Source organism: Haliotis cracherodii, unplaced genomic scaffold, assembly GCF_022045235.1.
Source record: "Haliotis cracherodii isolate W230 unplaced genomic scaffold, xgHalCrac1.p SCAF_9, whole genome shotgun sequence".
Classification (NCBI taxonomy): domain Eukaryota; kingdom Metazoa; phylum Mollusca; class Gastropoda; order Lepetellida; family Haliotidae; genus Haliotis; species Haliotis cracherodii.
The window spans coordinates 38,529,214-38,803,405 of record NW_027266343.1 but is presented as its reverse complement, the minus strand read 5'-3'; the positions used below and the strand labels follow the sequence as shown (position 1 = coordinate 38,803,405).

Sequence of the window (274,192 nt, the reverse complement as noted above, 5' to 3'; positions counted from 1 at the left end):
TAGTTTGTGTTCAACACTCCAGTGGACAAGTTGGATTTGCCTCATTGTGTCCATCCCTAGATCAGGGGTCACACCTGTTCACTGATCTGACAATATGTCTGGCCATTCTTTGGATTAGGATGTCAAAGCATAGATTGAGGAGGTCATGCTATGGATACTGCAGCCTTTATATTGGCTAGCCATGTTTGCTGTACATGCATGCTTTGTTAACAAAGTATCTCAGTGGATCCCAGGACCAACATTTGTGGATTATCCTAGTGTTTCAGCATAGCATATATCACATGTTACTCGGTCTGTGTTTGTGACATGGAACAACTCGCTGAGAGAAGCACACGCTGGTTGAAGAAATGTGAACCATATTTTAAGGCAGTTAGGACAGACACTTTCTGGTTTTGAGGTTTATGGATTTTGATAATGAAAAATTTGGTTGGTAGGTCGAAAATAAAAAAAATTTTAATCATCTTAAAGTTATTTTTTTAAATGTCCCCCGCCGTGATATTGCTGGAATAGTCCTCAAAGCAGCGTTAACCTATACTCACTCACTCACTGCATAAACCCGATTAGAACCCACCAGGATTAATGTAGATTGTGTAAAGATTCTTGTGGAAATACTACAGAGGTACTATACTGATTCAAACTATTTAGCTTCCACGGGAGATATTGCTACAATGAAACTACATGACAATGCTTTCAGACCATTGTGACACCATTGTTACCACGACGTCACACTCAAATGACATCACTAATCTCTGTCACAGAAGCTGGGAAGCTGTGCTTTTTCCACTCAAGATTCTATCAACGAGTTTGGATGAAAAATGGTATCTTACTCTCATGTCATTTGATAATCTTACTCTTATGTCATTTGATATCAAATATATCGACTTTTGTTGACATCAAAAGACTGGTGACATTCTCCATGTATGCCTAGTGGTCTAGTGGTGGCACGGATAAAAGGACCAGACCAAGATTGTCAAGGGGCAACGGACCAGGAAGCAGAGTCCCTGCTTAAACTTTATCGTCTCTGAATTAATCTCAACACTCTTTGAAGCCACGACCACGAAAGAATTGTAACAATCAAACTTGAGCATTCATTCTCCCAATCAGACCACGTTCAAACTTGAGTATTCATTCTCCAATCAGAATCAATAAAGTTGGACAAAGGAGTTATTACTTATGCACTGCTGAATATATCAGAACCATAAAATATTAGTTGATTAAACCATGTACGAAACCATTCCGGTCAGCTGGCCACCTCAGCATACAAATATGAACACTAAATGAGTTGTGTGTGAAGTCAGTTAACACAGCAGCATAGACAAGAACATATCCAAGCTACAAAGAAAAATCAAAATCATAAAATGCATCAATCCGAATAAAATTTGTCCAGATAGTCATGAACTTCCTGAAGCTATCCAAGCATGATTAGTGATGCCTGCAGGGGTCCTCGTTAATAGCACCACCCCCAACCCCTCCATAATGGACAGGTGTGGTTCCCCATTGCTGGCCACTGCTAATTGCCAGGGGACGCATAAATTTCTTTTGACACTTCACTGTCCTTGTGTTCAACTAGGCATTGTTACATCTGACCCCATTTAGCAGTTGCTTTTTCGAGAGTGCCATCCGAATAAAGCCGCACTGGAGGTGATAACACGTTTGTGAGAGGATTTTGAGTTTTTGTGTCACTTTCCGTACAGGTCAAGTTGTGCAAGATACTCTCATTCATCTATTTCACAGCGAGGTACGTGGTTCCTGTTGTATCGAGTGTCCAAGGCTGTAAGTTGAGTGGTGTGTGTTCTGTGGGCAGGTGCTGCCCAAAACACCCAACGCACCAGGGTCCTCTTGCACAAAGCGATCTTAGTGCTACGTTGGTCGTAAGCCTATGATAAAGTATGGGAGTTACGACCAACGTAGCACTAAGATCGCTTCGTGGAAAGGGGCCCAGTTTTTAGGTTTTGGTGAAAATTCTACCTCAAATTAACGTACATACATGTTCCCGAATGCATTCCGCGTATTACAAATAAATGTTTGAAAATATGATTACTGACTGACCATTTTATGTGCAGGGGGACAATGAACTGGATCTATTTACAAAAACACATCAATTCTAGAATAAAGTCGGAAAAACATTATTTGTCCTCAGACGTTGTCCCTAAAAATGGTGGTTGCCCTTACAAAAATGTATACAAAATCGAACAGCTCCACCTTTCAGAGAAATAAATGGCCTATTTTGAAATTGTGTACAAAACATATCTTGTCTGTAACATCCAGAAAAATACATGACGCGTCCTTTATGACTTTATCACGGCCTAATACCTAAAACAACAACACGGCCTAATACTTAAAACAACAACAATAGAGAAAATTTCAATGACAAATTAGAATTGGAATTTTCAGTCATCCAACTCCTGATAAAGTTATTTCTAATTATTCAGTGACTGAATGACAAAATGGACCACGGGGAGTTTACAGGTCATTAAATACAGATGATGAGTTTGTGAGTAGTATGCAGGAATGTAGCACATCGCCTGATCGGTAGTGTCATCCTGCAGACTAAACATCAGTGCAACTGCAGCACCCTGGCAGGGCATCACTGACACAGCCATGTTAATCTCATCTACAGATGGTCAAGTTAACAAGTACTTGACAATTTACCCCCAACAAGTAATAATTTTGAGCCTGACACCTTGGTGTATGCTAGTTCAGGGCTTGATTTTATCATTGTTGAAAGTATTTTAGTTTCTCAATATTTGGAAACGATTTTACTGTCAATGAAGAAACATGGTGTTCATTCCTCTCATCACATGGGATATATTTTTTTGTTCATGTCATTTGAGTACATATGTGATTTTCAAGGGGGGGCTCGCCTACTGTGTTTCAGGATCTGTTGATCCCAATCTCATTAAAATTAGATCTTAGTCCTCGCCACTGCCTTGTTAAGCGCTAACGAGAACTAAGATCTGATTTTTAATGAGATTGTGTTAATCCCCACCTGCTCTCAAGCAGACAGATCCCCTGGGCACACCAGAAACGTATGGTCGTGGGTTCGAATTCTGGTTATGTTTCTAGGTTTGTCAGCACCATACCCGTGCTCGTGGGTTTCACCAATGTATTAAACGTCTCAAACCTGCATCACTTCCGGCTTTCCTCCCACATCAAGCTGATAGGCCGTGATATAACTGAAATACTGTTCAAAGCGGGGTTAAACCCAACTCACTAATACACTCACTCCTAGTTTGTCAGAACCATACATGTGCTCGTGGGTTTCACCAAGATATAAACGTTTACGACCTGCATCACTTCGGGCCTTCGATCCCAGAACCATCCTGATTTCATTTCTTAGATTGTTGAAATTCGCTGTGCAGAGTTGCGTCCTGTGGGCACGCCAGAAACCTATGATCGTGGGTTCGAATCCCGAACCGTGATAAAACTGGAATACTGTTCAAAGCGGAGTTAAACCCAACTCACTCACTCACTCACTCACTCACTCCTAGTTTGTCAGCACACTACTTATGGGTTTCACCAAAATGATAAACTTCTACGACCTGCATCACTTCGGGCCTTCATCCCACATCACACCGTGATGCACCATGATGTAACTGAACTAGTGTTCACTAGGCGATATGAGACAGGAGTGCATGTTTCTGTTCACTCATATACGAAGCATCGATTAGGCTCGAACCTGGGTTCGATCCCAGAACCGTCCTGATTTCATTTCTAAGATTGTCGAAATTCGCTGTGCAGATTTGCGTCCCGTGGGCACGCCAGAAACCTATGATCGTGGGTTCGAATCCCGAACCGTGATAATACTGGAATACTGTTCAAAGCGGAGTTAAACCCAACTCACTCACTAAGTCAGTCCTAGTTTGTCAGCACCAAAGTGATAAACGTCTGCGATCTGCATCACTTCGGGCCTTCGTCCTAATATACTGCGATGTTGTTGTACTGGATGTAAATAATAACGTAGCTGTAGTTACGAAAGATAATCCAGTAATTAAAAACTTACAGAACAATACTTATCTTTAATGTCAATTATACAATGTATGCTATTTCTCATGTCACTTTCAATACATTGTAATTTGTATGTGTATCATGTTTGGGAGAGGCATTCAGATAAGCAAAATGTGCTTGTTTGCCAGTCCCTACCCTTTATGGAAATAAATAAGTTTATGTCAGGAGCCGCCTGTACTTTTGTACCCCATTAATGCCGAGCGGAAGGCAAGGTGACAACAAATAAAGTCTACCATATTTATAACTAGTAGATGTAGCGTCTAAGGTGAGCGGGAGGTCGGTGTCCCGATCACCGGCCGCGTCCCACCAAAAGACGTTAAGAGATGGTTATTTCCGTGCTTGCTGCTTGACATTAAGGAGCTAAAACAAGTGGTCAGTATACTGTGTCCGAGGTGGGTTACTCGGCGTTAAATCCCATTTGACCTCACCTCACCTCTGGCCAGTGCAAATACCTCATAAAGGCGTCAAAGCCCTCTCAGAACTAACGTACACATTTATATGTTCGTCTTAAAAAACATCCTTCACATAAAACAGGATTAGCATTTATCTTTTCAAAAAGAACCGAACCAACGTAGGGACCGGTCATTTATCGATGGTTGGGTCAGAGGTTTTTGATGCACAAATGCACTGAAAATAATGACCCTCCCCTAATTCTTGTCATCAGGTTTGGATGGTTAACAAAATGTCCATTTTTTCATGAATCTCCCCAAATATGTGTATTACTTTCTATGACCCTCCCCTAGAGACATATTTTTGGTCTATAACAATGGCCGGTCCTTTAAACAACTTCATGAAAATTATCTACAATATATTTGAACAATTTATTATTTCAACGTACCTGAGCTTAATGGTTAGCCAAACATTTGTAGATCATTAAATTCAAAAACATATGTGGACTGACTGGGTTTGAATCCAAGATTCTCACTTATTCTGATTATTGGTTTGTAAGCACCGTGTCTGTGATTGTCGGCTTAGAACTGACATTAAACTGTCACCCGCAGTGATATAACTGAAGTACTGTTAAAAATGGCTTTGAACCCACCCCACCTCACTCACTCACATGAGGCTTCCTGTGTGATCCTCCCTGACCATGGATTTCTGCCATTGGTCTGTCAGCACTATCCATGTATACATGGGTTTCACTCACTCACTCACTCGGTGGTCTTTCAGCATTATACCTGTACTCATGGGTTTCACTCACTCACTCACTCGGTGGTCTTTCAGCATTATACCTGTACTCATGGGTTTCACTCACTCACTCACTCGGTGGTCTTTCAGCATTATACCTGTACTCATGGATTTCACTCACTCACTCACTCGGTGGTTTTTCAGCATTATACCTGTACTCATGGATTTCACTCACTCACTCACTCTCGGAGGCCATTGGTCTGTCAGCACTATCCATGTATACCTGGGTTTCACTCACTCACTCACTCACTCGGTGGTCTTCGAGCACTATACCTGTACTCATGGGTTTCACCAAAGTCACTCACTCACTCACTCTCGGAGACCCTTGGTCTGTCAGCATTATCCGTGTATACATGGGTTTCACTCACTCACTCGGTGGTCTTTCAGCATTATACCTGTAAAACACCTGCCTCGCTTTTTCGTCTCCAGTCGAACATCAACCAGAAAAATTAAAATAATATTCAAAACGTCAAGACCAACTCCCTCACCCAAATGTCTATCAAAGACATCCATGTTTTCACAAATGTCCTTTCCATATCACTCCTAGTATAACATTTAGTCTCTGAAATCTTATATTACACAATATCCTCCTTGACTCTAAAAATAAATAAAAAATCCCTTTGTGGAATAGAGCTAGCTAGCTTGAGCTTGCTAGACTTGCTTTTGTATGCATTTCTAGAAAAAAAAAATCTTAAAATAAATATAGTCCACGGTCATGGTGCAGGACTCTATCACTCCGTGACAGCCTATCATTGCTGGGTCCAACTCAAACCTGCCCCTCCTTAACCCCCAATCATTATTTAATGGCCACCCTTTCCCAAAGGTCCCGTCAATAATGCCCCCCAATGAGGGGCTGCCGGGGGGTGCAGCGAGATAGAGGGTGATGAATGCAGGGACAACCGCAATCTCCGCTGATGTCATTTTAATCACGCTGATCACCACCCTGGACAGTCCACATCAGCCAAATCTCGCCACAAAATATATGTGACGGATTCCTCAATGAATAGCACCTAGTAATCACGTGCTAATTATCTCAGCGAACATTTACTACCAGGGGGCCGCCCCATGTTGGCTGAGGTTACAGAAATCTTTTTAAGATTATTGCTATTGTACCAGTTTTATCAATGTTAGAGAAAGGGATTGTGGGATTTATGTGTGTATTGTGTTTGTTCTGTCTGAGGTACTGTTTAGAAGACGACTAATCCAATATGATAGGTGAAAGATGTACGGAGCCTGGGGAGACATGTTGGGATTTGATGGACAGGTTCAGATAGATGGGCCACACACTGGGTGCAGCGCTGAACATTGTAATTTTGTATTTGTGATGTGCAGTAAATTTTTGTGTAAATCAATTTTTGTCATATATTTATGAGAAATGTTTTTAAGACTTACTGTTTTATATTATCACTGGGTCCAGCACTGAACATTGTAATTTTGTATTTGTGATGTGTCGTAAATTTTCGTGTACATCCTTTTTTGTCATATATTTATGAGAAATGTTTTTTTAGACTTACTGTCTTATATTATCACTGGGTCCAGCACATAAGACTGTAATTTCGTATTTGTGAACTGCAGTTAATGTTCATGTCCTTTTTTTCCGCGTATTTATGGCAAATGTTTAATTTTTAGACTGGTACTGGTATATATATCCTTACAATGCATACCATTCTTCCCACTATAAGATGACAGAATCGGTGATCCATAACTTCTCACCTCCAACATATGCTGTGTCTGGCAAAAGGCCAAAAGGTATATGCGGAAGGGGGGGGGGGGGGGGGGGGGTGTGTGTGTGTTTAAAGTATGGACTTGTAACCTCGTGTTTTTTATTTTTTATTTTTTATTTGTTTGTTTGTTTGTTTGTTTGTTTGTTGTTTGACGCACTCAACAATATTCCAGGTGTATGACGGCTGTCTGTAAATAAACAAACAAACCTTGACCAGACAATCCAGTGACTTATATCATTGTTCTACGCAATTGGGATACGATATCATGCATTAACCAGGTCAACGAGCCTGACCACCCGATCCCGTTAGTCGCCTCTTACGACAAGCATAGTCGTTTTTGCTGAAGATCTATTCTACCCCGGATCTTCACAGGTCACGATGACTTCTAAGCTTGAGATATGAAATCAACACAACACGGTGTTGGTTCTCATGCTCGTGAGTATATAAGATAATATTTCGACAATGGTACTGAAAATTGTTTATTTCATTGCGCAACTAATAGATAAGGTATGAACCCACAGCAGATGGCTTACGACTGAGACCAACCCAGACTCTCTACCTTACGACTGCGAGTATGTCGGCATTTCCAATCCTCCTGATCGCCATTCTCGGACACAGATTTGTGGATTCCTCCATAGTGTATCAATGGCATGCCTTAGACTATGAATGGCCGAACAGTTCAGCCAAACAGGAATTCATCCAAAACGGAAGTTTCATCATAGAAAATAACCACATCTCTGGCATAAAGGTCTACAACGAAAGTGTTTACGTGACAGTTCCTCGTTCGAGGAAAGGAGTCCCGTCTTCTCTCAATGTAGTCGTGGTAAAGGATGGGAAGGCAATCCTCAGACCCTTCCCAAGCTGGGCCATGCAGACTGTGGGGGACTGTTCAGCTATCCAGTACTCTCAGAGTTTTGAGATTGATCCTTTAACTGGGTGGATGTGGATTATTGACACTGGCTTACAGCGTATCGCTGACCCGGGGCAGTACTTGTGTCCTCCTAAGCTAGTTATCTACGATATAAACAAGGACAAGGTTATTCGAGTTCATCATTTTCCTGAAGCCGTCGCTCCAAAGATGCGGACGTTCCTGAACGACATCGTGGTTCATAAAATTGCAGGAAAGCCTGCCTATGCTTACATCACGAATCCTGGAACAACCAGACTTGTCGTTTATGATTTCAGAAGGGACAAATCGTACACGTTTGCACACAGGAGCATGTTAGCCGAGAGCGGCCCAGCTACCTTAATCGATTATGACCATGCGCAATTCGAGACACATACACCGATAGATGGCATTGCTCTTTCCCCCGACTTCCGGTATCTTTACTACTGTTCCTTGGCATCAATGAAACTTTTTCGTGTTCCCACATCAGTGCTTGCGCAAGAAAATGACAACATTGGCACATCTGTGAAAGACCTAGGAAGCAAAGTATCCCAGACGGGTGGCATGATGGCTGGAAGTAAAAGTTTGTTTTACGGAGCGTTGGGTTTGAATGCTGTCTACAAATGGGATTTCACTAAAGACATGGCCATGGCGGCGTCTGTTGACGACGTAACCATGACAACACAGACTCTGGTGGCGAAGGATGACACGAACATGAAATGGGTTGACAGCTTTGCTTTCGACACCAATGGCTACCTCTGGTTTACAGTAAATAACTTGCCCAGCTTCCTTCGGAATACAATGGATTTTGTTAATGCAACGGCCCCGTTTAATATGTTTATTTGGAAGGTTTATGTTGATGAAAAGAATTATTTATAAACCATTCGACATCAACCTCACATCAAGCTGTTTTATTTACCCCAAAATATTCTCATTCTTCGGTACTTAAGACTAATTACCTTTCATGCACGGCTTGTTTCGCTCTCTAATATATTCTCCACCCGATATTACTGTTAGAAAACTATTGCATACATGTGAATCAAACAATTCTGGCGATGCTCACTTATTCTGATTAAAACAAGATGACAAATCCCCCGGCCCCAAAAATAGCAAAATGCACCACTTCAGCCCCTGTACTAATTTTGGATGAAATATCTTTTACGGTTTTCAAGCTATGCGCCGAGAAGAAATACGGACGGACGGACGGACAAGATGATGACAATGTCCCCCGCATTATATGCCGGGGGGATAAAAAAGATACATTCTTGTGAAGACTAAATCCCGCGGATGAAAAAATATCGATGGTTACAACAGTACTGCCTTATGTGTTCTGTCTGGTGAGCACAACCTCGTTAATCCAGATGCCACGTTTCCGGACAAACGAGGTTTCACTGTATATGAAAGGGCGTGAGAATTACATTGAAACGTCGCTATATGCAATAAATCATGCCCAGTGCTGTATTTGTTTTTGGTTTGAGAAACTTACACGAGGGTGAATAATAGTTTGAAATATATATGTGGTCAACAGTTTTGTGCAGTTGATGGAAAGGTGTCCAGTTACTAAGAAAAGCAATCATTGTTATTTCACCTGCATATCTCAACGATCACTCGTCAAGTCTCTGATAATAGCAATTATAACCTTAGAAATAGATCTAACATACAAACATACCCGTAAAGATTCCGGGATAGAATAGGTCTTCAGCAACCCATGCTTGCCGTAAAAGGCGACTATGCTTGTCGTAAAAGGCGACTAACGGGATCGGGTGGTCAGGATCGCTGACTTGGTTGATGCATGTCATCTATCCCAATTGCGTGGATCGATGCTCATGATATTAATCACTGGATTGTCTGGTCCAGACTCGATTATTTACAGACCGCCGTCATATAGCTGGAATATTGCCGAGTACAAACCAACCAACCAACCAACCAACTAACATACAAACAATCAAATGTAGAACCCAGACCTATGCTAAAGCATTTCTTCCGGATACGATTAACTCGTGGAACACTCTACCCGATGAAGGAACTAATGCTCGCTTATTAGAAGAATTGAAATCCTTAATTAATCGTTCTGATACAATAATTAATAATTGAGACTTAAAATACGGTCATAGATCATGTCAACTTGTCCACTGTCGCCTTAGGCTCGGCGGCAGTGACTTAAACGATGATAAGTTTAGACGACATGTATCAGACATACCAGACTGCACTTGTGGATATCACTTTGAAGATGCAATGAACTTTTTCTATACCTGTCAAAAATACTATAATATCAGAAACTCTATGTATATCTACACACATGGATATGATTTAAAAACGATATTACATGGCAGTGGATGTATTTGCTTCATGTATTTCATTTGTGCATTTAGTACGTTTATGTTTATATATAACCAGCTGTTGTTAAGTTATTACCTGGAGAGGTATTTACATTTGATTAGCAAGTTTTGCTTGTTTACCGATACTGATTTCTTTTGAAATAAAAATGTGTTTAAAGCAAGTGAAAAGGTAGTATGGGATGCCTGTTTTCAGGTAGGAGTACAGACACACGGACGGACGGACAGGCAGACTTGGGACTGGGTGGCTTAGGCGTGTCTATACTGATGTTACTTTTTCCTTTTCTTTTCTTTTTTTGTCACTTAGAATGTTTCCTTTTAATCTATATATGTTTTGCGCATTTTAAAGACTTTAGTGTCTCATAGGTCATACTGGATGGGCATTGTACATATCTACTCGAACTACGTAGAGAGAGAGAGAGAGAGAGAGAGAGAGAGAGAGAGAGAGAGAGAGAGAGAGAGAGAGAGAGAGAGAGAGAGAGAGAGAGAGAGAGAGAGAGAGAGAGTGTGTGTGTGTGTTTCTATGTTTCTATAGTGTGGTTTAAACATATTTATATTTCAAAAGAAATCTTGATCGGTAAACAAGCAAACCTTGCTAGGTAATAACTTTACAACAGCTGGTTATACATAAGATAGTGGTAAACATAAACATACTAAATGCACAAATGAAATACATGAAGCCAATACAAGTGGTGTCTGTGAAATAAGATAATGCAGTTTTCCATTACTACATGCAAAAATTAAGCTACTCAAATCTTTTGCTTTTGACAATGAAATCGTGAAGTGATTGAAAAATAGTCATGTTTGTAGAACTGCTGACTAAACTACTGCCCTGTAATATCGTTTTTAAATCATACTCATGTGTGTAGAAATACATAGTGTTTCTGATATTATCGTATTTTTGACAGGTATAGAAAAAGTGAATTGCATCTTCAAAGTGAAATCCACAAGTGCAGTCTGATATGTCTGATACATGTCGTCTAAACTTATCATCGTCTAAGTCACTGCAGCCGAGCCTAAGGCGACAGTGGACAATTTTAGCATGATCTATGACCGTATTTTAAGTCTCAATTATTAATAATTGTATCAGAACGATTACTTAAGGATGTGAATTCTTTTAATGAGCAAGCATTAGTAACTTCATTTGGTAGAGTGTTCCACCGGTTAATCGTATCCGGAAGAAATGCTTTAGCATAGGTCTGGGTTCTACATTTGATTGTTTGTACGTTTCTATTGAAACACGCACACAAACAAATATGGTATGGCCTACGAGACACTAGAATTAAAATCTAATGTATAACGATATATGCGTCTTTGTATGGGGGTGACTATTACTATGAGCATGGGTATATTTTATATCATTTACATAAATATTATATTCACTTATATATAGAATTATGTACTCCTCCTTCTAAAGAACATGAACAGATATGATAAAATGAAAGACAAATTAAATTTCATTTAATTTTAAATTTATTCACAATTCGGGTGTATATACTGTATTATTACAATGAATCACTTTAACATTAACTCTGTATTAGTGCTTTGGAATCTTGGGATGTGTATAACTTGTTTCAAATTAAAATTAATCCTTATACTCATATTTGTCACTCCCCTCAAACTGATATTAACTTGATTCAATAAACAGAATACGCCAACATACTCTGAATGATATTTCAGACACGTCCATGTCAAACTCCAAAGCGTGATTAATGTCACTGTAAACACACAAAAACAATCTGGTCAATTCTCAAACAACATTTGGGGGACGCATAAACACCCCCAGCTGTCTTTTCCATCTCGTGCAAACTGTGAGGGGAACTGCCATTGACAAATGTACCCCACCCAGCTGGTCTGGAGGGGGCCTTGTCTATAGCTGTCAATCTCATCATGTTAATTGCATTCAGACAGTCCGGCCCTAGTGTAGGGTCGGTCTCCCCCTGAGTTGGTATTTCTAGTATTAGGGCATGTCACTGGGGGTATGTGGGTAGCTGATGGAATCTTGTTAACAGACAGACAGATTTGACAGACAGCACTTACTGCGCCTGTGGTGAAATTGACAATGATTGTTTAGCGTGTTTGTGTGACTGAATTATTATAACTATGCTAGTCGTCCATGAGATTTGCATTTCACACTTGCGTTAAACTTGCGTGCCACAAGATTAAACACTTGGGTTATACCGCGACATTAAACTAACAACTAGTCTCTGAAATGAACATATTTCACAGATATATATATAATTAAATTATACAAATTAGTAAAAAAGGGGACCAGAGACTTTCTCCATTTTCAGATACTGCAGTAATCTAGACTTGCCAAACAGTATATATAGACTTGCATGGGCCGTATTGGATATATTTGTTTCAGGGTCTGTATGACAGACTAACTGTGATATCTAAACACGCAGCCAAAGGAAAGGTGCGTATATATTTGAAAACAGTCACCGAAATATTGCAAACTTCAGGTCTAAAACACAACTATGATACTTATATCAAATACATCACCGTTTAATAACAATTTCTTGTTTGTTTCACTTTTGCCATCATCAAACATGGATGTATTCCTTCCTTAGTTTAGATCAGTCTTTGTATAATAACGGGTAATGTGCAATATCATCACTGTGGAAGGTTGGTTGCTTTGTTGTTTAACGCCGCACTCAGTAATATTCCAGCTATATGACGGCGGTCTGTAAATAATCGTGTCTGGACCAGACAATCCAGTGATTAATATCATGAGCATCGATCCACGCAATTGGGATCGATGACATGATTCAACCAAGTCAGCGGGCCTGACCACCCGATCCCGTTAGTCGCCTTTTACGACAAGCAGAGTCACCTTTTACGGCAAGCAGGGGTTGCTGAAGACATTTTATACCCCGGAATCTTCAGAGGTCCACTGTGGAAGGTATTACATGACTCGCATTATTTTACAACATTTTGATTGATTTACTGGTACTCATTTAATACAGATCATGACAGAGTTTACTCTTTGTTAACTTAAAAATAATAAATGTTTGCTTGTTTGTTGTTTAACGCTGCACTTAGCAATATTCCAGCTATATGACGACAGTCTGTAAATAACCGTGTCTAGACCAGACAATCCAGCGATTGATATCATGGGCATCGATCCAAGCAATTGGAATACGACGACATGCACCAGTTGCAAAACAAGTCAATCTATGATCACTTCACATACTCACTTCTGGATCAACTGAGTGTTTGAGACATACAGTAATCACACCCATACTCTCAACCCTCAAATCACAATACCCACCCCTAACATTCTCCATCAACCCTAGCATTCCCCATCAACCCTGTAATGTAGAGGTATCCGCTTCATCACCCACAGGCGCTTAGCCCCCACCCCCAATCCCAGTCCCAGCCTAACATTCTCCATCAACCTTAACATAGGTTGGTTGGTTGGTTTGTTGTTTAACGCCGCACTCAGCAATATTCCAGCTATATGACGGCGGTCTGTAAATAATCGAGTCTGGACCAGACAATCCAGTGATTCATATCATGAGCATCGATCCACGCAATTGGAATCGATGACATGCATCAACCAAGTCAGCGATCCTGACCACCCGATCCCGTTATTCGCTTTTACGACAAGCATAGTCACCTTTTACGGCAAGCATGGGTTTCTGAAGACGTATTCTACCCCGGAATCTTCACGGGGCCTGAACATAGGAGGTATAGACTTCATCCTTGAGGTATATCACAGTCCTCACCCACAATCTTTGTATATAAATCATACACTTCATCCAAATTCTTTACTCCCACAATTACAGTCCCAACCTCACACCTTGTGTATCGTCCCGAATGTGTGATGCTACACTTCAAACACTTTTACCCCGGATCACAGTGATAACCTCACACATTCTAGATAAACCTTGAATGTACATCAACACACCTTCTCCAGAACCACAGCCCCCAAACCCCACCCCACCCCACCCCCACAAATGAGTCCAAAGTGTGATGCCCATTCCTGGAGTTATCCGCTGTGATATTGATTGAATATTACTGACAAAAGGCGTTAAATAATATAAGGACAGCTTGTTGCCGATCCAGTCATGAATAACGAAATAAATATGTTTAAACCAATGTGTTTGGTAATTATTTCCTTTCTCTTGAGGAATATGTCAGTGTGGGAAGAGAGGTAACTCTTCCCTTAAATTGTCACTCAAATACTCATGTGATCACTTTGTAAGAAAAATTGTTCTGGCAATTTTCCTTGAAGGAGTATTTCTAACAGTTCTTGTATAAGAGTAATAATAACAGGTTTACACTTACAAACAAATCATCCAGTCTTTGTATTGTTTTGGTGCAGACAGACTGATTTGAAAAGTTGTGTTTATCACAAGTGTTTTATATATATAATAAAAGTATGGACTTAAGAGAAGTGGCGTTTATAGAAATCAGTGTTCATCGCCAGTTTACACATTTACACAAACATAAACGTATTTGAATATGCGTTATAACACCTCTAATCTGTGCCTTGTATAATTGGAGGTGTCAGACGATGTGATGGAGTTGATGGAGTTGATCAAAGCCTGTCTGGATGGTTGATTGATACGATTTATTTGTTTATTTGTTGTTTAATGCTGCACTCAGCAATATTCCAGCTATAAGCTATAAGCTAAATATATAAGCTAAATAGCCAGTACAGTCATAGTGAAAATATCCAGTACAGTCATAGTGAAAATACCCTGTACAGTTATATTGTAAATACCCAGTACAGTCATAGTGAAAATACCCAGTACAGTCATAGTGAAAATACCCAGTACAGTCATAGTGAAAATACCCAGTACAGTCATAGTGAAAATACCCTGTGCAGTCTCCTCGGCAAGAATTATTAGTTTAAATCATAATTTCTATATTATATAAATGATAAGAATAAGTGGTCCCTATAAGAGACAGGCGTCCTTACTATCCACATATCTAGACTTGCCCATTATAAGGATAGAATCACCACACATCTATGGACTTGTCTTTCAGTACAGCCTTGGAGCAAGGCTAGAGTGGCCATTACTCGGCCTGTTGGTGCCATTGTGAAAACTGATATCCAGTAACTATGTGGATGCGCAATAAACTATGTTATTAGTCTCAGTATTTTGATATGTCGTCCAACCTTTCGGTGTAGATACTAACCATTAGTAAGCAAGTGAAGTGATTGCTTGATAAAGGATTCAATATCCTCACCGAAACGTTGCATTCATTGTAATAAAGAAGTTGCATATCCATAGAATTATCTCCCTTGTTCATCATACCCACTTCTAAATGTCACTTAAGACACTTGATATTCATGTCACTATTAAACAAGTAGAGTGGCCAACTCAACACCCTTCTCATAACGACACAGTGGATATATGGCCTTACCAATATCATTCACCCCTGTACTCAGAATTGTAATCTGACCCGTGAAGATTCCGGGGTAGAATAGGTCTTCAGCAACCCATGCTTGCCGTAAAAGGTGACTATGCTTGTCGTAAAAGGCGACGAACGGGATCGGGTGGTCAGGATCGCTGACTTGGTTGATACATGTCATCGATCCCATTTGCGTGGATCGATGCTCATGATATCAATCACTGGATTGTCTGGTCCAGACTCGATTACTATTTACAGACCGCCGTCATATAGCTGGAATACAGCTGAGTGCGGCGTTAAACAACAAACCAACCAACCAACCAAGAAATGTAATCTGATATTACCACCTTCACCAGGCAGCTATATTGAAAAAGCCAGTTTGGTTGTTTGCTGAATGTAGTATCTTCGCTCACTGTTTAGATTTTCATAAATGCGTGGGTGTGTTATTTTATATGCAATGTGTTGAAATGCCAACATGTAGTTACCGTTGGACAGGTATTAGCCCTAAATATCGCTAAACCATTCAGTCATTGTCAGCTATACCAACAACATCTTAGCTTGAAGATGATAGCCAATAATTCAGGTGAGCTATAAAACTTTGGGGCTTTAACTATTTATAATATTCAATTAACCAGATCGCATAGAAGATGGGGCGGTCGGGTAGCCTAGTAGCTAAAGCGTTCGCTAATCATGCCGAAGACCTGTTTCGATCCCCGATATGGGTACAATGTATGAAGCCCATTTCTGGTGTGTCCCCCGCCGTGATACTGCTTGATTATTGCTAAAAGCGACGTTAAACCATACTCACTCACTCTCTCACTCATTTTTAGTTCCCCCATATCATCCATTCGGAAATGTGCATGAATAAAACAGTGGTAAAAGAACCTGACTGTGAGAGCCTCCCATGCAATGATGCCGGGTATTGAACAGCAATGATTGAGTTAAAGAATGGTTTTAGAGGGCGGCATGACAATGGCGGAAAACACAAACATACAACCAGAGACCATATAATAGATAATATAATAATAATCTATTATATGGTCTCTGATACAACTAAACGGCAGGGCAAAAGAAAGTACACACTATGTTTGGCAGGGGCCAAATGAACCAAACAAGGAATGGTTATTCGACGTTTATATATAATATACGGGAATCATAATTTTGACCTTAAGTTTGCAGTGTTTCGGTGACATCTTTCAGCCTAGAAACGTTTTGAGTGAGTGAGTGAGTTTGATTTTACGCCGCTTTTAGCAATATTCAAGAAATATCACGGCGGGGGACACCAGAAATGGGCTTCACACATTATACCCATGTCGGAAATCGAACCCGGGTCTTCGGCGTGACGAGCGAGCGCTTTAACCACTATAGAAACGTTTTGATAATGTTTGTAATGTTTGGGTCAAATCCAATTTTCAAGCGTGTTGTTTCGTTAAGTAGTTTAAATGTTATTGCCTATGATGCCCTAACCCACTCCATTCTAATCATTTAAATTCTCAACTCCCTGGGGAGTATACAATCGAAGCTGCCTCTGACGTGCTTAAAGTTTACATTATCCTACCGGGTACCCACGCCACTGTTGGGTGAACAAAGGCTCATCTCGAACAGAGTCTTCACAAAGAGACACCACATAGTGTACAAGCAGAGATTGAGTGTGGAGTGGACACTCACATTCACAAAGAAATGGTAATCAAGGACTGACGTGCTAACAGTTTGCATCATCCTACCGGGTACCCACGCCACTGTTGAGTGAACAGAGGTGTAACAGCCACTTGTCTACGGAGACACCCCAAAGTGTACACGCTGTGATTGAGTGTAGGGTGGACACTCACACTCACAAAGAAATGGTAAACTAGGGGTGTTGTAACTCCTATTCTTTAAACTCATGATCTGTATACATGATATTGTTATACTCAAATATGTTTCATAAATTGTTTTTAAATATAACTTTACATAAATAACTAAATTGTGAATATATTAACTATGACTCGTCGCTATATGGCTGAAATAATGCTGATGCGACCTTAAATTTTAACTCACTCACTCACTTAAACTCATGATCTGCCATAACTCCTATATAAACTACGACATGGACTTGGTTTGACAAACGTAATACAGTAAACTACGGTTATAACGAACACGCTTATAACGAACTGACGGATATAACGAACTAACTTTTTAGTCCCGACTATTTGCTGTAGTTATGCTGTATATATGCTTATAACTACGGTTATAACGAACTAAAAATAGTAGTCCCTTTGAGTTCGTTATAACCGTAGTCTACTGTACTCTGGTTTCAAAATGTCTTTTGGCTGTTTTTCTCTCACATAAAATAGCATGCCGAATTAGACAAGTTGCCAGGTTCCACTAAATGTCACAAACGATGTGTGCTTCCAATCATCAGTTCCGAAGATCAATCATTCCATTTGACAAGAATCCGAGTTCTACTTGTCTCTTTTTTGTACAGAGGACGTTTTGCTTTTCAGAACCTGTATAGCGTTAAGGGAGGGCGTTGAACAGTTATATTTAAAACGGGGCACTGGCGTTGAATTTATAGCCATTTTTTTCTCCTTTTCTACAAACGTACAAATTATACGTTATGCTCAATCAATCCAAATTAGAATGATATATAACCATGTCATTAAATCTATCAAATGTCTAACTCCATTTTCTTTTTTCGATTAGAATATCTTCAAAAGCCAGTCATCTGAACTTAAGCTGCAAAATAACAAAAGCGTTTTACGGTCATTCATTTTGTTACGATGTGTAATTCCTTCACCACAATGAAATGTCTTCCACGTCCAGTCAGCCGACATCAGATCACGAGTTACGGAAACTGATCTCAAGGACGTTCGGTTTGTTTCTATGCCTACTCTTAACGCCTTGAATATTTTCTGCATCCACGAAACTGTCCCTCACAATGTAATTTCACAGTATGTCTCACCTATTCTTCGTTAACAGTACAAAGGTATATGAGGCGGAACAAACATCCTGCGGAGATGGTCGACGGTGACCTTGACCATTGTTTAAAGTGACGTAACCAGATCCACTGCGTAGCGTAGCATGACGACGTAAGAGGCTACTGGTCACTTGCGTCCACTTTTGTCCTTACCATCAGCTGTTTGCTCGTTACATAACCCAGATTAGAAGATAATCATTTGTGTTGATTTATCATCAAAGAGATGTAAGACTTGTTTTATTTACAACTTTATACACAGAGACTTCTGAAGTTGTGTTGCTTTTATTTAATCTTGGAGTGTGAAAAGAACTTGGTTTGACTTATTAAGCGATTAAGCCATTTTGTACAATGTGAGAAGTTTATAATGTAAGCATTATTACAACATAATCCTGTACAGAAAGTTTGCCTAGAACGCTGGAGTATGTGCCCTAGGGGTTCGTGGGCAGAATATACAGAGATTATTGTCAAATATATTTCCGTATCGGAATAAAAATTGTTTTTTTGTGAACAATTTTTTTCTAGACTAACATCAAGTCTCTGAAATGAAAATATCAGTGGAAAACAGTTGCTAAATTATCTTAATAAAATATAATAAAAAGAATCCCTAAAACTGTAGCAGAGACTTGCATGGGCCTAACAAGCGACTATGCTTTTCGTAAGAGGCGTCTAACAGGATCGGGTGGTCAGGATCGCTGACTTGGTTGAAGCATGTCATCGATCCCAATTGCGTGGATCGATGATCATGATGTCAATTACTGGATTGTCTGGTCTAGATTCATTTATTTATTTATTTGCAGACCGTCGTCATTTAGCTGGATTATTGCTGAGTGTGGAGTTGAACAAAAATAGAAAACAAAAATACCTCGTAAGATAGCGGTAAGATATACAGAACACAATACATACAAAATTGAGGGATTGATGTGGGCAGGTAAAGTGTCCCATCGTCAACTGGAAACAATATGCCGAGTCCTGCCAAAACGTATTTGGTAAATTTGAGTGAATACAAAAAACAAAAACAAAAAACAAACAAAAAACCCCAAACAGATCAATATCTGAGTCATAAAATATTTCACAATTCATTTTCGTCCTGTTTGTATTTTCACGTATCGTTTGTATCGATACTGATAAATTCAATATCTACCCATAATGCAAGCTTCGATTCATCGTTATAATGACGATTATTTATTTGAATTATTAATCACTTCAAACATTTCTTTTCATAATATACCTGATAGTTTAAAAAAATAGTTACTAGACATTGGCTTGTTTCCTATGAATGGTGACCACCTCTGAGCGTCTGTCCGGAGGTTCGATCCCCGGCCGCGTCATACCAAAACACATTGAAAGATGGTACTTGTTGTTACCCTGCCTGGCGCTCGGCATTATGGCATAAAACAGGGACGTCGTCTCGAAGCCAGTAAACTATGTCTGAGCGGGGTATCTATGTTAAACTGCGTTGTGCTATAGCTCAGTGTGCTAGCAAATTACAGCAGACATGCTTCATCATGTGCGATACTGGTTAGAATTGATCTCCAGCAACCCTTGCCGTTAGTAAGAGACGACAAAATAGATAAGTTGGTCGGGTTTTGAGACTTGCGTGTTACCCTTCCATAACTGGGTGGATCGTTGTTCACAATATCAATCACTGGGTTGTTTGGTCCCAATTTGATTATTTATATAGCGTTGCCATATTGCTGGAATATAGCTGAGTGCGGCGATAAACAACAAACAAAATCAACTTGATATATTAAACACTGAATTTTCAGACATATTCGCACATATGTGAGTACTTGGTCAGATATACCTTTCTTGTGGATACAGCTCGAGACATTTCTTTATCTTTCATATACTGGTTTGTTTGTTGTTTAACGCCGCACTCAACAATATTCCAGCTATATGACAGCGGTCTGTAAATAATCGAGTCTGGACCAGACAATCCAGTGATTAATATCATGAGCATCGATCCCCACAATTGGGATCGATGACATGCATCAACCAAGTCAGCGAGCCTGACCACCCGATCCTGTTAGTCGACTTTTACGACAAGCATAGTCACCTTTAACGGCAAGCATGGGTTGCTGAAGACCTATTCTACCCCGGAATCTTCACGGGCCTTTTTAGTGTGATGACTGTGGTGTAAAACCTCACTCACTCACTCACTTTCTAGTCTACTGGTTAAAGGATCGGCTCATCACGTTGAAGATATGGTTTCAACCCCATATGCGATAAAATGCGACTAACGGGATCGGGTGGTCAGGCTCGCTGACTTGGTTTGATGCATGTCATCGATCCCAATAGCGTGGATCGATGCTCATGATATTAATCACTGGATTGTCTGGTCTGGATTATTTTCCGCTGGAATATTGCTGAGTGCGGCGTTAAATAACAAACCAACCAACCAAATCGTATCTGTAGCCCAGTGAGTGAAGCACTGGGCTTTAAAGATTCTTCTTTTCACGTCCAGCGAGAGATATTTTACGTCCGCTTCACAAGGTTCATGGAAAGTATATGTTTGAAAATGTTGATAAATGCTGTTTTAGATTTTTCGCTCTGTTTATAAGGGAAAAAAACCTTCTCAGTTTCGACTAAGAATGTAAGCCCGGGGAATCGGGAAATTGTGTCAAACACTAAAAAACGATCATAATGTAGTTCTATGTTCATGAAAACAAGTTAGCGTTCTTGAAGGCCATCATCGGGTTTCGGCTGATTTCTGACCAGTCTGTTGCTAACACTATTTATAGCGTCAATCAGTCATTAGACTAACATTTTGTCCCAGAAATAAAGTTATCTTATTTCAACATATATATCTACAAAATACAAATGATATTCCAAAAGGAGCCCGGAACAATGCTGAGGCAATCTACACTTGACAAGCCGTCCTAGACTTGCGCCTTTTTACTGTATTCTCTAGGTATTGGGAGACTAATCATTCACATAAAATGACAGACAATATATTTTATGTTAATTTGAGTCATTAAGTATGACACATGTAACTTGCAGCGAGTGTGAATTGAAATTACCGAAAAAAACCCAGTTCTGTCAAAAATGCAGATTCTGTCAAACCCAAGGCATCATTGGTGGAAGTGACTTCCGGTACACGCAGATGATCCGGGCACTGCTGTTGGTTTGTGGCGGGAAGGTAAGGCAACGCATGTTGTTTGTGGAGGTAGATATTACTGGCCTGATATTTATTTCACTTTTCATACTCTTAATATGACTTTTAAGAAATCAGGCATGAAGTCTTGTGTATTGGTGCTTTTCCAAGCGGTTCTCTGTTGATGTGGCCGTCACTTTTGTCTAGACCCCCGATGAAGATCCGGGTTAGAATTGTTCTTCAGCAACCCATGCTTGTCGTAAGAGGCGAAACAGGATCGGGTGGTCAAGTTCGCTGACTTGGTTGATGCATGTCATCGTATCCCAGTTGTGTAGATCGATGCTCATGACATCAATCACTGGATTGTCTGGTGACCCGTGAAGATTCCGGGGTAGAATAGGTCTTCAGCAACCCATGCTTGCCGTAAAAGGTGACTGCTTGTCGTAAAAACGACTAATGGGATAGGGTGGTCAGGCTCGCAGACTTGGTTGATGCATGTCATTGATCCCATTGATGCTCATGATATTAATCACTTGGCTATCTGGTCCAGACTCGATTATTTACAGACCGCCGTCATATAGCTGGAATATTGCTGAGTGCGGCGTTCAACAACAAAACAAACAACCGTATACAGTGTCATATTAGGTCAGAAAAACATTGGGCGAGGCGTCAGTAAACCATAACAGTGTGTCCTGAGGCAGATGAGGTGATTGTTGATTTAAAGATTTATTTCCAGATGAAGTGTATTGGTGTTGTGTCCTTGCCAGGAAGACGGGAGTGAATGAAGAATTATGGATAATCAGTACACTGAGGACTTCTTTGAGTCGCTCATTGAAATACTGCAAGGAGCTTGTACAAGGTTTCTGAAGTTCAGAGACGTTGTGGAACTAAATGGCTACATGTGTGTTGAGATAGATAGCAGAAGGAAAGAGGTGTATGTCCTCCGTGAGAGGATCGCCAGAAGTGGTAGTGTCACCAGTGAGAGCTATTGTACACATGTGTTGAACACACCCACGACTTGCACAGGGAGTCCAGTTCAACCAGATCAGCTTAGTGTTGAAGCTGGAAGTGTACCTTCAATATATAGACATGCCACCCCTAAAATGGTCCAGCCAATGATCTCACAACAGCCAGTCCCTTGCAATGTGTTGCCAGTCTCCTCTCAAACAGTGACCTCACAACAGCCAGTTCCTTCCAGGATGTTACCAATCTCTTCTCAAACAGTGACCTCACCAGAGCCAGTTCCTTCTAGGATGTTACCAGGCTCCTCTCAAACACTGACCTTACAACAGCCAGTTCCGTCCAGGGTATTGCCAGGCTCCTTTCAAACAGTGACCTCACCACAGCCAGTTCCTTCCAGGGTATTGCCAGGCTCCTCTCAAACAGTGACCTCACAACAGCCAGTTCCTTCGAGGATGTTGCCAGTCTCCTCTCAAACAGTGACCTCACCACAGCCAGTTCCTTCGAGGATGTTGCCAGTCTCCTCTCAAACAGTGACCTCACAACAGCCAGTTCCTTCGAGGATGTTGCCAGTCTCCTCTCAAACAGTGACCTCACCACAGCCAGTTCCTTCGAGGATGTTGCCAGTCTCCTCTCAAACAGTGACATCACAACAGCCAGTTCCTTCAAGGATGTTGCCAGTCTCCTCTCAAACAGTGACCTCACAACAGCCAGTCCCTTCTAGGATGTTGCCAGTCTCCTCTCAAACAGTGACCTCACAACAGCCAGTTCCTTCAAGGATGTTACTAGTCTCCTCTCAAACAGTGACCTCACCACAGCCAGTGCCACCTAGGAAGATGCCAGGCCCTTCACAATCAGTGACCTCAGTTCCCCTTGTGGTCCAAGTCCCTAGTGTGTGTCATGTCTTAGCTCAGCCTCAACTGACAATAAAAAAACCCAAGGGTACGCACAACCACAGGACGAATACAAAAGTCCCAAAATCAACTTCAGATGGTAAGCCTCAACAGGGTGCAACCCCATCGATGTTATCCAATCCCAGGCAGGTCCAACAAACCAGCTTGTGCCAGCCAAGTCCAGTTCAACCTTTTCCAGTGTTCCCCGACAACTTCAGACCTGAAAGCTGCCAGTCTATACTTGATGACATAGTTGACCTTGTACCTGATTCCTTGATGCACAAATTGGAAGCAGCAGAGCAAGATTCTTTGTCCCGAAGTCATGTTTTGGAAAAGAAAGAGAAACGGTTCATACAAGACTTTCATCCCTTACCAGGGAAAGGACCAATATGTGTTCTAGAGAAGAGTCCGCCTAACTGTCGTCGTTCCATACATACAGCACACGGAAAGGAAGAGGAGCCGAAAGTGGAACCAGATTTAAATATGCAAAAGAGTGTGATAAACAAAACAAAGGAAGATGCATCCAACCTAATTTATTTGGATTATGATGGTGACGATAGTGATAATGATGAGGTCATTGACCTTGACCTGTTTGACGATGACATCTACTCTTCATCCATGGATATCTGTGATGAAGGACATCAATCAAAACATGAATCTAAAGGGAACGGGAAAGCGAGGAGAAATCAGATGTCATCAGTTAATATGATGATGAAGTTCCACCAAAGCAAGACAGGCAAGACCGTTGATTTGCTTTCAGTGGGCCCTAAGGAAATTGAGAGTATGCTCCTGGAATATTTCAAGGGGGCTATTTCGCGGAATAGGGGAGTACAGCTCAGTCCAACAACTATGAAGGCAACCCTGTATTCTGTGAGACGTTTTTTAAGAGACAAAGGATATTCATTTTTGCTCACCAAAGACCTTGAGTTTCGTTCAGTGAAACAGTACATCTCCAGTCTGTCCAAGTCAGTCTCTAAGACAAAAACTCTCCCTTTGAATGACAATGACATTGAAATCTTGTTTCAAACAAACCAGCTTGGGGATCATGACCTCTTGACTCTCACTTACAGCATGTGGTTTGTCAATTCTAGATACCTTGCTTTTCAAAGACCAGCTGAGCATTCCAAGCTCAAGTGGGGTGATGTCGTCTTGAAGATGGACCATCAAGGCTGTGAATACCTGTCCCGATCTGTAAAGGCAGACAAAGTCTACAAAGTATATGCCAAGCCGGAGATACCAGATCGATGTTTTGTCACTTTGTACAAGCAGTTCAGGGAGCGAAGACCTAAACTAACTTTGGATGAAAGCCAGCCGTTCTATCTGAAACAGGACCACCAGGGAATAGCTCAACAAAATATGTTCAAAACAGAGGCATTGTCTGTTGACTTCTTTAAAAGAATATGGAGAATAATGCTGGTGTCTTCGGGCTTGCCCGCCATGAAGAAGATTTGTCTTATTTGAAGAAGTCTAATAACGACTGAGTTACGGGTGAAACTATACAGCAAGGTCACGATACGATACGTATCACTATACACGGGTCACGATAAGATATGTATCACTATACATAGGTCATGATACGATACTTATCACTATGCATAGGTCACGATACGGTATGTATCACTATGCATAGGTCATGATATGAAGCGTATCACTAAACATAGGTCACGATATGATGCGTATCACTATACATAGGTCACGATATGATACGTATCTCGATGAGCATATTTACATCAAATCACATGGAAAGTTAATGACAAAAAATATTTCAGAGCAAGTTCTAAAGGAAAAGCTAGCTGTAAACACATGTTCGTAGTGGCTAATTTTAGTAGTGAACTTGAAAAACTAATTACAACACATTTTGCGATATCTGACACGAATAGTTTTTTTTCAGCAAGTGTATCAATACAGAAAAAAAGGTAACGTGTATCGTACTGTCCCATGAATCATTGTGCACTGATGTATCGTTTCACCCCAAGACTCTGGACTGGATATGTGATTCTGATGCTTTAGAAGAGCATGTTTTGCTCACTGACTATATGCTCCACAGAAATTCTTTCAAGCGATTAACAACAAACATCCATCAGGTCTTAAGTTGAAATTAATATATGGGATGTGACTGATCGGGAAAAAACAGCTGCTCTAATTCATAGCAAACTGATGCATCTTTGTTCACTATATGCATATTTACCGTATTTGACGTAATAAGTGCCCAGGGCGCTCTCAAAATTAGAAATAGGGGGCTCTTATTAGAATATAATTTTGGTGAGAAAAAAAAACAGATTTGAAAGATCGTCAATTTCGTGGTTTATGCAGACAGCCTGAAATGATACAAAAGAAAATTGCCTATAATTAAGGGTGTATATAACACACGAGTGTGTATTATTCAGGAATAAATAAGTGGAAGGGGTGCTAATTGGGATTGTTCACTCGCCAATATATTAGCAAATATTGCCATGGGCACTTATTTGAGCGGGGCGCTTATTACCTCGAATAAGGTATATTTAATAGTTTTAAAACCATTTATATACATGCTTAATAATGTTCCTTTTTGTAACAAATCGTTGACAATCTTATCACAGGTGATTTCATGTTTGAAATAATGTCACTTTAAAATCATTGTAGGTTTGGGTATTAGGGTGGCTTTATATTTGAAACATGGTCATCTTGAAATGACTGATGTTTTATTTTGATATGCATTGTGATTTATATGTCATTCCAAACCATTACCATGACGATTGTAGGGTTAGTTTATATATTGAGGAGACCCATTGTTGTTTAGATGTTATTTGATGTGTTAATGATTAAGTTACTGTTAGTGAGTATCATTGTAGTAGCGGTTTTATTATGGGTTCAAAACAGACTTGTTGCCATGGTGACACCACTCGATGATGATGCATGTGTGATATGACTGTGATAGCAGAGGAGATCTGTGATATATGTGAACTTGGTTTTGAACCAGCAGCAAGTCCTGTCTGCATCAGTGTACAATTCACAGACAGCAAGTCTTGTCTGCCTGTAGTGTACGGACGCCTCCATGGTCTAGTGCTAGAGCGTCCACCCAAAGAACGGAAGGTTGGAGGTTCGATCCCCGGCCGTGTCATACCATATCATGGTACTTGTTGTTACCCTGCCTGCCACTCAGGCATTCATGTTAAACTGCGGCATGGTATCTCAGTGGGCTAGCACTATAAATCAACATCTGTCCGGACTAGTACAAGCAGCCACACACGTGCATGAACGTGCTATATAAGTGCAACAATCTTGGACGCGACGTTAAACCCCATTTCACCCCACCTCACCTCACCTCCCAGCAGGGACATGAGAAGTGGGCTTCACAGATTGTACCCATGCATGCAATTATTAGATGAATATGGATTGTGAGAGGGGAAGAATACTTTTTCATCAGCATTATTACAAGCAGCCACACACGTCTTGAATGCGACGTTAAACCCAATTTCACCTCACCTCGCGTGTAGTGTACAATTCACAGACAGCAAGTATGTCTGCCTGTAGTTCACTGACTGCAGCGAAGTAGTTTGTCCTATTTCCAGACAGTATCTCAATCTATACATTGACTTGTTGTGTTTTTGTCAATTAGATCAGAGTTATGTTGGCTCAACTGGTAGGAAACCGGTAGCCCATATGTCTAGCCTTTCAAAATAACGATGATGCAAATTGAAGACCATTAAAGGGCAAGTAAAGTAAAAAAAAAATGATTGTGATTTTGTTGTGAATATCAATTATCCTAGAAACATTTAGTCAATTTCCGAGAGATAAATATTCATAATATTCGTAAAAAAAGTATTTAAATGTCCTGAAAGTGCTGAAGTCTCACGTTCTGTAATCAGCTTCAAAATCTATTAGGGTGTGTGGCCTAAAGCTACCAGCGCAGCAGTGACAACTGTTTTCATTGGCTGATGCATTTGCCATGTTGATCTGTCTTGTGAGTGTTAGCCGTTGTACATATATTGTTTCTGTTATTTTGTGATTAAGTTTTTGTTTTGGTTTGGTTTGTTGTTTAACGCCGCCCTCAGCAATATTCCAGCTATATGACGGTGGTCTGTGATTAAGTATGCCCTACAGTATTAACATCTACTATGTTGACTTTACTTGCCCTTTAGCACCTGCTGCCCATGTATCTACACTTTCCATTATGTGAAGAAACACTGGCACTACGTCCTCCGGATTGAATATGGGCGCTGTGAATGCAGGCTCTGTATCAGTTTGTCATACCGCCAGCCTAGGTTTTCATTGAAATTTTAACTTTCTGCTGACTCGGGTAGAACTTATCGGTCAATACCAAGATGAGTAGAGACTGCTAAAGGCTCTAGTTGCTGCATGTTTCGGTATTGATTTTAGCTATGTCTGATGCATGTCCAATTTCACGCCTTCAAACCAAAAACTTTTTGTTTATGATATATCATGTCATGATATTTTTAGTTATTCATCCTTTGAGATACAAATAAACCATATTTACATACAAAACACTAGCTGCATTGTTTCTGATTCCCTGCCACCAAGTGGGGTGGGGGATATAGGAATGAAGTTCGTCCGTCCGTCTATCCAACTGTTTTTCAAAGGAGACAAATTTTATGAAAACACACAATTTGAGTTAGAGAAATATTATTTTACACACTGATGTTACTGGTCATGACCTTAAATGAGTTATAAAATTGGTGTCTTAAATTTACATTTTTTAACATTAGTTATGGCCCTTGCTCCATGCTTTTCAACTTACTGCAAAGTGTCTGCAAGTGACAAGTTTTCTAAGAAACCTCTGATGTTAGCTTTAATAAGAGATACTTATCACAACCAAGTTTGAGAATTGGTGCCATAATTTATTTTTTCTCGAGAAGGGGCCTTTTTGTGTGTAATAATAATTTTGGTTCGCAAAAAGTGGCACATCAATGAAATATTTTGTGCGAAGCTTATGAGCATACATGCGTCGTGCATTCCATGTGAAAATCCCTGTCTAATATTTGTACCAGCTGTGTACACTGATATGACTCGAGAGTTCTTAAATTGAATACCAACACAAATTAAGTGGTATGCTGGATGTCAAGAGGAATGGGGTTGGCATCCTCAAATACAGCCAGGTCGAGATGATCAAGGGGAGACAACTTGTTCAAGTTATCTCCCTTGAGTTAAAAGCCCCAGCTACCATTGGCACTACCCCGTGGTGAGTATGTGCTTGCTTGTCAAGCCTGTGTTTGATTCCTGATATGGGAATATTGAAGGTAATTCTTACTCTCCCCTGCTTCATCTCCTCTCCCTTTGTTGGCTATGCCTCTGATTCAAGAGGTCATCTCGTAGCAATAGTCCAGCTACATGTATATACATGCCTGTATGAGGCCTGTATGTAATCATATCTGGACCAGACAATTGAAATTACGAGCAACGTTCTTCGCTGTCGGGGTAGGAGACATGCAATTAATCAAGTCACTGAGTTGGACCACCAATTCCATTTTATCGCGTCTTACGACCAGCAGAGGTTGGAGGTTAATGCCTAAGCCCAAAGTTTGCTTGTTGCTTAATGCCGCACTCGGGAATATTCAACCTATAAGACTACGGTCTGTAAATGAGTCTGGATCAGACAATCCAGTGATTGTTATCAGGAGCATCGATCTAAACAATTGGGATATGATGACATGCATCAACCAAGCCAGCGAGTCTGACCACCTGATCCCGTGAGTCGCCTCTTACGACAAGCATAGTTGCCTTTTACAGCAAGCATGGGTTGCTGAAGATCCCAGATCTTCACGGGGAGCTAAGCCAAAATTCCAGGTTTGATTCCAACATAGTGAAGCCAGTGTGTGAATTAGTCTCCAAAGTTCACTGACCAGGAGGGCTTGTTAACAAAACAATGTTGCAAGCCCACATCATATCTTACTTGCCCAAAACACTTCTGATATTAAACCTTCAAAATGAAAACAAAATGACAGCAGCATTTGACATTAAATGACGACATAACTGACTTGATGATTCATAGAAATAAATATGTATTGACTGTTACTAGCCCAGTTTCAAGTGCCTGGCATTTAGCTAGCAGGCAGACAGTTATTTCTAACCCTGTGTAGTGAGTGAGTGAGTTGGGTTTAACACCGCTTTTAACAGTATTCCAGTTATATCGCGGCGTGTCAGCTTAATGTGGGAGGAAAGCCCGAAGTGATGCAGGTCTTAGACGTTTACCACTTCGGTGAAACCCACGAGCACAGGAATGGTGCTGACAAACTCTAACACTGTGTAAAGCCTATACCTTACCAAGAGGCTGTGGCTGTAATAATAATTACAGTGTCGTGAAACCATTTCACTCACTCACTCTGACTCAAGCGTGATTTAGCTTACGATTTGTTGCGGGTGAGGTGAAATGGGGTTTAACGCCTCAGTCAAGATTATTGCACTTATATTGTGAGTGAGTGAGTATGGCTTTATGCCGCTTTTAGCAATATTCCAGCAATATCACGGCGAGGAACACCAGAAGTGGGCTTCACACATTGTACCCATGTGAAGAATCGAACCGGGGACTTTGGCGTGATGAGCAAACACTTTGACCACTAGGCTACCCCACCACCAAACTTGTCCAGAGTATTGCCATTGTTTTTAGATACCATGCCACAGTTTAACATAAATAACCCACTCACACTCCATATAGTGATTCCGAGCCGACCAGTCCTTGTTTTAACCACCGACCTGCCCTATAGCCAGAGGCTCCCTATCCACTAGACCAGGGAGGTGGTATATTTGTTCCAGAGAGTCTTGGCTCTGGCTGAATTTCAGTTATAGCAGGTTCGAATCTGATGCTTCAAAGTGTATGTTGCTCTGTTCAGGCTCTAAACGGGCGGTCGGGTAACCTAGTGGTTAAAGCGTTCGTTCGTCACGCCGAAGTCCCGGGTTCAATTCCCGACATGGGTACAATGTGTGAAGCCCATTTCTGGTGTCCCCCGCCGTGATATTGCTGGAATATTGCTAAAAGCGGCGTAAAACCATACTCATTCACTCAGGCTCTAAACTGATTTTCAAATAAAAGTACAGCTATGTTGTACAGTGTTAAGTGAGTGAGTGAGTTGGGATTAACTCTGCACACTTTTTAGTTTTAGAGGACTGGGCCACCTGTGCCCACCAATGTTAAGACACCTGGATGCATACTTGGCTCCTTGGGTTCTTTTCCGAGGCTCGAACCGCAGCAAACATTCACAAAGACATTAAAGGGTTTGTATTTTTTTATTTTTAGCCCTTCCACGTTGCTTCAGGTCTACATTTACATACAGTCATGTGATCAATATGGTTTCCATGGCAACGTGTCTGGTACTACTAAAACTTGAAAATATGGACGACAATTGGTGAGAAATCGCCATCTTTATCATATATTCAGTGATGTGCCCACAATCTTCACTGAGGTAGAACAACAAATAAATAACAGAGTTCAACTTACGCATCTAGAGAAGCAGATCCTCCACCAACAAGTTCAAATCTAGTTCAACACTTGATCCTCTTGGACACTGACCACAAATAGAACACCAGACAAAGCAACTCTGACAATGGTGGTGTGTGAAACAGTACACACTTCATGCATCAGAGAGACTTAAATCAACATGTTAAGCACATTGTCCAGGTTAACTTTGCAGGTAGAATATGGCTAGCCTTTGTAATTAGTTAACCATTTGGGTAGTTTCAAAGTGACAAGGCAAATTATTCTGGAGCTGATTATTTTAGGGTCAAATATGACTCAAGTTAACATTATTAATTGAGATATCGATTCATATACTGATGATGGCATTCCCAAAACGGATAGTCAATTATCGTGAAGAAAAATGGATCCAAGGGAACCATTATTTGATTCTGATACATGTATATTAAAAATTTCAAAACAAAAAATTATTGAAGAGCTATTTTTATCAGGTTGCAGAATTATCAAGATTTTGTTCATTCTCAAATTTGAACTTGTCGGAGGTGACGAGATGAAAATGCCAAGTTTGCGTACAATACTCTAAGTGGCTAGATGTCTGTCTATTGTACAGTGGATCGAAAGTTCAGTGGACATCGGCGAGGACAATATACTGACCAATATATTCTGAGAAAATCTACAAATGAGATGACAACAAAAAGCAGCAAATTAAGTCACTGCTGTGGAAAATATACATGTTATGGTATCAATATACATGACATTTTCTTTACAAATATAATACAGAAAAAACAACTTATTAAAATGAGACTTGATGGAGTTATCTCCCCTTCCTGTGTCATGTATATTCACTTTTAACATATCACCATTCTATGATAATGAAGACTGTCATTTTCACTTTGTAATTCATCCTTTTTTCATTTGTATGAGAATTTTACAGTACTTGCGAGATTTAAATGCATTAAAGGGAGATAACTCTTCAGCAAGCTCAAAAAGTTACACATATATATCTCTTGAATTAGTTTTCCTGTTACAGTGATAATGCTTGTACCTCCTACTGACATGGGGATTATAGCAAGAGATAAACAATAATCACACAATATTACATTCAAATGTGAGCAGCTTTATTCTCAAACTTTCCAATATGCTGGGATGAATTCACTCATTCTCAGGCAAAGACTTTTGACAAATTGTTTCGGTTTTCTTTTCTCAAATTCACTTTCAATTTTTAAATGGGCTCCTGGGTGTCAGAATTTCCAATTTTGGGTCTAAAAGTAGGAACATATTTTTTTTTTTTAGGACTGTTTCAATGATATGTAAAAATAGCCTGAGAACAAGAACTAGCCTCATTAAATTAATATAGTATACTCATTTATGAAAGATATTGTCACTTCAATTATCAACAGGAATTTAGAATATTTAATGATACCGTATTCGACGCAAAAAGCGCCTAGGGCACTCTCAAAATTAGAAATAGGGGGCTCTTATTAGAATATAATTTTGGTGAGATTAAAAACGAGGTTGAAAGATTGTAAATTTTGTGGTTTATGCTGACAGCCTGAAATGATATAAAAGAAGAATCTGTGTGTATTATACACGATAGATATATTTTCGAGAATTAAATTGCCCATAATTAAGGGTGCATATAACAAACGAGTGCGTATTACACGCTAATAAATAAGTCTTGTGTTCATTGATCAAATCGGAAAGGGTGCTAACCGGGATTGTTCACTAGCCAATATATTAGCAAATAATACCATGGGCGCTTATTACGTCGAATACGGTATTTGCATTATCATGTGTCAAGAAGTTTTTTGTCAAATATTTAGATAAATTATTGATTTTGTACAAAATATGTAACATTAATGTTAGCGATATTGAAACTGTACTACAATAACAATTTACAATCATTAAAAAATAAACAACAGAAAATTGGCAAACACAACAGCAGGTGACTACGAAACTTTACATTGAGAAAAGTATCCATTGTGATATTATTTCTGTTGAATGAAATCCTATTTTAGCTGTGATGATGGTGACAGATAACATGGAGCCGGCGACAATACTTGATATGTACTTCTGCCCTGAATTCTTCACATGATCAAGAAACCTTGTTCATATTTGAATTTTGAAAATGTAATCAGAAATGGTGGCTTGAGATATTAAAATATCATTCGAAATATAAAAACTCTTTGCCATCCAAAGTAAAATATCCATCTATTTGAATTTTATTTTGAGATGAATATCCATAATTGTATAAATTTGAGATCATATTTCAACAAACATTTCATTTTACTATCAAGCACCACAGATTATTTTTATGATATCGAAAATATCAATTTGTGTTAGCAAATAAATTAAGTTTTGCTGGCAGTGGAAGAGGTGACATTAAATCTCATTGGAGCATATATCCCAACTGTCGTCTTTTGCGTAGAAAATACCTTAAAAAGGCTTGTTTCAGAAAAAAACTATGCATTGTTTATTAATTATCAAAATAAAGACATGATTGATATAAACTTCTTGTGAAAATCTGATGTTTTAGATCTAAATACAAGATATTTGAAACACAATTGCAACAAAACATTGTTTATATTTTAAAAACACTGATTAAGAAACCATTATCAAAACACTGTTATTAAATTGTGTGATATATTGTTCAAAATGAATAGAACCTACTTTGAAAGACTTCTACAAGGAAATGCCATTTCTACATTGTCAACGGAGGGAGGCATGCCGTCACAATTATAGGATGGGGCTACATGTTGGTTGCCATAGTGACGGGGGTTATAAATAGCTAAATATGTAAATGACTCGAGGTTTATGAAAAAGAAAACAAATTTATCACAATCAGACCATTAAAGTTTAATATAAAACAATTCTAAGTAATTTTGGTATACGAAGCATCTCCAGATATCTGAATGCCGCCTCAAGGGAGTTGATTGTCCTCAAATGGTTGCCAACGATCACGTGACCAAGTCACGTGACTCTGTGTCATAAAATTGTTCGGACACACCATCACACATATCCATGATTTGAGGATGAACAAGTCACAAAACATCCTGACGAAGATTTACATCACGTTAAGAAAATAAACGTACACCGTTTTCGGATGCTTCTTGTCAGGTGTTGGTTAAGACAGAAGCACTTTGTACAAGGTAGACAACTCTTCCCGGCAGATATTGCTGTCCATTTTATAACCACATCTTGGTTTTATCCCGTGAACTTTTTCCCTTCACAACCTTTCTTTGGTTAAAGCATGTATATCGTCCAATCAGAAACATCTAACAAGGTTTCTGACCAATTGCCTTCAAGCAGGCTGGTCAATGCTTTTCTCGAGTACATTAAACGTCAAAATGTGGCACTAGAGTTACTTTCAGCACTTCTTGCAGCGGCAGCGGCGGATGACAGGAAGCTCGTAGATATATGTCGAGCTGTCAGGGCAGAACAGTCGAACTTTCCGTGTCTTGATCTTTTTCGGTTTACAGCAAGAGTTGTCTCCACATCGGCCCTCACAGCGACGGTACTTTATCTTGGCGCGGGACTTGCACTTGGTCTTGGGGTCGATGTAGATGTCGCGGAAAACGATCTCAGTGCAGGAAGGAGCTGTAAACAGTAACAATTCTGTGATGAAGGAAACTGTTCTGTTATTAATGATTGATACGTATCAGTGATTGCCTGGTATTCAGCACCAGTACAATGATTGATTGTAAACTTGTAGAGGATAAGTCAGTATTAAATGTTATTTCAAAGGTTTAATCATTGGTAAAATTTAAACATTGTTGTACATGCACAACCAAAAAGGAATTTCTCTTACATAGTATTTTTTGGTAAAATCATGACATGAGCAGGACCAATGATGCCTTGTTAGGGAATGATCATTTATAGGGGTGGGGGGTGGGGTTTCATGCAACAATGTACTGAAAATAATGACACTCCCCTAATGCTTGTCATTATTTTGGATGATCCTCCCCATGTTTTTTCAAATTTATTTCACAAGACCTTCCCCGACTGTGTGTATTATTTTTTACGACCCTCCCCTAGACACTGTCTGACCCACCCACCCCTATAATATATGACCGATCCCTTAATCCAGAGAGTACCATTACCAGAGAAACCATTCAGGTTAGCAAATTTCCAGACAAACAAATTATGTAATGTTGTTCTGAATGTTTCCAAATAGATTGCCTGTTAGGCCAAGTTGCCGGACTAACATAATCTGGATTTACTGTTTTCATGTGTGATATCATGGGTATTACCATCTTGAAGCTATGCATTACTCAACTGACGTCACAAATAGAGCAACAAGGCTCTGTAGCTAACCTGAGTTATGAAAAATCACTGGTGATCAAGTTTAAAATAGGACTGAAATCTGTGATCTGTTCTAAAATATTCCATACCTGGGGTCATTCATACAAAATATCAGTTCCCTAGGCCTTGTAGTTTCGAGGTGATGTCAGAGGTCATAGCTTGATACAAAATAGTGCTATGGCCATGACATTACAAAACATGACTTGACTTTCAGTGATATATTATGTTATTCTGCATACCATTTAGGATGTACACGGTTACGCAAAGAAATGGGCAAAAATGACATTTTCAATATGGCTGCCACTGCAGCCATCTTTGAAATTGAATCAGAATTATGTGAGGACTAAATAGATACACCAAAGCTGGGTTCATTATGCAAAACTTCAGCTCCATACACCTAGTAGTTCAGAGGAGAAGTCTAAAGTGTAAAAGTGCAAAAGGATGGATTGATAACTGTACGGACAGATGATGGACAATACCATGACAAGCTCACTTTGTCAGGTGAGCTACAAAAGCATGACAATACTCAAACTAAGTCTTTACCATTCTATCAACCAGAAGCTTACCTGCTCCAACAAGAATTACACACTGAGACATACCTATACTACAGTGATAAGCAGCACTCACTCACTCACTCACTCAATCACAAGAAGCAAAGGGCACTATGGATTCCCAGTCCCATGAAACAGTTGGTTGAGGTAGATGCATTATGAATCATGTTTTAGTTTAATGTTTAACACCACACTCAGCAACATTCCAACTATATGACGGAAGACAATCCAGTGATTGATATCACAAGCATCAATCTAAACAATTGGGATATGATGACATGCATCAACCAAGCCAGGGAGTCTGACCACCTGATCCCGTTAGTTGCCTCTTACGACAAGCACAGTCGCCTGTTGTGGCAAGAATGGTTGCTGAAGACCTATTCTCTCCCAGGATCTTCACGGTCCGTTATGTATCATGAGTGAACAGATAACAAACAACATAACAGAAGTCATCAATAAGGTGAAGGTCACAACATCAATGAACAAATCAGGCAGTGATAGATTTCTCCGTTCTCTTGGGTAGCAAGAGAAGATGAACTAAAGCCTGCTTCTCTTCCGTCCTTATAAAGCTAGAGTGGGATGATTGCATGTTGTAGAATAATACTTTTTCAACATTCTGCTCTTTTGAAGTCTTTGATAACATTTACTATCAATGGATAACAACTTCCCAAAAGTGAGTGAGTATGGTTTTACGCCGCTTTTAGCAATATTCCATCAATATCACGACGGGGGACACCAGAAATGGGCTTAACACATTGTTCCCATGTGGGGAATCGAACCCGGGTCTTCGCCGTGACGGGCGAAACACTTTGACCTCTAGGCTACCCCTCTCAAAAGTAGCCCTCAAAAGTTGTTACAGTCAAAAAAGAAGTTGTTATCCATAGAAAAATTCATGTCTTCCGATCTTTCAATGGAAGGTGAGAAGGAGTCGCAGACAAACATGCAAGCATGTGCAAGTTTAATGACCAAGTGCAATAAAATAATGAGATAATAATGAGATCTTAATTCAGCAAATGTCTTTTTTAAGTTCATGCCATCAATCCATAGTGAAGTGTGAAACCATACCGAGGTCGGCGGGTGTTTGATAATGACTTAACCTACATGCACATGCTCGTGTGGACATTATATAAGATACTGTCTCTGTGAACAATCGCTGTTACCTTTATCACAGAAAGTGCCCGAGTAGCCCCGCCTGCATTTACACCTGTAGCCTGATTTGTTCTTCCTGGGCTTGCACCTACCACGCTGACACATGTGGTTCTGGCAGGGGTCAAACTGGCACCCCGGGGTCACGCGGTGACGGTGGCGCGACGACAGTAGGTCCTGCTGCTTTCGGTTGATGAAGACTTGGCTCAGGCAGCCTGCAGGAGAGAAGAGTCGTTATCAACTTCCTTTAAGCAGGAACCTCTTCCCATGGGTGCAAGTTGCACAGTGGATAAAATAATAAATAATATGTGCATTTATAATGCGCCAAATTCCATTCACCAAGTGGATGCTCAGCTAAACTATTGTTACCCCGGTCAATGGATCGACATGCTCTCAATTTTCAGTCTCAGCTTCCTGAGGAGTATACAACCCAAGCTGCCTGTAAGGCGCTTGAAGGTGAACAGCCACATTACCACCACATCCTACCGAGTACCCATTCAATGCAGGGTAAATAGAGGCACATTTAAAAGAAAAGTCACATGCCTTAGGAGACACCACATGTGCTACATGTGCTTCAGTGTGGGGCAGGACCGAAGCCCTAGAAACTCTCAGGAGCCAAGCTGCAGAACGCGGTCACCCATCCAACTACTCTCCGAGACTGGCGTTACTTAACTTCACCTGATTTGTGACCTGGGGCTGTGCATCACTGGATAAAGATGCTCCACTAGCCACTGCCCACTCGTCATGGATGGATCCAAGATCCACCACAATAATCATTTATAAAAACTATGTGTTTTGAACTGATATTTTGAACTTATCAAGAATATAAGTATTCTCAAAAGTAAGAAGGTATCAATTTGCAACCTCAAGCTAAAGCGATTGGTTCCAAATTAAAAATAAGAAGGTATCGACTCAACAGTAAGACCAGATCCTCCATAATAATCATTTCTAAATACTATGTGTTTTGAACCATTATTTTGAACTTGGCAAGAATATAAGTACCATATTCGACGTAATAAGTGCCCCGCACTAATAAGCCCCCAAGGCGACATTTGCAAAGATATGTACACAGGACATTTATTTGCGTATAATACACACTCGTGTGTTATATGCACCCTTAATTATGGGCACTCAAATTCTGGAAAAATATATCTGTCGTACATAAACATTCCAGGCTGTCACCATAAACCACGAAATTTATCTTTCAACTCTGTTAATAATAATATTCTAATAAGAGCCCCCTATTTCTAATTTTGAGAGCGCCTTGGGCGTTTATTACGTCAAATACGGTATTCTCAAAAGCAAGAAGGTATCAATTTGTAACCTCGGGCTAAAGCGATTGGTTCCAAATTAAAAATAAGACAAGTTTAAGTTTCCAAACACAGAGGGTTTATCTCCTAAATGGAATGAACCAAAAACTAAGATCGATCGAAACTAATTTGTTACCTTTGAAACTAGTCCCATCTCTCACATGCCACTTCTTAAAGGCGCGAGTGTTGACATTAGCTGGCAAACCTCCCAAAAACAGATCGTCCTTGACATTGAGGAAGTCTTTTGGCCCCTCGTTGATGACCGTTCGGGGCACTCCTGAATGATCAATCTGCATGGTGAAGTTCTTCTGCTTAATGTTCATCTCAAGGATATGCTGCTTGCCGTCAGCCACGCGCTCGTAACTAAACATTGTTGACACGGGATAGTTACCCACATCGTAACTGACACGTATGTGTCCACGGAACACCTCCACGCCAACGTGTTGCTCCCCTCCGGCGTACATGATGATGCCCTGATTGGAGTCGGTGATGAAGACGATGGTGATGTTGACTCCCTTCTGGAAATCTACTGGTGGGAGTTGAATATAGGAGTCCTTTTCGTTCAAAGACACACTGGATAATTTCTCACATTTTTTGCCATCAAAACCTGAAACATAACACACTGCACTGTTATCTGCAAAATTTTCTAATTCTTTGTCCCATAATGCAGCGCCATAAATGAAGGATTTTTTATTTCTGTTTTGAATAAAAAAAAAGAAAAGATCTTCCTGATAATTGCACCAGATACAAAGCAGAGCAGTTCAGAGATTGAAATTGAGAGAAGAGACAGTAAAATGCTTCTTCAGCGTGGACAGTTTTGCAGTTCATTCTATGCTTGAACATGCCATAAAACATTGAGGGACCTTATTCCTAGAGGAGTTGTCTCCCCTCCATCTATGACTTTTTCAAATATTGGGTTCAGTACAACATGGGTTAGTAATGTGCATCTTTGTGCTGTTCATCTATGAATGATGAAAGATATTACAATGTGATTATTTGTCTAATAAACCTTTTTTTCTTTTCTCTTTATAATCTAAATGCAGTATCACATTTTTGGCTGATGTTTCATCACGAATATCCTTCCATCTGTGAATGCAAATTCTCAAGTACACAAAGACTTAAATGGTATTATACACGGTGGATTGTGAAAGCTGGGGAGACTTGATGTAGGATCTAACTCAAGCACGACTATAAAGTAAATATACAAAACAATATTGAGATATGTAAAGGGGTTTGCTATTAACACATATTATACAAGGAAGGGTAAATATCTCTGGGTAGACAACGGGCTTGCCAAGGAACTATGTATTACATATAAGTCTGTTGCTAGGTAACACAGATAATTATGATAAAAGGGGAATTATTATTTAAGATGTCTATCTACAGAAGAAAATTGAAATTTTAGGGAAAAAGTAAAGAAAATTAATCTTTAGCATTATGAAGCGCTAGGCTAAAACAAAGTAAATATATTATTAATGATGGGCACAACAAGCAGGTATGAAACAGGTTGGACTTGAAACTACCCCAATAATCATCAATTGAAGCACCTGGGATTTTAAGTCTGCTTCAGAAATATGGATTTGCAGAAGATGTTTTCTTTCGTAAAATTGTACTTCTTTGAAGTAATTAACATAAAAAAAAGTTAAACAGACTCAATATTTAATAATTTTGAAAAAAGCTTTTGACAAAAAATTAATTGAGTCACGGAAGTGAAAATTTATTCCTTGATGTGATTAGGTATGTCAGTAAAGCACTGAAGCTTATGAATTTTGAGAGCTGCTCACGTGGAAAAGTATTATTAATAGTTCTCACATATATGTCTCACTTCAAACCTGCTTGTTAGGATCACCCATCAGTACACGTACCATGTCTCAAAGAATATTTCTCTCTCTCTTTAATATATCCCAAAGATGATGGTTTCCATGACAAACAACAATTAAATGGAATTGCCATTCTTAACGGAAATAGTGTCTGATTTCAAAAGAGTCAGAGTTATCTCCCTTGAAATTTATCCCGTGATAATTACAGGGATTATTTTTTAACCATCAATACAAATATAACATTCGAATCAGCGAACTGATAATTTTCTTATTGATTTTATGTTGCTTTTTTTTTTTTTTAAATTTAATTTTTTTTTTATTTCCTTATCATATTGAGACATGATACACATAGACATTAAACAAGCAACAAAAGCATTGCTAGTATACCTGGTGCGCATTTACACATATAATCAGCTTGTTGCATGCCAGGGGGCTGATAGCAGATGCCGTTGTTTTGACAAGCATGGAACCGGCAGGCACCGGACGCTTGTTGTCGTAGTAACGGTAATGCGAGGACAGGTGCAATCTCGCAATGTTTGCCGGAGTAGCCACGATCACACATGCAAGAGTAAGTGTTTAAGCCGTCCAAACACGTGGCACTGTTCTGGCAGGCGTGGGACTTACAATCGTCGACATTCTCGGAGCAGTTCTTGCCTTGGTATCCTGGGGTACATTCACACCTAGTGCGAAAATAAAGTGTTACCTCTGGCCATGTGGTACAAAGCTCATGAATTTTATAAAACAATTTAATCAAAGGTATTTTTTTAAAACAGATCTTGGTCTACCTGAAAGGCAGGGCCCCTTGAGAAAACTACAGTCATCAGGAGATGACATATGGGAAATTTGGGATACCATGCTGCAGACATGAATATCCAACTCAGACACTGTATACTGACTCTGAGCCGACCAGTCCTTGTTTTAGCCCCTTCATGCAGAGTGGCAAGCAGGGTAATGACAAGAATAATCTTTTAACGTCTTTTGGTATGACACGGCCGGGGATCGAACCCCGGACCATCCGCTCTCTGGCCGGACACTAAACCACGGAGACGTCCCCAATACAGTAAGCAAAGTTAGCAGACCTCGGACATTCTGTAGTATTAAAGTTCTTGTTTGTTATTATTAAAATGAGAAAATACAGCCTAAACTTCAACCCTGACTGCTACAATACCGCATAGCTTACAGAGCGTTCTTGGGCACATGATACACCTGGAACATCACCTGTTCTTGGCATTCAAATTTTGAGGGGTTGTCCGGTAGCCTAGCGGTTAAAGCGTTCGCTCATCACGCCGAAGACCTGGCGGGTTCGATTCCCAACATGGGTATAATGTGTGAAGCCCATTTCTGGTGTCCTCCGCCGTGAATTGCTGGAATATTGCTAAAATCGGCGTTAAACCATACTCACTCACCAGTTCATGTCATTGTGTGACACAGCTACGTACCTGTAATCTGAGCCGGTGCTGACACAAGTGGCACTGTTCATGCAGTAGTTAAACCCGGCCTTGCAGAACGGGATCCTGGTCTCACACCGCTTGCCTGGAACACAGGACACATGAATACATGCAACACGGGATGAGTGAAGATTTCTTATGCCACAGATAGAAATGTTCCAGCTATTAGTGTGACCTGGAAACAGTTGTGAGTGGGCCAACAAACAATCAGTGAAGACACAACGAGCCTGAATGTAGGCAATCCTCATTCATACAGATCTTTGGCAAGCAAGGTTGGTTGGTTGGTTTGTTGTTTTAAACCGAACTCAGCATTATTCCAGCTATATGACGGTGGTCTGTAAATAATCGAGACTGGACCAGAAAATCCAGTGATTGACATCATGAGCATCGATCCACGCAATTTGGATCAATGACATGCTTCAACCAAGTCAGCGAACCTGACCACCCGGTCCTGTTAGTCGCCTCTTACAACACGCATGAGTTGCTCTAGAACAATTCCAACCCAGATCTTCTCAGGTAATAGCTGGAGGAAGTATCTCAAAGTCTAGGAGGAGGTGTTTCCTCTGTGTTATGTGATGAAGTTCTTCAACGTCTATCATATTAACTTATTAATAGGGTTTGAATCCCTGATCCTCCCCTCTGGGTATTATGTCACTTGGCTTGTCAGTTTGGCTCAGCACAATTTGTGTTCTCAAAAAGTGGTCATCATCCATGACCTGTGTCACTTGTTTTGTTTGTTTGTTGTTTATGTACATATTTGTTTGTTTAATGCTACACTCAGCAATATTCCAGCTATATGACGGCGGCCTGTAAATAATCAAACCAGGACCAGACAATCCAGTGATTGACATCATGAGCATCGATCCACGCAATCGAGATACAGCGACAGACCACCCGATCCTGTTAGTCGACTTTCCTCCCACACTCAGCCATGATATAACTGAACTATCCCCTCCCTACACAGCACCCCACCATGTGATCAAGGGTGGAGTTTTACCCATATATCCTGGTGCACAGTGGCAGGAGTACGACTGAATCTCATCCACGCAGGTGGCGTTGTTGGTGCAGGAGTGGGTGACACAGTCATCGATGTTGGTCTCGCACCTCTCCCCCTCAAACCCATCCAGACAGTGACACCTACAAAATGAGTTGTCGAATAAAAAAGCGGGGAATAGGGGAAAATCAAGTTTAGAGTTACTTCCCTTCTTTTATAGACACAGATCTGTCACAATTCATCACAATTTGTTGTAGTTTTTAAGATACATTTTCAACAGGTTTTAATTATAGTATTTCACCTGTAAATACTTAATTTATATCGATAGCAACAGTAAATGAGTTATTTTAACATTTTTCTTATTTAGGGCAGAATAAAAGCCCACTGCTTTTAATGTATTAAATATTTATTAAAAAAATCAATTTCTTATTTTCAATGGATTCATAAACCAAGTTTAAAAAAAGTCTGGCCTTAACAGTACATGTGCGATGAAGATGTTGACGTGATGTTGTAAGGCTGTAGTGACAAAACACAATGGAAGCTATCAAAAGTTCCTACAACTCATCTAGTACGGCCTATGTAAAGTACAAACTACTTACTGAAATCTTCCAAACTCCATGACAGTGCACTTGCCGCCATTATTACAGGGGTTACCAAAACAGGCGTCAATCTGTTTCTCACACTGGTAACCATGGTAACCTGCTGAACATTCGCATGTGAAGTTCTTGAAGTCTTTAAGATGACACTTCCCGTCATGAAGACATGGTTTCTTCAGACACACGTTACACTTCTCCGCCACCTGAGGGTCGGGGTCACCTGAGAACAGCACAGGATATACCATGTGATAATAAGTCATAACGCATCACCCTTGAGGCCTATGGGGAAGAACTGGTGCAAAGAGTGAGTGAGTATGGTTTTATGCCGTTTTTAGCAATATTCCAGCAATATCACAGCATGGGACACCAGAAATGGGCTTCACACGTTGTACCCATGTGGAGAATCAAACCCATGAATTCGGCTTGATGAGCGCACGATATAATGACTAGGCTACCCCACTGCCAGAAACCTATGATCATGGGTTTGAATCCTGGTGCACCCGGAAAATGTTTCTAGACTTGTCAGCACCATACCTTTGCTCGTGGGTTTCACCAAAGTGGTAAACATCGGAGACCTGCATCACATTGGGCTTTCATCCCACATTAAGCTCACACACTGTGATATAACTGGAATACTGTTCAAAGCGGTGTTAATCCCAACTCACTCACTCACTGAAAATGAAACTATACCGACAAACATCCTGATCAATCTGTCACGCTTCTGTGGTAGGGTATGGAGTCTTCTCACAGAAGACATCCTTACTTAATCCTCAAGCTGACAGGGCTAACCTCTTTGGTCATGTGGACCAGGCATCCGACCTTGGAGCAGACGGCCTGTGATTCTATTCACTACACTGGACTTGGAAACTGTATAGTTGCTACACTCGTATTACGTGCTTGGGAAAAATAGTTGGATATGTCCGAATATTTTAACATGACCTTACCGAGACATTCAAAGAAATGAGAGGGTGTGGTGAGCAGAAGTTTGTCCTTCATCTTCTCGGGGCCAACACACTGCGCAATCCCTGGTTCGATGTAGTCCCGCTTGATCCAGTCAGACAGCCATTTGAGGTTGCAGTCACAGTACATGGGGTTTCCACCCAGGGCGCTGCAGGGACAGACAGACAATACAGTAACTAGTGTCATGGTTCATACAAGAGTCAAGTCACTTAAGTTTCAAGACAATGATTCCGGTATAGAATTGGTCTCCAGCAACCTATGATGGTCTTAAAAGGCGACTTAAGGGTCAGACTCAGTGACTTGGATCATTGTTCAAAATATCAATCATTGGATTGTATGGTCCAGATTTGATTATTTAGAGGCCGCCGTCATATAGGGATATTTCTGAGTGTGGTGTTAAACAACATGCATGCATGGACAAACAAACACACAATAATCACATTTTTTCAAGGTTAAAAAGTATGACCCAATATATTAGGTTATTTTTTACTTTACTTCATTGTCAGAATGGCACCATCTGTACACGCAAATGCACCTGAAAATGTTCAGTCAAGGGGAGACAAGTCTTGATGACTACTACTTACATGTGAGTGAGGGCAACAAGATCCTTGAAGGCGTTGTAGGGGATTACGGACAGGTTGTTGCCATGGAGGGACCTGCAACACCATGAGAAATTATCTTTCATATTTACAAAATATAACATTAAAAAAAACTTTCCGTCAGTAAAACTTTGGTAAAGATTTTGAGATTGATTGTGTTGACTATTATAAAATAGGAAGGAGACAGGGAATCTCTTCACCTGAAACTGAAGACACTATAACCTGACAACTATTAGAAGTGATTTGTTTTATCTCACATCTTCCAAATCTTAATTTAACAAGGAACATTTTGAAACCAGTGAGGTTACGAGACACAATCTTCCAGTACGTACAATATCCGGAGTTCCTTGAGGCCGGAGAAGCTGGTGTCCCCCATACACTGAATGTTGTTGTAACTCAGGATTCTGAAAAACAATAACACAGTTTATTAGTTTCCATTGCTGCCCTCCAATCATGATGTGACTATTCACAGATGAAATTAATTTCATCCCCAGTCAAAGGACAAACAATTTATATGTTTTCAGTGACAATGTAATATGAATCTGTAAATTATATTTTATTTCAATTCATTTATATATTTTAAAGATACTTTTTCCACAAGTTATGATGAACAAAAAAGTTAAATAAAAAAAGAAGTAAAAATAAAACAAAACAAAACAAAACAAAACAAAACAAAACAAAAGGAAGAACAGGATCAGGTAGTCAGACTCGCTGACTTGGTTGATGCAAGTCATATATCCTTATGCGTGAATCGATGCTCAAGATATCAATCACCTGATTGTCTAAACAACAAACAAATCTTCTCAAAACAGTAAAAACTGGTAATTGGTATAAATTTCTTTTTGGCTTCACATCACTTTTGTCAGGATTATCTTCTAGTTGTTTCAGAATACAATTTAGTCACACAGCTGCTCTACAGAGGATAGACAGAGGATGGCGCCATGATGCTACCGGAACTCACAGTGTTGATAGTTTGGTCAGGTTGGCAAAGATCAGTTCCGGCAGGGTCTCAATATTGTTGTGACTTAAATCCCTGAAATCACAAGATATGAAAATGATTAGAATGTGTATCAGGTGAGTCGTTATATTAAGTTTATTATTTCTAACAGAAAGTTTTCAGGATGACATGCACATGTAATCGACAGTAATCTTGATGCTGCTGTTGTTACACAATATTTCACTCATGTCAACCTGTCAACACTTAGTATGCTTACAGTTTTTGGAGCTTGGTCAACAGGCCTATTTCCATGGGGATATTAGTGATCTCATTGACATCCAGGTATCTGAAATACAAAAAATATTGAATCAACTGGCATATACCTACCACCTTGTGAGATGTCACACTGGTCCAGAGTTCATAGGGGTAGTGGGGTAGCCTAGTGGTTAAAGCGTTGGCTCATCACACTAAAGGCCTGGGTTTGATTTCCTACATGGGTACAATGTGTGAAGCGCCGTGACATTGCTGTAATATTGCTAAAAGCGGCGTAAATCTGTACTCACTCCCTCATCCAGAGTTCATAAGAGGTCATCAAATAGTATCCCACATTTCAGCTTCTCATACACTGGCGTACATACAGTCTGAAGGTGTCTAAGGAGCCATAATTTGCTGTGCAGAGTTGCATCTCTTAAGGCATGTCAGAAACCTTTGAATCCTGGTTTGCCCTGATCATGTTTCTAGGTTTGTCAGCACCATACACATCAGTTTCACCAAAGTGGTAAATCAAGAGTTACTTTTTGGTGTGTGGACTTTTTTTACACTTTGTTTTCTGTTCAGGAGCGGCCGGGTAGCCTAGTGGTTAAAGAGGTCGCTCGTCATGCCAAAGACCTGGGTTCAATTCACCAGATGGGTACAATTTCTGGCGTCCACCGCCGTGATATTACTGGAATATTGCTAAAAGCGGCGTAAAACCATACTCACTCACTGTCATTTCTGTTCAGGTAGGCATACATGTCAGTCATTTTCAGGGTGCTTCATTAGAGTACTGTCCATACCAAAGTTGATAAAATCATGCAGCTGTCTTCACTAAGAGCACTGCATATTGCATTTAGCAGTGGCAGACAGTAGGACCATCCAATACCATCTTAGTCCAACTAGACCAACTAACTCTCTCACTCCAACTAGTACTATACTTACAGCTCCGTGGTGTCGAGGGGGATGTACTTGGGGATGTCGGTCATGTCCAGGTGGCTGCAGCGCACCTTCGTGCCATCACACGAGCATTTGGGGGGACAGTAGGCACGGGGGTCACAACTGTTCTCCTCAACTAGTTGAAAAACATTTAAAAATTGATTAAAACCTACCATTTTCTTTACAAGAAGGAATGATACATGTTATTTACAGGACATTAAGCGAAGAGAACAAGTTGCATTAATTGGTGAAAATAACAAGTTGTAGGGAAACATTCTCAACTCACCGATACTGCTGTCCTGACAACATGGTGTTACTCCAGTGTTGCAGCCAATGTCGTTCACCTCTGCAACAACAGATGTCAAAAATCAAGTTCCAAATCAAATTAAAAAAATTTAGTTTTCACATTTGAGATTCTTTTCTTCTTTTCTCCAAAAATTGCCAGAAAGGACCTGATGGCCTTGTAGATTAGTAGCCCAACTTTGACCTACCTTCACAGACAAAGTCCTTCTGCTTCAGGTCCTGTATGGGGGTGTTTTTGAGGGGGTGGGGGGCAGTGCAGGTGGGCGTGCCAGTGATCACGTTGCGTCTCTTCAGCCAATCAGACAGCCAGCCAAGGTGACAGTTGCAATGGAATGGGTTTGCCATCAAGTTTCTGAAATCAGAACGGCATAAAATATCTCTCTCCCCTGAGCAAACATATATTTTGTTTGTTAGTTGACGCCACACTCAGCAATATTCCAGCTATATGACGGTGGTTTGAAAATAATCAAATCTGGACACGACAAACCTGTGATTGATGAGCAACGTCCCATGCTCTCGGGGATTTGTTGACATGGTATTTCCTGTGTTGCGTGCTCACAGTTATGTCTGTGGTGGGGGGAAAAACATCAAAACTCTTCAACCCTGTGTATAAGACGACCCCCCTTGAAAGCCCCCTATTTGGAGTTACGAAAATCTCGCCTTATACATAGTGATATATGGCATGTTGACATGGAATCAACCAAGTCATCGGGCCTGGCTTCAGGATCCATTAAGCCGCCTCATATGCCTTGGTTTCTGGGACCTAGTCTAACCCGGAATTCCAACAGAAGTTTTGTTCGTTGTTTAACGCCGCACTCAGCAATATTCCAGCTATATGACGGCGGTCTGTAAATAATCGAGACTGGACCAGACAATCCAGACAAGCATAGTCACCTTTTACGGCAAGCATGGGTTGCTGAAGACGTATTATACCCCGGATCTTCACGGGATGAATTCAAACAGGGGTCAACATATAAGTTGTACATGGAAGTGTCATTATGCAGTACCAGCTTATCTTAAGTATCAGTCAACAGTATTCACATCCGGATGTAGAATAAGGGAGACAACTGTGGGTGGTTATTTGGTCATCAATACTGTGGTAGAATACATTATGCAGTACCAGCTTAACTTAAGTATCAGTCAACAGTATTCAAATTCAGACGTAGAATAAGGGAGACAACTGTGGAAGGATATTTGGTCATCAATACTGTGGTAGAATACATCATGCAGTACCAGCTTAACTTAAATATCAGTCAACAGTATTCACATTCGCAACCAAGGATCATGAGCATCGATCCACGCAATTGGGATATGATGACATGCATCAACCAAGTCAGAGTCTGACCATCCGATCCCGTAAGTCACCTCTTATGACAAGCATAGTCACCACTTCCGGCAAGCATGGGTTGCTGAAGACCTATTCTACCCCAGATCTTCACTGTTTTGATGACAATAGTCTTATAGTGTTATGTACTGTAGGCAATAATATATTCTTTACATAATTATCAATTATCTTTCTTATCAAAGGGATGCATAAGAGTTATTTGGGGGATTTAAGGGCTTTTCACCACTTTCTCGGTGTAATGTTGGACACTGAGGCTGATTTGTAAATAGTCAGTTGACCACCAGCGGAAAAGAGGCTTAGTTTAGATTTTCGTTCCCACATTTTCCTGTATACCTTAAACCTTTTCTATTGCATAAAGGGGGTATCTGTACACAATTTCATTGGGTAGTAAGCTTGCAAGTGTGTGCGTAAACTTTCAGGGGGTCAAAATTGCATAAATTGAAGGAAAATGCATAATTTGATAAATTCGGCTGTAACATTTTTATTAAGTCATTAAACTATCCAAATTATGTCTTTGAGATATCATGAGAATGTTGATTCCAGAAGTGGAATTGGGGGAAATTAAATCAACAGAATTAAGTGATTTTTCTGACTTAAAACTGTGTTAACACAATGTCTCTATGATGTTGCTTGGTAACCTATGGCTGTGTCAGTTATAGTTGGCCAGAATCAATGGTAAGTGAATTCCTGGCTCTGAATCAACTGCTAGAACAAAAGCGTGACATAATCCTGATGGTTTAACTAAGGGGCGGGACTGGGACAGAGTTCATGTCTCCGAATTTCACAGGTTAAGCTTAAAGGTCTCAATATCATTAACACTTTTGTGTTGAAGAAAACAGAAGGTGTAAATAAAAGTACACCTTGTTCCCAGTAATGAAATATGTTCTTACAAAGCCATAACTCTGTTTTCAGTAATAGAATATTTTCTCACAAGCAATGGCTATTTTTCAAAACGTCCCCTTTGTTGGTAGAGTATGGCGATCATTCAACCTTCTGATAATTAAACTTACTAGAACAAACACAATCACGGTGGAGAGTAAACAGATTCCAGTTGATGCAGACAACTCTGTGTATACTTCCAACAACAGCTGCTATTGTAAGAACTGCACAATTTGGTAAATCATTCACGGGTGTGTGAAAACTGCATCGGCGCCAACACTAACAGTCCTGAGTACTGGCTCTGTGATAACACTAGGACTGGTGGCAGATGCCTTTATTTCATCACTGATGAGGGAAACAGAGATCGCGAAGCTGGTATGTGTACCACGATGATAACTCCAGGTAAAACACTTCGTTAGCTTGCGAAACATGCCAGAGATGGGTTTTTTATGGTTGTGTTCGGTAAACTGTATCACAGGTATAAACTTTGTTAGTCTGGAAAGGGAGACGGGAATTTTTGTGAGATTTCCGTGTGTATTTTGAAATAGGGTAATACAGATGTTTCACTTTGTTAAATTTGAGAGACTTAACACAAAGTTTTTAGACCTTCAGGGTATTCTCCAGTGAAATAGTTTGTTGATATTGTGAAATACATCATACAGTGGTATAACAGGCCAAATATTAGACACATGCCCACTTGCAATTGTAGAGTAAACTATGTTTATAACCAACTAACGGATATAACAAAAATTATTTTTGTTGTCCCGACCATTTGCTGTGTATATGGTGTATATATGCTTATAACAAACTACTGTTATAACAAACTATAATTTGTGGTCCCTTTGAGTTCGTTATGACCACATGTTTACTGTGTGTGAGTAAGCCTCACAAATATATCTGGATGTTTAGTGAGAACATAAATTTCTACCTTTTAGAGTCCACCTCTGTTATTATTTTTCGGTAAGTTCATCAATTTCTACATTTTTAAGTCCATCTAGACATATGTCATTATTTTTGTGCCAATGCATAAATTTAATTATATTAGCAGTTTTTACATTCCAGTCCAGCTCTATATAATTTTTTAAAGAGTGAATACATATCTAACTTTTTATAAACTACTAGCAAAACAAAGAATACACCATTGTTTGATGTTGGCTAAAATGAAACAATCAAAAAATGGTCTTTCGATGGTGATGTAATTGATACGTGTAACATAGTTATGTTTAGGACTGAAAGTCTGCAATGTTTCAGCAATTGTTTTCAGCCTTGTCACATTTTGATAACGTTTTTTAATTATTTGGTCAAATCCAGTTTCCAAGTCTATACTTTCTTTTGCCCAACAGTTTGGTTCACCTATCTGTTATTATTTAGCAGTGAGCGTTGTATACAGGTGCTCCTCAAAGGGAGGCAGTCATGATAAAATCATGGCCTTATGCTTTGGACCTATGAGTTGCAAGCAGTCACAGATTAGATGTTCATACTTCCCCAGCCTATACCAGTAATACCTACATGGCAAGGATGCTCTTATACGAGTGCTTCACTGAGTTGGATCTACTTACAGTGTAGACAGGTAGTGCAGTCTGTCGAAGGCTCCCTGTGTTATACATCGGATCTGGTTGTCATACAGCGAGCTGAAGAAATGTATCATACAAAGTGAATATCATACAGTATACAAAAAATAAAAAAGGAATAAATATGGAAATCACTAAAAGGACACAATAAACTTATTAGATTTTCCTTAAAAGTTTTTAGACATTTTTCTTGGATATGTACACATGAACTGTCGACGGATGTGTTTTACATCTTGGCAAGTCCATTCCCAACACTGACATGTTTTGGAATAGCAAGCACTGATATGCAAATGGTTAATTTCACCAATAGATCAATGTACTAGCTTCTGGTTGACTGTAGACACTCACAGCAGATCACTACTTCGTAATCTCATGAGTAAAGAAACACGTCAACACACAGAGATTTTCTTCATCTATACGCACTTGGGTACAATAGACTGATGGACGCAGGGTGTTTTGTAGTGAGGTAGGGAGGATGAAAGTCTGACAATTGATTTATTATGTCCTTGGGTAGCAAATTCCACATATACCCTGAAGAAAACCAGTGATGTGAGGTGAGGTGAAATGGGGTTTAACGTCGCATCCAAGATTATTGCACTTATATAGCGACGTGCATGCACGTGTGTGTGTGGCTGCTTGTACTAGTCCGGACTGATGCCGATTTATAGTGCTAACACACTGACATACCATGCCCCAGTTTAACATGAATACCCCACTCAGACTCCGAGCCGACCAGTCCTTGTTTTAGCCCCTAAATGCCGAGCGCCAGACAGGGTAACAACAAGTACCATCTTTTAACGTCTTTTGGTATGACGCGGCTATGGATCGAACCCCGGACCTTCCGCTCTCCGGGCGGACGCTCTACTATAAGACCACGGAGGCGGTAGAAACCCAGAGATTATATGGCTTTTACTCAGGGACGTATTCTGCTGACATGACACATTTTTACTCAGCATGAGTCTCATTATTACCAGTACAAATTACCAGAAATGTCTTCAAGAATTTTTTTCTCAAATTATGTGAAACTGAAACAAATTTGAAAAGCAAGTTCTTACAAATTATTTCATAACAGATGAAAAAGGTGATCCAATTTAAGGTTTAATTGAGTTCTGAAAATTATTTGGATAAGATCGTACAGCATTTAGTTAAACTCTTTACTCACAGCACTCTCAAGCGGGGCGTCTCTGTGAACGTTACATTGTTGATACACGTGATTCTGTTACCTCGCAGCATCCTATATGAACAGACATCATACAACATCGTCATGCACAGCAAACACACCATCATCAAACTGAAAGCACAAATCCCGTCTCCTTCAAACTCAGACCTGCTACGCCAACCCTAATCATGTTAATGATACAGAAAATACCGTTGGAGTTTCACACTGCAGTCACATACAAATCACATCCTCCATTTCTGATATGTGACTAATTCAATAATTTCTGCTGAGCGTGCACTTGTCGCTACAGATGATGATTAAGCCCTGTTATCTTAGTATCTGGTTATTCCCCAGTCAACATACAACCAGCCTGTTGTATAACATGTGTTGATTATAAAGGAAATTACTGACGGCAGAGTGTGATATGGACGACTTGAAATAAGTTCACAAGCTGATGAATAGTTTGTCAATGGTTCAGGATAAAGTGCAACTGTTCGTGACCCCCATAGCTTATCGCTACGAAGCATATCGCAACAGAAGTTAATAATTTTGTATGAAGTGAATGTAACACTGGATGGGGATGGGGAGGGGGAACTGACATGTAAAGTGTCTGAGAAAATGGGGGTGCACCCCATTAGATGTGTGAGTTTTGTCGGATGTTTTTGTACAGATAACAGCCTCAAAAAGGTATCAACACTTTGGCTCCATAGAGCTCTACTTTTTGGACCATTTTACAAAGGGACTTCAGTAGTGAGATATCACGATGACTGGACTAAAGTAGACAATGTAGTTTTGAAACTGGTTCGGGGTAAGCCACAGGGGGAACCAATTATCAATCACACCAACTGAAGTGGTTAAGTCATGATGGCAACAAATATGGTTTATTGAAACCATTAAATGACCATTTAAGTCCACTCTTATGACATTGGGAAAAGGGTCTGTGCTAAAGAGGAATCCCACTGGAAGACAAACACGGGATATCGGAGCCTATTCTATCTAAAAATCCCATTTGGGGACAAACATGGGGTATATGAGCCTATTCTATCCAGGAATCCCCACAAACACAAACATGGGGTATGGGAGCCTATTCTATCCAGGAATCCCATTTGGAGACAAACATGGGGTATAGGAGCCTATTCTATCCAGGAATCCCCACAAAGACAAACATGGGGTATAGGAGCCTATTCTATCCAGGGATCCCCACAAAGACAAACATGGGGTATAGGAGCCTATTCTATCCAGGAATCCCAATGGGAGACAAACATGGGATATGGGAGCCTATTCTATCTAGGAATCCCACTGGGAGACAAACATGGGGTATAGGAGCCTATTCTATCCAGGAATCCCAATGGGAGACAAACATGGGACATGGGAGCCTATTCTATCTAGGAATCCCATTTGGAGACAAACATGGGGTATAGGAGCCTATTCTATCTCTATCTAGGAGTCCCACTGGGAGACAAACATGGGGTATGGCAGCCTATTCTATCCAGGAATCCCAATGGGAGACAAACATGGGATATGGGAGCCTATTCTATCCAGGAATCCCAGTGGGAGACAAACATGGGGTATGGGAGCCTATTCTATCCAGGAATCCCACAGGGAGACAAACATGGGGTATAGGAGCCTATTCTATCCAGGAATCCCACAGGGAGACAAACATGGGGTATGGGAGCCTATTCTATCCAGGAATCCCACAGGGAGACAAACATGGGGTATAGGAGCCTATTCTATCCAGGAATCCCACAGGGAGACAAACATGGGGTATGGGAGCCTATTCTATCCAGGAATCCCCACAAAGACAAACATGGGGTATGGGAGCCTATTCTATCAAGGAATCCCCACAAAGACAAACATGGGGTATGGGAGCCTATTCTATCAAGGAATCCCACTTGGAGACAAACATGGGGTATAGGAGCCTATTCTATCTAGGAATCCCACTGGGAGACAAACATGGGGTATGGGAGCCTATTCTATGAAGGAATGCCCACAAAGACAAACATGGGGTATAGGAGCCTATTCTATCCAGGAATGCCACTAAGAGACAAACATGGGGTATAGGAGCCTATTCTATCCAGGAATCCCCACAAAAACAAACATGGGGTATGGGAGCCTATTCTATCCAGGAATCCCCACAAAAACAAACATGGGGTATGGGAGCCTATTCTATCAAGGAATCCCACTTGGAGACAAACATGGGGTATCGGAGCCTATTCTATCTAAAAATCCCATTTGGGGACAAACATGGGGTATATGAGCCTATTCTATCCAGGAATCCCCACAAACACAAACATGGGGTATGGGAGCCTATTCTATCAAGGAATCCCACTTGGAGACAAACATGGGGTATAGGAGCCTATTCTATCTAGGAATCCCACTGGGAGACAAACATGGGGTATGGGAGCCTATTCTATGAAGGAATGCCCACAAAGACAAACATGGGGTATAGGAGCCTATTCTATCCAGGAATGCCACTAAGAGACAAACATGGGGTATGGGAGCCTATTCTATCCAGGAATCCCCACAAAAACAAACATGGGGTATGGGAGCCTATTCTATCAAGGAATCCCCACAAAAACAAACATGGGGTATGGGAGCCTATTCTATCAAGGAATCCCACTTGGAGACAAACATGGGGTATAGGAGCCTATTCTATCTAGGAATCCCACTGGGAGACAAACATGGGGTATGGGAGCCTATTCTATGAAGGAATGCCCACAAAGACAAACATGGCGTATAGGAGCCTATTCTATCCAGGAATGCCACGGACAGACAAACATGGGGTATGGGAGCCTATTCTATCTCTATCTAGGAATCCCACTGGGAGACAAACATGGGGTATGGGAGCCTATTCAGTAACTAGCAAATGTGTTCATCTAATTCTTATACTGGTACCAAATAGAATATATATTTCCATCATTACAAATACCTGTAACCTGTGTAACATCTCTAAGGATAGAATTTGATTTACAAAACAAAGACCTATATTGAGTATGAATCTTTGCAAAATACAACCATACATTTTACATGTCATTGTTACAATGCCCCACTGCCATTTTGTGGTGCAACATACCAAACGAAAACATTAAGTATAGTTAACCTTTAAGACCTGAAAACAAACATCTTTATCTTCTCGCCACCAGCTTCAAATCTTTCAACAAAGCAAGATATTTGAACAAACAAATTGGGGGGAAACGCTTGACTTTTCCCCTCCGTGTTTCACTTACAGCGACTTGACATGCTGCAGACCTCGCAACGATGCAGAAGAGAGCTGGGTAAGCTTGTTGTTAGTCACCAGTCTAATAACACACACAAACAATGTCGTCAAGCAGGGGACAAGAGGGGAGAAGCAAAAAAACTGACAAAAAATTACCACTAACTCATTTGGTTGTCAGTAGGACAAATTTTCATTGACAACTGTGAAACGATTGGAACAGAGATGCAGACAAAGTCTGTAGCTATGGTATGGCTTGTTGCTATAATGAGTCAAGTTTGAGGAAATTTGTGTGTTTTTCAGGTATTTTTTTATTATTTACCTGTGTCGTACTTGTTTGAAATACAGATGACTGTGATTACAATCTAACAATCTTTGACGTGTAAGTAAAAAGAGGAATTCATAAAATAATATACTTTGTAGTCACAAAACAAATAATAAAAAAATATTGGCTGATAATAGATAATGTGAATATACATATTCTCAAGGTTTCGGCCTTCCTGCCTTCATCATGCATACAGTAGTGGTTTAGCACATTATTTGAGATGCTTGTTCAGCCATTGCTGTGACACTGTTGGTCACAATGGACAATGGCTATGACATCACAGTTAGTAATGATGTCATAGCTTAATTCAGTTTCAGCTTGAGATTATGTATATTTATGTATTTATTTGAATTCCTCTATGTGAATGAACACAAAAGAAAATGTAAGGATTATGTGTAAAAGCTTTTTTAAGAACAAAAATGCATTACAATTCTTCAGTTATATATCATTTATATTTTAACGTATGTATAATATTTCAAGTATCTCACGTAATGCAAAAGGCTTCCAGTTTATCAATTACTTATTTGGATTATATTCGATATAATGACTTTGCCATGATACAGAAAGAAGACATCCAAATGCAGCATGAATGTGTTTGTCAATGTCTTGGTAAAATCTCACAGTTCCATATTCCATATAACATCATGCTATCATTACTAGTTTCATAACCAATGAAAATTACTTGAAGATACTGCCTCTGTTTTAACAAATTCTTTGTATATCTTTGTTATATCCTTCTCAGACACTAGCCTGTATGTCTGATCAATTCTGTAACAGGATTCAGAAAGAAAGAAAAAAAATATATGAAAAAAGCTTTCAGATTTACTATATATAAGCAATTGGTGCCAGCCTATCTTTTCACAAAATAGATATATATATATATATATATACACAGAGGCCTATGAAGCAGGGATCAAAGTCTTGTATAACAGCAAAACTCGCTAAGCAATATGATTCATAATTCAAAAGCATTTGGAGAATTCAAAGTTCATCAAGCAAAGCACAAAATGGTATTTCTAATTTTCACACATTCTAAACTCAGCATAACATATGTATCATGTATGTTTAATGTCAAATTTGGGGCGGTGGTAGCCCAGTGGTTAAAGTGTCGGCTCATCACATCATAGACCTGGGTTCAATTCCCCACATGGGTACAATGTGTGAAACCCGTTTCTGGTGTCCCTGCCATGATTTTGCTGGAATATTGCTAAAAGCAGCGTCAAACTCACTCACGCACGTCAAACTCATGCAAATGTTTGACAATAGCATATATCAATCAATCATGATTAAAAAATTCATAATTTACGATTCATGTAACTTAATCTGGCTCTCACTAACATTTCCATATTTACATTCTATACTTCCCATCATGCATCATCTCACAGGATATCTATAGCAGTTGCCAATAGCATGTACACCATGAAGTATCTGGTCTTGCAAGCATGGAGATAAGTGTGTTGATGAAATATACGTCCCACTATTGATATCAACAACACACCCAATAAATCAGCTGTTATGACAGGCAATTATAACTTACAAGTCTGTCAGTTTTTCGGCCCCTTCGAATGCTCCATCTTCTATGACTTCTATAGCGTTATCATTCAAATCTCTGAAGAAAAAAATGAAATAAAATAAACAGAGATACGAACATATAAATATGACAATCATTTACCACCTTGTGGATGAAGTGAAAATAAACAATTTGAAAACATAAATTCTTGTTACATTTAATAACCTGGCTGAAAGCATGTTCAGTTCTAATTAACTCCATCACACTTACAGCAGACAGTTCTTGACACATGGGAATGAAATGAAAAATTTATGAAATATGCCATGTCAAGGATGTGAGGTGAAATTGGGTTTAACGACGTCCAAGATTATTGCACTTATATAGCGACATGCATGCACGTGTATGTGTGTGTGTGGCTGCTTGTACTAGTCCGGACTGATGCCGATTTATAGTGCTACCTCACTGAGATACCATGCCGCAGTTTAACATGAATACCCCACTCAGACACAGTATACTGACTCCGAGCCGACCAGTCCTTGTTCTAGCCCCTTAATGCCCAGCACCAGACAGGGTAACAACAAGTACCATCTTTTAACGTCTTTTGGTATGACGTGGCCGGGGATCGAACCCCGGACCTTCCGCTCTCCGGGCGGACGCTCTACCACCAGACCACGGAGGCGGTTGACATACATGGAATCCATACATATACAATACAGGTTTCCCCACAACTAATGAGACGATCACGAGTTCTGTACCCAGCTGGTGGTAATACCATATGAAGATCCGGGGTAGAATAGGTCTTCAGCAACACACACTTGCTGTAAAAAGCGACTATGTTTGTTGTAAGAGGCAACTAACGGGATCGGTGGTCAGGCTTGCTAACTTGGTTGATGCATGTTATCAATCCCAATAACGTGGACCGATGCTCATGATATTAATCTCTGGATTGTTTGGTCTGGACTCGATTATTTACAGACCACCATCATATAGCTGGAATATTGCTGAGTGCTGCGTTAAACAACGTACCAACCAACCCAATCAGCTTGCAGGCCTAGTCGGCCATGCTAATTAAGCCACGCCTCCCCATCAATGCTTTTAAGATTTGTTTGGGATATTACAAACATATACCTCAAAATACATACTTTTAATGAAGTGCAACAGCACTAAATTTACGTTTTCACACTTTTTTTCTTGGCCATTGTACATCATACAGGCTACATTATATCTATCAATATTTTTTCGTGATACTTGCACTTTAATGCTGAGTGCCAGGCATGGTAACAACAAGCACCATCTTTTAATGTCTCACAAGAACAGCTGTAATTTTAAACCCTCTCCTGTGCATTGACCTCACTTTATACCCTTATAAGTTTTTATATTAATATTTTTGTGTTTTGTTGAAGAAATATAGAATCTAAACGAGCTCCTGTGTAATAGCAATTTTATGGAACGAGTGAATAGTTCTGGTATCAGACTCTCTTTCGCTCATCAGACACCGGGGCGGTCGGGTAGCCTAGTGGTTAAAGCGTTCACTCGTCACGCCGAAGACCCGGGTTCGATTCCCAACATGGGTACAAATTGTGAAGCCCATTTCTGGTGTCCCCCGCCGTGATATTGCTGGAATATTGCTAAAAGCGGTGTAAAACAATACTCACTCACTCACTTATCAGACACCAGAAATATTCACGAGTTTCATAAAATGGTATTACACAGGAGCTCGTTTAGTATTGTATTTCTTATTTGCTGTTTAGAACTTTAATAAAAAAATCACTGTTGTATCTGAATAGGGAAGCATCTAGACGAACCACAGCATAATCCAATTTTAAGTTTATCAGAATAATACTTCAAACATGTCAAAAGTTTACATATAATAATTTAATACAATACAATGGCCTACCTTTAGAAATGAAGGGTTGGTTCTACATAGCTATCATATCACTAAGGTTTTTGTAACTCCCATTCTATGACATAGATTTATGAATGTCCTTGCGGTACGATTACCCTGCACCACAAAATTTACAATCACCTCACAATGACGCAATTTGTCGAAATTTTGTTGCAAGATCCACCAGCGAAAACAAACCGTGTGACGTCAGCCTAGCAACAGGGTTGCTGGGGTCATCATCGGGTGGGCGTAAGCTCCTCCCAGTGATCTATCATCCCTACACTCAATGTCATTGAGTAAGTCCAGGAATGTTTGGAGTTTCCAAAATTTGTCAGTGAAACTTGTTCCTGCAGTACATAAGCACACGTTTTGGTATTGCAAAATGTGTATTACACGCTTATTGTTATTAAACGGGTGATCTCTTCACGGCAGTGTAACAAATAATGACAATGACCTTGAAGTCGACCTACAACAGGCTGTTGATATTGGGACCTGTTTGAGGAAAACAGGCCTGGGTCATAACTTTATTTCGTGTTTTAGTGTTAAAATGGTGCTCAAAATGCAATCTCAATTATCCATTTCAAAAACCTCCTTTCTACGAAAACTGACACTGTCTGATAAAGCTGCAACTGGAAATACGGAATAAACAAAAGTCAAGCATGTCGTGACAATGATAAAACCATGTGTGACACACCATACCACACACAGAATACCCCGAGGTCACAGCAATAATGATTGGCTAAAGTGTTTTTCCAGATCCGCCAGTCTTTAACACACAAGTCTGCAGCTATAAATTTGGAAAAGCAGGCTTTTTCTTTGACCCTGAAAATCCAAATCTGACTCTAAGACCTTATCAAGATGCACTGATTAAATATTTTCACAGCAGCAGGGTGTTTTGTCAGTGCGAAATCTCACCAGAGTTGACAAGAAAATCTCAGACATGGAGTTTTTCACAGTTCAAGCTGTGAAAGATATGTTGTGTTTTGATATCTGCTTACAGATAAAGCATTTGTTTAAATTTTAAAGTTCCAGATTAAGAGAAAAGTATAATCTCACAACCAAATTTGTACTTATTAACTTCTAAAAATACCTTATCTTTTGAAGTAAATCCCTAAGCAATTTGTCAAAAACATTTAGATAAAACTTGTTCAAAGCAAATCCAAGTAAATATTTATCTTTCTCATCCACAAATCAACTCACTATATTTGATAGTACCCATCATCAAACTTAATTATTTTATTATTTATATACACAATTATATTTCAAATTACTACCCACATGACCTTAAAAAATCATGTCTAATATCAGTGAAATAGAATCACATTTGTTTGTATTTTCAAGTTGTTTAATTAATTTCAGATTGCTTAAATTTAGAATTCAAATTTCCTCTCTCTAAACATTTCTCCTCCTTATCATGTGGAAGATTTGACACCATATGGAAATTACAAATTATGTGAATAGTTTCCAGTTGTCTGGCAAGTAGTATTCCCCCACCATAAAAGTAAACACTACTTTCCAGATGACAGATGCTACTTACAGCACAAGTAGCTATATGCTCAAACAGGGGGACTTCACCTGGCAAATCTAAACACTTCTTACCAAAGTGTTGAAAGATGAGAACTTTGCTGTGTGGATCTGGCGATCTGTTTTAAAGTTGGAAGTAGAGAATGTATGGGATGGGTCATATGTGATCACAGTGAATAAACAGTGTCACTCCAAGAGCTGACAAACTCTCAACTGTCAAATCACGGACTTTATCTCAATATGTCGTAGAATATATACAAGTGCTTCTTGCCTGTGGACATAAGTATTATTCATTATATTTTTTCAGCTGCTATGTTAAATTTACTGTATACAAAGAATGAAACACAAGCATAAAATTCATCATCTCACATTTCATGTTAAATTTTGAAATTTTTATGTTGGAAATAATGAGTTTTTGACAGTTTTACATTTTTAAGGCTTCACAATTTCTCGATCATGCAGAAGTACCACATAAGTCCTGTACTTTGAAAGCATAATTTAATGGAAACAAGAAAAAAATCCAAACTGGTTAGATTTGCCATAAACAAGTAATTGGAATGAAAAAATGAAAATGAGGAGTGAACAACGTTTTATCCCTGGGTTTTTCTCCAGCCATTATTTTGATCATTTTAATAAAAAAAACGTATTTATCAGTCTTTTCCTTCAGCTAGACTTGGCATGAATTTTAGAAGCACACATCAACAGCGAGCACTTCCCTCATTATCTGACAACACAATACCCCCATACTGATCTGTTTACTCCTATCATACAACGGTGCCATTCATCCCTTCTGAAAAAGTAAACATATTCCTTACTTCACACCCCATTTTTTGCGGCTGCTAAGTCTTCTTCAACAGGGAAAAGACACGATTCCAAAACAAATGCCACATAATCTGCCGTATCCGAAAAATTTGTCAAAGTTTATTCAGCAAATGTTAGAAATGTCTCGCCAAAGTTGAGAAACTGTTACGACAAAGACTTCAAAGCCTGTGCAAACAGTGTGGAGCTCTTAGCAGTGTGGTGACGACACTGTGCGGAGATTCCACTTGCGCAAGGTGTAATTGGCGCATACGACTGTCAATAGAACATGAGTTTCGGGTTGATCTCCCACGTTATTTGAGGTATAGCAGAATGACATCACATTTATACTTCAGCTGGATAAAAAACATGTATTTAGAATTTAATGTTTATTAGTTAAATTATGAAAGTTATTGTTTAGTTTGGATAATGATTATGATTTTGTCATTTTTTTCAAACATAATTGTATTGACTGCACCATCAATGAGGCAGGAGAGAGATTTAATTATCTACGAGCAGTAAGATCAAAATAGATGTAGACTACATCATCAATGACGCAGGGCCGAATCAATTTATCTAAAAGCTCTAAAATCAAAATAGTACAAGATGTGAGAGATGAGATCTGTGCAACACACAATTTATCTCACTTTATCAACACATGTTCACCAAGCTTCCGCCTCCCCCTCGGTTCAACCACCTGCCCCCCTCTCACCAACCACCTAACCCCCCTTCCCACCAATCACCTGTCTCAGCTAGGGGTGTGATATCACCCTTATTGCTTCTCTTGCAGCAATGGCTGCTTGGCAAATGTCTATGACCTTGAAGTGACCTTACACTCTTGCCTGCCAACGTTTACCTTTGTGTTTCACCTCCAGTGAAAATATTTTAATCTTCTCCACAGTTTCTCCTTTAGCCACCAGTTACAAAACATTTCAAAGTTCGACACCACCACTTGTGAAAACATATATTCACTTGTGTTGTACTTGGTGTTATTTAACGCAATTGCAGGTTTGTTTGGTTACCGGATGAAAAAATACATTTTTGATAGAACTGAACTTTCTGTAGCTGTACAACAGTCTTGTGCATTGTCTGTCTTGCTTACACGTGTCTGTATCTGGAATATTGTGCGAATGTTGTATACAAATGTTGTACACGAATGTTGTATACTCACAGTATCTGAAGATTGGGTAGTTTTTTCTTGAATATTCCATCATTCTTAATTCGATTTATTTCATTATTTTCCAGTTTTCTGCAAAAAAATACAGTCACATAGTTTCATATTCAAACAAGTATAATACCAGTTCATATTCAAATCAATAGGTACATAATGATGTTTGTTTCAAAAGTATAATTTGTGAATATGTATGGCCTACTGTACACTCTGCAGGACGCCATCTTGGACATGTTTGTTTGTGTGATGTTTAAAGGCACACAAGCACTATTCCAGCTATGTGATGGCGGTCTGTAAATACTCAAGTCTGCACTAGACAATCCAGTGATTGACATAATGAGCATCAAACTAAAAGATTGGGATAAATGACATGCATCAACCAAGTCAGCCTGACCACCTGATCCAGTTAGTTGCCTCTTGCATTCTGACCCGGATCTTCACAAGGGCAACTTGGATATGATACACAGATTATGAATCATGTGAGTGAACGAGTACGGTTTTATGCCACTTCTTGCAATATTCCAGCAATATCACGACAGGGGACACCAGAAATGGGCTTCACACATTGTACCCATGTCGGGAATCGAACCCGGGTCTTCGGCATGACGAGCGAACGCTTTAACCACTAGGATACCCGACCGCCCTCAAGGGCATCTTGGATATGATACACAGATTATGAATCATGTGAGTGAGTGAGTATGGTTTTACGCCACTTCTAGCAATATCACGGCAGGGGACACCAGAAACAGGCATTGTACCCGAGCCTTCGGTGTGGTGAGTGAACGCTTTAACCACTGGGCTACCCCAACCCCAATCATGATATATTCAGTGTGTTGGAGTGAGTGAGTGAGTGAGTGAGTGAGTGAGTGAGTGAGTGAGTGAGTGGTTCCACATAGCTTTTGCCAATATTCAAGTGAGTGAGTGAGTGAGTGAGTTTGGTTTTACGCCGCTTTTAGCAATATTCCAGCAATATCACGGCGGGGGACACCAGAAATGGGTTTCACACATTGTACCCATGTCGGGAATCGAACCCGGGTCTTCGGCGTGACGAGCGAACGCATTAACCACTAGGCTACCCGACCGCCCCTCCAATATTCAAGAAAACTACTTTACACATTGCTACCGTGTGGAGAATCGAACCCAGACCTTAGGTGAGGTGAGCAAGCACTTTAACAACTGGGTAATCCCTCCCCTGATTTCTATAGTAACTGCAGATAAACTACAGTAATATGAAAGAATTGGGTGTTCTTTAACTCCTTTTGCGTTTCAAAAATAGTCGGAACAGTAACTGATCTACTTTTCATTTATCTTTTACCCAGTCATTTATTCAACTAGGCCACTGTAATAAAGTTTGCTTTGAACAGCTTAACAAGCAAATGCTTTAACAACTAGGCTACCCCCCCGACCAACACCTTCACCATATTGAAGTGATAACAAGAAATTGCTTACAATTCGGTTGTATACATGGGTAGTTCTTTAGGGATATATTTCAGCCCACGTCCAGAACAGTCCACCGTTGTTCCGATGCACACGCATTCCCGCGGACATTCCCGATCTATCATGCAGTTCCCAGCATTCTTTGTTCGGTGGGCCTCCGAGCCTGAAATTGAAAAAACGAAGGTAGCTATTGCCTATTTGTCACAGTGAAACAACACTGCGAAACTAGGTTCCTTATTTCAATGATTTCCAAAATATAAACATCTGATTACAGATGAACCAAATTTATTGACATATTGGCTAAATTTTGAGTTATGATAGCAATTCTTGAAGAAAAACATGTTTTTGAATAGAAAAATGTTTTAAAGATATTTACCATGTTGAACATAGCATACAACTTATATTGGCTGGGATTGTTTGGGGTAAAATTTGGCGTAGTAAACAACAATATTTTCCACAAATCTGTTCCATGCATACTAATGAGTTATTTAATGACCATGCTGGTTAGGGGGATTTATTTATGAACAAGGGGTTACAAAATAAGGCTTAATGGAACAACAATTAACATGTAGCAAGAACAAGAACATTAGTGGAATAAATCTACGTATTACATTTTTTAAAAGAACGGGGAAATACTATCGAAGAATATCGCAGAATTACAGAAAATGTTACACACAAGGGGTGATAGCAACAAGATAATTTTGGGTACAGAAAATACATTTGCGATTTTCGTTTGTTGGGTGATTGTCTTGGGAAACTTATCGCAAGACCTGCGGAGCTCCCATCATGCAGTGTGTCAGCTCAAAACGTCTTTCTTCCATGTCGTAAGCCACGGGAGTCTGGGGTTACTGACAACAGATCCACGTGACGCTAAGCTAGTAAATGAAATAAACATAATGCGGAATGTTAGGAACCAAAATAAAAAGCACTCAAATCTCAAGACACCTTTACATTTGAACTTTGTCGCTCGAACATGTCCGATCTTTTTCCTTCGCATCCTGCGCGGGGTTTCGCAGCGTGCTCCGCTTGTCTCGATGGGATGGTCATGGAGGTACTCCGAGAGCCAGTGAAGATTACAATCGCAAATGAACGGGTTCCGAGCCAGATGTCTGAAAGAAAAACCACAATCATCAGATAACTTGTCAATCAATCCCATAAAAATGGATTTGCTTTCTTAATTTTTTTGTCCAAATTTGCGTTTTTGTGTGAATGATCGACATTATGTGGATCACCATGTTCTGACACTGATAACACATTTTTCAAAAAGGGTGCACTCTATGATATAGTCATACACCCTGAAACAAATATATCCAATACAGCTCATTCAAGGCTATAAAAGTCTAGATTACAGCAGTTTCTGAAAATGAAGAGAGTCTAGGCGCCTTTTTCCTAATATCTCAATAACTTGGTGAAAAGTTTTTGCGAGTTTTATTTAGGGGTGTCCTTATGTTATTCGCCTGTTGAATGGTTTCGACAGTAGCAACACGGCTTCTAACACACTCTGTGGAATGGCTTCGACAGTAGCATCATGGCTTGTGACACACACGGCTTGTGGCACACTCTGTTGAATGGGTTCGACAGTAGCAACACGGCTTGTGACACACACGGCTTGTGGCACACACTCTGTCGAATGGGTTTGACAGTGGCAACACGGTTTGTGACACACTCTGTCGAATGGGTTTGACAGTAGCAACACGGTTTGTGACACACTTTGTCGAATGGGTTCGACAGTAGCAACACGGTTTGTGACACACTTTGTCGAATGGGTTCGACAGTAGCAACACGGTTTGTGACACACTTTGTCGAATGGGCTCAACACTGGCATTGAAAGCATTAAGATAATTTGCTAACATTTTCCGTAAAATATTTTCATTTCAGGGACTAGGTGTCAGCCTATCTATGATGTAACAGGTACAGTTTTTTAATACATGTGATATGACAATCTGATACCTTTACAGTAGGGGAAAACACATAACACATCATAGTTTAAATGTTTAATACAGAAAATGAAGGTTTTAGGAGCTCGAATGATCAAATTTATGATAATGATTCCATGAAACCCAAGTCATGAGCTTTTCTTTGATTTTCTCGTCACAGTCATTATTGATTAATTGTCTCTGAATGTGGAAGAAATGATTAAATATCAAACATGAGAAGTAATGGGTAAATGACATCATCCGATACAGATAGCTTCCCCTCTGAACACAATTAACGAAATTTTTATAAAAACTAGAAAAAAATCAGAGAAATTATAAAAAAAACTCCATCAATAGTATCCCCTAACTGTAAAATCATCAAGCAAAGTTGAATTTGGTTTCCCTTCTGCCTTAATTCACATTGAAAAGTTTCTCAAAACAACTGTGAAATGTGACCCAAGAACATCAAGGCCCATTTTAAGTCAATTTATCACGTAATTGGCTAAAAAAGGACCAAATGACCGGTCACAATTCTTCTAATTCCCCAAACAACCCGCCACCCGATGCACGTCCCAAATAACTTGAGACTGTGAGTACTTTGGCATTTCTCTCCATGCATCAAATTGGACGGATAGTCGACCCCGAGTCTCTGATGACACATGCCTGTCACTGTCAGGATGAAAAAGGGGTTTTAATCATCACTTAGGCCCATTTAATCATGGGCTGGAGAGAATGGGGGAACAGATTCAGGTCTTGGAGCCGGTCATGTTGATGGCGTTGATTGGTGTCCAGTCCATTAGGTGATGTGGTTTCTGACTCCAGTGTTAGTACTTCAGGGATTAATATGTGTTGTCATATGATTTGGCATATGAAACATATTTATCACGTTTATTTGCATAGTCAAATAACAAAAACAAATTCTCGTGTCTTGTTGAAAAGGATCACGCTTGACCCGAAGAATATATACATGGGTTTTTTGTTTGTAAGTAAAAACACAGCTATTAGTCAGGAATTTCATGATTGGCTTATGTTTAAAAGAACATTCTTCCGTAACATCATAAGGGGTGGTGGGGTAGCCTCTTGGTTAAAGCGTTCACTTCTTATGCTGAAGACACAGGTTCAACTCTCCACATGGGTACAATGTGTGAAGCCCATTTCTGGAGTCCCATGCTGTGATATTGCTGTAATATTGCTAAAAGCGGTATAAAACCACATTCAAACATTCATAATATTGTAAGTACTACATGACTATACCACAACATTAAAATGAGAGAAAGATCAGAAAACAAAACTATCCATATTTGTGACATTTAAAATTAACAATATTGTGGATTTAGCAGCTGGTGAGAATGTTTTTCCAAAAGAAGTCCAGAGTTTGATTCCACGATGGTACATTGTCTGAAGGACATTCCAGAAGCCTAAAGCCACGATACTCGATCAATACTGCTACTATAGAGTAACATTCTAACTATCATTAATACAACACAAGATAATACTAAACAAAGAATTTTACCAATCTCATTTTTGGTAAAATTGAATTATTTACAACCAAGCCTCAAATCAGCCACCCTGTTGACCGAGACATATAAACCAATAAAATCTCGTTCACAAAATCCCCAAGAATTACCCGAAAATCATGCTGGTGTTTGTCAAACAGTCATCCTTGCTGACTAACAGAATTCATTTAAAAAGATTAAGCAGATAAATTTTCAGGATGTTTGAGATATTTTAATGGCGCCGTTATCTCACGCTGACAAGGGATGGCAAGCGCATAATCTAACTTCATGCCAACAGATGCATGTCGGACTTAAAGTCTTCCAATTCCTTCGGGAAATTTCAGATTTAATCATGACAGCCTTTCCCTCTAATTTGTCCATCTCCCTAAAATGTCCACCTCCCTAAAAAACACATCAGCCTTAAGGCTCCAAGCCGGCCCCTAAAATGTGATTAGATGAGTCATGGGTGACTAAGATATCCCACGATGCCTGTTGCTCAATTCAACAAGTTTATTAACTCACAGCTGGGGCCCTGCTTGGAGAAATACCATCGATATTCTTCCCTAAATCAAACCCTGGACGGAGGCTGAAGCCAGTATTATAGCATCTGTTACCATATATTGGATCATTTATAACAGATATTGTCTTAAAGGATCTCGTAAAAGGGGCTGGTATTACATTTACAAAGAAATAAATTTACTTAAATTTCACAAAGTACCGATATGACATTGGCTGGTTCATTTTATCCACAACATGATATTATAGAACTCAAGTGTTTCTTGATCTGAACACACTTGCTCCCGGAACAGTCAAACTGTATTAGAGTAAATTTGATCACATAAAGCTCTGGGAATCATCAGAAATTGTGATCAAGTTCGGAGATAAAATCCTATTGCATTTCCTGTATTCCTAAAGGGATCATTTGATGCTATCCTTGTCTGATAACCTTGTTTAAAGCATTAACCATTATAACAATTACACAAACCTCAAACCACTGTTCACAAACTTTTACAACTATGATAATAAAATCTGTTTTAAGGACCCCCTGTGACTCAAGTTTTCTAATTTGGGCAAAGCAGTTTCAGGGGTTTCAATTTCCTATAAAATTCAAACGAGATGAATTAGGGGTTGTAGTTTCTTTAAAAAATGTGGGAAAGCTTGACTAATTTTGAAGAAATATCTCTTTTATGTGTCAGGGTGGACCAATAAATTCTTAGAAGTGTCTGAGGATTAACTACAGCCAATCACCTCATCACATCAAAGCCGGCCATATTAAGAAGAAACACTTCTGCAGTGCTCTATCTAAAAAAAAAACCGGTCAGAAAATCGTCAATGGTATTTGGAAAATAGAATATTGGGTGGAAATGAATTCTTATACACATGTAATTTCATTTTTCGTGTCATATGAATCATCTGAATAAAAAAATCTTTAGTCTGTTTATTAAAATGATGTTAACAGCATCTTTGTTTTTTAGTTGTTAGTTTGTCAGCAGTGAGCTTCAGTACCTCATTTAGGTTTGTTTGTTTGTTGTTAAATGCCGCACTCACCAATATTCTAGCTATATGACGGCGGTCTGTAAATAATCAAGTCTGGCCCAGACAATCCAGTGATAGACATCATGAGCATCGATCCACGTAATTGGGATACGATGACATGCATCAACCAAGTCTGACCACTTGCTCCTTTTCAGTCGCCTCATACGGTAAGCATAGTCGCCTTTTACAGCAAGCATGGGATGCTGAAGACCTATTCTACCCCGGATCTTCACGGCTCGAAAGAGAAAAGTAAGGCAGGGAACATCAAGAATGGGCCTCCAACATTGCACAAGTTGGGAGAACCAAACTCGGTTCTTTGGTGTAGCGGTGAACGCTTTAACCACTGGGCTATCCTCCCATGATATGGAGACCTAGTGTATTTACTTTAACTGTAATTAGAGAGTGAGAGAGTATGGTTTTATGCTTAACTGATAGCAATAATACAGAAATTTCACAGCAGGGGGTCTGCCTCCGTGTCTAGTGGTAGAGCGTCCGCCTGGAGAGCGGAAGGTCCGGGATTCGATACAAAAAGATGTTGAAAGATGGTACTTGTTGTTACCCTGTCTGGCGCTCGGCATTAAGGGGCTAAAACAAGGACTGGTCGGCTCGGAGTCAGTATACTGTGTCTGAGTGGGGTATTCATGTTAAAACTGCGGCATGGTATCTCAGTGAGCTAGCACTATAAATCGGCATCAGTCCGGACTAGTACAAGCAGGCACACAAACACACACACGTGCATGCACGTCGCTATATAAGTGCAATAATCTTGGACAAGACGTTAAACCCCATTTCACCTCACCTCACAGCTGGGACATGAGAAATGGGCTTCACAGATTGTACCCATGCAATTATGAGACGAATATGGATTGTGACAGGGGAAGAATACTTTTGAGACGTTTAAATGGGTTCAGGATAGGCTAATTTTTCCTTTTTAATCCTCCATATTTTCCATCATGTAAAGTAAGCTTAAGTCTTATCTAGGCAAAAGCAAAAACAAAAACGCATCTAAAAATAGTATGACAGTAAGGGTAAAGAGTGGTCTTGTTCCCCATACATTGTATATGTCTAAAATATTTCAATCATGACAAGTTCCATCACTGCCCCAGGGTCTGGTATGTGTATGTCTGGGGTCAAGGTCGCATTCTTGAGACTACTCTCAGAACCACTTATCTCATATATAACCCCAAAATTTATAATTAATACCATCTAAACGACAGATTTATCCAAAATGGGTCATAAATGTATGAGCTGTTTCATAACCTGACATAAGGTTTGATATTTAAGACTGTATTAGCAATAAAAACCTCCATGATGGTGTAGGTTATCTACATAACTTGACCAGGTCATTAACGGGTTTCAGTAACACAAAGTGAAGTACTTTATTTAAAAAAATCATGATAACATGGCAATATATCTATATTAACCACATTGTATTTTTATACAATAAGCCCACACTTTTTTAATTTTATGTTTCACGGATTATTCCAGTTTTTCCACACAAGGTCAGCTGAAATAAAAATAAAAATGAACAGCTATGTCAATCATTTATTTATGTTTTTATTCATATGAAAGTCATTCTAACATGGAGTTAAAACTATAGCTAGCTTCTTGAATCACTGATAGTGAACAAAATATTGATAGTGACATAGAATTTATATATAACATTTTTTTTATTGTTTCAGAAGGTCTATATTACGAAAGGCAGACATAATAATAAAAAATTAATTTAATTCTTTTCTTGAACCGGCTGTTTTTCAGAAGGGACAGCGGGCCTGTGAAATGAAACTATAAAATGTGAGGCCTTAGGCAATGAATCTTAAAAAGTAGCTAATTAAATGTGTTTCAACACAGAGATGCACTCCCCACGTTAATGGTTCCTGCATTAGTCTGGTAACATGGAAGCACCTACCTAGCCCAGGTAGTCACAACATCTAAGATCCTGTTTTAAGTAGACAGGAAATGGCAACGTACTTAGGAAGTAAACACCAGTCACCGTAATCCCTCCATTTAGAGGGTTACTGACTTCAAATCTGCTTCCTTACACTTGATGAGGCATTTTGTTAATCAGACTGCATCTTTTTTTCATTTTAATTACTAAATGATTTATCTATGTAATTAATCTGTACATTAGTCACTAATCACAAACACAAACCCCACCCAAACATGACTCACGCTGCATCCCACCCCAATAATCATGATTCATACTGAATCCCACTCCAATCAAAATGATTCATACTGAATCCCACCCCAATCAAAATGATTCACACTGCATCCCATCCCAATCAACATGATTCATACTGAACCCCACCCCAATCAAAATGATTCATACCGCATCCCATCCCAATCAAAATTATTCATACTGCCTCACACCCCAATCAACATGATTCATACTCACTCCCACCCAAATCAACATGATTCATATACTGCCTCCCAACAAAGTAATATGATTCATAATGCCTACCACCCCTATCAATATGATTCATAATGCCTCCCACCCTATCAATATTATTCATACACATCCTAACCCAATCAATATGACTCATAACACATCCCACCCCAATCAATATGATTCATAATGCATCCCACCCAATAATATGATTCATAATGCATCCCACCTAATCAACATGATACAATCTGCATCCCAAATCAATCAAGGAAATAGTGATGTTAAACAATTTTGTTTCCCTTGATTGGGGTAATGCATGGCACTGTTTAAGAGAAATATCAAAGAAACATTGACAGAGATGTATATAGCATGTTGACCTATTTATGCTTCACCTCTGACAACCGATTATGCAAGTTTGCGGAAACGCCATCACTAATGATGTAAATATCCCGAAATGTGAATAACAAAAAGATGGATAATCTATTTCCCTGTGTTTACTCTGGAAGTCATATGGAGAGCAGATGAATCATCGCGCATCTCCGCATGTGCGTGCTCTGTCCCTCGCCTCGATCACACGCACATGCATCACCGCACAGTCACTGCAGTCATGTGACCTTATCCGTCAATCACTCAGTGCACATTTTGTGTTTATAATCAGTTGTCATGGCAACAGATTTGTCACCTGGTGCAGTACAATTAAATCATCAGTCGCATGTTAATTAAAGTTAATTAAAGCCCATATTCAGGGCTTTGATGGACAGATAAGCAGCCCTCAATGAGGATATGGCATAAATGGCCTGGCTAAATGAATGAGCTGTTACTGGAATGTCAGCGGGTGTAGCGTGATGATGGACGAATTATGACACATGTCAGAATGCAGGATGTGAGGACATGCAGGCACACACAATCCTACAAGTGATCTCTGTTCATTTAGAAATGCTGCTTCATGTTTAGATTAAAACAAGGAAGTCCGAAAATTTCACACTCAATTACTTGATCATAACTGACTCTTCCAACTTTTCATTGATATTAACTTTTCAAATATTACTCAAAAGAAGTTAAGGACCACCTGATTTTTTCATATTACTAAAGTTAATTTCTCATGGCACGAAAGAATCCGATGGTCCTTAACTTCTTTTGGATAGTATACAAAACCAATTATAATGATTTTTGACATGATACATCAGTGTACTTCAAATGATAGTCTGTCATACAGACACTGAAACAAATATATCCAATACAGCCCAGGCAAGTCTATAATATTTGGCAAGTCCAGATTACTGCAATATCTGAAAATGAAGAAAGTCTGGACTCCTTTTTATTATATTTCATAACCATTATTTAACAACTGTTTTTTTCTGTCGAGTGTTTTTTGAATACAAATATATCAATGAGTGTTGATATATTTTATATTAAAGGACACGAGGGTGAGATTTTACTTATCATCCAACATCATTCTTCCAACTTTTTCAGTTTGTAGACAGTAATAAGCAGTGTCTTAAGTAGTTCTAACAACTTCAGTAGCAGAGAGAGACATTAGTGATGTCATTTGATTGTGACATCATGGTAACCAATGACATCACAATAATGCAATAATGCAAAGCATTGCAGCAATATCTACAATGTAGATATTGCTTGATCTCACCCAAGCCATCTCTCCTGTGGGAGCCAGTTTTGGATGATAAATTCATTTCAGGGACTAGATGTTAGTCTAATCAAATGACATTGTTTGTTTGTTTGTTTGTTGTTTAATGCCGCGCTCAGCAATGTTCCAGCTACATGATGGTTAATCAAATTACAGAATCCTCCCTAAACCATATATACAGAGAATCTCACCCGAGTGTCTTTTGGTATCAAATATATCAACACGAGTTGATAAAAGTGGGATTTTTTCCACTTTTATCAACAAGTTTTGATATATTTGATATCAAAAGACACTCGGGTGAGATTTTATTTATCATCCAACATCATTCTTCCAACTTTTTCAGTTTGTAGAAAGTTATAAGCAGTGTCTTAAGAGTAAAAAGTACTACTAACAGCTTCAGTAGCAGAGCCATTAGTGATGTCATTTGATTGTGACGTCATGGTAACCAATGACGTCACAATGGTCTGCAAAGCATTGTGATGCAATTTCATTGCAGCGATATCTACAGTATAGATATCGCTTGATCTCACCCAAGCGATATCTCCTGTGGGAGCCAGCTTTGGATGATAAATATCATTGTATATGGGACAATATTTTCTAAATAAGTCCCAAATTACATATCCTTTAATATCTTTTAATAAATCAACATATTTGTTTATGAAATACTAAACACTGTAATAATGATTAATTAATCTGTTACAAGATATTTCTATAGATAAGTAGGTGCTAATATACAAATCACAGTAAATGGAAAAAGTGATTTAATCATCACTAGAAGATTAGTCAAACAAACATTGACATTTCCAAATCGTAATACTTAAATTCATCTCTCATAATTTGGAAAGGTACAAACGACTTTGCTGAGCTGTTGGTAAGATGAATCCAACATGGAACCAGTGGACTGCCTATACAGAAGCTTCTACTTACAAAGTCTGTATGTTCCTCAGCGGTGTGAACGTATTGTTGGCCAGAGACTGTATCTTGTTGTCGTACAGCGATCTGAAACAGAAAATCAGGTAGATTGTTACTAGAGGCGAGAGACTGAGACTACACCATTAGGGCAGACCTTTGTGTTTTGTTTTTGGTTTGCGCATGTTTGGCCCATTGGCCCCAAAACTCAGGTTGGTAGGTTGAAAAAATCAACAACAAAAATCCAGTTTCAAATATTTGTTTTGATTTCCTCAAAATGTTTAGTAGCTAATGGAATACAAATTGGGAGAGACAGTTTTAAAGAAAACTTTCAACAGGTTATAATGATAGTATTTTGAAATATATGTTTACAGCAACAGTAAATGAGCTTTTTTAAAACATTTTACTTATTTCAGTTTGGCAGAATTACAATAACATTGCCTTTCATATTTTTAAAATTTCAGTTTTGGGTAGTCAGCAGATTTATAATCCATAAAATGACACACTTGACAACTGACATTAAAGGGTCAAGTTCAATGTGCAATGTTCAAAGCTAGTTGTGTTTGCTGATATTCTTGGAAGAAAAGATACAAAAAGGGTTAATTCCATATCACGTTGGCTTCAATAAAAAAGAAAAAGAAAAGTCCTACCGCCCTCCTCACTTTTGAGAAAAATGTGCCCGAGAAACCTTTATTTTTATTTATGAATACATATTTAAAAGTCTTGAAAGTTCAATCAAATAAGCCTTAGTCATGGTTGTAGATATTTTTGGGTGATCAACACAAGGTCTCGCATTGATACAGAAAATGATTCAAATCAGAGACCATATATGTATATGTTGTCTGTTCAAATGTAAACACAGGATCTGGTGGTCAGGCTCGCTGACTTGGTTAATTGACACACCTCATATTGTCTACAGTTCTGCTACACCCAGACTGATTAAGCAAGTGAGTAAGTGATACCTGATTAACACCCTACCATTGTTATGTCATGACTTCTGACTTTTCCACGCACCTCCAGACATAAATATCATCCTGTCTGTGTATCACAAACTTGCCAATGTTTATTTCAGCAAGTAGCGCCCCCTAGCAGAGACTCATTGTACTCCTGCTGGTGTGAGTTTATCAAAGACGACCCTCCTCTCATGAAGTGTACAAGAATTTTGATGCCGCTCCTACACTTGTTGAGCCGATAAACAAGCAAAGTTTATTCAAACAAACATTTGTCACCCATGACAATGTGGGTTATTTCATCTATTACTGCAGAAGATTTGAAAAGTGTTTAGTACGGAGAGGCTACATACTGTAAAATTGTTGTTTGCAACATTGTAACCAATTAACTCATCAGTAAGGACACAGTAAGGATAGTCATCTTTGGACAATTATGGAATGGCAAGCATTGGTCAGCTGCAGAATAGTCAATCTAAGGGAGTGGTCATTTATTACCGTATATTGCTGTGTATAAGGCGAGTTTTTCGTACCTAAAATGAGGGGGCTAAGAAGGGGGGTCGTCTTATACACGGAGTCGCAGATCTCACATTTTTTTCCACTGGCGATGTCAACCGGCGTCCGATAGCCAGCCCAGCCTTTGACAATTAAACTTTGCATTTCGTCCTAAATAACTGTTCCAATAACTGTTAGTTACAACATAGATAACTGGCGATTAAATTACTCACCATTGTCTCTTATATGTTATTTCTTCATAAATGAATTTTATTTTACGGGCACCAATTTGGTGTCGTACACAAAACAAAGTGGCGACGTGTGCTGGAGTTACACACGCGACCTATCGTTGTAGAAAAAAAACAACGCAAGATAAACATATTTTTATTGCATATATAAGGTTTGTGTGCGCACTTGTGATGTGTGCGAAATATGCATCAGTCGGAAAGCGCACGTTAAATCTCCAAAGTAACTAACTAACTTGTGATGTCTGTGTGCGAAATACGCTACAGTCGGAAAGCGCACGTTAAATCTTCTATATCAGTCAGACTTGTGATGTGTTTCATTCCCGGTCGCCTTATACACGGAGTATAGGATTTTGGGTTGATTTTTAAGGCGTGTACAGGGGGGTCGTCTTATACGTGGGGTCGCTTTATACACAGCGATATACGTTATATTTTGTTTTGTTTGTGTAATGTTTAATGCCATACTCAGCAATATTCTTGCAATATGCAGAGCTCCAGATAACCCTTTTAGCAATTGAGTTTTTACTCTAGGGTTTCTATTTTAATTGGGTTATTAGATTTTTTATTGGGTAACCAACATTTTTTCACTCATCTATTCATCACTCTATTGGGTTTTTTCCCCAAAATTAGTAAACATTTTAAGATTTAAAAAAAAGGAAATAATGTTTTAGATGTATATAACTGTTCTAAATATATAGGCTTGACTCAGAAAGTAAATTAGCACGTAATTGTGTTTCATAAATTAGCTCTTTGTGCGCATGCTGAAAAAACTTCATTGGGTACAACGCGAGATGTTTTTATACATTTTTTCATTTACATTTCATTTAGTTTTTCATTTAATGCATGCATTTCTGTATGCAAGTTAATTTAAAGTAATTGGGTTTTGAATATTTTTGGAGGGGTATTTTACGCAAATACGCTGCTTATCTGTAGCTCTGTATATGACGGCGGTCTGTAAATAATTGAGTCCGGACCAGACAATCCAGTGATTGATGTCATGAACATCGGTCCACACAATTGGGATACGATGACATGTATCAACCAAGTCAGCGAGCCTGATCACCCGATCCCATTAGTTGCCTCATACAACAAGCATAGTCATAAAAAAAAACAGCGAAAGAAGGGGGTTTGGCAAAATTTATCACAACTATGGGGGAGAGAAGAAATAATGACAGTTCTCTTTTCCAATAAAAATGTGGTCATATATTTTTTGGAGGGGTGAGGGGGGGTGGGGGGCATGTAAAAATGTTACACAAAATTCTTCAGCGTTGAGACAAGTTCCCTGTCCCTATTAAATGACAAGTCCCTATCCAGTCATACATTTGAAAAAGTCACCATCTGATAGCTGATTGTTGTCAATTGCATGGATCAATGCTCATGATATCTATCACTGGATTGTCTGGTCCAGACTTGATTATTCATAGACCGCCTTCATATAGCAGGAATATTGCTGAGTGTAGCGTTAAACAACAAACAAACAAATAAAGATACCTGACTACTAAAATAGTTTCATCAAATAAAGAAATAAGAAACTGCCCAAAGCAGTTGTCCTTGTCTGTATGTATGTAGGAACAACAAAATGATGAGGATGGGGTGGGGGTGGGGTGTGTGTGTTTGTTAGCAAGGTTCGTGGGGGCGAAAATGTAACAATTATTTATCAGGGCCTTACGGATGACTGGCCAGGTTAACAGTGCCAAGTCCCAGGAGGCAGAGGGGGGAACTTGGCCTATACCCTAAACCAACACGCTCTTCTGACAGCACAAAGCCTACAGCAAGTAGCTCATAGATCTAAATCCTCAAATGAAAACAACCAAGACATACCAAAGTGTCTCCCAGCATACACGGACTCACCGAGTGAAATCAGGAAAAGTTTTTGTACATCTACAATTACGGTACAATAAACTTATTAATTTATGTTCCCTGTGTCCTAGCCAGGTGAGCTACAGGTCATTAATCTGCTGCTGATGGTGGCAGGAGGTCTCGGGAGGAGTGTAAGCGTAGGAAATACTCCCTAGTTTCTTACAAACAAACCAGTGAGTTCGTCTCATCAATATCTGCCAGTTCACATGTATCCCAGAAACACTACATGCTAAATGCCTCGTGAGATATTTTGACAGGATGTGTGTATTTACGTTTGCGTTTTTCTGTCAGCAGCGTGCATGTATCCTACATGTAGCTCATCCAGGCCTCACAGCCACAGATTGATCATGCTGTCCTAGACTGGGTGTATCCCCTAACATGCACCGAGATTGACTACAATCAGTGAGGTGTTGTAGTCAGAAGTATCCCAGCTATTTCATGGTGGCCTGTAAATAATTAAGGTTCCTTCAGACAAACAAATGTGATCAGGGCATGATGACACACAATCAGCCAATTCAGAGAGTCTGGCCACCTGATCCACAATAAGCCAAGTCAGAGAGTCTGGCCACCTGATCCACAATCAGCCAAGTCAGAGAGTCTGGACACCTGGGTCCACTTGCACAAAGCAATCTTAGCGCTAAGACTATTGTAAGCCTATGTTAAAGTATGGGAGTTACGATCATCTTAGCGCTAAGATCGCTTTGTGCAAGTGGGCCTAGATCCACAATCAGCCAAGTCAGGGAGTCTGGCCACCTGGTTTACAATCAGCCAAGTCAGAGAGTCTGGACGTCTGATCTACAATCAGCCAAGACACAGATGTTGTCCACCTGATCCACAATCAGCCAAGTCAGAGAGTCTGGCCACCTGATCCACCATCAGCCCGGTCAGAGAGTCTGGCCACCTGATCTACACTCAGCCAAGTCAGAGAGTCTGGACACCTGATCTACAATCAGCCCGGTCAGAGAGTCTGGACACCTGATCTACAATCAGCCAAGTCAGAGAGTCTGGCCACCTGATCCACAATCAGCCAGGTCAGAGAGTCTGGACACCTAATCTACAATCAGCCAAGTCAGAGAGTCTGGCCACCTGATCCACAATCAGCCAGGTCTGGGAGTCTGGCCACCCTATCTACAATCAGCCAAGTCAGAGAGTCTGGCCACCTGATCTACAATCAGCCAAGTCAGAGAGTCTGGACACCTGATCTACAATCAGCCAAGTCAGAGAGTCTGGCCACCTGATCTACAATCAGCCAAGTCAGAGAGTCTGGCCACCTGATCTACAATCAGCCAGGTCAGGGAGTCTGGCCACCCTATCTACAATCAGCCAAGTCAGAGAGTCTGGCCACCTGATCTACAATCAGCCAAGTCAGAGAGTCTGGCCACCTGATCTACAATCAGCCAAGTCAGAGAGTCTGGCCACCTGATCTACAATCAGCCAAGTCAGAGAGTCTGGCCACCTGATCTACAATCAGCCAAGTCAGAGAGTCTGGCCACCTGATCTACAATCAGCCAAGTCAGAGAGTCTGGCCACCTGATCTACAATCAGCCAGGTCAGGGAGTCTGGCCACCCTATCTACAATCAGCCAAGTCAGAGAGTCTGGCCACCTGATCTACAATCAGCCAAGTCAGAGAGTCTGGACACCTGATCTACAATCAGCCAAGTCAGAGAGTCTGGCCACCTGATCTACACTCAGCCAAGTCAGAGAGTCTGGACACCTGATCTACAATCAGCCCGGTCAGAGAGTCTGGCCACCTGATCTACAATCAGCCAAGTCAGAGAGTCTGGCCACCTGATCTACAATCAGCCAAGTCAGAGAGTCTGGCCACCTGATCTACAATCAGCCAAGTCAGAGAGTCTGGCCACCTGATCTACAATCAGCCAAGTCAGAGAGTCTGGCCACCTGATCTACAATCAGCCAAGTCAGAGAGTCTGGCCACCTGATCTACAATCAGCCAAGTCAGAGAGTCTGGACACCTGATCTACAATCAGCCCGGTCAGAGAGTCTGGCCACCTGATCTACAATCAGCCAAGTCAGAGAGTCTGGCCACCTGATCCACAATCAGCCAAGTCAGAGTGTCTGGCCACCTGATCTACAATCAGCCCGGTCAGAGAGTCTGGCCACCTGATCAACAATCAGCCAAGTCGGAGAGTCTGGACACCTGATCCACAATCAGCCAAGTCGGAGAGTTTGGACACCTGATCAACAATCAGCCAAGTCGGAGAGTCTGGACACCTGATCCACAATCAGCCAGGTCAGAGAGTCTGGACACCTGATCTACAACCAGCCAAGTCAGAGAGTATGGCCACAATCAGCCAGGTCAGGGAGTCTGGCCACCCTATCTAAAATCAGCCAAGTCAGAGAGTCTGGACACCTGGGTCCACTTGCACAAAGCAATCTTAGCGCTAAGACTATTGTAAGCCTATGTTAAAGTATGGGAGTTACGATCATCTTAGAGCTAAGATCACTTTGTGCAAGTGGGCCTAGATCCACAATCAGCCAAGTCAGGGAGTCTGGCCACCTGGTTTACAATCAGCCAAGTCAGAGAGTCTGGACGTCTGATCTACAATCAGCCAAGACACAGATGTTGTCCACTTGATCCACAATCAGCCAAGACACAGATGTTGTCCACCTGATCCACAATCAGCCAAGTCAGAGTGTCTGGCCACCTGATACTCTACTTCAAATATTTTACTGGAATCTCCATAAGGAGACAAACATGGTAAACTGAAAGCTATTTTTTTATCAAGAATCACTGCTTCCAGGGACCAATGTGTATCAAGAATGTGTAGCTGTGAACTATAAAAGTAGTACCCTTTCCCGAGAGGGCACACAGACCAGTCTGCGTGGAGCTGTTTGTACTGGAAAGAGGGGTCCATTCCACTTTTCTCCAGGGTGAGAAATGGTGGGCTTGGTTAAGTAGTTGGGGGTGGGGAAGAATGGGTGTGTCTGTGGATGTGGATATGGATGTGATAGACGCAGCATAGGGAGGGTATTCTTTTTAGATGGTATTTGTTGTTCAAAGTGAAGGCAACTTACAGCAAGTTGAGGTTGCGTAGATCTCTAAATGCATCCACTCGGACACAAGTAATCTTGTTGGCATTCAGCAACCTGGAAAATAAAAGAGATATTCATGTCATTACAAACCATGTGTTACATTATAGTCTTCATAAGCGTCATCATAAATAGTTCCAAGTTATGTGGTAATGATCCTCAGTTATATCACTAAGTCACGTTACGTCCATTGTTTTGATGGTTGCTTTTCTTGACACTGGCATGCCACGCGGACGATTTGTTTTCGGGAAGTGAGTGAGTGAGTGAGTTGGGTTTAACACCCCTTTTAACAGTATTCCAGTTATATCACGGCGTGTCAGCTTAATGTGGGAGGAAAGCCCGAAGTGATGCAGGTCTCAGACATTTACCACTTCGGTGAAACCCATGAGTACGAGTATGGTGCTGACAAACCTAGAAACATAATCGGGGAGAACTGGGATTCGAACCCACAATCATAGGTTTCTGGCGTGTCCAGGGAACGCAACTCTGCACAGCGAATTGCGGAGCCTTAGATGACTGGGCCACCCGTGGCCCCGTTTGGGGAAGAGGGGAAAGAGCCTTGGCTCACAGGTTTGCATTGTCAGTCAGAGCGCTGCGCGTTTCCTAGCCACCAGGGGTAAGTCAATTCACGCACCCCCTCCACAGGCAATATGAACTTCAACACTCTTGGCTAACGCCTCAAGGCGTAAAATTCAATGTCACCCTTAATTAACACATTTAATCATATTTAACTTTCACATATAATTATATTCAATTTAATTTTATAGTTAACAAAAGTCCAAGGATCTTACAATAAACCAGAATAAAGTAACAGTGATTTGTATTCACACACAGAGAGAATGGAGAATATCAGAATATCACCATGAAATTTATGAAGTCAAATAAGCAAAAAGTGTCAGGACTTCTTTTACACCAGTGATAACCCCAAAATAGTTAAGCTGAATTATCTCAAGTTATCTCAATATAGAAGCTATTTATGTTCATAGTGTTATCAAAAACCAGCTTCTTAATAGTTCACAGCCGCAAGTTTTGACATTATGCATCATTCAAATATTAATTTCACACAAGAAATATCAACTACTTTTCAAATAAATATGCTCACTGCACATTCAGCCATTACTGAACTACGTAAGTAATAAGTGCAACGCTTTTTGTGTCAGATGATGTGATAGGGAGGCGTTGAGTGGGTAATGAGAATTATGATCTATTATCGCACCCAACCAGGGTTCTGCAGTTTGACCTTTGTAGCCGAGGTTTTTTATCGCAGTGATAACATTTATCTGGTGTTGACTCTCGCTTTCTTCTGGCTTGTAATCAAACTGTAGCAGACATCAAAGGGAATTTATCGGAACACACCTCTATCTGGTACAAAACAGTAACGTAAATTGGACCTGCAGTGTCCATTTTCGCACTGTCAAGAAAACTTTCAGAAATAAGTGTTCTCATAATAATATGTGCTGCTTCGGTTCCAAAGGATGCCCGATAAACAGGTCTGTTTTGTGTAAAGTTCAAACATTATCTATGTATCTGTATATTGATATATATAATATGAGTGAGTGAGTGAGTGAATGAGACTGCTTTCAACAGTATTTCAGTCATATCAAAGCATGTCAGATTTATTTATGGGGAGAGTCCAAAGTGATTGGAGCTTTGATGTAATCCACACATTGAGTCTGGTGATGACAAATCAAAGATGATAATCAGGATGTCAGTCCTCAACAAGTGGATCACAGCAAACTCCTCATAGCGATAGCCCATTGGCAGAGCTCTCCATACTATCGCTGCCACCAGTCAAAGCTCCCCACTGTGGCACATGACCACAGCCATGCTTGGAGTTGAACATGCAACCGACTGACCGTTAACAATTCTACATTGATAGCATAGTTAACACTTTTACATTTACTCTCATGATGTTGAGACAAAGTTCAAAACAGAAATTCATGTCTTATGATGAGGAGGCATTTTATTGTTTATTTGTTGGTTTAGGAACATTTGGCCAAAAGTTCAATGTAGGTGATAAAGAAATCAAATCATTTTGAACTTTCAGATTAGTACTGCTACTAATGAAAGAAAAACAAACAAGTTTTAACATGGCAAAATACCGATTGTTTTCTCCCCATGAGAATAAAAATTATTTTATATGCATTATTTATCATTTCTAATGAAAAGTAGTGACAAAATCTCTCTTGTTTTTCATTTCAACATAATGTAAAATTAGGTCAAAGACAAATTTTCAAAAGCAAATTTTTCTTCTTCTAATTTCTGTTTTTTAGGTGGTCGGTTGGGCTCATCAACCAACTAAAAACTAAATATGGCCTAACCCATCACTGTTAGTTTGTTGTAAGGCTGGGACAAGTCCAAATTTACTACCCGAGTACCCAACCCCCTATTACCCGACCCTACCCGGGTACCCAACCCCCTATTACCCGACCCTACCCGGGTACCCAACCCCATATTACCCGACCCTACCAGGGTACCCAACTCCCTATTACCCGACCCTACCCGGGTACCCAACTCCCTATTAGCTTTATCTTTTCTCAAACAAATACAAGTCAAAAGGAATGTTGCATCATCAGAAAGAAATGCAAACATTAGCAACTAGCAGTGTAATTACAGAGCTGTAGTGAGTTTTTGTCATTAAACAATATAACCACAGTCCGGTAAGTACTGTGTGTACCCTGGTACTACTCAGGACCCACCCGACCCGAGTACGCGAGTTACCTGTCCGAGCCCTAGTTTGTTGACACCATGACTGCATTACCTCGATCAGAGCTTTTGGTGTTGTGGGTATTTTACCCATGCATTTAAAAATCATTGGGTATCAGTAATTCTATCTGGGTATTCAAATTTCTGTTACTCACTAGTTTTTACACATGTGGGTATTTAAGTTAAATATTTAAAAACACTATTCATCTAGTCCCTGGAAACTGGTGTCGTGTGGGTTCGAGAGCTTTACAGGACTCAAAAATACCACGATACTTCCACAAGAAAGTGTGATGGCAAATGATCATGATGTAACTGTCATCGTGGAGTTTGTCAAGGTTGACGGAATGCCCGTTTATAATTTCAAAATAAGTTGCTGATTTGCTAATCGAATACGCAGGGTTACTTCACAATATTTTGATGATACGCACAAGTTTTATTTTTGTAGCGTATCTGTAATGTTCGTTGCGTATTTGATACGCTTGGATTTTATTTTACTGCGTATTTCTGCATTTCTGATGCATATTTCACACAGATATGCAGCTTATCTGGAGCTCTGTTCAATGTTTTGTGGACATCATGACTAACACAAATGTATCATCCTCAGTATTGATACAGGTCATGTCCAACATAAACTTGACAAAGACATGCCTCTCTTTAAATGCATCATAAAATAAAATGAAGCTTTTACATAAAACATCAAAACATTATATCCATAATTTATACCCCAATCTTTCAACTGTCAATCACAACATATTACAAATTTAAACAAATTGGTTTCTTGTTTGAAACAGCTTCAGGCATCAGGCCCTTCGTAATGGATTTTTTTTCTGAAGCTTTTTAGCTAAATCTCTAAATCATTCGGGCAAGCTTCCAACTTGATGTTTTGCTGAATATACACATTTAGTGGACAGTGACGAACACGCCTCATGATGGCAATGTACGTGAGAAATGGATCACACAATCTCCTTGCTGTTTGTCATATCTTACCATAATGTATCTAAATAATCCTGGCAATATACATGAGAAATGGATCACACGATCTCCTTGCTGTTTGTCATATCTTACCATAATTTATCTAAATAATGATGGCAATATACATGAGAAATGAATCACACGATCTCCTTGTTGTTTGTCATATCTTACCATAATGTATGTAAATAATGATGGCAATATACATGAGAAATGGATCACACGATCTCCTTGCTGTTTGTTTGTCATATCTTACCATAATGTATGTAAATAATGATGGCAATATACATGAGAAATGAATCACACGATCTCCTTGCTGTTTGTCATATCTTACCATAATGTATGTAAATAATGATGGCAATATACATGAGAAATGGATCACACGATCTCCTTGCTGTTTGTTTGTCATATCTTACCATAATGTATGTAAATAATGATGGCAATATACATGAGAAATGAATCACACGATCTCCTTGCTGTTTGTCATATCTTACCATAATTTATCTAAATAATGATGGCAATATACATGAGAAATGAATCACACGATCTCCTTGCTGTTTGTCATATCTTACCATAATTTATCTAAATAATGATGGCAATATACATGAGAAATGAATCACACGATCTCCTTGCTGTTTGTCATATCTTACCATAATGTATCTAAATAATGATGGCAATATACATGAGAAATGGATCACACGATCTCCTTGGTGTTTGTCATATCTTACCATAATGTATCTAAATAATCATGGCAATATACATGAGAAATGGATCACACAGTCTCCTTGCTGTTTGTCATATCTTACCATATTTACGCTTCCATAAACCGAAAAAACATTTGACCATGCCCACAAACTGACAACTGTTTCTTGATTGGCTGATAATAGAATGCGCTGAATGGTGTCGCTGATTTTGAATTGCTGTGTACAGTTGTCTACAGTCTGTGAGTGAGTGAGCTGGGTTTAACACCGCTTTTAACAGTATTCCAGTTATATCACGGCGTGTCAGCTTAATGTGGGAGGAAAACCCAAAGTGATGCAGGTCTCAGACGTTGACCAATTTGGTGAAACACACGAGCACGGGTATGCTGCTGACAAACCTAGAAACATAATCGGGGCGAACCGGTATTCGAATCATAGGTTTCTGTCGTGCCAAAGGGACGCAACTCTGCACAGCGAATTGCGGCGCATTAGACGACTGGGCAACCCGTGCCCCCTACAGTCTGTGAAGTTGTAGACTTATTTATTTATAAAAATTGACTTCAATATGTTTTTGTATTGGAGTTATAAGTTATAAAACAAGTGTGCCTTCTTGGAAAAAACCCCACAGTATTCACACTGGATTTTATGTTCATAACTCCATAAATGCAAAAAATATTGAAGTCAATTATTAACTAACAATTGAATCAAAACTAACATGTGAGAAGGCTGAAAACAATCACAATGCTAATTAAAAACCCTCATCTTTTACACGCATCTTTTTGCCTGACTACGGTAACAATCAGCCCTGCAACATCAGCCGGCCTGGCAACACATCCATTATTTACAACACAAGCAAAAAAATGCACTCAGCGTTTTTCAGCCCAGCCCCATGGTTAAACAGTGTTAACGTCGGGAGGAGCACGAGATGATGTTAAAAGCTTAGCTGGCTGTCGAAGTGTGCAGACGGGCACAGCAGATGCGCAGATGCACATGTAACGGTTGAAATAAGCCGCAAAACTGACAGTTCACATGTGTAGACCTGGTGTTTATTTCGCTTTGAAATTAACACGCTTTGACAGGAAAACATTATCGAGGAAAACCCCTTTCCCAATGGCAAATAAACTTTCTTTCATGTGTGATGTTGAAAAACGAGCTGCTATTTATTACAACTTATTCCAATTTGTTAAATCAATTTTTCAAAGATTCGTAAGATAAAATTTACACATAGTAAAGCAATATCACCCTTCCATTTGCGATGTACAGAAGATGAATATCTTTTAGCTTTTGAGACGCTATCTGCTCACATTTCACTTCTTTGATGTATGTACATTATAAACACCTACCAATCAACATATCAATTTATTTCTGATACCTTTAACTTACAAACACTTTAAGCCCTGTGTTTGAAAAGTTTCTTAAATACATGTGGTACATTTATTAAAAAAACAAATTTGACATTAGATATACACTCTTCACATCTAATCTGCATACTCAATCAGTGCAGACAGATATTAATTTCATAAATCTGATCTAAGATGTATTTCAAAGTAAATATTTTATAATGCTTTGCATTAGGTCTGTTTATTATCATATAGGAGTGTACCTTCTGGCTTCTTGTAAAATGAAAGTGAACGGAAAAATGTTCGAAATCAAGACATTATTTCTGCAAAACACATTGTAGACCATCATTAAATGTCACAAAAAAAACTTTTTTTATCAACCAGTAAGATGGATTTGTTATCATATGATTAAAGTTGTATATTTTCAATCCCATTAACATTTCTCTCATCTAGTCATTCACCTGATGAAGGAGTAACCATATACTCCAAAACGTTATGTTCCTCATAATAAAGACGTTGACATCCATATATTCTCTTCCTTAGTTTCCTTAAAGTTCTTAGTTACAGAGACAGAAAAATTTTGTGTGTGAAATCTTTTACTTACAGGAGTTGCAGATTGATTAATCCATTGAAAACACCAGGAGGTAAATCCGATATCTTGTTTCCGTAAAGCACGCTGAAAACCAGATTGACATAGATATTAATATACATTGTGACATACCAATGAAAATGACAAAAAGCTGTTATTCCTGTGGCAGTGTATCCATTAACAAACTGTAAACTTATGCCTAAGCTTGACGTAAGAAATTACTCCATGTTATCAATCGTTTTCACAAGTATACAGACTGATTTCACACAGATGACATACAGTGGTCCCTCGCTACAACGCTACCAATGGGGTCCAAATAATTGGTGGGCGTTATAGACGATGAGCCGTTTAACGGAGTATCACTCACAACAGTTGTAAATAAATATCCCGAACGAAAAAGTTAGAGAACATGAACATTTTGGTGGACATCTTCATGAAATTGCAAGCTCAGTCTTTACAATAAAAAAATATACCCAAATATTCAGGATCTCTTAATTTTTGTTTGTTTGGTATAAAATGAAAATTTGTAATATTAATAAGGAATTTTTATTAATTATTGTGTCACTTATTTACAGGTTGCAATAGTTGTTAAATAATCTCCGATATTCTGTATAAAGTGAGTGAGTGTGACACTGTTACGAACAATATTTCAGTCATATCACAATGTGTCAGCTTGAAGTCCAAGTAAAGCAAATCCCAAAGTCACACAGGTTTTAGACATTTGTAAAACCAACAACCAGGGTCAAGGATCATAATGAGGACAAATCTAGGATTCGCACCCACGAGCAGATCCTGGCAAGCCTAAGGGACAAAACTCTGCACAATGAATTGCAGCACCTTAGACACCTGGGACAAACCCACAAACAGATCCTGGTAAGGTTAAGGGACACAATTCTGCACAATGAATTGCAGCACCTTAGACACCTGGGACAAACCCGCAAGCAGATCCTGGCAAGGCTAAAGGACACAACTCTGCACAATGAATTGCAGCACCTTAGACACCTGGGACAAACCCGCAAGCAGATCCTGGCAAGACTAAGGGACACAACTCTGCACAATGAATTGCAGCACCTTAGACCACTGGGCCTCTGCTGCCCTTGATGAAGTACATGAAACATGTGAAATGTGACTAGTGTGAGATATGGTATTTACAGTGTTCTGAGAGACTGGAGTCCAGAGAAGGCATCAGGGGCGATGTAGGAGATTTGGTTATTGCTCATATCACTGAAAATCAAAACACAGAATAGGTAACTTCATGCCAACTTCATGAACATACATCTACATAAAGGTTTAATACCATTCTAAGACAAGTTCTTCTATAACTTGGTTTACGAATCAGGATCAGACAACTACGATATAAAACGTCAACGCCAGAAAATAAACAGTCTTGATCATTACCCGAAACAGATTTCAACGGATGTAAATGGGAAAATTGGGTGAAAATTATATGAATGGATCACCTTAAATCAGTGATGACACCAGGTGTTCGCAAAAAGGGTAAGTATGTCCTGCTCTACCGGTGATATGAAGGAACAAACCGTTAATGTAATTATTTCTTGAAAAATGTTTCATTGGCACTTAAATTAAATATGTTTTTAATATTATAAAGGTTCCAGGTGAACTGATTGGTTGGATGATCAGGATGCAGGAACCACAAGTATTATTTTTGACCTGAAGGAGATAAGGAATTTAACATGATGACATGATGCTTTTAGTCACACAACAACTCACATCCTCTGAAGCTTGTGAAGTTCTGAAAATACTCTCGAAGGAATCTGGGTTATATGGTTTTCTTCAATACGCCTGAAAAAAAAAAGGAAACGTATTAACATTACAGCATTTTCCCAGCTGAGACTCGGGTTAGCCAGTGCTTATAGAATCATTGATGGACAATGCAACACCTTGAATGACAGGGGACACGAGAGATCCGACATCAACAGAAGGTCTTCCACTTTATCACTCTGTCAGGCTCCAAGACATTTGGTGCCAATACCGAATTGGATCCGACATGTTGTACAGCTGGTGTCAGAGACGACCTGACTGTTCAGATCGGATTCGGCACATTGAGGCAGAACTCCTCAGCAGTACTGATGGGTGACCAGAATATTGACTCACAGAGGTGGGATTCCCGACATTGTGTTTATGATCAAATATGTCATGTGTATGGATATTTCGTGAATGGATCACTGACTTGCATGTCACATCTAGCCTTGCTCCAAGGCTGTAACAAATGTTATATTTGGGATAACACTTTCTTAGTAAAGTACAGATTCTCGTACTTTTTTGGGTTGAGTCCCGTCCGGGATTCGAACCCACACTTGCCAGAGTGAGGCTCAACCAAAAAAAAGTACAAGAATCTGTACTTTACTAAGAAAGAGTTATCCCAAATATAACATTTGTTACATTTGACCACTTTCTAAATGGCATTGTGTATCCAAGGCTGTAGTTAATAATAAGTCCATGGGTATATAGTACTTCTATCCTCATAACAGACAAGTCCAGATAAGCGGACAACTTGTCCTTATAATGAATTGGTAGCCAGAAAAACTGTTAGTATTCCTGATACATTAACTGCCCTTAAACGATCAACAAATGCATTTCTAACAGTAAGTGAGTGAGTATGGTTTTACGCCACTTTTAGCAATATCCCTGCAATAGTACAGCATGGGGACTCTAGAAATAGGCTTCACACATTGTACCCATGTGGAGAAAATCAAACACAGGCCTTCGTCGTGATGAGTTAACGCTTTAACCACTTGTCCACCCACGTCTATTTGTACAAAAATATAATTGTAAAATGTCATGTTTTGAAGAAATAATCTTGTCTAATTACATACATAAATGCTGTTCTGAAGAAATAATCATATTTAATTACATGTATGAACGCGATTTAATGTAATCATGTTGTATTTGCTGTCAGCGTTTGACTTGAATATCAATAAACTAAGCCGAACACGAATATTTCTAATTCACAACCTACTAAAACATGAATAAATGCAAGACACTCCAAGACAAGAAAATTGAATACGCCCAAATAAGGCTTCCGGACCAAATGTATCAAATCCCTATAAGAAATTGTACACAGAGACAGTTGAGGTTATGTGAAAGTTTACACCACAAAAAGCACAAACATAATTCCCAGCACACCATAAAGAACAAATTGAGAGACAATAATTGGATGACGGAGTAATTTCCCTTTCAAATACTGCCGAGTTGACATCGCCAACTTTGTGGCGCTTTGAGCATTGGGCTTCAAACACTCTCCTCCAATTTGTGGTTTTACCGACTTGGCGATCAATCGACCACTTAACATGCTCAATTTGATTCAAATTTGTTTTTCGTCTTGTAACACAGCAGTTCCCAAACCTTACTCAAACGACAATTGATTTGTCAAAATCATTCACAAAACACCCACTATCAGCCATCTGCTGAGTGCAATATGTTTGGATGAAAACAGCATTTCTTCCATGAGAATCGATGACGGAAGGCAACCGGGATGAATGGTGAGGGAATGTGTTCACATATGTTCCTAACCGATTCCGACAATCAGAGACTTCGAAAAGCAAACCCATTCAAGGAATACAAACCAAGACGAACATCTGAATAAATTTAATTCCTTTGGTCCTTGTGGATGCCTACTATAGTATTTAAGTCAGGGACCCCGTGAGTGAGTGAGTGAGTTGGGTTTAACACCGCTTTTAACAGTATTCCAGTTATATCACAGCAAGTCAGCTTAATGTGGGAGGAAAGCCCAAAGTGATGCAGGTCTCAGATGTTTTACCCCTTCGGTGACATGCATCAACCAAGTCAGCAATCCTGACCACCTGATACTGTTAGTCGCCTCTTACGACAGGCATAGTCACCTTGTACAGCAAGCTCAGATTGCTGAAGACCTATTCTACCCCGGATCTTCACGGGCCACCTTATTTGGACATTATAAAGCTTTATCAACACACAAATACAGAAGCCATTGTGGCCATCTAATTCCCCACTTATGAAGACTCACAGTTCAGTGGCTGTCTCTGGGATGTTGTCCGGAATCTGGGTCAGACCCTTGTCCCGACAGTCGATGATGCCCTCAGTACAGGTGCACTCTCGGGGGCACAGGTTCTCGGCCACACAGGCGTGTGGATGGGGGTTGTCCACGCCCGCTGCAATACACAGGAACATGTACACGTCAAATTCATAGTTAGTATCGTTTTTATAGTTACACACATCTCTAGTCCGACCACAGACCTACATAAGTAGTCATGTTCAAGTTTTACAATTTGACAAAAGCAAATGAAATAAAACTTTAATTTCATAAAATACATCTAGCTATTTGCAATATTATCAGTTAAATCACCAAGAGATATTTATGTAATTTCGTCAATGTTGTGACAAGTTTCCAACAAAATGAATCACAAAGTTCTGTATCAAATCATAAAGGTGAAATTTACCCTCAAGAAACTTGACACTACTGCAGTAACAGAATATTTTGAATAATGTTTATTTGAATCAATTCATAACTTCTCGTCACTTTCTAGTAAATGGTATTTGTACATTCCACCAATCGTTTTGCAACTTTTTTCAAAACATTCAGAATCTTCCCACAAATACATGCAAGAACTATATGACTGTCGGTCACATGCTAGATTGTGAAATTGTAGCAACAGCTCTGCTGTCAAATAAATATAATAAACCTTATATCTTTCTGCAAAACATTAAGCAAGCTATTTCACTATCAGATAAATGTTCCATCTGAACTCAGCTGCAACAACCAAAACTAAAATTCCTTCTCAAATAGTTGTCTGGACAATATGATGAAACCTAAAAGTAGTTGTCTGGAAGATATTACTTAACCTAAAAGTAGTTGTCTGGAAAATATTACGAAACCTAAAAGCAGTTGTCTGGAAAATATGACAAAACCTAAAGGTAGTTGTCTGGAAAATATTACGAAACCTAAAAGCAGTTGTCTGGAAAATATGACAAAACCTAAAGGTAGTTGTCTGGAAAATATTACTTAACCTAACAGTAGTTGTCTGGAAAATATGACGAGATATGGTCTGGACCACATGACCAGACACATGATGATCATCTGTAACACATGGGTTCCATTGCGGCCTTGTTACAGCCCATCTTAAACTGGTCCCTCTTAACCTTTGAGTAGATGACAAACTGCTTGTGTACCTTGTTTCAAAACACACACAGTAACTGAATATCCCTTGTTTATAGCCTCGCTGCCAAGCATTACTTTAATGGCTGCCATCTTGTTTCAGAGCGATCTCTTATACTTGTTAATGAGCTTCTGTTTTGGGTGCTTGCTTTTTCGTCGACAGAAGTATAATGGATGTTTTTGTACTGAACAAATTAGTAGCTTTACACCTTTTACACCTAGTTGTTTTGGAAACAAATCTAGATTGATTGGTAAATATTTACTGTATTTTGACGCACACATGTAAACAACGATTATCTAGTCTATGTTCAGTGCAGATCTCATTAAAGGTTCTGCAGCCCTATTACAGTTCAATATTTCCAGTGTATCAATATTTGTCCTCAAACTGAACTGTATTAACTTTGCATAATGCCTTGATCCGGGGCTGCTCTGAATGAAAAAAACTTGTTATTCGTATTATTGTATCCTTGTAATTAGAACATCTAGATAGATCAATGACAGTCTTTTACAGGACAAACACAAGTAGATATTGTTCTAATAATTTATTTCAATAATTTATCCTAAAGTTCCAAAAGAATTTTACCATTAATTTTATATTTACTAATACCTAAAAAACAAATCTAAAGATTGCAGTATATTATTAGTACAAAATAAGCAGATTCTTTAAAAAATAATGTCTGAATAAACAAACTTGAAATACTCGGCGAATCCCAGGCGAATATTACATGTCCGGAATACCACATATATGTTAGCAGATTCTGAATGTGGACCTTGATTCTGTTTACTTGTAACTTAATGAAATAATCCCTAAATAAACCAGTCCATTGGTTAATTATTTACGTTTTCATCTTGTCTTGTTCTGACAACAGGAATTCCCATGCTGACTCTCAATAGTGTATTAAAGGGACCCTTGTTAACTTTTTTTGGTTTTACAAGTGCTTCAATGATCCTTCATACTACCCAACCAATAGTCTGTATTATGAAAGCCCACAAATACACACATATACACTGGATTGGATACACAGGCACATAATGAGAGACATGATCAGACACACAGTCATGATCAGACACAGACACACACAATGAGACACAGACACAAATAGACAGACACACCTATATATGATCAGACACACACACAATCAGACACTCAGACACAAATAGACAGACACACCTATATATGATCAGACACACACAAAATCAGACACTCAGACACAAATAGACAGACACAACTATATATGATCAGACACAGACACGATCAGACACATGGACAAACAGGCACACCCATGCATGACCAGACACAGAGACACAATCAGACACACAGATACAATCAGACACAGACACACAAATAGATAAACAGGCACACCCATGCATGATCACACACAGACACACACAATCAGACACACAGATACGTTCAGACACATAGACACAAATAGAGACCAATAGTGCACACACATAAATAGACACAGATACACATGAGACACAGACACATAATCTCAGACACACACACTCACACGCACACACACACAGGCACACGCACACACACGATCAAATGACCTATCGATCAAACGACCTATCGATCTCTGAGTCGTGCCAGCAGAACTTCATGACCAAACACTACCTACAGATTAACACTGCAATTCCTAAAAGATGAAAATACTTACGAATACACCTGAAGTCCATGTCCTGGAGCTCGGCTATCTCATTGTTCTTCAAGTGACTCGGAATGGCACACTCGGTGAAGAGAGCCAGAGTTGGGTTTGCTCGCAGCCATCGCGCCAACCACGCCAGGTGACAGTCACACACCAGGCGGTTGTCACTGATCCGTCTGAAACACAGGCAGTGTCACCATGAGGTCTCAATGATGGAGTAATAGTGTTGAGATAGTATTTCCACATCAGTTCTCAGCAAGAGGAAACGTAGCTGGCACAGTGGTCAATACTGCCATTGTTAAGTGTGAGTGAGTGAGTGAGTGAGTGAGTGAGTGAGTGAGTGAGTGAGTGGGTGAGTGAGTGAGTGAGTGAGTGAGTGAGTGAGTGAGTGCCAGTGTGAGTGAGTGAGTGAGTGAGTACCAGTGTGAGTGAGTGAGTGGGTGAGTGAGTGAGTGAGTACCAGTGTGAGTGAGTGAGTGCCAGTGTGAGTGAGTATAGTGATGGGTATTGGCCTGAATTTTGTACTGCAATATATTGCAATAATGATTCATCCACATGGCTACCCCATCACCCCAGTTCTCATTATGAGGAAGCAGAGCTAAGGCCTGAGGTGATGCTGCAACCAGCTGTACACAGTTGCAGTACTTGGGGACTAGACATATTCTGGTGCGGGTGTGGATAGTTGTGAGAGAAGAATATTTTTTCTGTTCCAGCTAAAACTTACATCATATTTTCAGTGAACAATAATATTTCTTTCCAAAACCTAAGGGAAATTATTTATTTCCAGCATCTTCATCTCCTGGAGAAAAAACTATGTAAAAAGAAAACTCAGGCACTTTCCAAATATCAACTTGTCCGTGAAGCGTTTTTTTTAACACTGTATATGTCTGATTGCAGTGTATTACATCCCATCCGTAATAACTATTGCCCTCTATGTATATATAACAAACACTCTTTGCATTTATCATCAATTCGTAAGTCTGCCAAACATTCCTGCTGACAATCCTACTGAAAGGTATTTGTGTCTACTGATTTCAGATAAACCACCTTACTTCATCTAATTTCACATCTCAGTACCAACAAGCAGTCGCTTCCTTCAACCATGAATGGCTTTACGACTCCAGCAACCCCATGCAAGTACCCACCATCCGAATTCCATTCAGACAAAACCTCCTTCAGTCTGTTAATCCTATATCACTCCGCACATTTCCCAACTCCCACCTCACTGGAACCTCCATACATCATGACACGCAGAGGTCAACTTTTTCTGGCCGGTTTATTCCCACTCAAACAACTCCTGCCACCTTATTTCAGTAACTGTGTTGAAAGCCATTTCTCACCTGGGCAAGTGAGTGTATTGGCTTACAGGTAAGCATATCGCCTTCACACGTCAGAATGTTTACGATCCTTGTCTAGACATTATCAGTGTAAACATGCCCAGTCGTATTTTACGGACAAAGTATGGCTACTTTTCCGCTGGTCAGTTTAATGAGTTTATGGTTATGAGGCTGTCCTGGGCATAGGTGCTAAAACATCGGGAATGTGTATCACGGGTTGTGCATTCCTTACAGCCAAAATATTGCATGTCTGGTCGTCTTTAATGGCCGCACTGACTCATGGGAGAAGAATAAGTGTCTACTTGAAATCAAAAGGTCAAATTTCATGCAGTTCACGAGGCGTGTCTGCTACATTTTACATGTATTTGTATATTATGATTGTCTAAGAGGGCAATGAGTGCTTTGCACCGAAAGGGCAAGATATCGGTAACTAGATCCGTGAGAAGATATCGAGAAAATATAACACATCAAGATCAGAGAATAATAAGCTGCAGAAACAGATACCATTTGTAGAAACAGGCAAAACAGCACTGAAAATTATAAGGACGGATCACGGAAAATCAGTTGTGACACCTGGTGTTCGCGAAAACTCATCTTAAAGTTTATACTGTGCTGAAAACAAGTGCAAAAAAATTCAAAATGACACAGTAGGCAGTGGAAATGTCCTGTTGATGATAGACATATTGAGATTAACTTTAGAATATTCATGTTGTCCAATGTGGTCAGATTCCCGTCCTATGTCAGACAATAGGGTCGTGCTGTTTCTATTGCAATGATATTATACTCAGGTCTTATCCAAATCTCAACAAAGGTTCTTGTTGTTTCCATCCCTCTTCTCATCCATCCATTTCCCAATCATTAATCCTCCCTCCCTCCTATATTGTTCATCTTCCCTCTTCCTTTCCATCCACATCACATCATTATTCATCTTTCTTCTTCCCATCCATCCATCCTTAAATTCATCCTCCCTCCTTCCATAACAATATTCATCTTTCCTCTTCCCATCAATCCACCCATCATTAAATTCATCCTCCCTCCTTCCATAAAATTATTCATCTTTCCTCTTCCCATCCATCCGTCCCCATAACAATATTCATCTTTCCTCTTCCCATCAATCCACCCATCATTAAATTCATCCTCCCTCCTCCCATAAAATTATTCATCCTTCCTCTTCCCATCCATCCATCCACCCATTATGAAATTCATCCTCCCTCCTCCTATAATATTATTCATCTTTCCTCTTCCCATCCATCCATCCACCATCCATCCATTATGAAATTCATCCTCCCTCCTATAATATTATTCATCTTCCCTCTTCCCATCCATCCATCCATCTTCTCCTCTTCCCATCCACCCTCTCCTCTTTCCATCCATCCATCCATCCCTCCATATTTAATCCCATTTCTTCAACAGGGTGTTACAATGTGTGCAGACCATTTCTAATGTCCCCTCTATGAAATGGCAGGACTATTGCTAAACGTCGAGTAAAACCCTACTCACTACCTCATCTAATCCAACAACCAATCCTCCTCCTCACAGCACCATCAACATCAAACAGATCCACTTCACCTCCCCATCACAGCCACCAAGCAAAGAGGTCAACATCAAGAACACCCCCATGCACAAAGTCATTCTCATCATGCCATACCTTCTCTCCCAACTTCTTATCAGACCAACAGATAAGGGCACTCATTATTGACAAGTTAATGGACACTTCAGACCCAAGGATGGCATCATCTGTACAAATCCCTGCTATATCAGCCCTCCAGATACCATTGGCCGTCTGCCTGTACGTCCTAAGAGCTGATGGTCACCATGATGGAAACAAATGGCTGAGAATCCTTTAATCCTAGAAGCATGTGAATCATCTGTAATGACCAACCGATACAGATCCTGCTGAAAGATGATATTCCTTAATTACGGCACCCTTGACTACCCAGCGGTCAACTATCTGGACATGTAGAGCCTGTGGCTTCTCGGGGTGACAAAACCATACAACTCGTTAGTTTACGATAATAGATATCTGAAACATAAGTTGTCGTTTTGTATAGGTGAAGAGCTAACATGTTCGCTCCTGGATCTGATTGCTCCGCACCTTATAGATCTGATTACACTCTGGTGATATATCATGGAACACTTCCAAGGCATGCTAAAAGCATGTTTATCAATACGGACAATATTAGGATGTTAGCAAGTGGTTTGTCTTGAGACAAGGTGGATCTTCTAATCATTTGATTCCTGACCTTTGGCTCAAAGATTAAAGAGTGAGTGAGTGATTTGGATTTAACATCTCTTAGAACAATACTTCAGTTACGTTAGTAACCATTGTTTGAGGAAAACTCCATGTGACGTGATAGACATATAACTCTTAGGTTTAGCCAGGCAAGTCGCCATCAGACCAAAGTTAAAAAAGAGGTACCGGTAACATGAATTTGGAACTCATGACCACTGGATCCTGGAACAGCAAAGGGACAGCACTCTGCACAACTAACTGCCATCCTGAGTGAGTAATGAGTAATGCAGGACCATAGAGAACACCATACAAGAATCATTAACTTATTGCACAAAAAACAACCATGTCGTGCAGATTACAAATATCTATCTAGGTACAACAAAATGGTTGATAGAAACTAGTATGCACATAGACTTACATACTAACATCCTAATGACCATTTCTTACAAAACCCTGACAATAAGATTCAATTTATTGTCACAAACAGACTTAACTAGAAAAGAAATCACTCCATAAAATGTTCAGTGGCTCTTGGAATGTAGCAGAATAGGTAGACTTTTATCTAATTCTTGGGAGGACAGTGGAATCAAATTTGCTAGACCTCATAAGTTCCCCTTCAAGAAGATCTCACACAGCTACCACAAACCAATCTTAACATATGTGGATAAAAGTCTTCAAGGCCCAACTTTCCACAATTCATTCTGTCATAGTGACAGTTTGTCCATATTTGAAGTGCAGCTTCAAATGCCATTAAAGACAAGCCAACTCTCTACCTTCAAAAGACATAACATTTTTATTGAGGTTGTCCACCACCAGTCATTCTAATGGTATGAGTCACACAAATAATGCCAAGCTAAATATGAAATTCCAAGCATGAGCACAAGAAGAGAGTGAACTGCATGACCTTGTTTAATAGCCATTGTTGCTGCCTTATGTATCACCACAAACCTGGTGCAAGTCTATCTGCCTATACATCTCTGATACCACCCAATCCCAGCCCCTTCTCCACCTGGCATCTCACACATGGGATGTTGTACTCCTTGACTCCACGACCATCACAGATCACACGAGTCACAGGTCACATGACAGTTGAAACTTTCCGACCCTGGTCGGGTGCCATCTTTCCCCTGTGGCATGACTGGTTGCGTGTCTAGCACCATTGCCCTTGGGCGGGGACACTTGCCAGGTCCCGTGGGACCCCAGACAAAGGTCACATCTGGGTGGTAGACTACACAATTTAACCCCTATGTTATCCTTGGTAATATGTCAATGAGGAGTGTTTGGGTTTGTGACCACTGTAGTGTGGGTATGTGAGGTGTTTATTGTTTGAAGAACCCGGGAGACGGAATTATTTCTGGTGCTATGTGGAGGTGGTGAATACACAGAATATCAACCACTTGGTGGGGAGTTATGATTAATATTCATACCAGGAATTATGAAGTAACACCTTCTCCTGGAATCCCCAGAATTCCACCTAGACCATACCTGAGTTTCTGTTCATTCCATCACAAGCATTATTGTAGAATACTCTACTGACGAGGTTAGTTCACATGAGAATACCTACTCTCCATGGGTGTGACATGGGTGTGGCTTGGGTGTGACATGGGTGTGGCATGGGTGTGACATGGGTGTGACATGGGTGTGGCATGGGTGTGACATGGGTGTGGCATGCATGGGTGTGACATGGGTGTAACATGGGTGTGATGTGGGTGTGACGTGGGTGTGACATGGGTGTGGCATGGGTGTAACATGGGTGTGACATGGGTGTGACATGGGTGTGGCATGGGTGTGGCATGGGTGTAACATGGGTGTGACATGGGTGTGACATGGGTGTGATATTCTAATGTAAAATACTCACATGACAGACACGCTATTATTTTCGTCTTAACACAAGTTTGAAAATGAAAATGAAAAGTCTTACAGTCACATGAAACTATTACCAGGAATTCTTACTTTTGAATATATTTTCAGGATGATTTATGCTTCAACCACTTCAATTCGGTGTCTACTGGCACACTGGCCAAAAATGGTCATCACCTCAAAGGTGCCAAGAAGTAAACTGCTGGGCAAAAGTAAGTATTCACAAAATTCACACTTCACTCTGCTCAATCTGTGTACTGTGAATTTTGACTGTTGATATGATGCATGTGATATCGCCTATGATACTCGTATCAAATACATCACCATTGAATAACCATTTCTTGTTTGTTTCATTTCTAGCCACCATCATACATGGGTGTATACTTTCTTTTATCGACAGTTTAGTTGGTTTGTCATTAATATGGTCTAGTTACATATGAGCCTAATGACACAGTTCATGGACTAAAACAGACATTTTGTCCCAGAAATAAAGTTATCTTATTTAAAAATATATACATGTATCTACAAAATAATTTATTTTTTTTTAAAATGGCGCCCAGAACAACCATTAATTTTAGGAGCTAGAGCCGAGGCAATCTAGACTTGCCAAATCATACTAGACTTGAGTTGGTCTCCTTTTTAAAAGAAAATTCTCTAGGATTAGGGAGACTAAAGCTACAACAGAGAGAGTGTTGCATGTCAGGGTCTTATTCCTCATGGTGTGGAGTCTTCGCTGATCCTGATAGGACCCCTGAACACAAACGGGGATCACCTTTCAGTCAAGGAAAGACAATGCGCTTCTCAATGAACTACAGGTTGTAAGGTGATACAGTGCTGGCAACAGTTCCTGTATCAATGGCTCTAAGCTCTTTACCTGCCCTCTAGACCAACAAAATACTCAAATAGTGAGTGAGCTTGGTTTAGCGCCACTCATAACACTATTCCAGTTATATCACAGTGTGCCAGCTTGTTGTGGGAGGAAAGCCCAAAGTGATGCAGGTCTCAGAGGTTTACCACTTTGGTGAAACTCACGAGCACGGGTACGGTGCTGACAAACCTAGAAACACAATCGGGGCAAACCAGGATTCGATCCCACAATCATTCGTTTCTGGCATAGCCAAGGGACACAACTCTGCACAGTGAATTGCAGTGCCTTAGACGACTGTGCCACCCATGCCACCTTCCATGGTCAAATAGTTGGAATATTTCTCAGTGTGGCATTCAACAACAAACAAACAAACAAATAGTTTTTCCAACTACCACAATACCACTTAAAAAGTTAAAAATCCCCCGAGTGTTCCCTACGTGGCTAGCATGTGGGTGGCATGACCCCTTGATTTATTACTTGTTGGCTGTCCACATGTAGTTAGGTGCGGTCACACGTCACAATAGGCATGTAATCTGCACAGAATACTCCTGAACACCCATCTTGCATTGTAATAATGTAACAGGACGCGTTGCTGGGAAGGTCATGTTATGTCCATTGCACGGGAATTTGTCATCATGACAAGAGGATTTCTATTGTAGGGAATAAAATGTTAATGGTGAAATTGCATTGTTGGGAAATTATTGCTGTTGTCTCGGATACAATGATGCAGCTATCACTTGGGCAAAAATCAGCTTGCTATTATACTACAGAATGTAGAGCATCCTTAACAGCGTAACTGATACATAGTATCATATGTTTACATACATACTTGTTTTAAGTGTTTTGGGCTCTTTCTTCAAATTTTTGCGTCAAACTCAATTGCGCTGAGAATTTTTTGAGGCATGAGAATCATTTGGGAGCAAAAAGTATACCCTGAGAAAAAATAAAAAAACTTTGTAGAAGAGCCAGTGTTTGAGCAATGAAATTTTCAGTGATTTGTCCTATCAACAAAAACACTGATTGGCAATTGTAAAGTTTATCACAGTACAACTTCCTGGTCCTTAAGCAACTCGGTTTGAATCAATGTCACCATTTAAGAAAATACACACTGTACCAATGAATGGCTTGGTGAATTGTTTCAGAAAATACATTGCCTGCCAAAAGTTACACTGAAATTCTTACACAATAAAATTAAGAATAACACATCTTTCAGTGTCATAGCAACAAAACAAAACAGGGACACAATTACAACAATAGCTGTTGTTTTCCGACACAACACACGGCCATATTGGTCGCCATCTGTTTATGTCATTGACCACCAGATCGCACACCTTCCTGGCAGAGAGGTTCTTTGGCCGTCATCGACCCAGTTTTTTAACAAAGTTTTTTTATGACACACACTGAACTGCTGACAATCAACTTTTGTTTCACATGAACAATGTTGACAAAAACATGTTTAAAATCGCGTTTTTGTAAATGATCCTGTCATCTGTGTGGTGATTGGTCCCACCCTAGAGAGTCTGACTTGTTGGATGTCAAAGATTTGTTGTTTTTTAAGTGCCAGTGTCAATTTGTATTTTAAACCCTAGAATGTTAATTGTACTCTGTCAGCATGTCCCCAGCCACACTGACATGACACTTTCACCTGAACAGCTGTAACAGCTGCTGATGTTACTTAGTAAAATTTATTCCTGTGTACATTCGACACTGATCAGTGCTGAAAGTGGGGCAGTGGTGTGACACTAGTGCGGATTCTGTGTGATTGACAGTCCACAGTATTACCAAGCTTTCAGTTTTCAGTTTTCAGTTCTATAGGAAGCAGTAACAAACATTTTCACACCAAACCTTTTCTTTCAAGTTTTAATGATGAGCCTGTCCTGTATTTTACAAAGTATTTACTGTCACTTGTGGTTAAGAGTTGGACATGCATTTGGTAGTTGTAAAAAGTAGTTTGGAGTTGCTGGAAATGGATGTGACCACTGTTTTAACATATAGATTTTTTCATGTAAACACTGAAATAAAAAGGTTGGTACATATCATCGTATTCAAATTGCAGTGATTGATGCTCATGATGTCAATCACTGGATTGTCTGGTCCAGACCCAATTATTGACAGACCACCATTATAAAGCCAGAATATTACTAAGTATGGCACTAAACAACAAACAATCGATATGATTGAGCCCAGAAATTCCAGCCTATTTCGGCAAGGGTGGAAACTGGACTTTCATATTCAGTTTACGCCCTTGCCTTGGGAAGATGGTTCTTTCAACACAGAGGAAAGTATTAAAACAAAATCCAGTCACGAAATTTTAATCAAATCATGCTCGCATCACACTCCCGAAAACAAAGTCTTCTGAACAAATCTTCACGAACAACATTCTGAAACTTTCCCAACTTGTGAATCTCCGTTTGCTGGTTGCACAAAGCAGTTGCTATATCCGCACTAGTTCCCCAATTAGCCCCGGCACTGATCCACGGAGACGTGAAGATGTTTTCAACATGGCAACACCTTGCATGCCGCTGATCTATACAGTGATGTAAGACTGGTAATCACGGAATACACGGGTAGGATTTCCTGTCAGTCAAAGCTGATGATTGCAGCGCTTACATCTGCAGATGTCAGGAAGGAGGCCCCGTTTTTATATTGAGTGAATATGGTAAAAAATTATTGAAAGTGGACTTACTTGAAAGCAGCTAACTTGGTGATTAATGACTGTATCAGAGTACAGGTCTATCTGTCCCAGCAGATTTGATGAAGGCAGAGCCAATATACAGGTATATGATCCTAGCTAAAGGTTAGGACTGTTTTGGGATGCTGCACCATCTTGTTTTAACCTGATCCTATATCGTGAATTTTTCATTTTCATGACTAAGATTCAAAAATTTATGTGTAAGTTGAGAAATAATGAATGGATGAGGCATATGCATTAATATTCCAGGTTTGGAGAGTGAGTGAGTGGGTTAATGATGCTTGTATCATCCTTTCAGCTAGATTATGGTATTTTGGCTAAATTAATACTGGATCGTTTGTTTGTTTGTTGTTTAACACTGCACTCAGCAGTTTGACAGCGATATGACGGCGGTCTGTAAATAATCGACTGGACCAGACAGTCCAGTGATTGACATCATGAGCATCAATCCACGCAATTGGGAAACAATGACATGCATCAACCAAGTTTGTGAGCCTGACCACCCAATCCCGTTAGTCGCCTTTTACGGCAAGCATGGGTTGCTGAAGACCTATTCTAACCCGGATCTTCACTGGTTAATTAATATTGGAAGAAAGCCTTAAGTTGTGTGTATCAATATTCCGGGTTGGGAGAGTGTTGGTTGGATTAACGTTGCTTGTATAATTATTTCAGTTAATTGGTGGTGTTTTGGCTTAATGAATGTGGGAATAAAGTGATGTGTATTAATATTCAGGGAGAGAGTGAGATTTAGAGAGAGAGAGAGAGAGAGAGAGAGAGAGAGAGAGAGAGAGAGGGAGAGAGAGAGAGAGAGAGAGAGGGAGGGAGGGGGAGGGTGTACTTATCTCACAGCATGTCATCTCTGTGGAGGAGGAAAGCTGAACGTGAAACAATTTGTATATGTTTTCCACAAACCACCAAGGATCATAGTCCGGTGAATCTGGGATTCAAACCCAGGACTCACAGATAGGATCACAAAGTGATCACAGCACTACGTTTATCACAAGTCTTTGTGAAAGTAAGGGATCTTCACACTGCAGCTGTTGCTAAATTAATAAATAGGAGTGACGACAGTCAGAATTCTATGACCACTGAAGAGATGCTGCAACTATTCCAAGGTTGAAGGATGCTAAAGACATGTTCAAAAAAGTGTCCATGGAAAGGTTTCTGACGACAGAAAATCAATCTGAAATATTTCAACACTTTGTTTAGGAATCATTAGGAATTGCTGTCTCTAAGTGTTTACCATCCATTATCATCGGCCTGTCTGAGCCAGAAATGACCTTGTGAAGTTGATCAAAGTGAAAAAGTTGGGATGATTAAGCCAATTTATCTCTCGACTTCATACCACTGACAAGGCAGATGTCAAACAACCTTGAAGCTCTCTCTCTCCTTTAGGTAGACTGGATAAATCTGAGGAAAGGTTATGTAAGGTATTACACCATGACCTCAACACAAGATTGGCATTTGCTTACAGAAGATAAGGTTTGCAGGGGTTAAGGCTTAACATATGGGTCTTAGTCCCGGACTGTTCTCTTCCATTGGGATTAAAATGGGACTTCAAAAATGAACGCCTCATGCAGCATTTAGGAAGATTTTTTACCAAAGGTTGAAGTCTGGTTGAAGTTGAGAAGTACTGTATTCTGAGGGTATCGGAAAAGTCCCATAAGGAAAAGGTGAGAAGGGGATGTTTTTCCGCAGATTCTCCGATGACCTCCTCACATGCACATATGGCAACGCTTGTTACAGGATAGGTTGAACTTCCTAGGATGAATTTCATGACCAATTTGCTGTGTTTATTTTATCTGGAGGTAGTAGCAGCCTTGCTTTAACATGAGGGAGAGAAGGAGGGAGGGAGAGAGGAAAAAGGCTGGTGTTCTCTAATGAGAGTGTTAAAGCTATCTACCGCCCCTTGATACCACTGTCACACGCTACTGTGCAGCAAATGCTCCCCCAGCCAGGTGCAAGTGGATGTTTTTAACGTCTGCTTCTGAATTCAATGTAAGCAGCCATGTTGGATCTTCTCTCCTGATCATCCAGAACCCATTAATCAACAAGACACAGAGTTATCTCCCTTTGTTGAAAGGATCCTGTTTTTTCGGAGATTGTGATGTGTTTTATGCAGTGTACGCCGGCAAATGTTTGGAGAAATGTCGAATAATCTAACACCTATGAAAACATAACTTTTTTATTTCTTTGAAATTTTTCCTATTTGTAGTTTTTGGCTTTGTTTACTTCTGAAACCATTCTTAAATGCTACACATCAATACAATTAATCAGACTTGCCAGAGGGAAATACAGTTCCACAACATAAAAGTGAGAAATGTTCTTGGGAGCTTGTTTGACAGAAGTCTCTGGCAGAAACAACATTTCAACACAAGACACAAAAACAAAACATCTGGAATCTGAACTTTACAATGCACTTTTTTAACAGTCTGTGCTATCTCGGAGGCCTACTAAGGATCGCCAGACGTCACTCTGGAGACCCACAGCTGAATGCTTGGGGAAGTTTGTTCTGTGGATTGCCAATATGGTTGCATTTATCAAATGTCCAACAATTTGTCAGAACTACTCTTTCAAAATACAACCTTCTCTAATGAAGTCCAAAAGCTCTACTACAATTTAATATCCATGTTTCAAAACAAGTGCGTTCAGGCCATATGAAGCTCATGTTAGCATTTCCTGTACCACACAGCATTGTTGATGTCATGTAGATATCACAGCCTGTCACAATTGACATCATTATCATAATCTTCCTCATCATAATCACAATCATGATCTTCATCATCATCATCTTCATCACAATCATGATCTTCATCATCATCTGGGTAGCCTAGTGGTTAAAGTGTTTGCTCGTAAGCCGAAGACCCGGGTTGGATTCCCGACATAGGTACAATGTGTGAAGCCCATTTCTGGTGTCCCCCGCCGTGATATTGCTTGAATATTGCTAAAAGTGGTATAAAACCATCCTCACTCACTCACTCATCATCATCATCATCATCATCATCATCATAACAACATCAAAACTAACAAATGATTCCAGAAGTAAGAATGTTATACTTACAGGACTCGTAGCTTGGTCATTCCTTGGAACATATCCTTCGGCAGTGTTGTGATGTTGTTATTACTTAGTGTTCTGGAACAAAAATAGGTCATGATATACTTTCTTACAAACTTAAAAAGTTGACAGAATGATTGCTGATGGTAAACAAAATATCACTTTTGTGTCTTTGGATATAAAATTTATCAACACTTTTTGATAAAAGTTTCAAAACAAGACACTCAGGTGAGATTCTTTATCTATCGCCACTGTATACTTTCCAACTGCCAAGATATAACTCTCCAAATGTTATGATATACCTTCGTACTGACAAGATATACTTGCCTATTGCTATGATATACTTTAATACAACTTTTATATGCATTTCTGTTGCAATGATATCCATTCCTGGAATGAAATACTTGGCTATTGCCGTGATATATTTTAATACTGACATATATCGTAATTTGGCCATGATACACTTATATACTGCCATGATATACTTGCCTATTGCAATGATATACTTTAATACTGCCATGATATACTTTAATACTGCCATGATATACTTTAATACTGCCATGATATACTTTAAGACTGCCATGATATACTTCAATACTGCAATGATATACTTTAATACTGCCATGATATACTTTAAGACTGCCATGATATACTTCAATACTGCCAGGATATACTATAATACTGCCATGACATACTCTAATACTGCCAGGATAAACTTTGATACTGCCATGATACCTTTATGCTGCCATGATCACGATGATATACTTTAATACTGTAATGATATACTTTCCCACTGCCACGAGATGGTATACATGTCTGAAGCCAGGATACACTTTCCAACTGCCAACTGCAGGATAATCTAACTCTATACAATTCCATTTTTATTTTTGTCAATCTGTCAAGGAGTTTTTAAACTGAAAGCTATGCAACGAAAAGTGAAAAATGCCCCCCCCCCCCAATAAAAAAAATAAAATACTTCAACCAAGTTGTCAGTCTACAGAACAAGCTGAATGTTGACACAGAGAAATGTTGCAGATTCTGATAGTTGTGTATTGATGTTCCTGCTGGGTAAATCTCAGGGAATCTTCCAGACGCTGACATCCCCATCTGCATATATTGATAAAGGTGGAGCTGTTGTTGTAAATACCTAATCTCTTCCCCCACTCACTGTTATGACAGATGTGTCTATATCTGTCTGGGTATTATCCCTATATCACATGGGCAATAACTGTATTAACTCATAGACGCCCTTGATGGAGGCAATATCCATGCCGTGAGACCGCTCCTGTGCTTTCACCGTATTATTATTGATTTTAAGATGGGTTAGTGGGATGAACCTATCTTTAGAAACATATTCCATATCTACCTTGGAATTATGTCTAAATTACATAATTATATTTCAAGGAAAGTTGTAATGTATTTTACGGGAAACAGATGAGAAGCGCATTTTTTTCAATACGTCTCCATTTTTTTGCCTTGAGGAACTATTGGTTAGTCCAGTGTTAAAGTGTTTGCTCCTCACAATGTAGACGTAGGTTTGAATCCCAATATGGGTACAGTGCAGGAAGCTCATTCTTGAAGTCCAGTGCCACAATATGACTGGACTAGAGCTGGTACTGTAAAACCGGACTCACATTCTTTCCTTGATTGAATATTTTAAGCTAAATGTTAATATATATGAACTGCCGGACAAGAGAGAGACCATTGAAAATTAGATTTACCAAACAATTCAAAACGTTTAAAGTCTTTGAAAGGCATTCAGAAGTGAACAACATTGGGAAGAGAAATTTCAATAAATGTCTCTCCCTTAATTACAAACGTTACCTAATGTTACTAGGCTAAAAACAGTCGTCAAAACACTGCAATCTTAAGGTCCAAAACACATCTATCATAGATTAAATGTTTGATTAAAAATTAAATGTCCGGTAAGCTATATTTTAAACCGGACATTTGAGATTCCCAATCGGACATGTCCGGCGCATATGACCGTTTCCGGACCCCTGCATCTATGTACTCTTTTCAAATACATCACCATCGATTAACCATTTCTTGTCTGTTTCATTTTTCACCATCACACAATGGTGTATACTTTCTTTTGCATGGCAGTTTATAAGGAGGATTTCATAGGAAGTTATGCTGAGGCCTCATTGCGGAGAAATATACCGTTTGCCGAAATTATTCCTGATTATTCATTCTTAATATCTCCATTCTATCAGAACAAATACCTTGGAACCATTCCCCACCATAGATTCATTTCAGCACGGACGTATATACGTCTTTGATTTCAAAAACTGATGTCGCCATCTCAATCTTAACACTAAGTTAGCCCACTGTAGCTCAAGAGCTTGAAATAAACAAGCCTGATTCTCCTGAATGAGAGTTGGCACAGATCTACATTCAAAATGCACATATATTCCAAAGAAATGGGAGTTTAAAACGAACCAGAAAACTGTAAAATTTTAGCGGTGAAGATGTCATTCTGAATGAGTGGGAGTGAAATTCTAATGCTACTGGGCTTTCCCACTTGTATTTTAGACAAGCTGAGAGTTAGTGAAATCAATGCTTATTTCAACCACATAAGAACTGTGGGACTTGATTGGATGTTTATTTCAGTGCTGTGTCATTCAAACCAGATTCAACCTGAAGCCATGGTGGTGAATTGGTCCATGATATTTATCATAGTAAAGATATGCCCCTCTACTTTTGATAGGGGTCTTTTGATATTTTAATGATACACAAAAATGATGCTCACAATATTTCAAGTGTTTATTCAAATAGTGGGTTGGGTTTAACTCTGCTTTTAACAGTATCCCTGTTATATCGCGGCGTGTCAGCTTAAATTGGGAGGAAAGCCTGATGTTTACCACTTGGGTGAAACCCATGAGCACGGGTATGGTGCTGACAAACCTAGAAACATAATCAGGGAGAACTGGGATTCGAACCCACAATTATAGGTTTCTGGCGTGCCCAAGGGATGCAACTCTGCACCGCGAATTGCGGTGCCTTAGACGACTGGGCCACCCGTACCGCCGTATATTTAAAGAGAATGACATGGCAGATTATCCCTATCAAACGTAGAGTAGCATATAATCCACAGGAAAATCAATAATGAGCCAAAATATGCACTTAAGGATTCAAATGACCTAAACAATCAATTTAACCATCTTAATACCCGTGAACTTGCTTGGCCTTGCTTATCTGTCAAGGGGCAATAACAAGAATTGGCCATCATAATAACTGCTAATATCACGCTCCATCACACACGTGATAAGTCCCATATACCATGGGTCACTGCCTCCAAGCAATGACAGGTTATGTAAAACAGAACATCGGGGAATTCCACTGCTTTATTTGAATGTTAAATGCTGGTGTAAGCCGCTAGAGATTTGCTGGGACACTTAAAGATGACTTATTGAAATGATTCATGTTTGTTGATATAGGAGTGTATCCAGTGTAGATACCAAAGGGTGTTTACAACAGTCACTAGACTGGATACATGCTGACTGGGTGATATCCATGAAAAGTTCCCTTGAGTGTGTTTATTACTCAATACTTAAAGCTGTGACTATTCAAATACCAGGACGGATACATGCTGGGTGGGTGATATCATTCCATGAAATATTCCCTTTAAGTGTTTTCATTGTGAAATATTCAAAGCTGTGACAATTCTAATGACAGCAGTGATAGTCACCTGATGAGTGGTATACTAAGGAAGCATGTAAGAAATCATCTTCCCGAGGCAAGAGAGTTAACTGACTATAAAAGTCCAGTTTCCACCCTTGCCGAACTAGGCTGGTATAATGGAGTTACATTTTGGCTGGACTAACGAGTCTATGCATAGTTCAATCAAAATCACGCACCGAAATCGAAATCCGGTTCGTAAAGTGTCATGCAGATTTCGGTCGACTGCAGGATTTGCAAAGCATGTGCAGCGCTAACTCGTTGTCAACAGATATTTTCTATATCTTTTCATGTTTTTAATGAAGGTGCTCGCGTGATTGATGCACTTCGCGATGTAAGACTCGTTTTATCACAATATAGATCTTGATTATCGATCAGATTGTCTTGACTGGGCGCCACCGTTTTGATTGAAGCAAATGCAAGTGATACGAGAGGTTGAATCTGATTGGTCAATCGGAGAGGCATAGAAAGGACATAACTCGTAATAGCCACTGGTGGCGCTACGATCGAGCCCAGTAATTCCAGCCTAGTTCGGCAAGGGTGGAAACTGGACTTTTAAAGTCAGTTAACTCTCTTGCCTCGGGAAGATGGTAAGAAATATTCATGATTCATGTTTCAAGCTATTTACATTAAACCTATCAGTAAAATACATGATGTTTTAACATATAGTATATTCACTGCATTACCAAATAAACTGTCTTTAAGGTACATGAAACATCTCATACCAAATACATGTTTCTCTCTTGAACCATTCCTTTATTTTTTTGTAGCATAATATTTCCAAGATTCTTCTTGAGAACATTCATAACCTTATGCTTTGGCTGACTTTCAACATACGCTGGCACTTGAACTGTGACCATGTCTTATGTCATAAATGTGTCACAGCTTTGTGTGTCAGTGCTATAAATGCCGTCAAGGATAATCCCCAGCATAGATACACATCTTATGGATTAACTAGGATTAAGGAGAGGCTAAACTGACATTAGCAGGGATGAACTGCAACCATAAGTATTTCTGCTGAAGTCAGCTTAATCAACCCACAATAAAAACAGGAGTGTCAGCAATATTACTTCTTAGAGTTATCTGCCCATGATGGCCAATAACTGGATGTCAAACAGATTCCAAATTTCTTGGTTTTATGTTTTCCTAAAACTTTATGACCGTTACCATAGCAGCTCTGACTTATACACACATATTTAATGCACTTACATTTCATTACCCATAAACCCACAAAAAGTATCCTACGTTTAAACTGGTTCCACTGTTGGTACGCAAAGCAGGCTTACCACTTTTAACCACTGTGAGGTGTTGACCTAAAAAAGTGGTACAAATCTGTACCATATCTGGGTACCATATCCGGTTATAGGTGTACATACGTACCATCATGGTACTTATTAATTACGAATGCAAATAAACATGGAGACATCCATTCACCTCGAAAGTTTGTTTAGAGAAAATTGCTCTGCTAAAGCTAAAAAAAGAAAATAGTCTTGGTTCTCAGGTACCGCCAGCATCATCATAAAGGTCGTCGCATGTTTCGTTTATATTTCCATTTTTAGAAAAAAAATTAAAAAGTCCAACGCTAGTCAAATACTGTTTGCTAGTATTTTACTCATCCAGGAATACATTTATGTAGGGAGGCCCTTTCCAAGGTTGATGGTACACAACTGTTTATTTGGTTACATACTAGTTTGAACAAAAAAAAAAGGAGACACCGCCCACCTGCACAATATTTTCAAAAACCATTGCCTGAGAACCAATTCTTTTATTTTTTTAAGCCTAATGCTAATTTTGTTGAGAGCACTTTTACTTGACAAACAAACTTCAAATAGTCTGCTATTTGTTTTCGATTGATACTAAGGACCAATGACGGCTTTGTTTAGTGTCGTCCAATCCCACCTACAAAAATCGGCCGCTGCTTGTCTACTAGTTTAGGTAGACAGGCGCCCAGTCAATCCTACTTCAAGACCATGGCTAGTGACCCTGGTACTCAACACGTCATAGCTCTGAGCGCCTTAGCTATAACTATCTTCAGGGATAATCCCCTAACATAAACATACATTTTATAGATTAGACGAGATTAATAGTGGTGAGCCATGAACACGATGTAGCTATCTCGGACTAATGGGAATCCCTTCTATCTTGTAAGCTCTTAATCGTCTCTCTATGATCTACTTAGCTGAAATCAGTGATACTGTACACTACACTGGTATCATGCCATTCACTGGGGCAAATAGCTCACTCCAAAGCTTGTAAACAAAATTGTTGCATATTTTTCTTTATGATCTTTTCATGAGGTATTTACTCTTTTAAATGTCAAAGCCTTCAACAAACGAAGACTTAAGGGGTTTTCTATGTGGCTTCCAATGATAGCTTGGGAGACTGATTGTAAAAATAAATATGTTTCGTGATGGGTCATGAAATGATGACTTTCACTATGCCTAATTCTTGAAGGGGTGGTGGGGTTGCCTAATGGTTAAAGTGTTTGCTCGTCACACTGAAGGCCTCGATTCGAAGGTTTGATTCCCACATGGGTACAATGTGTAAAGCCTATTTCTCATGTCTCCCATCGTGATATTGCTTGAATATTGCTAAAAGTGGTGTAAAATCCAACTCACTCAAAATTATTGGAAACAAATATGCCTAAAATAGAAACACAAGTGTGGAGAAAGCCCATGGAGATCAAGGGTCATGAAAAAAATGTACAGGCATTTTTCCCCCATTTTTTTATGTGTGAAAAATACTGATCAATAGGTTGTAAAAAGATAAAAGTAAAAAAGACACTTTGATATTTTTTTTTAAATATCACCAAACAACAGTCACACCCAAATATGGACACATAATGGACCTAAATATGAGGGTGAAGCTCCCCCTAAAAATGTGAAAGAATTTGGGAAGGGTCACACATGAATAATCACACGACCTATAAACTTTTTAAGGATGATCATCATTGCTATCTAATATTCATAAGTAAGTATAACCCTACATAAATTGTACATACCTTGGTAACATGAACCCAGAGTGCCACTTAAGATATTACCCTTTTCTCCACAAGTATAACATTCCTTTTCTCAAAATGTATACCACACAGTCATTTATCACCAAGATACAGATACGATGGCAATATTCACCTCAGCCCTTATAAACCCTGCTTAAATAAACATGGCTTTATCATTGTACAAACTGTTAAAAATGCTTCAGACGCTGGGAGGTTGAAATATGGTTAACTTCCCTCTGTTTGTTGTCCCTCCCATCCCAGGGATGTAAATGGGCTGATTATTTGTATTGTCATACATAACTTTACAATGTTACCTTTTAATGGACAACATTGGGACTTAGGTACTTAACATTAGTATAATGGGTTGATGCTTCTGTGCAATGTAGAGATGAAGACAGTTTGTCACTTCCTGGAAACAATGTCGTAACTCCCGGCTATTTATGATGGGTATATGAGAGTTTATAGTCTCCACACTGTCAGATCTTGTGTAAGGGCATCCATTTTAACGCACATTTTTTTCCCACAAAGTATGTAATATTTCTTTACTTGACCTTTACAGAAAGATGTTAGAATCAATACAAAGCCTTAAATCCTTTAGGTTGCAAAACAAATGTGTTAAGGTCATTCGAAATTTGGTATTTTTCAATAACATATCACTTTTATACATATAAATAATTCATATTGGCTATTGATTTTGTTAGGAATCATAAATCAATAATAATATGAAGACATTAACAAAATTAACCTTTCTTGTACAAGTCTTGTCTGTCTCCCAGAGCCTAAAGAATATATTAAAAAGGAACCAACTCAAGTCTAGAATGATTTGGCAAGTCTACATTGTCTCAGCCCTGAAGTAAAGCCTTGTTCTTGGCTCCATCTGGATTTGACTATTTATTTTGTGGATATATATTTTTAAACTTTATTTCTTGGACTTAATGTTTGTCAAGTACAAGTCTTGTCACATTTAATAACATGACGGTTTTAGAGTGTATGCCAAATATTCTGCCACAAAAATAACCAGTCCACGGAAAGCATATAAATTACAAACCAAATGAATGATGACATTTGTGCAGGCCTACTTTTGCAAATGTGTATAACAGTTTCACAGTTCGGGGGCATGCTTGTCTAGCGGAGGACATATTTATCTACAACATGCCATCCTCCAGATTGACAACATTTTGAAAACGCTGGGTGCAATCCGCGACTGTTTAGGCAGGTGCCCCCAGCAGAGCAGAAGTTCCGCTAGACTTGCACAAATCTCTAAGGCAATAATTATTAGTTTAAATCATAAGTTCTAGATTATGAAAATAATAAGAAATTGTCCTGATTAGAGACTGGAGTCCTTAGTCCATATATCTAGACTTGCTTATTAAGAGGACAGAACTACTACACATCCATGGACTTTTCTTTAAGTAGAGCCTTGGAGCAAGGCTATGGTTCCTTGTCTATAGTTAGTAAATGGAACATCCCTTTAGTTGGAACACCAGGCTATCTGGTGACCACAACATGTACATAGTCAAGCCTCTCGACTCCATCTCAACATCAGATACCAAAACCAGCAGCTTGGGATATTTACTCATCACATAGATTTCATCGGTCGCATTCCGGAGAGAGATTGGGAATGTGTGAATTGTTTTGCCTATAGATGAATTAACTGAATTTTCATGGAAAAAATAGGACAATGCATATTTGTATATAAGAACAACAAAGGTTTGATGCGGAAGAACAAGCACTGAGTGTAATTTGAAGATGCTTGCTCTTGTGTTTGTCATTAACACATTGAGGAGATCAGACTGGCATGATTGGTTCCATACACAGAGATACACACACCTACAGGGTGGACCAACATAGAGTCTATGAAATCCTATATTATTCAATACACCTCTCGCCTCTAGAATGAAAACAAATAATTTTCCTGATGCTGATTTTATTTTATTGTGGAAAAGAGTTGTCCGAAGCTGGCTAGACTTGCTGAAATAAGGATCTGCTAGATGGCTAGACTTGCTGAAATAAGGATATGCTAGATGGCTAGACTTGCTTAAATACGGATCTGCTAGATGGCTAGACTTGCTTAAATAAGGATCTGCTAGATGGCTAGACTTGCTTAAATAAGGATCTGCTAGATGGCTAGATTTGCTTAAATAAGGATCTGCTAGATGGCTAGACTTGCTTAAATAAGGATCCGCTAGATGGCCAGACTTGCTTAAATAAGAATCTACTAGATGGCTAGACTTGCTTAAATAAGGATCTGCTAGATGGCTTGACTTGCTTAAATAAGGACTACACGTGATGGTTCTGTTAGTTTTACACACTTGGATATATTACTCAACTTTTGATAGGGATATTGCCAGGCAACTTAGATAATCCCTCTTAAGGATCCGTGAAGATCAGGGGTAGAATAGTTCTTAGCAACCCATGCTTGCTGTAAAAGGCGACTATGCTTGTCGAAAGAGGCGACTAACGGGATCGGCTGGTCAGGCTCGCTGACTTGGTTGATGCATGTCATTGTATACCAATTGCATGGATCGATGCTCATGATGTCAATCACTGGATTGCCTGGTCAGATTTGATTATTTACAGACTGCTGTCATATAGCTGGAATATTGCTGAGCGTGGCATAATCAACAAACAAACAAACAACCTCTTAACGACATGTGTACGGGTGCTGTTCATTATAACACACCTGTATACCATTCAATTTTGGATAGGGGCACTGTCAGTCAACTCAGAGAACAAACTCTTAAGGACATATGTACCGGTACTGTTTTTTCAAACTCAAAATAGAGCCGAAAATAAACACGCTCATTTATTTCTTGACACCTCCAAGCAACATTCAGTCCCTACCTGGCCATTGAGTATATCCCTATCAATGTTGAGTAGCATAGCCTCCAACTGTAAGATCATTACAATATACTTACAGAATCTCCATGTTCTTCAATCCCTTTATTCCAGTGTCAGATATGCAAGTAATTTCATTATGGTCAAGTTGTCTGAAAAATGGACAATGAGTTATAAACAAGGATAGAGTTGTCTGTACAGAGTAACATGCTTAAACAAGAATAAGGCTTGCAATGTGAACACGTCATGCATTCAGAATTTAAGAATGACAATTAAACTTAAATTGAAAAATAAAACAGATATTGCAGAATTAAGAATTTGAAAGTACTGCATGTGCAATTAAAAAATATAAATTGAAACATATCCTGAACAAAAAACGTTAGGGATCATGAATATTTTTTGGGATATTTTTTTTAGTGAAGATTGAGCACACCATTTCATCAAAATATCCCTAAAGATATTCACGATTCTTAACTTTTTTTGTTCAGTATATACAGATGTATAAAAGAAGAACCAGAGTGATTGCATTTCAAAAACAACACTACCACCTGAAACAGGAATTGCACTTATAGGCTGAAAAAGGTTGTCTCTTGGTCACAGTGTTCGAAGTATATATCTATCAAAAATTAATTTCAAATTTCCAGCTTGAATAAATCTGAGCAATGATATTTACAAAGAAACAAGAATTCCAGAATTTTTGATTAAGCGAGGTAAAACGATTAACTACAAAACAATAATTTCCAAGAAATGACATTTTACAGCCTTTCAGTGTCAGACAATCGTGTAATTACCATTCTGCAAGAACAATATTACTTACAAATTTTTCAAAAGAATAGAACTTTTTAAAGTTCTTCTGCCTATGTACAGAAGCTTGTTGTAGCTGAGATCCCTGAAAGAAACGTGACAAATTGAAATATAAACAAAAACAATATCCACAATGTGATGCAGTTGTGACACACATGCTTAATAAGAGACGTTGATGCATTCAAGGAATCATGCTTGACAAAGCTTATGCATGTGGACATTGTGTGTACAAGAGTGATTGCACATGTGCTCATGATGTGAGATCTTTACTTTGGAAAGTGTTAAGTTGATTGACAATGACATGCTTAATATCAATAAATTCAAAAAACATTATTCAACAAACTTGAGGCTGAAAAAGAAGGTGGAGGCACACATGACAAATATTCCAAAAAAAATAGTCCATGTTTAAGTTCTGACAATATAACCAAGTGTTGATAATTGATAAAAGTAGCAATTAACCATTTCTTTTAGGATTATCTGTTAATTAAAAGGCTAAAAAATAATTTCTTACTCTGATGGAATATCCTTTTTTGACTTGTGCCATATGTTCCTGTGTTTTTTTAGGTGAACAATTGACTTGCCTTTGCATGTGTTGGAGACCATTGCCATACCAATGGGACAGGATATGCTCACCTTTTCGGGAACACCTGGTATTATCACTACTAGATGGTGATTCATAAACAGCTGTTCATGATACATTAAAGATAAATCTACTCTGCTTTTCGCAGAGATTTCTTTTTGCAATGGCAAGGGTTCTGTTTGTTTTTTTATCTGTTTAGCAGATCCACTTAACCACTTGATTTGGTTTAGGGGTTTGCTGCATGCAAATCTCATAAGGTCTGAAGGATGTGGAGTGAGTGAGTGAATGGTGTCTAATGTTGTACGACGTCAACTCTGTTGAGCAATATTGAACCAGTTGTAGACTTAACAATACACCTGTAACCACCCAATCCTCCTTTCAAGCAGCTAGTACTAAGCATTGGATACTGAAGCCTACCCAGCATCCCCACAGCAGTTGGGTAGCCTAGCGGTTAAAGCATTCGCTTGTCACACCGAAGATCTGGTTTCAATTCCTGGTTATTGCTCCCTCCCCAACCCCCCAATATATTTATTTTTCAAATTTTCTGCATCATATGACACAGACTCTATTATCCATTCTTGACAAAATTTAATGGCTTTGTATTGAAGAGATGTGTTCACTGTGTGCCCAGTTGTGTTAGTATTCTTGGAAGGAAAAAATATAATCTTCTCCCTCATTATTTTTGTTTTTAATCAAAAATATGCAAAAAGTAACTACCTCCCTTCTCCCTTTTGAGACAAATGTGCCCAATAAACATCCATACTTTGTGTGCCGCGTAAAGGGGCTATCGTCCCTGAAAACGGCCAGGTGAGCTAAGTCAATCAGTTCACAGGTGCTAGTCGGACCAGTTATCATCATACCTGTCATCGGGAGGCTTCGGCATACAACATTTATTTCCCTGCAGGGCAGGTCTCAAAGACCAGACTGTGATAATAATATTGCCAATGTGGCAAAGTGCCCTATTGATATTTGTTTGTTTGTTGTTTAACGCTGCACTCAGCAATATTCTAGCTATGACAGTGGTCTGTAAATAATCCAGTCTGGACCAGACAATGCAGTGATATATACTGTTGATCTGAAGAAAGTACACACCCATGATTGATGGTGGCTAAAAACGAATCAACAAGAAAGAATATGGCGCTGACAAACCAGGGATCATAATCAGGTTGAATCTAGGATTCAAACCCACCATAAGCGGCGGATCCTTGGATAACTTGGGCCATGGTTACCAAAAATACGTTGGTGATGAATTGATTCAAGTTGGTGCCAAGCAATTGTCAAACTTCATCTTCAGTGAGTGAGTGAGTATTGTTTTACAGCGCTTTTAGCAATATTCAAGCAATTCAATGGCGATAACAATTGTTCTCAATAAATTCACAAGAAATGATTTGAGATGGCCCCTCGCAGCATGTTATCTGTTACAAAATGTGCATGTCACATGACCTCTGACCTAACGTCTGCCACTGCTGAAGGATGTTATCGGGCACACTTGACATCAGCTACTAGCAGCGGACATGTGACACTTCAAAGGATCTTCTGGTAACCACACACACCTTTCTCGTTAAAGTCATCACAGGTACATGCTCACACAGGTAGGCCGACACCTGCTCCATTTGGTTTTTTTTGCAAACTATCCGATTTTACAACATGAACATTTGTCAATGAAAAGAAATAATCCAAACTGCCTATGAATCATCATCTCCCACCTTGCATATAAGGTCAGTAAATAAGTATATAAGTATATTTCCAAATGGTCAATTTAAGTACCTCCAACTGAACCAAATTTTCTTTAAACAAATTCAAATCAAATTTCCTTCAAACTACCACTGAAATAGTCTTGCTAATAATGAACTCTTTAAAGTTCTCATTCAAGTCTTGGTTATATCAAGGTAAAATTGATCACCTTCAGAATACAGTGAAAGCTCCTAAACTCAAAACCCATTTGGTAAAAACATTGAGGCTGCTGAAAAGTTACTGTTTGCAATTTGTCCATAATTACAATTGGACACGGGTAGTCTCACGACCCATGAGATACACCTAAAACACCCCCAGACATGCATCTCTGTTCCCTGTGTGAATCAGTTCATCCAGATGGCTTAATTATTGCTTGTATTATCAATGACAGACGAGCACTCATTCCGTTGATACGACTTACTGAGTGTGATAGCGCATTAATTCAGCGTCACATCTCACACAGCTGCCAGCTATGCCTGTTGGAGTGTATGCCAGGTGGCCAATGTAAATACTAATATTTGATTTGGCATTCATTCACAGAAATCATTTTTCATCATTTTCAAGGCATATAGTTGCTTGATATAAATGAAGCAAAAAAGATACTATCAATACTGCTTGGTGAAATGTCCATGTTGCATAATCAGTTTCTCACAAAATAAATTGTCTTCAGTTACCCATGCTTGTCAAAAGAGGCTACAATGCTTGTCATAAGATGTGACTATGCTTGCTGTAAGAGGCGACTAATGGGATCGGGTGGTCAGGCTCACTGACTTGGTTGGTGCATGTCATCAATTTAGTGGATCGATGCTCATGACATCAATCACTGGATTGTCTGGTCCAGACTCGATTATTGACAGACCGCCATCATACATCTGGTGTTAATTGAGGTGATAAATAACAAACACACAAACAAATCCTATGCTTAGTTCAAACAATTCTAGTCCTATATTACAAACTACAATTAGTAAAATCTCCTTTCTAAACCCGAACTATCTAAATCCAAAATGTCATTATCAAAGCATGCTCCTCAGTTGTTTCATAGCAATGTTTTCTTTATCAAAAGAAAATATTAACGTATCTGCATACACAAACAAATTAGACCTAATCAAGGAAAGTTCTTGTTGTTGGAAGAGCAAAAGGTCAAGTTGATGAACTTTATTACCACACCACATTAAAGACAAACATTTCTACTCAGCCTTTAAAATAGCTTCCAGCATCACAATGAGACCCTGTCATGTGACCAAACACCAAAGGTCATGACCTCTGCTCTGAACTCTACCTCTGACGATGTTTGAATCTAAAGAGTAGGATGACTGGAATGCCAACTTTAAATTCTTTGCAAGGTGTCATAAATGCTGAAGCTCTTAATAGAAACGTTTAGAATAAACACCAGCACATCGGTTCTAGGAGAGTTTCCATTTGGAAACTGTGCATATTTGTTCACTTTAAGGATGTGTAGCTGATTGGTCAGTTAAAGCATTAGGACACCCCACTGCAGCAATGGGAAGAACGATACTTCATTGACTGTCATGGATTCCGGGGTAGAATAGGTCTTCAGCAACCCATGCTTGCCATAAAAGGTGACTATGCTTGTCGTAAAAGGCGACTAACGGGATCGGGTGGTCAGGCTCACTGACTTGGTTGATGCATCTCATCAATCCCAATTGCGTGGATCGATGATCATGATATTAATCACTGGATTGTCTGGTCCGGACTTGATTATTTACAGACCACCATCATATAGCTGGAATATTGCTGAGTGCAGGGTTTAACAACAAACCAACCAACAACGACTGTCATGGACACAAATTAATGATGAGACATCAACTACCAAAGACTGACTTGAAGTAAAGTTTCTGTGGAGCATAAGCATTTCATTCACTTTTTTTCATTCAGTTTATGAAGACAATGTTCATACTTAGAATAACCTGCTTCAGTTTAAAGGCTGACTTAAAGCGAAGTGTCTTTGTAGAATTAACATTGTATACACTTTTCTTCATTCAGTTCAAGAATACAATAGTAATACTTAGAATAGCCTGCTTGAGACTTGGAATCTGTCCATTGTGAAGGGAAGATGAAAGTCCCTCCTCGCCACAGGCTCCAGACCCTCACTGGCATGCATTCATCAACACGGGGCAGTTAATCTGTTACAGCCATTGAAATTCACGCTATTCTGCTACCCCGAGACTACTAAGTTGTGCTGATGCAAAGTAGATATCAACTGATGGTAGTCCTCCTCAATGACGAGTAGCATTTAAGGACTATAACTCTGAACCAGTTCTACAAATTGAAGTTGAATAAATAAATAACATCAATGATAGAATTCCCAGTGGAGCTTTAACATCAATCACACAATTCCCAGTGAGAAGCTTTAACATCAATGACATTATTCCCGGAGGAGCTTTAACATCAATGATATAATTCCCGGAGGAGCTTTAACATCAATGATATAATTCCCAGTGAGAGCTTTAACATCAATGATATAATTCTCAGTGGAGCTTTAACATCAATGATATAATTCCCAGAGGAGCTTTAACATCAATGATATAATTCCCAGCGGAGCTTTAACATCAATGATATAATTCCCAGTGGAGCTTTAACATCAATGATATAATTCCCAGTTGAGCTTTAACATCAATGATATAATTCCCAGTGGAGCTTTAACATCAATGATATAATTCCCAGTGAGAGCTTTAACATCAATGATATAATTCCCAGTGAGCTAATGGGCGGTGTTTTAACATCATCAAAACCCAGCAATCAAAGATTCCACAATATGAAGGAATGTCCTGAAACAGACAAACATTTCCCAGCAGGACAGGTGGGAACTCCGCAATTATCAAATATATTGCGATATTTACATGTCCACATGAGTGCCACTCCTCAGCTGAATTCCGTAGCCAGGCAAATGCTGTGCTGATTGTAATGTGGGTGACAGCTCCTCAGTTAACAAGTGTATGTGTTATCCAATTGTTTAGAGAACATAGTTAAATTTTTTTCTAATGTTTAGCTTGTGCTTTGAATGTTTGCTTGCAACAAAGAAAAATTTAATCATTGTATTTCTGGAGTGATTTCCCCTGCTTATACGACTGAAATATGTGTATGGAGTCGACTTGATGCTGTGACGCGGGACGAGGGAGAACTAGGGAGGGGGGTTGCCACTTCACTCACTCTGTCTCACCAAGCAACCAAGATACACCATAAGCATTCCTTAGCATTACACCATAAAAAGCCCCATCCGAGTTTTTGATTGCAGATTTTATTGTGTAGGTTCATATAATGGCAATCAGGTCATAAAAAAGACTAACTTTCTGGCATTCTTTCCTAGCTGAGCTGATTGGGTTGCACGTTCCCACTATGATGTAATACATAGTCTAGATGAGCCACCTTCGAGACAAACTCTAAAACCTGATGGGAATTCAACCACAAATTTGGGGCATGGTCAGCCCTCTTGTCTAAGGCAATGCAACTCGCTGTGCAGAGTTGCATCCCTTGGGCACACCAGGAACCTATGACTGTGGGTCTTAATCCCGGTTCAGGCCTATATGTTTCTTGGTTTGTCAACACCATACCCATGCTTGTGGTTTCACCAAGTGGTAAATTGTGGAAACCCGCATCACTGGGCTTTCCTCCCACATTCAGCGGTGACAAACTGAAATACTGTTAATAGCAACGCCAACCCAAACTCACTCACTCACTCACTCACAAACATCCACGACTCCTACAACTTTACCTTTCTACTCCATGTCTTACAACGTTTCTGTAATTGTTTTCAGATTCCATAACAGACATAATAGAATCTTTAGACAGAGACATAAAAACTAAACAGGGTAATGGTTGATAAAAGAAACCTGTTCTGCTGATAATGAGAAAGCAATTGTGATCAAAGACCCTAAATCCTGAAGCCAAACTCTCTCCCTGTGGCAGCCAGGCTGGATGATGGTAGAATTAACATTGCATATGTTCCTAATAAATGGTGGCTTTTTCCTCCTACAGGCTAAGTGGTATATCTGAGATTTAACAGATGAGTGAAAAGTTGGCATAGCGGTGCGATTAAGACAAATTAGCTCTACTTAAAAAAATAAAACTTAAAATAACACAGCAGCAAAACTATAAAGCTGGATATATACATGTATATTATGCTAACTTGCATTATCAGCATGAAAAAATTACATCTCATTATCTTAGATTTTATTAATACTCCTTAGTTTATTTTGATACAGCGTTCTGTGAACAATATGTTCTTTTATCTGAGCTACAGCATAAACATATCAAAATAAATTTCATATTAGTTCAGAGGATAAAATCAACACCAATTAAGGTTTGATGTTGTTTATTTATTAGTTTAACTATTAAGTAGAAGTAAATCCTCTCCAATATTCTTTATCTCAGTATTAAGTTAAATTTGATTTGTGCAGCATGTATTTGAATAATTCTCTCCTTTACTAATGAGGTTCTTCTAATTAAACTTCCAGATGTCTGCTCTTTGTTGTAATGTCTTCTGTATTCTGGCAGTTTATCTGAGGTGTATGTCAAGAAGTTCAAACCGGTGGTGATGGCAGCCATCTTTGTCTTGTTTATTTTCTGATGATAGTGGAGCCAAAACAAATAAACAAGATAACTAATGAGAAGTGATTACAGCTAACATGACTTGTTTTACTGGCTGCAGGGGCCCAGCGGGGAGGATAAGTTGCTTAAAGATTACTACAATGATGGAGATGAGACAGCGATGTGACACAGATGTGAGATGATCCAATGATGGAGATAAGACAGAATGTGATGAAGATGTTGAGATGTTGCGATGCAGTTGTTGAGTCGTTGTGATGTTGAGATGTTGCGATGCAGATGTTGTGATGCAGATGTTGAGACGTTGTGATGGAGGTGTTGAGATGTTGTGATGGAGATGTTGAGTCGTTGTGATGTTGAGATGTTGCGATGCAGATGTTGAGACGTTGTGATGGAGATGTTGAGACGTTAAGATGCAGATGTTGAAATGTTGTGATGTTGCGATGCAGATGTTGAGACATTGTGATGGAGGTGTTGAGATGTTGTGATGGAGATGTTGAGTCGTTGTGATGTTGAGATGTTGCGATGCAGATGTTGAGACGTTGTGATGGAGATGTTGAGACGTTGTGATGCAGATGTTGAAATGTTGTGATGTTGCGATGCAGATGTTGAGACGTTGTGATGGAGGTGTTGAGATGTTGTGATGGAGATGTTGAGTCGTTGTGATTTTGAGATGTTGCGATGCAGATGTTGAGACGTTGTGATGGAGATGTTGAGACGTTGTGATGCAGATGTTGAAATGTTGTGATGTTGCGATGCAGATGTTGAGACGTTGTGATGGAGGTGTTGAGATGTTGTGATGGAGATGTTGAGTCGTTGTGATGTTGAGATGTTGCGATGCAGATGTTGAGACGTTGTGATGGAGATGTTGAGACGTTGTGATGCAGATGTTGAAATGTTGTGATGTTGCGATGCAGATGTTGAGACGTTGTGATGGAGGTGTTGAGATGTTGTGATGGAGATGTTGAGTCGTTGTGATGTTGAGATGTTGCGATGCAGATGTTGAGACGTTGTGATGGAGATGTTGAGATGTTGTGATGAAGAGGTTGAGACGTTGTGATGTTGCGACGTTGTGATGTTGAGATGTTGCGATGCAGAGGTTGAGACGTTGTGATGGAGATGATGAGATGGAGATGTGATGGAAATGTTTTGATGGTGATGTGATGGAGATGTCGAGTCGCTGTGATGTTGAGACGTTGCGATGGAGATGTCGAGTTGTTGTGATGTTGAGATGCAGATGTTGAGACATTATGATGCAGATGTTGAGACACTGCGATGGAGATATTGAGATGTTGAGATGGAGATGTGATGGAGATGTTTTGAAGGTGATGTGATGGTAATGTCGAGACCTTTAGATCCTTACAGGTATAGACAATTAAGCTGCGCCGGTTCATGCTGGAACTATCAAGTCAAGTAAAGATGTATCCGATAAGACAACACAGTAGTTTTGGATCATCCTCAAACAGGTGTTCCTCATTATATGATGATACAGTCCATAAATCAAAACATGTTATAAACTGCTTCGCACATTTCATCAGTCCGACATAAGCTATTCTGGAATGGCCATGCTGTATTTGGTTATAACATAAACTCAGAAATGACCACAATGTGGCTAGTCTAGAGCGTTCTATACCCATGGGACGTTTCAAAATGGTGATGCATGATGGTTGCATGTCATATACCCTTATGGTTTGAGGGGACAGGTGGTCCCATCGTCTAAGACACCACAAATCACTGTGCAGTGTTTCTGGATCCCTGTAAATCAGTGAGTGAGTGAGTGGGGTTTAACGCCGCTTTCAGCAATATTCCAGCAATATCACGGCGGGGGACACCAGAAATGGGCTTCACACATTGTACCCATGTCGGGAATCGAACCCGGGTCTTCGGCATGACGAGCGAACGCTTTAACCACTAGCCTACCCGACCGCCCCTGTAAATCAGCGATGACACCTGGTGTTCGCAAAAGGGTAAGCATGTCCTGCCTTACAAGAAATGAAACCTAAACAAACGAATAAAAAACAGTCTCAGCCTCTCCAAGATTAAGGAACAGGCACATATATCCTCCACGGAGGAATGTACTGCTGTCCACCATTGTTGTCGGATTGTCTCACACATGTTTATCTCCCCTGTCACAGCCACAAGCTGTAAACCCGAGAAGACATCCTCCACTGCATTGCGAGACAATGTGTGAAATATGGATGCTCGTTTTTACAGTGACAGCCTGGCCGGAGCATGGTGTTATTATTAATGATTATTGTTCTGAAAGCAAGTCAAGGTATGTTTGGGATTACGAAGGAGACTTCATTACGGGAAACGTTGACCTTCTGCTTTCGGGATGTAACCTTTCGTGAATACAAATTCAGACGTGATGAGGCATCTGCGTTGGTGTTAGGGAAACAGGTTTGATGTACTTAGGTAATTGAATCTAAGCTGTGTTTGGTGAAAATATTTCAGTGCGTATCACTGTCAATATTGTACATATTATTATTATACATATTATTTTAACATGAGTACCTAACTTTCCATGCAATTCATAGCGTCATCGTTGTCCATCATTTGTTCTAATTAATTTGATGCTGATTAACAAGAGACAATATTCCTGATAACTACCTCTGCTGGAAAATATTATTTAAGATTTTTGATAAAATCCTCTTATGAATCCCAAAATATATCATGGTGTGAAAATATCAAAATCGACTGATGCTTTATTGATGATGTTGATAAATACTTTTATACTTAATTATACTTATAAAATAGCTAATTGACAATAGTTAAATTCGGCATGGTAACCAGGTTAGAGTGATAATACATTTGTGTGAACTCTCCTTGATGAAATAAACATCATGTCTGATTGAGAAAAAACTCCTGATAAACGTATTCTGCGTGAGAGTTTAACTGATAAACAACAGCTTTATCTGATAATGCTGATAATGATACACACACTTCATTCACAATCAAGGGAAGAGATACGCTGATGAATACTGAATAAATCAGCCAATAATTGTGGAGGCCTACCAGTTATCACAATGCCTACTTGAAGCAGACGTGTACCCTGCCTAAAGCTTTGATGTCGAGCAGACGTCAGATTGGGCACAGGAAATGTCTGGTTTGGTTGAGATTTCCTTTGAAAAGATCAGTTACCTTGCCTGCGCTATTGTGCAAAGGTGATTTTAATCAGACTTGATGTCACTTACGAAATATTATCAGATATCTAGGTTTTGTGTGAAAATATTGCAGTGTCAGCAGATTTGGGCTTGTAGCTATGGATTAAATCAATATTATATTTAGCTTCCAGTTGCATTGTTGCCATTTCCTGTTTTATACAGATATTGGAGAAAGAAAGTCAAAATAACCCAATCCCCTCAAGACATGGAGTGTTTATAACGTCAATCAATCCAAATTGATTAACATGATAAATGATTTAGAATTTTATCCACGGTGAAAAAAGATTCCAATAATTTCCATCAGAGTCAGATAGTAGGAGTAAGCCTGAAAAAGACACAAAATTGCTCCTTATGCAGGCACAGCTATTGAGTGCATGAGGGAAGGACAAAATGTCAGCAATATTCAAACTATATCATGACAGCTTGTAAATATCAAGTCTATGGTACGCTAAGTGGTTGATAAGAATGAATAACAATTCATTCCATTGAGGTAAAACCTCTCCCAGACCAAGAGAATAAATTAAGAAATAAATCCAACTCAAGTCTAGAATGATTTGGCAAGTCTAGACTGCCTACGCTGAAATTAAGCATTGACCTGGGCTCCATTTATATGTTATTTTATAGTTTTAAATAATTTCATTTCTGGAATTAAATGTTAGACTGGGTAAAACCCCAAAGGCCATCAGGGGAAAGTGACAGTGTAGAATCAAAGAGAATACACATATATCACCAGATCCTAATTTTCGTCCACTCTAATCATGCTAATAACAAACACAAGACACTGTAGACTAGGTCCCTTGGTGCCGTTGTACAGAGTGATCTTAGCGCTAAGGTGATCGTAACACCTATACTTTAACATAGGCTTATGATAGTCATAGTGCTAAGATCACTTTGTGGAATGGGGCCCTGTCTCAGAGTGAGTGAGTGAGTTTGGTTTTACGCCGCTTTTAGCAATATTCCAGCAATATCATGGCGGGGGACACCAGAAATGGGCTTCACACATTGTACCCATGTTGGGAATTGAACCCGGGTCTTCGGCGTGATGAGCGATCGCTTTAACCACTAGGCTACCCGACCACCCCACCCTGTCTCAGAAGTTACCTCCTCAACAATTGCCGGATCTCACCTTCAGCCTGGAGGATAACAGATGGGTACACACCGTTTGTCTCCATTACGCATTGTTTGTTTGTTTGTTTGTTTTACACCTCACTCAGCATTATTCCAGCTATATGACAGTGTTCAAGACAATCCAGTGACTGATATCATGAGCATCGCTCTACGCAATGAGATACCATGATAAGCATCAACCAAGTCAACCTGCCTGACCACATGATCCTGTTGGTCGCCTCTTGCGAAAAACATAGTTGCCTTTTACGGCAAGCATGGGTTGCTGAAGACCTATTCTTCTCTTCACGGTCTTCTATTACACATTGAAGAATTCATGCTTTCATCAAGATATGCTGGCCAGAATCCAGCAGTACAGATTCTAGTTCTTTTCTGAACATGTTCCTGTTTATTCGTGGGGCAGGGTGGCCTGTCATCTAAGGCACCATAATTTTCTGTGAGTTGTGTCCCCTGGACATGCCTTGATATGATTCTTGGTTTTGACCACCATACCCATACTTGTGGTAAATGCTAAGACATGCATATTTTCATGTTTTCCTCTCACATTATGCCCACACACTGTGTCCTTATCTCTAGACCTGTGAAGAATCGGGTAGAGAATATGTCTTCAGCAACCCATGCTCATGATATCAATCACTGGACTGTCTGGTCAAGACTAGATTATTTACAGGTTGCCGTCATATAGCTTGAATATTGCTGAGTGCGGCCTTAAACAACAAACAAACAAACCAAGTCTCATGTCTAATACAGTCAAGCTCTGTGTTCCAGTCCAACGTCTAATAAGTCAATTTCTCTTCCCACCACACTGACCACTACTTGGCCTCTTTCCTCAACTGACCCCCACATATTTATCAAAGGTTGGTTTCTCAGCTACGGGAATGGTCTGCCAATTAATCTGACCACTGGTCAACTTGTACTGCTCGGAAACCATTCAGACAGCCTGCTAATAGACTTGGCTGTACAGGTGTAGAAGATAACCGATGCGAGGCACATGAAATATTGCTACTACAAACACTCACTCCCGTTGGACAGACAGGTGTGAAATAGCTCAACACAAAATACAGTTTATCACAAGAGTTCTACTTTCCCCTAAATCTCCACACATCAAATATTTACAACGAGGCAGTAGCAGTGTTTAAAGATCATCATACGACTCAAAAAATATTTGATCACGGTTACAACATTCAAGGTGTCAGTAAAGCTTTCAAAAGGTTTGATGGTAGACATGTGGAGGACATTTCAAAATTTGATGCATCAATGACAAAAATGAAGTCTGAATGAAGAATTGACTTGCCTTTGCATGTGTTTGTGATGGGTGCCACCGGTGGGGTAGGATACGCTCACCTTTTTATGAACACCTGGTATCATCACTATTTATAGTGATTCATAAACACTTGCTCATGTTGTAGTCTGAAGCATACAATCTGCTCTTTTAGCAGAGAATATGTTTTAGCAGAGGAAAGTGTTTCGTCGCTTTATTTAAGAAGCAAAGCAAGGAAATTGGATTTAAGAAGAATAAATCATCAAGCAGGTAAAGATTTCCTTTCCCATTTAAATGAGGTTTTGCATCCAGCATATTTGCCACACAATATATATGATTGATGCTGTCTGCAAAAGCAATTACAGCGCTGTATCTAAGTCATGAAAACTTGTAAACAGTCGTCTACTACAGATAAATATTTCTACCACCAATAAACACACAACGCCTTCGTATTGGTTACAGGGTGCAACATTCATTCTGTAACAGTTTTTGTTTATTTGTGTTAATAAAGACGGCATCATCTCTGTTCAAAGTCAACACAATTAGAAAGAGAGGCGAGAACACAAGGCATCCTGGACGGGGAAACATAGTAAATATACAGCATTCTTGGCGTCTCACACACAAATGAAGAGCGACCATTGCATACATGCATGCAGGCCAAAGGCAAAACACATTCTCCAGGGTATATTTAGAAGTGGGTTTTGTACTCTTGTTTGTAACTCGACACCTTGTTCCTTGCAAGATCCATGAACGAAATTTTTAAGTTACATGCAAGAAACAGACATGGGCAAATGGAGGGAACAGAAAGATTTAGTGTCTTGTTTCATTATTGGGATGAGGCATGGACATTGTGTGAGTGAGTGAGTGAGCTGGGTTTAACACCGCTTTGAACAGTATTCGAGTTATATCATGGTGTGTTAGCTTAATGTGGAGGAAAGTCCAAAGTGATGGTGGTCTCAGACGTTTGCTGATTTGGTGAAACCCATGAGCATGGGTCCTTGACAAATAATCCGGGCTAACGGGGATTTGAACCTATGTATGGTCAAAGGTTTCTCGCATGCCCAAGGGATGCAACTCTGCACAGCGAATTGCAGTGCCTAAGACTACAGGGCCGACCGTGCCCCAAGTTTGTGGTTAAATTCCAGTCAGGTTTTGGAGTTTGTCTTGCAAGGTGGCGGCACCTTAGACGATTAGGCCACCCAGGCCCCAAAATATTGTGTCTCATAATTTATTTTTACAACCAATGATAAAGGACTTCCTGATGTGGTAGCCTGTTATAAAGGAAGTTTAAAGTAGCCTGGATGATTTAGTTCAAAATAAATATCGTTCATGTCACTAAGATTATGAAACTTGTGAATAAACTCTATGATAAAAACAAGTATCTAACAGTCTCCAAAACTGACATGTACCAAGGACTGGCACAAGATACACGATAACATGTGTCAGCAATCAAACACTCTTCACATTTGGATCATGAGGTACATGTAATCCAAGCCCTGACAATCAACACATCGTAACATTGATGCTCAACACCCATTCCTGGCTATCGGGTTCTGATATGTTTTCGTATTTCTTATCCAAGGACAGGGGGGCAAATTTGATGGGTCACTTACACCTGCTGCAAAAGATGTGTTCCGTGCATGATAAATCTACACGCTGATTGACAAGGTCAGACTCAATGCAATCTCTGTACTGGTGGGATAGTACATGCTAGTTGAATCGGAAAAATGGTTGAAAACAGTTTTTCTGAGGAATCCCAGAACTATCTGGGGTGATGGTATTTTGGGGACATGTACCAGTATTTATACATGTGATAAATTATACGATGTGCATTCTGTAGACACATTACATTTCAAAGATTACTTCTGACGGGTGCTGCTGGTGGGGTGGGATAGACTCTCTTTCTCGCAAACACCTGGTGTCATTATCTTATTTTCATTCATCAATGCATACTCATGACTGGGCTCTTGCTTTAAGCAAAGATTATGTACAGATTAAAATAAAAAATGCTGCAAAGAGGGTTTTGGTGATCCTGGCACAGTCAGGCTGGTTAGGCTCATCATCTGCTCAGGGCCCTTGCCCTCTACATGCAGCCCAGACAGCGAATGGGACTTCTCCCAGAAAGCGCTGCCTTGTCAAACCCACAGAACTTTTCGGAGAATGTGAAGATTTCCCAACACTGTAGACTAACATTTAGTCTCTGAAATCTTATATTACACAATATCCTTCTTGACTCTAAAAAAATAAAAAATCCCTATGCTGATTTCTATGTGGAATAGAGCTAGCTTGAGCTGGCTAGACTTGCTTTTGTATGCAATTCTAGATTTTATTTTTTCATAAAATAAATATATTCCATGGTCATAGTGCAGGACTACCACTACTGCAGCCTTCTGCATTACCCAGATTGTCAGAAATGAAACAATTACACTAAAATTCAATCTATGAAAAAATATATGAATTGGTGCGAACCAAAATTTACAGCCTTGCACATACTTGAACTTATGCTCAATTTACATGGAAAAGAATATTTGCGGTTAATCAACATGCAACACGAAGTGACAAAGACCTTCATTATGATTCAAACCGAACCTGCGTCTGAAATTTACGACCATGGTAAACACACTGGTCCTATGTATGCTGTTTGCCCCTTGTGAAATTGACAATCAAACAGCAACCTAATCCCCAGATGAAAGTGAGGGTCGTCATCGCGATATACTTTATCTTGAAACTGACACAGCACTATCGTAAGGGTTCATCAATACCTAAACATCCAGTCCACCATAAATTATTTTAAATTACACGGCTACTGTGATAATCCCGTATCCATGTGTGTATATTCTGTGATCTATTGCAGTTCTTGCTCCATCCTGTGTATATAACTTAATTGTGTATCTAGAGGGGGAGAGGGAGGGGGAGAGAGAGGGGGAAAGGTTTGTTTGTTTTTGTTTGTTGTTTAACGCCGCAGTCAGCAATATTCCAACTAAATGAAGGTGGTCTGTAAATAATCGTGTCTGAACCAGACAATCCAGTGATTGACATCATGAGCATCGATCCATGCATTTGGGATACGATGACATGCATCAACCAAGTCAGCGAGCCTGACCAGACGATCCCGTTAGCCGCCTCTTACGACAAACATAGTAGCCTTTTACGACAAACATGCCTTTTGACGGCAAGCATGGGTTGCTGAAGACGTATTCTACCCCCGATCTTCATGGGTCAGAAGGGGAGAGTGGGTGGTAGGAAGGATATAGAGGGGACACAAAAAATCATATTTTTACATTAAGAAACTATTGAAATTGATGCATTATTGAATGAATCTGCATTATTTAAAACAAAAAAACAACAAAATTTGATGCATTTTTTGTTTTAATCCAGTTGCTATACAATTTCAGGATGGTTAAGGTTATTGTGTAGATGGACAATAAATGGCCTAATTAAACAGTAAAACAGACAATATTGAACTTAATATTGCTGAATATTTCATAATCAGGTAATATCGATACAGTTTCCCTTGGAAGAAGTGAAAGTTGGTTATTTGAAAACATCAAAAACTAATATCAAAATGAACTACATATAAATGGTGGTCAGGAAAATATCATTCCTATAAATGAAATACTGTTGATTGCTATTTGTTATTTGATGTATTTGCAATTGTTAATTTGAGGACATGATTGCTGCAGCCTGTACCGAGGTTGACATGCACCCAGCCGAATCACTTCCTTTGATCCAATTAACACATCAGTTCATTTGCGTACAAGCAATCGGCGTTCACCCCAGCTACATATTGCTACCATCAACTGATCCACATTGCAGGGCCAGCCAGCTAAATGCTATAATTTCCTGCTCAAAACAACCAGTTTTCATTGTTTTACCATTCACAAAGATGATAAAAGCACCATTTCTGCTGCAGCATAGAGATTAAAATGATCAATGTTGCAAATATTTAACTGACGATTTTCAAACCACCGTAATAAAGCTAAAACCATTTTGACCAAGTGTACCAGTGACAACTACCACCAGCGCCAGGATTGGAACAAGTCATGCAGTATATGCCAAGCTGGTCATTAACGTCAATTTCCTCAAAGAAAACAACGCAGACAATTTACAATGAAGAGGAATTGCCCACATCCCTAGAATTAGCAGCTATTTGCTTCCTGTCGTCAGTAGATGAATACCTCATCTGGGACAATGTACTCCGCATCCCAATTCCTTAACTTTGGAAATCGCAGAAAAAGGATACAGTTTGAAAAATCTCATAATAATAAAATAAGATTATGTATTTCTAGCCATGACAAATTACTTACCGTATTCGTTGTAATAAGCGCCCCGCTCTAATAAGCGCCCACGGCGATATTTGCTAATATATTGGCTAGTGAACAAGCCCAATTAGCATCCCTTCTGATTGATCAATGTACACAAGACTTATTTATTCGCGTATAATACGTACTTGTGTGTTATATGCACCCTTAATTATGGGCAATCAAATCCTGGTAAAATACATCTGTCATACATAAACATTTCAGGCTGTCAGAATAAACCATGAAATTTTTCTTTCAACTTCGTTTTTTCTTCACCAAAAAAATTTTCTAATAAGAGCCCCCTAATTCTAATTTTGAGAGCGCCCTGGGCACTTATTACGTCAAATAGGGTATAAGGTTTCTATAAGTTTGCATAAGGACCATTAGTTACATCAGTTTTACATGGTAAAATGCATGTTCAGAATGGCCAGTGAATTCCTGGCTCAGAATCAGCAGCGATGTCTGATGATGGTTTACATCCTGGGAATGGCAAATGCAAAATGACTTAAAACATCCCCCTTCTTCCTACAGCAAACACAGTAAACATGTTAGAAAAGTTTTAAAAAATCTCATCTGCGGCAATGATAGTCTGACAGGGGAAAAAAACCTTTGATAACATTAATGCTGAGGAAACAGCCTACAGATGATATGAAAAAGACCTGGAGGTGTTTATCAATCATATTAATTTGACACTACATCAAAATAATTGGAAAACCTAGTCTAGATGGAAACACAATGAAGAATTCCATCCTCGACGCCATACACCTTAATATCCAAGCCTAGAGGTTGTAGCAGTTTGTTTTACACGCCATCACTACCACTAGATTCAGCTCACAGGAAGCTGGCAAAGGCTGTGTGGTTTACCAACACCATGTATATTCGCTACAGATTACACGTTTAGCAACCCGTAAACCAAATTAGGCTCCACGTTTTACTGCTTGAAGCATAGCACCAGCATGCAAATATCCCTCTTGGAGTCAGTCAGTCAATTACAAGAACTAACTCCATTTGAAGCGCCACTCTCAGAAGATTGGCTGGAAATCTCTTCTTGGTGTATGGAGCTTGTGTGTGTTGAGAGCCTTGTGTTTCTGATCTTGTAGATAAAAATCCATGCTTGTCATGACAGGAGTTTACAATTTAAATTAATTAGATTTTTTCTTTTTGGGTTATATATAGATTAAATGGTTGTTGTTTTGCTTCTTATCAGTACTCTGTTGAGGGGACGTCGGATCATATAGTATTACACATTACACATGCAAGATGGGAAAAACATACAGAGAAAATAATGGAATGTTTTAAAAATGTTTGACGGATTGTATACCCTAATGTTAGACATGTTTTGAAGTCTGCTTTCTAAATTAATTGAAACCCAAAGGAATATTGACGTGAAATTTCTGCTTGTTGGATGTGTGCTATGCAGAAAAGAAATACAATATGCATAAGTCAATTCTAAAGAAACCAGAAATAGTTTTGGGGAAATATTTTTTAAATGCTTAATGAACTCAGTCGAGTTGGTGCTATTTATGAATATCCAATATGCTCTTTATAAAACCATTCTTCAAAAATTACTAACCTTCTTGGAACCTACAGTCCTATCATATTAGATAATCCATATTTCCACATTCTCGTGCTTAACTCGTGGCTCTAAATTTTAACCAATCCCAGATTTCATTCCCATTCCCAAAGTTAACCTACAATCACACAGTTGACCGACAGACACACCTGTAAACTACAATCTGCTCACTCGCTCTCCCAACCATCGATCAAATACTCTCTATCCATCAACCCACTCACCTAGTCACTCTCATACTCATTCACTCTCTCACTCTCCCTGTCACTCACTCATCCACTTTCTCACACCCACTCACCATATCACTAACTCACTCCCACTCACTCACTCTCAGTCACTCACTCACTCACCCACTTTCTCACACTCACTCACCATATCACTAACTCACTCCCACTCACTCACTCTCAGTCACTCACCCACTTTCTCACACTCACTCACCATATCACTCACTTCCACTCACCTCACTCACCCACTTTCTCATGCTCAATCACCATATCACTCACTCACTCTCCCAGTCACTCACTCACTCATCCACTTTCTCACCATATCACTCACTCACTCACTTCCTTTCACTCACTCACCCACTTCCTCATACTCAATCACCATATCACTCACTCCCTCTCCCAGTCACTCACTCTCACACTCACTCACTCACTCACCCACTTTCTCACTCACTCACTCTCCCAGTTACTCACTCACTCACTCATCCTCTTTTTCACTCACTCACCATATCACTCACTCCCTCTCCCAGTCACTCACTCTCACACTCACTCACTCACACACTCACTCACTCACCCACTTTCTCACACTTTCTCACCCACTTTCTCACCATATCACTCACTCACTCTCCCAGTTACTCACTCACTTACTCATCCACTTTCTCACACTCACTCACCATATCACTCACTCACTCTCCGAGTCACCCACTTACTCACTCTATCTCCCCTCACACTGAGACCTCCCCATCAACCCATGCAGGCTCCCCCTCCCTCACTCTCCCAGTCATGCACACCCTGAAGGACATCACACTGAATGAGAAGATCTACATGTCCTGTCCAGCCTTGCCCCCCTTTATAGCCAAGGAAATTCTTTAAGCATGTTCACCTCCACAATCACTGAAGACAACAAACCACTGAAACAAAGCAGGCAGCCATATGCAAGTAGCAGACTGTGTCTGGGGCAGACAAGATCACACATGTGAACACCCCTAGCACTCACACATAGCTTGTCATAGGTGAAAATGTGTGTTATGATTTTGGTAAACTTGTGAACCCCTGCGATTGTCTACGAGTGCATTAAATCAGACAGTATTACGAGAAGCATTCCACGCCAGGACCTAATGGCTTTCACAAAACACAAGCGTGTTGGGATGTTCATCACACAACAGCACACATCCAGCATCTGATAGCACTAACATGCATAAAGCTGTTTGCACGTGCATCTGTACACGGTTATGTGCTCGGAGAAAAAGGTCTAAATGAGAAAAAGACCATGTAATAACAGTGGCCATCACACAGCGCCAAGGATGGGAGTTCTGCAGAGTTCTGACAGATGGCACCAGCTCTACCAAAACACAGACACTCTGAGGGACCTTTCTACTCTAAATAGACACGTCTTAATGTCACACACAAAAACAAAACTGAAATTTGCTTCATTAAATTTGCAGAATTCTATTATTCTATTATATCTGAAACTCCTTTTCCATTTCTTTTACATTCCAGAGCATTGTCGTCATCCTTCTCTACTCACCATCTACAGTCATTAAGGGGTGATGGGCTAATGCAGGTCCTATTGCATAGATATGTGTGAGTGAGTGAGTTGGGTTTACCGGTAACATCCCATTGAACAGTATCTCAGTAGTTGTCGTGAAGATCGGGGGTAGAACAGGTCTTCAGCAACCCATGCTTGCCGTAAAAGGCGACTATGCTTGTCTTAAAAGGCGACTAACAGGATCGGGTGGTCAGGCTCGCTGACTTGGTTGATGCATGTCATCGATCCCAATTCTGTGGATCGATGCTCATGATGTCAATCACTGGATTGTCTGGTCCTGATTCGATTATTTACAGACCGCCGTCATATAGCTGGAATATTGCTGAGTGCAACAACAAACCAACCAACCAGTAGTTGTATCCTGGTATGTCGGCTTGATGTGGGGCGAAAGGCTGATGTGATGCAGGTCCTAGACTTTGATCAGCATCCCTATTGAACAGTATCTCAGTAGTTGTATCCTGATATGTCTGCTTTGTGGGGTCGAAAGGCTGATGTGATGCAGGTCCTAGACTTTGGTGGAACACATGAGCACACAATGGTGCTGACAAAGGCCAAATCAATCACACTACGAATCTGGGATTCAAACCCTTGATAATAGGATCCTGGCACAGTTAAGGGACACAACTCTACACAGTGAACTGCCACTATCCATGATATAAAGGTACATGAGCATTCATTGCACTCACTGTTTGGAAAGCAATTCATAGCCCTCATTCAGACATGTGTTTCGTCTTGCAAAAACATGGAAGAAAAATCATACATTATGAGGTTCACTTATCTGTAACTGTGTAATTTCACCATGCTCTGAACATAATGTCTGAGCAAGCTGGGAATACATCCCATACTGCTCTCATTTACATCAAGATATACATATTACGTCTCACGAACCTAGACTCTACTTAGCCTATCAAGAAGACATCAAACTGAGAGTGTTCTGTAACAATCATTAAGATCTATTATCCTATTCCTTGTCCCTGGTAATCCAAATCCATCGTCTTTACAGTTTTTCACACTCTTTGAAAATACAGATAAAGTAATTTTGGAAAACAGTCAAACACACGACCTCTGGGACTGATCAGAGACCAATTCCACCGCAAGGAGTGAGTGAGTGAGTATGGTTTTACGCCGCTTTTAGCAATATTCCAGCAATATCATGGCGGGGAACACCAGAAATGGGCTTCACACATTGTACCCATGTCAGGAATCGAACCTTTGTCTACGGCGTGACAAGCGAACGCTTTAACCACTAGGCTACCCGACCGCCCCTCCACTGCAAGGAATTCCTTTCCACATTCAAATCAAGAACCACAAACCCCTTTAACCAAACTTTGTCTAGAAGTGTTCACAACCTTGCAATAAAAAATGGGGAGGTTTTGAACGCGCAAGCCGCCGAGAGTCTTTGTCCCTGTTGTTTGTTTGTTGTTTAACGCCGCATTCGGCAATATTCCAGACAATCCAGTGATTGACATCATGCGCATCAATCCATGCAATTGGGATCGATGACATGTATCAACCAAGTCAGCGAGCCTTACCATCCAATCCCATTAGTTGCCTCTTACAACAAGCGTGGGTTGCTGAAGACCTATTCTAACCCAGAATCTTGTAATCCCAAAAGTTGAGAATGAGGAATCCTTTACTATCATATCCTTTCTATTAAAACAAATGAACCATAATGTTTCAACGCTAGAAATTCATGACCTGGAACTTAATGACAAAACTGCATTATGAACCCTCAAAAGCATATGTAAGCCCAATTAGACAAAATATATATGAAATGATTTATGTTAAACTAAATATACTTTTAAAATTATAACTTGTTGATTTTAAATGTTTACCCACTCATTATTACATCTATGAATAATTACAAAAACACAACCAGTAATACAATACTCAGACATTTCCATTCAAAAATTAAAAAGTTGAGGTCACATCAAAAGCAGGTACTTTGTCAAGTAAAAGCAAAGAATATTGATAAGTTGGTGATAATATTCTTCCAACTTATTTCTGTCAATCTTCGCATCATTCTTTTCCTTCCTTCCTTCACTCACTCCTTCCATGCAGCACCGAAGCAGCTCCCTCACATATTCAAGGTCACTCTTTCCATCAGTTTGGGCTCATGGATGTCTTTGAAGGATTTCATCAGTCAATACTAATCTAATGCCTAAAATACATTCCTTTGATAGAGAGCGATTTGATCTCATACAATGTGTGCGGAAGGATCAGCCAATCAGTTTGACCGAAATGGAAAAAGCAACAGCCTATTTGTAAATGTCCATTCTGTCATTGTTGACATGAGCCAAGGCTCTTCAATCCTCCATTAGACACATAGTGTCAATCCTCAAACCATTTTCAATCAGATATTCTGTTATTCACACTACCCTAAAAAACGTTATCTGTCGGCAAAAAGACCCTGATCTCTACCCAACAGCTTCATCCCAACAAAACATAACATCAACTGCTATAATTAAGTCTTTCTTACTCTAAAGGAAGTAGTTTGAAATTAATAGCAGCAAGTGTCTTCATCTCCGGGTTAGAATTGGTCTTCAGCATCCCATGCTGTCGCAAGAAGTGACAGACTCACATGGCGCATGTCATCGTAACCCTATTGCGTACATTGATCTCAGTCACTGGATTGTCTGGTTCAGACTCTATCATTTACTGACATTGTCAAACACAGTAAACTATGGTTATAACGAACTCAAAGGGACCACTAATTTTAGTTTGTTTTTCAGAGCTTCAGATAAGCTGTATATTTGCATAAAATACTCCCCAAAAATGTTCAAAACCCAATTACTTTCAATCATCTTGTGTACAAAAATGTGTGAATTAAAGGAAAAACTCAAATGTATAAAAACAGCACATGTAAATACCAAATGAAGCATTTTTAGCATGCGTACAACAGAGCTAATTTCCAAAACACAATTACGAGCTAATTTACTTTCTGAGTCAAGCCTATATATTTAGAACAGTAAAATACATCTAAAACATTATTTCATTTTTTTTTAAATCTTTACATGTAAGGGAAAAACCCAATAGAGTGATGAATGGATAAGTGAAAGAATATTGATAACCCAATGAAAATTGTTATAACCCAATTAAAATAGAAACCCTAGTGTAAAAACTCAAGTGCTCAAAAAGTTATCTGGAGCTCTGGTTATAACCATAGTTCGTTATAAACATATATACAGCATATTTACAGCAAATGGCTGGGACAAAGAAACAACAGTTTGTTATACCCGCCAATTCGTTATAAGCGTGTTCATTATAAACGTTAAACAAAACAAAAAATCATCATCATCATCATCATCATCATCATCATCTAAAGAAGGACTCTATTGTTAAAATAGTGCAAAATAGTTTCACATCAAGACAAGACCAATTTGCTTCCCATGTTTTACAAAGGAAACGTCCCATCATCATCATCATCATCATCATCATCATCATCTAAAGAAGGACTCTATTGTTAAAATAGTGCAAAACAGTTTCACATCAAGACAAGACCAATTTGCTTCACATGTTTTACAAAGGAAACTTCCCATCATCATCATCATCATCATCATCATCATCATCATGACTTCTGCCACAGATACCTGAAGAGTCACTTTACTCCCAGTATGTTGTCGTTTTCATTCTAGGTCTAGATCTTGACGCTGATGCCGTGTGTGAAACTGAGACAGTAGCTACATGATTAGGGTAATCATTAACTTGAAATGGAGCTGAAAATGTACAGATTCATTGCAATATTGAATATCATTTATACGATGAAATGTCCAAGCTGTCAGTCACAATCAGTGCCCTGATAAAAACTTGGAATAATGCAATCATTTCTGAATGTTATATGAAACAAAATATTCCTCTAACATGGCTCAAGTTTCAGATCTATGTATTTAATCTAACCCTAAATCTTTACTGAGTTACAATTTTTTCGTCATGAATATGAATGATTGGCATATTTACATATTTCAAATCCTGATGACACACTGAATACGGTTTTCGATAAGATGTTCAAGCAGTGCAGCAATATTTTATACCAGTGGAAGAAACTTTTATCAATGACAATTATCTGAAAGATGTTTCCAGCTACAAGATCTGCTATTTGATTTGGATATGGGATAAAACTGTAATAATCCAAACCACATGGCAACTTTGACACAAGACCGATCAATCATACATTTTTGTAAACAAGAAGCCATGGAGTTATGAAAATCTCTGTTGTTATGCTAACTGTTGCTGGTATAACCCTCACGCACTGCATACTCGATTTACACAATAATTACTGTGCCACTGAGTTGTGAAAATCTCTGTTGTTTTGCTAACTGTTGCTGGTATAACCCTCACGCACTGCATACTCGATTTACACAATAATTACTGTGCCACTGAGTTGTGAAAATCTCTGTTGTTTTGCTAACTGTTGCTGGTATAACCCTCACGCACTGCATACTCGATTTACACAATAATTACTGTGCCACTGAGTTGTTAAAATCTCTGTTGTTTTGCTAACTGTTGCTGGTATAACCCTCACGCACTGCATACTCGATTTACACAATAATTACTGTGCCACTGGGTTGTGAAAATCTCTGTTGTTTTGCTAACTGTTGCTGGTATAACCCTCACGCACTGCATACTCGATTTACACAATAATTACTGTGCCACTGAGTTGTTAAAATCTCTGTTGTTTTGCTAACTGTTGCTGGTATAACCCTCACGCACTGCATACAAGATTTACACAACAATTACTGTGCCACTGAGTTGTGAAAATCTCTGTTGTTTTGCTAACTGTTGCTGGTATAACCCTCACGCACTGCATACTCGATTTACACAATAATTACTGTGCCACTGGGTTGTGAAAATCTCTGTTGTTTTGCTAACTGTTGCTGGTATAACCCTCACGCACTGCATACTTACACAATAATTACTGTGCCACTGGGTTGTGAAAATCTGTTGTTTTGCTAACTGTTGCTGGTATAACCCTCACGCACTGCATACTCGATTTACACAATAATTACTGTGCCACTGAGTTGTTAAAATCTCTGTTGTTTTGCTAACTGTTGCTGGTATAACCCTCACGCACTGCATACAAGATTTACACAATAATTACTGAAAGTATCTCCTCCAATTGCATACAGTCAATATGACCTGGTCGTTTCTCTATAAATTATAATGCATTCATCATCAGCATATTCAGGCATACATATCAAAGTGATACCGCCCGGCACTAAAATTGATTTAAATATCTTATTTCAAGTGAAGATCATTTCATTGCCAATCTGGTTGCATACACGTGACCACGCAAGTCATTAACGACTCAGACAGATAGGCGTAATGATACGCTGATTCTGAATACGATACTAATATGCTCTTGTCCTCAAAGATCTCAAGAATAATCTTCTCAAAGTGGCAGGAAATGTGATAAAAAACAAATCCTTTTTTTAACTGAGTAATCTAATGACACCCAGATTGAAACCTTTTAATTGTCACGACTGGTCATTAGTAGATGCAGATGCAGAGTTATCCCCCTTGGACACTACAAACATACCATTTTGGGGACCATAAATACGAAACAATAACAAGGCAATTCTACATCAGTACCACTATATCCTGTTGTGTTGATCTAGAAAGAATTTAATCTTTGAAGAAATAAACAACAGATCTACAAAATGGTTGACCCGTAAAGATGATGGGTTCGCTGACTTTTTTGTTGCATATCCAAATTGGTCATATCCCAATTGCATGGATCGATGCACATGATGTCAATCACTTGATTGTCTGGTCTGGACTCAATTATTTACAGACTGCCATCATATAGCTGGAATATTGCTGAGTGCGGCGTTAAACAACAAATAAACAAAAAAAACAAAATAGTTACAGCATATTGAGATTTCCAAGGGAGATAACTCTAAAAAAAAGGGAAATGCCCATTGACCACTCCAAAATATGTCTGCTCTTCCACATTCTGTTTGACCCTCATAGATCAATTAGTATTCAGAATATAATATGAAAGCAATTATTTCACTGTCTCATCATACAATGAAAGTCCATTAGAGTATACTGTCTTCCTAATGACATTGTCAGACCAGCCAACGGATGGCATATAGTATTTCATGTGACATGAAAAGGCATTAAGCTTGCCAGGTAGTGGTATTTACTTACATATATGTGAAATGACCGACAAGACACATCCCTTAAGATGCCATGATCAGTTATGGCGATGGAGATAATTGCAAAGTCTTGTAAAGAGGTCAATTAATTTCATCCATTAATACACAATGCATACATGCATTAGGCTTTCTGCTTTATTACAGGACAATAAATACACATTTCCATCTACTTGAAGTCTTGTAAAAGATGATTATTATGAATTATTCATAGGGAGATTTGCTGATATTTCTTGAATATTTTCCAATTTTCTCATTAAGAATTATCAAGGGAGAGAAAATATCCCCTTATCAACTTCATTATCTCATTGGTCAACTCTAATATACATCATATTTTATGCATTTAGGTTCATTTTCAGAATCAGTAAACATAAAAAATTGGTATAACAATAAAAAGATATGTTTGTTTTCTAAGATCGCCATGATTCAACTACCATTAACAGATTAGCATTTACAAATGTCAAAAATGTGAGCTGGAAAATCTCGCATGTCTCGTTAACATTTTCAAACAATTGTATTGGCTTTGAAAATATGCAATTTGTTTCATGCCATGGGGGATATTCTCTCATGGTCTTAAGACAGAATAATTCGAGGACATAATATATTGATAAACTGAGAGGAAATGGATTCATGATTATATACCATTAAAGAACCAACCCTTCAAACAGTAAGAACAGCTGAAGAACAATTTCATAAATAACCGCCATTCCTAGTTTTGTAGTTTTGTGTTGAGGCGGTCCCAACCTTTAAAGGTTGGTTCGTTGGTTTGTTGTTTAACGCCGCACTCAGCAATATTCCAGCTATATGACGGTGGTCTGTAAATAATCGAGTCTGGACCAGACAATCCAGTGATTGACATCATGAGCATCGATCCACGCAATTGGGATCGATGACATGCATCAACCAAGTCAGCAAGCCTGACTACCCGATCCTGTTAGTCGCCTCTTACGACAAGCATAGTCGCCTTTTACGACAAGCATGGGTCGCTGAAGACCTATTCTACTCCAGATCTTCATGGGTCTAACTTTTAAAGGAATGGGGTTGTGTGTTAGTGAGTGAGTGAGTGAGTGAGTGAGTGAGTGAGTGAGTGAGGAATAGCTCAATGGGAGACCCCAAGAATAGGCTCCACACAGAGTACCCATAGTGGGAACTGGAACTACGACCACCCAGCCCATGACCACGAGGCTACCTTAACATCCCTTACTAAATTAAGCTGAGACCACATGGGGAGAAATGAACATAAATATTTCAGAAGTCGAGAATTTCTTGCTTACATCTACAACATACAAGTTTGTACATGTATAATTTTGTTGATATTGGGATAAACAGAAGAACATATCAATGATAAATAAATATGGCAGCACAGGAAATCTTGTGTGGCTCCCATACTGCCCCTTTCATCATGGACAACACAAGCGCAGGTACCACCACTTCACACATACCAAGACCACACAAAACTAAACATTTGTTCAGAAAAGAAATAAAAACAAATCATGCTGAAAAGTCTGTAAAATGATTAAACTCATAAAATGCGAGATAAAGTTTGTGATAAATCATTTAAAAAGTTCTGAAAGAATCCAGTATGTTGTTACTTTAGGCCATATGGAAGGGCAGGGCGACATGGGTATTAATTGGGCCCTTTAACACAGCTTGTTTATTTACCTTTTCAAATTAAACAGTTAGACTGAGAATGTTTTCTGGTTCAACTGAAAGTTTGGCAACTTTTCCAGATTTGTGTATTTTGTCAGAATTTGATGTTTTCAAATCTTTCAAAAGCTTTGGGTGGTCACAATGATGGCTGGAGCCATCTGCCAAAATCTGCTTCCCTGGGGAATTGAACCCAGGTCTTCAAGCATGATGAGTGAATGCTTTAACCACTGGGCTACCCCACCATTTAAAAACAAAGAAGAAACAAAACTTATCTGAACCTAAAAACCGATTAATCACAAAACCACTCATGTGAAAATTTAGCTATTGTTCTTAAAACAACAAAAAGAGTGAGTGAGTGAGTGAGTGAGTGAGTGAGTGAGTGAGTGAGTGAGAGAGATGGGTTTCACTCCGCTCCGAGCAGTAGCTCAGTTATATCATGGTGGAGCTTGGTGGTGGGAGTGGGCGGATGAAGTGATGCAGGTCTCAGATGTACAACCATTGTGAAACCCACAAGCATGATCTGGTGCTGAAAAACCAGGAATCATATTCAGCAGAAATTTGGGATTCAAACCCATGATCGCAGGATTTCAACATGGCTTAGGACCACAACTTTGTGTGTAACGTGCCCTCAGCATCTGTTTTCCTCATATTCTCATATTCAATAACTCACATAACAGATGGGGGTGTTCAATGAGATTACCGTATACGAGGACTGTCAACTTTTCAAGCTCAACATTTTATTCCTGATTATCTTAAAGATAGCATGTGATAAACTGCATCATTATGTTTAGATATTGATTTTTATTAACTTGGAAAAATATTGAACTGATGGACCACCATGAAGGAATTTCCCACTGGCATACACATGTTTTGAAAATAATGCTGATTCAGAGAGCAGATCCACAGAAGTTTTCACAAAGTCGTCTCCCTTCATGGAAATCTCTGACTTTGAAGTAACAAAAATAAGGGTTTGATATGTATACACCTTTCCCCTCACCTCTTATCATTAATGATGTTTTGTTTGCTTGTTGTTTAATGCCACGCTCTACAGTATTTCAGCTAAATGATGTCAGCTTGTAAAATAATCAAGTCTGGACCAGACATGTCCTTGTACCCCAATGGCGTGGTTCGGTGCTCACAATATTGATCACTGGATTGTCTGGTTCAGGCAGGATTATTTGAAGACCGCCATTGTATAATTTGAATATTGCTGAGCGTGGCGTTATACAACAAACAAAACAAATCTCAATTACCACCATCTCAACGACATCAGTGTAAGAGTATAAAACAGATGAATTTCCATTAGAAGAATCCCAGATCTTGACGCTTTCATAAAAAACATACCATGCTAACCGAACAGACATTTCATTCACAGAAGATCTTTACCCTAAAAATAAATATCTAAAATCCCTTAGAAACATGTCAGCCACCTCAAAAAAGAAAACCTTATCCACAAAATCAAAGATGGGAGTTAATACCTGAATATTTATTTCCCCTGCCCTCAATCTCAGATTAAGTTTCTACATGAAGAAAGACAGCAGCGTAAGGTTGTGTGTGGACTTGTGACTGATGAAAACAGCTGATCCTGCAGGTCATCTGTGCTTGATTGTGTCATAAACCTGGCTTGTTTATGACAACCATCTTGACATGCACTCCTAACTCAGTGCCTATAAGCACCCACAGTGTTATACACTTGTTTTATAGGAAGATATGGGTCTGAATTAAACTGGATCTGTGAATGCCAATACTGTCTGTCTCATTTGCACAGCTGTATTCTATGAAGAATACTGCTATGTCTATGTCATTCAAAGAGGTTAACAGGTAAAATTGCCACTTAATTACGTCTCGTGAAGCCAATTCAATTAATTCTAATCTAATTAATAACAAAGTTATCAAAATGAAAATGGAATTATGTCAAATTATTGGAAGACAAGGTCCTGAAATAGATTCTGGCTCTAATATAAGATAAAGTTGTAAGAAAATAGTTTATTTTGATGAAAACATCTGGAGTCATCACTGATTTTCAGGGATCCATTCCTATAATTTTCACCAATATTTTGCCTTTGATGTCAATCAGAATCTGTTTCGGGAGATAACAGAAACTGATGTTTTTCTGGCGTTTTTTTTTTTAAACTGCTCATGAGATATGGAATACAAATTTTATTTCTTGTTATTATTGAAAACCTTAACCGATCATGACCAAAACTGTAGAGGTTGCGATATAAATGGGTAGAGAACATTGCTTTGACTAACAAATATTACTTCAAAAATAACTTAATTAACAAATGACACGAACATGATAAAAAAAAAAGACAGGATCTAATCAAGATCTAATCTATCTTAGTAATTGTTCAGAATCGTAACTCTACTCTTGAAACCTTGACACCCCAATTACCATAGGCAGGGGGGTCCACATCCTCCTTTTGAAAACCAAATGTAGTAGGCAGTAAAACTGACTGAGAGAGGATTTTTGATATTTTGGACCCCTCCCTTTTAAAAATGCTGGATCCGCCCTTGATTACCATTCTGTATCTACATAACAAGGAACAAAGATGAGGCCAATTAGTTCTGACAGGCAACAAGGTATGTGCATGTCTTTCCCCAAATCCAGGCTGCTGCCATATTGTCTCTAGTCTTGTTCCATGAAAAGGTTTTCCTTGTGACTTATTAAATATACCAACGGACACAATTCAAGCCTCTGCTGGCCTGTCCAGCAGGACCCAGGTGTTTGGTTACAAATTGTTAAGTTGTGGAGGTCAAGTCTAAGCATAGATTCAATCAATTTTTAGTTAAGTCAGAATATTCCTGAACTAACATGTGTATAGAATAAAGGATTTGCTGAGGATATGAAGCTTCAAAGGATATCAGCCTGTTTGATGCCAACTTGACTGATTATTTTCTAAATGAATAGTGAAGTTTGAATTATCAAGCTTCCTCTCTACCTCCACTACAGCATTTGTTGTCTGTGGTGGGAACAAGCATGTTTACAGTTAGACATCACAGAAATAGATGTCTGCATTAAAAATTGATTTATGTCTATTGCAAAACTTGACAGTTTCAAGAGAAGTAGTAATATTTATCCTATGCATCGGGACAGTGTTTCTCCACAAGATGCGGGGGTGAATAAGTATGAAAATTCCAATACTGATGACTTCCAAATGTGGCTGTTTTCCAATGTATAGTACTATTCTCAATGTATAGTAGTATTCTCAATGTATAGTACTATTTTCAATGTATAGTACTATTCTCAATGTATAGTACTATTCTCAATGTATAGTACTATTCTAAGCATTTGGACATTGTGTTTTTATAACCAGAAAGCAGCATGCATGTTATATAAACAAAATTTATAAAATAAGCAATAAAATCAGAAGCATTTGTCATGTCTACATTTATGCATCTTGTTGTGTTTAGGCAAGTTCCTACTTGTGTTGTGTTTTTCAAAAATCTTGAGATTGACTAAAGACAGACAGACAGACAGACAGACACCTTTATTGACAAACACACAAACACACACACACACACACACACACACACACACACACACACACACACACACACACACACACACACACACACACACACACACAAACACACACACACACAGAAACGATATTATTTCACCAAAAACATTATTTCTAATTCCAATATTCATCATCTTTCAAATATGATCCACAAGTAAACCAATTTAAATAAACTGCACTAAAAAGTATCATTTTGTCCATTTATCCAGACAGGGTATTCATAAGGCTTAATGGTTGATGTTAAATATTCCGACCATCCAGGAGCTGAGACAGTTCAAGTGCTTGCAATAAGCAACGGTGTAGGCAGAATTACTGTGGAAATGAATACCATGTGAGACAGATTACACAAGAACTGGCTAGCCTTGAAATGAACATCATTACTCAACAAGAGAGATGTATTCCAAATGATGTTCAAGAGCTGCTACTTTGAAACCCATTGCTATAGAGGACTGCCATGCAGACCAGAAAGTATTATAAGGTTTTTTGTCTTCCTTGGTAATGATATATGTCAGAACAAGATTTACTTGTCAAGATGAAATATCTATAACATTTTTATTGATAGATGGTGCATTAACATAATTACATTTTGTTCTATTTTCAGATAGATGGATTTATGATTTAAGTCTTTATTGTTATTATGGTAATAATCATTGAAGGGAGTCATGTTAAATTTGTTCAAAACAACTTCCTGGCTTAAATAGGGAAAACAGCTTTTTCGGAATTGGAAAGTATGTCCTTTCAGTCATAACATCCCATTTGTTGTCTGGAAAATAGTTCCGATAAACAATCTGAAATAATCACATTCTCGTATAAAATTTGAACTCTCAAGCAAACCAAATATAAATATTACTAAGATCTCAGTTTATTTCTTGAGCCTGATTGTCAGAAAAAGACCAACAGCTTAAAAATCAAAGTTGGCACTTTCATCCGCAATTGGCGCCAAGACCCTGGCACGAACTACATGAGGCATCGTCCAAGAACAAAGCCCAATATTTCACCTCCAAGCGTTCTGAACATGACCTCATAATTAGAAAACATTAGCCCATCCGGTAACTAACGGCTGCCGATCATCTCTCAGACTAGCCATTCCTGCACTATCAGCAGCTCAAAAAGAAGTAAATGCTATTAGCTTATTTAACACATGAATAAATCCCTCAGTTAAGTTTAGCAAGGGAAGATAGACTTCTTCTGACAAAACCTTTGTCTTGGTGAACTGTTTATTCATTGGGAAGATCTCATTGGAGCTGGGATAATTATCAAATTCCTTGTGTCCTAGAAGAATTTTAGAAACTCTTTTATTTTCCGAGGATAATTGCCTCCATTTATAAGACTTTCATGAAGAAACCAGACACAAAGCTGTTTGGGTTTTTTAACCCTAATGAATTACGACAATTGCATTTTTTGTTGTTGTCTCAGACAAACAATCTATTCATGTATTACAGCATGGAAGATACTGATTTCATTTTATTATGTAAGTGTAGGATTATATGAATAAATAAAATTTAATACTTTGATTATATATGCATGTGACAATGGAGCCAAGGTGGGTTGATCAATACCTCCAATCAAATTTAGACATTGTATGTCTGTATTGCATAATATTCTGAAAAAGGTATTGAATAAATTTGAATATCATACATTTCATATTAAATTTCATGGTATATTGTTAATACTCAAACAAAGAAGAAATAATGGGGTTGCAGGTGAACCAAATTCACTTAATCGACAACATGAATGATATTCATTGAAATAGTCAAGACCTTTCCATAACTGATTGAACGAATCCGACTATATCATGAGAAGGTGTTAATGAATAACCATTAAATAGTAATGATACCATGTGCATGCATTTTGCCCTTGGACAAACCCTCTAAACATTAGATGTGTTCACAATAATGCTGACCATTAGTAAAGAATAAACTTTATATAAATGTATGTTACATAATTTTACTAAAAGAGTAAAAAACAGAAACAAATATTCAAAGACAATATTCGTGCAGCTTCGAAAGACGGTTTCCCATATTCTTTATGCTTGAGTCATAAAAACGCTTCAACCTCATTTCTGAAGGGCACTCTGATATGTAAATGCAGGGATAAATATGACATTTAATGGAATTCGTTTGATAAATCGGGGATAAAAACTAAACAAAACAGTGTTCAAGAATCCCCCCGAAATCCATCAACTTCAAAAGTGACTCTTTAGTTTTGGAGGAGGCGGATCAGAGACCTACGCAACCATCAAATGCACTAGTGTGCAATCTTCATATCCATCTAATGCACAGGGGGACCCAGAAATCTGGATGTTCGTATCTGGAGTTCTTCAAAGTCCTGTCTTTCATCAGTGTAAAGAGGGGATCCCTAGGGAGCTGCACCTCGGGAGGCCCAGGCAAAGGATGGTATCCAAGGAAGTTATTAGAATTGCAGCCAGAAGCTTTATCGTTTAGCGGTGTACAACAGGCCTTGCTGAGAGCCAACTGGCCGCTGGTCGTCTGGAAGGCAGGTGGAGGCGGTATTGGCACATTCACAAGATGTTTGACATGTTTTGTGGGGTAAAGGATTGAGCTAGGTCTGAGGGCCAGATAGTGCCATGATGTTTGTCTTTTTGTTGTTTAACCCTACAATATTTCGGCTATATGCCTGCAGTCTGTAAATGATTGAGTCTGGACCAGACAACCCAGGGTTCACATGAAGAGCATGGATCTACATCAACCAAGTCAGTGAGCCTGACCACCTGATCTGGCTTCTTACAACAAGCATGGGTTGTTGAAAACAGTGCCAGAAGACAATATAGTGCCATAAGACACTCAAATATGTCATCACAATATGTTCTGTGGTGAGGCGAGTACATAATTTGCGGAATGCATGATTGGCAGTGGGTCTATCTTCGGGAATATTTCGCAAACACTTTGAGTCAACTCACTCATGTAGCAGTTTCCTGTCTGACAGTGCTTTCAAAAAGTATTAAAAAGCTGTCAACACACTGACATCTAAATCACCCAATATTGAAGTCTCCGATTTGTATTTAGTTATACAGGAAAAAACAACATTGGGAGATACAATAAGAGCAATATAAGAAGTTGTCATCCATCTCTTGAGCGAAAATCTATCAATTGAAAAAAAAGAAACTATCCTCCATATAACACATCACAGAGTCCGTACACTGTATAGCATTTTTGTAATATGAGGAAAGCGTTACTTCTTTTTAAAATACAGTAAACTACGGTCATAACAAACTCAAAGGGACCACTGATTTTAGTTCGTAATAACCCTAGCATAAATACAGCATATATACAGGAAATGACAGGGACCAAAAAGCCTTTTTGTTATATCCGTCAGTTCGTTATAAGCATGTTCATTATAAACATAGTTTACTGTTTTCAATTTTTGTGACAAAGATAAACAGTGAGTGAGTGAGTGAGTGAGTGAGTGAGTGAGTGAGTGAGTGAGTGAGTGTGGTTTTACGTATATAAACATTTCAGGCTTGTTAGCATAAACCACAAAATTTATCTTTCAATTCTGTTCTTTTTCCACCAAAATAATATTCTAATAAGAGCCCCCTATTTCTAATTTTGAGAGCGCCCTGGGTGCTTATTACGTCGAATATGGTAATAGCCAACTAGATCAAGGCCAGGGGTCCTCAATACATGCAGATTGCCTCCAAAATCTGTGAAGAAAATTTTGGTTTATTCTTGACTGTGTACATCTGGTGTTGATACCACAGTTGATATATAAGTAGTCTAGTAGCGTGATTGTACTGTGTGGTAGCTCAGACGCTTATATCTAATATACCTATAAAATATGCACATACCAACCTGTGCTTCATTGAAACATATTCCCTGCCAATGAGATAGTCAGGTTCATGTTAATATCGACCTCAACAAAGAGGCAAAGCCTAATGTCAGTCATGAATTAAATATTTCTGTGATAATTTTATTTGATTAAATTTCTATTAATGGAGACTTGACTTCAAAGGTTAATTGTACTATCTATCTTCTGATACTTTGACACAATTAATTCAATCTTCAGTTATTCTGGCAACCTGATGTTTCTGGATTTGAAGAGACTCATCAAAACTTACAAACAGATCTACATGAATTAATTTTGTACCTTGGATCCATTACAACGTAAATAAATTGCAAGTGATTTCTTGACATTTGATTGGCTTACCAAACAATTTTTTGTGTTAATAATTCCAAAAACCAAAGATAGGAGTCCAATAATGGACTACTGTGTTCCTGATTAGCTGATGATAGAATGGGCAGGTCTTGTGTTGGATTACTTGTGTTGGATTACTGCACAGAACGATTACATATTGTTGTGTTATTGATTGGTCTATGAAGTTATTATTGTTTAATAAAAACTTTTACGGAGGTATAAACGTAAATATCAGTCTGCACACTGTGTAAACTCTTGTATGATGCTTTTGTCATTTATAATGTCAACAAGACTGTAAGTTTTATTTCCATCTGAAAGCATGGAAAAGGGCATGAAAAATAATAGTGTTGTATTTCTTGTTTCACGTAAAGAAAAAATCACCAAATAAATGGTGATGTTCACGGTTGCTGTCTTTTGTCTCCAGTAACAAGCGGAATTCCAATGTCACCGACAACAGACATGTACACATTTCCAACCAAATCGCATTTGAAGGGCAATTACAGCTGAAACGTTTCATAACAATTCTAAACTGAATCAAAATGAGGACCTCATTACCACTTCTACCACCTGAAAGCTGGGTATATATACAATGAAGAAACGTGGATTCCCTGCCAGGGTAGGTGAGAGGGTTTAAGGTTCAAGTCCAACATTGCAAGATGTGAGGAAGATTGTGGATGCTAGACATACTCGTGCAGGGGGTCCTGCAATCTCACGTCTGTTTCCTCACAACTACAGCCGTCTGCTCCTTGCCGTCTGCTCTACAGTTTCAGCACTTCGATAGCATCAGCTCATAGCTCTTACGACAAAAATGTGGCGACATCTTGGGTTGTAGATTGAATGTCATAACGATACATAGCTTTTTACAGAGCTTAATTACTTGTGTTGCATCTGGGAACCTTGTTACCACACATATTGTGACATTTTCTACAAAAACACATCAACACAAGAAAAATGTCGGAAGTAAAGAAAAAGTCATAAAATTTGCTAAGAAAATTTAGCTATTTACGATCATAAGTACAGAAAATACAAAATTTTGAAACCTTAGAGCATACCAAGCGAAACTGAGCTCAGCGTAAAACTCCTAATGACCTGTTATATATGGGTACCTGGTAGTATTGAAATTGTTGTAACAACATACAGTGATCGCTCGCTATTGCGCTCTTCGATAAAGCGCTACTTCGGTTACTACGCGCGGTAAGTGCAAAATAATAAAATATTAAAGGTTAGGCTTTAGTAGAGAATAATTTTCCTGTCACAGGATATACACTGTCATGAATTCCCCATCATAAAGTACTTACAAACCTGATTATTTAATCTTAATTAACTGCAGACTTTGCATGACAAACAAAGTCATAACTGTGTATTCATATATTTAGGGGCGGTTGGGTAGCCTAGTGGTTAAAGCGTTCGCTCCTCACGTCGAAGACCCGGGTTCGATTCCCGACATGGGTACAATGTGTGAAGCCCATTTCTGGTGTCCCCCGCCATGATATAGCTGGAATATTGCTTAAAGCGGCGTAAAACCATACTCACTCACTCATGTACCTATCTTAATGACCTTTTAAGACACATCATAACGAGCAAGAGACTGGTAACCCTAAGCAGTTTGTCTGCCACCTGATTAATATGAAACACTGGGATTAGTCTGTCTTACAGACCCTGATACAAATTTAGCCCATGCAAGTCTATAATGTTTGGCAAGTCTAGATTACTGCAGTATCAGAAATGAAAATGAAGAGTCTCTGGGCTCCTTCTTATCATATTTTTATTAAGATAATTGAACTGTTTTTTTCTGTACCTTATGTTCATTTCAGAGACTAGATGTTAGTCAACACTGAGATGTCAGGTATGGATTTTCAATTATACATTCTCAATCATACTATCATTTGTCATCTTCTGAATGTTAATATCATCATATACAAACACCAGTAACTATTTTGGATCACCAATCTCATCACACAAGCATCGAATCAATTAAATGTAGATGAAAAATGGTACCAAACATTGTCCTCTAACCTTGGCGTGAAATTGCTCAATCTTGACGCCGATTATTGATAAATAATCACCTCTTCTGAATTAATGGAAATATTTTGGATGACTTGAAATGACAGGTGAGATTAAATATGTATAGGGAATGTGATTCACCGAGTTCCAAATCTGTTCTAGGAAAGATTAATTGATAAATGATTTAGATTCAATAGCTTTATATACTTCTTCAAATAGAATTGACATAGTAATACATAACATATCATAGTCAGACACTCCGTGTGACCCCATTCCTACCTCAACCAATAAACAGAAAAGTGTCTTTCCTGATAGGTCTCTTCAGTCCTCCGCCATGACTGTGATGTCACTGGGTGAGGTGAGGTGAGGTGAAATGGGGTTTAACGTCACGTCCAAGATTATTGCACTTATATAGCGACGTGCATGCACGTGTGTGTGTTTGTGTCGCTGCTTGTACTAGTCGGGACTGATGCCGATTTATAGTGCTAGCTCACTGAGATACCATGCCACAGTTTAACATGAATACCCACTCAGACACAGTATACTGACTCCGAGCCGACCAGTCCTTGTTTTAGCCCCTTAATGCCGAGAGCCAGACAGGGTAACAACAAGTACCATCTTTTAACGTCTTTTGGTATGACGCGGTCCGGGATCGAACCGCAGACCTTCCGCTCTCCGGGCGGATGCTCTACCACTAGACCACGGAGGCGGTCGTGATGTCACTAGGATGTCTCTCGTGGAGTAAAAGGGTAAACTCAGTGAGTGAACAATTTTAATCAACACAGGAAATTGTGACGAGAAAGAATGTCAAGTCTTTAAATGGCAATTAGAAGTGATACTTATAAGGAAGAGAATAGTTCCACAGATAAAGAAGTTGACATACATTAATTCTCTTCCTTAGAAAGAATGTGTTCATCTTAAAAACAGGTTATCTTGAATTATTAAAAAAACTATGCATGGTTTGCATGAAGAAAATTAATAAATAATGTCATGGAGGATGCACCCAAAGTAAACTATGTCATATTGTACAATTTAGCGTGAAACCCTCACTGAGTTCATCAGGACCCCAAACTGGAACAACAATTAACAAGCCCTGGTCTGTGGTCATTCACAAGACTAACGCTATAGTCCCTTATATCATTTTGATAGAAACAACTCCACTTAAAGAGAAAAGGAGCTCCATTGAGATGGGAGATTCAGAACTTGTGGAACATCTAGACTTGCTTCATTTAGGGCTATAGCATTACACTAAGGAAATATACATTGTATTAAGGTTTCGGGACTATGACAGACTAGCCATTCACCTATCCACTTGCTACAAAAAGTTGACAGATCAGCCCTCATCTCATGCCAATATCTTGAAATCAAAGTGTACAAAGTCATAAATCTGTATGACGACACAAGTTGGTTGTCCTCACTACAGCAGACACAATTCAGACTTCAGTGACACAATTCAGACTAGGGGTCGGAAACCCCTGGGGAGGGGCAGTCATAGTCTTACATGCAGACCCTGATACTAATATATCCAATAGAGCCCATGCAAGTCTAAAATGTTTGGCATGTCTAGATTACTGCGGTATCAAGAAGAGAGTCTCTGGGCTCCTTTTTATTTTATTCTTATCAAGATGATTTAACTGTTTTTTTTTGTAAGATATGTTCATTTCAGAGACTAGATGTCAGGTTAGGGCAGTTAGTCAGACACCCAGGAGTGTGTTGTGGTGTGGGGCAGGTGTTGTAGATATACCACTGGAGCACGACAACTGACATGACCATGACCAGTGTCACACAATTGGAGTGAGTGAGTGAGTTGCGTTTAACACGCTTTTAACAGTATTCCAGTTATATCACGGCATGTCAGCTTAATGTAGGAGGAAAGCCCGAAGTGATGCAGGTCTCAGAAGTTTACCACTTCGTCGAAACCCATGAGCACGGGTATGGTGCTGACAAACCTAGAAACATAATCGGGGCGAACCGGTATTTTAACCCACAATCATAGGTTTCTGGCATGCCCAAGGAACGCAACTCTGTACAGGAATCACGGCGCCTTAGACGACTGGACCACCCGTGCCCCCCACACAATTGGAGATCATGTCATGTCATGGAGTGAACATTTTGAACAGTTTAACATACAAATTTCAAAACTGAAAGCTTCAAATTTCCTAAATGTTACACTATTTTCCTTTTTCAGCATCATGGATATATATCAGAAATGACAGTCTTATTTGCAGCATCAATTTTAGTTGAAATTAAAAAAAACCCATAAGGTTTTGTAATCTCAGTAGGTGCATGTATCTTCATAAAACATAAAATGACTTCCTATTCCTGATTGGTTATCATTAAATCACCACACACGCTATCTCCTTGGCAGAATCCAATACATCAGCTGCCAAACCTCAGCTTCGTAAACTACATGCAAAATGGCTGAAGGTCACTCTCATACATCTGTCATCCAAGATAGAATTAACTTTCAATTACCATATAACGACACATAAAGTATTCCACACTTTTCAACAAGTCTATCAATGTATGCGATAACATGGCCATTTAATGACACAATGAAATGCATTTATGTGCATGGAGGCAAGCGATATTTACAATCTGCTGCCGTCGTAAAAATACTTCACTTCCAATATTATCAGAGAAACACGAGTCAGTGTAAACAGGGTGGGGGATAGTGAGAAGGTTAAAACGTGTCAATGGAATGTAATGCATGTGATAAAGACATTCTTCATAACACAGGATCCATGTGATATTACATATATAAACCAGGAGTAGGGGAGAAATAGACAATACAAGAACGCCAATAGCAGGAATAACTGGAAATTGACAATGATGTGAAAGACAAGCTCAAGTATTGCATGGCTTATTGATTTCAAAATAATTATTCATATTTATCTTATATTTCCACATGTTTGAGAAACATAAGATTGAGTGAGTGAGTGAGTTGGGTTTATTCCAGTATAATAACAGTATTTCAGTTATATCGCGGTGTGTCAGCTTAATGTGGGAGGAAAGCCTGAAGTGATGCAGGTCTCAGACGTTTACCACTTCGGTGTAACCAACGAGTATGGTGCTGACAAACCTAGGAAAGAAATTGTGGCAAACCAGGATTCGAACCCATGATCACAGGTTTCCCAAGGGAAGCAACTCTGCACAGTCAATTGTATCACGTTTCAGCTTCTTATTAATATTGGGGTGAAAAAAATGTTGCCACCTTGGTGAAGATCACTAGAACAGGTAAGGTTCTGTCAAACCCCCAAATCAAGATTAGAGCAATTAAAATTGACCCTATGCCCAGCAGATCCTGGCTCGGCTAAGGGAGGCAATGTTGCATGATGAATTGTTGTACCTTTAACCACTGCACCATCTACATCCCAAATAAACATGTGCAAGACAGATTGTATTACAGCTGGCATACATCTTTAATTCAGATCCCCAAATCTCTTTACCTGCGTAGAAAAATATTCTTTGTCTGACCTTAAAAAAGTCACCTTGTATCAGAAAAAACATAATTACTTACCTCTATATAGACATTTGCAGGAACCCTATCGGGGACATGTAAATATTTGATGCAATTATCAACATGACCTTTCACGTCAGGCATGTTCTGTGATAAGGTGCTCAATTATTTATATTAATATGAAATGAAGACGAACCAGACTTTGTGGAAGATTAACCAATTCTTCATCAATAGCAGAAAAAATGCTTATTAGAAAATAACATTTAGGTGTATCACCTCTAAAAGATCATTGTGAAATTTTGACTTGCATTAAATGAACAACATTGATAATAAGAATTATTATCATTTGAAGTATAAAAATATCATATGTTTGAGGAGATGAATATAAAACGTCTTTCATCTTTAATATTGTCTGAACAAACAAACAGTGGCCAATGCAATACACGCAAAAATAAACATGAGGGAGAACAACCCATCTCTGAAAACACCTGTAGAGAAATATACATCTTCCTTACAACTAATAACATATACCGGAGGGCTATTCTACATCCCTTACTACTGCAATACATGAAAGTGATATTTCCCTAACACTAACCTTTAGATGTTTTGTATGATCTTTGTTAATGAAATCCATGGCTAATATACAGTTAATATACTTTCAATGACATATCTTAATTAATAGTTGTCAGGATGAAAAAAAGCATAAATCAAGTAACATTTTCTTGGGCGGAGTGCATGCTTTTTTCTCCAAAACATACAGCTGTATTGAGAGGGGAGTGCTCATGATACATGCCTACAGTGAGTTTTGTTGATTTTTCCCCAATAGCAAAGACATTACCGTGAGCATGTTATACCGGTTATACTGAAGAACGCAATTTAATCAATGTTTTAAAGTCACATGACACTACTCTTTTCTTTGATGTAAAAAAAAAAGAAAAAAAAAGGGATTATTTTATTTATAGCCAAATATTTTGTTTTGCACAAATAGCAACAAAAATCAGAAATAACCATTTACACAAATTGGTGTCCAGCAAGGAATGCACTCGCATAAGTGGAGATATTGCTGATTCATAGGCAGAGAAAGAAGTTCAGCATGATAATCTCATGATGGCTGCTTTCATTCTTTACCCTCTACCACCGAGGGGCAGTCGGGTAGCCCAGTGGTTAAAGTGTTCGCTCGTCATGACGAAGACCCGGGTTCGATTCCCGACATGGGTACAATGTGTGAAGCCCATTTCTGGTGTCCCCCGCCATGATATTGCCGGAATATTGCTAAAAGCAGCGTGAAATCAAACTCACTCACTCACTCTACCAGCGAACAGAAGCTCATGATGTCATTGGTCCACTGCGTGTGTGTGCATGTGTGGGCTTGCTGTTTAACTCCGAACTAAGTGATATTCCTACATGATGATGGTCTGTAAACAGTCCACGCTAGACCAGACAATCCAGTGACTGACATCATGAACAGAGATCCACAACGTCGGGGCACAATTTTTGGGACAAAGATAATCCAGTGAGTGGGTGAGTGAGTGAGTGAGTGAGTGAGTGAGTGAGTGAGTTAGAGTGAGTGAGTGAGTGAGTGCGTTAGAATGAGTGAGTGAGTGAGTGAGTGAGTGCGTTAGAGTGAGTGAGTGAGTGAGTACGTGAGTGAGTGCGTTAGAGTGAGTCTGGGTCTTCAGCGTGACGAGCAAACTCTTTAACCACTTGGCTACCAGACCAGTCTTGGGAAGAGGAGTACACAAGATTGTCCAACACTAGTCTGACGTTCACTATTTCCTATCACCCTACCTGTAAAGTGCACCTGTGTTCATACACTACTTAAGGACACCACTTTGCTCGCCCCTCACATGTAATAAATTCTATTTCTTGTCATTCACAAGTGTCGTATTCCAAGGACTGCATTTAGCTTCAAGCTGCACACTCTGGAGACAAACTGAACTTATTCAAAACAGTATCAGAGCTGCATACAGATTTATAAGAACATTCACATAATTCCTCCCAAAATATGACTGTCCGTCAACCACTCATTCACAGAGTAGCTGTGATTATCATCCTCATTGAACCGATCCTGGTATTTATCATGGTTATTCACCACCTCAGGGACACCTATTGAACCGTATTCACACTGGACTGGAATGACACAAGTGCCTATTCTCGCACCATCAATATAATATCATAACCATAATACATGTCTATCTTGCCTGGGCCGGTCTTGTGACACACACTGGAGTGTGTATGTAAGAAATTTGTGACCTGCCCACAAATCAAGAAAATGTATTCAGCAACATTGGCAGTTCTCTGTGATAAAACTGAATAGAACTGGCAATGATACTCAGTAGGATTGTCCACTACAGTGAAGAAGAAATCTACTGACACTAACACTATAAGAGGGAGTAAGTATATGGGTTTAATGCCAGTCAGTTATATTACACTTATATCCCAGTGGGCTGTGATTGGACCTGGAGCACACAAACCAATGGGTGATAGTGTGAGCATTGTGTTACAGTCTATCCCAAAACCTATAAGTTTACTTGACTGAACTCACACCTTGGCATTATTTTAAGTAGACTCTACTCTTACATATGGGCTAGCATCAGCTTGTCTTAATTACTAAACTGAAATACATTTTGCAAGACTTTGCTTCGGCCTTGTGGTTAAAGTTGCAGCACCCACTTACACACTAATTCTCAGACACAGAAAGTTATGCTCCTCTGACCGAACATTATACAACCCTGGAACAGTGCTAACGGGCTGCTTATAGTTCTAATTCCCTCAAGATGTTAAGACCCCTCAACAATAACACTGATGTTAGTTGTACTTCCACCTGTTGGTACTAAGACCAGTATAGTGTAACGGCAAACCGAACCCTGGAGTATGTTTGGCTTATAGCAGTTACCCTCAAGGGTTTTCGTCCAATTACAGAACCAACCTACTTGAGTTAAACACTAACAACACCCTCATCGTGAAAGGGCGGCAATAATCACATCCCAAGTTATTCCTGGCTTCTGCTATTGACCATTTAGTATCTGGCTCCAACCAATGTTGGCATCAATGGTAAAAATCCCATAGACTTGGAGGATATCAGTGACAATGATTGTCATACCATGGTAATTCTTTAAACACTGTTTAATCTATCTATCTTTAAAGAACAAACCTGTCCAATAAAACAAGTTCATTATTATTTCATGATTAAGATAATACTGTAGGATTTCATTGCATTTTTGCATTATTCTTGCACAGCTTATCTTGACTATAGGGATTATGCTTCAGCACCAAGTTGCACATAACACCTTCACATTCTTAACAAATCCTACACTGTTGAAACAAAAGGACAAAACCTGCCAAGTAACTGTCACATCTCTCCAAAAATCTCCTTTCGAAATCAATGAACCCTCTTCTCTCACCTCTGAGACTGCAGACATAAAAACACACGACAGGATGGCAGAGAAACAAGATGGCCGCCCAGAATCTTCTCCAGCCCAAATGGCAGCACTTCAAAGGTGGTGTGAAGTATAATATCCTTATTTACGATGTTGACATCTGTAGGTGTCAGTAATAAAGTCACCAGTTGTCAGCTCTGTCAGTGTTTGATATGCACAACCAGTAAATAATAAAACCCTATTATGTGTCAGCTAAAGACATCATAAACAAAATGGCGGACATCTTGATCCCACATAGCCAGACACTGATGAGGACATTTAAGCCTAATGAATTATTGTCTCCACTAAGTATTTCTTCTCTCTTAAAATCTATCCTAAATACACAGTGTAAGCAGTCAGGGGGGGTTATTATTTACCCTATTCCTTGTGCTCCTTAGCGTATGATTGGCAAAAACTAATTCTCACAAATATTATGGGAGTACAACATTTTATTATGATTAATATTTGTTTGTTTCCGCCACTGTTTGGTCACCGTGACAACATATTAATGAAAATTAATTCATGTTACAGACAATCCTCTTTACAAGGCTTATCAGCAAACAGATCATGGGCAAGTTTGTCAACCTCATCAATCATCCTGTTTTCCTCATAATTTCTACAAAGGAAAATGAATGAATGAATGAATCATGTTTAAACACAAGCATGACAGTGGTTGACTCTCATGCACAGAAACAAGATGGAGTAACAGGTTCTTTAAAACAATTTAATTTCAACCCCTGTGAAAATCCGGGTTAGAATTGTTCTTCGACAACCCATGCTTGGCACAAGAGGCAACTAACATGATCCGGTGGTCAGGCTCGCTGACTTGGTTGATTCATGTCATCGTATCCAAGTTACATGGATTGATGGTCATGATGTCAATCAATGGATTGTCTGGTCCAGACTTGATTATTTACAGACGTCATATAGCTTGAATATTGCTGAGTGCAACAGTAAACAACAAACAAACAAAATTAAACGGCATTTTGTGCCCCAACAATAGAAAGTTGATATCTAAACTACACAAAGTTAGATGTAAAAATGTTTGGTTAACTTGTGATAGGTCCATGTAGCCAAACAATGAAAAAATACAGTTTGGCAAAAAGTGAAAAACACCTTCTTAGATGAAATTGATGTTAGGGCTAAACAACATAATAAATTCCTGTTAAACTCAAATCACTGATTTTTTTTCAAATTGGTTATGAACAGTACTGTTATAGTCAGTGACAATCTCTTGTTTCCAGCTTTGATGACCAAGCAATTCCTATGATTCACTTTATGCCTAGGGATGGAGACTGATGGTATTGTTATTGATACAGCTTATACTGTACATGATGTATAGTGACACGGACATTAGTAGATACCATCTCTTGTCTGGAGCCAACCGTCATGTATTCGTAAACACACAATATATTTCATATTTCGCCCATTGGCGCTAGGGTATACCATGATTGTATCTGATGTTTATTGCAGAATAGTGGCCCATCTGACACTGCGTCTACAGGTACAGACACATGCGTTTGTAGAAGTGGTAAAGTTGGTATGTTTCAGAAGCGGTATGCACCATAGTAAACGTATACATGGCTGTTGGGGGCTGATATCTAAGGCATCGGTGTCTGGAATGGTTTTGGTAAATGTATCACAGCAGGAGTTGAGATAATGGGTTCCATTTGGGGAAATGGAATGAAATTTAACAGACCTTAGGGTCATGTTGTCTATTGTGCAATAAGAAAGTACAGGTATGTACCCTGCAGTGGAGATAACAACCTCACGTTTCTATCATCATCATCATCATCATCATCATCATCTAAAGAAGGACTCTATTGTTAAAATAGCGCAAAACAGTTTCACATCAAGACAAGGCCAATTTGCTTCAAATGTTTTACAAAGGAAACTTTCTTCCCAAACTTTGAAAAGTAAATAGTCTGATAAAATGCTTAAATTGCTTAAAGAAATACATTTGTGAAAATATAAATTTGTTATATATTTAAAGAAATTGGGTTTTTTGAAACCCCCAAAAATTGCCTTTTTCTTCTGGCCTCAAACTCAATCAGCAGTTCAAGAGAATTTCTTTCATCTTAATGTCCAGGAATACAGGAAATAAATCGAGCACACGAAGCACATTTGATGTATTATTCCAAGTTCTTGATACACGCTCATCTCCTCTGAACCTGAAGCTGTCTCCCTCATCCAGTTGAGCACATAGAAAATGACAGTGTTAAAAGCAAGCATGCAAATAATATCAAATATCCACATGCAAACTTCGTCTGTTTAATGTAAAGCCAGAACGAGACACTGTGGCTGTTGGCCATCTTTGATGTATACGGCCAATATTACCTAAACAGGTAATTGCGGATTAACATTTAAACAGCATTACGATAATAATTGAACACACAATGCAGAACCTGCAAGACTATACGACTTGCACATTTCATGAACTGTGAATGGTTCGGAAAGCTACCGTTGTTTATTTAAGCTCCATAAAAGATTAATGGGGATCGGACATATTTGGATATCACTTACGAAACCCGATACCATGAACACACCAATTTTCCCATATTTACATTTACTCAACAAATATGACCTAAGACCATATTTGATAATGGCTTAAAAGACATATGACAAGAAAAAAATCAATCTCGGGTAATTGGATGCTTGGGACATTCCAAGCCATGTCAAAGATGAATTCTGTGCAAATAATACTGGATTTAAGTTGGGTAAGATACTCGCTCAATTTCAACAAAAATATTGTTTTTCTTTCTTTTCAACAACAGTAGGTCATCGTGGCTTGTTTGGTCAGGTAGGGCATATCTAAGATAACATTTACTTTCACAACAAAATTGCATTATTCCTGTGTGTTTTAACTTATTTTCCCATTACGACCAGTTTCATCTACAGCCGATAGGTTTTGTGGACATATTTTCATGGCAATTATTGGATTTAAGGTGTTGAATTTTTTCCTAGCAAAGAATGCTGAATGAAATTCTCATCTGCATGTATCAATGTGGCAGTTTACTGGTTTAAAATTTAATTTCTGAGGAAAGTATTTCTTAAGAGTAGTGCTCACAAACGCTGACAACTTTTCTCCAGGTTTAATGACTATAATCAGTAATAAATGGACAAATGGATTGGTGTTGTATGTGTGTTTGTTATTAACACTGTACTCAGAATATCTCAAGCTTTATCATGTCCGCTGTTAAATTGTCTGGACCAGACAATCCAGTGATTGATGTTACGAGCAACGTCCCATGGTTGCCCACATAAGAGGGTTACAGTGTTTTATTTTTCTTCGGGATGTAAAGTGTTTCCCACAGAGTCCACATTAAGAGGGTTATCAACTTGCTTTGGGATGTATAGTGTTTCTCACAAGATCCGCATAAAGAAGGTAACAGTGTATCAACTTGCTTTGGGCAGGGTTTTACCTTGACAAAAGTGGGGGTCCGGGGGACTGAAAATGATTAATTTGAAGGGTCCTTGCAGTCAATATGAGGGTCCTGCAAAGTACTGTAATATGTATTGTACTGTACGTTTAGATAATTTGTAATGAACGAATGATCATGTGGACAGTGGTCATGATTGATGGATGAATTGATAGACACCCATAAATGCTCTTGATACGCTGTAGGTACAATGAATACTATTGTAGGTCACTCGGGATGCAGTATATATTTTTCTGCATCCATTCTCTACATTGTATGTACTGAATGCACATTTGTGCCTCACGTAAAAATCTGTTTGGGGTGCACAGTCTTTCTCACAGGGGTCCACATTAAGTGGGTTTAAGTGTATCAACTTTGTTTTGGGTTGCAGTCTTTCTTACAGGGGTCCATATTAAGAGGGTTAAAGTGTATCAACTTGGTTTTGGGGTGAAGTCTTTCTTACAGGGGTCCACATTAAGAAGGTTACAGTATATCAACTTGGTTTTGGGGTGCAGTCTTTCTTACAGGGGTCCACATTAAGAGGGTTAAAGTGTATCAACTTGGTTTTGGGGTGCAGTCATTCTTACAGGGGTCCACATTAAGAAGGTTACAGTATATCAACTGACTTCAGTGTACACCAGCGAACCCCCCACCTATTTTCCCAAACCCTTCACTCAGACTTTCCTGTTAACTTTAACAACAAAATAATTACATTTTATACAGTTGCAGCAAGTAGCTGCTAGTATAATCCTACCGAAACCTCAGGTGTTGCTTGGAAATCCCAGATCCCTTGAAGCAGCCAGCGGCTTTAAAACACATTATGCATTGTGTTTGCAAATACCTGGAGTTTGTAGAACTGAGAGTCTATCAGTTACCTAGCCGGGGCCTGCTGATAGCAGCCATAGGCTTGACACCTTCACTGTCAGCTCGCTGACAAAGGGACTTGAAATTGGTGAAATCCTGCTTAGAATATGTCTCCAGTAACAAAGTTGTTGTAATAGCTCCTCGGAAGACTCTCAGGTCATATGTGTCATTTTTTAAATTTTAGAATACAATTTCATACATCTTTATGGCAGTTTAATAAAAAAAATGAAATTTTTCACATTCGGCCTTTTATTTTTCATTTATTGGGTTATACTTTTCAGGGTCTAAAATTCATCTTACATGTTGTAGATGAATGAAATTTATTCTATTTATTTTTTCAACTTTCACATTGGTACTGCTACTAATAAACGAAAACAAAACAAAACATGTTGTAACATGCAAGATACCGAACGATAATTCATTTCTTTCTGCTAGAATAAAGATTTTTGTATGCATTATTCACCATTTTTTATGAACAGTGGTGATAAAATCTTGTGTTTTATTCATGTGTCACCTAACTTTAAAACAGAGCTGGCCAAAAGTGTTTTTGTGAGCGATGAATTTCACATCTGAAATCTTTGTATATTCTACAAGGTAGACAAGGCCCTAGGCAACAAAAGGGAAAAAATATCAGCAGACGACAATGTGACTTCTAAACAAGAACACCTTTCCTTGCAATTATACAGAGATGTCCCTGGCTGAACGTTGAGCAAAACTCGCCAGCAGACAAACACAGTCGGATATAGAGAAGACAAGACAAGATAGCAGTGACCTGTGGATTGACCTGAATACAAATTTGATTCTGATCCTGCTTCTGTGTCACCCGACGAGATACAAACATACAATTGCAAGCGTTATATACAGTCTCATTTGGCAGGCTTGATACTGCTTAAATTGTCCTTCTACCACACAAGAAAATATGCCTTACCCCTTAAGTATTGTCTATTACAATGAGGAGGTGTGGGTGAACGTTCTGTTGCAACAGAATAGCATTACATGGCTGAATTTTTGTTCCCCATGCCGTGAATATCTTGAAATCAATGACCATCAGATATGGACCATTTGAAGGCTTTAAACCTGGCTCAAGTTGAGTACTCATGCGTTAAAAGATTTGTAAATGATTAAGATATCAGAATATTCCATCGTGTAGATAGGATTGAGGCAAAGATAGGACAAGAACTGGAGAGGCTCGGTCATAAGGTTACATATTTCTTGACACAGTTTCAATGAAGTCCATTGACAATTATGTTTTTGTTCACAAATCGTATCTCTAACAACTCGAATTTGGGTCTATTCATAACCGGCTCCTTCTAGTCATGAATGACCTTGAGATAAACATGATATATTGACTCAATGAATTCATTCAACTAAACACATCACAACGGTGTGAGTACATTTTTCTGCAGTACACCAGGCCCATTGATAGTACATCATACAATTAACACTCTGTTCAAGCTGTTTGTAACACCTCATTCATTTAATATACGGTTAAGCCACTCTTATTCACCTAAAAGCCAGCCTATCTGGAAAATATTTACCTTTTTGTTACAGTCTAACTGATATAATCACATTATTAAAGTTGCTACTTATAGGAATGCCTGAGGGAAATCTAAACACCAGAAATGTCTAATTGGCTAATTGAAGCCTGACAGCCAAATTTTTAGAAGATTACACTGAGAGGCCTAAGGGTTTGTATAAAGTCAACTGTGACAGAAATTCTCAAATAAGTTAGACACACATAAGACTTTCAACCATCATTGATAATTCACATCTGCGCTTGTAAATATTGAAAAATCCAAAAGTAGAAATAGGTTGGTTTCAGGAAAGTAATCTCTTTAGGCAACCGACACAGTTTGCTCTCACTGCCCATTGTCCAGTGTATTGACCCATTTGGTTAACAGTATCAAGCTTTACAATTCTCACAACCTCTCCACCACAAAAACTAATCGGCCTCTACAGTAAGACATGGCTTTGTGAGGAGGCTTCGAGTTTGACACTCGGAAGAGGGTATGCCAGCTGAATACTATACCAGCGCCACCTGGTGGAGGTAAAGGGCCAACGAAGGTGTGAGAAACGGTGGTCGCGTTGAAAGGATTTGAAAGACTGTGGAAGGCTCGGAAGGCTTACAAGTGGTCAATATTCAAACTGTAAGCTAGAACTGTTCCTCCCAGAGGATACTAGGACCTACTCAGTTGACGGTTTGAGTGGTTACATATCAAAGGAGGTAATTATAGGCGGGGAAAACGATCTTGTTCAACACAAGTACAAAATTCATTCTTAGTGGACACAATGTAGTACTGTAACCATATGGAAATAAGTATTCAGCCGATTGATGAAAAATGTGAAGACTTTTCACATATTTACGAAATGTGATAAAAATATTATCATTCACCCGAATCGGGTATAAAAATAAACAAAATCCCATTAAGATGTATATACGTGGAAGATATACATATATACATAAGTATATGAGTGTGCGCTAAGGATTTCACTGAATGATAGTCAGTTGGTGGGAGGGTAAGAGACTGTTCTTTACAATACTCGGTTTGTTCATAAATATTTTGTGTTTGAGTAGAACATATTTGTGAAGCATTTTTCAATATGGTCTGGTGGCTTGAAGCCATATCCAAATAACGACTGGCTTTCTTCACAAGGCACTGCTGTACGAGTAGAACAAGGCTATATTTGTCATGTGTGCCCAAATATTTCCACAATGCATTAATCTGGAAAAAAGTATGTCATATTAATGATTTGACATAATGCTCAAAATTGTTGTGTGTATTCAATATTTACCAACACAATTACAGAATGTCTTTAAATATTTAAACAACCATCAAAATTATTAATTAAAGACAAAAAAGAGTTCCAGTGGAGAAGACTGTGCTATTACATTATATTTTTCCTCAGTTTTCTGGGTAATGAGTGAGTGAGTGAGTTGGGTTTAACGCCGCTTTTAACAGTATTCCAGTTATATCACGGCGTGTCAGCTTAATGTGGGAGGAAAGCCCGAAGTGATGCAGGTCTCAGACGTTTACCACTTTGGTGAAACCCACGTGCACGGGTATGGTGCTGACAAACCTAGAAACATAATCGGGGCGAACCGGGATTCGAACCCATAATCATAGGTTTCTGGCCTGCCCAAGGAACGCAATTCTGCACAGCGAATAGTGGCGCCTTAGACGACTGGGCCACCCGTGCCCCCTTCTGGTAATGAACATAAGCTTGTATGTCTAAGTGTTGTAGAACTTTATTTCTGTTTAAAAGTGTGACATCCATAAGCTTTAAATGTAGGACTGCTGCCTTATTTACCTTCAACCCTATGCCATGACGTTTTATGGTGTATTTTTGAATCCTCATTTTTATCTTGTTTTTCCTGAATGATAGTTATTTAGCCTTAGAAATTTCTTTTTTTGGCTTGTCCAGAAGATTTGTGTAAACTACTGCTTGGAGTTTGTAGCTATTTCTGCTTGAACAAGACAAAAATGTTTACTGTTTACATTTTCTGTCAATCTTATTCAGTTCCAATTTGTAGCAAAATTGAAGCATGGAGCACTGGTACAGAATGATAGTCTTCAATTGCCACTTGTCTAGTCAATGAGGAGTACCATCATTTTGACCTCAGCACAATTTAGTAGTCTCTGGCTAGCGGGCTAGCAGGCATTTCAAAGGTTAGTTATTTGACACTTGGATATACTGATGGTCTTCACGTTAATTGCATGAACATTGGACTTCTAGTGTTGGAAGATGCTTGCAACCTCCAAATTCGCTGAAGCTGCAACATTGGTTTTTGAATTTTTCTCTGGATTAGACTTGATGTGATCTGGATAATGTATTGAAACGACACACACAATTTTGAGCTCTATGGTAGAAGTGTCTGTACTCACAGCCTCAGGAGGTTGGGCATGTTTGCAAACAGGTTATCTGGGGTAGACACAAGCAGGTTCCGGTCCAGGCGCCTGAAACACAGAATCACAGATAGAATATAGAGACATGTCACAAAATCACAGATACATGATACAGAGACATAAAACACAAATTAGAAGTCAAAGATTGGTGTAACCATAACTTTCAAACTCAGGCGAAACAGTAACAATATCATAGCAAAACCATATAAGTCTGGAAACCCTGCAGAGTCGCCATGGAGACACTGCCCTCTGGAAGATATGGTTGGAGCATATATTACATGCTTGTGTGTATTTTTGTTTAACGCTGCACTCAACAATATTCTAGCAACATGCTGCGGCCAATAAATAAACAAGTTTGGACAATCCAGTGATTGGTATCATGAGCAATGACCCACGCCATTGGGGTACAATGACACAGAATCAACCAAGTCACCTTGCCTGACCACGTGTTCATCACCTCTTACAACCAGCATAGGGTGATGGGGACAAATTCTAACATCCTCACAAGGATATATATATATATATGATATGTAAAAAAAGAGTATAATTACTCTTTGACAACGATTTGTTAATACAGACATCACAGGCTCGCTGACTTGGTTGATGCATGTCATTGTATCCCAATTGCGTGGATCGATGCTCGTGATATCAATCACTGGATTGTCTTGTCCAGGCTCGATTATTTACAGACCGCTGTCATATAGCTGGAATATTGCTGAGTGCGGCATTAAACAAGAAACAAACAAACATCAGTGGGAACAGGGGGCGGTCGGGTAGCCTAGTGGTTAAAGGGTTTGCTCGTCACGCTGGAGACCCGGGTTCGATTCCTGACATGGGTACAATGTCTGAAGCCCATTTCTGGTGTCCCCCGCCGTGATATTGCTGGAATATTGCTAAAAGCGGTGTAAAACCATACTCACTCACTCAGTGGGAACAGCATATTTCAGATAAACAGGGTGTCACTGTACCATATTTTCTTGTGTATAATGTGCAACCTCCAAAATTTGGAATATGTTTCATTGGTGAAATCTTCTGGAGGAAGCAAAGAAAATTTGGTCACTCTGAGCCACAAATAATTAATTTGTTGCACTAACTGTTTTCAATGTAAAACTTGTGGGTTAATACATCAGAGATGAGGAACATGTTTTACTGGTAGAGCAGGCTGGCTTCCCCTTGCCTGCATTTCAGTGATCCATTCATATAATTTTCATCATTTAGCATGTTTTATGCCCAATGGATATATATTTTCGGCAGATAATCAGGACTGATTACTCTCTGGCATTGGTGTTTTATATTTTCTGAGACCAGCCTGCATGTACAAGGAACGTAGGTACGAGGAACGTAAGTACAAGGAACGTATGTCTGAGGAACCCACGTGAAGCTCTGTATATTGTTGTAGCAGTCGGGATTCAAAGCTTCATAAATATTGTGGAACATCCATCTTCTACACAGGACATTTAGTTCTGTAATGCTGAACTTTTGGCCAGCTTTGAAGTTGTCTTACACAAGTAAATCAGAGTGGGGGGTAATAATGTTGTTTAGGGATGGAACCGTGATAACAACACTCTGTTGTCAAGTTCATAGTTTCTGGGACGAAAAGAACATTGACGATGCAAGAAAAGCCATAAAAGAGTTCTTTCCGTACATGTCATTAGGAGACTGGGAAAACTGAATATAAACTATACGATGCATGTTTAGTCTGTTGGAGATTTCTATTGTTAGAATCAGAACATGCCCTATGATTTCAACACTAGCGGATAAAGGGCACATGTTTCTTGGAATAACATTTGTTTTCTGTGCAGTTCGTAAGTTGTCGTAAGGCTAAATGTGTTGTGAAAAAAATATGATATCTTTTTAAAGTGGTGGTCGTAACACATACAAAGAATAGTCTTGTATGATAAACCTTATCTCATTATCTGCAGATAAAAGTGACAACACCTATTCCATAATCATAAGAAAGGTTTCCTGAAAGCAGAACCCACTACATGACTCTAACTTTAAATGTAAGAAAATGTCAAAGCAAATGTCGAAAAAAGCTTAGGTTGTATACTCCCCAGGGAGCTGAGAATGATTCTGAGTGCACACTGATCCAGTGAAGGGGGTAAAAATAGCGCTTTGAACATGCCCCTGAGTGGTGTCAAAAAAGCGCAGCATAAATGGCATATTATAAAAAGAAGTACAGAAGTTAAAATTCTTTTGCAAAAGTTAATTTTTTTATCGCTTTTATGTATGAACGTGAATATAATATAGCTGAAGTAATACAAAATTAATATCAATAATAAGAATTTGAGAAGAAAACCAAACGACAGGAACTGGGTGCATAAAACTCAGATGGATATAAAATTCATCATCACAGCAATAAAACCAAAAGCATGTAACCTGATTAAAATCTGTTTATGACCAAAGTGATATTACCATGTCTTTCATCTTGTTAATTCAAGCAACCACATTTAACACAGAGGTAATTACTTGTCTCATGTTTTCATAATCTCAAATCAGAAAAAAACCAGATTTATTTCTTTGTGGCGAAGAAGGTCAGCAGCAGTGCAATCAAGACATTCTTATACCACAATAAATTACAAAAACTCTTAAGGACATGTGCAATATGCTGGAAAACAACATTGGGAAGTTAATGCTATACACCATGTGCACTGTTTATCTCACAATCTAATTGTAATTATGACACTGACAATGAACAAGTTGCTATGTAAAGTTATGTTGATGTCTGTTTGTTTAAGAACCAACACCAGATCAACTTGCAGACCTTGCAGCAATCACTTTTTTGTATGTTTGTTGATTTGCGAAGGTCTTGATCATTTTCGACCGAGCCTGACTATTACAACCACCATCTCTAAAAAGTCGAGTCTGGACCTGACAATCCAGTGATTGACATAATGAGCATCCTTCTGTGCAGTTGGGATAAGATGACATGCAATCAACCAAGCCAGCATCCTGACCACCGGCTCCTTGTTTGTTTGTTGTTTAAATCCCCACTCAGCAATATTCCAGCTATATGACAGCGGTCTGTAAACAATCAAGTTTGGACCAGACAATCCAGTGATTGACATCATGAGCATCGATCTATGCAATTGGGATAGGATGACATGCATCAACCAAATCAGCAAGCCTGACCACCCGATCCCGTTAGTCGCCTCTTACGACAAGCATAGTTGCGTTTTACGGCAAGCATTGGTTGCTAAAGACCTATTCTACCCTGGAATCTTCACGGTTAAGTTGGGATAAGATGACATGCAATCACCCAAGCCTAAATCCCGACCACCAGATCCACTTAGTTGGAGCCTCTTCAACAATTAGGTTGCTGGGGACGCATATTCCTACCCAGATCCCTGGGGTTTAGTGGTGAAGGTATTATTGTGTCAAATTAAGGATCAAAGATAATTTCACCTTACAAATAAACTAATCACCTTGAGTAGGTTGTTTGAGATTAACAACTGGATTGTTTGTTTGTCTGTTTGTTGTTTAAAATCACTCCCAGCAATATATCCAGGTACATGTATATTACAATGGGGTCAGTAAATAATTGAGTCTGGACCAGATAATCCAGTGATTGACATCATAAGCATGGATATACACAATTGCAATTGGATGACATGCATCAACCAATTTAGTGAGCCTGACCACCCAATCCCACTCCTTCCAACAAGCATGGGTTGTTGAAGACCAGTTCTAAGCTGAATCTTGACTGAGACTTGACTGATGTCATGATGCTCCTGGCCTGAGTATACAGGTAAATTATTGAACACAAAAACATTACAAGTAGTCATTTGATTTGACTTTTCTCAGGATCAATACCTTCAACACGCCTGGTAGAAACTTGTTGGTGTTTACGGGTTCAGTACTCTTGACAAAATTTGTTATCAAAAGATATATTTGGTGTACTTGAAGGTAAATGGTTTGGTCACAAAGGGTTACAGAAAGGCTCACAATCTTCTTTACATTCAGGCAGACCTTGTGACGGTCGTTACAATATCAGCACCAGATTCAATATGAACTATTGGGTGGAAACATATCTTTGTATTAGCAGTGGGACTTACATAGACTCCGTGATGCGTTTCAGTAAGACTTGTAATATCTGGCCATACAGGTCAGAAAATTCATTGACAACGACAAGAACGTTTCAGAAACACATTGTCCAAAATAATTAATTCTGACGATCTCGTCAACGAGCATGATGACGTAGAACGAGATTGAATCCATAAAATGGACAGTGCTCTCTGAACTGTAAAGGAATGCAGGGAAACACAGAGAAATGAAACCAACTGATGTTTGACTGAGCGACATTCTGACACAAGCGTGATCCATTCAGCAGTTTGTTCCCTCGCCGCTTCATTGACAGCAAAGAACAGCCCATCGATCTAGTTAATCTGAAATCTATCAACACTAAGAGACGGCTGAAGTGACTCGCATATCGACAACAAATACTGTGATTTCATTACCTCGGCGAAACACCATCACAATCCTTCGCATCTATGCAAGCTCTGACAAAGGGCATAATATCGCTGAGCGAGAAGTTGGCTTTTCAGCAGTCGTACCTCGCCAAAATGGCGGCTTCTGGTTAATGACTTGAACCGAAATTATTTATCACATGAAAATTACAAAAGCAGTTGTCAAAGAGTTCAGTTATTGAATATAACTATGGAAATAATGGATTAATGGTCTGAATTATCAGGCAGTGTGATTGTGTGGAATAATATCATTTATTTAACGCTGAAGCTTATATCTGTCATGGGGTTCGTTGATGACATCAACTAAAAATATAATTGCGATGAGCGCCGTACCTTTATAACAAGCTACACGAGTCGACGAAGAATAAAAAAAAGTCCACTTCCAATATATTTCAAGGCATTAGCCCAGATTACAATGAACTGGGTCTAATGACCCACCCGGGTTAGAATCTGTCTGCTTGTGATGTCATTTACTGGATTGAGTGGTCGAGATTATTTAAAGACCGCCTTCATGCGGCTGGAATATTACTGAGGGCGGCGTTGAACCACAAAAAATCAAAGTAACGACCGGTTCGTGCCATACACTCTAACCGTAGCCTCGCATTATAACACATAATATAATTATTATCACATTAATTACACTGCCGTGACAAAGTGGGCACTACGAGGCAATTACTTGTGTAAACCCACCACAGGTCTGTATTTCTATTTCAAGGTTCACTTGCCTAACGCGATTTTTCTGAAGCAAATTAAGCTACAATTGTCGTCTGCTTCACCTTTGCGTTTGGGGACACTTAAACTCCGAGGTTTTACAGATTCTGTTTGGCTTATGTCCACACCCTGATGATGTCTGCTGGACCTTACTGAACAACATGGAAAACGCCCCACAATTACAACGTGATTGTTTTGTTTCAAGAAATCAACACTCGTTCGGTGGTTCAAAAGCGTTCGTCAACAGATGCGCAACAACGTATCTGAGCCAGTTATGAAGCTGGTGCTTCATCTTCGAAACGAAACTGTCAAGAAGCTGCGCAATCGCAGATTTGTACTGGGCCTAATCTTTTATACAGACCCTGAAACAAATATATCTAATACATGCCATGCAAGTCTATAATTGTGGGCAAGTCTAGATTACTGTTTCATGGAAGCGAGTCTCTGGGCTCCTTTTAATTACATTTTGTTAAGATAATTAAACAACTGTTTTTTACTGTAAAATATGTTTATTTAAGAGACTAGATGTTAGTCTATAGTGGGCCTCTTCTACAATTCTATAAGTGCTGCAACAGTCATAAGTTTATGTTAAAGTATAGAAGTTACGATCGTTTTAGGCTGAGGTCGCTTTGTGGAACGGGGCCCATCCGATTTAACTATCTGACAACTACTCTCACTAGTACAAGTTTTAGTTAACAAAATGCCAATATCAATGTACATTTCTAGAGAAGTAATGACGCGTCCTATATCAGCCCGTCACGCCTCCCCCTGACAGCCCGAACGTTAACAGTTTCACCAGACGGGGAAATCCCAAAGTACCCAAGCCTTCCTCGTTGTTTAAATAAGCTTGCAAATACTGCAAGTCAGGTTCCATTGAACAGGTGAACAAATACGCAGGCTACTTATCCACGTTCCCGGCAAAAGTACGTCATGTTGACGCCCTGAACTGGCACATCATAACATGGGCTGTCATTAATAAGGAGTTTATGTCTGTTCCGATTCCAATCTCCATTCAAACTCAGGCAACCTTAAGAACTGATTGCGTCCACAAGCCATAGATCGCAAGTTTAAAAGGGTAATTTCGACACGGATGAACGAGTCGATATAAAATTCATGGCCTCTCCGTTACCGCATGTGTCAAAATCAGCTTGTGGATATCTCGCGATAGTTTGGGAGAACTAGTTGTCTACATTGTGTTGAAGTCATAGCGTCATACATTCACGTTGTTGACAAGTGAACTCTGAGACATGCGTAGGTATAGCGGTTTACAGTTCTTGTGGGGAAATACTTGAAATGCCAGGGATTAGAGTCCTGGCGAGGCAACTATGAAATGTAAAGAGATAGCACATCTCAGACCTTTGATTAATTTCCTTTGAATCGAGACGACTACAAGGAGAAATTGAAATATAAGCGTGAAGTCTAATTTTCGGACTTAGTTACAAGTCAAAGCTCATTAAGGATTATATGCAGGCCGACACCATGTGGAGATAATACAAGAGTATATATGTGGTGGCACGTGGTCACAAATCAGGCGAAGTTGAGCAGCGTTGGGGGCGGTCGGGTAGCCTAGTGGTTAAAGCGTTCGCTCGTCACGCCGAAGACCCGGGTTCGAATCCCGACATGGGTACAATGTGTGAAGCCCATTTCTGGTGTCCCCCGCCGTGACATTGCTGGAATATTGCTAAAAGCGGCGTAAAACTATACTCACAGATGTATAACATTTCTATTTCCCTTTCCTATGTGCAACATATGTCGGCCATTTTCGTATGCACACATGGGGTTGGAATTCTAATCCAGAAGCTGCCACTATTGTTATGCATCATACTAAATAGGCTAATCATAACTGACAATAATCATTGCGATAGGCCCGGATGTGGATTGTTATGGTCGCACTTTGAAGAGGGCATCGCATGGCGTCAAAGTTGAACTATTTGATGTCTAATGGCGTTAATGACAGACCCTGGGCGAGAATAATCGCCATCAGCAGGCGGCAGGTTCACAGACACATCATATTACATAAATGTATAAATGACCCTTGATGTACAGTTGAATATGTAGATGTTGCAAACTAGATCCAAGGTTCACAGAGGTTGTGTTCTGTTCGAGTAAATTACAATAACGCTGTTCCGACTACTCAAACCGCCACAACATACACCGGCCATGAGATAATTTCGTAATAATGTCATATAATCCAGAATAATCGCTGGTGATTACATTACAAGGGGTAGGAATTAACCTGGTAAGTATACCAGCCTAAATAGCCATACCATGTAAGAACCGCCACCAAGGATATACCATTATACCATTGGATAAGGATACAAGGATATAACTTTGATTCGCATCCCTTTCATCATTCGTCACAACTCGTCCCTTTTCGTAACCTGCAAGAAGACAATTCGTCACCACTCGCTCCTGTCCTTAACCTGCAAGAAGACTCGTCCCCATATCGTGAATGTTATCATTCGTCACCACTCGACCCTTTCCGTAACCTGCAAGAAGATTCGCTATTCGGCTTGTCCCGGAATAAAACGAGATGTCACGAATGCCCTTTCATATCAACGTATCATCCAATTTGGCTTGTCGCAGAAAATTATATTTGTATTCACACAAAGGCTGCATTTATTGGTACTGCCAGACAGACCCCACCAATACACTCCGTGCATATACTCATAGGTAGAGGTGAACGCATGTAGGTTAGTGCCGCAGTCAGCATTCTTGCTCAATCATGGCGGTCATAGGTAATAACAGATAATAGCATACATACCTCAACAGCGATTTCATCTAATATATATCATCAGATTCAAACTGTTCACCCGACAACCTTCAGGCGAGTTATCATTCAACAGTTTCAGCCGAATCGAGTCAAAAAGTCTACCCTTAAGAAGTTCGATACTTATCGTTGGTAAAGATGGAAATAAGATATTTCCACATCTCGCAATAAATGTCAAGGAATTCAAGCAAATGTCACCGTACGGGTATCAAACAGACAAATTCAGTCCAGATATAATCTCGATACACTGCTCTGACATCTCGTTCGAATATCCTCGCAACCACATGATGAATGAGGAGTGTTATTGAAGACGCTTGCAGAGTGTCGCCAACACGCGTAGTAATACATCTAAATAGCGGAGGGATATCGCGGTTACGCCACCTGGTGATTGATGATCGAGTTAGGCAGTGACTGTCTACTAGGAAAACAGACGGCGTAACCATCCAGTCCATCAAGAACTGGGCGCAGTCTATAGAGAAATCACACACCCTTTGTCCCTTGGCCTGTCAACATTGTTACTTACCCTATTAAACTGGTGATTTATGTTACAGTGTATTGGGTAGGAAGCCTTGGCAAGAAATCTAGCAGTCATCCGAATTTCCTTCGGTTTGCTTAACTCTGGCATCTGAGAGTAGCCGTTGTTTTATTGGTTACTCGTTGGCTTAAGGAAGGCTGTTTCCGGTACTTATACACCATTGTCGCCATCAGATGCTCATCATTATGTCCTGGGCCCCGTTCGACAAAGCCATCTTAGCGTTAGGGTGATCGTAACTCCCATACTTTAACACTGGCTTACGGTAGTCGTAGCGCTAAGATCGTTTTGTGGAACGGTGCCCTGGACGATTTGAGTTGAGTGATTAGTGAGTGAGTGAGTGAGTGAGTATGGTTTTACGCCGCTTTTAGCAATATTCCAGCAGTATCACGGCGAGGGACACCAGAAATGGGCTTCACACATTGTACCCATGTTGGGAATCGAACCCGGGTCTTCGGCGTGACGAGCGTACGCTTTAACCACTAGGCTACCCGACCGCCCCAGTTGAGTGATAAAAACACGTCCGACAAACTATGGAACTATCTCAGGTATGTTTCGTAATTAAATATTTAAGTGTCATGGAAGATCGGGACCGATACTCAAAATGCGTAAAACGAAATGAATTCACTTGTAAACTTGCATATGTCATAGATACGGGTTCTCTTTGATGCTGGTTCAAAGTAGATACCAATATTTTAGTATGCAGCCGTTCCTCAACAATGAACGTGAATGTTCATTGAACCTCTTACCACAATCTGTTCATGCAGCGGAATCGTCGGGTTATGGTGTCTCTGTTGAATTCACAGAAGCACGCACTGTCAGCGTACCCCGAAGACGTGGATCGCTGCTCATGCTATCAACCACTGGTAGGCCCTACCCGAATACTTACAGGCACGGCAGCCGGAATATTGCTGAATGTGATCAAAGGTGTTTTCTGGCGTTAAATTGTTCTCACCATCGTTAATAATATTCAACATCAGTAAAGCCTTTTCTTAATCATGCAGTTGGCAAATCTTGCCTTTCAACCCAGCGAAGACCAGTCGACAGAAACGATATTGGCTGTCACTCCCCGCGCCAACAGACCAATAACAGACACCTGCTCTGTGCAACTTCAAACTCTTGACCGGTCACCGATAAGATATAATACTAACGAGATACACCGCCTTACCATCGCTCTAAAGATATGCCAGCATTGCAAACACCGTCGGTAGATTCTCCAACATACACAGTTTCAGCGAGTAACGAAGTGGTCACCCATTTTCACCGCGTGGTCAGACTACGGCTATGCACAACACGCATACTTACGATGCCATAACGGTTGCCCATCACTGAGCGTCTGGTCAAGACTCGATTGCTTACGTAGGCCGCCGTCTAATGGCCGAGTACTGTTGTCAGGCGACAACGCTTACTTTTTTATGTACATGGTGTGAGTGGCGGGTGCTGCTGGTAGGGCGGGACAGGGCATGCTTACCCTTTTCGCAAACACCTGGTGTCAACACTGATTTTCAGCGATCCATTCATACTTTTCACCGCTTATTTGACGCTATTTTAGTTCTGTTCTGTAGATAATCGAGACTGATTATTCTTTGGCGTTTTATATTGTAGTAACTCCGACGTAGGCCTGGATTTTCGTTTACTTGGCATACACCCAGATGGAGCATGTACACACATGCAACACTACCAACAAAAATGTGTTAACGAAGATATTCATTCTGACACAGACTGCCAAGCGAAGACACAGACAGCCTAAATTTCTGATTCGTGGCTAAAAAAACGTATTTCTATTCCGCCCCATTACTGGCCTAGTTTCGTAATGGCGACCTCGATAGCTGACGCCGTACTCATAAAAGCCCTTTTTAATCCGTTAAAATGGGCAAAGACTGTGAAACAAAAGCTGGGGGATGGAAGGCAATCCCCTTATGTTGCAAGTGACGCGTTACAAGCACCTAATAGCTGTTCCTGTGGAAGATCTTTATCGAGTAACTCGTTAAGATGGCTAATCAGAAGGCTGACAGCACGTGCAGCGCGTGCAACCATGGCTCGTCTACAAGGATGTATGAGAACTGTTCTTTGATTGCTATCTGCATGTCCATCTAATAAAGCCATCTCTGCAATGCCTGGGTCGACTTGTGATCCAGTATCTGTAACGCCGTTGTAAACAACACCTTCGCCATCGTCGACAAGGAACGCTACATTTTCAGTACAGAACAACGACGGTCAACCGGAACACGATGTATACAACTTTTACACTCGTAGACACAATGCCAAGCCTTAGCGCCCGATAACGGTGAAGAGATGAAATGATAACTTAAAGATTCAATCTTAATAAATGGGTATCTCGTAAAGCAATAGTCTCGTCGGTTTGCGACAGGTTTTAGTACACTAATTTTCTGGCCTCTGGCTTCTGGTTGAACGCTGGTGCGGACTACTTGCGTAGAGGGCCAAGTTCATCACCGAAATAGCAACCGAATCTCGCAGTCACACGTCGGTATGCAATGGGTTAAGTACCATGGCATCTCATCCCTGCCAGACACAGTCCCGAGAAGGGGGTGGGGGTGGGGGTTGGGGGGGGGGGGGGGGGGGGGGGAGACCGGGTGCGATAGACTTGCACAAATCACTAAGGTAGGCAATAATTATTACTTCAAATCATAATTTCTAGTTATGATAAGAACAAGTTGTCCCAAAAAGAGACTGGAGTCCTTACTGTCCACACATCTATGGACGTATCTTTCAGTTCAGCCTAGGCGCAGGGCTAGGGGTACGATTACATCGGATCCATGGATTGGTTCAACTTTCAAAATCACATATTGATCCCTATGATATATACAATAAGTTATACGCTAGTGTTATTGAAATGAACGTGTAGATTAAATAAATAGCAAGAAAGTCAAGCAATCCGTATCGCCAGCCCTGAGAATTTGACACACCCATAGTCCTGCGCCATGACTGTGGAATATATGTATTTTAAACAAGTATATGCATTTTTATACAAACCCATTTATTTAGCAGATCATAATATAAGCAAGTCTAGCCAGCTTCGGACAACTCTTTTCGACAAAAAAATGAAATCAGCATAAGAAAAATTCATTGTTTCTACTTTAGAGGAGAGAAATGTATTGTGTAATAAAATATTTCATAGCCAATATGTTAAACTAACACACACCCTCCCCAAAAAATCCTGTTTCCACCTCTGGTAACAAGGGGGTTTGGGCTACCACTGATAGGTTGTCCTCGCCTATTTATTCCGAATGAGCGTGTTTGGTAACGGGGGTACACTGGTATTTAAACACATGCGTGTACATGTCTGGCGGAAGGGAAGTGTTTCTCTTCTACAGTACAAGATGAGTAGTGTGACCGCGATGTTGTTATTTCAAAGGCGTGGATCATTACTGGACCGCACTGGACTATATTCCATAACTAACGGTTGCCGCGACATAACTGTGGTATTGCTGCCTGTGTCATCAAACAAACATTCACCGAAGTCTTTCTCTGCTTTGGTGAGTGAGTGACTTTGGTTTAATGCTGATTAAAACAATGTTTCCGTTCTATCACGCGTGTCGCCTTAATCTGGGAGGAAAACCGGAAGTGATGCAGGTCTCAGACGATTACCACCTTGGTGAAACCCATGAGCACGGGTATGGTGCTGACAAACCTAGAAACATAATCGGGGCGAACCGGGATTCAAACCCGCAATCATATGTTTCTGACACGCCTATGGGACGCAATTTGAGCCTTAGACGACTGGGCCGTTCCCTTAGCATGAAGTAACGTAGGTTGTACAGAAGTCACCATCTTTAGCAATATCAGAACACCCTTAGTTGGTCGAATCACCGATTATCCCATCATCGAAAGAAAAGAAAAGAACGGTGTCAAGTACCATATTTTTCCTATTTATCGCATCTACCAGCCCATTATTACAACATAATATGACACAATATCCCTGATGTTATCTTCACATTAATAAGAAAAATGTTAAAAATCTTGAACATTTGCGTGACACACCAGGAATTTGCCCGTGGAACTTCTTCACGCGTGGTGTCATCGCGCTTCTAAGCAGCCTCCCTAACAAAGGCAATTATAAACGTTTCCATGAATCAAGGGCGAATCCCAAGACTCAAATCTCACTCGACAATGTTTCATGTCCCCTTGTAAACTTCAAGTATTCCCTCAAGAAAAAAATATCGACCGTCTTGCAAATAAGGCATAGCCTTTCTTGATCCATAAGTCAAAATTAACGTTTTTTCTTTGAAAGTAAACACATGAGGTCTACACGCACGCCATAGAGACGACAAAGAGGCTACACTGCATTAGCAAGCAGCCAACTGTCAACCTGTCTATTGTGGAGTCTCACACAACTCAAACTCCGTTATCCAAAGCCCCAGAGGGTTCTAAAGCGATATCTGACGAACAAAAAATTAGAAATTCTCTCATCAAATCTGACGTTGCTAACTAGGAAAAACTATATTCTTAAAAGTTGAAATCTGGCCTCTCGGTTGAAACTAGTGTGAGTATGTACATTGCAGAATGTCTACATTAAATATGTAAATAAATCGTCAGCGAAATTATATGAATATTGCATGTATTTTAAAGTGAAAAGAAATTCTACAGCTTCACAATTTTTTTGTTGTTGTTAAAGTAAACATCCTTCAGTTATATTTAGTTCATTATCAATGATCTTCTTCAGCCAAAACATTTTAGAAATGATCCACGCATAATTATTATTATCATCATCATCTACTAGTATTAATGAAATGGGTATATATGCTCAGCAAACATGAACACCATAAGATTAAATATTACACAATATCCACACGAAGTCATACTGCAAAAAAGTGCAGCAGTGGCGCCTTTGAGCAAATTCGTAACATCTAACAATATACAGGAGCACTTGCCGGGTCGCTGGACCACTTAAAGGCGGGTTCAGCGCCTTGCACGTATTGTCAGCTTGTCAGATCCTTCTGCCTTCAGACGGAGCCTAACAACGTCGGCTACCATATGCCTAAAATTACCAGCATACATATTTTATGAGGTTTGAAATTTTATTGACATCTTTTTTTATCAAGAACAAAGCTTACAGATAGTGGAAAGGACGATTTGATAACGACCAACTGTCGCCATTTTTATTATCCGATTGTCGTTCCGACATGCATGTCTTTCAAAGAAATCTACTCATGCAGTAAGATGCAATTTAATTTTCAAAAGTCATCTGTTTTATTTAATACAATAATTCACAACGAAATACAATTCAGAGTACGTATCGAAAATGTAAAAGTTGGGAGTTCACCAAATAAAAGCTGAAATCAACTATGACCAAAGGAATTCAATTACAAGTTGACAATCATTATACTGAAACTTATATTTCCCCAGGCAGTGTGTTGCTTGTAATAGCTAGAAACCTAAGATGCCTTTAAAAGGCAGTTAAATAAATCCGCTAATCCCCCCTAATGTCATCTCACCGTCTTTATTATATCTTTAATAACACTGGATCAAGATATGGATTATGATAACGCTGTAGCCACAGTTTAAAAACAGCCTCTGTCATCCACATAAAAGGTCAGCGATATTGGACTCCATGAGGAGTATACATCGTCCTCCAAGTCAAAAACAAATGACGGACGGCAGGCCCTCTCGGCAAGTGACAGGGGCACCATAAGTGATAAGAGAAGGACAGGAGTATATCGATTAGAGGTCATTAAAGCTAATATGAAAAGCGAGGGTCAGAGGGCATATCCTTGACTTAACACTCCATGGTGCGTGCTCTCTACTGCTTCTCGCCTATTGAACGTTTTGATGAGGATTACTGAGCGCCGAGCTTAGATACTGATGATTGTATTGTGGTCATTATGACTAGTGTCTAGGACGTCAGTGACACCGTGGGGAAACGATAGGGGGATTCCAATCCAACGTTAATCGCAACGAGAGACGGACATCCAGCCTTCTTATTATGGTGAATAGCATGTTGGGGCGATACTCATCACTTGTAGGGAGATGGGTTTATAGCTCGTTCAATGACCCTGTAGTTATCTCTCCGAAGGCCGACTGACAACATGAAAAGACTAATTTAAAGTTTTCAATGACTTCTAGGTAGACTGGCCACTTCATGGAGGAGATCTGTTATAGAGGTCGGGGTAGTCTTCTCCTTCAGATGCAGGCCGGGGTGCTGCAGCTGTGGGAGAGACTGGCCGGTCACTTTGGTGTCAGCGGTGTGGCGATGGATGGAGCACTCTATGCTGTTTGTAAAGGGTGGGGCTACTTGCATCGTAGGCATGGGTGGGAGATTTTCGAAAGTTGTGGACGCATTCTCTACAACAGTCTTTCTGCAATAACAAACCTTCTCTTATAAACGTTTAGTCCCGAAAGATTTATAATGTAATCCTTCAGTGTAATATGGGTTCCACGCGGAAGGCATTTCTCATAGTGAGTGCAGTATTTCCGTGGTTTAGTGGACAGAGCTTCTTCCCTAAGAGCAGAAGGTGGGTGATTCGATCCCCGCCCGCGTCATACAAAAAGACATTAAAATGGTCCTTGTTACCCTGCCTGGCGTCGGCATTGTGAACATAAAACAAGGACTGGTCGTCTCGGAGTATACTGTGTCTCCATGAGGTATCCATGTTACACTAAGGCACGATATTTTAGTGAGCTAGCACTACAAAGCCGGCATCAGTCCGGATTAGTACAAGCAGTCCCACTTCAAACCCCTTATCCCCACACCGTTCACAGTTCCTAGTGTGACGTCATTCCGACCTTACGTCACAGTTCGGATGACTGAAACAATACCCTAGTGCGAGAGAAGTGATATTTGCACTAGGGCACATATTTTTTTATGAACTAGGTTATTTCTTAACCCAGGGGTAATAATAGGTTTTATGCATTGTACCACGTGCGGAATAGAACCAGTGACGGACCAGTGCTTTAACCACTCGTCTATTAACACCCACGTTTCACAAAAGAGCCTAGTCTTATAATACGACCAGACAAGGATCAGACTGGACATGTTGTGGAGAATACACATTACTGTTTAGTACTTCCCACTGTGATAACAAAACGCCATTGAGAAATACCTTTCATCGTGATGGTCACCAGACATACCCGCTGATGTTGTTAACGAAGTGCGAACGTTATCAGTAAAAGTCCCATTCAACACTCACCACGTTTATAATAACTCCATCTACCATCCTCCCACCATCTCAACCACCCTTACCACCTCACACCACGTAGCCAACCCTTGTTCTCATCAAGTTCTATCTCTAACACCTAGGAGCAGCCTCTGACTAAGGAGTTATCAACCACCACCCGCTTATAACTCCCAGAGACCTTCTCAGCTTGATATCGTCTGCTTCTGTCCAAACCCTTCCCGACACCGTGAACGGTTCAAAGACGACAGCAACGGCGTTAAACGCCATCAACTGAACCGTCCCCACGCCGTCGGTACACTGAGGTTGTCCGCGCCATTAAAACCTACAGTGTAATTGGCCACATCGGAGACCCTTAGCTTGAGTAACGAAGCATGCTACATATCACTGTTGTAGGTTTATCGCGGTTGTTTGTGACAAGACCAGCAGCTCTCCAGCGACGAGGGTGGCCGCTGAAGCAGACGGCAAGCAAATACTCTCGTATCCATGTTGATACCTGGAGGTAGACAGCGCCTTCACCAAGAATATAAAAGATCTGATTAACAGAATTAGCTGTGGAGAGTCTGGTCCTTCAACGTTACGATTCACTATTGGACGTATACTGGACGCTTCTCGGGTCATATGTTTTAGGGCTATTCACATCGATTCTCTGTTAGCTGAGGGGAAAAAATGGAACACAAATTCAAGAATACAGATACTCGACTAAATGTTAAGTTGCTTTGGTGATCCAGGTGTTCGCGAAACAGTAGTGTAGCACTGGTCGTAGGTGAGAGTTAAGGTCAAAATACGCGTTTTTACGGTAGCGGTGGAGTAGCTCGCCTAGTGGTTAAAGCGTTCGCTCGTCACACTGAAGACCTGGGTTCGATTTCCCACATGGGTACATTGTGTGAAGCTTATTTCTGGTGTCCCCCGACGGATACTGCTGGAATATTGCTAAAGGCGGCGTAAAACATTACTCACTCACTCGGATATTTTTTTTTCAGCGACTGCATGAGCAGCTGATGTTGATGCTACGCTAACAAATATCGCGTGCTGACTACTGGATATTATACATACTCAATCGTCATATGAATCCAACAGGCAACATAAATTATGAATAATATATCCAGCCCGCCCCCTTAACCTACCTTACATTCATCCATTGGTGATTTCAGAAAGAAATGTGCCAAAAGGTCCCAAATTTAATGCGTAAATGCCTCCCTGCTTACTTTTTATGTAGAACCAAAAATGACCTGATGCGGGTTTTATCTGAAGGAGGTGCGGCATTAAACATGGTATATATGCCGCCTTGTATGGCAAGAAGGATGTGTAGTGGATCAGGACATAGCTAGGAAACCTTCTTGACAATCTACGCCGCGATTCGCTGTGCAGAGTTGCGTCCCTTGGGCACGCCAGAAACCTATAATTGTGGGTTCGAATCCCCGTTCTCCCCGATTATGTTTCTAGGTTTGTCAGCACCATACCCATGCTCGTGGGTTTCACCGAAGTGGTAAACGTCTGAGACCTGCATCACTTCGGGCTTTCCTCTCACATTAAGCTGACACGCCGTGATATAACTGGAATACTGTTAAAAGCAGCGTTAAACCCAACTCACTCACTCACTCTTGACAATCTATGTAAGAAACCCGTTGGTAACCAGGCAAGGCCACGCCTAACTACACAGAATCTTAGTTTAATACGTCATGACAAGATTCACACGACTGTGAGGGTTGTATTGACGCCCTTACCAACGATCGATAATAACATTCACATATATTCATCCAAGCTGTTTTATCAGGACTTTCGACAGCGGTCCATTTTGAAGGTAAATTACCCAGACACCTTTCTTTCCACGTGAGGACCCTTGAAGGATATCTTTTGGGTGTATACAAAATACGTGCACTCTCTTATCTCGAAACGGACGTTTAGCTGTAGACATGATACTGCCATGACGTTTTTGACTGGACTCGATACTCAGACGGAGGTTCCACCCTAGTCTTGGTCCACCCTTGATAGCAGCGAACAGCCTGCATCAGCCAGCGAGGAAAGATGGTCTCCAGCCTTCACTACCCTGACCAGCCTTCTGACACTAACGCCAATAAAACACGTCTTCTCCAAACACAGGTGGTCATCCACTTTCCGACCAGCTGCCCAGAACATGAGATGAGCCATTGTGTGCATTTAGCTCTGAATGTCAGACCTCGAGTGTCTGTTGTAACCCTGAAAGGCCCTCGGACACCTCTGGGCTCGCCATTGTAACTCGGAGCTTTGGCACGAGCATATGATAAAGACTGTATCAACTTTCTGATGGAGGAGGATCAACGTCCCACTATATACTGCACTCAGGGAAGGGGGCTCGGGAACACTGGGAGCGGTGTGATGTATGGTTAAAGATGTGAATCGCTTTAGTCCGAACCCAATAAATTCATACACCTGTTGTTCCGGACAATTGCATTAGACACGGGCGCACGACCGTAGGACTGGGAATGATATTTACATGTTCAAAGTGATAGTACAGCGGTTACCATCTGGGCGCACTTGCACAAAGCGATCTTAGCGCTAAGATGATTGTAACTCCCATCCTTTAACATAGGCTTACAATAGTTGTAGTGCTAAGATCGCTTTGTGCAAGTGGGCCCAGGACTCTTAACTGCAACATACATTTACGAGGGTCGTAATGCTAAGATCGCTCTTTGTTCGTGGACCTAGCTCTTCAAGGGACAGTAGGTTTATTTGTTTGTTGTTTAACGCCGCAATCAGCAATATTCCAGCTATATGACGGCCGTCTGTAAAAAATCGAGTCAATCCAGTGATTGATATCATGAGCATCGATCTACGCATCAAGGGGCAGTAGGGGAGCCAAGTGGTTGGAGTGATGTCCCTTGGTTTTATTCTTCATATGGGTGGCGTTTTAACCAAGTCACTAACACAAACTTCAGTTATACACTGAATCCCACCAATCCTGACATGGGTTAGAATAGGCCCCAAACACGCTGCTGTCTGTCGTAGGATGCGACTTATTTGACTGGGTGGTCAGGCCTGGTGACTTGATTGCGTACCATCGTTCCTGAAGACGAGGGCCGTTACTCGTATAAACGAAGTTAACCATCTAGCACACTCGATTATACACAGAATGCCGTAATGTAGCCGAATCATTACTGACTGCGGCGTAAAACAACAATAAGACATGACAAACCTACCATCTCTAAAGAAGGGTGGTCAACTTTGTCGGTCTCGATGAATTGGCTGATTCGTATTTCAGTTGTGTGGATCGTTGCTCATGATGTCAATCACTGGATGTTTGGTCCGGACTCGATTTATTACAAGCCGCCGTCATATAGATGGGATAAGGCGGTCGGGTTGCCTAGTGGATAAAGCGTTCGCTCGTCACGCCGAAGACCAGGGTTTCTGCTTTCCCCCGCCGTGATATTGCTGGAATATTGCTAAAAGCGGCGTAAAACCATACCCACTCACTCACAATAATTTGGATATTGTACGGCGTAACATAAATACAAATATGATTTCAAATGTACCCGAGTACCTTACATTAAACGTTACACAAGGGAATGGACCATCATCTTGTACAAAGATCCGGGGTCGAATAGGTCTTCAGCAACCCATGCTTGCATAAAAGGCGACTATGCTTGTCGTAAGAGGCAACTAACGGGATCGAGTGGTCAGGCTCGCTGACTTGGTTGATGCATGTCATCGTATCGTCATCAAGTGTGTGGATCGATGCTCATGATGTCAATCACTGGAAGTCTGGTCCGGACTCGGTTATTTACAGACCGCCGTCATATAGCTGGCGTTAAACAACAAACAAAACAGACCAAACAAAGGGTTTGCGTTAGTCGAAGTTGCAGTCTAGGGTTGCACATTGAGTACCGACACTGCGAACACCATCTTATTAAAGAACATATTTGTACATACCTCATCTCATGTTAATCTCATTTATCTCAATTAAATGTCAGAATAGAAACATATAAACTGAAGCCACGTCCAGGAGATCGCCTATACTTCATACATGAAGGCCACAGTCGCCGATGTAAACGACATCCACGTTCGTAACTCTTTCAAATTATGGCTGTTGCCAATGGTCAGTAAGGTCATGCGGGTATTGAGAGGACAAGGGAAGTTCAGGAGGGTCAGGGATGGATGGCGTAACTGTAATTGGCGATCCCCCACCCCCTCCCTGTTGTTACATCCTGGCCGGGAATATAACCAGACAGGCCTCACTCAGGCCGTGTACAGTTAATCACGGCGTGAAATAGACGGCAGTGACATTTGGAGAATACAGTTTAGGAGTTGCTGACCAATAAATCTTACTGACCTGAGCTACGATTAGTTTAATTATTATTTAATTGGCGACAAGGTCATTTATCTATTTCACAAAGTTATAAATTTTACTTTCCCGAGATTTATTTTAATATAGTGAACCATAACCTTGTTGTATATGTCGTGTGGTGCCTTAGAGGATAGCCTTGCTCCATGGCTGCACTGAAAGAAATGTCCATGGATGTGCAGTAACTCTTTCCTCCTAATAGTCAAGTCTAGATATGTGGACAGTACAGGGACTCCAGTCTCTTATGGGGACAACTTGTTCTTATTATTTACAAAACCTAGACCTTATGATTTAAACTTATGATAATTGCTTTAGAGGCTTGTGCGAGTCTGACTTGAGGATACCGTAGAGTGTTCTAGTGATAATACTTGATGACACCGTAGAGTGTTCTAGTGATAATAATTGATGACACCGTAAGGTGTTCTAATGGTATCCTAGCATGTGACAGTGAGTGTCCTCCAGTGTTGTTATTCGATGGTACGTTAATGTCTGCTAGTGCAGGAAGGCACGCGGTGCTGTCAACGTCACCATAACTGACCCGTTTAGATTCCGGGGTAGAATAGGTCTTCAGCAACCCATGCTTGCCATAAAAGGTGATTATGCTTGTCGTAAAAGGCGACTAACGGGATCGGGTGGTCAGGCTCGCTGACTTGGTTGATGCATGTCATCGATCCCAATTGCGTGGATCGATGCTCATGATATGAATCACTGGATTGTCTGGTCCAGACTCGATTATTTACAGACCGCCGTCATATAGCTGGAATATTGCTGAGTGCTGCATTAAACAACAAACCACCACCAACAACAACACCATAACTTTAGTCCAGTAAAAGACCTTCAGGGTTATTTCTTTGAGAACACAGCACATCGCAGCAATGGGATGAAGAATTAGGGCGCTTCGTGTTTCAGGACGCGTCGGGTTCCTCCGATACAGCTGATTGTAAACTTCAGTCTCCGATGACAAAGCCTAGTTGATGTAAGGGCATAATTTTAAAATGATCCTTTTGTCGGAAGCAATATTTATTTCCAGATTCCCTTCTAATGCGTGTGTTATCGATTGTTGCGGGACGAAGAAGCGGAGGCTCAGCCACTGCAACATATAAACTTTCAGCCATTTAGGATCAGGTTCGTACCTTTGTTTGTGTTGGCGCGTTGGCTAGAATAAAGAATTCCATCATTTAAAGAAACGCCTTTAGTTTCGACTTGTAGAAGACGGGGGGTCATTTAGGTGTAGACTCGTCGTGTAGATATCATCACATCTTGTGTTAGCTTAGAACCGCAGACTCAGATCCATGCTGGGAGCTCACGGTCGTCATAAACATCCTAGTTCCTGCAGAATTGGCGGCGTCAAACGCGCATTGGCGGCTAGTGTTTGATAGGGTATTTTCCGATTTTCCAAAGCTTTACATAAACATTTCGATAGATACTATCACTCAGATGTGCGTGTAGTGATCGTTGGGTAGAACGTGACTCTCTGTGTGTTCGTGGCAGGTTTGCAGAGCTGCTGTGATAACGTCAACGTTACCATCGTCGACGTGAACATCGCCATCTTGATTAGCTATATAATGTCCGTCATAAACTAGCGCATATCACTTCAAACGTCAGTAACACCAATGCCCCCATGGAGACAAAAAACACAAAAAGCGAAAGCCGAGAGCACTTCAGGCCTGACCATCCTCAATGACCTCGGATTCAAGACAACTGCTGGTAAAGGAAGGCATCGAGCGATATCAAAAGGCTGGAGGACCAAAAGTAACATGTGATCTAAATACGTCACAGTGGATTTCGCCATGTCGATGTGAATACAACTGAATATTACTCCGTACTAAAGATTCCTTAATCTAGTGCTAATTCGCAAGAAATGCTGCCCCCATATTAAAGGGGCTTCGATGTATATATCAGAGGTTATAAACCTGTGAACCGAAACACAGCACGTTATAAACGTGACTGCAAGTGGCCCTTGTCGACTACATTTCCTTAATGGCTCTATATAAAGTAATGGACCAACTAAAACAGCCTTGTGAAAATGTGCTTACTGTTTATAATATACGAGTGTTCTCAATAACAATAAAACCGTATCACGTGTCTCCAATCATAAACCCCATTCATCAAACCCTCCCCGACTAACGTGTTATAACCGTCCACAAACATCTTCAGTAAGCAACAGTACAATCGCCTGTTTATTTTGCTAAGAAGGAACCTGGTCAGATGTTGACGCTTCTGACTGGAGGTCCTACGGTACACGACCTACAGACAGATACGTATGATCAAATTCATATTCTGTGTACACGGGACTCGGTGTCGGGCTTGGCAAGCGCCCGTCGCCGATACTTCGCATAACGGATGAGTTGGGTGGCGATGGGCACTGATAATGCTTGAGCAATGAATAGAGGGGGTCTCAGCAATGTTTATCGTCTCCTTGTCTGACCGCCGTGTTGTGGTCATTGCTAAGCTGATTATGGATAGTTTGACTTGGCGAAAGTGTGCGTCTCAGAATAGGATAGGCTCACATTTCGTCTTGCATTGCGAACTCTGGTCAACATTGCATGTTCTCTATCCCAGATAAACATTCTTTTATTCGCGGACTGCTTGTAAACTGAAGCCATTTCCGGCAGTCGGCTATTAGAAAACAAAGCCTGGAGATTTCACGTAGATAACATCATTCACAGTTTGCCATGACATTCAAGCAACTGTTCGCTCACTACAGCTGAGAGAATGGTTCAAATGAATCGCTTCTTCATAACCCAAGGCTCCTAATGGGTTTTAAAACGCGTTCTTCCTGTGCGCAACAGAATGATGAATTATGTTATGGTAAGCATTGCTCTTTCAAAGAAAAACCTGAAAACGTATTGGCTTTGATAAATATTATCGAACTTTGTTAAAGTAAATATTGACCTGATAAGATTTGATTTTTTAAACCTTACTGGGAAATTGTTACCTGTGCTTTCTCTCCACACCAACACTTCAAAATCATGCTATATCAATGACACAACAAATCATGCTTATCTAATCGGCTAAACATGACCTATTCATTATCTAGGCATTGGTCCGTGGCAATGGACACTGGGTTCCTCTCTGGAATGCGCAAACGGTAGAGGCGAACAGAAGCTGTCAAATGATGTTTTAACCTGAGGCAGACCTACCGACCCAGTGACAGGTAACCAAACGCCCTCTGGGGGAGACGTTTCACGGGCCACGTCCCCCCGGGGTGTTGACTGATAGACTTTCTACCCGATAACCCGACCCCCCGGGCTAATAGGTACTAGGTTACCAGTGATAACCGCCAAGTGTTGTGACCAGTGATTTGATTGACAGGTATATAAAAAATGTATACACATGTTATTGGCAGCTCAGGTTGGCCTTGGCCGTGCAGTAATATTTTCTCTGAATTTATATCATCATGTGAATAAGAGGAGTGTTTGGTTCAACGTGCTTGGGTAATTGTTAAGTATGCGGTTGCCAAAAATATATGGACTAACTTGGCTGTAGAAAGTGGAGAATAGACACAATTGTGGTGAAAATCATATGAATGTATCACTGAAAATCAGTGATGACACTGGCGTTAATCAATGGTTTATCAGTAGTTTCACACACACTGAAAATTCCCTCCATCGGCTGGAGGTACAGGGCACTACAGTTTCAGTTGACCAGCCTTCGAAATTCACGCTTGTCCACAAGCCCGAGACAACCAAATTGTGCTGAGGGCAAGTCAAAACCCAATGATGGTCCTTATAGACTTGTAATACATGCGGGTTATAATTTATAATTTGCCAAAAACAATTAACTGAATAAAACAGAGAAAATCAAGCAGCACTAGCTTCAAACTCTAACGACGAGTGAAATAACTTTTACACTAGTCCTTAGGACTAGTCTTCTCGAAAACGAGTTTCTAAAGCTGTTCACGCGGTCCGCCTCGTGTACTCCAGCTATGATACTTCGTCTTCAGGATAAATATCAATTTTCAGGTAGAACTGTGAGTCATGATTTACTTGGGGATTTACTGCATTGACCTGATCGAGGAGCCTGAGTCATATCCGCTAATAATGTCAACAAGCCAGTCGGAGACAGATCTCGGTAACTCTCACACAGTCTCTTAAACTACATTACATCATGGGGGTTCTAATATTCTTAGAAAGACATGTGAGATTTATGACTGTAATGTCGTTGTCGGATACTCTACTCGTGTTGTTATGCAATTTGAAAAGTATGTGTCTGTGTGCGTATGCTGTATTTATGTCGAGTCGGAAAGATGCGGATGGGGGATATTGTTGGTCTTACTGGAGGTGTTTCTGGCGATTTGTGTAGCCTAGTGTTCGGGCCACCGCAAAGACGGCAGTGGATGAAATCCTAGACTTGCACAAGTCTCTAAGGCATAATTTATCATTGCAAATCATTATTTCTAGATAATGTAAATAATAAGAACAGGTTGTACCTATAAGAGACTGGGGTTCTTGTACTGTCCACATATCTAGACTTTCCCTGTAGGAGGATAGAATTACTACACATCCATAGACTTTTCTTTCAGTACAGCCTTGGAGCAAGGCTAATGGAATCACAGCAATGCACAATGCATAGATGTTTAAAGTCTGTCTCGAAGTCCCGAAACCATATTATTTTCCCTTCCACCTAGCCCTTAACGATATGCTTTTGCTCTATATGAAGCAAGTCTAGATTATCCACAGGTTCAGGTTCTGAATCTCCCATCTCACTGGGATCCTTTTCAATATATGGAGTTGTTTGTTTCTATTAAATTAATTATTTTCAGAGACTAAGTGTTAGTCTAATATGTCAACATTGATGTTCCTATGTTTTGTTGAAATATTAGTCAAAGCGCCGTAAAACCTCAACCACTACTAGTGTTTAAGTGTGGGTGGTTTTGCGAGAGTTCCTTTGGTGGATAGGATGGGGTGTTCCAGACTAATGCTTAGTCTCTGAAACTGAGGAAAATCTAGACTTACTTAACTTAGGGCATTCCAGAAAGGGCTGAGCAGAAGGGAAAGAATATGGTTCAGAGACTGTGAGAAAGACAAGGGATGTTCTTCCAAGCCGTGGTTTCAGAGTGTGTATATTTGTTGGTGTTCTTAGAGTAAAGGTGTTGTAGAACAGGAGGAGGGCGCGAACCTAACCAGTAAGCTGTCTGTCATGCCTACTTCAGGATGGTCTGGAAAATAGCTACTTGAGATGCTTGAGTTTTTAGCTTGACTGAACATTCGATAGTAGAATCCAACACCGAGAACTATGTATGGCTAATACTGTCACCCCACCCGTTACCCTGGGGGTAGGGGTGACGCTGGCGACCTCGGGTCGTCATCTGATAGCGGACTGGCTCCGTCTGAAGTAGATATGAATATACACAGGAGTATAATGTGAAGAGAAACTACTCACAGGCGCTCCATGCTGACCAGATTCACAAACGCTCCCTTCTCGATTGTACGTATCTTGTTGTCCAATAGTTGGCTGTGAAGAAAAAAACATATTTTTTAGACGCATTCAACAGCATTTGGTTGATATGAGGTGTTTTACATATGGTAGGCTGTATATCATCGGAGATATATGTCAATGCCATTTTATTCCGAGGCATCTTCCCGAGGCAAGGTGCACGGGTGGCCCAGTCGTCTGAGGCGCCGCGATTCGCTGTGCAGAGTTGCGTCCCTTGGGCACGCCAGAAACCTATGATTGTGGGTTCGAATCCCGGTTCACCCCGATTATGTTTCTAGGTTTGTCAGCACCATACCCGTGCTCGTGGGTTTCACCGAAGTGGTAAACGTCAGAGACCTGCATCACTTCGGGCTTTCCTCCCACATTAAGCTGACACGCCGTGATATAACTGGAATACTGTTAAAAGCGGCGTTAAACCCAACTCACTCACTCAATCTTCCCGAGGCAAGAGAGTTAACTGACTATAAAAGTCCAGTTTCAGTTAACTCCCTTGCCTCGGGAAGATGATTCCGAGGTTGATATGACGGAGCATTATTGTCAAGAGTGAGCGAGTGTGGTTTTACGTCGCATTTAGCAATATTCCACCAATATCATGGCGAGGGACACGGGAGAATGGGCTTCACATTTTGTACCCATGTGGGGAATCGAACCCGGGTCTTCGGCGTGTCGAGCCAACGCTTTAAGCACTAGGCTACCCCACGCCCCTTTGGTCAAGACAATAGACCACTGAGGATGAAAAGTTGTCCTGCGAGATATATCATACTCATTATCTCACATAAATACGTCTCAAATAACATATAAGTTTTCGAAAGCGTATCGTAATGATCCAGTGTATTACAATTTCCTCAAACAATTGGATAATCTTAAAGAAATCCTTCTTCACAAAACATTCCTGTTTAACACAGTAATACGTAGATCGATGCTCATGTTGTTAGTCACTGGATTGTCTGGTCCAGGTTCGATTATCGACAGACCGCCGTCACATAGCTGGAATATTGCTGAGTGCGGCGTTAAACAACAAACAAAACTAAACACAATAACCACATTCAGAAATTATTCTCGGATTGAAATGTTGTTATACCAAAGTACAGTCCTGTTTTACAAGTTAGGGATTGATCATCGTTTTGTCAGTATATTCAGGGGGCCTAGTGGTTAAAGCGTTCGCTCGTCACGCCGAAGACACGGGTTCGAATCCCGACATGGGTACAATGTGTGAAGCCCATTTCTGGTGTCCCGCCATGATATTGCTGGAATATTGCTAAAAGCGGCGTAACACCAAACTCACTCACTCACTCACTCACTCACTCAGTATATTCAGCTTTAATAACTATAATGCATTCACTGTCCCAGACAAGCGACAGGTCTTTGACATCTCTGCAATAAACAACGTTCCTAGTTAGCGACGGATTCACGCGAAGCACGTGAAGCCCGTGTCGTATCTGGAGGCTATTGACATACTTCTACCCTAATCAATATCCGAGTGCTGAAAACATAACATTAACTCACATCTATCGGAGTGTTATCGCCTTACAAGTGGCTCCTTATTGTCGCGTATACTACAGTTGATAGAAGACAATAGAACAATGCGACTTGCTAGGAAGACAATACCTGACTACGGGGCATATCGTGACATCACCATGTCTAGGACGTCGAATAAGTGACGACGTCATTTTACACAATAACATCTTGATTCTAACGGTTTCTTTTAAAAATATGTCTTTTTTTACATAATGTTTGGATAATATTAGCATTGCAAAATCATTACATGTATTGTTAAGAAACAAAATATTTGTACGCAACAAATGTGTGAACGACAACGGTGGAGTTATTTACGTAAAATGAAATGTATATTAATAAACTCTGGTTTAACCTAAATTTCCCATGCTGACGTTGCAAAGAGTCACTTTTTAAATTGCGTTTTGATAATATCCGCATTGCCAAAAAACATTTAAAGTCTTGTTAAGAGTGAGTGAGTTTGGTTTAACGCCGCTTTTAACAGTATTCCAGTTATATCACGGCGTGTCAGCTTAATGTGGGAGGAAAGCCCGAAGCCCGCGGCGCCTTAAACGACTGGGCCACCCGTGCCCCCTTCTTGTTAAGAAGGAAAACTTTTATACACAACTAATGTGTGAAGGATAACGGGGAACTTCCATACGTAAAATGAAATGTATTTCAATAAACTCAGATTTAACCTAAATTTCCCATGCTAACGTTCCAAAGAGTGACTGTTTGGGGGGAGATTTGCCGTAAGGGTGATGCAGGTGAGGTGAGGTGAAATGGGGTTTAACGTCGCGTCCAAGATTATTGCACTTATATAGCGACGTGCATGCACGTGTGTGTGTGTGTGTGTGGCTGCTTGTACTAGTCCGGACTGATGCCGATTTATAGTGCTAGCCCACTGAGATACCATGCCTCAGTTTAACATGAATACCCCACACAGACACAGAATACTGACTCCGAGCCGACCAGTCCTTGTTTTAGTCCCTTAATGCCGAGCGCCAGACAGGGTAACAACAAGTACCATCTTTTAACGTCTTTTGGTATGACGCGGCCGGGGATCAAACCCCGGACCTTCCGCTCTCCGGGCGGACGCTCTACCACTAGACCACGGAGGCGGTCTTAAGGGTGATGCAACCACAGTGTATGAACAGTGGCGATTACAGAATAGTTTGAAATAGAAATTATTTGATATACCATCTCACTCAGATATTCACTTTTGAACAATGACAACCCTTTTCACGGTCAAAATAACAACAGTGTTATGAGTGACACTGTAACGACCTGCATCCTATCATATCCAGCACGTGATACAGCAGAGGCGTGTGACCTTTGTACTGTCATAGTCGCCACATCCAGTACGACACGCATGGACCACGGAAATATCTTATTTTCAACATGTTCATGCAGTGCAGGTGGCAGGAATGACCTAGATTTGCGTTTCCTAAACCGTTTAATCTGCACTGGAAGCACCGGTTGTGCATGGTGTAGCAAGACTTACAGTATCCTGAGTTTCTTCATCCCTTCAAAGTCAGATCTTCGTATAACCGTCAGGTTGTTTCCTTGTAAATCCCTGTGAAGAAGAAAACAGAACAATTATACAACCACACTGATTTCCACACTCGCCCATTACTGCATTCCACACTCGCCCATTACTGCATTCCACACTCGCCCATTGCTGTACTCCACACTCGCCCATTGCTGTACTCCACACTCGCCCATTGCTGTACTCCACACTCGCCATTTGCTGTACTCCACACTCGCCCATTGCTGTACTCCACACTCGCCCATTGCTGTACTCGACACTCGCCCATTACTGTACTCCACACTCGTCCATTGCTGTACTCCACACTCGCCCATTGCTGTACTCCACACTCGTCCATTGCTGTACTCCACACTCGCCCATTGCTGTACTCCACATTGCTGTACTCCACACTCGTCCATTGCTGTACTCCACACTCGCCCATTGCTGTACTCCACACTCGCCCATTACTGTACTGCACACTCGTCCATTGCTGTACTCCACACTCGCCCATTGCTGTACTCCACACTCGCCCATTGCTGTACTCCACACTCGTCCATTGCTGTACTCCACACTCGTCCACTGCTGTACTCCACACTCGCCCATTACTGTACTCCACACTCGCCCATTACTGTACTCCACACTCGCCCATTCCTGTACTCCACACTCGCCCATTGCTGTACTCCACACTCGCCCATTACTGATCCAACAACCATCAGTTACGTCATACAATACATTCAATTCAATACTGTTTTCAACAATTACCCATGACTGCATTAAGAAAAATACTAAAAAATACTAAAAAGCAGCATTTAACACCTGCCCACCAATGCCTAGGAGTTTTTAATTATTTTTGGGGAGCATGCACTTTTTGTGTATAGCTCTACAACAGTCGTAATTCTATGTTAAAGTATGGAAGTTACGATCACTTTAGCGCTACGACCGCTTTGTGAAACCGACCCCTGAGACGCAAGCCAGTGTGTGTTAGTGGAGGTATTACGAGGAACGTGCGCTGAGGGATCACAGAGTAATCATACAATTTTTACCACGTCAGGGCAACTGTCTTAGACAAGGGCAACCCTTTTTTTTATCAGCGCAACTGCAGCTGACCCATCAAAACATTTATTGGAATCGAAATTCAACGAAATCAGTATTTGATCGGGATAACCGTTACTGGCTCAATGGATCCTTTATTTCATCGGGATAACCGTTATTTGCTCAATAGATCCTTTATTTGATCAGTGTTATCGTTATTTGCTCAATGGATCGTTTATTTGATCAGTGTTACCGTTATTGGCTCAATGGATCGTTTAATTGATCGGTGTTACCGTTATTGGCTCAATGGATCCTTTAATTGATTAGTGTTAACGTTATTTGCTCAATGGATCCTTTATTTGATCAGTGTTACCGTTATTGGCTCAATGGATCCTTTATTTGATCGGTGTTACCGTTATTGGTTCAATGTTACCGTTATTTGCTCAATGGATCATTTATATGATCAGTGTTACCGTTATTTGCTCAATGGATCCTTTACTGGATCAGTGTTACCGTTATTGGCACACTCGAAATCCTTTTTGTATCGGGGCAAGCGTTGTTGGCTCAACTGAACGTCTATTTGACAAGGACAAACCGTTACGAAATCACTGGATCCTTTATTGGATCAGGTAACCGTTACTGTAGCCTTGGGGTAATTTATGTTTTTCATAAAACACTTGACGCTACTACGTGGTATTATATAATCTAGAAATTATAATTTAACTAATAAGTATTGTCTTAGAGACTTGTTAAAGTCTACTGCTATGGGACAGAATCACCAGCGAACCAGAATCGTTTCTATCTCTTCATTTCCCGACGTATTTCCCCGGGGGGACAATTACCATTACAATTCTTATTCCCCGTGACCGAAACGAACTTCACAAGAACGAGAGCCATAGCCTCTAATGTAGTACGCATTTCCTTTCTTCTGCTCACAAATCACACTTAAGAGTTTCTCTGTTTTAAAATTTTCCAGATTCCTGCACTTTCAAACTGAGACTTCAATAACCTTCTTCAATAACTGCAGTCGTGTGAACTTAAAATGTATTTCGTGGCGTATAATCGGTTCTATCTATGCGTTTGAAAATGAATATCTTAATCGCTTAGTACTTAAACGTCATCATTGTAATTCTGCCCAATGGAGAACGCAATCACATTAACAGTATCCGATGTTGCAGTGCTAAGTGGAGTGGCGGTAGGGATGTGTGTCAACGTTGACATTTCCACTGAACAAATGTACGCGAAACTTTAACATTGTGATCTGTTTCCTATAACATGCTCCAAACATGTTGCCTAGAGCGATCTTTCCACACAGCATCCGCATCTACCGTGGGGTTTCTGAGACAGGGAAGGGCCCAAGTACCCAATATATAATGCTGCCCTTAGGTAGAAGTCCCGAATGTCTTTCATGAATAAATAACCCGAAAAAACATCAACGTTAAAAGATGGTACTTGCTCTTACCCTGTCTGGCGCGCGGCATTATGGGGCTAAACAAGGACTGGTCGGTTCGGAGTCAGTATACTGCGTCTGAGTAGGGTATCCATGTTAAACTGAGGCATTGTATCTCAGTGGGCTAGCACTGTAAATCCAGCATTAGTCCGGACTAGAACAAGCACACACACGCGCGGGAACAACCTGTCTCGATTTTCAAGCGAAACAGATTCCACTTGGCGGAAAATGTAACGTAGCGGTGAAATTAGTATAAATGGATCACTGGAAATTTAATAAAACCAGGTGTTCGCGAAAAGGTTAAATTGAGGATCGGATGGTTACACCGTGTGGCAAGGCTGGTTGTGGGCATCGCAAACCGATGGCATGACTGTTGTTCATGCTATCGATCACTGGTTTGTATGATCAAGGCTTGATTTAGGTGTATTAGTTCTATTAAAATCCAATATATGGTCACGTGTTGTTTCGAGCTGCTCTAGGATTCACAGATGTCGACAGACGCACTAACACACTAGACCCGTGAAGATCCGGGGTAGAATAGGTCTTCAGCAACCCATGCTTGCCGTAAAAGGCGACTATGCTTGTCGTAAAAGGCGACTCACGGGATCGGGTGGTCAGGCTCGCTGACTTGGTTGATGCATGTCATCGATCCCGATTGCGTGGATAGATGCTCATGATATTAATCACTGGATTGTCTGGTCCAGACTCGATTATTTACAGACCGCCGTCATATAGCTGGAATATTGCTGAGTGCGGCGTAAAACAACAAACTAACCAACCAACCAAACTCACACACTATAGGGAAAAACTGATGTCTTGACCTAGAATTCCTAGCTCGTCTTTCAAGAAAACCGTTCAAATGCCTCCAGCGAAAACAAAACTTTCACAGCCAGGTCATCTGCGCAATTCAAAATGTCAGTTAATAAATAATGGTACAGTGAGGGTTTATGTTTTCATCATAAATCAGTGGCGGTGTGTAGTCTAGTGGTTAAAGCGTTGGGTCGTCAAGCCGAAAGGCCGGGTTCGATTCCCACATATGTGGCCTTTCTTTGTATTACAAGCCCGGATGAGGTAGAGAAGATGCTGAGCAGTGCAAAACCATACTCATTCATCACATGAAGTCGGGTTGGTCGGGTTTAAATTGGGGGAATAATGTTCTTAAAATACATCGTTGGTCTGGGTGATTCATGCGATCGGACGATTCGGGCGATGTGTGCAGGGATTAAAAAACTCCCATTACAGCAATTGTCTGTTTATCCCTGTATATCCCCTGCACGGTCCTGTGACCTTTCGGAAAAAAATTACAGTTTTGTCCTCGAACCGTGTAGAAGACAACGCGGTTAATAGGGGTCTATTGTACAACGGGGCTTATAAATCAGCTTCACACTTTCTCATCGATACCTGTTGTCCTTGTCAAATGGTAAATTATTACAAGTGATCAGTTCATAAATCACATCTGTAGTGTGTGTTTACGCCAAAGGTCATTGCGTGGTTAGGCTTTTACATTCATGTTAGTTTCGGTTACAAACATCGACGCGGCAGTATGTCAACTGTGATATAGACACGATGCAGATAGAACATATTTCATAGCTTCTGATTCTGTCTGTTAGATGGTGTTTTTGTACTTCATAACCTTTCCTCAAAGTTCACGTGCATAATTTTCTTTACTGTTATACAAACAATTAAAGGTAGTCATCAATCGTTTCTACCAAGCGCTGCTTTATCGAAAAACGAGGCTTACATTACAGTGCTATTTTAGGCAAATGGGATTTATTTACATACAATCCCAAAGGGGGTTATTACACCGATGTTCTGTGCACAAAGAAGCTTCCATTGTTACGTATTTCGGTCACGTGATAATTTAGGTCTTACTTCCTTTGGACATCGCTCGACGACTTCCTTTAAGTTGAGCTATAACACGTTCGGAGGAACCTCGAAATGAATTCGCTAAGATCGCAATTCGTTACACGCCGTTGATTACAAGGTGAAATTCGTTGCTACATGGCTGAAATAATGTCGATGAGAAGTTAAATTATAACTCCCTCCGTCGCCAAAGAGATATTATCATCACTTGGTATAGCCAAAAATAAGAGTTTTAGTGAGCTTGTGTAAAGCTGTATATTTCCTTTGACGCTACTGTATAGTTTTTGTACATATATTATAATATTTGATTTCCCAGTTATGCTAATAGGTTTCGGCGCCCGATTTCTTCGGCTTAGATTTGGGGGGCTTGGCGTCCATCAAACTTCATTTCTGGTGTGAAATTGGCAATTTTCACAGAGGTTCGTCTTTCAGTCTCTGGCCATCTGACCATAAAAATCTGACTTGGTCTGCAATTTACGATTTAGGATGTTGGAGCCAACTTAAATCAAAGCCAATTGATATGGAGTGCCATATTCCCTGGGACATTTTAGATTCTAATCATAGCAGACTGGACTAAAGGTCCCTGGGAAGCTTAAAAGGTCAGTCTGATTGACCATAACTTTTCATAGGGGCTGGACACGGAAATAAAAACATACACAAAAGTCCAGATCTGATGTCCGGCAATTGGGGACACGTGTGATGCGGTCAAAGGTCACCGAAATGTACACCCGTGCATACGTGAACGCGGGGAAGTGTGCGTCATAGCAGTCTCCCAAATGAAACTCAATCAAAACCAAATAATTTAAACTAAATTTCATTTTCATGACATTGTACATGTTTCACCTCGGGACATATGTTCGTATAATAAATATTGTTAATTCAATTTGGTAGGTCATTGTATTCTTGTCAGTTACTTTCACAAACACGTTGATATGACAATATCTAAAACTTGACAAAGTCAGGACAGGTGTTCATATCAGTCAGGTGAGGGGAGGTGAAATGGGGCTTAACGTCGCGTCCAAGATTATTGCGCTTATATAGCGACGTGCATGTACGTGTGTGTGTTTGTGTGGCTGCTTGTACTAGTCTGGACGGTTGCCGATTTATAGTGCTAGCACACTGAGATACCATGCCACAGTTTAACATGAATACCCCACTCAGACACAGTATACTGACTCCGAGCTGACCAGTCCTTGTTTAGCCCCTTAATGCCGAGCGCCAGACAGGGTAACAATAAGGTACCATCTTTCAACGTCTTTTGGTATGTCACGACCGGGGATCGAACCCCGGACCTTTCGCTCTCCGGGTGGACGCTCTACCACTAGAGCACGGAGGCGGTCTCATATCAGTCAGACGCTGGTAACGCGGAAAGCGGTGTAAATTATACGCCTCAAAGTTAACATTCATTAGTGTTACATTAATGATGATCGACTGTAATACCACAACCTTAAAGACATTTTTTTACAGTTTTTTTGTTTACAGTTTAACGCCACACTCAGCAATACTCTAGCTATAAGACGGCGGTCTGTAAATAAACGAGTTCGATCCAGACAATCCAGTGATTGAAATCATGAGCATCGATCTACGCAACTGGGATACGACCATATGCATCAACCAAGTCAGCGAGCCTGACCACCGGATCCCGTTAGTCGCCTCTTACGACAAGCCTGGGTTGCTGAAGACCTATTCTCCACCCGGATCTTCACGGGTCTAAATAATTATTAATTAGTTTTACATTATCGACGATCGATTGAAAGTCCACAGCTTCAGATAAGTCGTAGTATACGAGAATAACGTATAACATCGCTCACAGGTAGTAAACATAATTTAGGAAAGGCAAGCACACGAGTGATATTGTTAATAAATGCTATAGGAGCATCGCAAATCTGCACACCTTTCATTCTCTTAATTCATAAATCACTTTAAAATAACCATTGTTGTTATCAGAAGAAACGTAATATACTGTACTGCGGACTGGTTTTGTCTGAAGATAAGCGCTGGTTTTAATGACACCGACATGCAAACTGATTATTGTAGACAGTTAGAAAATGCCAGCTTGAGTTAAGTGCAACTGGGCAATGTCAGCCATTTTGGACCAACCTAATAGTACGCATTTCATTGTGTCACTGTGATATAGAAAAGCCACATTTGTGCTTAATGTACCCGATACAGACAGCTAACACATTACATGGTGTATTCAAATGGAGTTCACTGCGATAACGTTCGCACCTAAAGAGTTAAGTCTGTAATGAGGGGCGAAAGTAATTGTTGGCCGAGATAAGGGGAGATAACTTTCAAGGAAACATGTCCCGGTGGAGATTACACAAGTCCTGATCATGTAGACGCGAGTTCTAATCTTAGCATGACAAGGTTTGGCGCACTTATCTTCAGCGTCTGTTAGAGACGCTATGTAACGGACATTTGGAGATTGCATCTTGACGTGCTAGGGTCATGTATGCAGGTCAGTGATTTTTCAAGCTGAGATTTAGTGTTGTGGACGGTGGTGAGCGTCATCGCCCAGCTCCATCAGACACGGGGCTCTTTCGACAACGTGGTCCGGTGACGTAAGATGTGAACGTAATGCAGTGTCTTATTCCGCAACTCCATATGGGCGTCTTGTTGATTCTTTTATGAGGTTTACATTTAAGGAGAAAATAAACTACGTGAGACTCTTTCTTTCCAACACGTCTCTGAGTTGGGGAGTTGAGTTAGGGAGTTAAGTTGTTGAGTAGTTTGGTAGTTGGGTTAGTGAGGTCAGGGCTTGGGGTGTTGATTTATTGAGTGGAGGTTGGGAGTTCAGCAGATGAGGGGTTGGGGAGTTGAGCAGTCTATGGGTTAAGATGTTGAGAGGAAGTTGGGTAGTTGAGTTGCTGAGTTTGGGAATTGAGGGGTTGAGGTGTTGAGCAGCTTGGGTGCTGAGGGGTTGCGGGGAGTTGGGGAGTTGAGGGGTTGGGGTGTTGAGCAGTTTAGGAGTTAAGTTGTTGAGAAGAGTTGGGTAGTTGAGATATTCTCAGTTATTGTCATTTTCGTTCATAGTGAGCGCCTCCGTGGTCTTGTGGTTGGGCGTCTGCTCGGGGTTCGATCCCCGGTCGCGTCATACCAAAAGACGTTAAAAGATGGTACTTGTTGTTACTCTGTCTGGCGGTCGGTATAAGAGGTTAAAACAAGGACTGTCGGCACCGAGTCAGTATACTGTGTCTGAGTGGGGTCTTCATGATAAACTGCGGTATTGTATCTCAGTGAGCTAGCACTATAAATCGGCATTATCCCAGACTAGTATACGCAGCCACAAACACAAGCCCAAGCAACAATTTTGAAAGCGTCGTTAAGCTCCATTTCACCCCATCTCACCGTGGTCTAGTTGATAGAGCGTCGGCCCAGAGAGACTAATGTCAGTGGTTCGATCACCGACCTTGTCATACCAAAAGTCTTCAAAAGATACTTGCTGTTATATTGTCGTCGCTATTTATATGCTATAATCCTGGACGCAACTATAACCCCACTTTACCTTCCCCCGCCACCTTGATGTGTAAGAGGTGAGGTGAAATTGGGTTTAACGTCACGTCCAAGATTATTGCACTTATATAGCGACGTGCATGCACGTGTGTGTAGTCCGGACTGATGCCGATTTATAGTGCTTGCTCACTGAGATACCATGCCGCAGTTTAACATGAATACCCCACTCAGACACAGTATACTGACTCCGAGCCGACCAGTCCTTGTTTTAGACCCTTAATAACGAACGCCAGACAGGGTAACAACAAGTACCATTCTTTAACGTCTTTTGGTATGACGCGGCCGGGGATCGAACCCCGGACCTTCCGCTCTCCGGGTGGACGCTCTACCACAAGACCACGGAGGCGGCTTGATGTGTAAGAACATGCTTACCCTATTCACGAACACCTGGTGCCATCACTCAATAGGTGAGAAGGGAAAACCATATTACCGACAGACACTTCAACCACTTACAGAAACACATATTTCGTAGCCAATCCACTATTTTGAAAAATAATTCAAAAACACAACACATATGTTGTGTTAATTAAATATAAAACTTCAACGCCAGAGAATAACCGTTATCCGACCAAACAGATTCCATTGGGCGAAAATAGTAAAACAGGATGAAAATTATATGAATGGATCACTGGTAATCAGTGATGACACCAGGTGTTCGCGAAAAGGGTAAGCATGTCCTGCCTACGGAAGCCTTTTAGGGCCATTTGGTTTGTTTTTTAAAAAAGTCGATACTAAGTTGAAATTTCAAGATACAGAAGTTGAAATTTATAGGTACTATTTTGAAATTTCAAGATACAGAAGTTGAAATTTCTAGATACTATCTTGAAATGTCAAGATACAGAAGTTGAAATTTCAAGATATTAAGTTGAAATTTAAAGATACTAAGTTGAAATTTCCAGATAGTATCTTGAAATTTTAAGATAGTATCTTGAAATTTCAACTAAGTTTCTTGAAATTTTAACTTAATGTCTTGAAATTTCGAGATAGTATCGAAAAGAAAAAGAAAAATGGCCCTAAAAGGCTTCCGTACCTGCCCTACCGAAAGCATACGTTATTTCATTCATACAAAATTCCCCGATGCTATCTAATACAACATCACTGTTCGTGATCTACGTCTGCCATGCTTGAGTCAAGAGCCACTCAAGGATACAAGGACGGCGGGATGGAGTCCTACAGAACAGGAATTCAATATTAAGTATCAATATCCTTGTCCTCACATCGTGTAAAAAACGAAAGTAAAGATTTATGACGTCACGTGACATAGATATGTTTTCTCCTGTTCGTCTGTTTTAATAACATCCAAGATAGGCTTGATTCATTGAGTTGTTTAATGAACGAGCTAAGTTTAATTTTGTAGCGTGCCACGCTGTCTGTCGGAACGTCATTTGGAGTATCGATTGAGCGCCATAAACAAGATGTTGACTATAGGCGGCTCTATGATGTACAGTAAGATTCTCTGTATAATGCTGATACAACGATTTCAGAGTTGCGTCGACAACGCTCAGGCCTGCGTGAAAACTATAGATTTTTTGTAAAATATTTCAACCAGTCGCTCAGTTGAAAAAGTCAGCTGCTTAATCTCGTATTATTTTTGGATTCATTAAAATTGATTTGTTAAATGGTATTTGAAAGATAAAAAAAAATCTTTTCAGTGGCATGTCAAAAGGGGATTTCATTACATTCTGGTTCGATCTACACTTAGTGACTGTATTTAGTCGTGGCGCGTTGAGAACGCGCTATATCGGATCGTAGTGTGTGATGACCACGGAGCGCATATTATTATATTCAACCTTGTTTTTTGTTCTTTCTTTTAAAATCGAGTTTCAACAAAGGACATTCTGAAACACGACACTCTTTGAGGTGAGGTGAATTGGGGTTTAACGTTGCGTTCAAGATTATTGCACTTACATGCGACGTGTAACCTGCGTGTGTTTGAGTGAGTGAGTGAGTGAGTGAGTATTTTAACGTCTTTTGGTATGACGCGGCCGAGCTCGCAAGACCATCAACCCCATAAGTGTACATAAGTTTGCAAAATCAGTCTCAAAATGTCAAACACACCCATGAAACTAAATTCCAATCCAATATACACCATCTCCTCAAACCAATTCGTCTCGGATCACAAAAATTTATTCAAAACGATAAAATAATATGGATGCGATAAATCATATGGACATTATAATACAATCTAATAGAAGAGTCTGGGACGGCCAATAAAATTCTGAATTACGACAACAAAATTTTGGTTAATACTCCAGTGAAGTCAATGATACGGGTTAGTAACCTCTGAGAATAAACTCCGTAACCATAACACTTTGATTTCCGATGTTGTGAGGGTAGACAAGTGCAGACCCCTACATCGGCAGCAACTTCGCGTAACACGTGCGACGTAAGCCCAGCCTGCTGGTATAAGGTATTCGAAATAGCGCGATTGAACTCGCGTTAATCTGGGCGTGTAATTAGTGTATGTAACATAAGGTTAATTCACCTTAACCCATTAAGCGTCGTATAGGGTAACACTGGTTACTCGAGTGTACGAGGGAAGATGAAACTCTGATATAAGGATGCTCCGCGTTAAGCCCCTACGTGTGATGGGTTCAAATTGTGTATGGTTTTAGTGCGTGCCGAGTATGAAGTAATTAAATTAACTTGATTAGCTACAGAGGTCTTTAATTATTTATAGATTTGACGTCGTTTCAAGCTGAGAGTGCTCTGTTTCAGCTGAGTGTAGGTTTTCATTAAAAAGGCGACGTTTAAATGTTTAATTTGTAGAGTTAATGTCAGTTGACAGTCACGTGATCGGTGTTGCCATAAGCTGAACTGAGAAATTGTCATGTTTTGAGAGTCGTGAATGATTTGACTCTAAAAGAAAGAAAATCTATGAAACACGTAGTATATGCCAATACCTTTATTGTTAACGGAATATATAATATTTTTCTGTGATATTTTGTTTGTTTTTGCAAAAAATAGTTACCTGGCATTTGCTTGTAAAAGTCGTTTTACCATTCCTGGTGATACCCTAGTGGCGATCGGGACAGGTTTGTTTGTTTGTTGTTTAACAACGCACTCAGCAATATTCCAGCTATATGGCGGCGGTCTGTATATAATCGAGTCTGGACCAGACAGTCCAGTGATTGACATCATGAGCATCGATCCACGCAACGGGGATACGATGACATTCATCAACCAAGTCGGCGAGCCTGACCACCCGTTCCCGTTGGTCACCTCTTACGACAAGCATAGTCGCCTCTTCCGACAAGCGTGGGTTGCTGAAGACAATTCTAACCCGGAACGTTATGGGTTTCAGGACAAGTGAACGAGATAGCATTGTGTTAATGCATACTTCACAATCAGCAAATACAAAACGTGTAATTTGTGCCAAATTCCCATCTCTCAAAAATGTTCCCTTTTGTAACCTTATATCAGGAATGACCAAAATGACAAAAATCCAGTCAGAATGTTTCAGTGACCAAACCCATGCCAAGCCTGACAAACGAGATACGTATCTTACCGAAGAACAATTCAACAAACCACCCCTGTCACAAAGATACTCTACATCGTAAGCCACTGCATAAGAATTTCTTAAGGGAAGTAAATATATACTTTGAGATTATCGATAACAGGGTGAATGTGGCTCAAACGTAACCCCTTCTAGTCAAGTATTAAAGTGAGCGACCTCTTATCGCCACACATTGTCAACTGTTACACCCCCGTGGAAATACTTTACACCGATGTGAAAGTGATATATACTAAAACCAGGCGTCTACGGGAAGGGTGTTCTACGTATCAGGTATACCCATCACCAGCTACTGCGTTACACGGTCTTTTTAATGTGGTTTTATTCAAGGTGTCATCTATAATCGTCCAGCAGAACGTTCCACGTCAGAGTTTTTTAAACGTAAAAACATCACACAGCGTTGTTTGACAGTTGGGTGTGAGGTAGCGAAAATACTCTTTAAAACGTCTTGATATAACGGTAGTGGGATGCCGTGTGGGGTCGTTATATGGAGTGGGGGTAAGTATTTCGGCTGTGGACGTTCTGTTAAGCACTGCTGTGCATGGTGACGCCCAAGGTTATACACACACGCACAAGGCAGTGTTCCTTGTAACAGATATACACATACATTAACCGTTATGTTCAGATATACCTGTTGTAGGTTTAGATATACCAAATATCCCAGGTATATGTACATGTACACGGTATCTATATACCTAATGCGTTGTTTTAGCCTACCAACCTCTGGTTGAGATCCATGGACGAGCGATTTAGGGTTAGATGACAGCTTTTGCACGATTGCTCTAAGTTTAACGGTACATTACACGATACTCTCTGCTAAGATTAACATATGCTCTGCTAAAGGCTTTTGATATAGCTCTGTATACACACAATTGGGCTAGGCGTTGATACATTTACACACAAAAAACTTAGGTTTACCAATACGGTTACACAAAAACTTTAGGCTTAGCTATAGATTTACACGGATGCTTTAGGTTTAGCTATACATTTCCACGAATGCTTTAAATTTAACTGTACATTACACGATGCTCTCTGCTAAGATTAACATATGGTCTGCTAAAGGCTTTTGGTATGGCCCCGTGTCCATATAACTGGGCTAAGCGTTGATACATTTACACAAAAACTTTGGGTTTAGCTATACATTTACACAAAAACTTTGGGTTTAGCTATACATTTACACAAAAACTTTATGTTTAGCTATAGATTTACACGAATGTTTTAGGTTTAGCTATACATTTCCCCGAATGCTCGTTTAACTATACATTTATACGGATGCTCTTGGTTAAAGCTTCAGCTATAGAGTTATACGAATGTTCTGGGTTTACCTGTACATGTATACGAATGCTATAGGTTCAGCGAATAAGTTTAGCTGCACGCTTATACGACGCTCTAGGTCTAGCAATACATTTACAGGAATGCTCTATTGCGTATGGAGGTATGAATTTTACGAGGTCAGTAGAGGTGGAAGAATAGGGTACGATCATATAAGTAGGTTTATATCCATTATTTATATCCATGTTTCATATCCGCGGTTTATATCATGGTTTGTATCCTTGGTTTATAATGGCGGAACCAAGACACATCCGATAGTTACAGTACATATTACATTGTTTCCAGGGATGGAATATGACTTGTAACAATGTTCCCGTGGTGGGGATGACGACGCCGAAGAACACGTCATTAGGGCTGTCCATGCAGCACACAATCAGTGACCACCAGCTAGAGTGACCAGTATTCACCAGGTTACATACATATCAAGCGTTTCGGAATCTTAAAATAATAACCACTAACGCGACACGCCCTTCCAGAAAAAGACAGTTGTTTAAGCTGTAAGAAAGTCATTTATGTTTGAATATAGAACTTTCCGCGGACATGCATTATCCTATAAACGGCAAAAGTGTCGCATATCACAGCGTTTGTTCGTTATTGTGAAGTGTCGTACATGCCTTCGTGAAAGACGATCTTAGCAACTTTTGCCATGTAGCATGACACCGGATAATGATACAAGCGAGCGGTGTGGTGTACACGGCAAGCATGCAGACATAATCACACATGCAGAAGCGTTCATAAGATAACAGAGGCCTCCCTGCATATTTTTCGACTGTTGGATTGTATACATCTCACGCGTCTCGTGCCACGGTTTGGCCGACACGGAAAAGCGACGAGCGACGGTGATGACATTTGTTGAATAGACAAATAGTTCAAACTACTTTACCTACAAGTATGTTACGTTGTGATGCGGCAACTCGATCCGACTAAGCTGTTGACAGTTGTATCAAGATATACATTTCTCAATGAAATCGACAACAGGTCTATTTCATAATTATATCGGTTCGCGACGTATACTTGAAACTCTACCTACCCAGTAACCTTAATGACTAGGGTAAATATACTAGTGCTTATATTACAGGTAAATTCTATTATCTCGGGCCCTGGAAGGTGATGGAGGGACATTGACAACTAGGTGAGGCGCTATGTACACGCAAATTGATGTCGGAACATATTCTGAACGGCTGTAACGTGTAGCGCCCTGAGAAATAGACAACGACAGACTGACAGTTCAGTTGACAGAAGCCTATCTGAAATTTACAACTGACCTAGTATGTGGATACCCAAACACGACAGACCGACCACGTGACGATTCATGCTTTCGTTTTCTAGTGTCCCGTTTGTACCTACATTAAAGTATTACATATGTGTCACTTATTACGGACTATACAAACGCAGGTGATCCTGAATTCCGTTATACATGTAATTTGGGGGACATGATACTCTCGTATTTCTTGTAATCATCGATATAAAAAATGTCAAAGGTAATAATTTGAATTGTGATTTCATAAGCTGGTCAACTAAAAAAGCATGCGGTACTGTGTGTTTTTACATAAACTTATTAAAATAATACGAAATAATATAAGTGTGGTACATCATTTAAAAGGGAAAAATGTGCTCTTTCAAATGTACTTATCAAAGTTAAGTTTGAAAATAATTCTAATATTACTATATTTCATCCATCATTCATTCCATCTACTCTTCATAATGCATGTTTGACTTACAATTTCTCGACATCATTAGGTATATCCGAAGGAACATACAGTAGTCCTCTGAAGCTGCAGTCGATGTATTTGTTCCGACAGGAGCACTCCCGGGGGCAAGATCGGCTCTCCCCCCACGAAACACACAACGTTAGAAGTAGAAAACACAGGTAAACTGCGTTAAACACAGGTAAATCCACACCTTTCCAAAACTGGCTCATTTTGGAGAAAATTCTTTCATTCACAATCCACAGAATGAGGTAGGTTGCAAAGAAACAAAACTACGCTAGATATAACGTAATCCACGACGGTTTAGGTCCAAGGTAAATCCTGCATAACGCCGACCCAGCACATCACTTGCCCCTTTAACAGCTCTCACAAGCAAAGCGCGATCAGCCGTCGCTCGCTCTATTTTGTACCTTGAGGGCCGATTGTTCACAACACTAACAACCGGTTTAATCGGCCAAGTTTACTCGCTTAAAATCAGCCAAGGAATCATAGATCAGACTTATGCCTTTAAGGTAGAAACAATCCACTCCCGGCCACATCCATGCATGCTTTCATAGTAGACCTTCCCTACACACTGAAGTTGGTAGTACTACAATCTCGCACTACACCATGGGCGAATGCATTGTGTCGAAGGGGGTACAACCTTCGCGCCTGTTCGCAGCGATAATGGTACGGTCCTAATATTGTTGCGCACCAAATCGGTTGTTTGAGAGGGGATTTCACGTGGTGCTGGTTCTACAATAATTGAACAACGGCTAGGCATCTAACTGTACGACGTGTGTAGGATCGCCCATGTTGGTCGCGAGCTATGAATGACAGCTAATGTAAGCTTTGAATTCATATCGGGAACTGACTGCTTCAGGCTGCACACTTTCTGTGTTATTAAAGATAAGGCCCCCGCGGTGACAATGGCTTGGACACTTCGCTACTTATTTATTTATATCTGGTAAAATCGCGACATCTTGCTAACTTCTCAGCAGGTGTGGAACCACTAGGATATTGAAATATGTCATCTTGGCTATACTAGCGGGACACGTGCAGACACACAGACGGTTTGATAGGAGTACTTACTGTCGGGGAGACGCGACTGGTCTCTAAATATACACATAAAAACTTTCTAGTTTTTTTGGTTGGCGACACGAGTAAAATGGAACATAATGACACGTGTTTCCTTCCCACAAGATGTTCCATTTGCTCGTATATTTTTATTTTCTTAATATTTGAAGTCTAGTCGGACCATATAGTCCTGCACCATGACTGAGGAATATATTTATTTTATGAAAATACAAAACAAAAAAACCCAATCTAGATATGTATACAAAAGCAAGTCTAGCCAGCTCTAGCTAGCTCTATTCCACATGAAATCAGCATCGGGAAAATTATTTGTTTAATTTTAGGGTCAAGAAGGGTATTGTGTAATATAAGATTTCATAGACTAAATGTAAATACTACAAAAAGCCTACCAAAACATCAAATGTGACGTCCGTCTCTGTCATGGAATCGTTTAACTTTTATCACTCGCTACAATAAAAACAAACCATGCGACGATAGCTTATTCTAACCTACCCTGTTTATTCCGTATCCCGTGCAATACGGACAACTGGTCAAAGCGATCACGTTATCTATCGATATCATCTCCCCGGGCTTCGTGTGCAAACCCTCAATAAGGAGGCTCCCTGCTAGGTATTGTCGCAGAGCAATGTCTCCGACGGGGAAAGGATAAACAACGAGGGGTCGATAGTGTGAGCATAAATACACGACATGCAGCCATTCACTGAGAATGTGTGTATACATGAACAACATGTAGTGATGAATATACAGATTGGTTTAGAAGTATGTCCGCTACGTATGTATCACATTGGACTGGTTTGTTTGTTTGTTGTTTAACGCCGCACTCAGCAATATTCCAGCTATTTGGCGGCGGAAGGTAAGTAATGGCGTCTGAACCAGACAATCCAGTGATTGACATCGTCAGCATCGATCTACGCATTTGGGGTACGATGAAATGCATCAACCAAGTCAGCAAGCCTGACCACCCGATCCCGTTACTCGTCTTTTAGGACAAGTATGGGTTGCTGAAGATGAATTCTAACCGGGATCCTCTGATCCTAAATCTATTTCCCTTTAGAAGACAAAGCGTTTCGGTCAGCAATTTGTTATTTCGGAATAAAACCTGTATTATCGGGGAACGTGTCTGTTCCTTTTTGGAACAGTGTTATTCCCCAGGGAGATGAGAATACGGTTGGAAAATACTTATTCATGACAAAGTAGTAGTAGTAGTAGTAGTAGTAGTAGTGGTAGTAGGTATTATCGTTGTTGTTATTGTTGTATTGTTACACAGGGGCGGTCGGGTAGCCTAGTGGTTAAAGCGTTAGTTCGTCACGCTGAAGACCCGCGTTCGATTCCCGACATGGGTACAACGTGTGAAGCCCATTTCCGGTGTCCCCCGCCGTGATATTGCTGGAATATTGCTAAAAGCGGCGTAAAACCATACTCACTCACTCACTCACTATTGTTACAAAGAAACACATGCCATCGTTACACATGCTATAACTTTAGTTTAGAGGCATGATGCTCACATTGCTGTATAAATAACGTATGTGTTATTCACAGACATATACCCTGTTCATTATATATAGAAATAACATTTCAGCTGGTAGGGTTTAATCTTATGCACACTTCGTGGTATTCATGGGCAATTTTTTGTGGTATATGGGCTGGTTGAGTTAATATTTAATTTAGTTTATAGGTTAAAAGTTCGTCTGAATGTCAGCGTCTATTCTGATTCTCCGTAACATCAGGTACCTTCAACAACGTTTGATACAGTACGCGATGCTGCTCCCACGTGCAGATAGTACAAGGGGACGGACAGACAAGCACCATTCTGTGGAATATATCCCGTAATGGGATGTCCTCAGACCTTTGGTTAGCGGTAAATATTTTGGGAATATATTTATGCCGTGAAGACTGAGTTTCTATCAACGTGTACAGCAGATACACTTATTTCATGACCCCTAAGATTTTTGTTTGTTAAGTATATGAATTTTATGAAACCAAAACCAAGTCTAGTTAGCTCTCGCTATTACACATGGAATCTGCATTAGAAAATGGAAAAGGAGTGAAATGTATTGCGTGTTTTAAGATTTAACAGACTATATGTTAGTTGTAGTCGGGGCGGAAGAGGGGGGTGGGGGGGGGGGGGGGGGGGGGGGGGGGGGAGCAAGGGGTGGAGGGTGCTTATGTCTAAAATCTTAAAACAAACAGTTGAATTTATAGTAGCATAAGTACAATATCAGTATTAGACTTACATCTAGTCTCTGAAATGTTAATCACAGTTGCTAAATTATCTTAATAAAATATATTAAAAATAATCCCAGGGCCTCTCTTCATTTTCTGAAACTGCACTAATCTAGACTTAACAATCATAGACTTGCATGGGCTTCATTGGATATATTTGTTTTAGGGTCTGTACGAGAGATTATATAAGTATGAACATACACGGAACTGCTGGAGCTCAGCGGATACTGCGCGCACCCATCACGCCGCAGTCCCGGGTTCTATTCCCAACATGGGTACAACTTGTGCAGTCTATTCTTGGTGTCTGCACTGTGTGGAAAGAGACGTAAACCCCACTCACTCACTCACTCACTCACTCACTCACTCACTCACTCACTCACTCACTCACCCACCCACCCACCCACGAGCGAGCGAGCTAGCGAACGAATGAACGAACGAACGAACGAAACGAATAATAGGCACACACAACAGCGAGCTGGGTGTGTCTGCGTAAACGTTAACTTCTCACGGACGCGCAGAACGGGACCAACAATCGTTCAAGATCGCGCAACTACCACACAGCCATACATACCGTCGTTACATGTAGCAAAATTGGCTCTAAATGTTAAAAACGCCACTGAATCACTTCTCCCATCTGTGCACCGCGAGCACGCGTCTCAGTAAACGATATCGACTTGAGGTGCTTTCGGCCGGGCGGGCGCTTCTTACACTTCGTTCATAATCAATACAGACAAGAAGACTGGGGAAAACAGCGAGAATCTAGCTTTATACAGATTAATATAAATCCCAAACACATGTTCACAATCCGCTGAACATGCTACCTTAAAGGCGCCGTATTTGAACATTGATTTTCGAATTACTGTAAGCTTCATTTCAAATCAATAGGTAACAGTGTGTTGCTCAACTCGTACATACTGATTTGTGTTTCCCACGAAGAGGGGACTATTCGCGTGATTCACAGAGTGAAAAAACTGTCGAAGTCCCCTGAAGCATGCTACAATTAGTTTTAACGTGGCCATTGTGGGAAGGTAAGGGGTTAATGCGGTCATCAGACCGAGCAGGGTAGGGGAGATGATAATTTTTCAATCATATTATGGTATGGTGTATTATCGAGTTTGCGATAACTTTGCGAAGACGATTATACGATTGAGTTGAAACCAATTTTTAAACTCCCTCAAAGAATTCTTGGGCATATTATGAAAGCAAACATGCTTTGATAAAATACTTGACGTTGACGTGAAAGATAGCTTTGTTCTCTACACCTATATAGTCATCTAAAGCGTTTATCAGTATCTATAGATGGAGGTGCGTCGTTAAGCTACTTAAGTAGTTACCGGGTTCGCTCAGCTGGCAAAAGATCAATGCTCGAATCCTCATAATTTGCTAAGCATTTTTTGGTCCCGTATATATCCCCCACCCCCCCTTAGATTTATCATTATCATTAAGACAGAAGAATACTGCATATATTATATTTGCACATTCAATTTAGACAATGTCTAGCTGCCTCCGACGTAAGGGATAGGCTTATGTGCCCCATCAACACAAACACCTCCGTTCAGATTGTTACAAGTTTCCCCGTCACGAGCAGACGACACCTACAGTCGGGCCATCCAGTTATTTATCCTCAGGGAGGGGCCGTATTGAATATTGGGGTAAAACAGACAATGGATAGGTAACATCAAAGTGCGGGTTGAACAGTTCCCAGGTGCGTGAAATATCTAAACATGACATCCGCGTGGCCTAGCTACCGGTAGACGCATGTGGACGAATGTTGGTGGTCAAATTAGTTTTTAATTACCATGCACGTGCTATGTACAGGTATATTCGACAACACCCTATATTCCGACGCATACCTGCTTGAAAGGAAACGACACCGTACCATGTCTGATCATAGAAGACCCGGATAATAAACCGGCATTTCATGTACAACCTATGGCGTAGCTATCAATGAAAACAGACAGGTCTGTGGGGGAGAGAGTTTAAATACTATTCCCGGACGTCTGGAAAGGAGGCGGGTAGTTTATTTACCTAATATATATGTCACAAAATTATAGCTGTCCAAAATTGATTTCTTATGAATTGCCTTCACACCAAATCGATATTAGATCGAAAGGGAGTTTTATTAGCAATGCTTGCATAAGGAGATTTTCACATGCAGTTCCGCATATCTCTGCAGGTGTTCGCATCAGAAACTGCAGGAATTTAGAATGACATTTAAATTTGTATGATATTTATATAAATACATCAAGCTGTTATTATAAACGTACATAATATATATCAAATTCAACAGATGTTGTGAAATATGTCGAAATAATATCCTTTCTTTGATTCTTTACCTCTTTCTTTGTGTTTGTTTATCTTACACGTGTATTTGCTCGAGTTTAAAAATGGAGGAATTTATATTAGAATGAAATATATGTTATTTGTATGTATGATTTTACCAGACCGACATAACTGGATGTTTTAAGCGTTAACAGTTTATATAATTTACTGCGATCGTTTTGAAATATGATTTAGTTTAGAATTATTATACAATAGTGTGCATTATCAATAACGGATCGGGATACCGAAAGATATTCAGATTGGTGGGTTTTGTTTAAAAGATATTTTTATCACTTTTTAACCGCTCTCTAAGTGTTTGTTTTTCGACTAGTGTATTTTCCCTTCCCCAACCAGCGTTAATTAACCTCGCCTGAGACCACACGCACATAAATTTGTATCCAAATCCCAGGTAATTGTCACAACCCTTATCTGAAAGCCAAGATGAGCGGCCATGACAGTGGAATGACGTAACAAGTCTTTGCAAGATTAGCCAAATGACATCTGTGGACATAGTCTAGTAATTACACTGTCCTGTCCCATCTTTATTATAAGTTAATTGTTTTATATTACATCCATATCCTCCCCTAAATCTGCCAATCAGGCGAAGTGCCCCGAGTACCCCGAGGATAACAAGATGGCGGAGTATTGTCGTCAGTCAGTGTTTGGCATATTACGTCATAACAATAATACGCGTTGTCAACCCGTCCACATAAATTACACTTCACAAGAATGCGTTGTTTGAATACAGTGATAAATGCATTGGTAAACATGTATCTTTAATCCATGATACAATTCGAAGTATTTGGATGTCTTATTGCCCCACCTGCTGCGAATTTAGATTTATTGTTTGTTAATAGAGCTTAGGAAACGTTTTTTCTCTCCTTTTTTTCATAGAATTTCTTTATGTCATTCGACATGGCTAGGGAAATACAATTTGGTTGTATATACTCAACCATTTTAGTTACGTTACATCAATTTCAATTTGTTATGAAATAATGGCAATTTTATCTTCTGTTAACTGTTTTAAATCATTTGATACGTTGTTAACACTGAACAATAATGTGTCTTGGGTTTCGGACGTGATACAGTTACATAATTAAAAATGAACTCAATGGATATAGTGCATTTAAAAGACTTCTCATCAATATGTTATGTTCAAATAATTACTTCGGTGACTTGCGACAGGGATATATACTGACGGAAAGTAAATAAGGAACATACGCTAAGGCAAACATTTATGTTTTATGATACAGTGTATGTTTCTCAGCAATGTAATCACATATTGATAGTTTCACTTTGTTGAACATGCCCTACTATGACTGTCGTAAGAGGCGACTAACGGGATCGGGTGGTCAGGCTCTCTGACTTGACAAATGCATGTCATCGATCCCAATTGCGTGGATCGATGCTCATGATGTCAATCACTGGATTGTCTGGTCCAGACTCGATTATTTACAAACCACCGTCAAGTAGCAGGATTATTGCTGATTGCGGCGTTAAACAAAGAAACAAACAAATGAACAAATATATTATTTAAAATACATTTACCACATACGTAGTAATTATATATTAAGTGATATTGCTGGAATATTGCTAAAAGCGGCGTAAAACCATACTCACTCACTAATATATCTATAAGTGACATTTAAGAAGCTATAGTATCAATGAAGACAGAGGCCTATATTTTTATTGTATACACATTCATAGTAAATCGTAAGTTATTCTTTACTATCTGATAATTCCTAAAAGCTAAATAAGCATTAGGCCGCACCCTCTACAGACAACTGAAATACATTTACCACATACGTTGTAATTATATATTAAGCCCGAAAGGGTCAGCTGGAGTCGTGTCATCTGTGGTCATTGTTTGGAAGAATTATTTTAAACGATGGCTGAAATGACTATAGTTCTTATTAATTTCGTAAACTAGTAATAGTAATCAATGTTGATATGTCTATAGGGGCGGTCGGGTAGCTCAGTGGTTAAAGAGTTCGCTCGCCACGCCGAAGACCCGGGTTCGATTCCCGACATGGGTACAATGTGTGAAGCCCATTTCTGGTGTCCCCCGCCGTGATATTGCTGGAATATTGCTAAAAGCGGCGTAAAACCATACTCACTCACTCACTAATATGTCTATAAATGACATTTAAGAAGCTATAGTATCAATGAAGACAGAGGCCTATATTTTTATTGTATACACATTCAACGCGTAATAATAAATCGTAAGTTATTCTTTACTATCTGATAATTCCTAAAAGCTAAATAAGCATTAGGCCGCACCCTCTACAGACTATTGAGTTGGTAAGAGAGTACGCATGGCTCGACTGAACGATGCGCTGATTTCGTTTCGCTGTCAACAGTTTTGTGTGTGTGAAGTCTGTGAAGTTATTATTGTTAACTTGTTTTTTTATAATGATTATTTATTTATAATATTTGACTTCAATATAGTTTTGCGTTTATGGAGGTTTAAGCAAAAAACCGGTGTTCCCACTTTGCGTAAATACGCAGATTTACATAGTGTGCACACCGGTCAATTTTTGAAATTGCATTTGTCTCTAATAAATATACGTGTTATTCTACTCCACTCACATTTTGCAAAGGTATGGGCCAATAATTTTCATATTATAAACAATATCTTTATCAAAAGTTGAGTAGTGTATAAACAACATGCAGACACCATAAGCATAATCAGTGTATGTGAAATGTCCCCCAGATACCACACCACTGACCACGTGTGCCGTGCACTGTCCTCAGTCACCTTGTGCCAGCTTGCTGTTACATCTGCCTCCCTGCGATTGGACACGATTCAAACTGAACACAAAGCCTTTATAAAACACCCCCCAAGGTGTGTGGATGACGATATCCTTCTTGGGCACCTTGGTAACGGTCTATTAACGTCATCCAGAACACAACGCTGGTCTATACAGTTCCCCTAGCCACAATCTGAATGGTTTGCCCAGGTTTTACATGGCACTGTTGTAAGAGATGACCAAAAATGGCTCCTTCTACTACGTCCTATAGACGTCTACCTCATCACCACTACTTCTACTACGTCCTATAGACGTCTACCTCATCACCACTACTTCTACTACGTCCTATAGACGTCTACCTCATCACCACTATTTCTACTACGTCCTGTAGACGTCTAACCCATCATCACTACTTCTACTACGTCCTATTGACGTCTAACCCATCACCACTACTTCTGCTACGTCCTGTAGACGTCTACCCCATTATCACTACTTCTACTACGTCCTGTAGACGTCTAACCCATCATCACTACTTCTACTACGTCCTGTAGACGTCTACCCCATCATCACTACTTCTACTACGTCCTGCAGACGTCTACCTTATTATCACTACTACATCCTATTGACGTCTAACCCCTCACCACTACTTCTACTACGTCCTATAGACGTCTACCCATCATCACTACTACGACCAATAGACGTCTACCGCATCACCACTACTTCTACTACGTCCTATAGACGTCTACCCATCATCACTACTACGACCAATAGACGTCTACCGCATCACCACTACTTCTACTACGTCGTATACACGTCTACCCCACCACCACCACTTCTACTACTTCCTGTAGACGTCTCCGGTATTGCTGCATCACACATCAGTACAAACTACACTCACCGCCACAGAAAGCGAATACCATACATATTTGGTTCGATACACAAACGAACATTCTGTTATGGTGTGTGAACCAATGTCAATGAACGCATCACATGTCATGCCATAGATCTATGAATCAAGATGCACCATTTGGTTCATGCAGGATTAGCGTGTAAAGTTTGGAAATCACGTGCTGCATATCGTAATAAGAATAAAGACACTGTGGTAACACTTAACTTATTGTTAGTTTTGTCATTAAGTGGTACACATTGGAAACATTACTTCCTAATGTACATACATATATATATGTTTCTTGTCGTAAGATCGCCGCGAATAGCTGCAAAATTGCTGATGCGGCGTTAAGCAATATTCATTCACTCACTTGTCGTAAGAGGCGACTAACGGGATCGGGTGGCCAGGCTCGCTGACTTAGTTGATGCATGTCATTGTATTCCTATTGCGTGGATCGATGCTCATGATGTCAATCACTGGATTGTCTGGTCCAGACTCGATTATTTACAGACCGTCGTCATATAGCTGGACTATTGCTGATTGCGGCGTTAAAAAAACAAACAAACTATGCTTCGTGTTTCTCTTGGCGGTGAGCATATTGACCTCTTAAACTTGATGTAACACCCCGACTCATTTTTCAAACCAAGACAGACGTTCTGGACACCGTCCCGTCATTACATCTTCCTTATCCAGCTTGCTCAACAAACATTTCACTTTTTAAGATTCATAAACACGTCTTTCAAAAGGTCACCCACTATACAGCAATCATGACCCTCGTTCAGAAAGCCAACAGACGTTCCCTCACCAATCAGTCTCCTGGTGATGAATTCCTCATCAGCCAAGTAACGTCATAGTAATCTCATACCCATGCACCAAGTCTTCGTTTACACATTAGTATATACTTCACATTCTTGGTGTGACCCTCTCGCTCGGGTTAACAAGGAAAGTGCATTTAGTTAGATGCCGTATCCGTGTACTAGGTAATGGCGTGATTGCCTTGTATTGTCGTGGTCCTTTAAGTCTGTACGACGCTACTATGAGTAGCCGCATGTCCTGGCAATGATAAACATAGCATTAGAGTAGCACTAATCTATTCAATTAATAACTGCTCCACTATAGCTGGAGTGAGTGTCTGCAAGTTCCCGGGCCGGACTACTTTTCTGTGATCTGTGGAGATAAGCTATGTTTGCTTAATCGACGTAATTCATACGTAGCGTTTTAAGCAATACAGGTAGGGGTTTTGTATTGCAAAATGATATACATTTCTTGCATCCTTTTTACAACAATAATATATTTATTTCACTATATTCCTATGCTTATAAGTATATGTCCACTTTTACTTTTTTGTTTGCTTGTTTGTTTTGATGTTGTTGTTTTTATTTGTTGTATTTGTGTTTATATTTATTTATTTATTTTATTTATTTTATTTATTTTATTTATTTTATTTATTTATTTATAATAATAATATAAAAAATATTATTATTTTATATATATATTTTTTAATCTTTTTTTCGGGGGGGGGTCATTTTTGCGGTTTGCAAAAGGTCATTTGCAGGAAATAAAATGGCCGATCCCGTGGTTCAGAAAGCAGTTCATTTAGACTGGGCCCCGTCTGTATTTTGTTTTGGTGCTTGTGGGTGATTTTCCCCTTTGGAATCAGTACAACGCCGCCAGTCATATGGGCAGTACAATGTAACGGATTAACAGACAGACGGGATGACGGTAGAAACGAACAACAATAATTATATACAAAATTGATTCATTTATATTTTATATCTTCCAACCAAATTCAGATATGTGGCCTAAGGGCACGTTTAAGTCTAAACACTTATTACAATAGATGTTTTGAGAGTTATCATTTTGATGGCACTATTACTCTCATAATCACCTGGAGTAAAATGTGATTTATGCACCGTGGTACATAGATTCTCCTTACACTGAAAGACGTATTGTAAAATCTTTTACAATGTAAAACATTCACCCAATTGACTTTTTCCTCGCGTGCTGTTTTTCTCCCCTATAAAAACCAATATTCAGTTCCTCAAGTAGCATTAAAGAACTAATTGACGTATTTTTGTGCAAAGATCAATAAAACTGCCATCGGGGGAACTGACGCATGCGAGACCGTCCCGCCGGGAGTCCAATGTCCATACAACAGAACCCAACTCATCTGAGTCCAACTCAACAATCCCTGGATCTACGCTGTCGTGTTTTGACTCAGGTAATCTCTAATTTGCCTGGTAAATATGGGAGCGGACTGTTCCCACAATACTTCATTGCTGTGTCCAGATTAATGAATTCAACGGATGACTGTAGGCTCCTGGTTGTTAAGCGTACGCCGTGCCACGCTCGCTACCTTGCATGTCGGGACGTCTGATAAAGAAATTAACACGTACCCGCTACTCTCTGCTCTGCGATTGTCACAAGAGACCAAAGACTTTATATCTGGAGTTTATCGGTTAAAGATAGCTCCTAAAAACTCCAGAGAAATCTGTGACCTTTGACTGGCGTATATTCTTCCCGAGTTGTTTATTATACTTTGCTGGGAGGCTGTACTGCAGTATCCCCTTGTGTAGGTAACATATCTACCGATAATTAGGACCATTGTTACCTTCTTTGATCTCTGATTGGCAAACTTACAAAGAACAAAGAATACCGCGTGGCCAGGTGAGGTATGGCCTGTTAGAAACGGTGATATCAAAGACAGACTGGAACGATATCAGAAAGTAATTCACGATCAGACGGATTAGCGCGATCTGACACAAGAAACGGTTTAGCATGTTTCGCGGAACGGGACCGATGGTGGGCTCTGATTATCAACAAAAAGGCTGTGGCATTATCCTTACAGGGGTGGGGGTATTTATTTCAGGAATGAGATCCACCTTTGAAAATATATAAAGTCATAATCTATCCTGTAAAAAATGGCCCGTTTTCATTTTGACTCGAAAATGTTGATTGGATGACGTCCAAATTTTATGAATCAAACATTAACATGGTGCAGATATTGCGTAAACGTTACTAACGCGTGGTTGAAGAGCCGAATGTTTGTTGTTTTCCGCCGCAGTCATACTATTCAATCTATATCACGAATAAACGGTCGTGCAAAAGGAACTATACACATGACAATTGGAGTTGACAAAAAAATTACAATTGTTATGAAAACGTTGCTATATGCTGAAAACAACCCTCGAAACACAGCAAACTGATACCCGTATCATATAACCATTTCTTGTTGGTTTCGATTATAGCCGGGGCGGTCGGGTAGCCTGGTGGTTAAAGCGTTCGCTCGTCACGCCGAAGACCCGGGTTCGATTCCCGACATGGGTACAATGTGTGAAGCCCACAGTGAGTGAGTGAGTGAGTGAGTGAGTGAGTTAGTGAGTGAGTATGGTTTTACGCCGCTTTTAGCAATATTCCAGCAATATCGCGGCGGGGGACACCAGAAATGGGCTTCACACATTGTACCCATGTCGGGAATCGAACCCGGGTCTTCGGCGTGACGAGCGATCACTTTAACCACTAGGCTACCCGACCGCCCCTCAGTGGGTTAGCGTTAACCGCCATAAGTTCAAACTAGAATAACACAAGTAACCACACGCACGCACGCACGCGCGCAAGTGCGCACGCACCCATCCACACAAACGCACACACGCGCGCGCACACGCAGACACTTACACACACAAATACAAACGCGCCCGCCCGCACGCACGCACACACACACACACACACACACACACACACACACACACATTATCGTACAATAATCTTGAACGCAACGTTGATTTCACCTCACCATATTACAAATCATATAAATAACACATGCTGTAATCACTATGATAATCCACCCACACCCCAGGTTGAGTAAACACCCGGAAATAGGTTTATGTAGTCTGACCGCTTTAACGAGTGCACGTGAACCCAGCTTGTAACAACAGACAGCCAATCAGTACAATTACATAATGTCGGCAAACAACGAAGACGCTACCTGGTAATAAGACATGTATAAAATGACTTCCGGTTGTGTCACGTACGCCACAGCTCTAGACCCCGTATGACGCGGACGGTGTCATTTCCTCATGTTTTTGTGCTTAATTCATGTTAATTAATAGCAGTCGTCGGTTATGCGAATGAAGATCCAGGAAGCAATTGGCTATCAGAGATACCCATATAACAAATAATATATGAGCAACTAAACCCTTTCCATGATACATAAATAATAAAAATAAATAAATAAAAGCGACAAAACCCTTGCCATAATCATATACATGTATATTGGTGACGAAACCTTCCGTAAACAGAAGAAAGCAGAGTCCAATGTGCGCAATTGACCATAAGTGTATATATACACGTGTCTTTGAATCACTACCAAATAGTGATGATACAAGGTGTTCGCAAAAAGGTGAGCATCGCCAAAGTCAGCAAACACATGCAAAGGAAAGGCAATTGTTCACCTAAACAAAACCAGATGAACGGATGGTACCAGTTAAAATAAGAAATTGCATCTACTGATGCGTCAAAGTTGGAAATGTCCTCCCTTGACTGCCATAAAACGTTTTGAAATCTCAACTAAGGCATGGCTTGTGGTAACTTTGATCAAACAGCTTTTGAGGAGGAGTCGTATGACGCTGTTTGAAATCTTCGTTGGAAAGAGCCCGATTGCAGCGGTGATGAGTAAGACTGAGCTATCCTTCATTTCTTGTTAACAATGCTATTAATCATATAACTGCTATCTATGGCACTTCTTGATGGGCCAGTTACAATGTCCGTTAACAGAGGCCGGTGTACCTGTCACACTGCGCATGTCAGCTGCGTGTGACACGTGATTAGCTGTCAACCGGAAGACTTGTCAGTTTTCTTGGGAGAAGGCATCCGGGGATTTTCAAACCGGAACTGGAGAGAGCGCTACTTCAGCTGCGACAATGGCCCTCACGGATATCCGAGACAGCGACTGAGTTCTGTCTCATCAAACCGTTGTTTGTGCTGAAACTTTATTTTAAAAAGTTAAACCATTTATTTGTAAGAGTGAGTGAGTTTGGTGAAAAGCCGATTTGAGTTATATCACAGCGTGACAGGAGAAAAGCCCGAAGTGATACAGGTCTCAGACTTTTACCACTTTGGTGAATCCAACGAGCACGGGTATGGTGCTGACAAACCTAGGACCAGAATCGGGGAAACTGGGATTCGAACCCACGATCATAGGTATCCGTTACGCCTAAGAGGCGCAAATCTGTCTCAGACAACCGGGCCAATCGTGACCCTATTTATTTGTAAGAAAGTTCTTTCAAGATCACAGTCTAACAACAGGTCTAAGGCTCTGATGACTGTTTTCGGGACATAAAATGACAAGTAGTAGGAAATTTCTGCCTGGGCCAGTCTGAGATATGTCTCTATGTTATTTCGGATATCATAAACTGCTACGGTGATACAGGGGCGGTACGGGTAGCCTAGTGGTTAAAGCGTTCGTTCGTCACGCCGAAACCCGGGTTTATGGCCCCCGACCTGTTTGAGGGGCTTTGACTGTCGCTTTATTACCACTTGCACTGTTCCCGAGCAGAAAACCGGCTCGTTTTTAGAAACAGAGTGTCATCGCTTGTCAGCTGATTCATTCCGGAGAGTAACTTTTCCTGTCGTGTCGCATGTTTGGATGAATAGTACTTCCTTTGCCATAATCACAATGACACTACTTCCGCATTTATAACTACTCCTGTTGCCACTATTAACGATAGTTACTGCTGATACTGCATTTACTACTACAGGTACTACTACTACTACTCCTCCTCCTACTACTACTACTACTACTACTACTGCTACTACCCGTGAAGATCCGGGGTAGAATAGGTCTTTCAAGGTAAAGACGACAATGTTTGTCGGAAGACGACTAACAGGGTCGGGTGGTCAGTCTTACTGACTTGGTTGATGCATGTTATCGTATCTCAATTGGATCGATGCTCATGATGTCAATCGAGGGGCGGTCGGGTAGCCTAGTGGTTAAAGCGTTCGCTCGTCACGCCGAAGACCCGGGTTCTATTCCTGATATGGGTACAATGTGTGAAGCCCATTTCTGGTGTCCCCCGCCGTGATATTGCTGGAATATTGCTAAAAGCGGCGTAAAACAATACTCACACCTTTTCATTTACAAAATAATCGCTGACTGGACACATTCAGTACTATTTCCAACGCGTCATTACATTTCCATACAGGTGCGTGTGATAGATGTGTATCAATACGCGCACAGTAATTATTCTCGCGGGGATTACCATAACGGTCTGCGTCGACGCAACACCACCGCAAAATGTACACTGATTGATGTCGTTAATAAAACCTACAAGCAGATAATGGTATACACATGCATTTCTCGTCTGGGTTAATGTTATTAGTCGGGGTATTTTTTTCAACCGGTTGATATAAGTCTGGTGATAAATGAGGTGAGGTGAAATGGGTCTCAACGTCGCGTTCAAGATTATTGCAGTTAAATAGCGACGTGAATGTTTGTCTGCGTGTGTGAATATGTTTGTGTGTGTGTGTTTGTGTGTGAGTGTGTGTGAGTGAGTGAGTGAGTGAGTGTGTGTGTGTGTGTGTGTGTGTGTGTGTGTGTGTGTGTGTGTGTGTGTGTGTGTGTGTGTTTACTAGTCCAGACCAATGTCCGTTAAATAGCGCTAGTCCACTGAGATACCATGCCATTTAGCATAGATACCCCACTCAGACACAGCATACTGACTCCAAGCCGACCAGTCCTTGTTTTATCCCCTTAATGCCGAGCTCCAGGCAGGGTAACAACAAGTACATTCTTTTAACATCTTCTGGCATGACGCAGCTGAGGATGGAACACCTTACCTTCCACTCTCCAGGCTGACGCTCTACTATAAATGAGATGCTTTATCCACCACACCATGGAGGCGGTCTCTGGCGATAACTCATTGATTATATGCATAATATACTGTGTAACAAAATAAATGTAGTACACACATTAATATTAGAGGTATCACTATTTTGATAATATATACAAGGGTTTCTCATACCCCATTTTACTAAAATATCAAATTCTTTAACACGTATGTGAACATATATACAGAAGTGTGATCCCAAGTAATTAACCACATGCATTCTACCGTTTAAATTCAACCCAAAGACAAATCTGAATTGTCAGTCCAGAATTCCACATTCACAAAACAGTTGTTCCTGCGTTGATAATAAAACGAAGCCTTACAAACTAAGCAGACAACCGTTACTATTGCCCTCTTTTGTCGACAGCATTCGGGAGGCAGGAGCTCATTTATTTACTGAAATCGACGAGCAAAACTGAAATACATTTGAAATAACGCTTCCCTGAACCTATCCAGTCTTGACATATGTGTGAATATTTTGCAGGAATGTGAAATTAACGAGACTGTGGCTGCTTCTGATCCAGGTAAACGGATCTATGCCCCTCCCCTTAATTAATTCTGCAGTGACTTTGGGGAAGCGATTAAGGATGGGTCACACCCCTCCGTTCTGGCACATAGAGAGGTGAACGCTAATTCGCTAATTACCATCGTTGGGATCGCAAATTTGAAGGCTTCTCAGATCGTGCCAGTACTTATATACAACACGTGGGTCGCACCTTGTGGTATGAATGCGAGGGGTGGGGGTGGGGGTGGGGGTGGGCTGGGGTTCTCGGGATTGGGGAGGAAATCGAAAATATACTGACAGATGACGATAGTAATGATGATGACGATGATGATGATGACGACGACGAAGGTAATGATGATGAGAATGAAAAGTGAAACTTATCACTAATATCAACGTGAAGATACAGTTGTTCTTCAGCAACCCTTGCTTGTCGAGTAACGGGATCGGGTGGTCAGACACGACTGACGCATTTCAACGTAGTGCGTAGATCAATTCTCATGATGTTAATCACTGGACTGACTGGTCCAGATTTGCTTATTTACATACCGGCGTCATGTAGCTGAGATATTGTTGAGTGTGGCGTTAAACAACAAATAAACAAAACACACTACTACGATCAACAACACTATTACTAATACAACTGCACCAAGGGGCGCACTACGTCCCCTGTACCCATCCTCGGCGTTTAGCCGACTGATATAAGGATGGGACGGGTTCAGCATGTGGTCCACCATGCTTTCCCGACGGCCTGGGTCGGTGTTCATGCTTTCCACCACTGGTTTGACTGCAGGCAATTAGTTACCGTTTGCTGTGAGATAGCTGGAATAATATTGACTGAGGCGTTAAACCCACTCACTGCACCAAATATTGTCTTACCTTATTCTTTTATTATCTTAGTTAACTATGGTCATAACGAGCTGAAATGGACTGTAGACGTTAGTTCGTTATTTCACATGCAGAATAACGTGAAGACTCAATCTATTCGATATGACCGATATTTCGCTATTCACACGCACAGTAACGTGAAGAGTCAGCCTATTCGATATGGCCGATATTTCGCTATTCACAAGCACAGTAACGTGAAGAGTCAGCCTATTCGATATGATCGTTAGTTCCTTATTTCACATGCAGAATAACGTGAACACTCAGTCCATTCGACATGGCCGATAATTCACAAGCACAGTAACGTGAAGAGTCAGCCTATGCGATATGACCGATATTTCGCTATTCACAAGCACAGTAACGTGAAGACTCAGTCTATTCGATATGACCGATATTTCGCTATTCACCCGCACAGTAACGTGAAGACTCAGTCTATTCGATATGACCGATATTTCGCTATTCACCCGCACAGTAACGTGTAGACTCAGTCTATTCGATATGGCCGATATTTCGCTATTCACCCGCACAGTAACGTGAAGACTCAGTCTATTCGATATGACCGATATTTCGCTATTCACCCGCACAGTAACGTGAAGACTCAGCCTATTCGATATGGCCGATATTTCGCTATTCACAAGCACAGTAACGCGAAGACTCAGCCTATTCGATATGGCCGATATTTCGCTATTCACCCGCACAGTAACGTGAAGACTCAGCCTATTCGATATGGCCGATATTTCGCTATTCATCCGCACACTAAAAGTAATGTGAAGAGTCATTCAACATTGCTACTTGTACGCTGAATCCGATTTCGTGATATAGGTTATAGGCATCCAAAATTGATGAACCGCAACAAGCACGACTTGATGCTGACTGAATCGTGATGAATCTAGGATTCGAACCTACGACCAGCGGATCTGACATCAAGAACCGACGCATCCAAAGGGCCAACCACCCTGCTGTCACTCACTGTCCGGCCACGTGTGTGTTACGACGACCGTAACATGGGTTACGTATCACAACTATGCGAGGTATTTCAGTGCTTTCACATACATGCATAATATGCGTAAAGGTTATTCATGAAGTAGGAGAAAAAGAGGAACGAGTGCTTCTAGCTACATATCCTGTGAGAACCGTCCCCACTTGTGACAAGACATTTGTGACGAGTGGCTCATCGCTCGGGCTGGCTCACAAACTGGATGGTAATATTCTGAAAAAATATAGACAACATACTCATGTATACTACTCAAAAGACGTTAAGGAGCACCAATTCTTTCATATTACGAAAGACAATCTGTCATGGCATGACAGGTTTCTTTTATATTACTATAAATAATCTGTCATGACGTGACAGATTAACTAAAGAAATATGAAAAAATCGGTTGATCCTTAACTTCTATTGACTAGTATGTGTATATGATTTGGTATGGCTTTGTGTGCGCGTTTTGCAATATTAGAGATGATTTTGTTGAGCAGGGTTTGTGAAAGTGTGTTCAATAACAATGTTATGAGCGAAATACCTCACTGAAACCATACCATCGGGTGCATGGTATTGTATGTGTTGTTCCCGGGATGTCATTGTAAGCCACTCGTCTCCTGTTGAACAACAGAGCAAGTGACTATTGGCTTTCATCTTCGTACATCTGAATAAAGCCAGACCCGTATTGACGTTTCTTGTGTGTCTGTAAAACCTGTATTTTCAGGCTTTGGTTATAAGAAGGTATTAAACAGGTTATTGCGATAATAAAACACTTTCGGTTGTACACAGTCAAGTATTGACCTATTCAGAGACGGGGTAACAATGCATTTTGAAAATTCAATATGTCCGCTGTACGAAATAATATTCTTGCTTTGACGTGGCTCCTTATGGAATGTAATTTTAGCGGTTATTGGTTCACGTCTGATGTTGTGGTGTTGCTCACTTACTCACTCACTCACTCACGGACTCATTCACGTCATGAGCATCGATGAACGCAACTGGATACGATGACATGCAATCAACAAGTCCGCACGTGTGACCACCCGATCCCGTTACTCACCTCTTACAAGCAAGGGTTGCTGAAGACCTATTCTAACCGGGATCTTCACGGGGTGGTGTATTTATAAGTGGTTGGTTAAGTACGTGATATCACCCTGGCCATGTTTCAAGACAAGACAGAGGGAAACTATAAATGTGTTATCATACCGCTAAGAAACATACATATACAATTTTTGTTGTTTAACGCCGCACTCAGCAATATTCCAGCTATATGACGGCGGTCTGTAAATAATAGAGTCTGGACCAGAGAATCCAATTAATGACATCATGAGTGAGTGAGTGTGGTTTTACGCCGCCTTTAGCAATATTCCAGCAATATCACGGGGGACACCAGAAATGGGCTTCACACATTGTACCCATGTCGGGATTCGAACCCGGGTCTTCGGCGTGACGAGCGAACCCTTTAACCACTAGGCTACCCGACCGCCCCTCGATTGACATCATGAGCATCGATCCAATTGGGATACGATAACATGCATCAACCAAGTCAGCAAGACTGACCACCCGATCGTCTTACAACAAACATTGTCGCCTTTCAGCTGAAAGACCTATTCTACCCCGGATCTTCACGATACGGTCATTGTAGTAAGTAGTAGTAGTAGTAGTAGTAGTAGTAGTAGTAGTAGTAGTAAATGCAGTATCAGCAGTAACTATCGTTAATAGTGGCAACAGGAGTAGTTATAAATGCGGAAGTAGTGTCATTGTGATTATGGCAAAGGAAGTACTATTCATCCAAACATGCGACACGACAGGAAAAGTTACTCTCCGGAATGAACCAGCTGACAAGCGGTGACACTCTGTTTCTAAAAACGAGCCGGTTTTCTGCTCGGGAACAGTGCAAGTGGTAATAAAACGACAGTCAAAGGCCCTCAAACAGGTCGGGGGCCATAAACACTGGCACACCGAACACCTGCGAACTGTATCGTCTGCTAGCCCCGTTACGTAAACGTCTGCTTTCATCTTGTCTTTCAAACAGCAGACGACATCTTTGTGGAGGGTAGGAATTCCAGCAGTGCAGAAAAATGTCAGTAATTTGGTACATGTAAACCACCGGGCTTGAACTGTGATCCCAAACCAACCACTACCATCTGATGATGCCATACTTGTGTTTTAAAGAAAAACACAGAATGAAATGAACAAATAGAAAGATGTGTGAAAGTACTCTTTGTGCGTTCTGGCTGACGGTAATCAAAGAAGGAGTTTAGCAACAGCAGAACTACGACTTCTGTTCAAGTACTTAGCATGTCAGTGAGGCATAACAGAGAGCTCAATACATTTCTGAATCGTTTTGAAGTCCTTGATAGAATACCTATGTTGACAGAGAGTGGCTTCTTATACGACTGGGGCCGATGAACATGATCGTGTGTATTGCACCGCTCCCAGTCACCTTGCTTTACGTCAGACCGGTTGTATTGTCCACCGACTCCACTCGATGTTGCAAATACACACCCGTCTCACTTATCCTTCGTTCTCATAGGCCACAATACAGCATTTATTAGACTTTCGTCTAATGACGCCTCACCACCAAACACCACGTCTATTATCACCATATATACCAACAAAAGGGATTGCCTAACAGTCGGGTCAAGAAAGGTTGGGCCGGCCGGGCCAGCGGGTAATACAAAAATGAATTGCAAAATATTTAAACGAAACGTGCGTATCTGGGCAAATATATCTCAATTGTCCACAAATGTATAGTTTTGGTCAAGTAATCGAGTTTGAATCAAAATGTATATCCAAAATTAATAAAGTTAACAATGACTACATACCGAGAGTCCTCGTAGAAGAGCCAGAGACATGTACAAAAGTAGAAAACGCTGTTGCCTTGTTTCGCTACATAACATAAACTAATGGGTTTATTAAGGATGAATTTACATTGAAACCTTAAATTTTAATCAATAAAATACAGTGACCATAGATTAAATCTAACAAGGTTACGTCTCAGGAGACATCTACAAACGGGAAGAGGCAGGCACAGCATCACCCCTGCTGAACAACGCTTCCATCATCTCTGCAACACAAATGAAGTGGAAGATGAAAACCACTTTCTTCTGCTCTGAAAGAAAATTATTGCTGCGGACAATTAGTCTCCACAACGGAAAAGACGAAGTCAGTTCTTCGGCAAGGATACTTAAACGAAGCCATTATCAAAAGGGGGCGGTCGGGTAGCCTAGTGGTTAAAGGGTTCGCTCGTCACGCCGAAGACCCGGGTTCGATTCCCGACATGGGTACAATGTGTGAAGCCCATTTCTGGTGTCCCCCGCCGTGATATTGCTGGAATATTGCTAAAAGCGGCATAAAACCATATTCACTCACTCACTCACTATCAAAAGTGTTTCTAAAATTATTTGTCATATGAATGTCCTCAAGAAAATCTGCCTCCGTCAATACTTCAAGTGTTGACAAGTTATTCTGATAAATTATGATATTAATAAGGAAGAGAATGTATGGATGTCAAGTTCTTTATTCATGTATTGTGAGGAAGACGTTTCGGGGTATATACTTACGCCTTCATCACCTTCACCTGATGAAGGAGTAAGCATCACCTTCACCTGATGAAGGAGTAAGCATCACCTTCACCTGATGAAGGAGTAAGCATCACCTTCACCTGATGAAGGAGTAAGCATATACTCCGAAACGTTGTGTTCCTCATAATAAAGAAGTTGACATCCATACATTCTCTTCCTTATTTGTATCTCTTCTAAATGCCTTTTAAAAGCACGGTGTTATCAATCCCAATGAATATATTGTGTGCAGTTATGTAAGTCTTACTATGTAAAATATGTTATTTTTGTATATATTTTGTATCCTGCCTTTGAGAGTGTTTTTTTTTACAATAAAATAGCTTTCTTCTTGAACCTCTTGATGGAATACATCTGCCAAACATTCTTCCTTTATGTGAACCACTTCCGTCGTCAAAGCATGAAAACGGGTGCCTTAAACAGCTTGTTTAAAAAATGTAAAACTAAAATGCTCCCGCATTTTTAACATTTAAATGAAAGTCGAATTATTAATGTATTAAAGCCTTAACTTAAGATAATGGGAATCTGTTTTACACCATTTAGTTTGATTATTTATAAGATGTTAAAAGATCAGTGAAGAGTTTGCCAGTGATGTGAGTCGCATACTTTCGAACTAATGAAATGAGTGTATAGGATAATAGGTATTATATTCCAGTTCAGCAATGTATAGATTATTTTCGGTATTCGTCAACAAAACATGTATATCTTTGAGAACCTCGTTGTCCTTGATAATGTACCGACCTTGAGTCTGACCACAGTGGAAACACGGTGAGACAGATATAACGTACTAAGGACTATAACGAACGTTTAGGAAAATAACGAATTATCCACAACGGATAACGTCTATAGAGATCTGTTTTGATTCATCGTCAAATCCATCTGAAGCCTCAGAATACTGTTAAATCTGTAACTTCCCAGAAATATTGTTGTGTCAGAGTAAGAAAATTATAAATTAAAGAAAGAAAATAGAACAAGGCTATTACACTTTTAAACGAACGTAAAAATTAAATATAATATTGTATTAATATGTTCATCCCATCCTAGCATTGGGGATCCGCAAAACATAATCACTTTGATGACTTTGTATTATCTCAGCAGAGGAAAGCGTGTTTCTTTTAATTCAATCTCAACACCACCAAAATTGGATTCCAACTTTTTTAACTTTGGAGAGCTTTACAGCTGAAATAAGATTCACTTGTCCATTTGGCCCCAGCTGCGCGGAGGAATAATGAGTGAATGGGTCCATGTCAAATACTACCCCAATCTCATAGTCCAGGTCTAGTGACCTTTGAACTCAAAGCAGAAGACCAAAGCTTATCAAAGGTGCTGTGTTTCAAAGACAAACTTTACACTGCTGAGCAAATCTTGGTTTTGTCCGTAAAACTAACCCCCCTGTTATCACATCCAAACGTATCCCTTAATTCTTCCGTTGCTCGGGGAAACGGGACTTTGATACATGGGGCCCGTGTTGGCAGATACACACCAAGCAGGTCGGGTTATGTGGATATTTACCTAAAAGTGGAGGAATAATTGTACTGCCGAGGAAACTGCTTCAGATGACCGAATTCAGATCGCAAATATACCCACTACTACGCATCATCATTTGATCACAGAAAGATGTAGAGTTGTCAGTTCTTGTCTGATGTCTGGGTTCCAATGTTTCGGGAGAAGACATTTAGGTACAGGATCGTGGTGAGTGAGTGGGCGTTGTTCTTTGTGTGATTGTGGTGTGGTAGACTGTGGTGAGTGAGTGAGTGAGTGAGTGAGCGAACGTTCTTTTTTTAGGTGAGTGAATGAGTGGGGGTTGTTTTTTGTGTGATTGTGGCGTGGTAGACTGTGGTGAGTGAGTAAGTGAGTGAGTGAATGAGTGAGCGAGCGAACGTTCTTTTTTTAGGTGAGTGAATGATTGGGGGTTGTTTTTGGGTGAGTGAGTGAGTGAAGAGTGTTTGGAGGATGGGGGAGTGAGTGAGCGAGGATTGAGTGAGGGAGAGGTGTGAGTGAGTGAGTGAGCGAACGTTGTGTTTTGGGTGATTGTGGTGTGGTAGATTGTGGTGAGTGAGTGCGCGAACGTTGTTTCTTTGGTGAGTGAGTGAGTTTGCGTTGTTTTTTGGGTGAATGAGTGAGTGAGTGAGGAGTGGGTGGAGGATGGGTGAGCGAGTGAGCGAGGAGAGAGTGAGGGGGAGGTGTTTAACGCCGCGTTTAACAATGTTAACAATATCACGTAAGCAGACGGCCAGATTAGGCATCACATCCTGCATGTGGGAAATGGAACCGGCGTGAAGAAAGAACTGTTCAATTAACCATCAGTATTCCCCACCATCTATAGTTGTCACCAGGTACACTTGTCCTTGGCTTAAAATGACATTACATCTTAATACAAGAAAGAAATCAACGTTCATTAATGTCTCAAACAAGGTTGAAAAAATCAGCTCGAACATTGATGACAAACTCTCATTTTTTCTTTCGCGTTGGTTGTCAGTTATTAATAATGGAACTGTTACATTTTAACTCCAGGTGAAGAAATTGTGACAAGTTGAAACATTTTGTAGAATATTTGAAGAATTTGCTGAAACCAGATGTCAGGTTGCTCTCGAGGATGTTGTGGATGTTGAATTAAGGAACGGGCATTTACTGCATGGGTTTAGTCGATATTTTAGCTTTAAGCAGTGTTATTTTGAATAAATTCACCTTCAATATATGCCAATGTCATTCAAACTATCACAGACAAAATGAGACAATCACGCATAGCATGTATTCATACTGCCATATTGCCTTGTTTAATAAATGATGTAGACTGACATCTGGTCTCTGAACTACACATTATTTTCAAAAAACAAAACAAACATTTGAGTTAATTATTTTAGACTAAAAATAAAATAGAATAAAAAGGAGCCAAGTGACTTTCATCATTTCCGAATTTGCAGTAATCTAGACTTACCAAATATAACAGACTTGCATGGGCAAGTATAAACGATGAAGGATGGAGCGTTAAAAGTGGGAGTCGTTGTAAACAAGCCATTACGTCATCATACACAGCGCGTGACAAGACGTGACGTAACATGACGTCACATACACTTGAAGTGCATGTAGTGTTACACGTGGAAGTTTAATCCTCTCCGTGATGGGATCAGCTGTTTGCGGTTCATTTCTGTGATGACAAGAAGTAGGTTTAGTGTTGGCCTTTGACCTGTCTGACTTGCTGAATGCCGTTATTGCTGGTAGGTCATAATCCCCCATTATGACTCACCGTTATGTGAAGATTAATGTTGGGATTATCACAATTTGACAGTATTACTGCCTCTTAATGCACAAACGCTGAATGAACCAGCCAGCCCGCATGCCGCCCGATTTAAACTATCCAACTTGTGGTGAACCTAATCTGTCAGCGACCTTGACAATGCATGTCTATTACTCTATGTTGGGGGAAGTGAAGGAGATGCATATGACTGTTATGTTGTGTACAACATTGGTATGTCAGAGGAATGTACAACATTGGTATGTCAGAGGAGTGCACAACATTGATATGCCATAGGTGTTTACAACATTGATATGCCATAGGTGTATACAACATTGATATGCCATAGGTGTTTACAACATTGATATGCCATATGTGTTTACAACATTGATATGTCATAGGTGTATGCAGCATTGATATGTCATAGGTGTTTACAACATTGATATGCCATAGGTGTTTACAACATTGATATGTCATAGGTGTATGCAACATTGATATGTCATAGGTGTGTACAACATTGGTATGTCAGAGGAGTGCACAACATTGATATGTCAGAGGAGTGCACAACATTGATATGTCAGAGGAATGTACAACGTTGATATGCCATAGGTGTTTACAACATTGATATGCCATAGGTGTTTACAACATTGGTATGTCATATGTGTATACAACATTAATATGCCATAGGTGTATACAACATTGATATGCCATAGGTGTATACAACATTAATATGCCATAGGTGTATACAACATTGATATACCAAAGGTGTTTACAACATTTATATGCTATAGGTGTTTACAACATTGATATGTCATATGTGTATACAACATTGATATGTCATAGGTGTTTACAACATTGATATGTCATAGGTGTATGCAACATTGATATGCCATAGGTGTATACAACAATGATATGTTAGGGATGTGTACCACATTGATATGCCATAGGTGTGTGCAACATTGATATGCCATAGGTGGATACAACATTGATATATCAGAGGTGTGTACAGCATTGATATGCCATAGGTGTATGCAACATTGATATGCCATAGGTATATACAACATTGATGTTTTAGAGGTGTATACACCAATAATATATCAGAGGTATTCAACATTGATATATCAGAGGTGTATACAACATAGATATATCATAAGTGTATACAACATTGATATGTCATAGGTGTTTACAACATTGATATGTCAGATGTGTATACAACATTCAAATGACTGATAGGTGTGCAACATTGAAATGGCAGATACGTGTGCAGTATTCAAATGACTGATGTGTGTAAACCATCTAAATGACTGATAGGTGTGCAACATCGAAATGACTGATGTGTGTAAACCATCTAAATGACTGATAGGTGTGCAACATCGAAATGACTGATGTGTGTAAACCATCTAAATGACTGATGTGTGTAAACCATCTAAATGACTGATGTGTGTAAACCATCTAAATGACTGATAGGTGTGCAACATCGAAATGACTGATGTATGTAAACCATCTAAATGACTGATAGGTGTGCAACATTCAAATGACTGATGTGTGTAAACCATCTAAATGACTGATAGGTGTGCAACATCCAAATGACTGATGTGTGTAAACCATCCACATGACAGATATGTGTACAACAGTCATTTAAATTTCATCTGGCAGATATGCGAATAAAATTTAATAATCATACATGTTCAGATGTATAATTCACTTGTATGAGATGTGTACAAAGACAAACAGATATACGTAAATCCGCAATTGGATAGTTGTTCTACTGTTGTCATGGATACCACGAATAACGTGGTCTACCATGAAAGTTTCCCGAACAAGTCAGTCGTTCCCGTAGTTGCCGGCCATGTGTTCACATTAAGCCCAAAGACATACCGTGATCTGACAGCTAGGTGCAATGCCGTACAGATAAGGTTAAATAAGTGTTAATACTTTCACACATGCACCTTGGGATATCGAGTAATCGCAATTGTAAGCATTTATCTTATATGTCAAGTGTTACCGGAGACTTAACTGTTGATACAATTTCTCTAATTACAGTCTCAAAGTGGATGTCGTACAGTTGGTATCAGGTGTATAAACATAACACAAAAAAGAACAACGGACCCTTCTAATTGCCTAGAAAACTTGTGCGGTGCTCTATCTTAGGGCAGGCCGACCTGTGAACACGATAACATTACAGAGGATGACATAACTTGACAAATACAGTCCTCAGAGGCGGTTTCGTATGCCTTCAGAGGTACGGGAGGTGCTAATTTTCTAGGGACAAAGCATTGTTGTAGAAATCGGGCATTATGACCAATTGTACTTAAAGAAAAGGAGATCGTATCGCTGTCCGCATATCTAAACAAATGCTGGTTTAATTGGCTGCCCGTGTAAACAAGAACGTGCAAGTGTCAGTGGCGTTTTCAACGCGAAGGAGTCATCGAAAACAAACACTCTAATCATCAATGCAATGGTGTTTTCTTGGACGCTGGGGAGTTGAAAGGCAGCACAATTCTTCTGTATTTGATTTAAAATCGAGAAGTGATTGGCACACGTGGTTTATGAGAGGCTGGGATGTGAATGGTTCGTAAATAGCAATTAGGGAGGGGAAAATGCGCAGGGGATGGTAATAGTAAGAGGCCAAGGACACAACCCTGTTGTTAACAAATTCATGGCTGCATTTATTTTTACTACGGGGCATGGCAGATGTTCATGGAAAATTATCATAGCTTAAGCTGATATTGAACATTAATTATTTGATATTCATTGAACTTCGGCTCAGACTATATGAATAGCTTTAAATTGGGAAAGCAAGTCTATCACAAGCAGCCAGAACGTTGTCTGGTTTGATCCAAGTGGCTAAAGTCGCTTTAACAGAAAAGGCCACGTACCCAATTATCCCTGAAATAATATTTTGAGAAGGGTTATCATCAACTGTCTGAGAGATTGCCCTGTTACAAAAAAGCCAAACTAGATAATAAAAGACGGAAGATGAGGTAATGATACTGCTAAAATCTTGCTCATATGCCCTTGGGATGCAGAGGACTGACACATGCCCATCACCTCAATGCGAAAACATTACACACAATACCCTCGAGATAACACATTTAGATATTTCAATCAAGGTTAAAACATTTTTCTCAATTTAATTATTGACCCTACCCCAGGTGGACGTTGATAACAACCACGTTGTTTGTATAAGGGTATCTCGATGACAAGGGCATTATCAGCAACAGTGACAACTGATGTCTTTGTTTGTAGACTGCATCTGCAGTGATGCTTTTGTTGTAGGACCCAGTGATATCCCGTCGACTGTTGTCTTCAATCGTCCTGTTATCACATCTATCAGCGACCCACCCCTGCAATTAGCGGAGATATGATAATGTGATGACGCAGGCTGACCAAACAAGTGGCGCTTTTTACCGACAAGAGATATACAATCCAGACCTGTTTATGTAATACAATTCACCTATGTCTGAATATGAATGTAATGGGATCCAACAGAAATGTGACGATTTGCGCCAAAAATGAACCCAGGAGAGAAAACTAACAGTGTACCAAAATATACTGGATTTTTAAAAAATAGAAATATTAAAATGAATGTTGAATGAATAAAATTAAGGCGTTGCAATAGTCAAAATATAAGAGACCGCCGTCATATAGCTGGAATATTGCTGAGTGCGGCGTTAAACAACAAATAAACAAATAAACAAACAAACAAACAATGTATAAGAGTCGCTCTGTACACGTATTATACAATTCACATTGTTGACGACCTTACCTACTGACTGACGTATGAGAAGAATCCAAAGTACACCAGACTAGGCTCCTATCGCACACACAATCGCACGCAAATTTGCAGACATGCATATGCTTGTAAGAAGCGACTAAATGGATCGGGTGGTCAGGCTCGACAAATGATCGTATCCCAATTGCGTCGATCAATGCTCATGATGTCAATCACTGGATTGCCTGGCCCAGGCTCGATTATTTTCAGACCGTGGCAATACAGCTGGAATATGGCCGAGTGCGGCGTTAAACAACAAACAAAGTGTGGTCGATTCACATGCGAACTTGCGACTACTAGCGAACTGCATACATGTATTAAGGAGATGAAGTATTAACTACCCCGTTTTTCATTTAGAGGTTTCAAACGTAGATTCCATACCTGTACATTTGACGAAAACAGTTCGCGGTTGAAAACACAGTTGGTTAGTAGCGCCAAAAGCCATGCTGTGTTGATGTCACTTGTTCATCGAGCCTTTCGTCGAGTTCTCCGCCTAAACTTTATTTAGCTCCATTTGCTTCATATAACTCAGGGGGGCACGGGTGGCCCAGTCGTCTAAGGCGCCGCGATTCGCGGTGCAGAGTTGCGTCCCTTGGGCACGCCAGAAACCTATGATTGTGGGTTCGAATCCCGGTTTCTAGGTTTGTCAGCATCATACCCGAGCTCGTGGGTTTCACCGAAGTGGTAAACGTCTGAGACCTGCATCACTTCGGGCCTTCCTCCCACATGAAGCTGATACGCCGTGATATAACTGGAATACTGTTAAAAGCGGCGTTAAACCCAACTCCGCAACACATTACTTAGCAACTTTTAGCAAGTAGGATAAGTACAAGTATTTGAAACGTCCTCAATGAGAAGGAGGCTTTTTTCGTAGCAATGAGGTCAGTGGCATCATGGTCTAACGTGAATTCGATACCATCGGCGGACCAGTCGGAATGCAGGATTCTAAAATGTCATCGTAGAATTATTACCTTTACATGCATAAACAAATAGCGACAAAAACATTTCCATAATCTTAAGAAATCTCTACTAAAAGTAGAGCCCATTATACGATTCCATCTATATGATGAACATGTGTTTATGAATCACTATCAAATAGTGATGATACCAGGTGTACGTATCCTGCCACACAGATGGTACACGTCACAAACACATGCAGAGGCAAGTCAATTGGCACCCTTTTGAAAGCATTGCTGAGGCCTTGAATGTTGTTACCTTGATCAAACAGCTTATGACTCTTTGATGTATTTGTATAAAGATCATGTTCAATTGTACCTCAAAAGTTATTGAAAGATGACTCCAAACCTGGAGCTGCTGGAATATTGCTCGATATGAAGGGTAAAAACCACGGACATGATACTGACGATTATGAGACCACTACCTAGTTTATTGCCATCTGAATTGTGTCATTGCCCCAAATTCCACCACAGCGCGTGTTGGCATAGTCCCTCCCACACGAGGGCTTGTGTATCAGCCCTGCGGTGATAGCGCCGATCAGGAGGCACCCACACCAACTACCCCACGCGGTGATGGATGGCGTCACGACATTACAACTACGTTACCGACCATAACGTGCCGGGGCCAGGGAGACTGGTTTTTCAGTTGCCATGCGTCATCAGACATCAACACCTCGTCATAAATCATGCTTCGTGCTCACGCCTTCAATAAATGCAATCACAGCGATAGAGGGTTGCCTTTTGAGAGTATGGGTGGGTTGGGTGAGCTCGGGGTAGGGTGTATTACGGGTGGGGCAGTGTGTCATCCCCTGCTGAGGTGCCCTTGTGTCGAACAAAAAGAAATATACAATAAGTCAGGTAACTGGAATGCGTCAAACTGACCCAGTCGTTTTATTCTGTTACACACATTAAGTCGTGTACATCATTGGAGCATATGTATTGACATTGTATGATTGTACTGTCGACCGAATACGAACGGATTACTCCGCGTGTAGTTCGTACAGCATGACGTTTGCTGAAACCTTTTTTTGAAAAAAAAGAAATTACACGACACCATCATTCAGAGAAAACATTGTATCAATAATACAAATCCCATACCCTCCCTCTGCACTCACACACACACAACACCACACACACCCACACCCGCACATACACACGTACACACACACACACACACACAACACCCACACCCGCACATACACATATACGCACACACACACACACACGCACATACACACACACACACACACACACACACACACACCCGCACATACACACATACGTACACACACACACCTGCACATACACACATACATACACACACACCCGCACATACACACATACGCACACACACACCCGCACATACGTACGTACACACACACACACACCCGCACATACACACATACGTACACACACACACACACACATACGTACACACACACGCACATACGTACACACACACACACACACACACACACCCGCACATACACACATACACACGCACATACACACGCACATACACACATACGTACACACCCACACGCATACGTACACACCCACACACACACACACCCACACACCCGTACACACACACACACACCCGCACATACACACATACGTACACACACACCCGCATACGTAAACACCCCCCACACACACACACACACACACACACGTACACACCCACCCGCACACACACATACTTACACACACACACTCCCTCACACCCGCATACGTACACACATACACCCGCACACACACCCGTACACCCGCACATACACACACACACGCACATACACACATACGCGCGCGCACGCACGCACACACACACAAACGCACACGCGCACACATACACACACATACATACATACACACACACACGCGCGCGCACACATACACACACACACACACACACACACACACACACACATACATACATACATACATACATACATACATACATACATACATACATACACACACACAAACGCACACGCGCACACATACACACACACACACACACACACACATGCATACATACATACATACATACATACATACATACATACATACATACAAACACGCACACAAGGACATACACGCAGGCACGAGAATTATTAGTTGAAGGTAAACCGTCTCTTTGCGATATGCAGGGCGGTCGGTTAGCCTAGTGGTTAAAGCGAAACGCCGAAGACCCGGGTTCGATTCCCGACGTGGGTACAATGTGTGAAGCCCATTTCTGGTGTGCCCCGCCATGATATTGCTGGAATATTGCTAAAGGCGGCATAAATCCATACTCACTCACTCACTCACTTTACGAAATGCTATTTCTTTCCGCATACTGTCGTGCAGTTAACGACAATAAATTCCACTTGAAAAAGAATCCGGTGAAGAAATTACAAGGGATATAATCCTCTGGATATTTTTGTCCCCTTAAAAGGTATACTTTCCTCCTTACACATTGCTGGTCCCCTTTCATTAAACAAATGACCCATTCACCAGACACTGTAACAAAGCATCGTGTTTCTTGGGCCAAATTCTATTGGATGATTTACTTTAACATCATGACTCCACGAAAACATTTCACTCATGTTGATAGCCCCAGTAACTTCCTACCAGGGACTCATTTATGTTTTATGTTTCTCCCATTCTGCCCACGTGGGAACCGAACCCAGATCTTCGGCGAGATGAGGAAACGCTTTAACCGCTTAGCTACCTCACTTCCCGTAATTCTTTTAAAATATTAAATTTCATGATTTTAACATTTATCATAATACCCCATAAACGTCACGCCTCAACATACTGCCCAGAAGGAAACGTTTGCGGAATGTGTGCGATGGCTCGAGAGCTATATTCACGAGTTGGCCCTGTGACGTAGGGTCGGGAACTCTATCTACTACTTGTGCAGAACTACTTACATAACACAAAGCTGTTCACGACACGCAGGATAGATTTCAACTACTGTAGGTTCAAGAGTGGGATTTGAACGCCAAACAGGGTCGTGATCAGATTAACATTCAGATGACTAGACCTAATAGCGGCGTGTATATACCCCAGGTGGGTAGAACCAGTAGTGGAGTGTTTATGAGCAGGGTGTGTAGAACCAATAGTGAGGTACATAAGCCGGGTGGTAGAACCTATAGTGGATAGTATAAAACCCGGGTGGGTAGACCCAATAGTGGAGTGTATATAACCCTGGTGGGTAGAACCAATAGTGGAGTGTATATAACCCGGGTGGGTAAAACCAATAGTGGAGTGTATATAACCCTGGTGGGTAGAACCAATAGTGGAGTGTATATAGCACGGGTGGGTAGAACCAATAGTGGAGTGTATATAGCCCGGGTGGGTAGAACCAATAGTGGAGAGTATATAACCCGGGTGGGTAGAACCTATAGTGGAGAGTATATAACCCGGGTGGGTAGAACCAATAGTGGAGAGTATATAACCCGGGTGGGTAGAACCAATAGTGGAGAGTATATAACCCGGGTGGGTAGTACCAATAGTGGAGAGTATATAACCCGGGTGGGTAGAACCTATAGTGGAGTGTATATAACCCTGGTGGGTAGAACCAATAGTGGAGTGTATATAGCCCGGGTGGGTAGAACCAATAGTGGAGAGTATATAACCCGGGTGGGTAGAACCTATAGTGGAGTGTATATAACCCTGGTGGGTAGAACCTATAGTGGAGTGTATATAACCCGGGTGGGTAGAACCAATAGTGGAGAGTATATAACCCGGGTGGGTAGACCCAATAGTCGAGAGTATATAGCCCGGGTGGGTAGAACCAATAGTGGAGTGTATATAACATGGGTGGGTAGAACCAATAGCGCAGTGTATATAACACGGGTGGGTAGACCCAATAGTGGAGTGTATATAACCCGGGTGGGTAGACCCAATAGTGGAGTGTATATAACTCGGGTGGGTAGACCCAATAGTGCAGTGTATATAACACGGGTGGGTAGACCCAATAGCGCAGGGTATGTAATACGGGTGGGTAGACCCAATAGTGGAGTGTATATAACCCGGGTGGGTAGACCCAATAGTGGAGTGTATATAACATGGGTGGGTAGACCCAATAGCGCAGGGTATGTAATACGGGTGGGTAGAATCTATAACTGGTAGTATGTAACCCGGGACATAAAATTATATTAATATAAATTAGAAACGTACACTGCCAGATTCGTCTGTAAGTGGTGTAAGTTAAAGTGTGAATATGACGCAGAAAGAATGGATGGGATTGGCATCTGGAACTTCATAACTTACATAAATGTAAAGTCTATTTCATTTATTAATAACCACTTCAATTCAAATAAAAATTCCATTACTTAACCATTGCCCGTTTCAACGATTTATTAGCTATTAGTGTCAAATATTATTGCCGTAAGTAATTGAAAAACTGCTGACGCGGCGCAAAGCAATAAGCAATGTCATCACCTCCAATAATGTGTTTACACTCAGTTGCTGATATCACGGTCTCTATCCTCCTTGTATTGACATTCCCCCGTGGGGACCCGCGTTAGAATAGGTCCCCAACACTCTATTGCCGGTCGTAAGAGGCGACTAAATTAGATGGGTGGTACGGCTCGGCGAATTGGTTCATTGCGTGTCATCGTTCCCGATGGCGTTGATCGCTTAGTTTTCAGTCACTGGTTTGCCTCGCCCAGACTCAATTATTATACATATAGCTAGTATATTGATGGTTGCGGCTTAAAACACCATGCACTCAATCAGTAGCTGAATTGCTCTACCACATCAAAGCTGAGGTCCATTGATGGCATAAACTGTCGGGCCAAAGAAATTTGGATTTGACCAGAAATTACAAACGTTTTCAAAATGTTACTAGCTCGAAAACACTGCAAGCTTTAGCTCCAAAATATAACTATGATACCCGTATCAAATGCATCACCATCGAATAACCATTTCGTGTTTGTTTCATTTCTAATCACCATCAAACATGGGTGTACACTTTCTATTGCCCGGCATTTATTTAAAAGATTATTATCTTCGTCTCTGATAATAATTATTAATATGTGATATTATTTGTTCAAGCGAGAAACCAACTGGTAACAGGTTTATCGTCACATCGAACACCCGTGGGTTCGATTCCCTTTTTGGGTAAATTGCGTGAGGCCTATTGTTTTTTATATATTTTTGCTGGAATATGTCGCGAAAAGACCAACCACGGACTTATATAAACTATACAGGTCGGTGCCCCAACTCAATCACGCACGTCTTCAGAACTACAACACACAAAATGGACTTTGATGTCAATATTCTTATATATGAATTGATAAGCACATAAATCATATGCAAAGGCGTGTCCTCTCTCGATGTCAGACAGTCAAGTATCTTCACCTCTATCATATTCAACACCAGATTATTATATTAAACTGTCAATTTAGGATTTAGATTCAAGTTTGAAAGCCGCCCATTTTGTCAGCTGACTCTCAGGCAAATCCCTCCATGATACTCGAAATTCCATATTTCTGCCAAACCTGATATGTGCCGTCATGTCTAATGTCAACATCTGCCCTCGTCGCTGTGACATGGACACTCGCTCTCAGATCAACTCCTCCTTCTATAGAAGCTGCTTATGGGAAATGTACATGCTAGTCAATCAATCAGATTATTTGACATGTGTCACAAACACGCGCCTTATTTACACACTTGCACATTTCAAGACATCGACACTTTCCAAATAAACGCGCTATAATTTATTTTCATTTCCCATCTATCAAGCAATCGATTAGGCTGAAATTGTCCCCCAGGTTTTTGTGCATTCGAGCCACACTAGGAAAGAGATTTTGCATTATGAAAAAAAATCATATCGCAAACAGAGACTGTATCCAGTCTAGGGATCGACGAACCGACACGAACAGACCAATTTTAATGGTTCTAAATTTAGCGACTCTTCTCAAATGCTTGTTCATACTTTTATGACCCTCCGAAAGGACGCGATGTTATTAAAAGAGTTTGTTTAGAAATTCGCACAAAAATATATATTAAAACATAGGTCACGCATTTAAATAAACAGTATCTCGTGCCAAGCACTGACGTATGTGTCTGTTTCAATATCTATGTTATCTATTATGACCACTATCGCTGGGTCTACGTTATAATCACCACGTACCGTGCCGTGTGTTTGTATTATACCTGAACACGTATAGCTAACACATATCCCCCATGACTATATTAAAGAATATGTACGCAAAAATGTAACTGAGATAATATGATTTATTATACTGTAATTTATTAAGTACTGACATCTTCCATTGTCCGATGTGTTATATCGGCTTTCGTTTGATTAAGACTTGACTTCAATATTTTTGCGTTTATGGAGGTATAAACGCAAAAAAAATTATTTGTACGTGGGGTGAAATGGGGTTTAACGTCGCGTTCAAGATTGTTGCACTTATATTGCGACTTGCATGCATGTGTCTGTGTGTGGCTGCTTGTACTAGTCCGGACTGATGCCCATTTGATAGCGCTCGCCCACTGAGATACCATGCCGCAGTTTAACACGAATACCCCACACAGACACAGTATACTGACTCCGAGCTGACCAGTCCTTGTTTTAGTCCCCTCAATACCGAGCGCCACGCAGGTAACAATAATACCATCTTTAAACGTCTTTTGGTGTGACGCGGCCGGGGATCGAACCCCGGACGCCGATTTATAGTGCGAGCCCATTGAGATAACATGCCGCAGTTTAAAATGAATACCCCACTCAGACACAGTATACTGACTCTGAGCCGACCAGTCCTGGTTTTAGCCCCTTAATGCCGAGCCCCAGGCAGGATAACAACAAGTATCATCTTTATACGTCTTTTGGTATGACGCGGCCGGGGATCGAACTCCTGACCTTCCGCTCCCCGGGTGGACGCTCTACTACTCGACCTCCGAGAAGATCAAGACAAATCATCCAGTGTGTTATGTGTGTTATGTGTGTTGTGTGTGTTATGTGTGTTGTGTGTGTTATGTGAAGGATTATGTGAAGTGAACAGTAATAACTTCACAGACTTCGTATTTAACCGGGGGACACGGGGGGCCCAGTCGTCTAAGGCGCCGCGATTTGCTGTGCAGAGTTGCGTCCCTTGGGCACGCCAGAAACCTATGATTGTGGGTTCGAATCCCGGTTCACCCCGATTATGTTTCTAGGTTTGTCAGCACCATACCCGTGCTCGTGGGTTTCACCGAAGTGGTAAACGTTTGAGACCTGCATCACTTCGGGCTTTCTTCCCACATTAAGCTGACACGCCGTGATATAACTGGAATATTGTTAAAAAGCGGTGTTAAACCCAACTCACTCACTCACTCTTATTTAATCATCAACACAAGAAACTGAAGACAACAGTATGAAATCAGTGACATCGTTCACAGCAATATTGCAACACAAACCCCACCCATCCTTTTATCAGCCAATCAGGAAAATGTAGTGGGTGTGGCTTTATTTAAGGACATAAAAAAGATTTGCTTGGTTAGACAATCAAAAGTCCTGGAATCACTTAAAACTGACTATTATCAAAATATATGATACACAAGAAATATATATGTATAATATAACTGTACTAGTGTTTTGTTAGGCTTGCCTTTGACTGAACAGGTCTCATCAAATCTAAATGTCAAATTCCGCTTTGCCATCTTTATGTTCTTTACGCAAGTTGCAATGTAAAACGCCTGAATCATTTCATGTCTTATTATATATATAAACATTTAAAAGTGAAAATGAACTTGAAGCTTTTACATTTGACATTATCATAATTATTTTCGGTTGTCAATAAATTGATATGATTACAGCGAACTTTTCCCTCGAGTAAATACATAGCTTATACAAACAATGTAACTGAAATAAATATGCTAATTAAATACAACGGATCCTACATGGAAATTATTCGTTAAGTTGTCATTTCAACATCATGTAAACTTTGTATAATCATCAAAATAATGTACCCGATTTAATCAAATGTCTTCAAGCAGTCGCACTGAAACGCTAAAGCGTCTGATCCCAATGTTCACATACGTGTCCGACTCTATAAAACGGTTGACTGAAGTTTAGCCTACCATCACAGCCCTTTCATACCAGTCAGCGATTGTGAAACATAATTACCGGCCCGAACCGGCTGATTTCCCGTGAAATAATGAAGCTTATGAAAGTGGAAATACGTCTCTGAATCGAAATGTCCAGGAAAGCTGTGACCCCATTGCAGAAGCACGTTCCCCCAATAGAACAGCGTTTGGCAACGTTTTTCCGATGCCCCCCGCAGTAATACACACACCGGCGACCAAAGACGGATACGAAAACCGGACAAAACCAAGTAAATAAATCGCCCACAATATAAGCGAAAATTTTGGTCAGCGGCCAATAACCGCTGGTGGCGTCCATTCTCCACACGTATCAACTTGAGTCTTAACGCCCTGCAAAGACATAGTACTTTCAGGAGAAGTAATTGAAATATATGGATCAAAGACTAAGTGTTTATATGAGTGTTTTATCTACATGTCTCCATGCTCTGTGTACGTACGGTTGTGATAGTTAGTGCTACGTCATTAGTGCTCAGCTGTCACGGCAATAGTTCTTGTGATGGGAGTGTCGTTACATTTGATGTCCATCCTGTTAATACCTTCTATGGAATCGGAAGCTTAACGGGAATGACGTTGAAAGAACCTCGGGTGTTTGGTTTTGTATTTTTAAGGTTTGTAGAAAATAGTTATTGTATGACTGGCGACATGGCTATTTTGAAGTGAGTGTGACTGTGAAAGCGTTTCACGTTGACTTTCTTTTGCACTGCGGCGCTGTTGGGAATCGAACCCGGGTCCATTACGCCATGAAGCGAACGCCCAGACCACGGGGCTTATCGACCCCCCCTCTCTCTCTCCCTGCCCCCCAACCCCCCTTCCCCTCCCCCTCCTCTCTCTCTCTCCCGTCTCTCTCTCCCTCTCTCTCTCTCTCTCCCTCTCTCTCTCTGGGACACTTATGATGTAGACACTCTGCTCGAATTACCCAATGCATCGCCGTTTCCTTATTTTACGATTAATCATCAAAGTGGGGAATTCAATGCGATTTTCAGTTAAGTTCCATATTCATGTATTCCCAATTTATACTATAAACTATCTCGTCGTTTAAAACAATAGAATTAGCAATGTTCAATAGTGTTTAACTGGAGTTTGGTAAAGACGGATAAATCTGATATAATATTTTGGCTCTTCATTCCCCCAACAACGTTAAACAGTGGCAGCATGGCATACCAGAAGTCAGGACTTATTTGAAGGCACTCTCACTCGTGCCATCTGCCTACACAAATTAGCTGTAGTCAGCGCTCTGACACATCTGTAACGGGCCAATTACACTCCGTCTATCAACGTGCTGCGTCAGGAACAACAATACACGTCAACGTCATAGATAGACGGCGTTGTTTATGTGGGTCACACGAGATGTACATGGGCATGCTAATTATCATATGTGGAAGATCCTAATTGCAATATACATACCTGGCACACCTGAGTAGTCTAGACTTGCACAAGTGTTCTAAGGCAATAATTATTAGTTTAAATCATAAGTTCTATGTTATGTTTGTTTGGTTGTTGTTTAAAGCCGCACTCAGCAATATTCCACCTGTATGACGTCGGTCTGTGAATAATCAAGTCTGGACCAGTCAGTCCAGTGATTGACATCATGAGCATTGATCCACGCAATTTTGATACGATGACACGTATAAACCAAGTCAGCGAGCCTGGCCACCCGATCCCGTTAGTCGCCTCCTACGACAAGCATGGACATCTAGAACAAGTTATCCCTATAAGAGACTTGAGTCCTAAGTACTGTCCACATATCTCGACTTGCCTATTAGGAGGATAGAATTACTACACATCCATGGACTTTTATTTCAGTACAGCCTTGGAGCAAGGCTACTGAGTAGTCCTACGACTGTCAACTCCTAGCTTGATGTGCATGACAATACAACGACTGTAGACTAACATCTAGTATTTGAAATGAAAATATTTCACAGAAAAAAACAGTTCTTAACTTATCTTAAAAATATAATAAAAAGGAAGAGCCCAGAGACTCTCTTCATTTTCAGACTGCAGTAATCTAGACTTGCCAAACTATTATAGACTTGCATTGGCTGAATTGGACATGTTTGTTTCAGTCTGTATGGCAGACGACACTGACTGATGCCTGCTGAATATAGCTAGCCTTGCTCCAAGGCTGCACTGAAAGAAACGACCATATAGTGTAGTAATGCTATCCTCCCAATAGGCAAGTCTAGATATGTGGACAACTAAGGACTCCAGTCTCTTAAGGGGACATCTTGTTCTTATTATTTACATAATCTAGAAATAATTATTTTAACTAACAATTATTGCCTTAGAGACTTTTGCAAGTCTAAATGTAGACTTCAAGGGTGATCGATCTGCGGTTATTTGTACCTGCACCAGTTCGCAGAAAATGCCCCTATTTAGAAGGAAATGAGACTGTCAGCAGGTCAGTAATGTGTGGTAGGCAGACATTCCCGAGTCCCTCGCGCACTGTCGAGCTCATCTTCCCGGGGCAAGGGAGTTAACTGACTGTAAAAGTCCAGTTTCCACCCTGGCCGAACTAGGCTGGAATTTCTAGTCTTGATCGTAGCGCAACCAGTGGCTATTACGAGTTATGCCCCTTATATATCTCTCCTATTGACCAATCAGATTCCATCTCTCATATCATTTACATTTGCTACATAATTCCAGTCTAGTTCGACAAGGTTGGAAACTGGACTTTTATAGACGGTTAACTCCCTTGCTTCGGGAAGATGTGTCGAGCTTGACACAAGGCAGTATCAGATATCCATTAACTAAAGGTGCTGGTACTGTCAGACTACAACAAAATCTCAGGAGCACCTCACGCACAGCTAAACGTCACATTTCGCATGAAATACACGTGCCGCGCATAATTCTTCACACATAATGTCACTCCAATATGATTCTAAGTGCACGTCACGTTTTGCATGGTATGCACGCACGTGCAGCACACAACCCGAGAAAATGTACTGTCTGTGGTACTTTTATCGTGATATAAATGTACGTCACGTGATTAAATGACGACGTTTAATTGGACAAGAGCAGATACCTTAGCTGTTCCCAAAGCACCGAGGCAGACGGTACTTGTTGTACCCTGTCTGGCGATCGGCATTAGGAGGCATGCACGTAGCTGTGTAAGTAAAATAATCTTGACACATTTAGTCGCTGAACTGAAAATATTGTTAGATTATACTTCATTAAATTGCCTTGTAATATATATCAGAAAGGATACGACCCCAGCCCCCACCCACCCAAAGAATGGTAGATTTGCCAAAGTATTAAAGAATTGTTTAGAGTTCTTTGATATTTTTATTTGGGGTTCTGTATGAAAGGCAATGATTAAAGAAATTCCGATAAAGCTTAACTTGCCTTTGAGTAATAATTTAAAAAAAGGGCAATTCCAGTTACATATAACACAATGGATAATTTTTTGGACCTCCTCCGAGGTGCAGTTTTAGAGCGTAGAGGTCAGGGGTTCGATCCCCGGTCGCATCATACCAAAAGATGTTAAACGATGGTACTTCTTGGTGTTATCCTGTCTGGCGTTCGGCATTAAGGGGTTAAAACAAGGACTGGGAGCCTCGGAGTCAGTACACTGTGTAAGATGAATGAATGATTACAGAGATTCCGATTTAGTAAAAAATGTTAAAAAGCCCAATTCCAGTTACGGTTGTATGGATTAAGTTAACAGACCTCTCTGGAGGGTTTCCTAACCATTCCTGAACAAGTGGATTGAGGCTAGAGGCTGGAGGCTAGAGGCCAAGTAACATCAAAGAGCTGTTAACATAGATCCAGCACGTTGAACTCACCAGGACAGCCCTTGTTTACAGGCAACCCGCCCCAACCCCAGCAGTTACATCACCACGGCGAGAGGCAGCGCGCATCTGTACAGTGTGGCTCTAATTCGATTTGACAGGGGAAGGACGAAAGACGCACCTATTAGATTTGTACGGAGTGTTTCGCATCAGTGTATGATGTTGGCGCATACAAAACTGCACTTATTTAAATTAGTCACTTTAATCTATTGTAATTACAGGGAAATCAGGCAGGGATACTCGCTGAAGTGTAATTAAAGGGTTGATAGGAGAATATGATCATGAGCCAGAGAGTACATTAGGTACGGTGCTGTAATGCATTATTCTATTATATGACGAACTACTTCGTTGCTTGTCTCAATGACGTTTATACATAGTGATTTAGATGTTTAGTTTTAATGGTGGTTAAAATGAATGACAAGTTCAAAACATTTGTGGGGATCAATAAAGATCTTGGGTAGATTGTGGTCTCATCTTCATCTTGAGCGGTATTGTTAGAGGAGGACTTAAGCCTCAAAGCGATCTTAGCACTACCACAGTCGGAACTCCCATTATAACATAGTACACTGCCGGACAAAAGAAAGTATACACCCATGTTTGATGGAGGATGAAATAAACAAGAAATTGTTATTCGATAGTGATGTATTTCAAGAACATCGTCATTGTTTTGGACCTTAAATTTGTCGTGTTTCGGCGACTGTATTCAGACAAGTACCGTAGCACTAATATCGGTTTGTGAACATTCGTAAGTCTATGTAAGTGTATGGAAGCTGCGACAATCGAGGCGACTAACGGGATCGGGTGGTCAGGCTCGGTTGATGCATGTCATCGTATCCCAATGGCATAGATCGATGTTCATGATGTCAATCGCTGGATTGTCTGGTCCAGACTCGATTATTTACAGACCGCCGTCATAGAGCTTGAATTTTGTTGAGTGCGGCGTAAAACAACAAACAGATAAGAAAACTCACAAAAACACTCATTTTAATGTGCCCATAGTAAGTCTATGAACATAATCAAGTCTAAGCCAGGCAAACCAGTGTATCAGCAGTGCTCCACGCAGTGAGGGCACCAGGACACAACCAGGCCCGGCATTGTGTCCATCCGATCCTCACCAGTTATAGGGCGGTGGGGTAGCCTAGTGGTTAAAGCGTTCGCTCGTCACGCCGGAGTTCGATTCCCCACAGTTACCATGTGTGAAGCCCAAATCTGGTGTCCCCCGCCGTGATATTGCTGGAATATTGCTAACAGCGGTGTAAAACCATACTCAATCACTCACTGACCAGGTAGCTCATACGACAAGCATGGGGTAGATGGGGCCATGTGTCTGCATCGGACACCCCACAAAGTAGGGGGCGGTCGGGTAGCCTAGTGGTTAAAGCGTTCGCTCGTCACGCCGAAGACCCGGGTTCGATTCCCGACATGGGTACAATGTGTGAAGACCATTTCTGGTGTCCCCCGCCGTGATATTGCTGGAATATTGCTATAAGCGGCGTAAAACCATACTCACTCACTCACCAGGTAGATACAAGTACTGGGATCTGGTTAGATGGCTATGGTCAGTCAGCTGACAAATGTCCTTCATCTGACAACTGGTTTCATTGCTAAGTCCGGTTTCTCCGATGACGAAAATTCAACTCCAGTGATGTGTAAACGTATTGCAGCCAACAATTCACTTCGTGAAAACAACTTATTTTGAAGGTAGCAGTCAGATGTCGGCATGTGTACAACTCCATTCTTTGTTATTAAAAACTAAATTATGTGTTTTTAATATATTTGTTTAAGTCAGAAGGTCTACATACAATATTTAAGTGGCAAATCATGATTGTACACTACCGATCCAGTGTAAAAGTTATGAGATGACGCAACGTCTTGAATGAATGTTCTACAAAGGTTTGTTGCTCTGAGTAGTAATCAGGAGATAAACCTACTGTGTTTTAAACTTTGAGGTTGTCTCACTGTGAATTGATACCTCATATTTTCAGTTTGGAACCGAGCTCTTTAACCATTTTTGATGTATTTAGCGCACGGTTTTTGTGTTAAAAGGCTTAATTTTGAAGTATCAAATGGAACATTGATGATATTTTGTACGATATTATACTTTATCTACGTTAGTCAGAAGAAAGCATGCATTTACGTATCCATTAAAATTGATGTTCTGACCTTAACACCTGGTGTTATCGATAATCGAGACTGATCAATATCTGTTTTGACGTTTTATATGTAACTGACATGTTTGTTTTACTGTGATGAAACCAGATCAGTTGTCCGCCTGCCCTTAATGTTGCAATAGTTAAAAGTGAATAATTCGTAATTTGATTGGAGGGAGGTGGGGTAGTTTTGGTGGGGTAGTTAAAGCGTTCTCTTGTCCTGACGAAGACTCGTGTTCGATTCCCGACATGGGTACAATGTGTGAAGCCCATTTCTGACGTCCCCAGCCGTGATACTGCAGGAATATCGTTGATAGCAGCGTAAAACCATACTTTACTCACTCGCACACTCACTTGTTTATATCTCAGGAAATACAACTCAAATCAACATCGAAAACGTTTTTTATCATTCTTTCTGACAGAACAATCGCGAAAACAAGAATTTAAATCGGATTTGCCTAAACAAGAAAAAACAAATGAAGACTTGATCCCTGTACATTAAGTCTGTAGCGTCCCCGATACCGCGCACCAGCTTAGTTTAACCAGTTCAGGTGCAACCACCTGCTGCCTGCCCCGGAGTGTTGGAACATAGCGATAAATGTCGTGGTATCTGACGCGAGATGTATGTATGCCGGTAGACTGTAATGAGGTTTGGCAGACACGACCTACGGGTAATTGACCCTCACAGATCGGACATGACTCAAACGGAGTGAGTGAGGCTGTTTTTACGCCACTTTTAGCAATATACAAACCATGCTGAGACGGCCTCAGTTCAGACTGGCACATCCATTCTACTCGTGGGGAAACGAGCGAACGGCCGACCAACTGGGCTAGCGGGGATGGTTCGGATGAAACTTAAATCACACACATGGGGGTGTTCATAAAATGTGTACAATATGGGTGAGGTGAGGTGAGGTGAAATGGGGTTTAACGTCGCGTCCAAGATTATTGAACTTATATAGCGACGTGCATGTACGTGTGTGTGTTTGTGTGGCTGCTTGTACTAGTCAGGACTGATGCCGATTTATAGTGCTAGCCCACTGAGATACCATGCTGCAGTTTAACACAATACCCCACTCAGACACAGTATACTGACTCCGAGCCGACCAGTCCTTGTTTTAGCCCCTTAATGCCGAGCGCTAGACAGGGTATCAACAAGTACCATCTTTTAACGTCTTTTGGTATGACGAGGCCGGGGATCGAACCCCGGACCTTCCGCTCTCCGGGTGGACGCTCTACCTCTAGACCATGGAGGCGGTCGTACAACATGGGGGGAAAAGTTCGAAATTACATCACCTTTTAATCAAAGTTTGTATATTCATCAACGCACAATATTCGGTAGAGACGACAACGAAAGTGTTAAGGCCGTTTGATTTGAATACAAAATGAAGGAAATTTCCTACATTACTCCCAAACCCGAATTAATAATACAATTAATCTGTGAAATAAGATACGTTTTCACCGAGTACTTGATGAACCTATGGAAACCCTTTGTGAGGGGTCATTCAGTACACTCGGCCTTCCCTAGAAGTTTTGTTGATTATCTCGTTATTTTATAACTCCCATCACAGTTGAAGTCGTGGACCACATAACACACTTGATAATTGTATTTCGTCATTATGACACTCCAGACTACGCACAATGCATTCCGTCTTTACACCAGCAAGATAAGGACGAGGTAATTTTACCGTCTGAAGGAATGTTTCAAGACAATTCATGTCTCAGTCGGTAAAAATGCAATTAACACTCAGGGACCGGCTCATCAGTGGCAATGTTAATTTAAAAGACAATCGCCAAAATGGCCGTAAGAAATGAGGCCCCTGTCGATACTTCGCTGAACCCAATGGGCCATAATTCCAATATTTCTCTCCTTTTCTCATCCCTGTAACTCCGCGGAATAGTTTCCTGGGAGGATGGGTTTAAAGTGTTCAAAGATCGGTCTTTGATCCTGCCAAAGAATTTACGATAACGTAAACAACTATCTCTTGCTTTGCGCGATGTCTTCATGCGCCGTTAACTGACCGCCATATTGATTCTCGCCAAATTACGTCTGAAGTCCCGCGGAGCCGAGAAAATAAACAGAACTTACTGGATTCCAAACAAATAAAATCATCGCCTGTCATGGTGAACCGTAAAAACAAGCTTGGGACCTAATATAATATGAATATTATAAACAAAAAACTGTTATTAATAACAATGTTGAACCACAAATGTAAATAAATAAAGCATTGAGGAGTACTTAATCCTAGTTCTCAGAGGTGAAACTGAGCGATTGCACTTTACTGTCAACACTCGTTGTACTGGTATTTTGGGTATCTCGTAAGCTGAATTCATTAAGGAAATGTGGTTTCAATCAAATTTGGGAAGATATTATGTTGTAGCAGTTATAGGGTAAACATGGGCCACAGAATGAATATTTCCTTCCTGAAGATATTGTGATAAATACGAAGAGTTGCCTTCCTTTGTCGTTCCAGGATCGGCTGTTCGATGGTTCGAATTACAGATTCGCCCATATCCTTAGTCTGTCAGTAAAATGTATCGTTTTAAGAGAAATGTCTACAATCTGTATAACTTTGGGCTCCTTCAGAATCAATCTGAAACACCGTCATATAACTGCAACACTATTCAAAGCAGCGTTAATACCAACTCACTCACCCATACACTAATTAAGATGGAAACTATTATATAATGCATTATGTATAGTTAAGAACTCAAACAATCAGAGAAAATGCTACTAAAAGTACACAATAAACGCGATATGTACTAACCCGTCGGGCCAAAGATAGTCCAGTTTCCACCCTTGCCGAACTAGGCTGGAATTAAGAATTTATATTTTGGCTGTGCATAGCCCAGTCAAAATCGCGTAACGAAATCGACTTCCTGTTCGTAAAGTGTCTTGCAGATTTCTGTCGAATAGCAGGTAGGAAAGTAATCTGACGCACTTTGCAAAGTAAGACCCGTTTTATAACAATATAGATCTTGATTGTCGATCAGATCTTTTTGACACGGGGACCATTATTTTGTTTGAAGCAAATGCAAGTAAAATGAAGGACCACAGGTCTGTAGGAAGGACATGGAAGGGACGTAACTCGAAATAGACACTGGTGGCTCTACGATCGAGCCACGAAATTGCAGCCTGGTTCGGCAAGAGTGGAACTTGGACTCTATACCGGTATATTGCCTCTGTTTAAAGCAAGCTGTCTCCCTTGCCTCGGGAACATGGAAATGGTTATTCGATGGTGATGTATTTGTTACAGTTATCATGATTGTGTTTTGGACCTTAAGTTTGCAGTGTTTCGGCGACTGCTTTCAATCTAGTAATGTTTTGATAACGTTTATATATTTTTATATCAAATCCAGTTTTCAAGTCTATACTTTCTTTCACAGGCAGTTTATTGATAAAACAACATTCAAAACCACTGCAAATACCAGTTGGCGATTACGTTTCAGTTAACGACGCGTGAATGTCATTGTTGACTTAAAACATTATAACCTAGTGTTAACTAATACCCAGCTCTCTGACTAATAACATCCACGCGCTACTAAGAAAAACATTGTTTTCATATTGGAGAGATTACATAGGAAGTTTGTGATGGGCATACAAAGGCATTCATATTTGTGTATAAACACAAATGGGAAACATAAACTCATTGTTTCTGAAAAGAAAACACACTTTAAAGTGTAATGTCGGTTATCGGTTGAGACAGACTCAAAAAATGTTCTGCCGTATACTTTGGAAGTTCCAAGCTTCGTGGTTTATATCGCTAAGAAATACGACGTGTTGTTGGGTGGCACGGTGCCATTTGCGCAAGACCGGAAGCGAGGGATGGGCATGCGTGGTGTAAATAAACGTTCCACTCTTACAGGTTTTATTGTAAGTATGGCTCAACACAGCGATTCAATTATGAAACCTAAGTAGTTAGTGGATTTAATGAGGTTATGGAGCCTTTATGGGGGAACAGGGGGATTTAACGCATATTAGAATAACCAGAGAATAGTAGTGAGCGGTTTTACGACTTTGAAGACTGGGTGTAGTTGACGCTCAACCAGCCATCATTGTACGTTCTCACTTTGGTGAATCCTTAGTCTGTCAACATGTGTGTTGGTGAATTTCACCTTAATGGTAAAGACCAGCCAAAGAGCGACCATTTCAGAACAGATGATACATAAAGGGGGCACGGGTGGCCCAGTCGTCTAAGCGCCGCGATTCGCTGTGCAGGGTTGCGTCCCTTGGGCACGCCAGAAACCTTTGATTGTGGGTTCGAATCCCGGTTCGCCCCGATTATGTTTCCGGGTTTGTCAGCACCATACCCGTGCTCGTGGGTTTCACCGAAGTGGTAAACTTCTGAGACCTGCATCTCTGCAGGCTTTCCTCCCACATTAAGCTGACACGCCGTGATATAACTGGAAAACTGTTAAAACCCAGCTCACTCCCTCACTATGATACATAAAACAAAATAAAGGCCAGTACAATATTTACTCGATCTTCCGGTTTTTTTTGCAGATACGTTTTACTCGAAGTACTGGACTGCTGACGTGTTCAGAATAGGAATTCCATTGTGACGTATATAGGCTACGTGTTACTTAGGTATGCCAGTCTTTTAGTATGACTTGATGAGTATCTTTAAGCTTATACTGGACTGCTGACGTCTGCAGAATGGGAATTCCATTGTGACGTATATAGGCTACGTGTTATCTCAATCTAATTAATATCATACCTTAGGGGTCTCGTCAGAACGACCGTACATCCGACTAATCAGAGCGTCGCTTACCAGATTATGAAAGTGACGGCCGGAATGTTATTTCTAATCATGCAACCTCGAAAACCTTAACACGGGGTATTCCGAACGATAGTTGCGGGTTTAACGACTGAATCCTTACAATCTAGACCATCTATAAGCCATTCCAGAATGTTCTTTTGTTCAGGTTTCATATTTGTAATCGAGAATTTGTCAAAATATGTTTCGAAGCGTAGTCGCCAATTTGAAATTAGTGCCGGAAATCACGAGAAAGCTCCCTTCTGGTTGGTCAATCCATTGGTCGGTCAAAGTTCGCGCAAGGTCGGTCTGACGTGGCCAGTAATGGGGTGTCCTCAGATCTTTGTCTAGCGGTAGCGAGAACTAAGATCTGATTTTAATGAGATTGCGTGTTACCTAGGTCTTCCAGTCTTTTAGTATGAGTTGATGAATATCTTTAACCTTTCATTCACTGCTGACGTGTACAGAATGTGAATTCCATTGTGACGTATATAGGCTACGTGCTAACTAGGTCTTCCAGTCTTTAAGTATGAGTTGATGACTATCTTTAACCTTTCATTCACTGCTGACGTGTGCAGAATATGGATTCCATTGTGACGTATATAGGATACGTGCTACCTAGGTCTTCAAGTCTTTCCGTATGAGTTGATGACTATCTTAAACCTTTCTTTCACTGCTGACGTGTGCAGAATGTGAATTCCATTGTGACGTATATAGGCTACGTGCTACCTAAGTCTTCCAGTCTTTTAGTATTACATGGTGTTCTATCTTTAAGCTGACACGCCGTGATGTAACTGAAATATTGTTCAAAATGGCGTTATACAAAACTCACTCACTGATCCTTGTCCGACACACGTGTGAGTCGTTATTCCCCCAACTGTGGTGGCGATACGTCCAGCGGGGGCCTTCTGTTCCTGCCAATAATCACCCGGGAATTGTCAGCCGTGATGTCAGCGACGGAGAAGTCTAATTGACTCCGGAGACAATACGTGTATACGTCACAGTCAATGTGTAAAATGTGATTTACTTAGGCAATATCTAAAATGTCATGACTGAAAAATCTGTCCGTTTATTTGACTGATCGACTTAAAATTATTAAGAAAATGGCTTAAAATCATCAAAATAGACTACTAATGCTAGGATCAGAGGCCCCCCAAAATAAACACATACATACATCGACTTTCGTTTTCTTTCAATCCTATACTTTGCAGTCAGTTTGTAAAATAACTGAAATACTTAGGCGTTTTGTAAAGTAAAAATTGTCATTTTACACATTGACTGTAACATATATACGTATTGACTTGTTGCGATGTTGTGTTCAAGGTATCTACTATTTTATCTTTGAGAGGCATTTTTGAAGCTGCAGTATTAATGAAACAGGTGAGGTGAAATGGGGTTTAACGTCGCATCCAATATTATTGAACCTACACACGTTCCGAGCTGACCAGTCCTTGTTTTAGTCCCGTCATTACCGAGCGCCAGGCAGGGTAACAACATGTACCATCTTTTAACATCTTTTGGTATGACGCGGCCGGGGATCGAACCCCGGACGCACTCCCACTAGATATAGACCACGGAGGCTGTCTAACAATGAAACAGTGTTGACTATGCAAAGAAATAATAACAAATTTGAAATCTATAGGTTACCTCCGTCTTTATTCCCATCTGTAACCCGTGAAGATTCCGGGGTAGAATAGGTCTTCAGCAACCCATGCTTGCCGTAAAAGGTGACTATGCTTGTCGTCAAAGGCGACTAACGGGATCGGGTGGTCAGGCTCGCTGACTTGGTTGATGCATGTCATCGATCCCAATTGCGTGGATCGATGATCATGATATTAATCACTGGATTGTCTGGTCCAAACTCGATTATTTACAGACCGCCGTCATTTAGCTGGAATATTGCTGAGTGCGGCGTTAAACAACAAACCAACCAAACCAACCATCTGTAACCCACAGCTGTCTCCAACAGAATGTTGACCAAAAGTTCAGAGTCAGTCAAATATAATTCAATTTAGTTGCTCTGTAAGTAATAGCTTTGGTGGAACCGTAACGGTAAATATAATTTGAAAATACGCTGCAACTGGACAATGAATTATATTTCTATTTTTGAGGAGAAACAGATATTTAGAAGTGGAATCCATCTACCTCGCCATTACTCACTACTAACAAGTGCCACATTTACAATCCTCTCTGTGATCCAGCATTTAACGTTATGTAGCCTCCTAAGCCCTGGATTGACAGAACGACCCAGCGTATCCATACAATCACCCCCAAGGGATTATCCAGGTTTGACCCGGGGGTAAGAAGCTACGACTGTAACAAGCAGGGGGTGAGTGATGAAGTTCGGGGTCACCATCCTCATTAGACTTGAAAGATTACCACTTTGCTTGGGTCATAGCCACAATGGCGGAAAACAGAGATTTGTAATAGACGTGACGTAACGCAATACAACGCCACCTAGCGACTGTATCGTAACTCAGAGATAGTCGCCCCTCAGGTATGTACGCCAGGGCCATCTGGTCGGTTGATGTGTGGGGTCGGAGCTCTAACTGGTTGTCTTGTTATGCACTCAGCGAACTTTCCTTTGATATTATCTTCTATAGACGGTACCCAGCCATTCATGGTTCTTGCCAGTACCAATGAAAGGTGACAGATTCGGCTTAATTTCTGAACGATTTTTAATTAGTTTTTTTCTTCTTTCAGCAAAATACACTTAAGAAGTAAACATAGGATAGTAGTTAACTTATCCTTGATTGATATTCACTAACATCTGCCTCATTGGTGTGGATACATCGCCCAGCCGAAGAACACAATTTTGTATATCTTAAAATAATAATATAACATATGTTTGTTTGTTGTTTAACACCAGTACTCAGCAAAATTCCAGCTATATGACGGCGGTCTGTAAATAATCGAGTCTGGACCTAACAATCCAGTGATTGACATCATGGGCATCGATCCACGCAATTGGGATACGAAGACAAACAAACAATCTGGAATAGCTGAGATTTTGCTGAGTGCAGCTTTAAACAAACAAACAATCGTACCTGTATGGTACCACAGTCATACTACATTTTACTTGTGTTCGTAAGGAAATCAATACTGTCTTTCTCCCTCTATCAACAGACCTATCAACTACTACCTTAAGGCTCCAACGTCATCTGACCGCCTCCGTGGTCTAGTGGTAGAGCGTCCGCCCGGGTTCGGTCCCCGGCCGCGTTATACCAAAAGACGATAAAAGATGGTACCCTGTCTGGCGCTCGGCATTATGGGGCTAAAACAAGGACTGGTTGGCTCGGAGTCAGTATACTGTGTCTGAGTAGGGTATTCATGTTAAACTGCGGCATGGTATCTCAGTGAGCTAGCACTATAAATCGGCATCAGTCCGGACTAGTACAAGCAGCCACACACACACACGTGCATGCACGTCACTATATAAGTGCAATAATCTTGGACGCGACGTTAAACCCAATTTCACCTCACCTCCAACGTCATCTCCATCACAGGACGCCACAGTGAGCCACCGTCATATAGCTGGAATGTTGCAGAGTGCGGCGTTAAACAACAAACAAACAAACACAGTGAGCAGACCGCCGGAGTCTCACTTGTGCAGCATCGTTTTAAATTTACAACATACACACTAGCAGTTCCAGCATCTGTGCACATTGTTTTCAACATCAACATACATCTGTTCTACAACTTCACTAGGTCATTCTGAACTTGAATCATGTGTGTTCTGCTCCAAAAACATATCTGTTTCTGTGTAGGACGCCATGGGTGACATTACGTAATTCCATACCGCAGTGCTGCACAAAATACTCCAAATGTTTTGCAGCCCTGCTTGATTCCAGCTGCACCAAAACACGTGCAATGCCGTGAACACATGTCACCGGCCTACGCCACAAGAGCAGATACACTGCTTAACTCCCAATTTGAGCAAGTAATTTTATTTTAAATAGCAACAAATGACGCTATCTTAGCAGATAGGTTGGGGATGGGCGATACCGCAAGAGTTGGGAAACACAATGAGAAACAGCTGGGATGAAATGAATTGGAAAACTTGACTCCGTGTGGGGTTCGTTCACATAGAACGTGTGTTGTTGGGGAGACAGTATCTACATACCCGGATGTTATGTAACTATACTGTTTCCCCACACGTGTGGAAATGGAAGTTGACGTATGACTTTGTCGAGTGATGAAAATAAAACGTTCAAGATATCAGGAAAGGGTGTACGCAGTGAATATTTTTTCAGATTCTATCCTGCTTTAAAAAAATGTTAGTATGGAAAGATTTAGGCAATAATGCATTAGACGCGGGTTTATATAGCGCAGTTGTGTTCGGAATTAGCCTTTGTGTGTTGTGGTGATATCAAGGTGTGGGTAGGGACGAACCAGATGATGATAAAGGGATAAAGATGGTGAAAAGGATGAAGAAATCAAATCGTCAGTTGTCAAATTAGCATGTGGTAAGCTTTTACAGACTCCCCATAAGTGTCTTTGCTGTAAGGGCTAGTCCACATCTCCAGTTTTGTCTGGTCAAGATAATGAGTGTCATTTGTGAAACTGAGACACAGTGTCTTTATAAATATGGTACTGTTTGATATAGATTGGTAAACATAATGCAATTTGAAATAACAGAATTGCAAAGCAGATTTTGAATGACGTTACTGGTTTTAGTGAACACTTGACTTGTCTTTGCATGTGTTTATGACGGGTGCCAATGGAAATACAGGAAAGGCTCACCTTTTCGTTGTATCATGACAGTGATTCATAAACACATTCTTATGATATGGTCGGAATCGTACAATGGACTCTGCTTTAAGCGCGGATTTCTTATGGAATGGGTTTTGTTACTTTTATTGATTGAATCAGACGTGTTACGACGGCCATTTTACCCAAGACAATTCTGTCCAGAGGTAGCCGTCGAAAGAGTTTCACAAACGGCTACAAATACACACGGCACTACACAATGCTGACACAATTACCTTCTTAATTTTCGAGATGTGTTTAATCAAGAGGTGATGCTGACGAGTGCAGAAATATAATTCCACTGTGACTATTTCGGCAACGTTTACTTTCAACCTTTTAGTACAACTGTTGTAAGCTCAACGGAGCAAGACCAGGTGTTCGCGAATAGGGTGAGTATGTCCTGCTTTACCAACCAACACACAACGGCGTAAAAAGTTTGTTTTTATCTCAACTGTTCCTTAACTTCAGGTTAACATTTGCATGAAAATTGTTGTTGATCACAGATATGTACAGGCCGACGTCAAAGTGGGAGTGATTTTAACGCCAGTTTGAACAGAAGTTTCTTCGCGTATATCAGACATGACATCCCAGAATGCCACAGGGCGTAGACAGGAAGTTGATCATCTTGTCATCAGTTACATAGCCAACTTGTTATTTATAGATTTAAAAATCGAAACGTCGTCAACAGCTACGTTTAAAACAGTGAGTGTAGTTTTACGCCACTTTAAACAATATTCCAACAATATCACGGGGGACATCAGAAATGGGCGTCACACATTGTACCCATGTGGGAAAATCGAACCCGGGTCTTCAGCGTGACTAACGAACGCTTTAACCACTCGGCTACCCCACCGCCCCTACGTATAACACGGTGTATTACGGCATCAAGTAAACGTATTTCTAATTTGGATAATTTAAAGTTTACGTCTCCTCGTTTTTTCGAAGCCTTTCACCCAAAAGGAGATACGCATGTATAAAGGGAGTAAAAACACATGGCAAAAGGCCTTCCTCTATCTGAACAAGACAAGCCACCTTTTAATGAGCATCTCAGCAATATTTTCCAAAGTTCAAATGTATTATATGGCAAAATAAACTTTCAACAACAGCGATAAAAATTATCCGAGAGGAGTATCAATTTCTGCAATTATTTTAGGGTGTTAATGTGAAATCGTATCCATTGAGCAGCGATACCACGAAGTCACGGCGAAACAGTTAGCTTTAATACCCTCACACAAGCCTTCCTTTAGAAGTGTAAGTGTATATAAATACCTACGAGGAGATTCGGAATTAAAGAAGTGTTTATTTCCTATGCCTGACACGCACAAGAGAGGTCAAGCTTTGCAGAGGTGTGACCAACGTGTTAGCGCCATAGTCAGGACTATTTGTCTTCTGAACTTTTGAACCGGGTGTAGTAATCTACCATGTAAGAACCAGCTTCTGCACTCAATATACGGCATTGTGTCTTTCCGCTTTGACCACGGCCTCGTTGAAGTGTCCGTGACAGTTGTGTGTAATACGATGGTTGAGTCAGAGCGAGGACTATACGCGTCCATATTGACCATTGTCAGACTGACCTCTCGCGACAAACGTATTTTGGTCGATATTACAGGAATATATGTTAGAAAATATTTAAATAGGGATGGTTGAGGGTTTGTCGTCAATAAGCATCACCACTGCGGCGGTTAGTGATTGATGACGTAGAGGTTTAAGAATATTCAATATTCAAGAGTATAGTATAGGGCTGGGACGGGTAACTCGGGTAGGGTGGGTCCTGAGTAGGACCCGGGTACCCACATGACTACAGGGACCCGTGGTTAGACACGTGATATATTGTTGAATGACAAAAACTCATTGGTTACACCACAAGTCGCTAATATTCGCATTGCTTTCTGACGATGTACACATTCCTTTTGACTTTTATGTGTCTGAGTAAAGATAAAGTTTCAATCAACTTCAGTAAACGCATGATCTGATTGTTTGATACATGTATCTAAATAGTTTTAGCCAAGGCTGCGGTAAAACAATTACCAATCAGACAGTTTGCTCCCAACTCTTGCGACTTGCATTGGATACCCAGGTAGGGTCGGGTAATAGGGGGACGGGTACCAGGGTAGTAAATTTGGACTCGTCCCTATCCTAGTATAGTATATTCTTCGTTTACTTTTTTTACTGTTAGTTTATGTTTAAGGGACAGACCATTTGATAGTCTTGGGTGGAGGTTGGGGTTGGGGTGGGGTGGGGTGGGGTGGGGTGGGGTGGGGTGGAATTTTGTATCGAGATTAGATATTTATTCAGGAAAAGGTTTAAAACCCGATATTTTTTCCTTTAAAACTATGATTATTTTTAAAAAGAAAAACACTTTGCAACAATGTTATTTTTGTGACAGGCAATCATCTAATTTTTTTCCCCAGCTTGAAGCAAGATTATATTTTTCAAGAAATTTCGGGCACAAATTATTTTTTGCAATAAAAATCCTAGTATGTGTCATGGGAGACAAGAAAATATCAGTACTTATAAATTTATTTAAAACCACTAGAAATAAAGTAAAATTAACAGAATATTGAGAAATATTAAGCATGTATAAAATATGTATGAGTTTATTTCCAAGTGTGTAATGGGAGACAAGAAAATATCAGTACAAATGTTTTATTTAAAGAAATACAGCACTGTTAACAGAATGTGGCGACATATTAAATATGTATTGATATCTGTAGGAGCTTTTCCTAAGTGCTGTATGTGTCATGATAGACAAAGAACCCAGACAAATAATTAGATATTGAACCAGAAATAAAACAGCATACAGAATCGTACGCACAATTATACATTAATTGAAACCAGGAGCCAGTCTAATTATAAAGAGAGGCTGTTCTCGACCGTAGGGGGTGTAGTTTGAACCCATGTTTGTTTGTTTGTTTGTTTGTTCATTTAACGCCTTCTTCAACAATATTCCAGCTACATGACGGCGATATGTAAATAATCGAGTCTGGACCAGACAATCCAGTGATTGACATCATGAGCATCGATCCACGCAACTGGGTCACGATGACATGCATCAACCAAGTCAGCGAGCCTGACAACCCGATCGCGTTAGTCGCCTCTTACGATAAGCATAGTCGCCTCTTACGAGGGGAGGGTAGCTGAAGACCTATTTTAACCCGGATCAAAATTGTCTCTAATATTCATTAACTGATAGACTAATGTCATCACAAACCTTATGCATGTAGACTAACAAAATGGATTTGAGATGACTTGAAACAAACTAGCATGGACTGAATTTCAACAGCGCCGTACCCCTTTAATGGTTGACCTTGTGAAATGCACAGTGTCTTTACAATCCCAGTAAAGCTGTGATGTTTGTGTAGTTTTCCGTTTGACTTCAACATGTGCCACTTTAGGCATATCCTGTATTTTCTTTTATTTATGCATGTATTCAGATGTTGTGGTAGAGCATGGTGGGAGCACTAGGGAACTGGGAGCGGCATCATAGGCCCTCCATACCATCATCTTGTAATTGCTTTTCTACCTTAGAGTATGTAGCCACAGGTGCCGTATATATTTTTTGACTAATAATGTAATTACACTCGAAGCAAACATTAAATATTCAAATTTATTTATATTAATCTAGAGTAGAAAGGTAATCTTTGAACGGCGGTACTGAATACTCAAAACAGTCGAATCTTAATTCAAATACTGAGAGCCGGCAATTCAAACAGTTTCCCAACACTCCGAGATCGGGGCATATTGTCCCAGGACTGTGTGATTATATTTTTAAAGAAATTTCGGGCACAAATTATTTTTTTCAATAAAAATCCTAGTATGTGTCATCGGAGACAAGAAAATATCAGTACTTATAAATTTAAAGCCACTAGAAAGAAAGTAATATTAAAAGAATATTGAGAAATATTAAGCATGTATAAAATATGAATGAGTTTAGTTCCAAGTGTGTAATGGTGCTGTATATATTTTTCAAAAAAATTTCGGGCACAAATTATTTTTTTCAATAAAAATCCTAGTATGTGTCATGGGGGACAGGCAATTCAGACAGCTTCCCAACACTCCGAGATCGGGGCATATTGTCCCAGGACTGTGTGTCAGGTGAAGCCGCGACGATTGGGCGGAGAAGGGAGGAAATTGATTACTAAATGTCACTCTCTAAACAAAAATGTATTGATTTACATAAATTAGACCGTGTGTGTTATTCGGGATGTTCTACGCGTCCTGCCCAGTCTCTGGAATGTGTGTTATTTCTTCTGGGGTTAGTGACAATAGCAACAGCGATGACAACCCATTTCAGAAGCAAACACCCGTAAACTCAGAGACAACAACCGAACAGTAAACAATGTTTGTAAACAAATAATGAAAAAAGAAACAAAGATCGACTTTTTCGACGTGCTTATTTTTATTTGCTGTTGCTACTGCTCTGCAATTGGTTATCTAAGCCTACATAGGCATCTATGGGTTCCTCGACATCATCAACTCAATATACATCTTCATCAACAATGTACTAGTTTGTTTGTTTGTTTGTTTAATGCCACGCTCAGCAATATTCCAGCTATATGATGTAGGTCAGTAAATAAACGTCTGGATCAGACTTCCAGTGACTGACAACATCGATATACGCAGTTGGATTACGATGACATGCATCAACCAAGTCTGCAAGTCTGACAACCCGATCCCGTTAGTCGCCTACTACGACAAGCATGGGTTGCTGAAGACCCATTGTAACCACGGTCTTGGCTGGGTGGCATGGGTGTAAAGACCGGATCTTTCTGGGGGCAACTATACACTAATCATTTGTTGCCCTGTTTTTCTGAAATGTTATCAGGGTGAGAATTACACAACCATACCTCAACCGACCCACCTCAAACATTGCTATTAGCCACTCTCAACGATGACTTTAAAAGACAAGTATCTATCACTTCACTGTACCTCGTCGTGTTTTCAACGTCCATCCATTTGAAATCCAACGAAACGCAAGGATTTCTTTTTCCCAATTGGTTACGTTCTTAACAACGTTTCGTATTCACAGTCCTGGTAAAAATGGAGCTCTTGATTGACGTTAAAAGAAACTGTCGGACACCCCGTACCGACGAATTAAATATTCGCAAAAAATATGAGATGGCCCCCGCGTGTTTCCATTCCAACGTCAGCAGTACTGACGTTGCCTCCTCCATTAGAACTACAGCAGAAGCCGGTGTTAGCAAGTCCATGCTAAATGCGATAATAAACAATGGGAATCTAGTTCTGAGCGCCAGTCATCTATGCAAACGTAAGCGAAGACTACATGGAATTTTGTTCACACGTGAAACGCAACAATTTACGTGCTTCGGCGTAATAGCGTATAAACGTAGCTGAATTCAGGTATCTAAAACATCCGGGTCACGTCGCCATGTTGGGGGAACGCATGCCTCATGGATGCGGGGCTCGGGCAGAGATGGCGGGACGTCCACACATGGCAGACATCTTGTTTTGCTGTCTCCTGTAGCATCACTTATGTACCTTGCGGTTGAAATTTACAAATACGTGGAGTTGAGAAGTATGCGGCGGTTTGCCCGACGGAGATGAATGAAGCGGGGAAAACGGGGAACGGGTTTAGGGATTAACCCTTTCGTGTTCAAATAACGTTACGACGTGAAGGCTTCAATGCTGCTGATTCAGCGTTCAGCAACAGAAACAAACAAAACTTGTTTTGGAATGCACTGATATGAAATAAAGAATGTCAATGGTTGGTGAACGCGTTCTTTTCAAGTTAATGATCAAACCAACAGTTGGACAGATCTTCACCGCGGAGGTAACGCAGTACAGACAGTCGCGGAACGGTTGGGTGGGGGTGGGAGGAGGGTCGTGGTTGGGGTGGGGATTGTGTGGTTCGACAGCCCCCACTGCGGAAAAAACACATGCGTACCCCCAAAGCACAATACCTTTGCAATATTGAAATAAAAACAATTCCTGATTTGACACTGTCTCTTGCCCCACCCAACCCCCATCCACCCTCACCCCCAAGTACCCACTCACTCCGACAGTACAAAATGCTGTCTTAAATAAGAAATCATAAATATAAACGATACAGCCCTTTCCATATTCATAAGAAATCTCTACCAAACGCAGAGTTGATTGTATGATTCCGGCTTTATCGTGAGCATGTGTTTATGAATTACTGTCAAATAGCAAGAATACCAGTGTTCGCGAAACGATGAGCGTATTCTGCCCCATCGGTGGCACCGTTACAAACACATGCAAAGGCAAGTCAATTGTTCACCTGAATAAACACAGCACACCTGGTACAAGTCAAATTAGGGAATCCCATCGGACATAATCTTTGTCACTGATGCGTCAAATGTTTGGAATTGCTGAACCCCTTCCACATCGCCCCACCTCCCCCCTCCCCTTCCCACCCCACTCAATCACACCAACCAAACAACCCTTACCAACCATCAAACAAGGAGGCACCCTAACTACAGCTTGTTGCACTAGTATACCATCAAACCCAACTCACACGCTTCTTCATAGGTTTATCTACACCAGAACGGCGGACCCAATTGACGAGGAACGTCTATATGTAACTGAAATATCCCACCTGGTTTAAAACGCCATCATTAAATAACTCGCTCTAATCTATGTTTACAGCGTACTACCCAAAACCAAGCACCTGCAACTTGCACCCACCACCCCCCCAGAACCCCCAGCCTGATGAACTGCACCCTGCCCATTACCCGGGTAACCCGTCAAGCCGACATGTCTCTCCCTACATTGCGTCAACAACCCACAGCCATTCATCTAGGGCTCGCTGATAGCTTCCATTGACAGACTCACACTACCCTGTCATTAGGCCACGACTACGCTCGCTGGGCTGCTCAAATATGCCAGAGTACAATAGAGTTAAGGGGTATATCTTCGTGGAAGCGGATTAAAGTTTTAGATCTAGAAAAGTAGGACATAAAAGAGAATTCCTAGTCTTATCCGATAAAGAAAGTAGCGTTGTCTGTAACCAACACCGCTGGCTGACTGTCAACCCGCTACTTAAAGCGCCGCTACACCATGGAGGTTTACACCGAGTTAAGAAAGCTTTTGTAAATGTAAAATATGTGTGGATTTATCATGATTGTTTACTGATAAGACACCAACATCTTAAACATTCCTAATACCAAGAGATATTTGGTGGAAAAATCTTGAGAATTGAAAAAACCCAGGACAAACAGTCTTCATGATGTTTTGACGGATGTCAGCGGTGGAGCAGGATAAATTGATTGTTCTTTTGGTTAGAATAACGATATTTATATATATATATAATGATGTCCGATGCAGTTCCCTATGTTGACTTGTACATTATGTTCCCATGTTTTTAGGTGAACAATTGACTTGCCTTTGCATGTGTTTGTGACAGGTGCCACCGGTGGGACCGGATAACCTCACCCTTTCGCGAACACCTGGTGTCATCACTATTTGAGAGTGATTCATAATCACATGATTATGAAATAGTCGGAATCGTATAATATACTCTGCTTTTAGAAGATATGTCTTATGATTATTGAAGGAATGTTAACACTTTTATTTTAAAAGTCTTAGCACGGTCATTTTGCCCAAACCAAGTCTCCCTAGAGGTAGCTATCGACCGACCATTTCACAAACGGCTTCAGAAACATAGACCTTCTGCAGCCTATTCATTGTACAGATTTTAAAGATATCTGTAATACTATTTTTTTCACAACGACAAACACCACAGTTGTAATCACAGACGCTGAGAATCTCTCAAATGACTTGTTTCATTATAACCTGCTTGTATTTCACTAAGGACAAGATGATGCCCACGACGTATAATTCTTCGCACATACACGCCATCCCAGCAAGTATCTGCTCGTTACACAATGGGCCAGTGGCCTATAGCAAATATACATGTGTACATGTGAGAAGGACAAGGCCATGTGATTAATGGCTGGGAGTATGGTATTGTTGTCTGCTCTAAGTACAAGCAAAACCCGACACAGATGACACAATGCGATCTCAAACACGACTACCCAAAACAGACGCAACGTCCATGACACATCTCTATCCAGCGTACCCTATTAATCTGGACGGCACTTTCCTTGTGCTGTCGTATGGTCCGTATTAACAAATGTCCGGATTAACGAATCGTTATTAAGTCAGTAGCAACATGTGTATACATGTACATATTATTAGCAGGATTCGTCCGGAATAGGGGTGTCTGGACTAACAAGGTTTCGCTTTACTTTGGAATAACGCATCTACATTGACGGGCAAAATATAATATACCCCTACGTTTGGTGGTGGGTAAAAATGAAACAATGAGAAATGGTTATTCGATGGAAATGTATTTAAATTTGGACCTTAAGTTTGCAGTGTTTCGGCGACTGTTTTCTGCCTAGTAACATTATCACAACGTTTGTAATGTTTTGGTCAAATCCAGTGTTCAAGTGTATACTTTCTTTTGCCCGACAGTGTATATAAAAACTTCATTGTATCCAAGTTATTCTTTGTATTTTTCTATATGGGGGGTGACGGGATTAAGTAGACTTTAAAGGAATTTCTTGTGGCTGTCGCGTCACTCAAACTGGATTCATGAATCTAAATTGACCATTGCCTAATGCCCACTCTGGCAACTCCGAACCATGACTCATATATACGGAAGCCTTTTAGGGCCATTTGCTTATTTTTTATTTTTTCGATACTATCTTGAAATTTCAAGATACTAAGTTGAAATTACAAGATATAGAATTTGAAATTTCAAGATACTTAGTTGAAATATCAAGATATAGAAGTTGAAATTTCAAGATACAAAGTTGAAATTTCAAGATATAGAAGTTGAAATTTCAAGATAGTATCTTGAAATTTCAACTTAGTATCTTGAGTGAGTATGGTTTTACGCCGCTTTTAGCAATATTCTAGAAAGATACTATCTTGAAATTTCAACTTCTGTATCTTGAAATTTCAACTTAGTTTCTTGAAATTTCAACTTAGTTTCTTGAAATTTCAAGATAGTATCGAAAAGAATTAAAATACACATGGCCCTTAAATGCTTCCGTACATATAACCTAGTACTTCTCGAAAGCAGTGTGGCAATTCGGCCATGTCATCAAGCATTCAACATTAAAGGAGAGCAAAGCCAAATTTCTAAATGGAACGTGTTTACAGTGAAACTCCCTATGTCCGACCCTGATTGTCCATACAAATCAGTAACTGGACGATTACTGTTACAAATGTAATAACGATTCGTTGTATCGGACATGCCCAAATCAGGCGATTTAATTGAGAGGATTGAGGAATGACAGGGTTTCCTTGCCTAGAGAACGATTTCAGAGTAGGAACCGTTTTGGACAGCAATAGCGTTAATCATCCTAGACTAACTACATGTATTTCAAACCAAGACGAACAGCTGTGAAACGCGTCAGTCAACTTT

General features: G+C 40.2%; 2 protein-coding genes across 5 annotated transcripts; one reads left to right on the top strand and one right to left on the bottom strand.

Moving 5' to 3' along the window:
• Positions 1-7,465: 7,465 nt before the first annotated feature.
• Positions 7,466-9,286, top strand: LOC139452863 (protein yellow-like). Its single transcript, XM_071234501.1, has one exon. It carries the CDS (start codon positions 7,495-7,497, stop codon positions 8,683-8,685), a length of 1,191 nt encoding a protein of 396 aa, XP_071090602.1. The 5' UTR covers positions 7,466-7,494; the 3' UTR covers positions 8,686-9,286.
• A 21,339-nt stretch (positions 9,287-30,625) lies between these two features.
• Positions 30,626-211,966, bottom strand: LOC139453409 (slit homolog 2 protein-like). 4 transcript variants are annotated; one of them, XM_071235093.1, is made up of 36 exons: positions 211,206-211,966; positions 196,754-196,825; positions 193,702-193,773; positions 168,363-168,434; positions 115,771-115,842; positions 115,034-115,105; positions 105,443-105,514; positions 93,404-93,567; positions 90,594-90,738; positions 88,319-88,390; positions 87,740-87,811; positions 86,603-86,674; positions 80,268-80,339; positions 73,702-73,773; positions 64,741-64,904; positions 63,808-63,958; positions 62,359-62,436; positions 57,008-57,079; positions 55,159-55,230; positions 51,935-52,006; positions 50,761-50,832; positions 47,166-47,329; positions 46,961-47,020; positions 46,681-46,810; positions 45,761-45,829; positions 45,508-45,579; positions 44,879-44,950; positions 44,532-44,603; positions 43,932-44,095; positions 42,991-43,207; positions 42,395-42,534; positions 41,389-41,482; positions 40,337-40,629; positions 38,266-38,736; positions 36,834-37,034; positions 30,626-34,417 (listed from the first exon to the last, which is right to left on the bottom strand). In XM_071235093.1, the coding sequence occupies exons 1-36, from the start codon at positions 211,403-211,405 to the stop codon at positions 34,188-34,190; spliced, it is 4,431 nt and encodes a 1,476-aa protein (XP_071091194.1). In that variant the 5' UTR covers positions 211,406-211,966; the 3' UTR covers positions 30,626-34,187. The 4 variants fall into 4 exon arrangements, with proteins under 4 accessions (XP_071091194.1, XP_071091198.1, XP_071091195.1 ...); XM_071235097.1 differs by having other exon boundaries at positions 40,574-40,629; XM_071235094.1 differs by having other exon boundaries at positions 64,747-64,904.
• Positions 211,967-274,192: the final 62,226 nt, after the last annotated feature.

Coding starts and splice junctions, on each gene's coding strand:
- LOC139452863 (XM_071234501.1), top strand. CDS start 7,495: ATGTCGGCATTTCCAATCCTCCTGATCGCCATTCTCGGACACAGATTT.
- LOC139453409 (XM_071235093.1), bottom strand. CDS start 211,405: ATGAGCCAGTTTTGGAAAGGTGTGGATTTACCTGTGTTTAACGCAGTT. Junction 64,905..73,701: donor CTGAGGAACATACAGACTTT/GTAAGTAGAAGC, acceptor TTTTTCTTTCAG/ACATCTGGCTCGGAACCCGT. Junction 43,208..43,931: donor TCATTTCTTTGAATGTCTCG/GTAAGGTCATGT, acceptor TGCTGTTCTCAG/GTGACCCCGACCCTCAGGTG.